The following is a 288,358-nucleotide window of genomic DNA, read 5'->3' on the forward strand; positions in this document are numbered from 1 at the left end:
AAAGACTGAATGGAGAGCAGCCGTTGAACATTTTAGAGAAGACACAAGCGAGAGGCCAAGCCAAAAGAAGATTCCCAGAGCGGGCTTAAAGGACGGAGGGAGCTGCTGCCTGACCCCCCTCCCTCTCTGGAGCTGTAGGAGCCTCGACTTATAAAGAGCCCTAAGATAGCAGGGCGCACCTGAGACACACAGAAAGGGTTCTTCAACGTGACCCAACAGTTGTCACCATGAGCTGTAGGCTAGAGGGAACACCCCAGCTCTAGCCTCTGTCTCCTCCAGTGTGTGTGTGTGAGTGTGAGAGCGAGTGTGTGCATGACTGTGATGGCGGTGTGCGTTTGGGTGGCAGCCCCCCTGCTCTTCCTGGGGCTGTGCCTGTGCAGCGTGGGGAGCCAGGCCCAAGGGGAGGTCCTGGAGTTTGGTGGCGTGTCCAGCCAGTGGGGGCGGTTCCCAGTGTGGAACGCCTGCTGCGAGAGCGTGCTGAGCTTCAGCCTGCGGACTCACAGCCAAGAGGGCCTCTTGCTCTACCTGGACGACGAGGGCTTCTGCGACTTCCTGGAGCTGCTGCTTCTCCACGGCCACCTCCGCCTGCGCTTCTCTATCTTCTGCGCCGAGCCGGCAGAGCTGCAGTCCGGCGTGGCGGTCAGCGACGGCCACTGGCACGCAGTGCGTGTCAAGCGGGACTGGAGGAACACCTCGTTGGAGGTCGACGGGCGACTGGAGGGATGGGCGGAAGTGAAGAGCAAGAGGAGAGACATGACAGTGTTCAGCCACACCTACATGGGCGGGGTGACGCCAGAGCTCCACTCCTCGCCGCTGCGCCTCACATCCCCTTCGGTTAGGGAACACCCCGCCTTCCGTGGCTGGATCACGGGGGGTGAGCGTCAACGGCTCACTGGCGACACTGGAGAGCTCGGAGGGTGTCACAGTAACATCTGGCTGTGGGCCGGATCACCAGTGCCAGAACGGAGGGGTGTGCAGCGTGGTCAACAACCAGGCCGTCTGCGACTGCGCCGACACCGGGTACCAAGGCAACGACTGCAGCGAAGGTAAGGCCCAGAACCATGCTGACCCATCATACGCATCTCATCCTTTACATACGCACACATATATAATATGCACAGATACTTTTGGGGATCCATAACTCCAAACACCTGCAGCGAACGTAACAACATCTATTTTTCATTCACACCTTCACAGTTGCCTTGAATTGGTGCGTATGGAGCAGTAGCGTTCCCAAACAGTGCAAGACATGCATACTGATTATCTTTGATATAGATTTTTCTTCATGGCTGCAAATGACTCCCAATTTAGTATGTACCTCCACAACGCAGGAAGCTAAGCACAGGAAGTGCAGTCAGTTTGGTGAAGCTGGAGAGCTTGAGAGATTTAAGACAAATTCCAGAAACTCACTGGAAACCGTTCCCCGGCTGGCAGCTTTAAAGCCCTAATGGGCTCAGTTGGCGTGTTTGGCAAAACACAATAACCATATAGATCCAGTATGGATGTGGTTGTTGGCTCGTGTTGAGAGACATTAATTGGAACTAGGCTAAGGGGCTTGAAATCAGTGGTTGTTACATGGCAGACACCTGGCTGCCTGTGTTAATGGATTTGCATTGATTCTAAAAGGCCTTCAAAGGGTACAATACATAGGGTGTTGAAATGCAGTGTTTACAGTCGATCTCCTGCCATTCATTTGAACAGCTCGCGGCCCCTTAAGATGCTCAGTTTTGTGTATGAGTGAGCGTGTGTATGTCAAATGTAAAGTGTGTGTTCTTATGCAATACAACCGCAGAAAGAGTCTCCTGTCTGTACTTTATAAATATGATGAACTGTGACAATAAACAGCCTGATATAAGAATCAAACTTTTATGAGGTGGAGGCAACAGAAAAATGGAAAGGTTGATGATTTAAAATCTTCAAGAACAAGCCTCCCCTTAATAGTGTCAAACAAGCCTCTGGTCAATACAAGTGCCAATACACAGGCCGCTGTAATGACGGCCATTACAAAAGCAAAGCAGCTGCTTAATGAACTCAGTTACCTTGCTACGGCTGCTACCGCAAATGCGTTCAGTTGTGTGTGTGTCATCAGATTTGCTTCGGTTCATTCAAGAACAAATCTGCATTCTTAATCAATAGCGCTCTCAACTCCTGTGTGTTGTTTTTTTATTATTTTTTTGGGGGGGGGGGGGGTTTCAATGCCAAAGATACCTTCCAGCTTCACTGATCGATATTTTAATGACACGAATGCATCATAAATGGCAGAGTGGCCTTGCCATGCCACCGTTTGTCACCGACCTGACCTCACACCCCACCCGGCATCACACCTCCCTTTAGCCCCCACCACCATATCACACTACAGCATTTAGTGGCCAGTGGGAGTCTCTAGGTTGCCATGGAGACAGGACTGATAGGGAGAGACCTCATGCTAGAAGTGTGTTTTCTCCGTCCTTTGCTCTTCCAACCTCCCCCCCCCACCCTACTCCTCAGCTCATTGCTGCCTTCACCGGACTCAGCACACAGATCTACTGTAGGCCTATCTACGTGTTTGCGGTGATGAGTGTGTGTGTGTGTGTGTGTGTGTGTGTGTGTGTGTGTGTGTGTGTGTGTGTGTGTGTGTGTGTGTGTGTGTGTGTGTGTGTGTGTGTGTATATGTGTTCGTGTGTATAGGCATCCTATAGAGGCGATAACGTGACCACACTGGTCTTAATTTTCCAAGCAGGTGGGAGAGGTAGCTGGTGCATTACGCTCAGAAGTGCTGAAATGAGTTGTCGATTAACAGATAAATAATTAATGCTTTAAGTAGACCTTCAATCATTCGTCAATTAATCAATAAGTTCCTTGAGAGAAAGTTATAATTGATAATTCTTCGAGCAAAAATGCCAAGTATTTGTTCGTTCCAGCTTCTCAGATGTGAGTATTTGATTCCTTTCCACATCGTATACGATAGTAAAGTGAATTTATTTGAGTTTTGGACTGGTGGTTGAGTAAAACAAGCTTTCTGAAGAAGTCATTTTGGACTTTTGAAAATCATAAATAAATAATTGTTCACTATTTTATGGCCAAAACGATTAATCGGGTAAATATTGGGCAGATGGTGAAAATAATAATTATTTGAAGCCTTACAATTAAGTTACTTGGAAAGGACAAATGCCAAAGATTCCGGCTGTTTAAGCTTCTCAAATGTGAGGATTTGCTTCTTTTCTTTGTTTTGTATCATTGTATATTAAGCAACTTTGAGTTTTTTACTGATCAGGAAAACAAAGCAATTTGAAGACTGGGAAATAGCGAGTGACATTTTTCACTATTTTTAGGGCATTTTATAGACAAAACAGTCAATTGATGAATCTAAATCATTGACAGATGTATTGATGATTCAAACAGTTTGTTTGCAGCGCTGGTGCTCGCTTCTGCACGTGGTGTGTGTGTCTATCCATTGGTGAGGCGACTATATGATCAGCTCTCTGCAGGAACTCAGTGCTGCGCTGAGAATTACGTGTGATCCAAGCCGGTCTAATCCAGTCTGCTGTTTTTCACTGCTGGTTAGGGCACATTGGGAGCCACAGGCGGCACTGACACACACACACACACACACACACACACACACATGTATACCTGCACAAACACATGCAACACAAACATGCAAACACATGGAGAAACACGTTCACACAGTGTTCAGGCTCCACCACCATTAGTCACATCGCAGTGTAGCTCTACAGGCTAAATGAGAGGTGGAGACATTTTACATGAAGGCTCTCACTAGACACAATACAGTACCTGCTTTGGACAGGCACTTTGTCGCTCATCGAGAGGCTGCTTCTACCTTTTAAGGAGCTGTTTTATATTCCTAGATCGACTCACATTTCAATTGAGAGTGATGCCAAGTGATGCTGAGTAGAACAAGTGCTGAAATATGTTTTTTTCATCTTGGCAATAGTGGCCGGTGTTAGTAATAGTAGTCTCATAAAATGGTTCCAGTTAGGAGGTCTGCTCGAACGGAGGTACATGGGGTGAGCAGCACTTTATTTGGTTGTGAAATCGTAAAGCTTTACCAGAATAAATTCTGTTTATATTCTGCAATTGGCTTCTCAGATTTCAGGTTTCGGTCGACATTGCAGCAGGGTCTAGGAGATAGATGATGGTGGAGATTGAGAGTAGCTTAATGGCTGGTTTCAAAAGGTTACTTTTGTGTCTTTCCATCTCTTACTCACTGGTAACGGTAATTCATGGACATTAACCCAGGAAAGGGATTCAAGGGAAGGAGCTATTCCAGTCAACCAGCAGCTTTTCAGACAGAAATGAACAGCAGTAAATGGGGCCAGTTAACAAAAGCTAAAAGACTATTTCCGATGCCTGGTTCTTATCTCAGATCTCTCTCGAATCACGGACCTCTTTCTCTGAAATAATTCAGAGATGCAGAGAGGTCTGACGGGCGAATCGAGCAGATGATGCATTCTTTGTGGACGGTTTAAATAATTTGGAGTGCTGTGTTCTTTCTGACAAATTGCCGACTCAGTGGGATATTTCTGACCACAGGATCAGCGGGCTGAGCTAATATCCATGCATCAATATCACTACCAGTGAGCAACTCACGCCAACTTTAAGTATGTCGTAATAAATCTCTCCTCAGGTGCACCAAGGCGCCCCGGAGAAGAGACTTCAAAGGTTGAATCTGAGAGAAATTAAGTGGATGGCAAAGGGAGTAGGGAGTAAAAGCTCAGAAGAAAATAAATACTATGTTTACACTAACTTGTGTTGTGATTGAACAAAGTATATACTGTGGAACCATAGCTGCCTCTTTAGAAATAAGGAGCATTTATGACCACATGAGTCCTGTGTAGTTGGTTTGGAAGAGTCACGCTGAGTTGGTATTAAGGTTTACCTCTTATATGGTACCTTGAAAGTATTGTGTGATTCTGAACCCAGCAACCCCATTGAAACTGCACAATAAAGCTGTGAGATGAAATTATAACCCTCTGAATATTTGAAAAAGAAATCTCTTATGAATCTTTAATACAGAATGAGTGTGCTCTGCTGGAGGAAAAATGGATCCTTAGCACCGCGTTTGAAGCCAGAAATGAGTATTTTGACTGTGGAAGTCTTAGTTTCCGTTCACATTTACAATTACACGATATCTTCAAGGCTCCCTAATGATCAACTGTTATTCACACTCACACTTTTGCAGATTTGTGACAAGCTTAGAAACATCTGCAAAAGTAATATAATACCGTTATATACTGTAAGCATTTCCTTTCTTCTCTGAAAGACAGTATATTACATCTTTCATACCAGCGTGAGGAAAAGGGTTTTGTTCCAAAGCACAAAGAATTTGTCAGTTTTGGAGAAGAGTACTTCAAGATGTAGTGAGGAGAGTCTGGGCAGGGCTATGCATACATGTAATTACTGTCTAAGCCATTCTGCCCTCCAGTGAAGGCAGAGGGAACCGGGCTTGTTAGGCCTGGTCTGGCTTGTATTGTCCTTGAGGGTAAATTGCTGTTAGCGTGCTAATGGCTCCACCTGTTTCAGCCATGCTACTAGCACAAGGGCAGAGGCAAGGAAACACTCAGAAGAGCACACCGCTCGGAATACACACACTTACACACACACACATGCACACACTCACATGCAAACAAACACACACACACACACACACACACACACACACTGTCCCAGTATTGAACCATGCATGTCCCTCATCTTCCTGCACTGCTAATTCATCCCTACATATTTTATATTTTCCTGCTAATTCACGTCATATTTACTGCCGTATTCAATGTTAGTGTATGTGTGTCTGACTCTGTATGTGTGAAAGACACAGAGAGTGAGGGAGAGGTTGTGAGACTGAATGTGTCAGTGTGCGTGCGTGTGTGCGTGCGTGTGTGTGTGTTGCATGCTGTCTGTCGGGGGGCTCTGGGCAGAGGAAGCGGCTGAAAGGTAAGTTCCGGGGTAAACGGCTCTTGAATCCAAACATACAGGTAGGAAAGTATATTTTCGACCCCCACACCTCCTCCACCCTCTGTATCTACAAGTGTGGGTGGGTGTGTGCGTGTGCCCTTATGTAAGTGTACACATATGGAGTCATACAGAGAGATTGTGCATTTATTTAAATGCAGCTGTGTGCGTAAACAAATATATATATATATATATAAATATATATAAATAGACAAACCTCAGTTTTGGCTACCAGTGAGCATGGTACCCATTGTGACGTTTGCATGTATGTTACCACGGTAACCCTGGACGGGTGTGCATGTACAGTAAGTAGCCATGGTAACCCAAAGGGCTTAGCATGCATGTTAATGAATGTCTGTCTCTCTCTCTCCTCGCCCGGCCGCGACACCTTTCCAGAGCACAGCTACACTCCAGGTAGGTTGCACTTCTGTCTATCTGTCTGTCTATCGGTCTATCTGTCTGTCTCTCTCTCACTTCCGTCTATGGCCGTCTATATTTAACTTTCCCTTCCTGCTCTTTATTCAAACATCTTTGCTTCTCTATTTGATTCAGGCTTTTTTTACGAGTCTCTTAAATACACATTTATTTTGCTCTATCGTCATCTTTATATCACATAATCTCTCTCCGCTATCTCTCGATTTCTATCTTTTTCACGTCTCGTCCTTTACATCCTTCTTCCTCCTGGCCTTCGTGTTCTCGTTACGTCGTCTATTTTGGAGATACGGCTCAAGGTAGACAGCTTAACTGTATGTTGGTCTGTGTGGGTATGTAGGGGATGGTTGCTGACATCTGGTAAGTTCCACATCCCATGTGCAATCATCTGGAGTGGCTCTATAGCCTCAAGGTTACAAAGACACACTGTAGGCCCACACAAACACTGTCCTGGCTGTGTGCAGACGTCTGTGTGCGTACCTGTTTGTGCGTAGGATCGCAGCCTAGGATGAGTAAGCAAGTTTTTTTAGACATTTTGAATAATTTAGAGGACTCGTACACACACATGCACACACACACTTTTACGCAGAAGACTCTACCCTTCACCAGCATGTCATTGACTAACTCTTGTATCACAAAACACATAAATACACACACACACATGCACGCACGCACACTTCACACCCCATGATCCTTTGCTGTGCTGACTGTGCTCTTGTCTTCCTTTAAGGTCTGGCACACCTGATGATTGGCGACCAAGGTATGGCCTCCTCTTACCTCACTTCCTGTTGTCTTCTGCTATACCATCACCCCCTACCTCCTCACCCCCCACACTCACAACTCCCTGTATCCCTCCCCCACTCCATCACCACCTGGCGCGGGAGGAAGTTGTCTCTCTAGGCACTGAACTAAGGTCAGTTTTTTTTTTTTTTCGGTAATTGAGATTTCTTGAAAACTGTCCCATTTGGTCTCATCAAGAACTTCAGTTTTAATTTAAACTGAAATGGATGACTTAGTCATTTGCAGCGGAGCAATTACATAATGATAAATTAAATATGGCCTTAAAGATCATTTTTGGTTCGATTTTTGAAGAGAGTGATGATGAGCCTGAGAGCAACTTCTGCTGGGACATATACTTTATTCATGGCTGCTGATGAGGGAGGGGTTAATGGGAGGGTTTAGGCGGCTGCGGCTTGGCGGTGCTTGGCTGGGTTACACTCGGCAGGGCTCCAGGTCATGGAAATGGAGCAAAGGGCCGACTGACCGACTGACTCCGTGGATGGTTTGAATTGGTCTTTACTCTCTCACCTCATTTCATTTTCTCTCATCTGTATGTAAGCGTTTTATTGAGAGGATGGGAGCGTTCGGTGTGTGCGTGCATGATGCATACATACGTGTGCATGTGCGCTTTTACATCATGGTTTGAATCAATGACTGTGGCAGTTTTCACACGAACACTCCCACATTCATCCATGGCTTTTTTTATCGGCTTCCAGCATGTCTTGCTCTGCTGTCGCTGGTCCTCACATGGGCTCCTGTTCATACATTGGCGAGCATGTGTGATTCTGAACAGAAGTTCCTGTGTATGAAGGCAATGCTGGTATACCTCAACCCCCAAGTTGTCCATTGTTTTTGATAACAGCCCCCAAAACAAGTGCCCATGTTTGAAAATTGTTCAATAATCAACAAAACTTACTCTTCTTGCCCTCTTTCTCCCCTTTTCCTTCTTTGTTCCTGCCTTTCTCACTGTTTGGGACACCAACCTCTGTGAATTTAGGAAACCTCAGAGGTACCCCGTCCCCTCCCTGATTTCTTTTTTTTTTTTTTAAATGTATATGACTAATGGGCTGTTCTGGGTGGTTTAGAAGCTGAATGTATTGACAGGCTCTCGTATGTATGGTAATGCAGACCTTTAGAGCCGTTCGGCTTCAAGTTCTCATTTTCCGGTTTCCATTAAATTGGAATGTTTCATTTTGGGTAAGGTAAGCTGATGTTGATGCATGCGTGTGCGAGCGTGCTCATACTGAAGCGTGCGTGCGTATGTGCGAATGAATCGGCGCTCCGGGCCTACGGTGCTTTTCAAAATCTGAAGGTAGGTGTTGCTGGATCGGTCGGCTCTGCATGACGCTGATGAATACACTGATTGACCCACATAAAGACAGGCCTGACCGTGGCAGGCTGATCTGCCTCTATTGTGCTCTTTGATTGGATGAGAGAGGACATGATGGCGGCTGTCTCCCATTGTGACAGGGCCGCCATGTAGTCGCTGAAATGTGCTATTTAATGAAATGTTCGTCCAAGCTGGAGGATAGAAATATCATGAATAGAGCACAAATGATGTCCGCATCCACCTATCACACTGAGACATCTCTATTCTGACAAGTATATTTCTATGTGGGCATTTTTGTTATGTTTTGATCGCTTAATAAGCTCCTATAGTGCTGTAGTTTCTGCCTAAAATGTCTGGCATGAATCATCCAGGTGGCAGTGAAAATTTAATTGCTTCATCTGGCTTATGCTCAGCATTTTAAATCACCTACTTACCGACCGACATGTATTAACATATGTTTCCAGCATTATTACACAATGTATTCAGCGTATGTGTGTATAGTGGACGCCCTCACTGATACGGATGTTTGGATTGTGATAGACTGAATCTAAAACTGTGGCTGATTTTTATTTAATTTCTTTTTAAACGTTTGAAGTCTCTTTCAAGAACTGTACACATGGAGAGGCTGTATGTGTGTTTGTGCCAGTGTGTGTTTTCGCTCTGCATACTGAAGAGCAAAGGCTGTCAAATGGTGCAGACGGAGCCTAGCTTAGGTTAGCTCAGCGTAAAGAGGCTTTTTGAGGAGCCCGCAAAGCTAAAATGAGTTTCTTTGAGGGGGAGGATCGGGTGTGGGGAGGGGTGCCTTAGAAATATATATAGCATGTGTGTGTGTGTGTGTGTGTGTGTGTGTGTGTGTGTGTGTGCTGAAGAAATTGAGAAAAAGAGACTGTGTCTGTGAGAGAAGAGCTAAAGGAATGAATGATAGAGCGAGTAGAGAGGGAAAGAGGAAGCGAGGGGGAGATAAAGTGAGTCGTCTTCTCTCCTGTGATGTGGAGCAACTGCCTGTATCTGCAAAGGGACAGCGGTGCTCCCGTCTGCCCTCCCAGCCCAGTCATTCTGCAAAGGGACATCAGTCCTGATGGGAAGCCCTGGACCTTTCCCCTCCTTCATAAAACACAGCTATCGTTCTCCCCGGAAACGATACCCACAGATCACTAATCACTTTGAGTGGGTGAAAATGCACGAATTGTGGAGGGAAGAAAGAAAAGAGGGAGCCAAATTGGATTTTCATAAGTATCGAGCAGCCAAAGGAAGAGGGGGAAATGGATTTTTTTTTCTTTTTTTGAAAAGTATTGAGCAGCAATAATCTGGATGGAAAATGTGCTTAAAGCCAAGTAGCAGATTTTGCCCTTTCTCTTCTCTCTGTCTGGCCAAGAATAGAGCGTTAAGGGTCCTGGGTGAATGAGCGATTGTAGGTTCTGAATAGGATTGTGGAGCGGCTCTTTGACGTAATTGGCAGCAGTGCTCATTTCTGATATTTATATAATTATTTTAAGCTGTGAGGCGGGTTGTTCGGTTAGTAACAACTGTTTGTCTGAATGTCCAAGTGGTCTCGATATCAATCCAGCGATCTGTGCACAGCATAGACAAGTGGTCAGCCTCGCTTGAAGTGACCTTTACACACGCACTTACGTGAACGGGCGGACACTCACACACACACACACACACACGATAACCTTTAGAGAGTGCCCGTTGAGTAGGTGAGTGAGCGTGTGTTCAGTGTAAATATGCATGAGTAAGGCTGCCTGCACATATTCTTCACGGTCAGTGGATGAAGGCAGGGCAGAGAACGAGGTGTGTGTGTGTGTGTGTGTGTGTGTGTGTGTGTGTGTGTGTGTGTGTGTGTGTGTGTGAGTGCATGAGTGTATGTTCAGGGGAGGTGGATTGTGAGTCATCACTTGTGACTCATAAAGCGTCGGCAATCAAAGCAGCTCATTTTAACACATTGTCTGATGGCAAAAACACACTCTCACACTTCGCTACACACACATGTTCAGTGTCACACTTTCTTGAAACTGCGTATTTTTCATTGTCCCTCCACCTCGCTCTCGTTCTCTTCCGGACATCCACATGTGCGTGCTTGTCTCACAATAACACACACACACACACACACTTACACACACGCAGAGGACGGGCGTCGTGCTGACTCCACCATATGTGGGGTTGGGAGTGGTAGCAGACGCCAAGACAAGAGGAACCAGTCAGTACCAGCAAAGTACAGCATGTCTCCTACCTCTTACTCATCATGATCTAACAGTCCTAATAATAAATCACACCAGGAGTGATTCTTTTTGGATAATGTTCAGGCACTGAAACTAAATTAGAAAAGAGATTTGTGTAATTAAAATTATTATAAATACTAAGAATTTCTCAATTTATCTCTCAGGTCTTGTTTTCAGGTTGTAGTGCTCGAATAGGTTGTGGATTATTATGAAAATTAATTAACAACAATTTCGATGAATGATGAAAAAGAGTCGCTTCTTCTGCAAAACATTCACTGATGCCATATTCTCAGTTGTGAAGTTGTCGCGCTTTTTACATTTTTATATAATTTATTAGAGTTCTTTTCATAATCGACTAATCTGCTCATTATTTTCCTAGTCAATCAACTCATTGTTTTGTTTATTAAATGACAGAAATTAGAGAGATTATAATCTTGTTTGTCTGACAAACAGTCAAAACCCCCAAAATATTCAATGGACTATCATGAGTGACAAAGAAAAGCATCAAGTCCTGGTGTATATATTATTTACTCGATAATGAAATTAGTTGCTGATCCCTTTCTGTTGATTGTCTAATTGATTGATTAACTAATCATTGAAGCTAAAGAAATGAATATGTTGGTCTATTGTTGGTAAAATGTCCTCTGGGGCTCTGGCAACCTCCGATATTTTTTACTATATTCAGACATTTTATAGACGAAACGATTAACCAGAAAATAAATGAACAGATTAATTAAGTACTCTACTGCTCGTAACTAATAGTTACTTGCAGACCAAGCAGAAAGCAATGAAGGAAGTTGCCTTATGTGTGTGCCTGTAGGTGTAGCGAAGCAACTGTGAATCACATCATTTGATCAAGTTAATCTAGTTAAGTTATATAAATGTTACCTTTTTAAAATCACCAGAAATATTTTCTTCGCATTTGCCAGTAGTCTCCAAGTTAAATCATCTTGAAGTAAATTCTGTAATATACTGTATGGTTTTTCAATAAAAGATATACGTCAGACACATTGTAGTGTAGCTGTGACGCTTACATAATTTAGCCATACGTACAAGTGAGCAGCACTCGACTCGAGGTGAGAGAGAGCCTCTTGGTGTTAAGAGGCAAGTGTCTGGTGATTGGCTGCCTGCCCGACCGACTGGCATGAATTTGGCTCCTGATGGCCTCCTCTTGAGCTGTGAATAATAAAAAAAATAAACTGTTAAAACTAAGTTGTGCCCCCTCTGGCCATCAGCCGTGCTAAAGCAATTGCAACAAAGTTTTTACTGCAAAATGCACAATTTTTCTGGATGTACTCTTTGCGCTAATGGGACTAAATCTAAATCTACTCTCCACTACTAACGCCCTTTACAGTTCTGATCTACAACACTCATTAATGCTTAACACCCATGCAAGCTCTTGTAATGAAAGCCGCAGCTCCACATACAGAGCTCTACCCCCACATTATCGGGGAGATGCACAGTTACAGAACTCACCATGGGAAATGTGAAGCAATCCCAATAGTAAATGTATACATTTACTTGGTAATAGTATGCAATTACCATCCTGTTAGCAAGTAAGCATTAACATATTCGCACATTCACCGCAACGCTAATAGGAAACACACAAAGCGTATGCACCCTGTAATCGCCCTAAAAATAAAGACATCAAACGGATGAAGGGAAAAAAGATAGAGCGGAGGCTGGCTGCAAGTGTGTAAGGAGGGGTGCGGGAGGAGGGGTGGGGTAAAGGAGTGTAGAAAAGCGATGGTGAGGAAAGATAGGATGCGCGTCTCACAAAGTAGGAAAGGAGAGGTGGAAAGAGAAGGTCGGAGACGCAGAGGGAGACAGGAAAGGAGATAAGACTGCAGCGTTTCTCAGCAGGGGTGCAGCATCTCTCCTTGGGCTCCCCGACTTGACACAGTCTCGCATCAGCCAGGATGGTATTCATGAGTGATGCAGATACCACACGCTCACACACACACACACACACACACACACACACACACACACACACACACACACACACACACACACACACACACACACACTCCCTTTTTAGAAAGAAAGAGAAAGAAACAGGCAAGCCGGTGCTCCAATTGTCTCCTACCTGTTCTAGCACTTTCCATTATGTCTGCGCGGGTGCCGAGAGTAGTGGCCCAATTGGCGATTCACTCCAGTACCCCATCTGGCATTTGAAGTTCATTTCTTTGCTGTTTGCCAAAACAAGAACAAACACATGAACAACAATACCACACACTCTCACTTGACGGGCGTTGCACACCCACAAACATTCATTTACTTGTGGTGCTTGTCTGGAAATAACTACGGAAACTGAAATGGCCACAGCGTTCATTAATTAAAAACCCGATACATTACCTTCATGAAAAGAGGTCTTTATGCACTTGTTATTTGTTAACAACCTGCTGTAAGGGGTTTTATTAGGTGTATGTGTGTGTGTGTGTGGATTTACATGCATGCAAATCTGGGCATGGTTATTTGTTTATTTGGGTTTATTTAACTGCTTGTATGCACAAACGCTTATTTTCTCAGTGTGTGTTTGTCAGCACTCTATAGTCTTCTTTGTGCGTACGTGCCATAATGTATGTACATGTGCCTGTGTGGGTGTGTGTGTGTGTGTGTGTGTGTTTTTGTGCGTGTCTAACACGGATGAAACTGACTCTGATCTTATCCGGCTTAAGACAAATACACTGTTCTGCCTGCAGACATTGTCATGGAAACAAGATGGTTTCCCTGGGTACCAGAGAGAAGGCCGAATTCAAGCTACAGACGGAGAGGGAGATGAGCAGAGATAAAAGAAACAGAGAAAAGGAAGAGATATAAAAGATGGAACATAATGGCAGGAAGTGGGCTGTTCATTGTTTTCCCTTTAAATGAAATTTAAAGGGAAAACAATGTCAGATCATATTGAGTTATGTTCCATTTGTGTCTGAAATAAATTCACTTAGAAAAGACCAGATCCGCTCAAAAACAATTTTTCAGCTTTAATATGTTTCCCTATTTACCAAGCAACGAATATATTTGGGTTTCGAAGACAAAACATCACAGTGGACTCTTGGAAACTGTGACACGCATTGTTCACAATTACATGAAGATTATATTTTTGTTGAAGCAGAAAAGGAACTACCTTGATAATCCAATAAAAGTGAGGACACAATTAATCAATTAACCAAGAAAACAATGAATACATTCAAACATTATGAAAACAATTGCGAAGGCTGTGTTTTTAAATGTCTTATGTTGGAAATGAATGCCTTCGATTTAACAACAACAACAAAACAAGGAACGAGCGCTCAACGTTGCAGACGGACGATCTGTCACTGGTGTCCTGACAGTAATATCCTCCTCTACAGTATTGCTCCCTTGGCTGTGATGTGATAGCCCAATCGGTTTCAACGCCAGATGCTGTATATCACCGAATAGAGATGGAAACGGCAGTCGTAGCCTTTCGTGAACTTGGCTTGTGTGGATTTTCACACTTTAACTTAATGTGGAGACTATGCATATGTTAGCATGCATTTGCATACATTTCTCTCACTGGTCATCTATCTGTATACTGTATGAGTGCATAGTTAATCCACCTGTCTGTTAATAAGGAGAGATGCCTTCATGCAGGATGTTTGAGTTTATGCTGTGTATGTGTGTGTGTGTGTGTGTGTGTGTGTGTGTGTGTGTGTGTGTGTGTGTGTGTGTGTGTGTGTGGACAGTCTGAGAGGAGCTGATAGCAGAACTGCATGGTGGGCTAAAAACGAGGTGCAGGGGAATTGCAGTGCGCTATCTCCAGAATGACAGGGCTGCCATGATTGAGGCTTGCTACACTAGGATTTAGATACACCAGCATTTTTCTCTCTTTCGTTCTCTCTAGCCATCCATCCCTCGCTCGCTGCCACTCCCTTTCCTTGTCTCTCTTTCTACCCCTCTACCTCTTTCTCTTCCATTTTGTGTCACCCATCTCAATGAGTTTTTCCGTCTCCCCCTTTTTATTTTATATCCCTTCCTGTTTCAAAGTGCCCCTTCTGCATCTTTCCCTTTTTCTCTACCCTGCATCTTTTCAATCCTGCTCCCTCTATCAGGTGCTGTATAATGTAGGCTCCCCTGATGTGCTCCCAGCCTCCATCCGCCATTTTGATTCAGTACAGCTGTCCATGATAATGTACTGTTCACTCAATCACTCTTTCTCTCTCTCTCTCTCTCTCTCTCTCTCTCTCTCTCGCCCTCCTTCTCCATCTCTTTTCCTCTCTCTCTCTCCCTGAAACACACATGCACGAACACATTTGCGTTTGCTGAGCCCCTGTAACACAGGGTTGCCATGGAAATGACAAATTAGTGTGTGAAATGTTGAGGAGGAAACCCATGAGAAGAGACAAAGCCATACGAGACACACACACACACACACACACACACACACACACACACACACACACACTCAAACTTGCCTTATGCACACAGAGCAATCTAAGTGTGTTTGATAGTCGGAGGGGCGGTACGGTTCCAGCTGGTCCCAGTAGCAGCAACCATCAGATCAGTTATTCACTCTCTCCCTCCTGCCTCTCCACATGCTGCTTTATTCATCAGAGTAGTAGTAATCATAGCCTTCAGATGTGAATGCCAATCCTCCTTCAATCTTTACATTCTTGCCTGTTCTCACTGTAGGCTCAATATAGTTACTCATTTATTTCTTCTCCCTCCTTTCCTTTCCTTTCCTTTTCTTTCCTTTCCTCCTGCTCTCCTTTCCTTCTTTTCCGTCATTTAGTAACTTAATTTAATCAGATTGTCTCAGTGAGCTCAAGATCTGTTTTTCAAGGGAGAGCTGAGAAAAACAAAAACGTGTTTTGGCCAGATGAGGCTGCAACTAGAGAACTTCATCAGTACCACTTAAACTGTGTCCGTTCATCGTTTTTCTCAATTGCTCGAAATTGCTAAAAAAAGAATCAGAACCACAAATTACATCAGATTTATTGTTTTGTCGTTCTAACCGTCCAAAATATTACCATTTTTAATTGAGGATGACATATTTATAACAGAAAAAAGCAGCAAATCCTCATATTTCAGAAGCTTGAGCTGACAAATACCGGGTGTTTTTGCTTTATAAAAGACAGGAAATTGATTCTTACAGGTGTTGTCAATCAATCTTCTGTTAAATTAACAACTAATCAGTCCTATGGTCAGACCTTACATACAACCTCACACCCAGCATTATTTTAGAAGCTGTTACTATAAAGTCAGACAACCAACAATCAGAAGACAACAATAAATAATCAAGAAACAACAACACAAGTCATAAAAAACAAAAGATTATAAAGCATTAAAATATCCACAGGAGAAGAAAGAACCTAGCTTGAGAGAATCCTTTTTCCTTTACTTAACCGCGTAATGTCATTAAGATCAAGGTCTTGTTTGAACTGAGAACAACGGCAAACATTTACAGTCAGATTTAACTTACAACCACGCAGTCGTCCCACGAGAAACCATTAGTCAAACGAGTAAGAGGACCATGACAAGGTCCATATGAATTAGCTTGAGAGTTTTCCATTATTTTCCTCCGCTTTTCTCTCTTCCCTTCCTCTGTATTCCTTCATCGCCCTGCTCGCCCGCTTTGATCGACAGTGCTCTCCACAGGATGAAGTGTGACATGCGGTGTGTATGTCAGTGTCTGTCTCACTGTTTACTCTGAGCTAATACTGACTCACTCCATTAATCTGAGCTACAACAGATCCACTCCAACCTGCCCACCTGAGAGTGTGCGTGTTTCTGCGTGTGTGTGTGTGTGTGTGTGTGTGTATCAAGGTGTGTCCGCACACTGAACACATGCATGCACGACACATGTTCTCCGTGGCGTTTGTGACACCCAATAAGCATTTCGGTGCCTGATGCGTGTGTGTACGCCCGTTGTTGTTGTTGCGGGCCAGAGCTTCCAGATCGATGCAGATGCTTTATGTGCTCCTGTCTGGTCTAATGACACGTCTGTAAATTAGCAACAGAATGGCGGAGCAGCACACTGAAACCTAATGGCACCTCTGTAAATTACCGCTAGAATGCTGCTGGACGGCTGCGTGTGTTCTCATTGTGAACAACTTGGCTCACTCCGCCACCTCATCTACATTTGTCTACGTGTCTGCTTGTGTGTGTGTCAGTCTGATTGTGTTAGCGTTTGTGGCTGTTCTTTCTGCGTGTGTGTGTGTGTGTGTGTGTGTTTTTGTGTGTCCCCCTCTTTCTCCTCGCTCTCGTTCCTCTCAGTAAAGACTAGCCCGAGGCCCTGTTGGTAATAGCTTTTCTGACAGCAATACACCAATATTTACAGAGACCAGCACCCACCCACACCCCTGCCGCACATTTCACGCACACATAAAAAAGCCTATATTTTTCCGCACACACTCACATGCTTGCACACACTCCTTTTTCTTTTTTCCGAGGAATGCGCTCACACACACACATACACACACACACATTCTTAATTAACATGCTGGGAGGGAAGGCATCGCACACTAGGGGGAACTCACACACATGCTGGCATACAACTTGTTGTTTCTCACTCATATACTGGCATTCGCACTTTTTTTTTTTTTTTTTCATGCAACAGAAGCAAAGAAAGACAATTTGCCACGATTGCTCTTTGAATTGTGATATATTCTCACTTTTTCCTTCTCATTATTCTCTCCGTGTTATATTCACTCAAGTGCGGCCAATTCCATTTCAGCGCTCTTCTCTCTGCCTCTCACGACCTTAATAACCTATTACACTTCAGTCTATTCATTACGTGGCAATCCCCCCCCCCCGCCCCCCCATCCCTTCCTCTCCAGCGGTTCCTCACCAAGTGTCTGTCATCTCCAGCCTGGCCTAGTGGGTGCGCGTTAAATTCCCCTCTTGTTCTCCTCATTATCGTGAACTACAAGTGTTATGCCAGAGGCTCCGCGGAGCAGAGAAAAGGAGGCCAACTAGACGTGCGGCGTGAATGGCGGCGTGAAGCTTAACGGGAGGTGTGAGAGCTATAGGGATGGTGGTGAGGAGAATGCTAGAAGGAATGCGGAGGAAGGGTGATGCTGGGGGAGGGTGAAGGAGACAGATAATGTCGCCCCTGCTTGTGCATGCCAACACAATAGTATGATCTTTTTTTTTCCGCAGATGTGTGTGTAGGTGTGCATATTTGTTCCTCTGTTGGCTTGCGTGTATGGCTGTGCATTTCTGTGTGAGAGAGTAGATAAGGGAGTGTGAGCTTAAGGATGATGGATTGCAAAACCTTGGTCTGGTGTCCTTGGGGGTCACTCAGTGTGTGCAAGGTAAGTAGCCATTGGCTGTCTGCTTCTCATTCTGAATTGTAATTGGCCAGTCCTGCCTGCTTCGGCTGCCACGACGCTTACAGGCTGCCGTTCGCCCATCTTCATCCTTTCTCAAAAACCTTTCCGACCTCTACTGCTACTGCACACACATACACACATTACGCAGACACACACATTCTTGCTTTTGACGAACATCACGAAATGAGCCGTGTTGTCAAACAAGACCGCATCACTTCCGACTGCCAGCACAGCTGTTCTCTCAAAAGGGAGGATGGCAGGTTTCATAACGAGTTTGGAACGCTACAGACTCACGACTGTCTCTCTCGCATCCACACTGTTTAATCTCCAACCCACATGAGTGATCAAAGCTTGTTTACACACCACTCCATGTACGATTAGAGGTATGGAAGGAAGTGTTTCTTCCAAGTGCTGGCATCAGTGCGGCTTTGCTTGACAATAACAACATTTTCAGCATCTTGAACAATATGTTTTGTACTGCACATCCAAATCAAATTTAACCAGGCCCAGCAGAGCTTTGTTTTACTCGGCTGGCTCGTATGAACACCCACCATTTTATCATCTTTGAGCAGTGTGGGAAGAAGCAATGTAGCTTGGATATTCTAGTCATCATTATAATAATGCTAAACAAGAGTGTAATGGGTCCACACTTCTTTGTTCTTCCTCCCTGTTCCCCTCTTCCACCTCTCCCTTTCTGTCTCAGCTCGCGAGGAGTACGTTGCCACCTTCAAGGGCTCTGAGTTCTTCTGCTACGACTTGTCGCCCAACCCCATCCAGTCGAGCAGCGATGAAATCACACTATCCTTCAAGACGCTGCAACGCAACGGCCTGATGCTTCACACCGGCAAGTCAGCCGACTACGTCAACCTAGCACTCAAGAACGGAGCCGTGTCGCTCGTCATCAACCTCGGCTCCGGGGCCTTCGAGGCCTTGGTGGAGCCCGTCAACGGCAAGTTCAACGACAACTCCTGGCACGACGTCAAGGTCACCCGCAACCTGAGACAGGTAACCAGACAGACAGGAGGTGGAGGAGGGAGCGACCGAGCAAACGGGAGGGGCGAGGAGATATGAAAGGATATTGATAAGCCTTGAAGAAGAAAGATGCGAAGGGTCATAGGGAGGGACAAAAAAAAAGATGGCAAGTCGTAGATTAATGGAATGGATGGAAGCATGCTTGGATTTCAGTTAGTTATGAAATGATTGTAAATCAGTGGAAGATTAATTGACAATTTTTGACAATTTTGATCATTTTGATGAACCCCTTATCAAGCAAAAATGCCAACCATTCGCTTGTTTCTGCTCATCTATTATGAGGATTTCCTGATTTCCTTGTTTTCTATAATTGTACATTGAATATATTTGGGTTTTTGGACTTTTTGTTGGACCGAACAAGAATTTAAAAAACTTGAGACCCGGCAAACTGATGGGCATTTTTGTCTGTTTTCCATTTTTATTGACTAAATTATTATTATTTTTAATTTATTAGTGAAAAATGGAAATGGTTGTTAGCCGCAATGTTGTTTATAATTCCTTGTTAAATAGTTTCAGTGTGTGTCTGACTTTGGTGAACCACAGTGATTGCTGCAGATGTTTCAGGGGCAGTGGGCAGCAGAAAAAGACTTTAGTCCGCAGCAAGAAACTAATCAATGTAGAAGCTACGGTCAGTGGTCTGTTGTCCATCCGCAGTGATGCTGTGGTAGGAGGAAAATACCTGAGGTTTTGGTCTTAGTTTACAGTGGGTTAACCACCAGACCAGCACTGCTTTCAGCTCTAGGTGAGTGATCTTTCCATTGTGTGTGTGTATGTGTGTGTGAGTGAGTGAGTGAGTGAGTGAGTGAGTGAATGAGAGAGAGAGTGAACTAGAGAACTATGAGGTTCAATAGCACTCAGGTGCTTGTAACCCACCTGTGCCCTGCCTCTACCGTTTGCCTGTTTGTACTACTAACTTTACTACTAACTTTACTAACCTGCTAGTGAAACTAACTAACCACCATCCATGGAATGATTCATTCTACTAACCTAACCTGTGCCCTTCTCCTAGCGAAACCACTCCAACCAACCTACTAACCACACCAGAGGCCTTCTAGCTTTCCTTTTTTTGTTCCCGAAGTTGTTCTGTTCACAGTTTTTTGCTTTCCTTTCTCCCCCTCTCCTACAAAGCACTCAGGCATTGGACACGCTATGGTAAACAAACTCCATTGTTCGGTAGATATCATTCTAATTGTTTCTTAGTTTGGGTTTGCCCCGTGTCTATTTCCTTTTTGAACCATAGACTTCAAAACTAAACCACTAAAAGGATAAATGCGGTTGGTAATCTTTTACGCTTAAAAAGCCCCCCCCTCCTTGCCAACCACTTTTTTTTCTTTAAATCCCCCCCCCCTTCTCTACCGTTTTTTTCACCCCATCTCTCTGTGACTGACATGTAGGCGTGTACTGATTGGCTCATCTCTCACCTGCACGCAAATGGCGAGCCCCCCTTCCTGCATGGCGTGACTCAGAAGCCCTTCCCCTCTCTGATTGGTCCATAAAATGGATAGAGAGTTCCCTCCTCCCCCCCTCTTTTTTTTCTTTCTTTTTCTTCTTTGGATTTTCAGTCCTCCACTCTGCCACTGCATGCTCTCCATGGTGCCACTGATTCATCCTGTCCTCGGTTTCTGTATCTGCTGTGTCCTCTTTGCCAGTGGTTGCATGCAGAGAGAGGAACAGGCTGCATGTTTTTATATATATATATATATTTATATGTACATATATATATTTATTTATGTGCGTATGTGTACGTGTGGAATGAGCCCTAACCCATCTAACACCTGTGTGTGTACATCAATATGTCTGTGTTCGTTCATGTGACATATCATTCGGAATTGCTGATCTAACAAACCCCCCCCACAGACCACAAACTAACCAACTAACACCATCATCACAACTCACCCTAACAACACAACAAACATAACATCATCACAACTACTAACAGCATTGAAACCATTAACCCTAACCTCAGTAACCCAACACAGCTTGGCCTGACACAAGTGGCACTACTGTGGCTGCCAGCAGTGCAACAACTAACATCTACTAACAAGCAAATAGTACTAACACCTACTGAAAAGCACGAAGAAGCCTGCGGAGACTTTACTAACACCTGCCTGGCTGGGCGAGTTTGCCCGGTAATGATAAGCACCTTCAGTGAGAGGAGACTTACTGCAGATGGAAAGTAAACACTCACAACCTTTATGGGCAGTTGAACATGGTCATTCATGTACTGTAGAATATTAGGGCAATAACATATCACTAACTCTGACGCATTTATGTGACAGGGTTGGGGAACCGGTGTAAGCTAAAAGCCCCATGCCGGCTATTATACAGCAGAATAGGCTGGTTAGAGTATAAGAGTACCAGCATCAGGTTCACTTTAGGTGGAGCATTAAGGAGAGTTGTTAGTATATTAGGAAGTAAATCTGCATCTTCTACTTTTAAGATAAAATAGCTTAGAGTCTGTGGCAGACACATAAGGAGGAACACTTTTAATGTAAAGGTTGCATTAGCGGACTTAGAGGATGTAGATAGCCTTTTAATGCAACGTCGGTTTAGTCGGTTTTGGGAAGTCAGTGCAATGCAGGGACAGAATGACAGACTTGTTTTGAAGTTTGGGTGTGAAGAGTCACAGTCCACCAGTGGTGGCACTGAAGCTTTGGAGACCAGTGAATCTTTGTTAATCACTTACAGGATCCAGTTTGTTGTTCTAAGCAATAGACTTAGACAGATTGAAGCAGGCAGAACACATTGTCTGATTCCTGTTAGAGTGCACAAGTGGTAGAAGGTGCTTCAGAGTGTTTTACTAACTGTGGGCAGAGTGAGCGAGTGGCATTCAGCAGTAAATAGCAACATATTTCCCATGTCAGTAATACAAGCAAAGGCGAGAGGCAGCACTACTCGATTACACCACACATTTAGCACTGATCCACACCAAAACAAAGTCCCAACAGCACAACTAGCCAATTCCCCCAAACCAATCAGGCCTTCTTCCCACCACAATGCATACACATTGGTTACCAGAGTAACGGGGGCTAATTTGGCTGGTCAGCGCCGAGCTAGCGCTTAGCGCTGCCTTTGGTGTGAGTATATAGCGTGTCCTTTCCCTGTGCTTTGTTGTGTAGGTGACCATCTCTGTGGACGGCATCCTGACCACCACGGGCTACACCCAAGAGGACTACACCATGCTGGGCTCTGACGACTTCTTCTACGTGGGAGGGAGCCCCAGCACCGCCGACCTGCCCGGTTCTCCAGTCAGCAATAACTTCATGGGCTGTCTCAAAGAGGTGGGATGTTTGCATGATGAACGCATGTGTGTGTGTATAACACGTTAGACATACTAGTACTCGATTATTCTCTTCCAGTATACTGCAATAAAGCAAATGTTTGCAAAATTACAGATGAGTCAAGCTGTTTTATATCAGACTATTAACTACAATTTGCTCAGAATTATTTAATTACACTGAATTTAGACTGAATGCGCTGCTGATATCATCTGCACGTGATCATTTCTTCACAATTTAATTACACTGAATAAAAATATTTAATTAGTTCATACACTCATGCTGCACAGATTTTCTATACTCTCAAGTTTTAAGAAACTCTTATCTTCTTTTTCTCTTACTTTCTTACTTTATTCCTTCCCTTTCTGTCACACATCACGCCAACATTCTACACACATTATCTTATAAAGATAACGCACACACACACGCACAGAAATGCGTCCATTTGGCACACACACACATGGACACACGCCCTCCACAGCATCAGAGAGAATCAGTGATGAGTGTCGTTGAGGGAGTAGATACAGCACTAAGCACTAACATGCTAATTAGCTACGCCACAGAGATGCTCCATCCATCCGCTGTGCTTGAAATGGGCCACAACACTGCAACAACAAAAACTCACATATGACACACCGATGAGAACACACTGATACACTTACACGTACGCATAAGCTCGATTTTAGCGCACACAGACGCGTGCATGCGCATACATGTGCTGGATCGCACAATTATCTCTGCCAAAGCGCACACAGACAAAAATATTCGAGCACGAATAAACGCACAAATGCACACACAGCACCTGATACAACAACAAAACTTACAAATACATTGTCACACCCATTATATACACACACACAGCCGGAGTCTCCCTTTCAGTTACACAGACTCACGCAGAGGCATATACAAACAACCAAACAAGCCGACAGATGATGTGCCAAACAGAGAGCTATCTGTATCGGTGGTGAATGCGCGCTCTGTGTTGCTTCATTAAGACTGATGGCGTTTAAATGAGGCTGCCGCTGTCATAGTGAACCCTCCACTGGCAAATTTACATATTTAATACGATGATATGATAATCCATGTGAGCAAATTAAGATGTATGCAGTGAATCACGCGCATGAGCGATCGCGGCTGTAACAATTTGGTGCATTTGGTGCGGCGCAGGCACACACACACGCGCTCGCTAACACCATTTTTGCACACTTGCAGCACTTTTATTGAAGAATCACACTCATTGCCCTGCACGCAGACTCAAAAGCACATGATATACAAAAAAGAATACATAGAGAGGAAATGTTGTGATGTTGCCGAGTTGCTCACAGGTCATAGAAAGAGGTCTGGATTAATAAAGCCGAGCCTGTGTGCGCCCGTCTCTCTCGACATCAAAATGCTCAGCACAAGCACGCTCTTTACAATCTATGCTGCTCAGTCAGAGAGCGTACTGTGTCAGGGAAAAGGAAAGAGAGAGAAACAGAAAAGGGCAGAGGAGAGAAAGAGTAAAAGCGATCCTGCAAGTGGCACGGACGAATAGGAGTTAAGATGAGGCTGGAGTGGCTCGCTGCTTTTAAGGTTGTCACTTTCATATAAAAACACTTTAAAAAATATGTTCTCTGAGTTGAAAGATTAATGGACGTCTGGTCATATTTTAGGTGTCTTGTTCCCTCTTTATCTTTTCAGCATTCTCTTCTTTTCTGACTTCTGAAAAGGTTGATCAAAGCGTGTCTTGTTGTTTAGAAAAATGACAATATTCAAATTCTGTGCCACAACATTTATATACAGTGCGGTACGTTTAAGAAAATAAAGGCTTGTTTTTTATTTATTCCAAAGGTGAATAAATCTGTCGTTCGTTTCCCTTCAATCCCCTAAAGGTGGTGTACAAGAACAATGATGTACGGTTGGAGCTGTCTAGACTGGCTAAACAGGGAGACCCAAAGATGAAGGTATGTACTTTCAACATTACGTACAACATTATCCTCTTTTACACCGAATACAGAGATTATTTTGTATCACAGCCTCCTGTCAGGCCCTGTGATATATGTAATGTAGGAATTTTAAGTAAATGGGATTATGTTTTTGAGAGGCAGCCCCAAGCTTTTGTCTTTTAGTCCGTTTACAACTGGAAGCAACTGGCTTCATTTCAATCCCAGGCTACAAAGGAACCATTTTGTTCTTGATGTTCACTGGGCATCAGTTTAACTAACAAGCCACTTTTTTGAAGGCTTGAACCCCTAAACATTCATTTATTTTACCTCTTCCTGCCCCAGGTAAGTGGGGTGGTGTCCTTTAAGTGCGAGAGTGTGGCCACGCTGGACCCCGTGACCTTCGACACCCCCGAGTCCTTTGTGGCACTGAGCAAGTGGTCAGCGAAGAAGGCCGGATCGATCTCGTTCGACTTCAGGACCACGGAGCCAAACGGGTTGATGCTTTTCAGCCATGGCAAACCCCGGCAGCAGGAACGCAAGGATCCACGCACGCCTCCTACGCTTAAGGTGACTATATATCTTTTTTTAAACACCCAGGAAAACAAGACTAACCGTTCACTGCCTGGACTTAGACACAGGGATTCTTTTAGCTAAATGCTAACAATGTCAGCATTGTTCACAATGGCAATGCTAGCATGCTGATGTTATGATGTTCATCATCATAGTTTGGCGTGTTAGTATGCCAACATTTGCTAATTAGCACTACACCCAGAGTCCATCTGAGGCTGGTGGGGATGTCATTAGTTTAGCAGGTATTTGACCAAGAATATAAAAAAAACGTATGCGATTTCACTCTTTGCAAAAAAAAATCCAGAATGGTAGATGTAAAATATCATGCATTTAATCATCCTCTCCTATACACCATTAATTCCTGATTGTCCCTGAAATGTTAAATTGGGTTGGATCTCCAGAATTAAGGCAATCTAGAAATCCCCATCCCTCACGAGTCAAATGTAGTTATTTTAAAAAGCATACTAGTCTTTGCTTGAATTGAATGGGGTTGCTCAAAGAACCTGATTATAAATGCACCCCAGCCCCAATCACCTTATTGTAACGTGCAGCTTCAATTTGCATTTTTATTGCTAGCCCTCAACATGTCTTTTTGCAGAATATTAATACCTTGTCTGTGTAACTTGCAGGTGGATTTCTTTGCCATTGAGATGCTGGATGGTCACCTCTACCTGCTGCTGGATATGGGCTCGGGAACCACCAAGACCAAGGCTATGGACAGAAAGGTCAACGACGGAGAATGGTATCATGTGGACTTCCAGAGGGACGGACGCTCAGGTACACTCGCAGCTCTCTCAGCTCTGACGCTAACCCTGAGCACAGAGGGTGATAAGGAGGAGGTGGAGGATGATGAGTAGGCGAGTTTGTGCTTCAGCCTTTTATAGTAAGCACGAAGCTAGCGAGGCCATGCGGCTGCTGCCACCCGTCTGCTGCCTGTATTTGATTCAAACTGGGTTGTAAGGGTTCTATGCGTTAACAGTTTTAACACAATTGATATACAGTAGCAGTATCACATTTATTGTAATGTGGTGTTACGATATCACTGAGACTGTCATTAAAGCAGTTGGGAGCCTCTTTTTCATGCTTCCTGTGGGGCGATGCATAACACATACTCACACAATGCCTATTGTTGTTTCTTCTTACAGGTATTCTATCCTGGTCCTTTGAACACATGAGCCAAATGTACAACACCAGCATTTTAAATGTTTTTCATCGTATAATTACATTTTTCATGCCAGTATTAATTACTGTCGAGAAAGCCGCAGTAGCAGCAGCTGACAGTCCTTTCTTTGAGGGTCTTGTCCGTTTACTGTAACTGTTCCAATGTCTAAAAAGAGATGATTAATTATTCATTGGTGACAAAATGTTGGACATAGCACTTTTAACCCTGGATGGCCTTAGAGGAGCTGACCGATGACTATGGCCAGTTTAATTCCATTGCTTCTGATTAAAGAAGTAATGAGTGGTGGTGATGTTGAAGGAGGAGTAGAAAGATGAGGGGGAAGGGTGATGATGATAACGATGATGATGGTAGTCATAATGGTGGTGGTGGTGATGAGGATGTTCACACTGAAGGTCATAATGATTGCTGATGTTGTTTTGACGTCCCCAGGAACCATCTCGGTGAACAGTGTGAGAACAGCGTACACGGCTCCGGGTGACAGCGAGATCCTGGACCTGGATGAGACGTTGTACCTCGGAGGACTACCGGAAGAACGCGCTGGACTCATTTTCCCTACAGAGGTGTGTGTGTGTGTGTGTGTGTGTTGATGTTCTGTGTCTGCAGTACAAAATACGTAGGTCGATAGCATAGAGCTGCAGCAAACAGTCAATTAATTAATTAATCACTCGAAAGAAAACTAACCGTTCAAGTTATTTTCCAAGCTTCTGGTTCCAGATTCTGAAATGGTGGAATTTGCCGTTTTTTTCTTGTCTTATATAGTAAATTGAGTATTTTGGACTGTTGGTTGAAGTCACCTTGAGCTCCAGAAGATGTGAGATGCATTTTTCACTGTCTGATTTTATGGAGCAAACGATGATCAATCAATTAGGGAAATAATGGCCAGATTAATGAAAATAATTCTTAGTTGCAGCTTGATATATTTTCCATAGTAAGGCACTCTAACCCTCTATATTAAATTAGTTTAACTTTGTTACCATCATATCTCATCTTTTAGATTAAATTATATTATATTAGATTTATTCAACCATGCCATTCTGCCATTGAGATATTCACATTGTCTTTGATGTTTGTTTCTTTTCTTTAAGTTGATTGTTTCTTTTATGACATGGTTTTGCAACCTTTCTTATTATTATTCACAACTAACAGGAATACCACTGTTCAAGAGTGGAGACAAGGATTAATTGATTGATCATTCGATCAACTGAAAATTATCATCTGCAGCTATTTTAATAATCCTTGAATACATTTTTTAGGCAAAAATGTCATTGGATGACGTCACCTTGTGCTCGAGGATATTGTGATCGGCATTTTTTATTGTTTTCAATTTATTTATATAGACAGAACGATTAATTGATTAATCGGGAAAATAATTGTCCGATTAATCGCAGAAAAAAAGAATCGCAATATTTTTTGTAAATTTTTTTACTAATAATAGTTACACTGAAGTAGAAATATATATATATAAAATTAATTTAGGAGTACAAGTAAGCTCTCAGGGTGAAAGTGTGACAAAAATGTCAAGAACTAGAGCTGCTGTTCTAGCTTTTAACTGTGCTTTGAAGAAGCTACTTGATTTAATATGGCTTCATTTTACCACCAAATGCTGAAACAAATGGTGGTCAAATTCCTCCATGTGAAACTACTCAACACTGGCGACGTCTTCCTCAGGTGTGGACGGCTCTGTTGAATTACGGTTACGTTGGCTGCATCAGAGACCTGTTTGTGGACGGGCAGAGCAAAGACATCCGGCGGCTGGCCGAGGCCCAGAGAGCGGTGGGGGTGAAGCCCTCGTGCTCGAGAGAGCCGCCCAAACAGTGCCTGTCCAACCCCTGCCAGCACAACGGCATCTGCAGGGAGGGGTGGAATCGCTACGTCTGCGACTGCTCTGGGACGGGATACCTGGGACGCTCCTGTGAGAGAGGTGAGGATGACGTGGCGGGAAAGGACGAGAATAACACTTTTGCAGCTTGTATAGTAATTTGGAATACATGTTTGAGTCACATTTTCACAATAGAGATGAGTAAAACTGGCTAATTACAGTCACCATCCAGCAACATTTTGTGAAAAATCAATAATATGTCATGATGCAATATGAGTCATAACGACAGCTTTGACATTCGCTTTTTGGCTTGAGAACATTGAGTAATACCAAAGAGATGAGCAACAGAAGACAGATGGTGCGGTGGGAAATGTTTTAAAGTCAGAAGTAACTCCATCAATCACTGAAAATATATTATGATCATCAGTTATATTGGGCGATAAAACCTTTATTCATTATACTTTTAAGTTGTGCTTTTTTTTCCTTTAAAAGGTCAATCCTGATAAGATTACATCACTTAGTACTTACTCTGATGCGTGCTAAAAAGGTACCCTCATACAGATTTATGGCAGATAAAAATGTGGCTAAACTATTCAAATAAAAAGTCTTGCAGATTGAGTTTTGGTAAGTTCGTCCTTGGTGATGGAGAATAGGAAGGTGAAAATGAAAAAGAGAGTGGCAGGTAGAAAGTAGGTACTTTAGAGAAATGTGGATATAAAAAAAAAAAATGGGCAAGGACAAAACGAGCCTGCTTGTACAACAACAACAAAATAATCATATATTCTGTTATTGGCTGTTTGAAAAACACACATTCTGTATGAAAGTGACAATAGTAAGATGGAGGCAGGTAAGGGAGAAGATCAAAAGGGGGTAAAAGAGAAGAGGTGGGAGGCAGCAGAGCTGCAGACAGGTCTATTGGACTGCTATGGATGTAGAGACTGGGAATCGATGGGAGAGGAAATGTGCAGAAAGCAGAGAGCAGGAGCTGTGACCGAGGAGGGTGGAACCACCGGGCCGGAACCGCCATATGACAGCAGGTGAGGCGATGAGGAGGAATGGGAGATGGGAGTAGAGAGTCTAACGGAAAAAGAGAGAGAGAGAGAGAGAGAGAGAGAGTTATGAGAAAAGGTATGAATTCAGTCCGAGAGAGAGAACGTAGGGAAGATTGGCAGTGGGACTGATACAGGCCCGTTGAAAGAAGCGAGATGGAGTCAGACAAGGAGAAGAGAAGAAATGTTGTTTGTGCCACAACTGCTGACGCGTCTCAAGTGATGATTGTACTATCATCTAACGGGAGATATAGACACACGCACGCACGCACACTTTCTGAAAGGTGTTGATATGAAAATGTTTTATTTGGGAGGACAAACATCCGCAGTGTATGTTTATCATAGCAATGCACCCTCTCTCTCTCTCTCTCTCTCTCTCTTTCTCTTAGCTCTGTCTTCCCTTCCTCTGATTTTTTTCATCCCTCTCTGTGTGCATTGAGGGGTCACTAACTGGTGGTTCAGTGGATTAAAGGAAGCACAGATGGAGAAGCAGATGGAGAGAGTGATTGGCCGTGTTTACGCCTTCTACCTGCGGTTTTTCTCCCTCCCTTTTTTTCTCCTCCCTCCTTCTCTCTCTCTTTTGCTCTCTCTCTCTCTCTCCTTTGTACCCTCTCTCTCTTCTTTAATGAACAAAGATGGTCGCTGCGCTCTGGCTCCAAGATGGATTTTTATTTTGTAAAGATCAGTCACACACACACATATTTCTAGCGACACATTTGTGCAACACATTTTGACACATTTTCAGCTCTTTCCTCCCGCTCACTTGCTGTTCACACTGGTGGGTTACCTTTTTTTATAACTTGTCCTGCTTTCTCTAAGGAAGCCCACTCTTGCCAAGAAAAGCAAACAATGGATGAATTGTATGAAAATTTCATCTGAACCTTTCAGTTGTAAAAGTTTGAGTCTCCCTTTTCAGTACGATATAGCAGATCTTTCCACACTCTTTCATTTTTCACAGTAAATTAAATTCTCCATCTCCAAATAGTTCTGGATAACAATGTCAATATACAGTTGACCTTTACACATCCCTCTTTCAACTAAAGTTCATATTGCTCCCAAACAATTCAGCTTTTTTAAAGATTAAAATACGAGCTAATAATAAGTCAGTCAAAATGATGGTTTTAAATTTAAATGATTGATAATAATCAAAAATATGTGTTTTTAGGTAAAAATTATGGGGCTGAGTACCACAGGATAATCTAAAAACGTAGAAAAGTCTTGAGAGATTAAAAACAGCAGAACTAATATCAGTTCCCGAAAAGAATTCAAGGTAATATGGGGTGAGTGATTGATTTATTTGTGCATGAAGTGTTAGAATATCAGCAGTCTTATCCTTTCACTACTTATTCTGTTTATGGCACATCTGGTGTGTGCTCCAGGTGTTAAATGATGCGACTGTATGCAACACGGCCTGTGTGCATTGCACTTTGTCTTCTTTTTTTTTTCTCGCATAAATGGGCTTCTGTACTTCCTCCTCACCAACCCTCCCTGCTCTATTTGCCTGGTATTTGATCAGGTGCCGTGGTGAGGAAAATGTAGTCAGCCATCAGAAATTTGTGCACGTGTGTGTGTTTAGTGTGCTTGGGCGGGTGTGTGTGTGTGACTGTTAGTTATGTTATCTGTGATATAACAGGCCAACCACCTCCTTTTTTTCCCTCAAGTTAATGAGGGTTCATTTACATTTTAGCCACGAGCTCTTCTCCCTCCTCCCCCTCCTTTCTCTCTGTCTTACTCTGTCCCTATTTTCTCCCCCCCCTGCTCTCACTTTACTAAACCCTCCTCTGTTCACACTTAAATTCACTCACTTATTCTGACATGCACGCACAAACACATACGCACACTATCTCTCTCTTTCCCTCCTTCTCGAGCTCATCAGTATTCATGAGGCCTCCCTCTCTTCCTGTTCTCTTGTTTTTGCCCTGGCTCCAACTGTCTCCCACGGAAACAGGGAGAGCGAAAGGGAGAGAAAAAGCGAGGGAGGAGTGGAATAGAGAGATATAAGCAGAAGGGAAGAAGGACTGAGAGATAAAGACACAGAGACATGGAGAGAGTGTGTTTAGCTGTGTATGTAATTGGCCAATAAAAAACAGGGTTCTCAGAGGTAAACAGTTTAGTGGTTGGGGATTGGCCCCAGCAGGTAGCAGGGAGAGAAGATTATGAATATGTAAATGAGTATGCAAAAGACATTAAAGCGGGATCACCTGAGCTTGTTACATTATGACTCCAGGGTCTGGGATGTCAGCGACGGTGGCTAACACACTCAACGGCGTGCATTCTGATTCGACCGGATAACAGGGCCGGCCGACCAGCTGCGGCTATTTTTACATCCTCTTTTGTGAGGGAGTGATGATGAATTTAGGGTGGAAAGTGATGGGGGGGGGGGGGGAACAAGGACCGCGCTGCAAAAATACTTCGTCATATTTAAATCTGATTAACTCAACGTCAAATTTCCTTTGTCTCCTCCCACCTCATGTGTTTTCTCCTTGTCAATCTTATGTGTCCACCCACCTCGCTCTGCTCCGCCGCCATCTCCGTCTTCCTCCGCTTTTCTATCACTTTTTCTTTTCTTTTTTTTTAAACCGTCCGTTCGTTCCCTTTCTGTTCCCCCAGATGCGACTATCCTGTCGTACGACGGCAGCAAGTTTATGAAGGTGCAGCTACCTGTGGCAATGCACACCGAGGCGGAGGACGTCTCACTGCGCTTCCGCTCCCAGCGGGCCTATGGCGTTCTCATGGCAACCACATCCCGTAACTCCGCAGACACCCTTCGTCTGGAGCTGGACGGCGGCCGAGTCCGCCTCACTGTCAACCTAGGTACACACGTGCACACAATTATGTGGATTCTCCAGCGTAGTTTGATTACCTGCCAGGGGATACTGCAGCTGATACTGGCCTCTTGGCTATTTCTTGCATAGGAATGTCATTAAATGTTGATTAATATGATATTATCCCTGGAAAGTAGGTACACTTTCTATAGGTATATGGTATGCTGTATGGCACATACAGGTTATCTTTGAATACACACACAAACATACACTATTGATGGTTAGTGGCATTGTTTTTGCGTTGAACAGAGGGTCGAGCCTCAAGCTGCATTCTCTGCTCACTCCCAGTGGACCTGTGCATCCCTAACACTTTCAACAATCAATGCAGATACTCACAGACTGTACACTCAAATAGTAAAACTCCACACATAGTTGCAACTGCTAAACACATTTCCAGCCTCACTCGTTCACAGTCGCACACTTTCACGTTAATTCAATACATGCTAACACACATAGACTAACAGAGGGGTGCATGAGTTGGTCTCTGGTTGTCTGCAGCCGCGTCTTTTCTGTGGTTGACGCCACACGACACACCAAGGCATCATGGGTAAATGAAGAGCAAAACAATGTATAGTAACGGGGCAAAATCTTCCGAACATTTTTCGGAGATTTGCGCTCTGGATGGGCGACAAAAATTATGGGATGTGTTCGATGTCACTAGACAAACTGACACACATGACCCATCTCAGTCTCCTGATGCTTTTTTATTGGTGACTGAAACTGTCGCTCAGGCCAGAGCAGCCAATCAGCACACTGCTCACGCTGGGACACACCGCTCTCCTCAACATGTTACTGTTTAATGTAAAGATCTTGATCCGGATTTCACTCTTTATTGGCCAAACATCAAAGTCTCCGAAATTGCATTTTTGCAACACGCTGTTGTAAGAAAATACACGGTCCAGCTTGAGGTCCTGTGGCGAAGGAGAGTGTGTGTTTTCTCGGCAGTGTGCGTGTGTGTGTGCGTGTTTGTATATATATATATATGCGTGCAGGGTGTGTCGATGTGTGCGTCCCCAGGGGCGTGGAGAGTTTGTATATGTGTGCAGCATTAACCCTCTGCTCTGCTCTCCCTCCAGACTGTATCAGGATAAACTGTACAGCCAGTAAGTGATCCTCCATCTCACCTAACCCCTCCCCTCTTCCTCCTCAGTGTGTGTGTGTGTGTGTGTGTGTGTGACTATTTCTCACTCGCTCTGTCTTGTCAGTCCATCTGATCATAATCCATTATTCAACATATCTGTGTACCATGTGTTTGTGTGCTTATATATGTGTATGAGAGTGTGTGTGTGTGTGTGTGTGTGTGTTGGACAGGGGAGGTGCACATATGCGTGTTTGTGTCTGCATGTTCAGCTACACCACAGGAGTGGTGCGATTTCTGCTGAGGGCCAGGGTTTTCCAGGTCGGCCATTTTAGCAAGGAAGGATAGACGGAAGAGAAGACGGTGGGGGTTGAAGGGAGGAGAAGAGAAAAAAAGAAAGAGAAGAAGAGGGACAAAAAAATGAGGTTGAGGTGTTTAGGTAAAATTAGGTGTTGTTGGGTAGTGTGACTGTTGGATGACTGCAACTAAAAGCTGCAGGGTAATTACTTACCAGAGACAAAAGACATGTTACCCCTCTGTACCTTCATCCCGACGTCTGTCTGGTTGCTTTCTTTGTTTCCTCGTTCTTCCTCTCTAAACGGTACATGAGGGATTTTTGTGAAGTGTTTCATTCAGCGTGTTTAGTGTGTGCTTACCTATGAGTGCCTTTGCATTCTGTCTGTTCTGTGCCCCATCTACATGTGTGTGTTTTCTGGTGTGTGTGTGTGTGTGTGTGTGTGTGTGTGTGTGTGTGTGTGTGTGTGTGTGTGTGTGTGTGAGTGTGTGTGTGTGTGTGTGTGATTCTGTTCATGCTGCTGTGAGTGAAGCCGAATCCCTGATGAAGTTTAATTCCCTCACGTGGAGTTTCTTTCTGTCACGACCATAGAGAAAGAGAGAGAGAAAGAGAGAGAAAGAGAGAGACGAGAGAGAGAGAGAGAGAGAGAGAGAGAGAGAGAGACGAATGCTCTGTGACGGCAAAGAGGTGGTGAAATGGACGACTGCAGTTGCCATAGAAACCCTATTAGCCACACAGCGCTGTTGCTATCCCGCATGTCTGTCGGCCAATTTTAGACCGGTTGTCTCAATGAACATTTAAGTAGGCAGCCACTTTTCTGGCACACCGTGTGCATACAATAAATTATACATCTGATATTCGAGGGGGAAGAAGAAAAAATGATTTAACAGCCAGGCGCCGCTGAAATAGTCCACTCAGCAGTCAAATAAAAGCCTCGGCATGGGAGAGATTTCAGGCTTATCCGGCAGAAAAGCCATTTGTTATTTGGAGCTAATGAAATATGAAACGCTTTGTTTTCATTATCCTGCTCTTATAATATAAACTAGCTTGTGTCATCATTTGATTTGAATTCTATTTCCATTGTAACAAACGGTCCATTCTGTTTGATTTGTCTCGCCTCGTCGTCTGTTGGTTTGAACAGCGGAGAGCGCAGACTGTCTGCTGACCGCCATAGCGATCGCTAGCAGCTCTACTTTAAACCAAGCTCACCCTGCTGCTGAACGCACTCTTAGCACTGACCCAAAATAGGTGCATGTGTGTGTGTGTGTGTGTGTGTGTTGGTTGGCGTGTATATTTGTGCCTTCCCAGGTTGACACAGATCACTGCCTCACTCTCACCACGGTCTGCTCGCTCTTTGAGTATTTGGTTACATATGAAAAAACACACACGCATCAACTCACACATACATGCACATATTCTCTCCTTCGCTCAGCGTTAGGCAGTGATCCATGGTAACAGGATGAGATGCTCATGCCCAGAGCACAGCTGAGTCTCCTCAGGGGAACCCTGTGTCCTCTCCTAACACACAACACACACTCTTTTAGCTTTGCAGCCACACACACACACACACACACGTGCATTTCACACTGCCATTTTGCCATTTTGAGTGACTTTTCGTATTATATTTGCGGGTCAGCACGCCTCCCTCTCTTTCTCTAACTCTCTACCTGTGCGAGTGTGTGTGTGTGTGTGTGTGTGTGTGTGTGTGTGTGCCTGCCTGCCTGCCTGCCTGCCTGCCTGCGTGCCTCCATGAGTGATGCAGGCATTCCTGACATTTTCAGCAGCAGAATCCGTTCGGGTCAGTTTACTTCTCACCTCCCCCATCATTACCACCCATAGGTCACTGTGAGCAGACTCACTCAAACCAACTGGGCTTGGAGGAGGAAGGGGAATGTGTGTGTGTGTGTGTGTGTGTGTTTAAGGTTGGTGGGGTGCTTGTAGTGGGTAGGAGCAAGGGGACGCTGAGGTTTTGGGAACAGTCAGTGTGTCAAATGTGTGCAGTCAACTATGTGAGGATCTGAGCTGGTATACGGGCAGAGAGAGAGAGAGACATCATAGGAGGACAGCTCAGCTTCTTTCATTCTGCTGCACATCAGCACCTTGGAGAGCTCTCTGAGATGTTCCAATGTGTGTCTAGTGCCACCATGAGGCTGGTCGCAGGATTGCGCTCTAGTGGAAAATAAGGAAGCGATCCTGCATGTAGATACAGGCTGATATTCTGTATATGTGCGGGGGCGGTCGAGGAATCAAGGGGGTGCGAATGTTCTGTCTGTTCATGTGTGGGTAGTAGGTGGTCATCATGGCAGTGCGATCCGTCCACAGATGGATTGTCTCAGCGTGGGCCTGTTGTGACTCACAGTCTCCATCTTAGGAACCCATGGCATCCATTTATGTTAATCTTTCTGTTTGTCTGTCTGTTTTCGTCACATCCTCCGTCTCGTTGGCGTATCTGCAAAGTGACCTGTCTGTCTATCTGTGGAGAGAGTGCGTTGACTCGGAGGTGTTTGTCTCCCCGGGATATGTATGGTTCCCCCTTCCCTCTGCTATTTACCTCCATTCCCTCGCTCTGTCCTTAAATTTTAATTCAACCTGCCTGGCTTCTTCTTCTTCTTCTTCTTCTTCTTCTTCTTCTTCTTCTTCTTCTTCTTCTTCTTCTTCTCTTTTTCTATCTCTGTCTCTGGATTTCTATCTCCTCTGTCTCTCTCTCTCTCTCTCTCTCTATCTGTGTCTCTCCGCCTTTCTGTGCATTATGTTAATGGTGCTCTGGGCTATGTGTAGGTAAAGGCCCAGAGACCATCTTTGCGGGGTCGGGCCTCAATGATAATGAGTGGCACACTGTGAGGGTAGTCCGGCGTGGCAAGGGCCTCAAACTCACCGTGGACGACCTGCAGCCTGTTGAAGGTAATCACAGCAGCATTTACCTTTACCCCTTCAAGCTGTTTGAGTCTGTGTAGGCATCTTTGTGAAAATGTGTTGTATGATAAACTGCTGCTTGATTGTCTTTTTTATTTATTTAATGCTATAAGACCAACATTAAGGGTTTTATTTCTTTTTTAGAGAACATCTGTGCCTGTGTAAGTGAAAATAATTATTCTGAATTATGACCGTAAACGTCATATTTATAGTGTTAGTGTCTGTTACATCTATTTCTAGCAGTCTGTCAGTGTTGGTAATCAGCATTAGGATTAGTTTTAGTTTTAGTATTGAACAGTTCCGCTTGAAGTCCTCACCTTTGAAGTGTACCCCCCCGCCACCAGGTCAGATGGCGGGCGACCACACCCAGTTGGAGTTCCACAATGTGGAGACGGGTATTGTGACGGAGAAGCGCTTCATGCCTGCCGTGCCCTCGAATTTCATCGGCCACCTTCAGGGCCTGACGCTGAACGGCATGCCTTACATCGACCTCTGCAAGAACGGCGACATCGACTACTGCGAGCTCAACGCCGTTATCGGCTATAAGAGCATCGTGGCCGACCCCGTCACGTTCCGCTCGCGCTCCAGTTTCGTCACGCTGCCCACGCTGCAGGCCTACTACTCCATGCATCTCTTCATGCAGTTCAAGACGACGTCCCCCGACGGTCTCGTTCTCTACAACAGGGGAGACGGCAATGACTTCATAGTGGTAGAGCTGGTTAAAGGGTGAGCTGGGCAATGTGTGGTATTTACATTACATGAGTCAGTGCAATGTCTTTAAAGGGGAATTAATTAATAGGCGGTTTAAATATGTCTTTATGGCTATATCTGTCTTGCATAAATACATGCGCATGTTCATTGTAGCCTGGGATTTACAATGAACAATGTCCTTGATGAATAAAAAAAGAAAATTCTTGAGGCTGAACTATCAAATATGAAAAATGCACGAATCAAGCAGCTTTTTTTCTACTCTTGTAATTATGTTTCTATAAGACAGATTATAATACCCTGAAGTATTTGACCCTGTGTTGGTCTTCATCATGAATCCGATTCATTTGCCCTTTTCTCTCCTCATTTATTTAAACCCCACCTCTTTCCTTTCCTCGTTCCTTTTCTAGCTACCTACACTACATCTCGGACCTGGGCAATGGTGCACACCTGATCAAGGGCAACTCTAACAGTCCCCTAAATGACAACCACTGGCACAACGTGCACATATCCAGAGACACTAACAATCTCCACACAGTCAAGATTGACACCAAAGTCACCACGCAGACCACCATGGGCGCCAAGAACCTCGACCTAAAGGGTATGCACAGAAATACCTCAGTTACAGTAGCTTATAAGTCTGTATACAGAATTCAACATTTTGGGAAAGAAGCTTAAAGAGATGAGAAGATTGATACTACTCTCATGTCCGTATAATAAATGAAAATGAAGCCACCAGCACCTCTAAAGCTCATTAACTAACAGGTTATAGATTGGTTGTTTTATCCGTACAAAATCTGAAATGTAAACACAACAATCAGCTGTTTTACAGGGAGTTCTGTGCTGCTGTATTTCTTGGCGAGTGAACTAAAGAGGTGCTGTCTGTCTGACATTCAGACGGAGCCAAGCGAGCTGTTTCCCTCTTTCTCCGGTCTTCGTGCTAAGCTAAGCTAACCGTCCCCTGGCGGTACAGACATGAGAGTGGTGTCAATTTTCTAATCAAACACTCAGTAAGAAAGCGAATAAGTGTATTTACCAAAATGTCAAATTGTTCCATGGCCAAAAATGTATATAATCGATACACTTTTTTAAATTTATAAAAAAACGACAAAAAATGAATCAATTGAAAGACCCTATTCAATATGTTTAAACCTTTTTATGAATAAATGAATTACAAAAATAATGTCTTTAACGATCAATGATGAAAATCATAATTTGCAGCGTTGACACTTTACTCAGCACTGTGACTGCCTCGTGAAGCTGCCATTCATTGTGTTGCTCCTCGTCAGGTGACCTGTACATCGGGGGAGTCTCCAAAGAGATGTACCGAGACCTGCCGAAGCTGGTCCACTCCCGCGAGGGATTTCAGGGTTGCCTAGCGACAGTTGATCTAAATGGCCGGCTCCCTGACCTTTTGGCTGATGCGCTGGCGACCATGGGACAAGTAGAGAGAGGCTGTGAAGGTGAGGTGCAAACACGGACGAAAACACACCAGTAGATCCGCTCCGGTCCCGTGTCCCCACTGCTTTTTCTTTCAGTTTTCATTTAACTCATGCTCTCTGTTATTAGGATAACCCACTAACCCAGCTTCTGGTCTAATAGATGCAAATTTGACTCTCTTTCTTCTCATCTCTCTCTCTCTCTCTCTCTCTCTCTCTCTGTTCCACTCTTTCAGCAGTTCACAGGCATCTGTGTGCATTGACTAACCATCTAACTTAATTTGCTTGTTTGCTTTTTTGTTTGGCCGACAAAAGTTACATTGATGAAAGCTGACTTGCAAGGTATATCGCTTTGTGTGAGCATGTGAGACACGTGTCTGAGGGTGTGGACAACTGTGTGAGTGCGTGCGTGTGGGTGTGTATGTAGGTATGCGTGTGTTGAAACTACCCAGTGGTGTCCAGTGTTGTGTGGATCCCAGTGATCCAGAGTCTAAGGTCAGAGGTGACCTGTCCTCTCCTAGCCACCATAGTGACTTCATCACAGTAGTGACATCACCACCGCTTGACTTGAGTTGACCACAGCTCCACCACCCGGGTTGCCTAGCAGCATGCTCTCTAACCCCTCCTACTGACTCCCAACCTAAACTTCAATACTCCCACTTGTGAATCATTTCACACCCTTTCCTCCGCGCCTCGTGCCAGAAGTGCAACGAAGGAGATTTGAGTTTCGTGGGCTTTGACATTCTCCTCCTGTGCGGTTTTAGCACGAGGCGGGGAGCGAACAGCGACAGACTGCTGAAGAAAGAGTATTGAGATGAAGGCCTGTAAACATAACTCTGCCCTCTTATGTTTAAACTCCTCCTCCTGTCCCTGCCCCACTCATCTAGCCTCACCACCTGCATGCTCTCCACAGTTTGCTCTTTTAACCTCATCACACAGATTTCCAGTTTAGTTTTTAGCTCAGTTTATATTCATAATCCAGCATCTCCTGTTAGTGTAAAGAATGGGAGCCGTTCCACAATATCCTAGTCTCACAATGGTTTTCTACTAATACTACTAATCATAACATCATCGCAGTCTACCGGGCCTTTTCAAAATGCAAAATGCTTCAAGGAAATGCGGTCAAAAAACACCCAAAGAGTACTGACACACTGTTGTGAAAACACCGGGCTCCAGACAAAGTCAAAAAAGTATGTCTGCTTAACTTCTCCTAACTTTCACACCCTCCCTCCCTCCCTCTCCCCCCGCCACCTCTCTCACTGCAGGTCCCAGCACTACATGTCAAGAAGACTCTTGCTCAAATCAGGGAGTTTGTTTGCAGCAGTGGGAGGGCTTCACCTGTGACTGCAGCATGACGTCGTATGCTGGTCCACTATGCAATGACGGTGAGTCTTTGCTTTTCAGTTTCTCTCACAGAAAAATATCAAAGAGCAGTCAAGGTCCAAAAGTGAATTTGTAGACGCTATGTGCAAAATGTCCCGTCCTGCACTCTCTGTCAACCCTTGTTCCTTAGGCTAACCTTCTCCAAACTGTAGAAAACACTCCCTGGTGTATAACTGCACTAAACTATTGGACTTGGTTGATTTGGTTTCAAACACGCAATCAAAGCATTTCTGTGTGCATTTTATCAGAGCTGCCAGGTGAGGGCACTGTCAACTGTTGATTCTGAAGTGGGACAAAAATACCACCTGCTCAATGTCTAGTTTGATTCTTCCAATTCTCTTCAATAATGTCCTCTTTACACGTTGAACTAATTATCCTCAGCCGCCTTACAAGAAGATACGTGATGATTTTTGAGTCATCCTGTAGCGAGTCCAACCATTATATGCTGCAGTCTTTATGAGTCAGTCATTGCAGTCAGCCTCCTGCAGTAATGTTGAGAAGTAGTTTGGGTAATACAGATTTTTTTTTTCCATTTTAGCGTGTAGGAGGAACAAGCAAAATGTGAAAGCTGGCCTTTCATCCACATCCAACTGTGACATTTATGAGTTTTTAATATTATTTTCCAGTATACCCCCTTATGTATTAAACATTTAACAGAAAAATAGGCCTATAGGTGCAATCTGCAGTACGTAACCTCTGATGATAGATACCACTGTTTATGGCATATAGACTTCTGGCAATTAAAAAAATGTTATATGTGTGGGCCAGCTGGGACCACTTATATCTTTGGCCGTGATGGAGGCGTGGTGGTTTACACGTGGCCTCCTAATGAACGCCCCAGCACCAGGGCAGACCGGCTTGCCCTCGGGTTCAGCACCCAACAGAAACACGCCATTCTGCTCCGGGTGGACAGCGCGTCTGGTCTGGGTGACTACCTTCAGCTGCAGATAGTAAGTAAACACCTGTGCATTGAAAAAAAGAAAATGTGATTTTTCATATATTTTCCATCAAAATGATGCAGCAAAACCAGAGATATCATCCTTTTTTATATGCATCCTACTTCCTTTTCAAAACCTGGTGCCTACATTACCAACAATGCAACACAACAGCAGAAAGGAGATTCAGGTGTGTTATGCTAGTAGCTGTTATTTTAGCCTTTAACCACTAGCCTCAAGCAGAGATGAAGAACAGGTTACAGACGTCCGGTAAGCTCCCTTCTTTCTAACTCCACACCCCCAGATTTTTATTTTTTCAAACTTGTGGTCTTTAGCCCGATTGTTGTTGACACATTTGCCATCACTTGAGGAAATGTATCAGATTTCATGCAGCTCCCTCTGGAGCCACAAAAGGCTTTATACAATTTGTTTACACATGCAGTAGTACTCTCAAACACCAGTGAACAGACTTTGAGTTGGTGGAGAACATAAGAAAGGTCTCATGGTAACACAAATGAACAGGCATTGAGAACAATAATCTAGGACCTGAAAGACAAAGAAAGAAAATATTTCCTTGCATTTTTATAAAAATGTCTCATGAGGCATTTTTCTACTCCTCCTCCTCCTCCTCCTCAGGATAAAGGCAACATTAGAGTAGTGTTTAACGTTGGCACTGATGACATCAACATCGAGGAGAGCTCCAAGTTTGTCAACGACGGAAAGTACCACATAATTCGGTTCACCCGCAGCGGAGGCAATGCAACCCTCCAACTGGACGACCTGCCGGTCATAGAGCGCTATCCCTCAGGTAGGCCCTGCCCCCCCCACATTAACCCAACACTCCGACCCTCTGCAGCACTGCCTGTCCTGGGACAGAGTAAACTACGCCTTAGTCCAAATCAACCCAGCTCCTGATTGGTGAATCACATCAGTGTTTCTATCAATGTTTCTATTTAAACACCGAGGTTGAGAAATTTAATTGCAGCTTTGTTTTATGTTATTGTGTTTGAAATGAAATATGTGTGATCTGGTATGAAACATGACTTTTTAAACCATAAAAAGAGACAGTTATTACGATAGCTTGTATATTAGCCAGCTATGTCATTTTAGGCCTGTTAAATAGTGTTAAAGGTAATTTATGAAAATATTTAATTCAGATGTCAGTTGTTTTTCTCACCGTAAAAGAAAATAATAACAGTTGGTGCATTCTTGGTCAAATAATAATTTAAAAAACATGTCATATGTTGAGTTAAATGTTTAACTAGAGAGGAAAAAATAAGAAAAAGAAAATGTTTTGTTGAACATAGTTTTTGTTTTTATATTTGTTGTTTTTTACATTTAAAGTGGTAATCTAGTCTTTAACACAATGAGGTCCAGGCTTTAGATAGCTGATAGTTAAAATGCTAAATGCTAGTTGTTGTGAGGTGTGTGTGAGGCTTCTTCCTGTCTGTAACTCTAAACCCAGTCAGTTATATAGACAGTATGTGGCAGCTGTAACATTATTTCCCTGTGCTCTTGCAGATGTTAACCCCTGAAATGTCTCTTTAAATTAAACCCAATGAACAGAGAGTAAGAGTCCGCTCACTGGAAACATAGTGAATTCAACTCCTCTTCTCTTAGCACATCAAGCTTAACGCAGTGACATGCTGACAATGAGCAGACCATTACTTTCTTTTCATTGCTGTTCTTTTTGTATCCAGCTCCTGTACCACGTTTGGATGTGCGTAATTACTACTGTGTTTTCATCTCTAAATTAAAGGCAACATTGATAACGAGCGCCTGGCCATCGCCAGACAGCGAATCCCCTATCGGCTCGGTCGAGTAGTTGACGATTGGCTACTCGACAAAGGTAAAAACCCTGATTAAAATTCCTTAAAACTTTGAGCTTAAAAAATACAATTTGAAGACAGCTGAATATATTATATTGTGCACCATCAACTAACATCTAAAAATAAATCCATAACTAAGTATTTAAAAGTTGGGCAGCTGTAGTGTGTAATACTGTGTAAACTGTAGTGCCTGTGAACGTATCTTGTTAGTGTGTATCTGATAATATCAGGTTAAAGGGACGATGGAGAGATTTAAATGTGAATAAATCAGAAAATAGTATGATAAAAAGATGCTTTATTAAGACTGGTAAATAATTGTGTCTATTATCAAAATTGTAAACGATAAAGCATTCATTAAAGATTATATGTTGACAAACTATTTTGTAATCAAATTAAAGTACAAGCGAAAAGTATTGTGACATGGAATAATTATGTAAATTTGAAATGACTAATAGAGCAATGCTTTTTGAAAAAAAAAAAATGTAAAAGTTGTCCTCCTAAACTTCAGCAGAGGTCCTTAAATTAGCCTCTAGTCCCTTTAACAGTGAGCAGTGCTAGAGCTTATAACCTGTGCATGCTTCATAGGGCTGTTACAACAGTTCCCTAGATCTCTGTCTGCCTGTCTGTTGCTCCTTCAAATACAGCCATCACCATCGCAACCATCTGTCAGCCCCATCTTCTCAGGACCCTCTGACTCCTCTCATCTGCTGCCTCTTCCTCCTCCTTCTGTTCTTTGCCTCTTCATCCTCCTCCTCCTCGACTCCTCAGTCTCTTCACCCCCACTCTTTCCTCCTCTTCCTCTTATTCTCTGTTTTCCATTCCCACTCTTATCTCTCACAGTCTCAGCTCTTCTCCACGGTTCTCCACGGCTTCGATTTGCTCTGCCATGCTTAATCTATCCCATACTCTCACCATGGCTTGGGGGTTGGTGGATTGTGTAACACTCAAACACTCTTGTGTGTGTGTGTATGCACGTATGTGACCGCCGGTATGTATGTGTGTGTGACTGTATTTGCGTGTGTCTGTCCACCTTCCTTCCTGGTGTGCCTCTGTGTGTCTGGTGCGTGTCTGTGCGTATGTGTGCGCCTGTGTCCGTGTAGGTCGCCAGCTGACCATCTTCAACAGCCAGACGACGGTGCGCGTCGGGGGAGTCGAGCGAAGTGCAGGCATGTTCCAGGGCCAGCTGTCTGGACTCTACTATAATGGCCTCCGCATCCTCAACATGGCCGCCGAGGGGCATCCGCACATCAGAGTGGACGGCAGCGCGCGGCTGGTCGGCGACATGCCGTCCTCCTCCATCACCCCGCAGTCCAGCGCTGCAGCTGGAGGCAACCGCTCTGACTCCGCCCCCTCCATGAATGACATCACGACCACCACGGCCACCAACAGGAAGCAGGGCGCCACACAGCAGGTCAGAGCACGAGCACATATTTAACTTGTGTGTGTGGAAAACTCACCTAATCCCTTGCTGTGTGTGGTCCTTCTGTGTAATTCCTCCTCTTGATCATATATGTCATATTAGCCCACTTTCAGCATTCTTTGGTGTGACAATCCGTAATTAAAAAGTGTTCATTTGCTTTGATAAGTTTCTTTTCAAACTCAGTAAGAGGATTAGCGAGCACATCGCCCACTGATCAAGGACTAGAGGATAGCGAGATATGTCAGAAGGAGTGGGATTGTTTTAAACTCCACTCAAGGCAAGGCTATTTTATTTATACTGCACATTTCATACAAAGCAGTTTTACATAAGGTCTTGAAGTTAAGAAGACATTTTGAATAAATCAAAAACAAATATGGTAGTTCAGGATCTAAGCATACTGATGAATGCTCAAGATGCACCCAAAGAAATAGGAGAACATAAAGAGGGTTTTTTTCAGGCATTTTAACCTTTCTTAGATAGTACACAGTGGAAAGCTGACAGGAGATGAAGAGCAAAGAGTTGTGATGACATGCAACAATGGTCCACAGCCAGACCGTGGTCTTATATCATCTGTCAGTTTGCTCCAGCTCTTTGGAGCTTTTGGAGCTAAATAAGGCTGATTTACAAATCTATGAAATGAAACACCATCAATCTACACCAAGTCTACATATTACAGTAATTTCTCTGTTGCAGTAATAAGTGCAACATGTTTGTTTTTTCTTTCTGATTAATCATTAATAGTATTTAATTTGCTCGGCAACGTCATCTTTGTCAAAAGTAACACGCTAAATAAGATGGAGCCAGAACCATTTCATCATTAAAAGGCTCACATACACATTTCATTTTCCTGCTACAGCACATTCTCATGAGTGGATTAGATGGCACATTTTCAAGTAAGTGGTCCCCACCCACTAAATTACAGGAGGAGAAATGATTGTGTTAATGGAGGCTGTAATAGCTTTTCCATAATATGCATCTAGTAAACTGATGCAAATGGGACTCTGCTATAGAAACACATAACTGCTGTTTTGAGGCATGTTTATAGTGGATGCAGCTAATGTCAGAGGAAACATTATCAGCAGGTACACCAAAGACTCTTTAGCTCTTTAGCTCACATCACTAGTGTGATGTTGTCAGGCTCTTTGTGGGCGTCTGTGTGTACTGCAGTTCTTCTTCTGTGTTATAAAACTGTGCCGCACTGAAAAAGATTTTGATACAAGTTGCCATGGAGATAGTGAGCCCCACTATACCCGCCGCTTGCTTTCGCTCTCCCTCATCCAGACTCCCATAGAGAATAGCTCCTCTGTGTGTATAAACCGCCAGCTGTTTCAGGCATAAATAATAGAACGCAGAGAGCTGTGAGCTAAGCCTCAGGCATCAATAATGGATGTGAGAGCCGGAGGGATAGCGCCGCAGAGTGACAGCGTTGTCACAAGGGCTTCTCTTTACTCTTCACCTCTCAATCTCTCTCCCTGTTTATGTGTGTGTGTGTGTGTGTGTGTGTGTGTGTGTTTTTAAACAAACTATTCCTGCTCTTGTGATATGCTGATGTCAGTGCTAAATCTGGGTTGCAGAGATGTGCACCGGAGTCAATATCCCTGTATGAGAACTAGGTCAGACCCAATATATGCTCAGCGTGATGCAGTGTGCTCATCTGTGGAAGTCAAATCACTCCTGCTAGCCCCCAAACTTTGTGTGTGTGTGTGTGTGTCTTGTTTAAGAATAATCTACAGCCTCTCCATTGAGGCTGCCTTGTGTTGCCTGGCAACCAACCTGGCCTTAACCAGCACACACACACACACACACACACACACACACACACATAATGTGAACACAGGATGCACACACACACACACACACACGCACACAGACACACAAACACTCAGGTGGATTGAGAACAATACGTTTGAATTGCAGCACATTGCATCAGAGGAGGGGCAGTGACAGAAGTCTTCCAAAGGTGCTTCGGGTCCGAGGGTGTGTTTTAAAGTGCGCCCCCCCCCCCCCCCCCCCCCCCCTCATGGGTTCACTCTTACCGTCAGTACTTTGTGCAGTAAGAATGTGTTATGTGCCTCCCCCTGAAGTCCACTGTTTTTTGTTTTTTTTTGCATGTTGAAAAATAAAAGGGATTAATAATGCATGACAGCTGAGCACCAGCGAGGAGAAGAGAGCGAGAGAGATTGTGTGAGAGTGTGTGAGTGTTTATGCTAGAGGCTGCTCTGAGTCACAGAGTCGAGTTTTTGGTTTTTTGATGTTCGGTATCTGTCTGTGGATGTGTGCGCTCATGTGTGTGTGTGTGTGTGTGTGTACCTGTGCTCGACGGGAAGACTGATAGAAGAAACCTGAGGCTCAGAGCGGCGCCCGATTGGCTATTAGCAGTCAGCTGACCCAGACACTTCTGCGAGCTCTCTGAACACTTAATGCTCATTCGCTCCCATCCTCCCTCCCTGTCTGGTTTTTTTTTTTCTCCTCGCTATCTTCTTCACATCTTTTTCTCCCTCTTGCTTTTCTTCTGCCCGCTATCCATCTTCTGGAGATTCTTTCTCCCTCCTCCCTTGCTCACTTTCCACTTTTCCTTTCTTCTCGCTCTCCTTTGCGCTCTCTCTCCCTCCATAGCTTTTCCATATTTACCCGTCACTCCCCCCCCCCCTCTCTCTCTCTCCTCCCTCCCTCCCTTTCTCTCTCTGTGGTTGAGCTCCAGTGATAGGCTGTTAATGCAGGCGGTGTATGAGTCTATCTCACCATCTGCAGTAGTGGAGCTAGCTTCTCTCCTCTCTCGCCAGGATCTCTTCATTAGCCTGCCAACTTCAGCCTGGTTTGGTGTACGCTTCGTGTGACTGTGTAGATGTGTCTCAATAGCAAAAGAGCAATGGAGCGTGTTTGGCTATCATAGATCTTGCGTGTGTGCCTGTGTGCTTGATTTCCAGTTGTGAAAGTAACTGACAAGCTGTTGAATCTCCTGCAAGAGTGTGTGAGGACAGAGGGCAGCTACTATGTGTGAACTAGGCAGTCAGGGAGGCATGGACGGTCGTTGGCACTGTTCGGCTGCTCAGGTAGAGATTTTGCTCTTTCAGCATGCAGATATCCTTCTCTTCATGCTCTCTCTCTCTCTTCCCTTTCTCTTCCCTTTTGTGTCTCTTTTATCCCCTCCTATCGTTGTGCATCTGTGTCCATCATTATGTCCGCATGCTCTATTGATAGACTTTGAAAAGATGGGAGCAAAGAGGGAGGGACAGAGGGAGGGTGAGACGGAGGGGCGGGGGTCTCTTGGACATATCTCTTTAGTGCATCTTCTATAAACTTCTGTGGGTTGTTGATGTGATTTAAGTTGTGTCTGGCATGTCTCTAGTTTTCCTTGTGTGCATTGTCTACCATGTGATAGGTGGATCAATAGTCCAATTGACACCTTGCCGGTTGAATGGGGTGGTCAGCTGACGAGGGGGGATGTCACAGATCAGAGGAGGGGCGTTGTTAAATGTACTTGTCGGCTTTGGTTTTAGCTGAAATTTAGGATTCAAAACAGGCTCCCGTGGAGGGCACATATTGGTGTCTTTTAGATCAATAATCAAGCATGGTGGCACAACATTGATCAGTGACAGACAGGGGTGATGTGTTTCCTACTAGCTGATTGGTTCTTGTGCTATTTGGATCCTGGCAAAGGCACAGAGGTTTATTGACTGGCTGGATTCCAGAGGCTAAGCTCACCGTAGCAGCATTTGACAGCCCAGTGGGCAGAACTGATTGGAAAGGCAGCGAAGGAAAGAGACAGAGTCAAGCATCAATAACTTAATATATGTTTCAGGCCAAACTAAACCTCAGTCGACATCATACGAAGCCAGTGCGGGATTTTTCAGATGAATGAACTGAGTGCTTGCTTTCTCTAACCTTATGTAATATGTTCTTACAAAGGCGAGGAGGCAAAGACATAAAGAAATCGAGGACTAAAAAAAAGCGTAATGAATTTCAGCTTGTAGGTTTTTAGCTAAGAAATCATGGAGCACTTAGTACTTTCATTTGGTTCAGATTCTGTTCTGGGCTGGTTGTAATCTGCATCGAGAGCTCATCTCTTTTATAGCTCTGCAGCTCTCTCTCTCTTCTCTCCTTTATTCTCTGGGTTACTACCATCTACTGCAATGCATCACAATCCAATTTTAATTTAGTGCCGGCACTGAGCGCCCAGTGTGGTTAAGAAACACACACATATTCACATATCTCACGCCGAAGTGTCAGGGCGGGCGATGTTTAACAGTATAGTTCATGAATATGCGGGCACATTAGCAAGGTGTTGAGTAAAGACCGCAGCACTTTGAAGTCCTCCTCCTCCTCCTCCTCCTCCTCCTCCTCCTATCCCGTCTTCTCTTCTCTCTCTTTCTCCCATATTCCCCTGAAATTCCTTTTATCCATCAATCTATCGCGCACCCCCTCTCCTCCCCCTCTCCTCATACCCTGGCTGGAATGGCAAATCAATGCACAGGTCCCCACTGAGGGTGCACACTCCTTTTTTTTTTTTATTCCCCATCATTTTTAACAGCTTGAACTTAGAGTTGCCATGGCAACAGGAGGAGCAAGGATGGATAGGAAAAAGGGCGCCTTTCCCATCGAGAGGGAACGAGGCGCGGAGGATACGCGATTGTTGAGATATTGCTCGGTTGATGTAGGTTAGAGGGCGAACGTAAGTGGGTTATTGACATGGTGCTTGCGGAGAGGTGTTAAATAAAGGAGATTTAAATGAAACGCATGACTGGAATATTTAATGAAAATAAAGAATGTGGATTTATCCCTCTCTTCGGCTTCACGCTGCGCATTCTCCAGCTCACATGAACATTGGCCGGTATCAGATGGAGAGAACAGAACAGAGGGAAGCGGGGAGGTGTGGGAGATGGAAAGGCCAGAAGAGAAATAAGAGGGGGAGGGTCAAGAGAGGAGAAGATGATAACTGACTGTCCCCCTGTGACTTCAAACAGAATTCAATGATTCTCTCCTCCCTCCTCTTTTCTTCTTCTCTCCACGGCACTGTAGTTTTGGCCGTCTGCCGTTGCCGGGGGCCGTAACAGCCAGAGTGTTTGTGGCAAACTGGAAAACGAGTGGGCGATGGATTGGTGCTGTGTGCTCACACATGTAGAAAATAAACAGAAGGGGTGTGGAGCACAGGATGAAGACTTTGTGTCTGTGTACGTGTGTTCATGTTCCCACTGTTTCCTCTCTCCGTAGTCGGCAGACGACCTGCTGGTGGCGTCCGCTGAGTGTCCCAGCGATGACGAAGACATTGACCCCTGTGACCCCAGTTCAGGTGAGACTACCCCTCCCGCACAAACACTCACATCACACCGCCTCTTTGAAGGTTTTTTCTTTCCTTCATGTGTTCACCACAATCCCTGACGCCCATTTTCTTCCTGCCGCTTGGTCGCTCGCAACAATGCATTTTTCATTTCCACTTAGGTTTTTGCCTCCAGGCATCACCTAACACTCTCCATCCACTCCCCAATCTTCATCTCCATCTCTTCCTCTGCTTTCACCCTCCCCTCACATTCCCTTATCCCTTCTTTCATCTCCTTTTTACAGCAGTTTCATTCCTTTTTTCCCCTCACTCTACTCCATTCAGAGCATGGAATTCACATGCAAATTCTTTCACCCACAATCTTTTAATATGGTGTCATGCTGTACAGCACCACTCACCAGCCCTCGCTGCCTGTGTATGCCATAAAGCGTCAAATGTATGTGATAAAAGTGATATAATGTGCACCTGTGCTCTGGCCCGTCATCTCAACACGGTGTAATGTAATCTGTTTACACATTATGTGATAATATGTAAATGGATTTGGCTCTAAGCTACAGCCTTCCCTTGCCAGCGCGTATCATTATGCAAAAAGCACGTCAAATAATTCATCATGATAGTACATTGTATCTTCTTGCTCCAGCCCTCCAACCATCATGCATGTAAAATATATTAATATGTGTGCCGTCCCCTCACAGCCCGCCCTCCCCTGCCGGAGGTGAAGGTGTTCTCAGTTCCATCCGAGGTGGTTCGAGAGAGCAGCAGCACCACAGGGATGGTGGTGGGCATCGTGGCGGCCGCGGCCCTCTGCATCCTCATCCTCCTCTACGCCATGTACAAGTACCGCAACCGCGACGAGGGCTCCTACCACGTGGACGAGAGCCGCAACTACATCAGCAACTCAGCCACACAGCCCAACGGCAGCGCCAAGGACAAGCCGCTGGGGATCGCCAAGATCTCCAAGAACAAGAAGAACAAAGACAAGGAGTACTACGTCTGAGGTCGGAAGACGTCCAACACGCAGACATATACGCATACACCTTTATATATAACGGTATATGTACATAAATAGATATATTCTCCAAAAAAAAAAAAGAAGATACACCCGTACACACTGACATAGACATGCTGATGTTAATGTTTACTCTCCAATAATCACATCTGCACACAAGCTGGCAAGCACAAACACACATTCAAGCACACATACATTTAAGCACAAACATACACACACACACACGTACACACTGGCCCAAGGGCATGGACCCTTATTGTACAGTATTTACCAATGAGCAGAGCCTCTGAGAGAGACTTATTTTATGAACATAAACACCATTCCAAATGATAAAAATGCACCAGTTCAACTCCCAGTAAAGAACCATTTTGGAGCCAGCCAGATAAAAAAAGACCAGTCACTCCCCCTGCCACAGTGGGACCTCTCGTGTTGGACTCAAAGAGGTCAAGGAAGACTTTTAAGTGAAGCACATGGCAGACTGCGTGTGCTGAGAGAGAGGCCAGCAGAACAAAGATGAAGCAAAAGCACCAAGACAAGCACTAAGTGTCTCTTCCAAGCTTCTTGGCCTTCCTCTTTGTCAGCAGATGGGACTCGCTGAAGCACCGAGGATGCTGAAGAAACAAGCACACTCGCGGTCCAAGTCTTACCCCAAGCGACGGGACAGGAAATCAGGGTGTAGCCATAGCGACAGTGACTCACGAGTGAATAGGCAGAGGCATGGCTGGTGCCGTTAATATAATGGATGGGCTGTGGTGCTGATGTTTTTACAGCACCCTGTAAATCACAAAAGGTGGAATCAGTGGAAAAACTGAGAGATATTTTCCTGGACAGGATACTTGAGACTTCAGATGCTACCTACAGGCACCAGTCGCACATGACTGCGGTGTTACACACACATATACACACACACAGCACACATGCACACACAGAAAAAAATAAAAACAATCTAAACCTGCAGACATACACGTACCTGCAATGCTAAAGACCCACCATATCTTCATAACTGACACTGAAGGCTATACAAGAAGACAATGGTGAAAATGACAATGACCATTATGATAATTGTTATTGCAATGATAATGATGAATATGAAGAACATTTGGGCAGAATAGACTCTTTGGGGAAGGGAGGGGGGGGGTCTTATTGCACGTGAATTATCTTACTCCGTGTGATTTATACCGCGTTGAAACTCCAGAGGTTACACCGAGACGCACCACCATCATAAACTTACCACCTTGGCTTGAAGTATTCCTAAACACGCACTTCAAAGCGGTTTTTCAGTCTGTGGGATTCAACCACGATTTAATCTGCGACTCGACTCTCAGTTCAAAATCCTCGTTGACAAAGTGTGAACCATCTCGAGTGTGCTGCATGCCTGGGTCTCTGAGCTGTGCTGTGAAGTGGTGGAGTGTCCCACTAATAGGTCCAGAAGTGGTAGGTTTGTTTGTGGGAGGAGGAGGAGAGGGGGGGGTGTTGCGGGTTGCAACACCAGCGCAACGCCTGGATCTGTGCGTCCACCACAGGCCACGTCCTGTTTTCTAGCCTGATGTCTTATAGGCCACGCCCACTATACCTGCTCTAACCAACCACCTTTTTTTAGCAAAAACCAGCCGAGGAAAAGAATCAAAACAGGACAAAATAAATGTTACCATGTGTTGCTAATAGATAGAAAAGTCCAGTTCACGATGTCATTGACTATATGACAACCTGAGTTGCTTTGATTTGTATTGGCGCTCCCTTTTCTCTCTTTCTCTTTGTGTCCTTTTGTCTTCATGCTATTAGTTCACTGATTTATCAATGTCCATGACGTGACCAATGCAGGACAGACAGGTGGGTTTCCGATCCGGGCTACAGTGTTATTATATGTTTTTGGACTTCTGCGGTGTCTGAGCCCTCTATAGCTCAAGAGTTGCAGCCCCACGATACGTCAATACAAACAGTGCCATGACATGAACCCCTCCAGATCTTCCAAGCAACGTAACCAACCAGACAGATGCATGCAAAATGCTCGAGAGCAAAAAAGGACATAAAAAGGACTTTGTGTGAGGTTTCAAAGTATAAAATTAACTTAACATATTCCCTTATTCTCTCCATCCTCAACTGGCCTTGACCTCCTTTTTCTCCCTTCTCTTGTTTTCCCCTCGTTTAGTATGTTTCCCTCTCTGCCCTCCCAGTGCCTCCGTGTCTATCGCTTTCTTTCCCCTCTATCTCTGTTGTGTTGCCATCAGAAACAAAGGAGGTGTCTCAATCAATGGGATTCTACATCTAGGTGTTCATTAACCATGTTTATTTTCTATATGTACAATTTTTCTACAGTATTTTCTTTTATTTTTATTGTTACGGTTCTTTGATGAACATAAAGTGGAAATTTATTATGAAAAATAGTTTTGAAGATTAACGAGTAAATAAAATATTACCCAAGTGAGCCTGGAGTGCGTTTGTGTGTTGGTTTTTTGCTCCCAGTCACCTGCAGGCAGAAATACTGCGTCTCACGTCGGCCATGAGAGCAGATAAGTGGCCGATTAACGCAAACTAAAAGCAAATCATATTGTGTTAGGAAGCAGATCTTTAAAGGAATAGTTCAACATTGTGGAAAAAACACTTTCTGGTGGAGAGTTAAACGAGAATATCAATACCATTGTCGTGTCTGTCTGTTAGATACACTGCTGGAAACGGGGACACAGGCAGCTCCTACAAAGCTCACTAATTAGCATGTTATACCTCGTCTGTTTCATCTGTACAAAAACAGGAGTTGGAAAATGACAATTTGTCGTTTTGTCAAGTGTTTACCATCGTTTTTACCCCTATGTTGACAGCTTTATTCTAAATACTTATCTTATTACACTTAACAAACACCATACCACATATTAAATAGTTTGATTTAGAGATGCAGGTATATTTTTATGTCTGCAAACAGAGGCAACAAGTCGGATAATCGTCTCATTGTTCCACAAGTCTGCATTTTCTATTCATCTGTCTTTCAGAAACAAAATACAGGTTATTCCTGAGGTGTACTTTTCTTATTCTAAGACAAACCCTTATCCAAGACAACAGCTTCTATTAAACATGGAAACCTTTGTGATTTTCACAAAGTTTAACGACGATTACTTTGTGAGCACAGAAAACAACAGGTGTCCATGGCTCAGACTAACATATTTAAACACTATAAATGTGAGCAAACAAAAATCCCATCTGTTGCATGTTTGCTAATATGCACATAAGCAAACAATAAAGAACAAATACAAATGTTTTTAAAAACGTTTGTAGCAGAAATATAATTCCAGATTTCCATTAGAGTGTAAAATAATTGGTAGACTAATCGATAATGAAAATATATTGTTCTTTGGCGAAGAAAAAAACAAGCAGATTGTGCTGCTGATCTTCACTTCAAACTCTCCGCCAGAAAGCGAATCAGCATATTTCCCAAGGTGTGGAAATATTTCTTCAACCATCTGCTCCCAACAAACTATCTACACATTGCAGATTTCCAAACATTTCTATTCCCTCTCACCGCTTGCTCCATAAATTAAGGAAAGTTGCACCTTTTCTTCCAAGTCCCACTGAGTCTAACTGGGACAGCAGACACACATAAATATCCCCTCGCACACGCCACACAGGGCTTTGAAGTATGACTCAGTGCACTGAGTGGTATATAAGTCTCTGTAGAGTTGCTGTTTGCCGGATGAAAGATCCCTGAGACTGCAGGGCTGAGCATGCATCCTCAGGTGAGAGAAGCTACAAGGACCTGCTATTTCAATAAACACCTCCCGAGTCTCGCTGTCTTGTTCTCCCACTGCTTATCTTTTCCTTTTCTTGTTGCTTTGAACAGGCTGTGCTCAACAAAAGGCCTGGCATAATTTAAAAAAAACACTCAATATGTTCATCCACACCTCCCCTGCACAGGTGCAGAACAATCAGCAAACAATTCATCAGGTATCAGCACATACACATACACACAGATGCCATGGATCTTCCTCTTCCTCAGTCCTTCATTTCCACTCCTTAGTGCAGCTGCATTTGTCAGCCTCTATCTCCCTGTGTTTCTGTTTCTTCCTCGCCTTGTGTATAGGCAAAACTGTGAGAGAGTGCTTGAGTGCGTGTGTGTGTGTGTGTGTGTGTGTGTGTGTGTGTGTGTGTGTGTGTGTGTGTGTGTGTGTGTGTGTGGTTGTGTCAAGAGCTCAAGGCTGCGCTTTTCTTCCTGCATTGGAATAAATCATAAAGAGCTCTGTTCATCCACATTGAGTTCCCACAGCACACCACAAGCATTTGTGTATCAAATATCAAGCAGAAGCTGAAGATGTACAAAGGAGAAAATGTAAAAAGAAAGATTTGTTTGTGTCATAAGCGTGTGTGTGTGTGTGTGTGTGTGTGTAGGTGTGTGTGTGTGTGTGTGTGTGTGTGAGAGTGTGTGAATGCAGAGAGTGTCCTTGCAAGCTGGCTGTCCTGCTGACGTGTGGGGAGTGCAGTAGAAAAGAATATTATGTCCATCGCTATCAAAGTGTGCTCATCTTTCAACACAAATATGAGACATGAGACAAAACAGATTCACGCCTGTTCCCGATAATTCTTCTTTTTTTGTGCGTTTGTTGCCATAACTCTGAGGCTAAAAAGAAATCAATCAGCCAAAAATAACATACATGATCCACATTTACTTCCCAAAAAACAACAATAAACTATTTCAAATTGAAAAGTAATTTAAAAATAGTGGATCCTCCAAATAATATAACTGAATAAATCAATAAATAATATTGTTGGTTAATCCGTTAAAATGGAATATGAAAAGAAACTTTAAAAATTATTTTTTCTTTAACCTCCAACCAGTTGGTAAAAAAAACTGTTTTCTTGAGTCGTGTTGTGAAAGATTGTTACAGTGTATGATTTTTAAATGTGTTTTGAGTGAGACACGTTCACGTTAAAAAAAAAGGAGTCTTGAGCAAATGTCATTGCCGTTGGATACAGCGCTTGTGTGTTTTGATTTGAATAAGAAATATAAAGTGTCAAAGTGTAATGATTGAACTGTGGAAACCGATATTTGGGCAAACTAGAGCAGGTCATATGTAAGAGTTGAAAAGAATTGTCTCTATCGCGACATCCTATCAGGATCTGTGCAAGGATGCGGTGCTTTTTACTGACACAGTAGGCTACACACACAGTACACACACATAACCCAGCAGACACCTCCTACATCCTCAGACACCCATAGAGCTTTTTACCCCAGTCCCACCCCCATTATTCACCACTGCATGGCAGAAGGCACCAGAGCACCTCACGCTTCTTCTTTCTTCGACCTCGCGGTCCCCCCAGAGTGCATAGATGGACGAATGAGCAAAAGCATTCACATCAAATGTGGAATGTGGGATTTGGTGGAAGACCTGTATACATGTGCAACACCACGTGGGAGATAGAAATACGTGAACAGACAAAATCTAAGTGGGAAGATAAAAGGAAGAAAAACAAGGCGATTTGAAAAGCCTAAAAGACAACAACCTGGACTTTGAACAACAGCCGGCAATGATGATAGTGATGATTCTGATCATGTTAATGTTTGTGGTGATAAAGACAGCAGCAGCGTCGGACATAAAACCTGGAGTTGACACCAACTTGTGCTACTCTTTGGACTTTTGGGTCACAGAGATTCCCTCCAACATCTCCAGCGACACCCAATGCCTGTAAGTACATTGTTCATGCACACAAATATCTGCAGCAATGTTGGGAAGCAGATTGCTGCAGCAATTGTAGATGTTTACATTTTACTTGCTGGCTGCAAAGCTCGCATCTCGGAGAGATAGTTTGGAAATTTCGACAACGTCAATGTAACGCCAAAGCTGCATAGCTCTCACGTTCCTCTTCTTGTTGGAAACTGTACAGAAAACCACAGAATATGCTTTTATGGAGCCTTATGTCCAATTCTCATTCTTTGGACTTATTCGTTTATTTGAGATGTTTACGTGAAAGTATATTTGTGGGTTGGCTTTTTTAACCAGTAAAAGCCAAGATATCCTGACTTTTATAGTCTCTAGTACAGGTCAAGCTCCAAAAACACTGGATACTACATTTCCCATAATGCAACTCAATGGCTTCTTTTGTTAGACTTGTAAGTGCCCATGTCTTCAAACTCCATTTTTGTATTTTTAGCTTTCTGTTGTAGATTTGTAGTCTCCAACCCTGAAATCAATCACTGTTATTTTTCCAGACATTAGGAAGCTCAGAATTCATGCAGCTGTTTTCTCAGTCTGTAGAACTCTTTATGATGAGTTTCATGTGTAACATCGATGTAGTGTCTCTCTACTCAAGCACAACAAAGTGACATGTATCAATATTTCAGAGAATACATCCCGAAATAGTATTTTTCAGTCGCCATCCCACACTAATACGGATTCAGGGAAGCATAGCATGTGTACAATTCAATATCACATCCCATGAGCGTGCATAATCATTTAGACGTTCCTCTATAATCCTGGCTCATCTCCTCCTGGCGGAATTTTACACTGAATTTGCAAATGTTTTTTTTTTAAAGATTCACTTACTTAAGGCAATGTATGCAAAGCGTGTCTGCTCATCTTCAACGACTGCCAGCATAACCACAGCTTTCTAAAGTGCCCACGGATTAAAGACTTTTCTTGTAAACAAACAAAAGTTACATTTACATTCAGTGTGTCTCACAAATATCCATGGAGCCTGTCAAACGTGTTGAATGCATTTTCTTCCCCGTAAAACATTTGCTAAGCTGATTTCTTTGAAAATTTAAAATGTTGCATTGTTTATATTCATGAGAGAACGGGATACAGCGTTGGAGGCGAGGCCCCATTCAAAAGTTGCTCATTGGCACATGAGGCAAAAAAAAGATTGACTTTCAAGTGTAAAGTTACCCAGATCTTCCACATCCATGGAGCCCATAGATGAAGCGCACTAGCGTTTCCTTTAACCTCGCCTCCCAGCCCTCGTTCTCAAGCTCATTCACATGAATGGAGGAAGAAAAAAATAACTCCGGATTCAGATTAGTGCATTTTACAGCTTTCAGGACCTAATGATACAGGCTATTCATGTTTTCGTACTGGGAAGTTCATTTATCTAAAAAAAAAAATAAGTCTACACTGATTTACAAATGTCTCTTTGCTGATGTAAGTCAATGGGAAAAGTCTTTTTGGGCCCCATGGCATCACGTGACGGACGTGGAGGTTGTAATTCTACTGTTTGGCCACCGCTACAAGCTGTCGGTCAGCGGAACAGCGTGAAACTGGAGGCAGAACTGTGTATTGTTTTGTCCACATGCACGCAAAACTGCTCACAAACAGCAGTTATGGGATCAGTGCTAAAAGTAAGCATAAGCGTAGCACAAATAGACGAATGGGATATTAGCTAGTCACCTTACGCTACTGGTCATATTAGCCCAGCTGAGGCAAGAAAATCTTGTTTCCTAAAATGTCAAACTTTGGAAGAAGGATATTGTATTTATTCTTTCAAAAGTTATGTAGGTGTTGATTGAAGGTTGGTTGAGGTGTTTTTGACAAAGTGGCACAGAGCTGGGTTTATACACTGACCTGTTGTTTTGGGCCCTTGAAAGGTTTTGAAGGAATCTCAAGGCCAGAAGGAGGAGGGGATGGAACGGTGGGGGGTCAGCATGAAGATTGCAGCATGAACACAAACTTAGGAAGTACAGATGTACATAATCTTACTCACAAATCTAGTCCACACACACACACACACACACACACACACACACACACACACACACACACACACACACACACACAGACGAGGACGTACTTTGTGGCAGAAGTAGCGTCCAATCCCAAAAGAAGTTCAGCGAACTCCCAGGCGGAGATGTGTGTGTTCTCATCTGTTCTGTTCTGCTCGAAGGTCAAGGCTCAGGAACAGTGGGGATATTTTACACGTATGCAGCACTGGAGGGACATTTTAGATGCGATCTACGAGTTACACCAGGTGCAAAATAAGCTTGAGATCTTTGTACAGACATTCAGTACACAAAACTTTGTGCGCGAAAAGAAAAAATCCCCAACCTGAGTGTGAAAATACTGGTCATGGATTCGCCACCACACAACAAAAAAACGGCCATAAATGACTTTGTGAAGATTTGTCTTCAGTTGCCATTCTTGTGATCAGTGTATCGCCGAGAGCTGATGTGAGCGGTTGTTTCTGTATCAACAGGAATGTCTGGCAGACGCAGATCACTGTGATTTCCCAGGGCGCCTTCACCAGCCTGAAGCATCTCAGGAAACTGTAAGTGTTTGTCGTTCATGTTTAATCTTTGATGTGGAACATAAAGAACGGAGGTCAAAACACTCAAGATAAGGATCGTCTAAACAGAGGGGAAGTAAAAAGGAGTTTTAGTAGTAATAAAGTTTTGTGTTTAGCTCAATTCAAATACATTGCATAATGCTGGAGTATTAAAAGTATCCCCTCTATTCAGAGTAACTCTGCATGAGATGTTACACTAATGGAAAACAAGAAAGCAAACAAATATGGAATTGCATTTGTGCTACAAACTTTAGTTTCTTATTTATCTTTTATTGTGCTCTTATTCAGATAATACCAAACAAGTTATGTACAGTACACAAAGCTAATTTATTGAAATAATCACCCATATTTCTAGTGTTTGAAGTTAATCATGAAATCCTTAAAACTAATGGAAAACGATAGTTCTAAAGTATGGGATTGTATTTGTGCAACTATCTTTACTTGTCTGTTGTATTGTGAGCGTTTGTGTGTTTGCTCAAGTTTAATTAGTTTTTATCATAATTTCTCTACAAAGTATAATTTATTTGCATGCAAAAGATATTTTTCTGCACTCAAAAAGGAATGCCATCACACACTCAGAATTTTGTTTAGTGACGAAAAGGTTGGCTTTATCTTTAAACGCTTGCAATGGATCATAACTGTTCAGAGCCTTCTCTCTCTCTCTATTTGGTGTTTTTGGCCATCTTGTACCTCAGCATTGTTTTTTTATCGTGTGGTGATCCTCCCAAAAGTAGTACCTGTGAAAGTGTCCTTTATACCCTTTAATTTACCCTCTTCCTTCTTCCCCCTCCTCCTCCAACCTTAGCACCATATTGCAGAACGACATGCTCGAGGCCATCAACGAATATGCCTTCGCCGACCACCCTCGGCTCACACATATGTGAGTATACAGTTTTCTAGGAACCGCTGCTCGTGACATATTTTATCCAGCGTGCTTGTGTGTTTAGTCTTTGTTATGGAACAAGAAGCGTTAATAACTCTGCGAAAGCTGATCACCCAAACAGCTAAGGAGTAAGCTTCGCAGCGTGGTGGAGAAATAAAATCACAGAATGAGTGTGAATGAAGACCTGACAGCTGACATAAATGTAATATTCTTCTTTACACATTTGTTTCCCTTAGCTCCATCTCTGAGAATATTGCGTTGACGAATATCGGGGCTTTTGCATTCTTTAATCTCCCTGAACTCAGCGAGCTGTGAGTATGAGTGGCACGATAATGGCAGTGGTGAAACCCTGTAATTGTACAGTCAGACCAGTCGTTTATATTAATGAATACATGACTGTGTGTGTTCTTTTCAGAACCATAACAAAGTCAAAACACCTAAAACACATCCACCAAGATGCATTCAAGAACATCTTCAAACTACAGTTTCTGTAAGTACTCAGTGAGAGTGCAGCGGGGTGGGAATACTTTCTTCTCCAGTTTGTGTTTTTCAAGCTGCTTGTGAGTCCAAAATGGGTCATGGGTGACAGGCCTCCTTGTGAAGGGCCTCTCGCACGACCAGAGACATCATTCTTTAATTAGCCTTGATCCCCAGGAAGAGAAATACACTCTTCTTCATCTCATGAAAGAAAGTTTTTCCACAAAATGAATTATCTATCATTTCAGCCATATTAAATATATTCACAACATTTGATAAAATACTACCTTTGGTTCTTTATGTCTTTTGAAACAGTTTCAAGCTAACTGTAATAAAGTACAAGTTGCCAAAATCATTCACTGACATTACTTCACAACTGTTATTGTTATCCATCCATCCATCCATTATACTGCATACTCCATTATATTGCATGGATGGATGGATGGATGGATGGATGGAACTTGTCATGTGTTATTGCCAAAAAAAACAACAACATTTATTTCGAACAAGTAGCTCTTTAAATTATTAATTTTTTTGAATTGTGATGGAAACTCTTCATTTGCTAATGTTGATCTCTGTTAATACAATAGATTGTCTGATTTCATCACTGTGACTCACTGCACAGAGGACCTGTTGTTCAGAGGTTGCAGTGTGGATGTAGTAACATGTGGTGGTCAATCTGCATATCACAGGTGCATCTACAACACCGGACTGACAACGTTTCCAAACTTGACAGAGATCCACTCCACAGCCCACGGCTTCCTGTTGTAGGTCTAAACACAATATACAAATGAACCACAAATGCCCACACGCACAATTATTCCAACATGTACTTATATAGAATTGGATTGCACACATACTTAAATATGCCCAGAAGACATCACACTGCAGTTAAAACCTACGCACTGAGTAGTCCTTACAGAACTGAACATTAGTAGTGCAACCCATCTGTCCCTCATTTCCAGCCTCAAAAAATCAATGTTCAAACTGTCTCCCATCTGACGTCTATCAGCTTCAAAAAGGAAGTGGATTTAAAGGAGATTGTAGCGTGTATTCCAAATATTTTACCATACATATATCCGATGTTTTTCTACTTACTACATACGTACTTCTCAGTATTTGTTGTTAATTAATCATGTTTTTTTATCTATGTGCTGCTTAGTCACCTGCAGGAGAACAACCACATAAAGGGAGTCCCTGCCAATGCCTTCAGAGGCCTCTGCACTCACACTATCACCGAGATGTAAGCGATTCATCGGTTTCTTAGGAGCACATGCACCACCCTCGCACAGCTCCCAGTGGGCATTACATGCCCAGTGACGAATGTCACTGAGTCCTATCTTCTCCCACTTGTCTTATTTTTCTGCAGTTTTGTCACTCTAACTGATATATCTTTGTTTTCCGTATTTCTAAAAACTGTCTTTTTTTTTTGCTTTAAGTTACTGTGAGGAACTTTTGACTGGTTATGAAACCGTCTCAATTTGATACTGATGACCTACATAAGTAAACGAGACCGGCAGTGAGAAGATTGGCTATTTCTGTATAGTTATTTTAGTTATTTCCAAATCAGATCATCGGTAATGATAGTCAAATATTTCAATATTTAGCAACAAAACACTGAAAGTTCTTTCACATAATAAATACTTTTGATAAATGCATTTAGCTAATAATACTTTTTAAACTTTTACTTACATTTTGAACTATTCCTTGAGTAACATTTTTGAATGCAGGGCTCTTACTTATAATGGAGTACTTTTAAATTGTGGCATTACTACATTAGTTTAGTAAAAATCTGTTTATCCTGCCAAATGTATCAAACAAGTGTAGTTTGCCAACAGATTCCAAGGTCTCTAAGGAAATGTTACATAACAATAATAAACCATTTATTTAGTGTTTTCTGTGTACTACAGCTTTAGCCACTGAGAACAAAAGAACTGCACAAACTAAAATTAGCTTCGATGGTTCAGAGAAGTAATTGTTCTGAATTGTTTGAGTTGGAGCCACATGACTGTAATTTGGCTTCTCTTTCTAATGACAGACACCTCACCAGAAATGGCATCGAGGAGGTGGCAAGTGACGCCTTCAACGGCACAAAGATAAACAGATTGTGAGTCACAGGCAGAGACACGCTAACAAACAGAAGATTTAACCAAAAAGAAGAACAAAAAGTCAGCTCACATATTTAATTTGCCTCTCTTAGATACCTAAGAGGAAACGAACAGCTTACTCACATCCATCCCAACGCCTTTGTGGGTTCCAGTGAGTTGGTGGTTCTGTAAGAATGACATCCAACAGTAACTCATGCCTACATGATTCACCCTCCTCATCATCACTTATTTAAACTAGGAGAAAACAAGAAACAATGTGGCGTTTGTGGGGAGGCCCAGAAACACTTAGAAACATGCCAGATTTAAGGTAAAAATAAACTGAAAGCAGAAGAGATTTTTTTCCCCCTGTTTATTCCCCAATCAAAGAAACTCCCATTTCTATTGAAGTAGCAATCAGAAAAGCTCCGAATCTGTTTTTCTCTTGGGCTGTCATTGCTGTACTGTCTTTTGACTCCACATCCCAGCAACCCGTTTGCAATCAAACGGTGGCATTTCCCGTGACATTTTCTGCTCAGGAAATTTGAGTTTCAGTGTTTTTATTCTAAGCAAGACTGGAGTTAAAAAATATATAAATCACAGCTTTTATGAACTGATCATAGGTCAAATGCCTATTACATTAACAAAACATCTGTTAAACATAGCATTGATTCTGAAATGATAATGACTGTTACTCCTCTATTAGATACCAACGTGTAGTTGTTTGTGCAGGGACATTTCCCAGACAGCCCTCAGCTCCGTGCCGGACAACATCCTCACACGACTCGAGATGCTGTTCGCTGAGTCCGCCCGTAATCTGAAGAAACTTCCTCCTCCGCAGCTCTTCACCAAACTCAGCGAGGCCCACCTGACCTACCCGTCACACTGCTGCGCCTTTCGAACCATAAACAGGAATGAGTACGCATGCATTAATGTCAAAAGATATCTGAACGCCTTATTATTAAATAAATAGATCCAAATCTGGGGAAAGAAATCAATTTTCTAACTCTGATCTAAAGTTGTTGTTGTTTTCTCTCCTGTGTTCATGACTTAAGATCAGGTGAATATATGTACCTTGTGTTTAGCGTGAATGGAGAAATTAAAACTCACCTGGAATAATACATTCTTTTAGACCTATTTAGAAAATGGGTGAGTTGTGCCTTTTAGCCTCTTGTGGCTTAAATGAGTATTACAACAACAAACAAATCTTTTTTTTGTGAAATCACCTCATAGATTTAGTTTATATGCAGTTTTTGTTTGTTGTGCTAGAACGAGGTGGCACGAGAAGTGCTCTGAACTCGAGTCTTGGGAAAACCCAAACTTCCGAAGGGACCACTGCTTCAACTCAACCTCCATCACCTGCAGCCCAACCCCCGATGACTTTAACCCCTGTGAGGACATCATGTCCGCTGTCCCCCTACGGGTCCTCATCTGGATCATCTCTATCCTCGCATTGCTGGGTAACGCAGCAGTACTTCTGGTCTTGATAGGTATGAAATGGGACAATCATTACTCGCTCAACTTCCTACTTTCTTTGTATCCTTCCATTATCCTGTCCTACTTTCTCTCATCATTTATCTCCTTTTTTCTTTCCCTCTTCCTTACTCTCTGCTTTTCTTGTTTCTGTTCTTTCTTCCACTACCTTCTTTCCTAATTTCCTTCCTTCCTACAGTTCCTTGCTTTTGTTGGAATTATTATGTTTTCACATTAAAAGCAAAACTAAGGTTTATTCTCTTTAGCAATAGAATATCAACTTGAGGACATTTTACTGTTAATACTTACATACAAAGTACCTTTTCGCCCCCAAGATTTTTTTTTGTCCTTTTTCTTCCCACTGGTGCGTTGTCAGGCAGCCGCTCCAAACTGACTGTCCCTCGTTTCCTCATGTGCCACTTGGCCTTTTCTGACCTCTGCATGGGCATCTACCTGGTAGTAATAGCAGCTGTGGACATGCTCACACGTGGCCAGTACTACAACGACGCCACAGACTGGCAGGAGGGCCTGGGCTGCAGTGCTGCGGGCTTCTTTACGGTGGGTATTCATGCGTGGAGTCCTTTGCATACATATGACAGCTCTACATGAATAACAACAATACTCATGAATATTCATGTTCGCTTTCAATTACAGGTGTTCGCCAGTGAGCTGTCGGTGTTCACATTAACAGCGATCACAGTGGAGCGCTGGCACACCATCACACACGCTCTGCGGCTCGACCGTAAACTTCGCCTGAGACACGCATGCGTCGTGATGACAGCGGGCTGGATCTTCTCCTCCATCGCCGCTTTGCTGCCCACAGTCGGGGTCAGCAGCTACGGCAAGGTGAGCGTTTTGAATAGACCACACGCTCTCCATGCAACTCCTTGTGACCACGATTCACTGTATGGTCTGTTTTTGGGGGGCAAAATGGTGCAACATATATTCTACAAACAGATGTAATTTTGCAGTCAAAATATGTTTAAAATATGAAAAACAGCTTACGTAATGTATTGCTTTGTATGACATTATCTATAGGGTGATTATATTCATTAGACATTTATTTTATGAATTAATCGGTTAATCGTTTGGTCCGTAAAACGCCAGACAAGGCGACCAGGCTAGATTCTGGAACACCAAGGTGATGTCATTAAATGTCTTCTTTTGTCTGACCAAAATGGAAAGATATTCACTTCACTATCATGTAGGACATGGGGAAAGTGCCTATTTGTTTAGCCCACTGGTCAACAAACCCTTTGAGAGCTGAGGTGTACCTGGTCCAGAACCCAGGTTATGTAATGGAAATAAAGTACATTCAAGGCTCTTGTACACTGTGTGATATTTGAATGTGTGTATTTGTTTGTGGTGAAGGTGAGTATCTGCCTGCCCATGGACGTGGAGTCTCTGAAGGCTCAGGTCTATGTGGTGTCCCTCCTCCTCCTCAACATCCTGGCCTTCGTCTGTGTGTGCGGCTGTTACCTCAGCATCTACCTGACCGTCCGCAACCCTTCGTCTGCACCGGCGCACGCCGACACCCGCGTGGCCCAGCGCATGGCCATCCTCATCTTCACTGACTTTGTCTGCATGGCTCCCATCTCCTTTTTTGCTGTCTCAGCCGCCCTCAAGCTCCCTCTCATCAGCGTCTCAGACTCCAAACTCCTGCTGGTCCTCTTCTACCCGATCAACTCGTGCTCCAACCCCTTCCTCTACGCCTTCTTCACGCGCACCTTTAGGCGGGATTTCTTTCTCCTCACGGCTCGCTTCGGCCTGTTTAAAGCGCGGGCGCAGATTTACCGGACAGAGAGTTCCTCCTGTCAGCAGCCGGGATGGACCTCTCCAAAGAGCAGCCATGTGATTCTGTACTCCATGGCCAATCCTTTAAGTCTGGATGGGAAACAAGAGCGCTGACTGTCATTCAAAAGTCCACAGACAAAGGCTTTTTGCTTGATTGTCAGGAGGGTCGTATTTCTCTCCCCACAGAAGTCCTATTTTTCGAAGGAAAATTCCTCTTAGGTCTGATGGAGATATTGACAGAATACAATGCAGCCTTAAAGTTACAAGAAATTCAACATTGCTTCAGAGGTACTCTTCTTTTCATATGTGAAAATGTGTGGAGACACCGAACAGACTGCTAAATCCTCAATACGACGCCCAAACTCATGACACTGAATGTTGCGGGTTTTCACTTATGTTCGATATGTTGCCAGTGTCTTTTGGCCAGTACATCAGCCAATGACTCTTGGGTCCTGACCTCTGACCTGCAACAACACAGAGCACAAGGGTCCTTCTTGAACCATGTGACCCATGGGAAAACTCTACTGTATGTACAGTGTGTAGAGAAATCCAAGTAAAGATAGCTACAGAAAAACTGCAGACACTTTGACAAAATCTAGGTCAAATAGCTGTCCCAGATAATTCCTTGCGTTTGTTTTACCTTGATTGGATGCGCGATGGGTTGAGGTTTACTGCGCCAAAACAATTAGAACACAAGTAAAAGTAGAAAGAGTCGAAAGAGTCGAGGAAAGTGAGGAAAGTAATTTTACTTTCATGCATCTTCTTGCCATCCATCCAGTGTCTCAAGACAATTTAATAACCTGGAGTACTTTGAAATACTTAAACAAAGGTTTGACACTCGATATTTCTGCACATCCACTTCAAGAAATCACTATTCATTTAGCATAAAACGTTGTGATTGAATGATATTCATTAAGAAGCACACTGCAAGGACATACTCATTAATAATCTCCTCATACACTCTGCTGTTGCTCCCCATGCCTCCACATCCCTCCTCTTCAGTTTGTCTTAAAATGAAGAACGTGTAATTATCTTTGCAGCGTAAATATGTTTATCCTTTGTAAATGAAATTACTATTAAGTGCCGCTTTTTTATATATATATATATATATCTTTGTGTTTTTGAAAAAAATGTATCTTTGTGTTGGTTTTCAATGTCATTTATAAATGTGTTTATTACATCCTCTCTGCTTGAATAGTTTTATTTTATTTTGTGGTGAATGTGAGTGCATTAGGACTCGTAACAAAAGGAAACCACACACACACACACACATTAAATTGAGCTTTCTTTATCTAGAAATGTTGTCCTTCAGAGCATCCACAGCTTTCAAGGACAAAGTGACCCTACCAACCTCAGCTCTGCGTGCCAGGGTGGCTGTTGGGTTGTGGGAGGGGAGGGGAGACTACACAGCTGCTCTTTCTGTTTATTACAGACAGATGGATATGGCCGCTAGATAAAGCACACACACATACACACACACACACACACACACACACACACACACACACACACACACAGAAGCAAGCAGCCCAGGGTTTCAAGGCTGCAGCTGCAAGAAGGAATCCGAGTCCATCTCATTGATATGGATACACTGCCTCGTACATGCCAACGTAAAATGTGAGGGTGCAATTATACTCTTTAACCACCAGGTGGTGCTACTGGTGCAATATTTATTGTGATCTCTGCGCTGTTGTAGTCCATTCTACATATTTATAGTCAGCCTCACCAGTGAACTACTAACAAACAATTGATAGTGACAAAGCAAACCTTTACAGCAGTTCAGTGTGAAGTCAAATGAATACAGACACAAAAACATACATCAGTGTGGACGTTTAAACAGAACTATAAAATGCACTATTCTCTTCAGAGCTTGTGGCATTTCCTTCATGTCTTAATAGTCAAAATATTTTTTAACAAAACAGAGAGATTAAACCATCACTATTATGTAAAAAAATAAAACAGTTGCATACAAGGTTACATCACTGTTGCTGTCTGCAACAATGAATAATGTTATTTCTTAGAACGGCTGATAAGATGTTGCTTTCCAGCTCAGGACTTGAAACTGTCTGAACAACTCCCCTCTACATACTTAATATAGCACATGTGGTGCTGACAACCTTCGGTCTGCAGACAGAGTACTGGGAAAGAATGGGACACATTGGGGCCTAGACAAAAACAAATTTGACAATGTACAGATTTTCCCAAATTGTGTTTCTGTTGTTAATCCTCACAGGATACTAGGCTGGAACTACTTTAAGCAATAACATTTTGGGCATCCTTTTCACCTTAATTTGTTGCATGTCACACCCTTCTCTCTGTCTGTTTTTCTAGAGTATCTCTCTCCTGAAAACGATCTAATGAAAAGTAATAACATCCAACCAGCAGAACGTGACCATTGGCAGAATGTAGTTTTTTGTTTTACTCTGTATAAGAATGATTGTGATTGTGTGTATATATGTGTATTGTTTTCCTCAGCACACTAAAAAGGATTAAATGGATTATATCCCTCAGTGTTGTAATGTAATCATGCTCAAACCTATATTCATTGATTCATTAGAAATGATTCATGGCTGTGTGGTAAGAGCTCCTACATAAATGTATTTTCCAGCGACAACAAGGTGACAAAAGAAATAGAAAACTAAATTAATCTCCAGATAAAATATTGCCACATAACTGCTCTTCTAATGCTGTGAGATCATAGCCTAATCGTTTGCAGCCTAACAATGCCATCTGGTGGTCCAATTACATGAAATGATACTAATTGACAAAACGTGTTCCTCCACTCAAAATCGATGACTCGAGACTCCCGCAGGCCGGAAAAGTAGCTGTGAGAAGTTTTTAGTTTATTCTGCATTCATGTGAGTTACAATGGATTCCAATAGTATTGCCACTGAAATACATACAAGCTTTTTCAGTGTTTAATTATAATTGATTTATACATTGATACGTTCGAAATTGAATCATACATCGATTAATTCAATTTTTATTTACATCAAACTACTCAAAATTAAAATAAAAAGTAATGGCAACAAGATCATTCAATCTCCCGCTCAATTATTCTATTTAAAACATTAAGTAAGACTTTAACTTTTAAATGGAATCATAAAATAAACTTGTATAGGGCTGAAAACTTCTCAATATGAACATTTCTTGCAGCCTAAGTCTAGTCTCTGCCCTACCAATGCTCGGTATGTTAAACATACTCACGTCTTCACTGATATATGGCAAATAATAAATCAGTTAGATAGGAAGACAATTAGACACATTTGAGACTGTGCTCTTTGTTAATAATTAAGGAAGGGTGATTGTTTGATTGGTTTAAGTAAAGACTATCCCTTGTGGAATACTGTTACAAAATACTATCGCTCTATATGTACCTGTGATAATGGGGTCTAAGGCTAAGAATTGTCTTCTAGTATTATTATTGCTCGTGCATTGATCAAATCGCCGCTTGACCGATCCCGAACCCCAACAGAAAGGGTTGTCAGGTTGTCTTATACGAAGCTCCTGATTGGCCGCTGCAGGACACCTGTTATAAAACGCCAAATATGATTGGCCGAGCGGACACTCACGCTCTTTTTTTTTTTTCTCGCGATTGTTTCCCGTGTGGGTTAATGGCTCCTCCTGCTACAGACTGAGACGAAGCTGGCACCGAGCAGCGATACGGGGGGAGCTGTACAAAAAGCGATTACACCCCAAATACCAGCGGGTTTTTGATCGCAATTGTTGGGGTGTATCTTGGAAAAAAGGCTGCGCGGGTGGTAGTTTGGGTCGAGGGCTAAATTTCGAAGCGGGCGGTCGAGGATAGCAGTCTATTTTTCTCAACAACCAACTCCCCAGATGAACTCCGTCAGAGCCACCAACAGGAGACCCAGGCGAGTGTCGAGGCCGCGCCCGGTGCAGCCCGAACGGAACAACGGAGACAGAGGTACGCTCTCGGCCACAGTCAGCTAACGGCTGAAGACGGAAGCCGTGTCACGCGCCAACAGCCTTTACATAACCGTCGTTTCTTTTTGCTGCCGGCCTGTTTACCACTCCGAGACACGGCGGGTTCAGCAGGAAAAACCGAGGCTTCTTGCTCTGTGGCTTAGGCCAGGCCGCGCTTTGTTTGGCTTGAGTGATTGGGGATAGCTAACACCGCTAGCTAGCTTACCAGGTTTATGTGGAGGTTGGGGGGGTGGGTTGTCTTCGCGGAATGTAATGCGTATGTTAGCTAAACGGCCAACATTAATAGCGCATATTCAGGTAACCCCAGCTGGAGGCAAAGGGATCGACTTCACACGCTCTGACCACAATCTGCGTGTCTTCGCTCGGCCGTCGCATTCCCAGCTGTCACTAACGATTCTGAAGGGGTGTAAATATGCGGCGTCTTTAGGACTGCCATTTTTGGGGTGTAACGTTAACAAAAACATTAGCAGGCGAATGGGGGGCAATGTTAAGCCAGCTGCCCCCCGGCTTCAAGAGGCCACGCAAGATCAGCTGTTTTATAGATGATACGGTGTGGTTTTGGATGAATTCTCTGAGTCCATTTTCTCTGCTCGGGGCTGTAGTAGTTCAAAGCTAACGTAGCCAGCAGATTGAACCCATATCCCCTTCCTTGTTCTCGGAGCCTGTTAGCCGTAGCTCGATTTGTTTACACCGCGGATTTGCCAGCTACGCAGTTCAGTTTTTAGCCATTAGCAGCACGTCTGATCCACTTTCATCTGCGGCCCTTAATTTTTGACAGCACCATAAAAGATGAGTGTCATTCTGCACAGAACAGGACCCAGAGTCAAATGCACATTGTCTGATATCAGTTGTGTATGACTAGGCATGAAAGACTGGCAATGTGACTGCAGGGGGTGCATCTGCCATTATCAATCACTAACCTTTGTCTGCCATACCAACTCTCACCCTGTCTGTTAGCCTGCGTAATGTGCTTACAGCTTGTGAGATGAATGCACACCATTGTGTCATTAATGAAAGAAGAGCAAGTGTGTCAGTGGTTAAAGTGTTTCCTGCATTTACTGGAGACCTTTTTAGTTGTGTATCTGATCAATAGAGTGATGAATGTGCTTCTAAGAGAAATACCCAGTGTTTCTTTTGTTTTGTTTTTTAATTGCATGGCCTTGCCCTATACTGCAGCTTTGTGCATTGAAGTGCCTCTTGAGAAAGTGGTGTATGTATAGGAAATCTCTTTTCCTTTTTGTCCAGATGAGGAGGCTCCTGCAGCAGCTGCAGCAGAGATGGCTATTGAGGAGTCTGGACCAGGAGCTCAGAACAGTCCCTATCAGCTTCGACGCAAGACCCTGCTTCCCAAGAGAACCGCCGCTGCCTCTGCCACCGCCTCTGCCTGCCCCAGCAAGGGCCCAATGGAGGTTAGACTGAAACATTAAAGTGCATTTCTTTTTTTGTGCATTGGCCACAGTGTGCATGTCTGATTGATTGTGTTTTCCTCTGAAAGAACAATGATTTTGTGACAGAGCAGTACATTTTCCAGATGATTACTTAGTGCTTGAATCTTGGCATTGAGCTGATACCCTATTTCCCCTCTTTCACAGGGAGCTTCCACTTCATCAACAGAGGCCTTTGGCCATCGAGCCAAGCGGGCACGAGTGTCCGGTAAGAGCCACGATCTGCCAGGTGTGTGTTAAATCTCCGCAGCCGGGGAAAGGAGAGTGTTAGCTTTTTTTTTTTCCTCCTCTTTTTTTTTGGGGGGAATCTTTATTGATTTTCTGTGAGCGCTGGTAAATCTTGTTACTTTGCAATCCATTTAACAGCATGACTTCATGGTTTAATGTGCTTGAATTGAAACTATTTTTTTCCTAAACCTTACATTGTGAGTGTGTGTGTGTATTTGTGTCTTTAGCAGCCCCAGCAGAGCAATATCTGCAACAGAAACTTCCAGATGAGGTTGTTTTGAAGATCTTCTCCTACTTACTGGAACAGGACCTCTGCCAGGCAGCTTGTGTCTGCAAGAGATTCAGCCAGCTAGCCAACGACCCTATCCTATGGTAAGTGCTGCTGAAGAGATGGAAACCTCTCATTTCATTAAAAGGCATACAACTGAAATGTGGTATTTAATATTCTAGGAAGCGTCTATACATGGAGGTGTTTGAGTACACACGTCCCATGATGCATCCTGAGCCAGGCAGGTTCTATCAAGTCAGCCCTGAGGAGCATGAACACCCAAACCCCTGGAAGGAGAGCTTCCAACAGCTGGTAAGTCTGACCTCTTAGTTTTCTGTGTTTTTGTTTTACCGTGAAAAAGAAAGTGCTCTCTGAAGAGCATCAACATCTTTGCACACACGGTTTATTGTTTCTTAACATTCTCTGTTTATTTTTAATATATATAATGTGCAGTTCTGAAAACTTCATATATAGCCTTGCAATAAAATCCATGCCACTCACTGGAGTAATAATATCTCACTTTGGGAAAGAGTGCCTGTAAAGTTAAAACACGTCACACACGCATTAGAAAGAGAAAACAGTCCTGTTTTAATCTCTTGAAATACACAGGGAGAAAAGGAAGCATAGCTATCACGATACAACATGGATAAGCACTTAGGATGGGGTTGTTCCGGTAGACGAGGATCTCTGGGGCTGACGGTGTTCAGAGCGATTGCCAATAACGGATCCCTTTGCCAATGTATAGACGTATATTTCACGTGTTTCCCGTTAATGTATTAAATTATTATTTTGAATATTATTAGTGGTAGTAGCATTACATTTATATTTTATTTGCCCTGTCAAATATAGGCCTAACTTAATTTGTAGAAAATGAAAATTAGCAATGTCCTCCTTCAGTGGAATTTGCAGCATGAATGGCTGTCGTTTGAGCCAAGGCGAAAACAACAACAACAACAACAGCAACATTTAATTTTCTTTGCACAGCACATTAACAGGGTTCCCACATTCGTGCTAAAGTGGCCGAAACTCCAAATAATGCGCTGTCCCTGGTACTGAATGGAGCGGGGGAGAGGTGGACAGAACACGCGTCCCTTCCATTCGGCCTCGCTTTCTTTTCGTGGTTGTAATTATAACTTCTGGCCCAAATTCTATTTATATATTACGGTGTTTCCACACAGGATTTTGTGAGACTATGGTGGGTAGATCTTTGACATTCTAGGGGGGTCTGTGGACATGCTCCCCTGGAGTATTTGCATCTTATTTAACTTTATACTTCTATTCCACCACATCTCAAAGGAAACTATGTACTGTGTTTATTTGACAACATAAGTTACTAGATAGGCTACTTTGCAGATTTAGATTCTTAATACAAAATAGAAATCAACTACTAAACCATGATGTATTACTAGGGGGCATATACAGTGGCATAGTTATTGAGTATATAAAGTAATTAAAATAAGCTGCAGCAATATTAAAGCGATGAACACATAAACGCATCAATAATTAGTAATATAGGCCTGCCTGAAATATATTATTTGAAATGGGCCATTCTGCACAATTAGTAAACAGGAGGGTTTTGTTTCAAGACGTGGTGGGTTGCGGACATCGCTGCAGATTGTGCACTGAAGACGTGTCCACCAGGGTTAACCATTGCACCGGGAATGTGGGCCTCCGTCACTCCCCGCCACTCAGACTTCTTCAAGCAGTTCCATAGTTTGTTCTGTCTTTAAACGGCATACACAGTATTTCTCAGAAGTTTGTTCACAGACGGATCAGTGTAACATGTTCGTGTGATCGTACTGTTGTTCTAAGGCTATGTCAACAATAGTGTCTGTGTATCTCATTATCTATTCATGTAAATCCGGAGTTCCTCTCAGGCTAATCATCGTCTGAGGTCTGAGGCTAATGGAAGGCAAACATGTTTGCTTTTTAAATGATAATGTAAAAGGGAAATTCAAGGTGAAAGTCAAACATTGATCACAGGCACACACTATAAAAAACAAATTGCCATTTGATCACCTGACTGTTCTGTTTTTGCAGGAGTCCTACCTCCTACTGTTTGCTGTCTAGAAATGAAAGAGTGCAGAGTTTTGCTGTTGCATACATTGTTGTTCTGTCGTTGCCAGCGGTTCCTAATTTAGGGTTCAGGGGTTGCAGGATATTTAAATGGGCAGGAACCAGAAAAACCTACTTCTGCTACAGTTAGACTTATGCCTTTTTTTTCCAGTAACTTAACGACATAATTGAACCTCTTATGAGGAAACCTCTGGTTGATATATTTACAGCCAGTGGACATGCAAACGGGCAACAAGGGGTCACAAGTAAACATTGCTTTGTTTTAAAGGGTCACATTACAAAAACACGAGGATGCACTTTTTGGAACCCCCTTGTGTGTCAAAATGATTTGTTTTTAACCAGCAATACCTAGGTGGTTTGAGGAGCATGTTAATGTTCGGCGTGATCACCAGGAACCTGACTTCGGTGTTTTCTGTGTTGCAGTACAAAGGTGCTCATGTAAAACCAGGCTTCGCTGAGCATTTCTACAGTAACCCCGGCAGATACAAAGGCAGAGAGAATATGCTGGTAAGTTACGGCCAAAAGACAAAATCCTTCAGGATTTATTTCATTGGCCATCGCGCTGACATTTATGCAAAGCACAGCCAATGTAAACACCTGCTTGCTTTTGTGTGTATTCTGCCTGAATGTGTTCTTCCCTTTCTCCTGCAGTATTATGACACCATTGAGGATGCGCTGGGTGGAGTGCAGGAGGCCCACTTTGACGGTCTAATTTTTGTCCACTCTGGCATCTATACAGACGAGTGGATTTATATAGAGTCCCCCATCACCATGATTGGTGCAGGTATGTGTGCTTACCTCACTGTAAAGTACACAAGACTTTACCTTGATGCATGTGCGATCAATATCTCTCTTAAGATAGGATACAGTCTCAGTGGTGCTGATGTCCATATTCATGAGGGTGTTAATGAGTGTTTCCTGCTTTCCTTTTAAGCTCCTGGTAAAGTAGCCGACAAGGTGGTGATAGAGAATACTAGAGACTCAACGTTTGTCTTCATGGAGGGCTCAGAGGATGCCTATGTGGGATACATGACCATCAAGGTGAGCATAGATCGCACCTCTCTTGATTTTAATTTTTTTTTTTAAATATAAGCCAGAAGGTTTATGAACCATGTGCGTTATTAACAGGGTTCAGACTATCAAACTGAGTTTAACACAGTGTCATACAATGCCAATTACACAATACAAGCACAAGATTTGGGTATGATTTTTCGCATCGATGTTGGTTGTCTGGGTTGTTTTATACGTAGAGTTAAACCAGCTTTAATAATGTATAAGTTATGAGACAAATGTGACAAAAATGTGAATGTTTCTCGCCTTTATGCGACATCGTATTGATTATTCTATGTCTCCCTCTGTGTTCTGGTTTTATCCTGTTATCAGCGACCAGTATTAGCGGCACTAATGCCTCCGGTGGGGAGAGTCTGGTGTGGATGTGGTGGGTGGAAAGAAGCTTGATGTGTTGTCAGTAAGCGCAGCCACTGTCTGACCTCTGCTGCTCTTCTCCCTGCAGTTTAATCCTGATGATAAGTCAGCGCAGCACCACAACGCCCACCACTGTCTGGAGATCACAGTCAACTGCAGCCCAAACATTGACCACTGCATCATCCGCTCCACATGCACAGGTAACGAACACGCTGACCCCCTGGGAGAGGACGCGATGACACGAGCACCTGTACAGCCTGAAAAGAACAATAACAGATCATTAAATCCAAAAATAGAATTTACTGCATGGATCTTGTATTGTTTCTCTTAGTATTGTACATATGTTGGTGTGTTCTCCTGTATTTAACAGTTTAAAGCCATGTTTTTCTATAGTTTGAGACGCAGTGTGTCAAGTGTCCCTATTTGTTACATCACTAAATGATCTGACCCATTAGGATTTGTGGGTTGCAGTTTGTAAACATAGCTTTCAAAGTTGGCTCGTCCATCGCAGCTCAAGCAGGATTACGTAGCTCGCCGGATTCCCTCTCGTTGTGGAACAGGCCTTTTCCGTTTTCCTACGCTATATTTGGAGTTTTTATCGCCGCTGTGTCCGCCCCTTTTCGTAGCTTCCTCTTGGATCTGCGCTTTCGATCTGGCACCTGGATTCTTCTTCTTTTTTTTTTAACAGCGCAACATCCGAAACACAGAAAAATGAGTGCTGTACACACTTTTATTTTTATAAGACATGATTGAGGGGGATCATTTTCATATGAAGTCTTTAAATTGTCTTTTCGGAAAATCCAATTCATCTTTTGGGTTTTTTGTGACTGTTGCTCAATTGCTAGAAGTGATAAAAGTGACGATTACTTGCAGCTCTACTGTAGTGTGACACTTGTGTGTTTTTCCCCGTGGGTTTAGTGGGTTCGGCTGTGTGTGTGAGTGGTCAGGGAGCTTGTCCAACCATCAAACACTGCAACATCAGTGACTGTGAGAACGTAGGACTGTACATTACAGATCACGCACAGGTAAAACTTACTTTTCCCGCCACAATAGCAACAAATGATTTGCTTTAAATACACACACAGGCTTCTGACTCTCTTATGTGTTCCAGGGCATTTATGAAGACAATGAAATCAGCAACAATGCGCTAGCAGGAATTTGGGTGAAAAATCACGGTAATCCCATCATTAGACGTAACCACATCCACCACGGTCGAGATGTCGGCGTGTTCACTTTTGATCACGGCATGGTAAATACACAATACTATGTCACTTCATACATTTTACATGAAGGATTCATCACGGACCATCTAATTCGTCTTCTTTGCGGTGTTTCAGGGTTACTTTGAGAACTGCAACATCCATAGAAACCGCATAGCAGGCTTTGAGGTGAAGGCCTACGCCAACCCCACAGTGGTGCGTTGTGAGATCCATCATGGCCAAACGGGAGGCATCTACGTCCACGAGAAGGGACGGGGACAGTTTATAGAGAACAAAATCTACGCCAATAACTTCGCTGGGGTGTGGATCACATCCAACAGTGACCCGACGATACGGTGAGGACACACACATCAGACTGTTGGTGTACAAAATGAGGTTTCAATGGAGGCAGCAAATGAGTTACGGCCATTATGTCCTATATTGATACAAACACACGGTCGTGTATGAATTTTGTCTCCAGTAGCATGTTTATTCCAAGATTGTGACTGTTTTGTTCTTTTTAATGTCTAGGGGAAATGCTATATTCAACGGTAACCAAGGAGGGGTGTACATATTTGGAGATGGACGGGGTTTGATAGAGAGTAACGATATCTATGGTAACGCCTTGGCGGGAATCCAGATCCGGACCAACAGCTGCCCCATTGTACGGCACAACAAGATCCACGACGGACAGCACGGGGGCATCTATGTGGTAAATGCACTCATGGCTCAGATGTAATCCTTCTCCAGCAACAACAGACACTTTTTCTGTTTTTTAATAAGATCTTAAACACCCTCTGTCAGGAGGTTTGACAGTTGCCTCTGCTTTGTGTTTCAGCACGAGAAAGGCCAGGGGGTGATTGAGGAGAATGAGGTTTACAGCAACACACTGGCTGGAGTCTGGGTGACCACAGGCAGCACTCCTGTCCTCCGCAAGAACCGCATCCACAGTGGAAAACAGGTGAAATTACCATCGTCACAACATTGCACATGTGTACACCAGCAGATGAAATCTCACGCTTCAAGAGTGAGAAGCAGCTGCAGTGACGTGATAAACCGCATTGATGAGCTGCTATATCCTGACTGCACATTTAGTTAGGAGTAAATGCCAGATGTACTGCACCATGTACGTGCACTTTTACTCGGGTGTTTTTTCTGTGTGAACCAAAAATCTCGTCTGAATTTCCAAGATGACCTGATGTCGGTTTCTGCTTGAGGACATGGCTTCGTGTACATGTTTTCCTTATCCATAGTCGGTGTCAGTGTATTTCCTTCAGTTTGGAGAAACGGACAGGAGTCCCGGCATTGAAGCTAAACAATGTACTGTTGTGTGGACGCCACGTTAGTTTGAATCCGAAAGTCACACAGAAACGCAAACAAATGAACCGATCAATGCAATGACAGACCAGCATTTCACATGTTCTACGTGGTAAAATGACAATGGAGTCCTTTGGCTTTAAGGAGATTTGAATCCTCCAACAATCACAAAAGGTCTCTAGTTCAGTCTACTTTCCTGTTTTGGGAAAAAATAACATGAATGTTGAATCTACAGTTTATTTCTACGATGTCCTGATTGTGCCGATTTCATAGTAAAACAAATCTTTTCTTCTTTTTTTTGTGGTAATCGTCTTTCGTCTTCTTTTTTCAGGTGGGCGTGTATTTCTATGACAATGGTCATGGTGTGTTGGAAGACAATGACATCTACAATCACATGTACTCTGGTGTACAAATTAGGTAAAGATTTCGACCTTTTTAAGCAGTGAATGCACTGAACATACAAAATATGAGAAACTTTTTCTTACCATTAAACGCAAAAGATTTGGCATGTTGCAGATTTTTCTTTTTCTGCTTAGTTGTATATGATTTTAATTGCTGTTGAATCTTGACAGGACGGGGAGCAACCCAAAGATCAGGCGCAACAAGATATGGGGAGGCCAGAACGGAGGGATTTTAGTCTACAACTCAGGTCTGTATATCTCGTATGTAGTGTCTGTGTACTCGTGTCTGTACTTGTGTCTAACGTGCTCTTTAATGCAACAGGTCTGGGCTTCATTGAGGACAATGAGATCTTTGATAATGCCATGGCGGGGGTGTGGATCAAGACGGATAGCAACCCCACGCTGAGACGAAATAAGATTCATGACGGCAGAGATGGAGGCATCTGCATCTTCAATGGAGGCAGAGGTACTTAAACACAGTCTGTCACATAGCTTCTGAAATGTTGTCTGTCTGATTCAACACTGTTTGTAGAGACCCCCTTTGTATCGATTAGTTGATTTTATGTTCGCTGCCCGCCGTAGCAAGTGAGGGGAATCTGCCTGTAGTGAAACAGATGAGCTCCCATCAATCAATATAGATATGGTTAATACGTTCAAAACATGTATACGGAGGTATGTTTCTGTGATTTAAACAGCTGTCTGTGCAGATTACGCTTCACTAAGTGGGAGTCGGTGTGGATTGATACATTGTAATATTGTGGAAACGTATCTGTTACGTGATTGACTTAAAAAACGCTTCTTCAGTAGGGATTGGACAAGTTGAGCGAGGAATAGTTCGTCAACCGTTAAGATAAGACTTAGAACTCAGAGAGAGAGAGACTATAGTCCTACTTTTTAAACAAAACACACGTTTCATATTGTGATATTTACTGGAAATGACATTAGCCTGCAGCAAGTGGGGAAACGTTCAGCTCCCTGTCGATCTCCCTCCAGCCAGCTGCCACTTAGTTTAGGTTTTTGTGGTGAAATGAGGTATCGCGTGTGACAAAAAGTGCTGTCGCTTGCGGCCAGTTGGGACACGGTGCAAAACTTCAGTGTCTAGATTCACATATTACAATTTTCTCTTGTAAATCTACAGGCTGAATCGTGAAATATTTTTCTCCGTAGGTCTGCTGGAAGAGAACGACATCTTCAGGAACGCTCAGGCCGGTGTGCTAATCAGCACAAACAGCCACCCGATACTCCGCAAGAACCGCATTTTTGATGGCTTCGCTGCAGGTTAGCTTCTTTATTCAACTCCACATGAACAAAAATAACATCTCAGCTTCTGTCTCCTTTTGGTGCTGATGACAGACTTTTTTTTGTTTCTTCTTCTCCAGGTATTGAAATCACTAACCACGCCACAGCCACGCTGGAGGGAAACCAGATCTTCAACAATCGCTTTGGAGGCTTGTTTCTAGCCTCGGGAGTCAACGTCACCATGAAAGGTAACCGGCTACTTCGGGCAAAGATTTAATGCCCATAAACTTACTAGCTTGTTTCTAATCACGTTATGCCTTCCCCCCCCTGTCAGATAATAAGATTCTGAATAACCAGGATGCCATTGAGAAGGCAGTGAGCAGAGGGCAGTGCCTCTACAAGATCTCCAGCTACACCAGTTACCCCATGCACGACTTCTACAGGTAAACTGTGTCCGATGAATTCAAGTAGACCTGAAAGATTACAACGCAAGACTCATCTGGAACCATTGTGATCAATAATCAGAATAATATGGTCAATTAATTAACGTGACCCAACGTTGCCTAGTTCCAACTTCCAGTTGTGAGGATTTCCTGGTTTTACTTTTCTGATGTGACAATTTCTTTGGACTGTTGTAGGTTGCAACCCTGCATTTAAGAAATATGATTAAAGTCCTATTAGATTAGTAATTATCAAAATCCACAAGTTAAGAAACGTCTCCCAATAAACTATTTCTTATTCCCCCTCATTGTGTTATGTAAATTAATCTGCTTTGTCTTTTATCTCTCCAGATGTCACACCTGTAACACAACAGATAGAAACGCCATCTGTGTAAACTGCATCAAAAAATGCCACCAAGGGCACGATGTAGAGTTTATACGGCATGATCGGTAAGACATCTTTATTTGAGGTTGACAAAGATCTAGGAATTCATGTTTGTGTTGTGTTTAATATTGAAAAAACTGTGAAAATCATATTTTTCAATTCCACATTTTGTCTTTTTAATGTAGTTGTAACTCTGTCTCTCACTTCCAATATATTACGAAGGACCTCTGGTTCATAATCTCTGATCTGTGTTCCCTTTTTTTAGGTTTTTCTGTGACTGCGGAGCGGGAACGTTGTCCAACCCGTGTACGCTGGCCGGGGAGCCCACACACGACACAGACACTCTGTATGACTCGGCGCCGCCCATCGAGTCCAACACGCTGCAACATAACTGAAGGCATCCGGTCCAGTTACACTCTCTCACATAAAGCATATAAAACACATTACATTGCACACACAGCCATTCACACACACACGCGCACACACAGTTGAATACACACATCCACTTTGCAGCCATAAGGACCCAGAGAGACTCTGTGATTGCGGCGCTCTCAAACGGGATCACGGTGAAAAGAGGCTGCAGAGGAAGCGGCTTCCTGCCCCGCTGCAGTCGGACTCGCTGCAGCAGAGGCAGCCTCCACTAGAGGGAGCGGTGGAGCTGAGGGTAGACCGACAGAACGGCCACAAGAGATTCCTCGCCCGAGTATTTCTTATTGCAGTCTGTAGAAGAGAAGGGCTATGCAGAGGGGCTGTCGATGGCAGCGCACGAAGAATTCCCCCCCCCACCACCACCACCACCCGGTGTTAATCCTCGGCTCCCAGCCCACTTCTTCTTCTTCTTCCTCACAAAAACTGCTGTCAAAGAGACTTCCTGCTTCCTCACAGCTGCCATCCCCATTGGCTGCCCCAGGCAGTTGTAACGAGGCAACAGATGGGCGGATGTTGCTCTGTTGTGTGTGTGGATAAAGAGCAAGATTGTGTGTGTGTGTGTGATGGAGCACTTGGGCTTTTTAAAAACAAAAACAAAAAAAAATGTTCTGATCAGTGGATTTTATTTCAATGCTTTCTCATGTAGTTTTGTATTTTCAAGCAAAAAGTTGACTGTATTTGAATGTCTTTTATTTTTATTATATATTATAATTATTATTTTTCTTTGGTTAGCGTCCCCCCTCCCATCCCGCCTCCAAAGCAAAGTGCAGACACTCGGACGTCCCAGTGGTGAAGTTCTTTCTGTGAAAGAGAATTTAAACACTAACAACCCTCTCCAGTATATTAGCTTACATGGCAGGTGGAGGGGCTCCACACTTGTATAAAGGTGTGAGTGTGTTGTGTACAGTGGAAGTTGTGTGTGTGTGTATATGTTTATAAGTTGATGCAGTCAGTGTTTTGTGGAGAGGGTTTCAATAGGAGGCGACAGAGCTCCTTTGAACTGGAACTGAGGAGTCAATCTGCTGTCCCCCCCCACCCCTCTCTCCCCTTCTCTCCCCCCCGTGTATCGTGGTGACTGTGGCTCCTCATGCAGCCTGAATCGTATGCATGTACCATAACATCTAGACTTAATATATTGTGAAGTACTCAATAACCATTATGTAGATGCTAGTTGGAATTCAAAAAGGGGTATACTTTCTTAGAAAGACAAAAAAAGAAAACAGGAAACTGGCCATTTCTAAGAAAATAAAACTTTATTAGATCACAGGTGTCTTGTTTTTAAATTCACACCCTGCAGAATTAACAAAACGTGTCCGGACGTATTAAACCGAAATTCTGCTGAAGGACCACAGGAGGTATTGGTGTAGTTCAGGTTTACATAACGTTGACAGCATGTTTGAAATGTATTCATCACCCGCCGTGTTTACGAAGAAATCTGGTGTATGACGCACTAAGTTATGTCACATGCAACGACAGGAATTGTGTCAAAAAAACGCTAGCAGGCGCATCTAGAATTAATTCTTTATTGAAAAACTATACAACATAAGCGCTCTAGTGTGGCTCGCTACAGTACTTGACCTTTGTTGGCCAAGATGAATACATGAGTCTAAAATCAAGCTGTTTTTGCAGGAATGCAGCGTGAAAGGATCTCTTTGATGTACGTGTTGTTTTGGGCGACGAGCTCCTGCTTCATTTTCTTGAGGGCCGCCTTCACCTCTTCTTCACTCATGGTGTCAGCAGGGAGGGACTTTGCCTTCTCCAAGAAGTCCTGGATCAGGTTTTCCCCCACCTGAAGTACAGGGAATAGCAAAAAAAACAGCAGTCAGCCTCATGACAATGTATGCATGTTTTTGTTGAAGTTGGGGGTCATCTGAAAAAAATGTTCTAGTGGGAAATACTACTAATTGGTCATTTAAAACTAGAATATGACCTTCCAACTATGCAGACAGCACATGAGGGTAATTATGCATGGCTATATATTGAGCAGGATACTGGAAAAGTCACCCCGTACTCGTTTGTCTGTCCGTCGTCTTTTGGCCTCAGGCTCCTCCTGCTCAGACTTCTCCCCCGCAGGTTCCTGGAACTCCTCCAGCTCCTCCGCCTTCTCCTTCGCCATGGCCACCACTGACGGCGGGAAGCACGCCAACTCGGCAACGTGGATTCCAAAACTCTGATCGCACACACCTGAACACACAGTTTAGGGGGGGGGGGGGGGGCTGGGTCAGTGCACCTGCCTCCTCTCCACAAAATAGATCTGGCTTTATTGTGCCACGCTGACCTGATTTGACTCTGTACAGCATGGTGAGTGTGTTGTGAGAGGTCAGGGCCGTGACGTGCAGGTTGTGGACGGTCGGCTGCTGCGCCGCCAGCGCCGTCAGCTCGTGGAAGTGAGTGGCAAACAGACAGAAGCAGCTGATTTCGGAGGCGATGTGCTCGCTGATGGCCCAGGCCAGACCGAAGCCGTCGTACGTGGACGTGCCTCTGCCGAGCTCGTCTATTATGATGAGCGAGTTCTCCGTGGCCGAGCTGGAGAGAAGACACCCGTGATGAGAAAAGGCTTGTGTGTGTGCGTGTGTCATCTTTTGTAGATTTACACCAGCTTTTAAGTCTTGTTCTTACCGCAGGATGGCAGCCGTCTCAAGCATCTCTGACATGAAGGTGGACACTCCTTTGACCTGGCTGTCTCCCGCTCCCACCCTGGCCAGGATGCTGTCAATCACGCTAAGCTCCGCCTCTTCGCAGGGCACAAAGCAGCCAATCTGAGCCATCAGAGCAATCACACCGACCTGACGGATAAACGTAGACTTGCCGCCCATATTTGGTCCTGCAGACGAGGAGAGAAGCGTTGCGAGTTTCATCACAGATTAACTTGTTTGGCTTCAGAAAAGGAACTCCGGTAAAGAATTAGACGAGGAACTAAACTTCTAAGCATTGCTCTGTGTTTACACGACATCTGGAAAACCGTGAAAATTATGCGTTTTAGAACGTTTACGGATTAAAAAAATGACGACTGAGGTAACACAATTTTCACAAAACAACTGAGCAATTGTGGGACTGATTTCTGAATCAATGGAATGGGTGAAAAGCAGAATGGAAGCTCTAGATCGTCTGGTATGACAGACGGGGATCGCACCATCTCTGGAAGTCTTGATTTAAAAAGGACATGCACTCTATGGCATTTATAGGTTATCTATCAAATCATGATCAAATGTCATGGTGTATATAACGAGCTAGCGAGCATGTCACCTTAAACAAGTGGAAAATTGGTTAACTGCTTCTCAGGACACGTGGGAACCCTGTCCGTCTTCTAAGTAATTGGAAAATGCATGAAAGGGGTCACTCGGTGATAAACAGAGAATTATTAACCAAATCTGCAGCTTTCATAGCTTTATAGTGAGTTTCACTCTCCTTTCAACTTTGATGGTTTTTCTCCTAATTGCGCTGAAAGTTTGATATTCCACTTTGGAAGCGAGTCATCTCTTCATACCTGTTATAATGTAGAAGTCCTTCTCTCCCTGGGCAAAGGACATGTCGTTGGGTATGAAGGCGGTGTCTGCGTCCGTCTCCATGCAGGGATGTCTGGCCTGCTTCAGCTCCATACGCCTGCAGCCGTCCGCCAACAGCCGGGGACGAACGTACGGCACCGGCGCCGAGACGGACGCCACGGCAAAACTCGCCACTGCGTCCATCTGAGCCGTCACGTCGCTCAGCGTCTGCAGAGGATCCACGTAACCTGCCGGTTCACAGAGTTCAGACTGCGGCACATGCGGGCTCCAAAGAAAAACGACTACAATCTGATTAAAGAACACCATGTGACCACAAAACCAAACTCTACTTCGAAGTTAAAAGCACTGCACCGTTTGCTAGAAAATGTGAATGAAATCATTACTAACTAAAGGTCACAAATCTAACTCCATGGAATTGTGAGATTACCATTTCCACGTATAATTTTAAGTTCTTCTGTCAAATCGATTGCTGAGAAGACAGTGAGCAGCATGTGATGACGTTCCTCACCTGAGGCGATGTTGATGATCTCTTTCACAATGGCATTCTGGGCCTCCTCATACTCCTCTCTGTTCTTGGTGTACTCCTCATTCAGAGCGCTCAGCTTACTGTAAACATGTGACAGAGCATCAGCTGACAGTGAGAGCACCTCTATCCGAGGCAGACGTCGAGCTTGTGTGACGCAGTGAGACGGACCCGTTTGTGAAGCGCACTCCGTTCTTCTGAACATCCAGCGTGGTGAATTTCTTGTTGTTCCTCAGACTCTTCTCCTCCTTGCAGGTGACCCTCAGGAAAAAACCCAGCATGGCGTTCGACTCCAGCTTCACAGTCTTACCGGCGTCCAGACCTGAAACACAAAAGTTGCCGAAGTTCAAAACATCATCCGGGTAATGCTCCGGAGCTTTGAACGTTGCCAACGTCCAAACTAGCACACGCCCCAAAAAATCCCAAATAGACCATGAAATTAGGAATAGTAATCCCCCATCATTCATTATCATGAGTCCTTCTCATACTGCTTTGTGTGTCTCGGTGCAGCGCTGTCCCGAGCACTGACGGTCTTGTATTTAATACGTTGACGTAGGCCACAGTCTATTCATATATAGGTCTACATATGAGTGAATTGAGTTTTTGGGGCCAGTAAAGTCTTAAACATGTACAGTTGTTGCTGGAGTTATCGTACTAGCATTTACTTCACTCAATCAGCGTCTGCAGCACATGACCGCATGGTGTAATTGAATTGCTTTGGCATTTTTGTCATGCCTCATCTTAAAAAAAACTCATCAGCAGACGCCTGAGCTCACTCCCTTAAACTACAGAATCAGATGTCTATGTTAGATAAATAAATCATTGACTCGGATCCCTTTGTGTTTGCTGGTGTATTCACCCAGTTCTCTGGCGGCACCGTTCAGCACCGCCTGCATGCTCTTCTCCAGAGCGTCCATCTTTTCTCTCAGCTCACTCAGCGCTGGATCGAACGATGCCTTCACCAGGAACTCGTGGTGGTCAATCTACGCGCAAACATGCAAGTAAAAGTGCACGTTAACGACGTGTAGAATTGTTAAACAGAATACAGAGGCAGATATTCTTACATTGCACATGTGAAGATAAAATACTAAAGCAAAGACCTGGTTCATGTCCAGAGTGGTTTCAATCATCTCCTGGTACTTAGCAAAGTCAGTTTGCAGGTCTCTGAGAGGAGAGAGGAACACCGCCTCCAACAGAACCTGGTAGCTACCTACAACACACACACACACACACATCAGAAAACAAAACCGGTAGTATGTACAGACAATGAATGAATGCACTCTACTGTACGTATGCAGGCTACTAATGCATATAAACCTCCAGTTTATCAGGTTCATTACCAGCCTTCACCCAAACTTAAGGCAGTAAAGCCAATAAGCTTATTCCCCAAAATGTAGAAATGTTGCCTAAAAGGACATTTTTACAAGATTACATTTGAACACTTCCTGACGTTATAATTTACCTTCATCTAATACTCATTTTTACTGAACAGAGCTTGAACGCACCATAAATCAACTGTATGCAACCTCCATTACGTTAGCCGTTAGCTTCGTTAATTAGCAGAGACGGACTGTGCTGCAGACCGGCTGCTAACAGCTAATGTTAACTAGCGCTCCTACTGCTAATTATCTGTCTCTAACACTCCACAGTACGGTTTTATTAGCGGTTAGCTCCCCGGCTCCGCATGTGGAATTGTCCTCCTGCAAAATACTGAACCCCAATCTACCATTCAGATTAGATGCCGATGGGCAGGTCGGCACCATGCATGGTTCTATGAATGTGTGTGTCATGTTCAGATAGTATCAACCGCAGGTTTGTGCGTACCCGAGTACCTCTCCAGGGCCGAGAGGAGGGCGGGGACGTGGCTCACAGCCTGGTAGACGCGGAAGCAGTCCTGCAGCGTCGCAGAGTGACGGTGGAACTTCTTGGCCAGACGGTGAAGATCAGGAAACCGCCGCAGCAAGTCCTCCTGACAGGTCTGCCTGAGCTCAGAGTCACAAACGAAGCTCTCCACCAGGTCCAGCCTACACACACACACACACACACACACACACACACACACACACACACACACACACACACACACACACACACACACACACACACACACACACACACACACACACACACACACACACCAGGAGTGTCCTCAAAAGTGTGTCCTAGTGTAATGAATGTATATGGCAATCTAAGCAATACTACTCTGGACTGCATCTACTATTACTCAAATAAAACATAACTGCACAGGCTGTTATTCAAAAGAACAGGGAGGTCCCGATCGAGTGTTTTGATACTTCTAGCTCCCCAACTGTTGATTAAATGTGTATCTGACACACTGAAATAACAGCTGCAGCCTACTAAATCTACTACTTTTTGATCCAAATACTGGACGTCCTAGTTCAGAAATATGAAACGCAAACGCCTAAAATCATTGACACGATATGAATCCGACATTTAAAAATCACCTTTCTTCTATTTTGGTTTTGTCCATGAGCGGTTGTTTGATCCACTGGTTGACGAGACGCTGGCCCTGCGGTGTACGGCACTTGTTCAACAGACCGGCCAGTGAATGAGCTCCGCTGGTGTCATCAGGTGATCCCTGTAGGATTACATCCAACATGAACATGTTCCCATGGCCTATTTGATCATCATCACGAGAACGTCTACAAAGGAGATCCCATGACATCCACAACCATAGAAAATGCGCCAGCAAAACAAGAGGCTCAGTAAACACCGTCCTGGAACGCGTTTATGTCCTGATCACCTGTTCTACTTATTTAAACTGTGCCCAAGACAAACTGTCGAAATGTGTTCAGCACAACAAGCTGATTTCCTTTTACTTCGATTGTATCAGCAGAAATGTGAGTTTGGTAAAAGCCGATAAAATCAAAACCACATGCATGACTGGTGAGAGAGAGTGTGTTGTTTTGGGGTGATTTGGGTGAACTGACCCTTTCGTTAATTAGGGGAAAGTGTGAGGCCCCCCCCCCCCCCCCGTCACTGACCTGGAAGAGGTTCAGAGCCCTCACGGCAGCGTTGTCCAGCCTCATGTACTGACCCAGGTCCAGTGGGGTGAGACTGAAGGAGTTGAAGTTGGACTCGTCAGAGAGCAGTTCGAGGAAACGCACCACTGCGGCCAAGCACGACATGGCCACCTGTGAATGACACCACACACACAGACTGCTATTTAAACAGCTGGAGGGCACAATAAGACCCATTTCTTTATACGATGACTATATGTTTGTACGATGCCATGTTCCAGGTGGAATCGTTGGGTTTCTTCCTCTTCGCTCACCTGCTTGTCCAGCTCAGGCAGCGTGTTGCTCGCCACGGTCTCTCCTCTCTTGGCCCTCAGCAGCCTGTTGAGATCCTGGACCATGTCCTTGCTACTGAACTCCGCCCTCTTCCTGTCCGAGATCAGCATGCCGCCGCGCTGCACCACCTAAACAAACACACGATAACCACAATGTCTTCTTAACGCCGTAATCGCGCAAAAGAATGTTGACATCTGATGAAACACAATCCACACACATACCTCCCGTAGTTTACTCCCGTCGGTGTTGCCTTCGCCCTGGGACAAGAGACACTCTTTGGGGCTGATTTGGACCAGAAGGGACTCCAAGTTGGAGAAGATCTCGTTGTCTGGGAACTCGCACACCCCCATCCTCCTCTGGGCAGCGTCCACATAGCCGACGCCGACCACGCGCTGTCCATCGGCTCCGGTGGCGAACCGCACGGCTACGACTCCAGCACAGCCCACTGCTCCGGTTCCACCACCGAACAGAATCTCCTCAAACTGAGTCAAGTTTCCTGGAGAGGCCTGAGAGTGGAGGAAATGGGCGAGAGAGGCAACGGACCGAGAGAGACGGAGAAACAACCCTTTATTTTATTGCTATATTTTGGAGGCAGCAGAAACAAGTTGTGAACACAAAATTTACATATTATCACCTTTAAATTGACATGGTAAAGACCTGCAGATAACTTGTTTTAAGCTGTTTCATGTCCGTCTTTTAACATTTTGGGACTATGTTGGGCTTTTATCATACTATTAACATTAATGTGTTTGCATAGATCCATACACGGATCAGACCAATTCAAATTATGATGACTTTTGACCATACTGTGATCCTTTATATACAGTGCAGGGCCTCTGCTAAGAACACATTGTATAATGGAGAACTGGCACAAAGAAAGTAGGGACAACAACATAGCTCGCCTACATTTAAAACGGTAGATGAGTCTTTAACAGACAGAAAACGCACAGACACTCCTCGACAACCAACACAATACCTTGTAGTCGATCTTCCAGTCGTGCTCCTTGCTGCTCTTGCTGTGGTTCTTGTACACTTCTACTCTGTACTGCTTCACCAGCAGCAAGTCTTTCACAAAGGCCTCGAAGTTCAGCTTGCTCAGCACCACACTCTCCAGCTTGCGACTCCCTGTAGACCAACAAGCCCCACGTTAATGATGAAAACAACCGGCCAGTGCGACTACATTTAAACTAGCTATGCAGTACCTAGCAGGACTAGCAGCTAATGCATCCATTTGTAGCTAGCTTAGCTACAGCTAAGCTGCTATGTAGCTTCTGCTGCCAGCTTGCAAGCTTCAGCTATAGAGGCGAGATTACCTGAGCCCAGATATTTGATGACCCCATTCGTCTTGAAAACTTCCTTCGCCGCGAATATGGCGTCCTTTCCGTGAACAGTGTAGTAATCGTTGCGGTCGAATATTCTGAAAGTCGTGTCCGGTTTCTCCGGCATGGAGAAAATGAAGCTGAGAAAGCCATGCTCTGCTGCACTGTCCATAGACAGGTTCTGTTTCGGCTGCACCGCCATGCTGGAATCTCCCGCGCTGGTATCGCGCTGCGTCCAAACCGGAAACAACGTTCTCCTTCTTCTTCTCCGTGTTTATTTGCAGGTCGCAAAGCAGCCAGCAATGTAAAGAAGATACATAGTGCCAAATACTGTATCAGAGTGTGTTGATTCATGGCATTCAAAACCAGAATACTAATTGGTAAGAAGAAGGGAAAAAAGATAATAATAATAATAATATAGAAATATTTGAAATGTGCTCAACATCTTTCAGTTTTGAAATAAAATAAAATACTATAAATTGATTGTTATTTTTTTGTATCAGTTGCTCTTGCTTTGGCTCTGCTGCTGCTTTGAAATATCGTTAATTACAAAATAAATAAAAAATTACTTTTTGGTGAATCACCACCAATGGCACTGTAAAAACCTTCAGCCTTGAAATAACAGATGACCACCACAAATAATGAGTGGCTAACATTATCAAATATTCCCATCACACAGTGAAGTCTATCCACATAATGTGCTGTTACTTCATGATTAGATTGTGCAAGGGACATTTGGTATCATATGATGTTAGCATGCATTGCATTAATTGCGCCTATTTGATTTTTAAGGATTAGTTTTCAACATTGATCAGTTGCATTTCATTGAGCATCATACTTATATGATTGCTGGGTATATTTGAAGGACATTAATAGAAAGAAAAAACAGAGGGGAAAGTCCAAGACACAGTGTGAACTGTTGATTGAAGGGTAGAACATAAAGGTTGATTACATGCCTGCATGTGAGAATATCAGCTCCCCTTTTCCCGGATCTGTGAAAACACATGCTGCCATCGAGTTTCCAAGAAACGTCATGACTAATATCATCAGCAACAGCACAATCAATGTGTTTCCATGACAAGTGATCATACTCTATTGTTCGTTTGTCAACTGCCAAAATGAAAAAACACAACATGGCTGTACTTTCCATGCACTATTATCATTTACATGCACCCAAACCACTCCTGTTTAGGTTTTGCAAAGTGTTCTGGCAGACCTCACACCTGGCAGAAATAGCATAAGTCATAAAAATGTAATGTGGTAAAAGTGATTTCATTGTCTAAAAGCAAATGTTTTGTGTTACAATGCTGTGAGGAATGAGAGCTGACTGGCTGACCAGGAAATGAACCATACTGAGCAAAGGGTCCAGTTTGACCAGTGTTTCTTGTTCCAAATGGCACAGCCGTCCTCCTGGCTCTCCTGCTCGTTGGACACACCTGTCTGCATTCGACTCGCTTAGCTCCTAGTCTGTTTCTTATCATTTCCTCAGTCTGCATTATATCTAGTCATCTAGTCAGATCATTATCGCATCTCCTGTCGCGGCGACGTGCTTACTCCGAGTTTGGTAAGTGGAGTTTTTCTTGTATTCTTTGTTTTCCATGCTGTTTTTTTTTTCTGAATTTGGCTTTAAACTTCCCTTTGCACCAATTTGTGAGCGGTAAATCAGCATAGTAATCACACACCGGATGCAGGAGGAGCTCTGAGGCATCAACAGACACTACGGAGCTAGAGGTCGTCATGAGTTGAGCAGCACGTTGTCCTTGTTTGCTGTGATAACTTGATTATTCTCAGTAAATAGCCATTAACTCACCAACACAGACAGTTTGTTTCAGATTTATTCAGCCAGCATTTAATCTCCCTTCATCCTGCCCCGACTTGTAGTAACTTTTTTGTTATCACTTTAGTGTCTGTCTGTCGGTTGGTCCATCACTTTGGCCCAGATTGAAATATTTAAACAACGACTGGATGGATTTTGTACAGTCATGGTCCTCAGAGGATGAATCTTATGACCTTTGGTGATCGGTCTACCCTGACTGTTCTTCTAGTGCCACCAGCAGGTTGACATTTGTGGCTCACAGTGAAATGTCTTGACAACTTTTGGGTGGATTGTCTTTTAAGTTTGCTAAAGATATTCGAGGCCCCCAGAAGATAAATGCTGGTGTCCTCCAAATTAAACGACAAATCAAAAAATGTTGTCCATGCTCTCCAGAACGACGAGTCTTTGTCTCGTTAAGGAAGTACGGAATAATGAGTTATTATCTTGTGCAGGGCTTTCAGTATTATTTAACTCCAAAAGCAGCACCCATTGCTTTCTACTTTTTTCATTTTTGATATTACCAGAGGGGAGAGGTGAAGTCAGGAATTTAAACAGTAGTGTCCTTTTAAATGAAATGTTTTGAATGGCTACATGAGAATAAGTTCTGACTCTGTGTAGAAGGGTCTTAACTGAGCAGTAGACACGGCAGGCATTTGCACTTGTCAAGGCAGGGAAAGCACAGGAACCATGGATGCTTTTCAATATGATAACTTGGTCTTCCTCGTGTCCTCCGATCATCTTTCCTCGCTTGACCTAGAAATATTTGCCCCTGCGCCATCATGGAGGATCTTCTAATCGCTTAGATGCACCTCGAGGAGATGAGGAGCGAGGAGGCTTATGGAGGAGCTGAGAGAGAGGAAACAACAGTTTATTCTTTCCAGAAGTCTTTATAGCAGCCGCGACATAAAAGCAGCTGGAATAATCATGGCAGGACTCTAAAAATGTTAACTGTTCCTCACTCAATCATATACACATGTCACTCTTTATTTGTATTGTACTTTTCATACAAATATAAGTACTTATATACACAATAAAATATATATATATATATATATATATGTTTGTCTGTCTGCCTCTCTCTCTCTCTCTCTCTCTCTCTCTCTCTCTCTCTCTCTCTCTCTCTCTCTTTGAACTTGTAAACTATACTTCCAAAGGTATCTCTAGGAACATTCAGTGCCTTTGTTATCTTTTATAAGGCAGATAGGCTACCTTTTCCTTGTTTGTGTAAGGCAATGATCTCGTTTTGGACAATTCCCTTGACTGCAGTAGTCATTAAAAGTGACATTTTGTGTTGAATTAGGAGAAACCAGTTGTAGTATTAGTTGTGTTGAGCTATCTAAATTGTCCTTGTTTGAGTTGTGTATTGAAAACAGCTGAAAGTTTGTAAACTTTGCCAATAAACCTAATTTGCAATGGGGGTTGAACAATTTTGAGTGCAATTATATATATATGTGTGTGTGTGTGTGTGTGTGTGTGTGTGTGTGTGTGTGTGTGTGTGTGTGTGTGTGTGTGTGTATATATATATGTATCTCCTTCACCTAGTTGTATGTACATAATACTAAATGTTTACCTTGTTTTGTATTTAGCTGTGTGGGTACAAAAAAAAACAGAATAGCTGATTCTGATTCTGCTAAAATTAATTGCAAACTATTTTGATTTAATTCATTTATGAAGTAAAATATTTTCTGGCTTTTCCAGAATTGAGGATTTGCTGCCGTTCACTGTTTGTGTAATACCTTTGGAGTTTAAACTGTTGGTCGGACAAACCAAGACATGTGTTGCCTTATGTTCTGGACATCATGTTTTGTGGCTCCGGCCACAATTTGAAAATGTTCAATCTACCTGCATGGCACTGCGCACATCACGCAAACAAACTGCAGAAAATTACAAAGTCACGAGCCTGCAGTAAGAGAGAGGTCTGTCTATTTTCTAGTAAAGGGAGATAATCAGAACGAATGACTGGAGACGGACGATGATACAGTATGTGTGTCAAGTGATGAACAAAACTCGTCTGCACGGGTTGGGAGGGGGGGCTCTGTGATGACATTTAACCTGCTGACGAAAATGTTTTGACGTAGGCGGCCACTTGACAAATGATGCGCATGAGGCACCGGGTTTAGGCTTTATAAACGCGGTGAGCACCAGGACCAAGAGTAGTCGAACTCTCCAGACCTGCAGTGTATCTCAGCTCCAGGACTCATCTCATCTCTCCTTCTCTCCTTCCAGAGCCAGAAAAAAAAAAGAAAAACCCCACAAAACCTCCGACATGAACGGCCACAGCAACGGAAAGGTCAACGACACCGTGGAGGAGTTCCAGTGCAACAACAGCTTCAACGACCTCATCATCGACACCAAGAAGTCCGCCGTGCACCGCAAGCACGAGACGTCCCGCAAAGAGGACGAGGACAAGTCCCGCTTACCTACGCTCGAGGCCGCCTACACCAGCATCATCCGGGAGCTCGGGGAGGACGCGAGCCGGCAGGGGCTGCTGCGCACGCCGCTGCGCGCAGCCAAGGCCATGCAGTTCCTCACCAAAGGCTACCACGAGAACATCGAGGGTGAGTAACAGGTTCATCTCTGTGGGGTTTTTTCTCTGGGAGATTGATCCTCGTAGAGGCGATTTGACGTGATGTGGTCCCTCTTTTTCTTATCGATTAAATGGAGAAAAGAAAACTACCTGTAACGTTTTAACTGTGATGATTCAACCTTTCAATAGCTGTAGTCTGTGGTGGTGGAATAAGAAACACACAAATGTGGAGTCAAAGAAATAAATAATGAAATAAAGGAGTTCCTCCTTCAAAAGTGTAAAGATTTGATGGGTTTCTAGGATTTCTTGAAGATGTCTTCTCGATTCTTTTTCAGTCTTTTCCAACATTTATCAAGTGAATCATTGCCTGTAAGTCGATGATATTTCTTTGAGCGTGCTTATGTGTGTGTGTGTAACCCCCCAGACATCTTAAACAACGCCATATTTGATGAAGACCACGATGAGATGGTGATTGTGAAGAACATAGATGTGTTTTCACTGTGTGAACATCACTTGGTTCCCTTTTTTGGCAAGGTAAGGCCATGTGTGTGAGTGTGTGTGTGAAGGGGCTTGAGCATGGGAAGTGATTCTGGGCCGAAAGCAAATATTAAATCATCATTAAAGTGTGTGTGTGTTTCTAAATGTTATGAAGTTAGCATTTCATTTGATGATAAAAAGCAAATATTAAGTCCATAAGATTGTGCGTGTGTATCTAAGTGTTGTATGGTGAGCATTTGAATTGATAATATTCACCATTCTTTGCTCTAATTATGCGACACCTGCTGTCTCTCCAGGTTCACATCGGATATATTCCCAACAAAAAAGTGGTGGGACTGAGCAAGCTGGCAAGGTAACGCACACACACATCATAACCCTGCCGCTGCAAATGTTGCTCTGTGTGTGTGTGTGTGTGTGTGTGTGTGTGTGTGTGTGTGTGTGTGTGTGTGTGTGTCTGGTGTTGGTGCCGGGTGGCTGCGTTCTTCTGTTATTTCAGCACATTGACCTGTAGGATTAAGTCTAAGCCCAGTGGCCATCATCTAGTCCCCTCATCAAGCACACTCGCAGTCTGAACTCTATCCGCTCTCGAGCCATGAGAAAATCCCTTCAGACCTGTGGGAATCACCAGTTATTATCACAGCCTCTCTGTCTGTCTCCTTCTTTCTCCCTTTCCTAAAATATCACACCATCTCTGAACATACGAACCCAGAATAACAGTAACTGAGTCAGTGTTTTTTTGTTGCTATTGTTGGGTCTTGCGCCACAGAGTTGTGTAGGGTGAATAATTCACAGATGAAGGGTCTGTACAGTTGGATGGCCAGAGTAGAGGCAGAGAGTCAGGGACTGTTTATCCAAAGATGAATCATTATTTTGCCTGATCTTTAATCCTTCCTCTTCAATGTGCTTGTGCTCTGCTTTCTGCAGGATTGTGGAGATCTTCAGTCGGAGGCTTCAAGGTAAGCAACCAAAAAATAACCGAATGTGCACATAATCAACAGCCCTTTTCTTCTAGTTTACCCAAGAACTTGAATGCAATCTGGCATCATCATGTTCACATAATGCTCCAATGTTTTTTCTCTTTCAGTTCAGGAGCGTCTAACCAAGCAGATTGCCACAGGAATATCAGAGGCTCTGGAGCCAAAAGGTGTAGCTGTGGTTATTGAAGCAGCGTAAGTACACATCACAATTTCATCATTGGTATAATTTAAAGCTGCCCTAGTACCACACGGGCAAATTTAAAAAGGTCAGCGTTCAATAATGAGACTGCCGGTATATGCAAATTCCCTCATTTCAACATTCCCCGCATGACTTTTTTCAAAGCACGTCAAATGCTGCAGCTGCACATCTGATGTGCCATTTGTGTGTGTTTGCAGGCACATGTGTATGGTCATGCGTGGTGTCCAGAAGATGAACAGCCGCACAGTGACGAGCGCCATGTTGGGAGTTTACCTGGAGGACCCCAAAACCAGGGAGGAGTTCCTGACTCTTTCAAAGAACAACTAACGAATGTCAGTCCTTCCAGGGCCTCTGTAGCACACGCAAAGCTCCAGAGTAACGGTAGATCTGCATCCGACTTTTAAGAACACATACAAACCAATAGCAGGAAACATAAAGCTGCTGTTTGATGCAGGATCCAAGCAAACTCTGGAGCTCACCTCAGTGACCTGATAGATTTCAGTCCAGCTGCAGAAATCCATCACTGTGAACTTTATAGGAAATATAAGACTCCCATTCTTGGTGCCTTTGGTAGATATTTTACATTTAACGTCTTACATTGCAATTTTGTTGTTATTATGTATGAAACCTGATGTTGGCACATGTCAATACTGAAGATTTTCACTTTTTTTAAATAGGAATGTCATTGGTGCTTTTGCAAAGTGGATCTCTCACACCTTCCCTTAATTTATCATCGTACTTACAATCCACGGATTTTCATAATTGAATGAACTATGTGTCATTTATAAAGTCTTTGTAATGTATGACGTTTCTGAGATGCAAATGATTATATCTGTAGTCCAATGAGTAGAATAAGTTATGGATTGAATAGACTTTTGACCACCGTTGCATGTATTTGGAAGATTCTTTGCTAAAATAAAAGCATTTAAAAAAAATGTGAATGTTGTGAACCTTACTTTGTTCATAAGCGATAACAGCCAAGAAAACCTTTCAGTGCTTTATGTTTGTTTCATTAATGACATTACAAAAGACACCTTCTACTTTTTATACTAATAGATTTTGAGTATGTAGCATGTGAGAACTTTAAATTGACTAAACATGAGGGCTCTAGGGATGGCTGTGTAACAGCTATAAACAGGGATAGTATAAAGTCCCTGAATGCCCCACGACACAGAATAACAGGAGCAAAAGGGCAGTGATATGACAAGAAAACTAAAGGATCCATATCATTATATAACCAGTTGTAGTTGAAGTCACTCGTAACCAAAGTACAGAGTTTATTTAAAATAATTTCCATAGGAAGGTTATTCCGACTCATTTGCTACATCCCAACATTACCTACTGTATATTACCTGTATTAGCTAGAGACAGATGCTGTTTTTATGCAGTAGTACAACATAAATCAATAATGAGACATTAAAACAAGTGTGCGCACATGCGGCTGAAGGCCTGAGGGAGAGCAAGGCCTTTAGATATCAAAGGAGGAGTCTGTCAGCAGACAACCTGTGAACTATAACCTTTATCTCTGACAGCAATGGAGGAGGAGGGGGGGCACACCTGACAGCAGAGCGAGCAGTTTCCAAATACGATTATGTAAGAGTAAACCAATTATTACAGGCACACAGGACAGATATGAGTATGTTGTGCGTAAGAGGCTAACATTGTACCCTTTATGGCGTCGGGCGGAGGTAAAAAAATAATCCTGTCACATGTCCTTCATATTAAATGGTTTAATTCACTCAAAAATGAAACACTTGATATATTACATAGAGAAAATAACTTTGTATAACAGCAAAGAATCAAAGCTTAAGTATTGCATTTAAAATATACAAAAAAAATCTAGAAGCCTGGACTTGAAACAGGTGATGACTGGTGGTGTATTTGGAATCAACAGTGCTTCCCTGTGTACGGCCACTGTAATAACTCCAGTGGCATTATGGGATATTCTGTAATAAGAGGGCAAAGCCAGCTGCAAGTCTCTCTCTTTCACAAAGGTGGGAACAATAGCACAGAAGAGCTACAGCAGGACATTGTGGAATGATGACAAACATAAACATCCATCCCATTCTCACATCCGTTATTCACTCGAGGAACTGTTCATTGATCGTCACGCCGTCACACAGATGTCTGTTTGTAGTTTTTGGTGTCCAAAACTTTCCTTCCACACATTGCGCAGATTCCTAAAGACAGAAAAAAAAGAGGAAAGAAAGAAAATCAATTAAAAGTATCAGTTTAGAGGGAAAAGCAATATATGGGGCAGGTGCATCACTTCTTGTATTATGCAGCATGGAAAGGACCATTTACCGGCTTATGCTTCTTAACAACTTAGCAAAAGAAGTTATTAGATCCATTTTTTTAAATATGCTACAGTTTCACAGTTTATTTTTACCCATTTTTGTAACTATCATATTTGTAGGACTTGCATTGTCTAAGTCTGCAAACTTTTTTGTCAATAACAGATTTTTTGGTCACTTGGGGTTAGCATAAACAAGCTATGACATCAGTTTATAAAGTTGTAACAGCAAAAGTGAGCAAATCCATTCGACACAGAGAAACTTTAGCATTCGTTCAGAGCTGTGTTCACTTAATGAATTGAAGTGTCAAAATATGGCCAAATAAACCCAAAACGATCGACATAGCCAAATACAAGACGAGATGGCCTTTTTTGCAATTAAGGTGACCCAACCATTCAAAGTGATCAGTTTGTTACAGGAGACGATACAGATATGTTCAGACTAGTTATTCTCAGTGAAGAATGATGTGTGAAGTCATTTGTCGTGGTCAGACAATGTATTTTGCCACATAGAATATGTTTTAATCTGTGCAAAAATCTCCTACTTTCTTTTTAATGTACAGTATAAAGTCCAGTGTGAGTGAGTTTATACCTTTCTTGTATGCACAGCCCTGACAGTAGTGCGATCCAGACTGATGAACTGAGCTCTTGCAGATCCTGCAGGTAGCAAAGCCCGTCTTGCTGTATGGGTCAAACCTGAGAGAGGGAGATGCATTACAGACACATAACTAGAGATGCACCAATACGAGGGTAAGGGAATAAATGACTATGATAAATGTTAATGTGTAACAATAGGAGTGAGTCAATAAAAAAATACTTTTGTGTGACTTGTGTGAGAGACAATGGTGGAAGTCAGACTTCAGCGAGCTACTCACCTGGCTTTCTTAGAAGTCAGGATCTTGTTTTCATTTAGCTTACGCCCACCACCCTCTGAAAGTGAAAGAAGCAGAAAGAACTCAATTAACTATCATCATCTAAGTCAGGTGTTACTGGACTGATCGGATAAAATAAGCTATTTGAAGATCTCACAGTGGGCTCTGGGAACTTGCAATGGAAATTCAAAGCCAATGGAAATCTGAACAACTAAACAAAACATAATCAGGTTTATTTCTGTAATTACGGTTTACAGATTACACTCGCTCCTGTTTTATGTGCAACATTTTTAAGTATATTTTTGAGAGTTTAATAAGTAAAAACTAATGTATTTCTTGTGCACTTGCATAAACATAGTAACAGACAAAAACACATGATCACTGAATCTGTGTGCTCTGTTTACCTGTCGTATTCCGTGCTCCATCCTTCCAGGTGTCGGGTGTGATGACTTTACCGAGCTTCTTCTCGCCTGAAATAAGGAGTGACACACATTTTGTAGTGTAAATAACACGTCTAACGGGCCAAAACATGGACCAAAACAACAACAGCAATGACAACAGTTAGCTAGCAAGTTAGCTTCCAAATGATGTAAATACTTCGCTAAAAGCACAAAAATAGGTTAGATTTAAAGATAGATCTTAACAGAGCGATACGTACACTTTTCACAAACCATGTTTCCTCTGTGTTTGTTTTAAATCGATGCTTTTTGGTCAAAATAAAATCTAAACGTTAGCTAACTAGCTTGCTAGGTCAATGTTTGTAAACTTCCGGTCGTTTCTTCGCCTTTCCTTCTTGCAACAGACTGATTGGTCAAAGCTGTAACGATCACAAATGTCATTGGCTGATACTACCGTCTGTCGCAGAAAAATTCAGTGCGACGTCACTTTTTTTTTCTTTTCTGGTTAACCTACAAAATAATACTTCCTGTTTGCTCGTAAGGTTTCTTCAAAATAGAATTCCACTGAAGGTGGCAATTGCTCTTGCAAGAGTTTACATCCAAGGCCTTCATGGTATTTATTTAACAATATTTGAGACAACAATTAATATGGGGAAAGAATGCAACTAGGTCAGTTCTCTAAAATTATTTTAATTTTATTTCAGAGACATAGATATTAAGTATTATAAGGACGATCTCTAAAATTCTCAGATTGTATTTCAGCTTCTACACAGACACACAAACACAGAAAAAGTATCTTGCATCAGTTTAGGAGAGGCCAATATAATCCTATAGAAAGCCTACATTAAAGTTTGAACATATAAAAAGAAGTAGACACTGCTGCTGCACATTATAATGTTATAAATATCAGTACGAATACCACTGGCCTTTGGACGACATAAACAACAAAGCGTGTGTGATGTGTACAACATATTATAATTAATATAAAACAGTATTCTCTTGTTTTGTTTCATTTCAGTTCATACCTGAGATAAACTAGCATTTTGCGAGTGATACTATTGGACTTTTATTGTGAAGTCCAAGCGGAAGTCTTTGTTACTCCATGTTTACGGAAGGCAGGTGAAGATACTCAACCATGGATTAAACCTCCGCCGTTCATCCGTTGCTGAATTAACATTTATGAGCACTTCATTTGAATTTTTCCGTTTGCATTTTATTCTCCTGTATTAGATAGTCACGTGGTTCATCATGTGGGGCCATGAAATCAGATCCATGGCGTCCACTCACGCCATCATCGCCGCCTCGGTGTTCATGGCCACCGTTCTACCTGCGGCGCTCGTGCGCGGCTTCTCGGTGTACGGCACTCACCTGCTGTGGCTCTACTCGGTGTCCGGTGCGGTCACCGCGGTCAGTGTCGCCGTCTTCTGGCTGCTCGGCATCACGCCGCCCACCAAGAAGCACACAGTGGGATACAAGGTGATCCGACGTACTCTCATTGTGAAGTACAACTACAGACACATGCATGAGAAGAAATACTGAAGTGTTACTGGAAAAATGTACTTAAAGTATGCAAAGTGAAAGTACTGACTGCAGTAGCTGATATTGTAAATACCTGTTGTTGTTTCTTTTATACATCTGAGTTGTTTAGTTATGTAGTTAATGACTTCTAGGGGCCAGGCTCTCTCTAAAGGGCCACAAGACAGGTTTATTTGTATGTTACCTTTAACTATAAACAAGACCATTCAAAGTGCTTCACATAGAACATAAAAGCATTAAGAAAAGAAACATAAGTCAATCTAAAAAGACACATTCATTGGATTTAAAAGATAAAAGTAGAAGATACAAATAAGCTAAAATAGAATAAAACAGACAAATAAACATTTATACCAGGGAAACAAAGACTTTCACTCTTTAACTTTGAAGTTATGTGAACTTTGTCCTTTTCCATGATTTATTTCTCTTAACCGTCTTCCCCCACTTCCCTCTGCAGCTGTCTCGGTTGTTTCGTTCCTGTCTGTACTTCTTCCTGTCGTGCCTGTTCTTCCACACTGTGGTTGTTCTCTATGGAGCGCCGATGATTGAGTGAGTATCTGCTGACGCTCATGTGTGTAGACGGATGTAGAACAGATGCGAGTAATGTATCACGCACATAACCAAATAGATTTGCACACCGTCTGTTAGATTACTCTAAAGACATGCTACAGATTTGCAGATTTTCATGCAGATTTTGCTTGCATTAAGCTTCAAATTCTGTAATTATTCACTCCTTAAAATACCAATTTTCTTCTTTGCTTCATTGTATCGACACAGGTTCTGTTCGTGCCACTAAATCTCTCTGTATGTGTTTCAGATCCGCCTTGGAGACTTTCTCCCTAGCTGTGCTGCTGACCTCTTTAACCACACTGAGGTGTCTCTGTGTCCACGGCCCGAATGTCCAGGCCTGGATACGAGTATTCAGCCGGCACGGGTGAGCCTGAAACCTCCTCTTTTCATGTGCTGACCTTGAGTCTCTAAATTGAATATACTAACGTGTCGTTGCTTCGCTCTGTCTCCGTCTCCAGAGCTATGTCTGTGTGGGACACCTGTCTACAGATCACAGTGGCCTGCACTTTGGTAGGAGCCTGGGTGGGAGCCTTTCCTATACCGCTGGACTGGGACAGGCCTTGGCAGGTCAGCACACAGTAAAACCCTCACATAGACAGAATTTATTCTGTCGGTTCTTCATCCTAAGGTGCACGTTTAGGTGACTCCTCTGGCTGCAAAACAAAGTGTGATTGTATAGAGGTCTATGAGAAAATGACTCTACTTCTCTCTTAATTTAAACATTGTAAACATGAGTTTATGGTCTCAATCGCTAGTTTCAAGTCTTCTTCAATACAGCAAGATGTTCATTTAGTAAATTATGGTCCATTTAGAGTCAAACAGACCATAAAGCAGAGTATGCTTTAGGGCGGGGCTGCCTTATCAGAGTGTATAGGATGCTATGGATTTTTCACATTATAGATCTGACAGAGTTTTGTCTGACTCTGATATTCGGCCAGAGAAAGCTCGATGCAGCTTTGCATTTTGTCTCTAATATTGAATCTCTGTAACACCAGTTTTACAATTATAGATGTATTTCTCTATATCTTAGTCGTCTTGTTTGACCTCCTCATACAGCACAGTGTCCTCTGTTCACAAAAAGCCAGTTGTTTCCATTCATCATTAAACAGTATTAAACACAACCTCCATAAGTCTGGAATTATCATTCAAAGCAGTAGCCATTAAATCCCTCTCTTTATTTCAGGAATTACATTATTTTGGAATGACAAAAAGGAAAAAGATTAAAACTATAATTGCAAAGGGAGTTCTCTGCAGAATGACCGGAGGAAAATGCAAATTTCCTTTTTAAGAAGTTCCTCTTGAGATAAAACATTTCAAGTGGAAACATGCTTATAGGGGGGAAAAGGATGAAGTTTTCTAATAGCTCAGCTCCTCTTGATCTATCAGTGCAACGATCAGACTCGCTCTTCTTGCTTCTTGTAGGTTTGGCCTGTTTCCTGCAGTCTGGGCGCTACGATCGGCTTCCTGACCGGCCTCGTTGCAGCTCCCGCGTGGATCCACTATCATCGCAAACAGCTCACGTACAAGTGCAAGTGACGGACAGACGTGTGCGTTTCTCCGTCTGTGACCACGAGGGTATTTCTCGTATTCCTGCTGTATTCCTTTAACTTTGTACCGGTTATTTATTGGGAGCATTCGCTCCTCTTGCTGCCTGTAGGAAAAGAGGACTTTGTAATAACACAAGACTGTTATGAGCAAGATGTACGCATGGAGGCTGAATATGTTCCTGAAGATTTTTGACATGAATGAAGCAATACTTCTTTATTGGATTTTTTTTGATTAAAAGGTTGGAAATGTTCTCAACATCAGTCGTTTGAGTGATTGAATCCCAAAATGCTCGAACCTGTAGGTGGTGCTGTTGGATCAGCGCGCATACACACACGTGTGTGTGCGCGCGCGCGTGTGTGTGTGTGTGTGTGTGTGTGTGTGTGTGTGTGTGTGTGTGTGTGTGTGTGTGTGTGTGTGTGTGTGTGTGTGTGTGTTTAACGAGTTTAAATGAAGAGAAGAAACCAAGCCTCACTCTCATTTGGAAAGTTAGAAAGTTCTGCACCTGCAAGCTGACTACTGATGAATACTGTTCCTTTTTAAACAGCCATTAATCTCGCTTCAACCCTCCTCCCTCTCCTTCTCATTCCAGCTTTTCACATCCTCAGGCCACCGTATCGATTCACTTTCATTTTAAGGACATTAATTTCCCTCCTTTCATGACGCTCGCATCTCTTATTCTCGCCTCGCAGCCTGGAAACCACAATGCAACTTACATTTTCTGCAATCGCGGTGTCAATGAAGTAAGTGAGGGATGTTGTTTGCAGACAGATGTTTGTGGTACAAATCCACTCACGTAATTACGTGCAGGAAAAACATATAATTTGCAGCGTGAGTGGGATTGGTGGACAGGTTCTGCACAGAGCGAGGGGCATCTGTCCATTCACGCTGTGTTTGAACTCTTACATAAGGTTAGTTGCTGGGGAAAGACTGAGGAAAATAGCCCGAAGGAGGAGAAAAGAGGGAAAGAAAACGCATTTTCAAAACCTATATAGGGAGAGAGAGAAGCCCACGTGCACTTATGACACCAATCAGCACACCTTTTTCCTCCGACTGTTACGTCCATTATCCTTTTTCTCCAACACCTTCTCCAGACGGCCCCCGGAGAGCAAAGGGTGCGATCTCACTGATTTCATCTCCAGCCGGCCTGTGGGGTGTGACATCACACTGGGCATGTCACATCTAGTGATTTTTGTTGTAATTCGTTGTTTTTTTCTTTCTATGAGCTGTTCTAAATCGATTTATTTGGAGGACAGAATGGAGCTGCTTTGTTCGAGTGCTCGACTCTGCGAGAGGTGCTTTCATCTGCGAGACGAGGGGAAGGCCGTCCACTCACGACACAAAAAGCTGCTGCTTCACAAAACACCCTCCCTGTTGAATCTCAGAGAACTTTATTTATTCATTGTTTTGTTCTCGTGCTGTGCTAGTGTGCCTGGGCTTTGTGAGGAGAGGTGATTTGTCACTCCTCCACCCCTCTTCTCTCCCCAGCCTTTTCCTGCAAGGCTGTTTTTGCAGGCAGGCTTTTGTTGCTTGCAGAGCTGTCGTGTTTCTGCGGAGTGATATATTTCGAATTAAGACGCACCGCACCCTCTGCTCTCTGTGGTGTAGCACCCCAAATTAAAACTGGATGATCAATATTCTTTCGGGGGAGCATTGAATCAAATGACCGTGCAAAGATATTGCTCAGGCTGCAGTGAACACAAAGAATCAACACCCAGCTCTGCAGCTTTGTTAGCTACCATCTTGGTTTTGCATCTTGCAAATTCACTTTTAGGTTCAGTCTCCTGACTCACACAGTGTTACCTTGAATTCGTGAAGAAAACCGTGTTTTGCTTGCCTGCACGGAGAACCCCAAAACAGAGAAAAACATCTTTATTTATTCATAACATTAGATTGCAAATTGGAAAAAATACCTATTTTCATTTTTCATTCTGACTCCACCCAAAAACCAGAGTACTAAACCAAAATATAAAGACTTTCCTAGAATAAAAGACAAGTATAATACACCAATGTGATCAGTGTGCCTCAACATTTCGTTTTTATCCGTGCCCCTCTTGAGGAAATAATTGTTCTGCTTTTTTACACAATGACATTTTCTCATCTTGATGCAGAGGCACTCCAGTCCCTGAGACTCATTCTCTGTCCAATCATCACTGCTGTCTGGGTGCAGTAGCCTAGTACCTTATACAGTCTCCTAACATTGTAGTCAATTTGTGAACAAACTGCAGACCTTTGACATTCACAAAATATAGGATTTTCATCCAGAATTGTTGGATTATGTGGCATGTCCACTGTGCATAGTTCCCTTATCTTCCACATGATTTATTTCTATTTTTAATGTTTATTAGGTCAGCAAAATCAGCAACTCTGACACAATAAAATAGCTTTAAGTAACAACGTCACAGATTTACACCAGGATTGTGTCATTTTTCCACAAAGAAATTGATGCCATCAGAATAATTTGGAAGATGGAATAATTGTACACGTACTGACTTTATATTGATTTATTTTAAGAAGGGATTACAGCAGGTAGGTCAAACAGGACAGACGTGTGCCTCGTATTGCAACATGTCGGGTTTCATCGTTTACTCATCCAGTACTGCTGAGGAGAATGGCTGTAAAGAGGGATTACATTAACCCGACATGTCACACCCATCCTCCACATAACAACCTTCTCCTCACACTCATCCACCCCCTCCTCACACACTTGCTTCCTGTGTTTTGTCTCTCCTTTTCCCCCAGTTTCCTGTGTGTGTGTGTGTGTGTGTGTGTGTGTGTGTGTGTGTGTGTGTGTGTGTGTGTGTGTGTGTGTGTGTGTGTGTGTGTCCTCCCCTCATTAACCATTGAAGTGCTGGGTTATGAGTGGTAAACATGTTATTGCAGAGCTATCGGGTCTCTCCTGGCAGGTCTAGGAGAGAAAACAAAAGGATCCATTGAGACGGAAGTGGGTTGTCGTGATGCAAGAAGGATGAGGGAAAGACGGAGGGGTGGATTTAAGGTTTCATGTTCATGATGAAAGGCAGGTATACGAAGTTTATTATCAAAACAAGATATTAGGTGCATCTCATGACAAGTAAATGTGAGCACATAGTGAGGTCCACCACTTTGGTCCAGACTGAAATATCTCAACAACCATTTGATGGATTGCAAAAACATCCCCCCCCCCCCTTCACGCTGTGTGAGGTTGGGAGTCACTGTGTTAGACGGGTCTCGGTTTCACACTTTTTCTTATTCAATGCCAACCAGACAGTGGCACAAAAATCAAGAGCAGAATAAGCAATGAACAGGTCACGGTTAACCCCCTTTGTGAATATGTATCGCTTATTCCCTTGCTGGTAATTTAGCAATTACTCAAACGTTATTTCTTTAAATATCTAGATAGTAAGGAACCGCTTTGTGTAACCTATAAACTAGCTCACAGCTGGAACATACCTACACGTAAGCGTTCTATCTGCACCCTCTTTGCTTTGTAGGATGTTTTGGAGTAAGACACTTTTCAAATGATGTCTTTATTTATTAACCATACTCATTATTTTCCCAGCAGAAGGTCAAATTATTCATTTTTAAATCAGTGTTGTCATCAATTATCCATCATAGGGTTTTCCTCGGGGTGTGAAGTATTGATGCCATGACAAAGGGAGGTCCAGAGTGGATTCTTATTGACAGATTAATGTGCCATAGCTTAATAAATAAACATTTTGCGCCACTATCTGTTCATTTTAGTAACATTCAGTTTGATCCTTTCTGCAAAATCTGTACATTTTGTGTGTGCCATACAGCATGTACACGCTTTGTGGAACCTACGCGTGTGCTACTTGATTAAGAGTGGTCAGCCTCTCCGTGAGGACCGCACCAATCAGTCAAATCAGCGGAGGCCACCTCTTGTGAGCGTTCAGCCGCCGAGCGTCATGTGACCCCCGCTACCCCACTGTGCGATCAATACAATCACACAGAAGCCAAGTAGACGTACGAGACATACAATACACATCAGATCAAGAGAGCGAGGTGGCTGTTAGGGTATGGTTTGTGTGGGAAAGGCATCGGGCACATCGAGATGTAACAGCTTACTGCATTATAACAGGCGATTCAGGCGTTGAGCCGAATATAACCTAGAAAAACATACACACGACGGCAGGAGAGGAAATGCAGAGACTGAGATTATCGCCAGTGTTTCAGCAGCTTGATGTGGGGCTGCCAACATGTCTGTCTCCCTCCGGACTCCAGAAGCGTCTGACGTCACACCCAAGCCCACACTCATAAATACTGTTTGACACCGTAGTTGGGCCAAGTGAGCAGCAGCTATGTTCCAGAAGGAGTGTCTCCATCATGCTTACTCTGTTTTGGCATTTGTAAGAGCAGCTCTCTACCCATTTCATTTCCATACACGGAGCCTGTGCGCAGCTGTCTGTTAGTGTTTTTTCAGTGGTATAATGTTGAAGACAAATAAGGAAAAATAAGCACGTATTACCTTTGTTTCCCCGTAGAATTTATTCACTTAGACATTTGATTTACAAAGAAGAGAGACATTATTATTGTTATCATTGAGTGTGATGTCCTAACAGCCATTTGAGTCCCAAGAGGTGGCACGGAAAATTCCAGAAAGTTCGTGGGTTTTGCGTTGGTCACTTTCTGTTGGGCTGGGCTGCAAAGTAAAGAGCCACCAGACAGTAGAGAGCGCCTCCTATAGTGAGAGCCATGGTGGTGCGGTACAGGAGCTTGTCGGGGACGCCGCGCTTCAGATGAATGGGGACACCGTCTGACGTCTGGGAGGCAAGGGAGAGTTGGGGCAGGAGAAAAGAAGGACAATATGAAACAATACAATAATAAAGATGTGATAGAGAGTGAAGAGTATCCTCTGCAATTTGTTGTTTCAGATCGGCCTAAACATTTTTTAATTATTTGGGTCAGAGCACCATTTTCCTGTAACTATTCATCTCTTTTTCCTTTGCTTCATAAACACACTACGCTTAAATATCGTCTGTGTGACGTATGCTTTTTCTCCACAGACAGTTTCATAATGAAAAGGATTATTGCGTCAGTCATCACTGTGATGTCTGTGTCTTTGAAGTGATTGCTCTGACCAACTTCAGCTATTCCCGCACCGACTCTCCTGCGATGAATACTGAAGGAAGGCCCCATTAATAACAGAGTGAAATAAACACCAGCCATCGCCTAAAGCTAAAAACATCTCCACGGCGTTGACTGATGAAGTGTGACCACTTCAGCTGCTGATGAACCTTCACTCTGAGGACACGTTTGTCAGAGTTCTATTTCAGTTTATAATGTTGGATGTGCATGAGTGTCTATGTTACCTGGAATAGCCTCTGGAGGTCCGGAACCCTGTTTGCTCCCAAGTACTCCACTGTGGACCCCGCCTCTGACACCAGCTTGGTGGGTGTGGCAAACACCATGGCGGGGGACTCTGCCGGCACACTTGGCCTAAGCCCCTAAACCACGAAAGAAAACACAATAATGCATCTAATCAACGTCATTAGACTTTATTTTAATCATTGCATACATACAAGGAATGTTCCCTCTTAATTTAACCTATCTTAAGCATTTAGGGGCTGTAGGCTTTACATCAGTAAACAATAAAGCAATATTTCAAGATATCTTAAAATTCTAGATGGTTCAATCAGTACCGTAGCTATTTTGCTGTATGAGTCACGAGAAATCATCCTTTACGTCATTTGGAGGAAGCTTCTCACCCACCTTGGGTTTGAAAATGACCGGGAGACCCAATCGTCTCGTAAGAGTGTGTGTAGGCAGACGGGGAACAGCGGGGGAATTAAATCTGACATATGAAAATGCAGAGAGGCACTGAAAGCAGGTCAATGTTCGGTGTTATGTGCCGTTTAAGAGAAAGCTTATACCTAAAAGTGTTCACAGCGGGAAATCATCTCTGAGCATTAAACCAGAAATACAGAGATGATGCCCTTTGAGTCGTTGTTGCATCTCAAGGGGAATGTGCCGTGTTGTGCAAGACGCCGAGCGATAATAAGCAAAATGGAAAGGAGATTGTAAAAATTATAATTCTGCACTTATTTATGTCACAGGCTCTTTTTTCTTCCAAACAAAACAACTTCCATGTTGGATAATGTGACTTTCAAACTGTGACACAGGAGAGCTTGATGGCGGCTTAATTCACAACCACAAAAGAACAACAAAGGAGGCTGTGTGAAGAACAGAGAAGTGATAATAAAGGTCACATCTGGCAGATGCTTTTGAGCGGCCATTTAAATTAGCTGTAAAGGCCGGATCCACATAACCTTTCAAAATAAAGGTTCTGCAATAAGGTATGAAAATAAAATAAAAGGAATGACATTTTCTGAAAAGGGCACTGCGTCTTTATGGTTTGTTTCACAACGTACAGGTGTCTTAACACATAACGTCCTCTAAATTAAATGTCAGATAACGTTAAGCGCGGACTACCGTGTAATAAGACAGGAAGTATGAAGGTCAACCTCGACGGTTACCGACTCGGGCTCTCGCCGATACGCCGCTTCCGTGTCTCACCTGAGGGCTGTAGGCGGCCGCGGGAGCAGACCCCGTCAGTTTCTGGGTAAAACCGCTGAATTTGTAGTACATTTTCCTGCTGAAGGACGGGAAAAAGGTGTCGTCCACAACACAAATCACTTGTCAAAAGGTCTTCCTGTTGCGACCGTCGAGGGAAAGTGACGACATAGTCAGCTGGCTCGACGCTGCCTGTTTAAAATTCAAGGGGCGCGCTGGAGGCGATACACTAACAATAGGCCTACTAGTAAACCATCATTTAACTAAGTACATTTACTAAAGTACTGTACTTAACAACAGGTTTGTGTAACGCTATATAAGTGGAACATATTGTACTCCTACTCCAGTATATGTACTTGACAGCTTCACTTACTGAAGTTAGTTCATACAGTGATAATTGATACACATTTTAATAAACTAATACATTGCTACCCTGCAGTAGCCTATATCCTATAAAGTAATTACAATTAGCCCTAACTTTACCTGCTCCAGCATTACAGTGATGTATTAATGCATAATGATTATAATACAGTAGGTTAATACAATATATTTTATTATTAAATGGGCCATTATGCATAGGGTGTGTAACCTTCTTTTTGGTATATTTTGATGCTAATTGCCTCCCTATGTTATACTCTGAATGCAGGACTTTTACTTGTAACAGGGATGTTTACACTTATGGCTGCTGATTTTACTTTTGAGTACTTCTTCCACCACTGCTCTACTTTCTGCAGTGATGATTCAAACGCTGTGATTTATGTGCATTGTATTTGTGAATCTGTCATAAGAAATAGTTACATTTTGAGGATGTAGCTTTGGGTTTCAGAAGTGGGGGGATGCATTGAAATCATGGGTTCTTCAACCCAAAACAAGTGTTGTTAGTGAACTCTATCAAATCAAGTCATATTTTGTTATATGACTTGATTTGATAGAGACCTACTACTTAATGTAGATATATAATTATAGATAATGCTCAAGTGATTATGGAGTGATTATTATCTTTTACTGATTTGTCTTTGATTTTAGAAAAACTCTTGTATCTTTTTAGGAGAATATTATAATCACACATTGTCAGGTGTAAATCAGGGTTTGATTAAAGGGTCATTCCTAAGAAAAGAATACACTGGAAATAGCATTTTTTTTCTGCCCTGAATAGGTCTTCCTCTCAGGCTGCATATAGCCTCAAAGAACTCCATCAATCAGAAGATAAGAGCAGCCATGATAAAAAACAAAACAGCATTTTGGAAAGCCCCATTGTCTCTTTGATTGGAACTTACACCCTTGATAAATGCATTGAACCAGCTAAAAACACTTAATTCTAAAAACAAGATATTTGGTTTTAAGTATTTATTACAGTAAAAAAAAATGCATTTTTGTCTTGCAGAAAAGTCAGACTATCATACCACCTGTCCGGCATAAATCAAAACATTTCACATGTCAAACCATTACCTGCTTTCTAAGATTATATCAAATGAATCTATAAAATTCTGCTATTTCTCATTCTCATGACAGCCGTGAAAACACATTGTGTTGTGGCCATCTTTGTCCACGTGTGATTTTTCTCTGTCTCTCTCCCCTCAGGCTGAGTTCACTTGTATTCACTGCATGTTCTGTTACGTAAAGAGCTTTTTAAGAAAAGGTCTTTCAAATGTAAGTCCAGAACGCCCTCGGAGACTGAATGAACGTCAGCTCACCACTTTTGTTCAGACTGAAATATCTCAACAACTATTGGATAGATTGCCATGACATTTAGTACAAATATTCATGATCCCCAGATGATAAATCCTACTGACTTTGGTGATCTCCTGACTTTTTCTCCTGCGCACCATTAGGTTGACATTTTGTTTTTTTTTGGTAAAATGTTTCAACAACTATTAGGTGGATTTATATTACATTAGGTACAGTTATTCCTGTTCCCCAAAGGATGAGGGGACTTGGAGCGACGTGTTAGACAGGTCACTCCATAACAATCATCAAAACACCAACTGAGGGACTTGGAGTAAAGGAGCACTGAAGCTTTTCTGATATCTGTTATGGTGGAGAAACGCCTTATTATAACACACTTAATGTTCCCTTTAATTTGTCACCCATGGTTCAATTTGTATTTACATCAGGTGCATGTAGGCCTAGCTTACTGAATGAGCTGTTGAGATAAGTGAAACACAAGCCTTTAGAGCTTATTAAGTGTGAACCCTAAGAACAGAGCGACAGCAGTTTGTGATTAAGCCAATGTACCCTTACAACAATACTTTGTGAACTAGACCGCCGGCACAATCTTCCCCCCAGTGTAAATCTGATGAGCGCACTGAATCTCCTCGCCAACGGGCTCAGGTGTTCCTCACATTGAATGCTATGTTCCACTGCCTGCAGGAGGCCAGAGGTGTAGTATGTCATCACATTAAGACTTTTGAATTATCAAGCTCCATCTGCCAAAAATGCCTTATTCATGCATCACCTCTCTCTGTCAGACTGTGTGGCATTATAGCTCAGTTAATTAAGAAGGTTATTTGGGGTAAGAAATAAGTGGAAGCAGATGATGGAGTCTGATAACACTTATATTTTACCATTTTTAATGATAGTTTGATTAAAAATAAGCTATTACACATTCAAAGACATTTTTCTCTGAGACATTTTATTATAAAAGCTCATACATGAATCACATTAATCACAAGTTCGTAGTCTACTGATGAAAAAGTTTTCATTGATGGTTTCAATCAGGCCTGGCCAAAATTCACTGCGCTATAAGCTATGCCACATACGTTGGAAAACTGTGCTGTAGGGCAAGGTGGTAAAATACTGATTATCTCTCATTTAAAAAGCACACTGATAACACAACAAGAACGACAGTGAAATATGTTCTGTGTACAATAAACACTGAACTCATACAAGGCTGCAAAGTTTACAACAGAGGAGCGTGAGAGCTTGTGTGTTTGTGTGTGTGTAGGTGTGTGTGTGTGTGTGTTTAAAAAGAGGTTGGTTGATGGCAATAGGAGAGGAGATGCAGAGAAAGACTGTTGTGTGGGAGAGGTGTTGACTTGTTTGTTTGGATCATGTGTCTCTTCAACGAATCACATCATCTTGGTAAACCATGAACAGTGGAAACATGTCTGAATCATCAATGTCAGAACCATCATGGTCATTTATTTTTTTCGCTCTTGTTTTTTTTCCTTCTACATTTTGTAATTCAACAAATCCTGCGATGTTATTTTCCCAACAATTGCAAAAGCAAAAATGCAAGCCAGGAGTCGTGTGCGTGGATGTGGCCTATTTGTGTGCACACAACAAAATCAACCATTATTATGATTGACATGTTGGAGGGTGGAGGTTGCCTTGGAGACACAGGAATACTAAAATGCCTTACACTTACTCGCAAATGGAGACGCAACGCAACGCACTCTCCGTCTATTCATTCTTTGTGCTCGCGGTTGCTCCACATTCTGTTATCTCTTTGTCATTTTTGTCCCAGGAATTTTTTATCCACCATTTCACGCTCCATCTGCGCTGTCATATCTGTCAGACCTTTGTTTGTCTGTCACCTTCTCGTCCTGGCTCTTGACATGTCTCTATATTTCATTATCCATGGCTTAAGCCCCTCCTACACACAAAGCCCTCTGTGTAGCACCTCTGCATCCCCATTTCACACTCACTTGTTCACTATCTGTCTATATTTCACAGGTTTGACAGAATGCATCTAGGTCACACATCAATCTTGTGTAACTTGTACCATCTGGATGCAAAGCTTAGACAAAAGTGATGGCCAGACAAACAAACACACACACACACACACACACGCAACGCTGGATGCAGCATACAAAAAAAGCAGCCGCCTCTGCCAATGTTGTAGCCATGGGAATACAGTGTAAACAGCAGCCGCTGTCAAAACTAAATTGACTGTGTGTTTAATAAATCATTATTTAATCCTATTCTTCAGTCCAAGCGGTGTTGTTGGGGAGAAGACGGGCGCAGAGCATGCTGGTTGAAGACAATGATCGGAGATCATCAACACAACAGGCAGGAACTAGACAGGCCAATTAAAATCAGGTGCAGCTCAGGCAGCAAACAGCGTCGGGCACATAGTAGATCGTTATTTGACAGTGGGATCAGCAGGTCCACTGGTTGGTTGAGTTTCTTTCTGATGTAGGCAGGACCACGTGTGTTTTGGTATGAATGCATGCTCATTGCAGTAACTCCACTGCCAGGCTGCGTGTGCATCTGGCAGAGCGGAGTTTGAGTTCATGGTAGCACTGTACAAAACTGTGGTAGATGAATGTGATGGGCAGTGCCAAGAGAACAATGCCGCTCACGACGCACATTCCCCCAAGCACCCGTCCCCCAATTGTCACGGGGTACACGTCCCCGTACCCCACCGTCGTCATTGAAATGATGACCCACCAGGCGGCTGCTGGGATGCTGGCGTAATCCGGGTTCTGCGTTTCCAAGTTCAGCCCGTGCTCCAGCAGCTGGGCCAGAGCGCTGTATATTGCCATCGCAACGAAGACAAACACCATCAGCATGACCATCTCCCGGTAGCAGCGTGTGAGCGTGAGCCCCAGTGTCTGCAGGCCCAGGAAGTGTCTGGCCAGCTTCATGAGCCAGAACACGCGCATCATCCTCAGCACACGCAGTATCACCCCAGCAACCCCGAGCCCAGCACCTGGCATCCCTGCCCGCGCCAGTGCCATGGTGACATAGTACGGGGTGATGGCAATCACATCGATGATGTTCAGCGGCCGCCGGATGAAGTCCCACTTGCTTCTGGCCACCAGAAAGCGCAATGTGCACTCTGCTGTAAACCAGCCAATACACACGGCTTCCACTATCCTGCGGAGAGAATATGAGAAAAATGAGCCAAACTGACCTGGGTCGTTTACTGAACTGTAAACAGGAAATGGGAGAGCAGCAACAGAGAGATATGGATATGACACTGTTTGGAAATCAGTTAATATGAGGAAGAAGGAAGCGAATCAGGGACGAATACAGGACATCTGACGCAGTTCAGGGTTGACACAAGTAAACAAAGAGAGGAGGAAGATTGCCGGGAAACAGCACAGAGGGAGGGATGCAAACCCCTCAAAGAGAGACTGTGTGACACAAGCAGGCACACGAATACCCCATTGATTAGCACAGCAGAGGCAATCAAACCTAATTAAAGTGAGGTGGTGCTTGCATGTGACATAGAAGCAGTCAGGCCAATGAAATAGCACAGAGCCTAAGGATAACTACATCGGCACAATTAGACAAAACCAAATTATAGCGCAACTGAGTTAATTGCATCATCTACTGGCATGAAACTAAATTGTAATCATTTTGACCCTGAGAATAAACTAGACTTTCAGTGATTACCTAACCACGGTGACCGATCCAAAACTATGTCCTGCCTGAGTGAACATAACTCAGCCTTATACAGAGAAAGGCTGCCTCGGGCGTACTGAAGAGGACACGCTGTGCAAAGATAATGTTGAAAGAGAGGTGCACTTTTCACCTTGCATCCATGAAGTGAAGCCAAAATAACTGCACAACAGAAGGTGATTCCTTAAAGTGGCTTAACTCCTTTTTGTTTGCTTACCCTAATATATAATCCCTCAGTACACTTTCTACTTTCAACTCATTACCCACTGGAATATGTAGCCTATCTGTCATTCATCTGATATGTTTGTCCTCCATGTGTACCGTGCAGTGTACACTTACCAAGCCAATAAAGATATTGAAATGAATTGTGAAGAGGAGGGGAAGAGACAACAAGGTGTCCTGTGTAATAAATTGCAATACACTTTTTATAGATAATATGGATTGTTTGTTGATTGGCTTCCCTGTGAGCTTGTCTGACATGTGAGGCTCCTAATGTTAAATGTGGTGCCTGAAACTTGTCATTGTGATGTATTGACCTACGAGGTAACAATTTATTACACAGGAAGTGCCTGATTGTTTTCTCTCATGGTTTAAATATAATATATTCTTACTCTTAAATTGTAGAAAGAACTATAACATCATGGGCTCAAAGAGCAATGCAGCCATGCGTATACCTTCTGGGTAATAATGGTTAGAGCGCAATGAGTTTGACCGCTGCCTTGAACGCGTGTGGGCTCAATCTCAAGTGTGAGACTGTAAATGTGTTTATCTATTTATTTGCAGAGAGTTTATCGTAACAGAAACGCATCATTTTTATATTCTAGCCTGTTGAGCTCATGGCATGAAGTCACCATTGACTTTTACGCACCAGGTTTTAGAGCACAGCCTCACTTCTATGATACATATTTCGCCTAAGCATTTCGCCGTATCCTCACGAGAGGACCCCCTTTTATTCCTCTAAACTTAACTGACCCCTGACTTTCGCCTACCTTTGCTCCTCCACAATATTTCTCTTGGCTGTATCCCAGTCCGGCAGCGTGCTCGCACACATCATTATCATTGAAATGAGCACAAATATTACAGAAACTAAGGCCAAGAGCTGAGCCAAAAGCGAAGAATCGGGCTCCTCGAATGTCTTGCGCATCTTCTCGAGCCATTTTGCGCGACCGGTGAGCGCAATCCGTTGCACCGGCTCGCCAGAGCTCTGGGACTCGTCCCCCGATACTCCGACGTCCATCTCGGACAGAGTGTCCAGTCCGATCTCGGACATCCTGTCGTCCAGGCGTTTCTGGCAGCAGGAGTCCAAGTGCGCGCTCTCCAGTCCCCAGTAGAGCATCTCTGTGTAGAAGGACAGCTCACACACTCCGGGCACAAAGCGGAGTTTACCGGAGCGCACGTACAGCATGATGAACACGAAAGCCTGCGCGTGGCGGTCAAAGAAAAACTCATTCAGGTCCTTGTCGTAGTCGTCGCACAGTTCAAGAACCTCTTTCTCCGTTGCGCAAGCATGCAGACGGCTGACGCGCCGGAGAGGGAAATCCCTAATCACCTCACGGGTGAAGGCGTAACGGGTTCCCCCTACGTTGAGTACGCAGATGCTCTTCCCGAACTTCATCTTGCCAATCTGTGACCTAACTAAAACTCATCTTCGCAGTCCACTGTCCCTTCCATCACAAGAGTTTGGACACTTGGAGACCACCGTCTCCTCCTGTCCCCCGGGGCGTTGTTCGTGGAGCTGGTCCTGCGCTGAGCTGGTGAAAACTACCCTCTGTCCCTCACTCCTCTTCTCTCTCTGTAGCCTGTGGAAGAGTCTCTCCTCCACAGCCAGGGCGAGCCAATCCCATGAATGATGTCACATGCGCGCGCGCGTACGCACGCACGCACTGAAAGAGAGAGAGAAAAAAAAACTCATGCAGGAAAACAGAGCGTAATTTCATACACATTTGTCTCCAAAGTCGAGGCTGTCGATATAAAATAGAACAATTAATTGTATGGGTAAGATTCTTAAAGGTTACTTCCATTATCCTGTCATATTCAACAACACCATCAAAAACATGAATAAAATCATTGTTTTAAGTCTTTCAGGAGTTTTGTAGATTCTAATTCTGACTTGACGTGTTTTTTTATTTTACTCTTTATTTTATTATCACTATTGGAAGGAGCCCGATAACCAACATGTGTTTATCACCACGACTGCTTCACTGTATTTTGCACAGGACATTAAAGAACTTGAAATATTATGATAAGTTGTTAAGAAGATAATGACTTCTCCCGGTGTGTCAACAGTGTGTCTCATGGTGTGTGTCTGTGCACATGTGTGCGCGTGCGCGGCCCTCTGCTCAACGTCACCAGTCAGTGGTTTTTCGGGTTGATCGGACTTCTTTTGGCTGCCGTGAGTTCACTGTATTGTAAAGGGTACTGTGAATCCTAGAGGAGGAGGGGAGGGGGGGTCGATTTGCCAAAAAATCTCCCGCTTGGGTACACATCCGGAGTCTCGACGATCATAATTTATCGCACCTTTTACCTTTTAAGGGACCGAGTTTTATTGTTTTTATTTATTTATTCTATTTCTCTTAGTTTATGGTTTACGTTAACACTCCGGGAGGGCAGAAATGGCGGCCAACATGTACCGGGTCGGAGGTATGTATGTCAATGTGGATCTTTTTTATCAAACTGAAACCCTTCCAGTTTTTGCATTCCCTGGGGATTATGTCACGCATTTGTAGTTTGTTTGCGTCTAAATAGTGAGATGCGGCTGTGCGACACGCACACAGATGCATTAAGTTGCACCAGGAAGGTGATAATTTCTAAATATTTGGGATTCAAAATGGGTCAGGCCTCGCGTCTGTCGTGGCCACAGCAGCTAGCCGCCAGCTTGCTAAATGGCTAGCTCACAATGTAAACATATTTCAATTGTCGGCACCTTTGTTCTTTGGTTTTCGGATGTATAGACCGGGGACACGGGTGACAGACACGCCGCGAGACCTCTCGACTAGACATGTGTTTAAAACGGGTTAAAATGTTACCACGGGCAGTCTGAAGCTGCCTTTGTATTTGCCTCTTCTGGCATGCAGCCATTAGTGCGAGTCCTTATTTAGCTAACGTTAGCACCAGTAATGGCTCCACTGATTAGCATTGTTGCGGCTCGTTTTTACATGAGGAGGAATGCATCTAACACTCTTCGGTAACATTAGACGTCGGCACACTGTCCACTTATAATCACAACAAGCACCGTTAATTAGCTAAATGACTTCACCTGCTAAGCTAGCTGGTTAGCAGTGTACTGGAATTCAGCATCAAATTATTGTCTCGATTCGTGGCGTCGTTGCATCGGGTTAATCTTACACCTTTTTTATTCACACGTACTTCCAGTCTACATCAACATTGTGATGAGGCTTTAATGTAGCGCTTGACATGTCACATAAACACTGAGCATCTCTGCACAGGTGATACTTTTGAACAGTGTCGCTACAATGTATCAGTTTGTTGACCATATGGTCACCTTAGCTGCAGTTCTCCTGCTGCTGCCTTCAAGCGCTATTTGGAAACTGCAACTCCTAGAACTTACACGTTGTGGGTGCTTTGGAGTTTGTGTCTTTCATGAAATAATAACAGATCTCTTAAAATATGTCTTTTATAAATGCGGCTTCTTCATACATATAGCTTAGTCCTAGTGCAACTCAATAATACTTAGTGCAACTCAATAAAGAGAAGAATGTATGTCAGGGCTGCAATTTATTATCCCCTCTGGGGATGAATACATTTTGAATCCAGAGTTTGACAACTAGTAGTTGTATGCACTTAGTAAATGTCAAACCTTGACAAGTCTGAACTATTTACCTCTTCACTGACATGTGTATTTGCCTTGTGCGTAGAAATTACAATATTTCAGACAGCACTTGAAGGCAGCATTTGCCATGAACTGAACTTTTCCAAAGTTACTGTATATTCTGCTCAGGTAGAGCTGAATAGGATAACTCATGTTTATGCTGATTTTGTCGATGAGCAGTGGAAATTAATTAATTTTGACTTAAATATATCCTCGTCCTCAACGTATTTATCTTACAAAATCATAACTGTGGTGACTCTCTGTCGGGCCGTGAAGACCTTGCAGTGCACATGTATTGGCGTTTGCCTTGACCCGTTTAACTTGGAATCTATATTCTTTGTGGTGCATGCTCATAACAAATACCCAGTTTATTAATGGTCCTCACATCTGTTTTCTAACCTCTTCCTCTTGATGTAACAGTGAACTATTAGTTGCTCAATGGTATACTGGAAATGGAAAGACACTGCAGTGTGTCACACAGCCAGTTTCCTGTTCCTCGGCTTACATTATAGTCAGCTGGGAATTGGGGTAGTGGTTGCAATACACATGTGGATGGACGCTTACTCATTAGTACACCTATACAATTTAATGCAATCCAATGCAACAGATCTGCCACAAATTCTACATTTAAGAGGATTATAATGTTGAGGTTTGACACTGTCAGAGAGGCGTTAGTTCATGCGTTTCTAATATTCTTCTGCCCTCGTGTTTGTTAAATGAATACCTCGTGGACAGTGCCAATCGAAACTGAATATTTTTATCTTTGAAAACGTGACAGTGCATTTTACTTCACAGGTGTACCGCTGAGTGTATTATCTCCGCAGAGGATAATCCATCGTCACAATGATCTCATGCAGTGTGTGTTTTCTGTTGCAGATTATGTATTCTTTGAGAACTCGTCCAGTAACCCTTACCTGATCCGGCGGATAGAAGAACTCAACAAGGTACGGAAGTATTTCTGTGTCAATTTTGTGTGTTTTAGTTTTTACGTTGTTTTATGCCTGAGGGGGAATAGCTAGGATTCCTCGCTGTTTCTATCCCTACCCCCCACTTTGCAAGGTGTGTTTGTGAGCATTTTGGGACTCTTAAGTGTTTGTAATAGGATGGAGCCGGACCGGTGTGTCCCTGTCTTCTAACTGCAGTTTGAAATCACAGGACGCACCTACGAGAGCGTAAGAAGGGGAGATTATTGTGAGCATTTCAGCTCAGCTTTGGACTAAATATCGACTCGCACCAGCTTCTAAAAGCAACATGGTCTGATGGGTTTTTTTCTGCCAATGTTTGATCATTTGTAGAGTTAAATTATTTCCCAGATGTGTGTCACATATGTTAACAGAACCAAAGCTAACTTCTGTTTAAATACTACACAAGCATCTTGAACAAGCGAGTCAGAAAAGCTTTTCCTGCATTTGCATGAAGAAACTCCGATAAATGCAATTATCAGACTGTGTGGGTGGGAAGATATCCGTATGAAACTTATTGAGGCTGTATATTACAATATAAAGACAGGAGACAGTGCTGTTATCATTAGTGATAAATAGGGGTGGACAAAATAACAGGAACACCCTACAGCATGATGCAATGTAACACAGCGATCCTGCAACAGGTACTGCCTGTGTGAAGCTTATAATGTTCTTTTCTTTTGTTGAGGCTAAAAGAGAATGGTTGATTCAACGTGATGAAGATTTTTCGTGACCATAGCCAAATGGTTTTTTACATTGCAAGCTGGAAGCAGTTCTCTCAAACCTCATAGCCCCACATCCATTCACTCTCCATCAGTCACAGAATTAAATACTGGCTGAGTCTTTAAGCCCCGTCGGCCTAATTATCCGTTCAGACGATCAATCAATCATCTTTTCCAAAGCGCTGTTGCCGCCCTGGTCAGCCTGTCATAACAGCAGAGCTCGATGAGCACACAAAGGAGCCGGGGCTCTTGGGAAATCAGAGGTTTGTGTGTCGCGAGGTGTTGCCGACGCTTACAGTCAACCTTGATCCCTCGCCTCTCTCTGTTTCAGACGGCCAGCGGAAATGTGGAGGCCAAGGTGGTTTGTTTCTACAGAAGGAGAGACATCTCCCACAGCCTCATCCAGCTCGCAGACAAACATGCAAGTGAGTAGTAACTCCTGTCACACACACACACACCAATGCCACATGTAAATTAAATTAGCTTTCAAGCTAATCATCGCTAAGTCCCGCCCCCTGGTGCTACTCCGTCAATTTGGTGCAATTTGGACAGGTTCATTATTAATAAACTTTGAATGAACAAGCACACAGCGCTCTGTGCAGCCACAGGGGCAAAGCTTTAGGCCTCTGCAATAATGAGTCGAGCATGTCGTCCGCAGTGGGCAGACAGCGGCTCATTAACTGCAGATCCTGTGTTGCTTTACTTTTCAGATCCTGTGTTGCTTTACTTTTCACCCTTTCTGTCACTGGGAATGTTGGTCTGTGCAGGGGTAGAAGAAGAAGAAAATACACTTCATCTGTATTTTAATATACTGTAGTTGATCAACAGATTTTTTTTCGCAAAAATGTGGATCATCAATTATTTCTTTTAAGTCATTTTTTATACAAAAATGCTAAACTTGTGCTGGTTTTAGCTGAATGGAAGTGAAAATCTTCTGTTTTCTATCACTGTAAGTAGAATATCGTTGAGAAAATAATCTGCAGATTAACGAAAGATAATTATTTGTTGCAGCTCTGCTCAAATGTACTCGCAACAATATTAAACAAACTGCAAATCTTTACATTTGAGAATTAGTGAATTGTTGGCATCTTTAGTTGAATAGGACTCCTACAATGAATCTTTGAACCAGTCTGACACTCCATGGTTTTCAGCGAGTCTCAGGGAGGGAGAATGTCATCATGGTCTTTCTGCTGCATGTCAGTCAAACAGACATTTCCAGCTGTGTATCCACTTAGCATGTCCTGTGTATCACTAATCATCAATATGATTTTTTTTTTCATGTGCTCCAGAGTGCAATTATTTACTCGCATGATTAGGCGCTGCAGTGCAGTGTTGAAATACGCCTCTATTCATATAGCAGTTATTTCTTAATTGCTTGTTACCGGGAGTGTGAGCACTGGAGTGGCTGTATGAGGAGAAGAAGGAAGGAAAGGAAAGTGTTGTTGTCAAGCTAACACCTGTTCTGTGTGGGTAGTCTTCTACCTGTTCTCAGTGATGTTTCACTTCATCCTTTGGTCAACAAAACAAATTGTTCGCTTTCTGGAAATGAAAAGCTCCTCTCCGCCAAAGCAATCCCACAACGTCGAGGAAGAGTCAGCTGCAGGAAGAATTACCAAAGTTTAAAAAATGTATGAAAAGACCCACATTGTAATGCAATTAGATTACTTGATTAGTATAAGCAAATTATTGAAACAGCATTTGTATAGGAATGATTCTCACATGACGGAGAATCTGCACGGACAGGAAAGACAGGAATGTGTTGTTCTTCGTGTCTGTGTTCAAACTGTTTGTGGAGAATGGGTTTTGCTCATTTCGCTAGACTCTGTAAACATAAAGCAACATTAAGCACAACAATATAAACCACACAGTATGGAGGCACATATGCACTCATAGCAGCACAGTGCCAATTCCACAACCTATTTGGAGTCGGTCCTCTACCAGCTGCTCAGTACAAGAGACAGAAACAACAATAGGATTTAGTGCGGCCTGCCACTTACCACTGTAAAGAAATAAAATGCACTTGATTTATGGATCAGATCCGTTCAGGACGTAAACGGAAGCACAGGCAGGGAATCTGATTTATAGAAATACAGCGGAATGTGCAGTTTGTAGGAGTGAAACCTGAGATGTCTGCACTTATTACCAAACTACAAAAAAACCTACAAGATACAAAAATATCAGCCTGTTGTTCTAAATGTTTGTTTCTAAATTTGAGAAGGGTGCAACAGAGCTCTTAGTGGAGTTATTCTGAAGCCCTGCTCTTTGTTTGCTCTATGATGCTGATTAATCACTGCAGCCAAAGATGAAAGAACAGCTGAGAGCCCAACACAAGTTCTACATTAGAGCTAACGGGCCCGTTTATTTTAAAAATAGACATTTTCCAACCTTCCCTCATCGGTATGAAGCCATTCTAATCGTTTTGATTTTATTAGTCAAGATTTAAGGTTTCTGCCCGTGAGATTGCTGCACAATAGTACTGAAACAAACAGTTTTTGTAACACTCAACACATCCAAAACTTTGATTTGAAAACATCTTTTACCATTCATAAGTGTCCATGTGTTGCTGTGATTTATTAGCACACAGTCGCTAACCTCGGCGAGACAAGAGTTCCTGTAGTTGCAGTCCAGTGGTTTTCTTGTGAAAAGCTTTCAATTTGAAACAGCGGCAGCAGAAAAAACACTTTGTGTTTGCATTAGCTGTGTCTTAATGAAGCCATTAAGCTCTAGTATCTGGAAGGAGAGCAGGTCCGAAAACAGCAAGTCTGCTATCTGTTGGATACGAGTGAGAACAGCAGCATAATGTAGGAAACAGAGACTATGTTGCATTCAAATCTGAACATAGAGAGACTTTGAACCAATCGGAGACGGTGTTCAGTTGAGTGACAGGTCAGTGTGCTTTACCTGAAGTGCTTGTCAGAGGGTTGTACAGACTGAAATCCCTTCTTTCACTGTCTAGTGTTGGAATAGGGGGATAAACCGACAATCAGACGATTTGCCACGTGTGTGTGAATAGGTGAATGTTGGCATATAATGTAAAGTGCTTTGCATGGTCAGAAGACTAGAAATGTGCTCTATATATATATATATATATATATATGCAAGTTAATTCACTTCTTCTTTTCCTGTAAGATATTCATAGTGTTGTTCACATCTAATTGTACGTGTCAAAAATTTAGAGAGCTAGAGAGAGAGAGAAGTTGGCTCCTTTCTCACCTCTGCACAGCTGGCCAATCACAGCGCAAAGTGGGTGTGAAAGTTGTTTTTCGTAAAGCTACTAGGGCTGGGGAGGGTAGGTCCTCGGTTTTCAATTATTCATTTTTTTTTTAAACCCCTCCGGATTACAAAGCGTTCTCCAATGCAACCAATGCGGACTCGGGGCCAAAGGGACGAGCGGAGGGGCTCATCTGATGAAGGCGGTGCGTAATGCCTGGAGACAGCGGCCTCAAAACGCAGCTGTTTATGGGGAGAGAGCCCGCAAACAGAAAGTTATTCACCCGTCAAACAGACACATCTGAAACAGCTCACCGGCAGCTTAACGCATGACATCGGGACAGTGGAAAACGGGAAATCTGGGGCTCTGTAGGATTTTCCAACTGGGCTGTGAAGCTGCACTAGTGCCAGCACTAGAGAGTGAAAACAACTGCTTCTATAAAAGATAGTATTTATTCATCTGTATATGCCTTCACTGTTCAACGCCGACTCAAAACGTGTATCTGCTGCATGTGATTATGTGCCAACTCGACTGCAGCTAATCCAGTATTTATGGATGAGCACTGCGTGCTTAACATTAAATATCTAGTATCGCACATAATAGCTTGGCTTGTCTTTAATGGATGGCAGCATTAGTTTGTGATTGCAAAGCCCCGGAGGGCCACGTTACCAGCCTATTGTATTAAATCTGAAGACAGCACAGTTATGAAACATTATCAAGTGGGGTTTTATGAAATCACAGAGATAAATGGATTCATTTGGCTGAAACCATATGTGACTTTGATTACCTGTCATGAGTAAGCCACTGTCATGTTATGTGTGTCGTGTGTCCTCAACCCGCCTCTGTGACACGCGGGTGTTCATTTTAAACATCTGTGTCTCTTCCGATGTCTTTGGTGGTGTAATTTTCTCTCGTGTGCCTTTTTGCAGAGGAGTTGGAAGAAGAGAAGGAGAGCCCGATAGAGACAGACCTCACAGACAAACAGAAACACCAGCTTCGCCACAGAGAACTCTTCCTCTCACGGCAGTATGAGAGTCTGCCTGCAACACACATCAGGTACTGTACAAAAACACCCCCACGCACGCACACACACACACACACACACACCCCACGTCTCATCTGCAGGCAGTGCCCATGGATAGTCACTCATCCAGCCATGAACAGACACATCAAGTGCTGCTCCCTTCCTGTGTGTGTTTTACAAAGTGCTTGTTCTCTCTCTCCCTCTCTTCCTATTAGGGGGAAGTGCAGTGTCGCATTATTAAATGAGACTGAAGCCGTTCTTTCATACCTTGACAAAGAGGTGAGCCAGAGAAAAGAACTTGATTTGTCATCTCTTACTGGTTTTTGCTCGTTGTGTCATAACAGGTTGAGTCATTATTTTTTCTTCTTCTTTCCTGTCAAAATTGAGTGAAAGTCAACGGCTGCAACTACCAAGAGCTTTTAATTGGTTTAGTCATCTGATTATTTTCTTGATTTATCGTTTAACTCCCAGGATGGTGTCAGATCACTCGTTTTGTCCAAACACCTCAAGACTAGCGAAGTCTCGATAAAGTATTTTTGTCCCCGATCCGCGTCCTTTAATACCGAATGCGATACTTATATTTCCCAAGATAATGCAGCTGCACACTTCAAATATAAAGTTTTCATTTTCGTCGTCTGTACATCTTTAGCGTGGATTCAGAGATGCACCAATTGCGTTGCAGTGATTTTCTTGTCCGATTTATTTAAAGTCTGACCTACTGAGTTTTGCATATATTAACTATAATTAATCCCGAAGTTAGTGAAAACCTTCAAAGAATCTTAACGTTATCGTTTTACTTATTTCCATTAAAAACACACAATTCAAAGCATTAGGAAATAAATGTTTAACTTGCAGAGATTACAGTAAAGATTATCAGCTCAGATTTACAGGTTAGCTGCAGAATTTCTTCTTTCTTTTGTCATTATTATGTCAATTATTCAATTTAAGGTCCTAATGTATAATACAAATGTTTGACATTAGAGGCAGTGTAAAAGCCTGTGCCTTTAACTGCAGAGACTGGTTATTTTGTCGTTCTCTTCAGGACACGTTCTTCTACTCGCTGGTGTACGACCCCACACAGAAGACCCTGCTGGCCGACAAAGGAGAGATCAGAGTGGGGCCGCGCTTTCAGGCAGACGTACCTGAAATGATACAAGAAGGTCAGTCAGAACTCGCGATTTATTCAGTCACACCTACAGGTTTAGTTGTTTAGTGTGTTATTGGTCTTAAACGGTTGCAGTAACTGTTCTTTGCAGGGGTGAGAACATGCAGGCTTTGTTCTAATAATGGAAGTTAAAACACATCATTGTCACTCTAATGAATTATATTGTTCCATGTGTTGATTAAGCCTCTTTCACACTTAAAAGCTTAAAGTGTTAATGGTCACTGAAGTTGATATTTGAGAAAAAGATGACTTGGAGTTTGGAAAAGTTATTTGTTTTCCTGCTAGTGTCAACAAAAGCTGTGAAAAGTCGACGCGTAATTTTGCAACCTTTTGCCCTGTAGAGCTGAAAGTGGGCTGAGAGAATAATATGTACATATGTTAATACTGGAAGTAACCAGCCATTTGGTCTAAAAAGAAAATAGCACCCACTCCTCTCTCCGACAACATCATATAGTTTGTAGACATTTACAGATGGTAGCAGAGTTTAAACTACTAGCTCTACCAGAAAAGTCTTGCAAATATTCAAATCATTATCCCGTTTCGTCACCTTCGGCCTGTGTCCAAGCTGCCGTGCTGTCTGTCAGCTGTTGCCTCTGTGTTGTCCTGCAGTAGGGACAGATGACAGGGACCAGTCCAAGCTGGAAGAGAAGCTGTGGTATCCAGAGTGTCCGCTCTCCAGCAAACAGATAGACCAATTCCTAGTGGTGGCACGGTAAGACCTTTCACCTCTGACCTCTCCGCTTATAGGATGTTATGATTCCTCTACGGCTGCAACCACTTAAACTCACTTACAGACAGATGGAACAATTTTCACTAAGAGTATTAGAACCTTGACTGCAGAAAAGCATTACTTTCCACTGTTCGTGGATGCTAAGCAAATACAATGCAAATGTAATACATGCACATTGTTGTTACATGAGGGTCACCGCCAAAGGATGGCTCACTATTGTAAATGATGAATTTATCCATCTGCTTTGGGTTTTGCAAAAATGATATAAAGATTTGTGCTTCAAATTGGTGTCAAAACCTTAGTTTAACCATTTATTGTGTTTGATTTGTGTTTGCACACCTTTTTTATTTTGCAATTACTGGAAGCATAATCAGAGCTGTGCCAACACTTCTATTTCATATTCCATTTAATGAAGGCTGGGACACGGTCTCTGACCTCAAGGGAGCTGTGGGGTAGGACACAGAGGAACTGGAGTTTCGATGTACGAGGGTTACAGCCGACGCTCTAATGGATGGTCGCCAATAAATAATAGAACATTTTCATGTAGAAAACATTTGTTTACGGTCTTTTATTTAAGATCGTTTCAATAACTGCAGTATTGTGTTACTCCATTCCTGCGGACGCCTCGGTGGAATGAATCTATCGTCCTCGTGTTCTATGATTGTACGCCAGCTATTGAGCCTTTCGGCAAGTGCAAACCAGATTTTATTGTGCATGTGTTGTAGCCCACTCACATAATCAAACACGACACCGTGGCCTCTTTTTTTTTTTTAGCCCCGTTGCTTCTGACGAGGATGTGTCACAGCGCAGCAGTGAACTGCCACATGAATCTCACTACGTCTTCCTATTTATATGCTGCCCGTTTGTTAATGTGTGTGTGTGTCGTTTTTCAGGGCGGTTGGGACCTTTGCTCGAGCGTTGGACTGCAGCAGCTCAGTCCGACAGCCGAGCTTACATATGAGTGCAGCTGCAGCCTCACGAGATATCACACTGGTGAGTTGAACACACGCACACACCCACACTGATAAATGAACACTCACTCTGCAGTTACCCGGCCGTGACTTGCATGATAAGTTGTAACCCTTTTTTTTTTTTTTCTTTGGGCCTTTGTTGCAGTTCCACGCGATGGACACGCTGCATCGTCATAATTACGACCTGTCCAGTGCGCTGAGTGTGCTGGTCCCAGCAGGCGGCCCCGTGCTCTGCAGGGACGAGATGGAGGAGTGGAGCGCCTCGGAAGCCGCCATGTTCGAGGAGGCACTAGAGAAATACGGAAAAGACTTCAACGACATCCGACAAGACTTTGTAAGTGTGTGTTTATAACTGTGCTCACACTGTTTGTGTAACGTCATATCCCCCATGAGAAACTTCAAACTCCCATAGTGATATTTGGTGCTCAGGTGTGTTTTAATGTCATATTTTGCAGTATTGTAAATCATGATTCTACCTGCAAATTAACACACAGTTTAAGTAGCCCAGTCAGCCCTAAATATGGCTAATATTTTCACCCTGGACTCCAAAACTGAATGCCAGAAAGATTTGTTCATCTTCATGAGAAGATGACAAGAAAAACAGAGAAAAACATGCTTCATATCTCAACATCCAGTTTCAGTTGAGAAAGCTCAATTTGTTTAAAGAGTAACTTTAAATTACTAACTTTTTGAGTTTGTAAAATGTCCCTGGTCTTTGCTGAATAAGTTATTGTCTTTCTTCCAGAAAATATATTTTTTTTCTATGCTTGATTGGTTGATCAGCTTGAATCCATAAGATAAAATCTACTCCCGTAGTGGCCAGGTTGTGGAATAAAGTTCTTAAAACATTCTCAAGTCACTCCTCCAGCTTAATTCACATCAATGCTGTCTATTTGTATGCTCGTGTATGGCTGCGCGTGATGACTGTAAGCACCCAAATGCAAGTGAAGTTTAAAGCAGACGTTGTGTTTTAGTGGAAAGTGTGGCTTCTTGAAACGTACATAGCATATTGATGTACAGCGGAGGAGTTTGATTGTGCCACTGGAGTGTTTTTAGAAGTGTCTATGGACGTTTTCATACTTCTTCCTCCTCAGTGAAAACTCGTCACAATGGGAATTCATTGTAATCTTCATGAATTCAAGATGACCACAGTCACTGTTCTGTGAAAGAGATATGACCAATTTCAACAGCCGCCTCTCAAGCCTACAGGGGTGACAGTTTCTATAGAACTTTCCTCCCCACCTGTACTGTACTATAGAGTGTGGGTGTGTGTGGGTGTGTGTGTGTGTGTGTGTGGGGGGGGGGGGGGGGGGGGGGGCACCAGGTGGTCCAGGTGCTCATGAATACTTATTGAATGTGTGTGTTTTGTTCTGGGGCTCAGAACCAAGAAAAGCCGGTAGCTTTCAGCGTCTCTGGTCACGACGCTGCTCATGAATATTTATGAAGGCTGTTGCACCCAGATGGCAATAACGTGAGATATTAATATCATTCATTTGCTCTCTCTCTCTCTCTCCCCACTCTTATTCATTATTTCCTCTCGTGAAGCTGCCATGGAAGTCTCTGACTAGTATCATAGAGTACTACTACATGTGGAAGACAACAGACAGATATGTGCAACAGGTGAGACAAAATCTCTATTTGCCAAATCAGTGGCATCTTTCATTAGACCACCAGCTGTTACAATGCCCTGGTAAATCCTTGAAACTCCATGCAACTCCTTGTACAACTTCCAAGCAACTAATAACGAGTATACATCTGTTTGTAGAGTAGATAGTAGTAGTAAATAAACTGAAGTAAAATGAATTGTGTGTGCAGGAAAAGCTTAGAAAATTGTCAAATAAGTAAAAGCAAGCGTTGGTTAGTTAGCAGCCCTTAGAGAAGCGGTCACTTATATAGCAGAATATGTAACATGAACATAAACTTTTTATTGGTTATGATTATCAGGAAAGGGTGTGACTGCAAGCTGTCAAGAAGAAAGGAAACGACACCTTTTGAAATGCATTGACACATTTGATAATAATTGTTGCCTTTCAGTCTGACAGGATTTTATCAAAGTTGGTTTGTTTTGTCATTGATGAATCAATCCTCTGTGTTTCTCTCTGAGCAGAAGAGACTCAAGGCAGCAGAGGCAGAGAGCAAACTGAAGCAGGTTTATATCCCCACATAGTAAGTCTCTTTATTCCACATTCATAGATGTAGGAATAATTACTGTAACTGTGGCTTTTTATGCATAATTAATGTTTTTGATTCGAAGCACTGCTGCACTCTCAGCCCGTTTCCTAAAATCTCCTCCCGTTCTTCTGTGTGGCAGTAACAAGCCCAACCCCAACCAGATCTCTATGACCAATGGCAAGATGGCGACAGTGAATGGAGCGGGCCCCGGGGCCTACCATGCAGCAGGCGGGGGCCGAGCCTGCGAGAGCTGTTACAGTGAGTTTTGTGTGTTTGAGTATGAAGTTTAATCACACGGCAAGTGAACATGGGTCAATTAGAAATGTAAGGTAGGCTAATGCTAACGGATTATGTTTCACTATGGAGCTCTTCTGCTGTGCTGCAAGGGCCAACATTTCTGTTTAGTTTTTTTTCTATAAATTGTCAGAAAATAATTTAAATGCCCATCACAATTTCACATGGGGATTTCTTCAAATTGCCAAAATATTTAATTTACAGTGATATAACAGAAAATAATCCTGACATTTATGAAGCTGCAATTGCTCTGATAAATGCATTTAGCCATTGATTTTTGAATGAATCTTCTGTTAACTTAAATATAATCTATACTATAATAATAGTCAACTATATTTTATGTGTGCGGGCTGAGACTCTACAGATGTTAAAGTCACTAAAGGTACTAATCTCATCAATTGCAGGCACGAGTGTGACTTGGTCAGATGTATAGACATTGATAAAATCATGAAGGAGAGACTTGAGTCCGTGGAAGTAGAGATCAATATGCTGAGTGTCTTTGAACCAGTTGTCTGCTGCGATGCTTCTAACCTCCATCAATGCATTTTGTGCATCAACAGCCATGCAGTCGGCCCAATGGTACTCATGGGGGCCACCAAACATGCAGTGCCGCCTTTGCGTTTCCTGCTGGATGTACTGGAAGAAGTACGGAGGCCTGAAGATGCCGAGCAGAGCCGAGGCCCCAGAGGAGAGGACCTCGCCTGTTCCAGCAACCAATGTAAGCTCAGTCAGATGGCACGGATGTAAAACACATGGGGTGTCGTGGGGGAGAGAAGGGGGGATCAAGACATGTTTAACATCACCTCATCTCATGCTCATTTGCTTACATCCCCAAAATACTATTTTAGAGATGCCTGTATAAAGCGTGGAACAAAATCCAGATGCACACAACTGCAGCTCTGTTAGGTTGTAACATCTGCAGTATACAAGTGATGTCAACATCAATTATTCAGTGAGCTCAAAACATCACTTACGGCATCTCACATATTCATACAATTGCCACATTTACATTTATGAGAAAAGTGACCAGTTGGGAGATTTAGCTTCTATATGTCGACACTGGGATGCAAAATGTGTCCTGTGTTTCATTGTGACTGGCATTTAAATGCCGCACAGCTGCCACACTGTAGTCAGGCTGATGTAAATATTATAATTAAGGAAATTATATAAATTAATTTGCTATGTTTTTGGTTGTTAGGATGCAATGCAAAGACCCAAACGCCAACCCTCTTTCTGTACAGGTTTAGTTAATAACATACATGATGTTTTCTTTTCTTTTATTAAAACATCTGTGTAAAGTGTTAGTGAGCCTGCATGCACAAACACCAGAAACCCTGGATTGTCTCACATAAAAGGATTGCAGCAGCTTTATTTATTACACCTGTGCTCTATTGTTGCCCACTTTCGTTTACCAATGTGCACTCTGCACTGCCGGTTATGTAATACAACAGCCCCGCAGTAAACCCACCTGCATGCAGGTTGTAATGTTCAGTTCTGCTTTTGAGTGTTTTTAATAAGCTGCTGATTCGACTTTATGGTCATTTTGGAAGCTGTAGTAACTCTCATTGACATAAACCGGATAGACAAAGTATTACAATCACCTCTCTGTGTAACAGCTCCACAAAGCCTCCAAAGTGATCATACAGTCGAGTCAACACCTCTAACATATGAACCTTTGTGAAGGTGGGATTTATTGGTGGGCGTTTGACTTATTTTTATCTTAAAGCTAAAATGTTGGTATTTTGTGTCAACTTCTTTACGCGCTGATACGATTTTAGCACCTTGTTATGTATTATAACAAGTGGGTGTAACATTTTTTTAGCCTTTAAAAATGGCCGCTTTCATGACATGAGCACACTTTCAAAATAAAATACATTGAGATGTGGAGACTGGAAGTGGACTAGGACTGAAGGGTTTCCAAATATAAAATTTGTGACTAAATAAGCAACAATCAAAGTTAAGTCTGTCGGACTACATCGCTCACATTAAACCTAAAGCACCTAAACTGTCTTTTAATCATGAGTAAAACTGTATTCAGTGGACTTTTTTTCTGTCCCTCCTTCCCTCCCAGGAGCCTCGCTCACGGGGCCACGCTGCTCGCCAGTCCAACCACATGGTGCCGATGCGAAACAGCGGCAGCCCGAAGTCCTCCATGAAGACCAAGCAGGCGTTCCTGCTGCAGGCCACCCGCCTCACCAAGCTGGCCCGGCACATGTGCCGTGACATCATCAGGCTGCGCCGCGCTGCGCGCCGGCCCTTTGTCCCCATTAACTGTGGGTCCATAAAGGCAGAGTGTAAGAGCTCTTTCAATTCCTCCTAACTTCTGCCACATGGACACACACACACACACACACACACACACACACACACACACACACACACACACACACACACACACACACACACACCACACCTGCAGACAAAACACAACATATGCAGACATACAGAAACACACTCACTCACTCACCACCCTCCCTCACCCTGACTGCCCCACCATCAACCCCCCATCTCTGCCCCCCCCACACACCCGTCTGTCTCTCTTTCTGTTTTTATTATTGTTATTATTATTATTTTGTTTTTTGTATTCTCCCCCCCCCCCCCCCGTTTCCAATAAAGACTGCCTGTCCTCATAACTATGAGTTTTGATCATCATTTCATTCGTGGTTTTATTTTATTTTTTTGTTCTTTTATCTGTGAAGGTCCTTTGTCACTGTGAACTGAACGCCATTGTTGGAATTATACACAAAGATTTATTGGTTAAACAGGGCTGTTCTACACAAGCACGCCTGCACACACTTTGAAAACACACACACACGCACGCATAGTAACTGAATTTGCTCCTGTCTTTAACCAGTAGACTGTAATCCAATAGAACTCATATTCTAGTCTGAGCCGTGTACTTGCTGAATATTAGACGTAGAGAAAATGTATTTTACTAAGAGAAGCTCTATTTTGCACGGCGCTCCTGGTACAGGCGGGCCCACTGTGCTGTCATGACAGAACGAGTTGTCGCGGCCACGAATGTTTATTGTTAACGCTGAACCTCAGCTTCAGTGTGTTCGCCATCACCATCTTTTTTTTGTGCACTCATTTCCTTCCTCATGCTGTTAATCATGTGTGTAAAATGAAATGTGTTTGGGTTGATAAAGAGCTTTAGACGGGTTTTGAACTGATACAACTTGAAAGAAGGGAGGTTGAGGAGGAAGTGAGGACCTTTTATTTATTTTTTTCTTTGGTACCATTTATAACCAGCTGCTCTTGACCTCTTTGCTGCTGGCTGCATCTCCTGCTGTAGATCAGGAGTCATCAACATGTCCTCTTGGATGGTCCCTCGTCATACCATCTGCTCAGCTGTCCTCCTGTGTTCAAGTCATGCAATATTCACGTGAATCCATCATGTTGCCTCTTTCGCGCTTGTAAATCCTGCAGACAGGATTTGCCACTCAGAGCCATTCCTCCCCCCCCTCCACTTCGCCTCCTCGTCCTTCATTTTCTAACAACTGTTGCAATATATTCTCATCTCATCTTCTACCTCTTTTTTGCTCTTTTCTTTCATCACTGTGTGAATGTGAGAGTAGACCTCCAATAAAGTCACACCTGAAAGCATCTCTTCCGAGTCTTTGTGCTTCATGTGTCCCGTGTTATCTGTCCATCAACTCCGCCACACTCAGAGGAACCATAAAGACACCCCCCCCCCCCCCCCCCAGCATGGACTCAACCTTCAGTGCCTGCTGTCATAATACCTCCGTTTTGTGCGTGTTTACAATATGTTTTATTGTTTGTGTGTGCATCTACTCCTGTATGTGCATGTTGTTAGTGATTGTTTTTAAGTGGACATACCATCTCTGAAAGTAAGTCACCACGTCAACACTGAGTTATTGCATCATTCTTTTTAAACATTAAAAAGAGGTTATTTTCATTCACATCCTGACATGTTAGCTTTTCACCAACATGACTGATTTTATACACAATTCTACCAACCAACCTCCTGGCTTGTTTTTTTACTTGCATGGTTTCTTGAACAGTATCTCAGTGGATAGAGCGAGCAGAGGGAGAGATCATAAGTCACTGAGACACTGCGCTGGTTTGTAAAATGTATGTGTGTTTGGTTTAGACATGTTAAGGGCGTCGGAAGGGCAGGGGACTCGCCTACCCAAAACCAGAGCCCCCCAAAGGAGCACTCTGACCAGTGTTGTACAGTTTCTAGGTAAATCAACACACACACGATCAGTGTTTGAGCAAATCAAACAATCAAATTAAAAATGATATGAGCAGACATCATTCAGATAGGAGCCAGTTGATGCAGCTCCAGTGTCGTGTTTCTTCCAGAGTCTCGTCCAGCACCCCACGCGCCTCGCTCCCACCGCACCCCGGGCCTGCAGACGCCTCCCCCTCGACGCCTCCTCTCGTCTCTCCCGCACGGCATGCTGGGAAAACGCAGCTACCATCACCACAGCAGGGCTGAGCCGGACAGACGCTCAGGTAGACACACAGACACATTTCTACAAAATAATTTGCTGAATTACACAAAAGTATTACAATTAATTCATCAGTAAGAGTGTTGTTGCTTAACTTCATCCTTCCTAGAAGCAAAAAGTTATTTACCTGTTGTCATCTGTTAACCCCCCCAAAAAAGAAAATTTGAAAAATGAGTCTATCCAATGTCCTTGTCATCCTTTTGCTTGATCAAATCAAATTAGTGGATATACACCCGGAGCTGATAACCTTTTCTACCATTTCTTATCTAAACTAGCTCGTTGGAGAGAATGACAACTAATTCTAATGAAAACGAATCAGCAGATGGGGGTCATTTGGATAATTTGGATGATTCAACTTCAGTCTGACACTTTGTTTTTTATTGGTAACTTCACTATTTTTATTGAAATTGAATCACAGTCATTTGTTGCACCACTTGTAACTAGGAAAAGTAATCAATACTTTTCAAAAGTGACAGATTTCCTCATGCTTTCTCTTGTTTTTGCAGATAACCCTGGTACAACAGGTGGACCCCTCCTGGTAGGTGTCTAATACTCTTTAAAAAAATATATCCTGTACAACTGCATCACCGCTTATTGTAATAAAATGATAAATATAATTGCCTTTTTGCAGCATAACGGCCGCAGCAGCAGCAGTGGAAACACCCGAGGTGGGGTCATGGTCCGCAAGAGACGCCCCAACTGGATCGATGCCCCCGATGACAGCTTCTTCCTTGTCACCCGGGAGACCAGGTAAGCAAAGGTGACACTTTTCAAAACTCTGATTGGCTGAGTGTGTGTGTGTGTGTGTGTGTGTGTGTGTGTGTGTGTGTGTGTGTGTGTGTGTGTGTGTGTTGTGTGTGTGTGTTTGAGGGGAAAGCAAGTGATGCTGAGAGCCCAGCAACAGCATATTAGAGGGATTGAGCTGTGGCAGATGTTATTTTTGTTGTGCGTCGACCTCAGACAGCTGTGTAGTGCACACACAAACACTTACACAATGCATGTGTGAAAGCCTGCCTGCAGAGTAAAATCAATTAAAATGTATTTAGTGTTTATTTTCATTAAAACGCTAATGTAGCTCACACAGATATGAAAACATTATAAAAGCACCAGTTTTGGACGGAAACATGTGTCCTAGAATAAAAACGGTCACGTTCACTGTTTTTCTGGGAACTTGGGGGTTAGCAGCATTTTATATATATATTTTTTATTTATTTTTTTTCTTGTCTGATTTCCAATATTTTTAGGCCACTAAAAATAAATTATGCAGGATTCAGTGAGGGGGCCATGGCCTTCAGATGAAGATGCCAGTTTGGCCAGCCGTTGTAGATATAAGGTCTGAGTATCTGCTCTTGGATTGGGTGAGTTTAGGATTTAGAGGCAGCTTAAAGGAAGAGAATGGTGTCACCTGTCAGCTCAGTTGATTTAAGATACTCACTGCTGGGCCTAATAATAGGGCTACACATTCATTAATACTGGACTTCCATTGGAATGCCCTCTTACATTATAATTAAACACCAAATCATACATAAAATGTGAGAAAAATCAATATTTTAAAACTTTTTCCCTTGACCCTGAACACCTTTTTGGGTTCAGTAACCATTTATTGATAGATTAAGCCAAATAACTTCAGCCAATATTAATTTAAAAAAGCCAATATTTGCATCTTACGCACATAAGAGCTAGATATTTTTTTTATTATTTTTGGTGAAATGTCTCAACAGTTGAGAAACTGACATCCTTGTTCACCTGAGGATGAACTGAAATAACTTTGGCAAATCAAAATTGGAATTTGTCGAGTACTTTGGTTTATGACTAAAACTAAGGATTTCCCCATCAGCCTCATACTTTTTGTTTAGTGCTAATATTAGCACAGTTACACGCTGAACAAAGATGGTAAACGTAGTAAACATTATTATACCTGGTAAACATCGGCATGTTGGTAGGGCTGTCCTCAACCAACTCCTAGTGAACTAACACTCATAAGATTTAGTCCACTAATCGATTAGTTGATTGATTTAATCAGAAGATCTGTAGAATTGAGTTTCTCCACAAAGAATCACACAAAATCACCTCTTTAAATATTGTGTTTTCCAGAGATGTGCTCTTAAGTGTGTAAATAAGTCTTTCAGCATGAAAAATAGCTTAAAAAACAACGAATTGACAAAATAAGTCTTCGTCGACTAATCAACTAAAATGGGGAAGCCCTGCATGTGAGCATTGCCATTGGCTCAAATTGAATCAAATGAAATTGTGGGCGGAAATGTAAGACTGTACGATGCATTCAGCTGATGCTGAGCAAATGAAAATGAAATAGCATGAGCTCCTCCACAAACTTCTGGAATTTATTTTTGTGCCTTTGAAAGAAAACAACTTGCTCAAGACTGTAATATTTTTAAAATAACTTTAAAAAAAAGTCTCAAAAATCCCAAACAGCAGATTCTCGTTGTACACATTTGGTTGTTCACATAATTGAAAAAACATGCATTTCTATTTTACACATAGAAAATCAGTTCCTATTCATTATTCTCACACGTGCATAGACACACTCTCTCACACACACACACACACACACACACATGCACACAATGAGTCAATGTTTGCACGTCTCTATGTGAGAGAGAAAGATGATCTCCCATTAAGTCTGTGTCTAAATGAGCCATGGCGCCCGGCATTCATAGCCGCCTTCAGATCACAGAGACTAAAATTAGCGCAGCTAACTGGTGCGGATGGGCCAGCGAGGAGCCAGGCACTGCTGGGCCCTGAGTGGAAATATCATTACCACATTAACCATGGCTGCATTCGTATGGATCACTCACTTACCACTTACAATATCAACATAGCTGTGTTTGTGTGAGAGACGGATGTCGTGACGAATATTGTCCCTTTATTATATTACACTGTTATTTGCTCCCCTTGCAGAGAAAATGAATGCTTTTCTTAATAAAAGACATCAATAGATGTACTCGATACAGCTGCTGCTAATGAAAGACTGTGGGAAGTTTTATTTTCTCCCCATCTCCGACTCTTTCTCAGTGTGATGAAGAACGCAATGTTCACAAAGCAGAGAAAAGTAGTGGGAGTTGGGGACACTAATACTTTTCTTTACATCGGTCACACACTGCTAAACCAGAACAAAATAAGATAAGAATGTACAACTGAAATGTTGACCTGATGAAAAGTCAGGAGTTTAACAAATTTACATCAGTTTTTAATCCTGTGGGGGGGAATTAATGCCTGCACCTTATTTTATGGCAACCAAAAATGTCTGCCCACTGATGGCGCTATATGAAAACGTTATTAGGATTTATCCTCTGGGAGCCATGAATGTCTCTACAAAATTGTGGGCCAATCTATACTCCTCTGGAGACTAAAACAATCTAGAAATGTCATGACAATCCATCTAATAGTCAATACTTTTCACTCTGAACCACAAATGTAAAAATGGCATGACAGGCAAATTCAGAGGATCAACAAGATCATTAGGATTCATCCTCAGGGAACCATGAATGTTTGTAGATAATCTCATTGCAATCCTTCCAATAGTTGTTGAGATATTTCAGTCTGGACCAAAGTGTAACAGTGCAAAACAATCAAGTTAACGTGAAGAAAATGATTTGGCAACTCTAGTTTAAATATTGAGACACCTAATCATTGGTGGAAAGTAGCAAAGTAAATTTACTCAAGTACTGTACTGAAGTACATTTTAATGTGTCTGTTCTTTCCCGTATTTACAGCAACAACAACAGCCGTTGTTACTTTGCTGATTTTGATGAAGAAAAACACATGATACGATCATAAAATAGTAGTGGTTGTAAACTTCTCTTCTAGTTTAATTTAAACAGGACGAGGCCCAAAAAGTTAAAATGATCCAATATCCCACAGAAAAACAAGCATTAGAGAAAAGTAAAAACAATTTTATTTTTTTTCTTTCCTATCCGATTTATCATTTTACGATTAATCTTGTGACCCTTTGAAGGCCCCCGACCCTTATGTTGGGAACCACTTAAAACAACTATTTAACTGTTATTGTTGTTTTTTATCCATCAATGCCTCGGTATAAATAATCTAGTGATATCATATATTAATACAAGTTTATCAGTCAGTATGTTTCAGCAGAGTTACTACTCATGATACTTATATTTTGATGACAATACTTCTGTATTAGTTAAGTAGGATTTTTACTAGTAATGGGAGCATTTTTACATTGAAGTACTGATAGTTTTACTGAAGTAAATAATCTGCGTAATTCTTCCACGAATGAGCCTAAAATGAGATACAGAGAAGTTGAATTTGGACAGAGAAATAACAGGAACTAAAACTGGGACATTTTAGAAAACAGAACGAGAAAAGGCGAAAACAGAAATGTAAATGAGACAGCTTGATAAATTTGAGCGTGTTGGATTTACATGTTTGCTTTCCTCTCCCCCCAAAGGCCAGCTGAGCAGACAAGCAGCTTGGCTTTGGATAATGTGCCACCAGAACAAACTCTGCTCTTTTCTTCTCTGCTTCCCATTCTGCTTTAACTCTAAGTGACCTTACGTATGTCCTGCTGTGTAATAATCCCACACGTGTGTAGATGCACGACTGTCTCATGGACTTTCAGGCCTATTTGCTATACTTGGATGCACAGGCACATAATGTGTGCAGGGACTTCACGAGTGCTCATTTTATCAACAGCGGGGATCTGGAGGGAACGGATGTGTTTTCCTGTTCACCAGACAAGAAAGACATCCGCGGTGCTGCAGAGAAAAGCAGCGAACGAGGAAGAAAAGACGAGGGCTGTGCGTTAAATCTGAAAGTGACCGCCTGAAGGAGAACATGAATCACCTATACGTTGTGGTTATGTATCTCGTATTTAAATGAATTCCATTAGTGTGCGTGTGCCCCACGGCCTTGTAGGTTAGTGTCGGTGGCTGTGGGCTGTTACAAGAGCCTTCCTGTAACAGCACAAAGCCCACTGCAGTCTGGAAATGACAAAAAAAAAACTGCAAGCTCCTTTATGAGTCCGAAAATCCTGCAGAGAAGTACCTCTCTCTTTCCTCGTAACAGAGATGTGCACTCGTAATTTTACTACTGATGCTCAATAAAGGAAATGAGAAAAAGTGGTTGTTTCTAATTACTTTCTCAGCAGCCTGGAAGCAACATTTGGTGCCTTTTCGTCCGTGCGTTAAATTATTTTAACCAACTAAAAGTTTGTAGTATTCTCTCTTTGTTAGTTTCTCCATTTTATGTCTTGAATTCATCAGTAACCTTTATGTGTATGCAGCCTTTTTACTGCAGGCCGTAATCCAGGCATCAAACCTGTTGTCAGCTCTGCATAAATAATGCATTCAGTCAAATAATATATGAGGCTGAGCTCGTGGGACTTGCTGAAACATACTCTAACGATGCAATCATGAGCTATTGGCTACTAACTTATTGTTTATTATCAAGCTCCAACACATATTTCATGAAGAATGAAACTGTTAGAAACCGTTGTCTTTGACAAGATGAAGTATATCTCCAGATACTAAAGAAAATAAATAGAGCAATAAAATAGTAAACAATCCCATCCAAATTGCCCAAATACGCAGTTAATCATGATCACATCTGTGAGCTAAATATGAAGCTAATATGACGCTACCGACGGCAGCTGGTTAGCTTAGCTTAGCACAAAGACTGGAAATGGGGCCAAACAGCTAGCCTGGATCCGACAAATTTTGATAGGCAAAACAATCTCACCACAAGGTCTATTTAGTAACTGTCCTGGAGACGGAATTGCCGAGGGAACAATTTCTATTGGGATTGAGCCTTTTACAGACTTCTCGTCCATGTTGGGCTGAAAAGTTTTGATTAAAAATGAATTCCTGACCCTGGCAACGGTAATTTGGCCACCTGGTGAGATTATTTTGTCTACTACTGTTGCTGTTACGACTACTAACTACTCTTTCCAAGGTCAAGAATGAACTTTCAATCTGGAGTTTTCACTGACATTAGCTTGGCATCCGTGTGTCTTCTTCTGCACTTATGTCCCGTCTCGTCTCCATGCCTCCAGGAGGGCCAGGCGGCTGCTGTCCCGCTCCCAGCTGAGGCACGCTTGTCGGCAGCCATGCGAGCAGATCACCCTGCGCAGGGTCACCCAGGCCCTGCCGCAGGGGCTTGTCCTCGCCCCTCCGCACCCTCACCCCAGCTTGAGGATGCGAGGCCCCATCGTCATCCACGACTGACCGCGCGCGGATCCTCTGACGCCCCTGCTGCATTCTAACTAACCCATTCTCACCTCCTATTCTCTCATTAGATTCCTTTATTCCTTAAAATGCTGTTATAATCCAGAACACTTCATAAACAAGCCGTCTCTCAACTGTTTGGCAACAGAAGGATGTCCCGAGCTGTGATACAATAGAAACATGCACCTGACCTGACTGCAAGTGCTGCCTGTCTGTAATCCTGGGATTGTGTAAATACTGTATTTGGGTGCATGCGAGTGTGTGGCAGAGAGAGATAGTGTGTGTGTATGAGTGTGTGCGTGTGTGTGTGAGTGTGTGTGTGATAATGCCAACAACACATGAGAGAACGAGTGGATGTTGATGTGTGCTGTTCTTAGTTTTTATGGATGGACATAACAACAGATGTTTGTGCGACTTTTCTTTTGTGTTGATGGTGAATTGTTGTGAAGTTTTATCAGTTTGTATAAAGTTATTTTGGGTGGGGGCATGGGGCTGGATTACCTTGGGGTAGAGGGTGGGATTGCATTTGTGGGGACTCTTTTAACATTGGAGAAGAAGGCAAATGTCCAACGCTGACGTTAAAAAGAAAATGCACTATAAACTGAACTAGCAGCCTTTTTTTTCTTTTCTTCAGCTGCATTGAATTGAGTTTTACCTGCAGGTTTTCACGCTCTTATTGAGGTTTAAATCAATGAGCTGGAGCTGGTGTTGAAGAATGATGACCTGGAGACATTGTTTCACAAATAACTCCCAAGAAGCTATCAGTCATTCATGAGAAATCTGCAGGTCTGAAAATATAACAAGGCAAAGAAATAGAGAGCCAGCTCACATCAAGCAGCGTACGCCTCCCTCCTGAACCAGTGTATAATATATTGTATATCTCATTAAAGCAGTGTAAATCTACTCATCCTATTTCTATGGCCGACTGTACCTACCTAGCCCTAACGTGGGAACTAAAAAGCACTTCCTTTGCAACAGAAAAGGGCATGGATCTGTCATATTTTCCTCAAGGCCGTGATGTACCGGCAACATTTTGAGGCAAAAGAAGAAGAAGAAAAGAGCACCTTTGCCAGCAGTTGTTTGCTGTATATATTTCTTCATTCTTTCTTAAAAACAACAGTCAAGTTTCTCCTTTTCAGGTCCTCTCTCTCTCTCTCTCTCTCTCTCTCTCTCTCTCTCTCTCTCTCTCTCTCTCTCTCTCTCTCTCTCTCTCTCTCTCTCTCTCTCTCGATGCTGCATGTTGCCAGAGGGCGTTGCCTCAGAAAGTTGCTGGTGAACCCATCCTGCCTTCAGGTGTGTTTAATTATGGGTTTTTAAAAACTGGCATCGCCGCCGCATGTCTTTGAGGTGAGAGCCTCCGCCGATGATTTCTTCTCTTTCATTCAGAATGTTTATGTTAGTGTTTCCTGTATGTCATGTGTTGAATTATGAATATGCTGAAAATAAATAATAAATACATTGCAGGATTATGATGTCCGCTCTCGGTGAGTCATTTCGTGGTGTTACATCCTGACAGGCGGCCCTGTCTCCCAGCCACCTACTCCGTCTCTCTGCCTCTCTTGGTGTTGCTCTTAAGGGAGGGGAGGTGATGGATAGATGGAGGCCTGGTACACTGTGGCCTGTGTGATGATGTTGTAAAATACCCCCAACAAATGATGGTAATTTGAGCCAGTGAGGAGGAATGAGAAGTGCTCTCAGGATACAAATCATGTTCCGGGAAGCTTGCCTCGAGGTTCTTATGACCACAGTCAGCAGTTGCAACTGCTGTGTGTTTTTAGTTTCCACCATATTTTCTAAACATGTCTGTGGTTTCCCCTGAAGGTGAAAATCAGAAACAGAGGGAAATGACATTATTTAGATTGAACCCGATATGTTTGTAATTGGATTTGTTTTAAGATGCATGTGGGACTGCAGGGGATTATAAAAAAGCAGGTTTAACATGCTCGCCATGTCATCCGTTTGTAATGTAATGGCTATATAGTGGCCAAAAGTATGTGGACAACTATATAAATATGTGAGGATGAGAGAGGATGAGAGAGGATGAGTGAGCTCGGGCACAGATGTTCGTTTCATCGCAAAGGTGTTGGACGGGGTCGAGATCCGGGATCTGTGCAGGCAAGTCAAGTTCACACACCCAAGGAAAGTGGGTGTCCTCTCGACTTTGTGGTAAAACCGTTTCTTTGATGGGAAAGTATCTCCCCCAAACTGTCGCCCCAGATTTGAGAGCATAAGGACTTTTTTTAAACGAAATCCAACCCAAAGAGAGGCAGTCCAAATTACTAAATTACTTAAATGAGTCTAAAGCTTGTATTTTCCAGTTGTTTTTCACTGATTTTCACTGATTTATACCTTGGTAAAATACTTTGCAGTACTTTGCACTTTTAGTTGCTAAAAAGTTTTTAAAAAGATGCCTTAACAAGCCTATTTGGGTTATTTGTTTAAACTATATTTTATAAATAGAGTGAATAAATAACAAAGCACGATGGGTCAGGTATATAAGTTTCATTATCATTAGTTTTCTTCTAACTATTAAATTGTTTGTTTGTTTTTTCGACGAAGGAAAAAGCCAAAACACTCAAAATCATAATTTACTCGTGTTGAACTTGGAAGTCGGAGCTTTGTGAGAGGTACTTGAACGCAGCACAATGTCTGCTGGACTCCGTGTGACCACCGGCCCCCCTTGATGTTATCCCTGGTCTCCTTCATGTCTAACGCTTTAAGTCAAAATAAAGTAAAGGTCTAACAAAACTCATGACGTCTTTGTCTTTCAAAGTCCTTTCCCAGTTTTCTTAATCAGAAATGCTGGCCGACTTCCGCCGAAGCTCCAGTGGCGCAATCGGTTAGCGCGCGGTACTTATATGACAGTATACAGCAAAGCGATGCCGAGGTTGTGAGTTCGAGCCTCACCTGGAGCAGAGTTTTTAAGGTAACCTTTGTGTCGAACAGTATTTACTCAACCGTACTTACAATAATTGTATTCAAATGCTGCTAACCACATTGGTTCTTGGTTCTAAACCAACACATCTGTCATTACTGTCTGTGCGTCACTCAATACAGAAGTAAACTGGCATGTGCTTAAAGGCTGATAAGACAGCAATACATATGCACAAGGACAGAAAGTACAAAATTAATAATATGTTTTATATAAAACTAAAATAAGAATAGATGTCAAATATACAATGATTAGATGATTATTTTGTCAGTCATTAATAAACATATTCCAGCCCATCATTTCATTTTATTTTTTAAAGTTCATACTAAATATGTTTAATGAAGAAAAAGTAGCTCTTGGCAGCTTTGGTCCGTCTCCCTCTATCTTCTCAGGTGTGTTGTCCAACAGCGCCCTCTGGCGGTGAACCACCAGAACGGCTCCTCTGCTGTGAAACCAGCTTTTCACCACTAGAGAGCGATGTAACTGCACCGGACAGAGTCCACAGCCTCTGTAGCCTGCTGCAGAGAAACGTGTCGATAGTCCACCTCTGGTAAAAAAAAAAAATTCATTTATATTCACAAATCTATATCAATACATCAATCATCTTCAGACACGCTTTTTTTTCCACTGTAAATGATTGTTACATGTTATATACGAGCCTATATCTGTGTCCTGTGTGTGTGTGTGTGTGTGTGTGTGTGTGTGTGTGTGTGTGTGTGTGTGTGTGTGTGTGTGTGTGAATGTGTGTGTGCAGGCCTGTCACTCTAAGCTCTTTAAAGCTGGGAATGAACAAGCAGAAGATTGCAGTAATGATGTGACCCAGATGTCCCGGGTGCAGATCTCCAGGCTGAAAATGAGAGTGCAGATCAGAGCATCGTACCTCCCGTCACCCCTCCCGCCTCCCCCCTCCCTCCGTCCGGCTGGCCCGGGACACAATCACGGAGTATTTAGCAGCATGTGTGTATGAATGCATGCATGTAAGTGCATGTGTGCATATCATTTGAGGGAATGTTTGTGTGTCCTTAAGCTCCTCCAACACGAGGGATCAGATTTTGGAGTGTGTGCCACTTGTTCTTGGTGCTCCGGATTAGACGAAACAGTTTTTTAATTTACTCTCCTCAGCTGCCTCCATAAGACGCTAAAGCCTAGCATCGGCCCCACCAGAGACCCTAACCCCCCCCCCCCCCCCCCCCATGCAACCCCCTTTTACTCACCCATCCCCTGAGGTGACCAGGTGGCTGAACAATCACACACGCACCACCCGACAGTAGGCTCAGCGGGCCACTTTACTCAATGAGAAGCTCGGCAGTTAGAGTCTGAACGTGTGGAAATACGTGTATGTGTGTGTGTGTGTGTGTGTGTGTGTGTGTGTGTGTGTGTGTGTGTGTGTGTGTGTGAGGGATTGAGGGAAAAGGGGGCAAAAGACTGAGAGTTTAATATTTGGGATAAGCTCTGATTGAACATCCTGATCAGAGCAGAATGATCAAATTCTGCCAGTGATAATCCCCCATCTTGGAAAATTAAATACTACTCTGCTGCTCACTCACACCCTCTATATGTAACATGCTCTCTCTCTCTCACACACACACATACACACACACACACACACACACACACACACACACACACACACACACACACACACACACACACACACACACACACACACACAGTATTTAAGCAGGGTCTTAATCTGACCTGTGTCTCATAACCCTGCTTGGTTCCTTAGGGGACTGCTCTGATATCTGATGAGTTTTTCATTAACAAGACACAAGTCTAATCCTGAGGGAGAAACACAAAATGACAACGGATAAGCCCTGCTTTCCCCTCAAACACACACACACACACACACACACACACACACACACACACACAACATAACTCTGATCCACTGATCCACTATCTAACTAAACATCTTTACACACACACTCATATATTCATGTTTATGCTTTAATCTATACCCATCCCAGTTTCATTCACTCCGGCCTACATTTTATTTCTTTGCACGTCGAATATCTTTATTAATACTCTTCAATATATAAGTTTACTGCAGAGCAAAAGCTTCAGTATAATTGAAAAGAAGCTGCCTAACAGCTTGAGTGTTTATTCCCGTTCAGAAAGGCCTCATTTGAAGCCTCGTCCTCGAACACGATGAATTGTGAGAAGGCATTCAAGGTGTTACGGTGCGGTTGTCATGTAAAGAATTAAAAAAACAAAGCTTGAAAGAGAAGCTCAAACTCCAGGAGAGTTCTTTTTTTCTCCCATTTTGAATTAATTGAGTGAAATTATTTCAACTGTTTCTCAGTTTGTGTTTGACGGACGGCTCAAAATACTTCAACATATGTGAGCCTCTCGGTTTTTGTGAGCAGCGAGTTGTAGCGCTTCATTGTTGCAGTTGAGAACAAGACGCAACGCCATAGTTTTTTATTCAAGATGCAGATTGTATTGTTTTGTTCTTGAAGAAATGCCCATCAGGAGCCGTAACGCTTCACCTCACATTTTAATGTTCACGAGCTTGTGCCTTTAACTTTTCCTCAAAGAACAATAGTTGTGTTTTGAGAGTTTCGTGCCCATCCAAGGCATAAAAGTGCTCCAACTGTGAGTCATGTAACATTGTCTATGGAGACAATGAATGGGAGTTTAACTTCCAGAAACAGGGACTCCTAACAGAGCTCCTCCCACTTCCTAACTCTATTCTGACGTTGAATGAGAGCTTTCTGACACTGTTATGATCTGACATCTCTGTTTGAATCATACTGAGGCCTTTTCAAGCCATTGATCATGCTGTTGACTCAATAATAGAGATATCAAAGCTCCAAAACCTCAGAAACGTCGTGGACAAGGTGTAGGTGCATGTTGAAAACCATGATAAACAATAAAAACCATCATAAAGAAGACATTTTCATACTGTACAATCTATACATGGCAGCAACAGCATATTGTTGTATCAGCATTGATGTGGTTGCATTTAGTTAATTTATGACAATCAATGTATTGGGCCTCAACAGCAAAATTGATCCTGCTGTTTCTCAACTTCCTTATCATCATAATTTCTGTTTGATACAATTTCATTCTCCTACTATGATGATATTTTGGTCATATTTGATTTAGTTTTGAAATGTGTGACGGCCTAAACAAAATTTAGGCTACAGGAAATGAGTGAGGCCTTATATTTAAGTGTAATTTCTTAAAAATAGCTTAATTTCTAGTGAATTACAGTAAGATGGTAAAATTATTCTTTATGTTGGAGGCTCCAACTGAAACCCCTTCAAGCGTCCCTGCTGTACTTGAATCACGTTGCGCTTGTTATTAACTCCAAGGCACTCGTGTGTGCGGTGACTTCCAAACATATAGAGGATATGGATATTGTAGTATTTAAATCGTAATTATGCTACCTTTGATTTCATTTACATGTTCAGTTTCGGACGTCAGGTTGCGGTCAATCGACTCCCAGAACTTGTTTTACTTCAAGACAGACACCGCCCGCTTTGCTTTCGGCGTACGCCAAAATCAGTTACGAGCGCATCTCCACAGATCCACTGCGTCATAGAACTTCGGTTATAGACCAATGAGAATGTAGTATTGTACAGGGGCAGAGCTGAATGACAGGAGAAGCAGCCAATCAGCCCACGTTTCGCCCCAGACGTTGTAACCAATCACCGAGCATATGCCAAAAATAACACCTCCTCTTGTTCAGCACCCAAAGTCGAAGGATAGCTCTGGCCTTTCAATTGAAGAAAGTGCTAGATTTTGTCAGTGTTGTATAATATAACACAATTCTCCGTGTCCGTATCTGCTTAGGAACGATCGGAATTAGTCTTCATTTTTATGTGAGAGACAGAAACGGGCGTCAAACATGCGTAAAAATCAACGCTGTCCAAGCAGGGAACCACCGAGAGAGGAATTATCGCCGCTCATCTGAGGCCAAATCTCGATTATTATTTTTGTGTCAAATAAGGAAACATAACACAGCTACGCTAGCTAACGTTAGCCCCGTAGATAGCTAGGTTACCGACACACATCTTCACACAAAAAGCAGAATCCAGCAGATAATCAAGATTGGATCAACATTCGCGACAGCAGGAAAACGTAAGTAGCATGCTAGTATACGAGCTAACGTCATTAGCATGCTAGTATGTGCGCTAACGTCGTTAGCTTGAGTTTGACAAGCTAGCTAACTGTGAAGCTAACATTAGCAAGTCGGCTAACATTAGCTCATATCAACACACTAGGCCTTTGCGTCGAGGGAGCAGTGTTTAGTGGACTGGAGTTCAGCATGTGGTCAGTGGATCGGTATTCAACAGAAACGCATTCCCAAAAATTATTAGTAGTCGGTACATTCAACATGAATTGTGTTGTGCAATAACCTCAGTGTTCAAACAGACCATTGTCTAAATATAACCACGATCCATCGTCTGAAGTTTCACACTAACTTTAAATTACCGCCAACGTTAGCCAAGTTAATTGTGAATGAAGCACATCTAAAGTAACACTTTTACGACACGTTGGCCTCCAGTGCTTAGCCGGGTCCCTTGTGAGCTAATCTAGCTACACTAGCATGTAACTAGCTAATGACAGCTTAGCGGACTTTGTCATTATGGGTGTCAATGGTTAGCTGTGTTAGCATGGCAGTGTAGTGGTATTTTTAACGATGTAACATTACATTTAAACAAGCACACCCAACCACAAACGGCCACAGATTATATTCATTTAAATAAGTACAAGTTAGTGTTAACTATGTAGCGATATAGCTAACGTTGCTGTTGTGTATGCAGTGACCTTTTAGAGGATAATAATACACGCAAGCACCCATTTTCACGTCTCGTATCTTTGTTGAAGCACGTGAAATCAGTCCGTACAAATGAAGTGTAATCTAAGCTAAGATAACACTTAATGCTAGTCATGTTTTACTGCTCCAACACTCCAACACCGGTTCTCTACTGATATCCTACTACTAAAATATATATTAACTTGTGTACTATGGGTAAGTTGTATAACAATAAATAGTATCATTGTTTTTTTGGAGAACTCTCAAAAGGTATTGTTCAGCTGAAAAACTGCCGAAATGAACAATTTCAACAAGAGATGGAAACTCCAACTAAACATTTATGAATAAATTAGCCACTACAACTGTTTTAGTTTTAAACATGTTCACTGTTGTGCCTGTAAACTGGTCAAGCACGGAGGCATTTGTACAGTTCCAGGTGTGCGATCAATGCCTCAGACGACACAAACATAATCTAGCAGGTGACTTTGCCGCATCAACGCTTTTATGTTTAGATTATATTGCATTTATTCCAAGCTTTAAAAGGGAGGGGCAGGTCCACAGGCACAGGGCAGCAGGGTGTTCCCTGACCATAAACATGAGCTTGGTTGGTAACTCCTAACTTTACTATCGATAAACAGCAGCACAGGTCTCTGTGAGCACATGTAATCAACAATAACTCAAACTGATTCATGATTATTATATATTGATAAAGTTGGCCGTTGAATTTGGGTTTCCATTGTTGTTGCTACTGATGTGATCAGCTAAGTATGTCACCTTTTGTTCCTACTCCGATCAGTAAACCTATCAATCGTCTCTATTGTTTATTTTTATTTTTCCAATATTACAGTAGGAGTTTCTGGACATGTTCATGCAACCAGGGCTCAAAACACGTGTGGGACCCTGGTTGCCTGACTCGGTTCAAACAAAGGTTTTCTCTACGCGTTCTGACTTTCCTTATTGTTGAGCAATGTAGAGAGAGTTTTAACATTTTATGTTGAAAGTGAAGCCCTTGCCTTTCCATGTGATACTTTGGCTTACATCATATAAGATATTCTACCATGTTGCAGCAATGTGTCATCTAAGCCTTCCCTAAGGCTCTTTGACAAATTCACATTTCATCAATTTTGTATCGCGCAGAATTGAAATGTAACCCAGCAGCCGCCCTGCTCACCTTCACCGGCGTATCAGATTGCGATAAGGTGCGCAGGTGACGAGTATGACATCACTTGGTGTGTTGGTCTTGTGCCCTGCCAGCCAGATAACGGAGGAGTTCAATAGCTGATAATCTTATCTGAGTCAGCAGTCAACTGTGTAAAGACAGAGGAGCAGATGAAACACGGTGTCTGCAGGAGATGGAGACGGACTGATGGAACTTTTAAGAGTCACAACAGGCTTTTAAACAAATGCAAATCACTATAGGAGCCCTCGTTGGTCCTCCATAACAGGGAAGAACTGCACTGGTTTGAAAATTCGCACTGTGTCGAGTCCGTTTCACCGTTTTCAGCGGGGTAGATCAGTTAGACTGCAGCTTTCTCATTTGCTATGTATGTTATTCAGTTAGGGTGAGAAGTACATTTACCATTAAGCCATGCAGATATGTTTTTTTTTTCATATTGATTTTTATTGATGAAATATTCATAAACATTTGCAATAGGGTAACAAGGTCATCTTTGCCATTAATGTTGGTGCTCTGATATTAAGTGCTGCTTCATACTGGAGTTATTTGTACAAAAGCGTTCTGCTTTTCTTATTCTTAAACTAAATATCTTTGTGTTTTTTGACAAACAGGACATTTGTAGATGTCACCATGGAGTCTGAGACTCTGTTATTTATACTTTGTGACGATTAACAACATGGCTGGGTCTCTTGATGGTATCTTAGTACCTAGATAATCTTTGTTGTAGTTTGTAAGTCACTTGTGAAGGACGGTGCTCTTGGTTTGAAGACAATTTTAGGAAACTGCTGCCATGGCTGCTGTTGAATTCTATTTCTTCTTAAACGGAGAGTCGAGACTCCGACAACAGAAAACTTTTTGTTACAAACGGTGTTTGATTGCCTCTAGTGCTGTTCCAACCAACACGTTCGGATTCTAGCTTCTCAAATATGAGGTTTTGCAGCATTTCTGTGTTTTTATGGCATTTAAAATGTATTATATTTGGGTTTTGTAGTTTTGGTCAAACAAGATATTTGAAGATGTCAACTTGGACTCTCTGACCGTGTGATGGGTCTTTTACACTATGTCATAGACTCATGAATCAAAATGAAAATAATAATTGGTTGCCGCCCTTATTGCCTCTCCTTTCATGTAGTATGTCAGACTTTGAGAGTCTTCACACCACATCAGGCTTTTAGTGGCCCGTTGATCTCCGCTTACACGATCGGCCGCCACAGCGTGACGTCATGTTGCTTTTCTCCAAAGGTTATTCAGTTTCAACCTCTTACTGTCGGCCGTTGCGGTTTTTCTTTTCAGCATCCACCGCTGTCACCACCGTCGCAGCCCAAACGCACTACCCACATTCAAATGAATGGAATGACTGGCCGGGGATTGCCTAAACCGAATATTTTCCGTCAATGATAAACTGACTGTAGCTTTAGCTGTAAGTGTTAGTTCTTGGTCTCCATGTTGTGCACTTTGATGCTTTTGTCGCAGAGATTTAACGCAGTCTACCTAATTTTAAAAAACAGTATTACACCTTTCAAGTGGCACTTTTCCGCCACAAGCTTTATGTTTCATAGCGTTTTTTTGGTCATCTGTAAAAATGTTATTGAATGTCACAGGAAAGCAATGCGAGCAAGTGGTCATGAGTGGTTTCCATTGACTGGTCTGATCCAGCAGTGTTATGTACGGCCTTGGAAGCACTCTGCAGCAGATCAGTGCATAAAGGGGAGATGAAGACCTGGAGGGTCAATAATGTACGTTGAAGTGCTGCATGTTGGATCCGCGCAACTGTCTTTGTTCTCATAAAATAAATGTAAAAAGGGAGGCACGGTCAAAGTCTGTTAAATTGGTTCAGCAGTTAAGATAAAAAAAGAGAGTTAAATATGTAACACTAATGGATTCCAGGTGTATGATTAGACACAATAGAAAGGTGTGGTTTTAGAAGTCCTTACTGTTACCAAACTACACAATCCGAGCTGTGTCCCAGTTCAGCGTTGCCGGCTCCAAAGTCCATATTTCAAGACTGAATACGTCATAACGGTCCGACGAGGCCGTCCCATTCCAGAGGCTTCTCCAAATGCGGCTGTGAAATTTGAGCCGCTGTCTCCTCTGCAGCCTTCGCTCACTATCCTACAACCCACTCTGGGTTGGTTAGCTTAATGATGCATTCACGTGGTCCTCCTCACCTCGTAAATATGGGGGAATAATCGCATGATCGTGTCGTATTTACCAGGTATCGTCCTTCATAATGTAGGCCGATGATGATGTTGCAGAGAAAATGTTATGGATTCTTAAAATAACCTACACAGTTGGCCAGTTGTGTAGCTTGTTGTGGTGAAATGTTACAACTGTCAACTCAAGTGTCATGGAACTTGTTTTGCTTATATTTGCCAAATTGTTGGTAATTGTAGGGCAACATCTGGTTGATTAAGTCCAGAAAAGATGTCTCACCTTCTGTTAAAACTTGACTAAATGGTTGCAAAAAGAAGTCTGATTGTATAGAAGTCTATGGGTAAATGACTTCTCACTTGATTTATTCTCGGTAAACACGACTTTATGGTCTCAGTTGATAGTTTCAAGTCTTCAACACAGCATGATGTTCATTTAGTAAAGTACGGTCCCAATTAGAGTGAAATAGGGCGGGGCTACCTTGTGATTGACAGGTTAACACCACGGTATTGTCTGTGTTTCCATCTCACAACTTTAACCCTTTCACACTGTTTCACTTCATGACGGTTAATTCCAACATTTCAGTCGCCTATATATGCCTCAGTCAGCGTTTGGTTTTACTCTCTTGTGTCACTTGTTGGTTGTTTAAAAACCAAGATGGCGAACTCGAGGCTTCAAACCAATGGGTGACGTCACGGTGACTGTCCACTCATTAAATACAGTCTAAAGGTTGGACAGGGGGGTCATTGTTTATCTGTATTTGCTGATTAGGCATGATGAACATTGTTTCCCACGATAGTAACCCCTGTTAGGGCTCCTATTGGCTCAGTTGTTTTTCCAGTTATTCACAAATGCAACACCGAGCCAAGGTAAAAAAAAAAATAACATTTGTTGTTGACTCTCAGACTGTAATCAAACCACCATCCCAAGCTGCTGTTGTCCCATTGTCTTGACATTCAGGTCCAACAGGGTGAGTCTGTGGGTTGCAACATACAGAATTAATGCGTTTATACTTAGATAATGATGGAAGCTGTGTGTGTGAACCTCGCTTCCAGGACAGCATTACTGTTTAGTGCGAGTGTGCCTGCACTCAGAGCGTCTGTCAGGCTCTCTGCAGCATTATGTAATCCCCGACCTTCCACTTCCCTTCTTCGTAGCCAGTGGTTTCCTTGGCAGACATGTGCGTCTTAGCATGAGGGGGTGTTGGTTTCGACTTGTGGTTACAGCTCGGTTGACAGCAGTTTTGAGTGGGTTAAGTGGTTTGAGAGTTCCTGGTTTCAGTCTGACGTCTCAATGGAGATATTCTCTGGGCTTTTCTGTTTGTGTGTGTGTGTTGTTGTTGTTGTATTGTACCATTGTCAGCCAGTGAAGTCTCATAGTATCAGCAGCATGTGTTCTTGCAGTCTGCATGTCTCCTTTCAGGGTCTGGCTGCTGCGACTGCTTTAATGGATCAGATGATGCAACTAGTCTTTCCTCTCTCTACCAAGCGGCTGAGTGTGTGTGTGTGTGAGCCATAGAGAGGGGGGGGGGGGAGGGGGGGGGGGGGGGGGGTTGTCGCTGAATGAAGCTTAGCCTGGATGTTTGCCCTGCAGGGTGGGTGGTTGCTATGCAATGGCAGTGTGTTTGTTTTATTTTTAGAGAGAATCACTGCTGGTGAACACAACCGATTTCTCTTTCTCTCTCTCACACTCTCTCACACACACACACACACACACACACACGTGTGAACACACACTTTCTTACCATACATGAACATATAGGCTACGTGTGAGAGCCAGTAGGTGGTGGCGAGAGCTCGATAGAGGGAATCCTGTTGATGCTAGAAAAGCAATAGAGATGTGAATAGCGTGGCCCACTGCCCCACCCTGGACATGAAATCTAAACCGGCCTGTCGTATTTATAGAGCGTCTTTTTGACTGTGACACTGCCTGCACACACATGCGCAGACACACACACACACACACCCCTTTTCCTCTGAAACGAGCTGTAGTCACTCCTTGCGTGTGCCAGCCTTTTTTGGGCTCATGCCGTGTGTGCGCGCTCACGTGGGAGGTAGTAATACAAAGTGAAGGAATCAATATGTTTGGGGGAAAAAATATGTTTGATTTGTATTGACTTCAAGATCTCATGGGTGCTACAATACATACATGCTGTAAGTAGCGCCATACCGCTGAAGCTGCTGACATTTAGAGAAGAATTGATTTGGTATGCTGGGAAAATATCGTGCAGGTCAGAAAGACCAAAGATATGGCGGAGAATACTCAAAAATATTCATATTTGTACGTCAATTCAGCCATTCATTACATTTTCCTTTCAAATCCTTCATACCTTCAAAACTCTGGAGAGGTCTCTCTCCTCTTCATGCATCTCTGATTCATCACAGCGAAGCTTGAATTATTAGCTCTTTTAGCTCGTAGCTTGCAACAAAACAGTGCAGAGTCGTCCAGTAGAAAGTTCAACCTGACTCAAATGTGGTGCACATTCCCGATGGATTACTGTGTAACATGAATGCCGTAGAGTTCTGCAGTTTAGCTTGCGAGCGCCTCAATGAAAGATGAAACGATTGCTAGCATAATAACTTTCCAGAGCAGTAAAATCCCTCCTCATGATATATAATATACATCGCTGTGAAGTGTTTTGGCGCCTGGACTCGGGGATGGACAGCTAATGGATCTGTTGCTAAAACCGTACTTCCTGGATTTGCATTTTATTGTCTCACAGTACCTGAACCCACACAACCCCATGGATAGTTTTAACACATTTTCACTCAGGGTGGCCAACTAATCAAGAACAAAAACTGACCCTCGAGACGGGTTTCATTCCCATTCACCTCTTCGCAGGTGAGAGCTTCACACCCTGCTGATTCAGTAATGTCACACTCTTCTTCTGCAAACAAGTTAACTAATAGTATTAGTCACCTTGTGCTCGGGGTGAAAGAGGCTATGTGTGCTCAAAGAAGCTTTACTGCTGCGGTGTAATCCTCAGCTCTGTGGTTCCTCCTCTATCTTTGTCTTGTCAGGATCTCTGGCTCTCACTATCCTCTTAGTAATTAAAAGCGCTCCGTAATCACAGTACGGAGCCACCTACTGCACCACTGACACCAAAGACAGAGGGATGTATTGTACAAACGGTACATGTACACCAATCTTCACTATTTATGGTACACTAGTGCGTTAGAATAAGAGGGGCTGACTTGAGGGTCAGATTATCTTCTTTGTCCTTGCTGGTGTTTGGTGTAATTAACTCTGTGTCCTCTCTTCTCTTTCTCTTGGTTAATCTCCAGCTATAGGCAGCAATGGGTGCATTCCTGGACAAGCCGAAGACGGAGAAGCATAGTGCCCACGGTGAGGGCAACGGGCTGCACTATGGCCTGAGCTCCATGCAGGGCTGGCGGGTGGAGATGGAGGACGCCCACACAGCTGTGGTGGGCCTCCCCCACGGACTCACCGACTGGTCCTTCTTTGCCGTCTACGATGGCCACGCAGGCTCCCGGGTGGCCAACTACTGCTCCGGCCACTTGCTGGAACACATCCTGTCAGGCGGGGCCGACTTCAGTTCAGGATCCGTCGCCGTAGAGGGCGTGAAGGACGGCATCCGCTCGGGCTTTCTGAACATTGACGAGTACATGCGCAGCTTCTCTGACCTGCGGCAGGGCCTGGACCGCAGCGGGTCGACGGCCGTGTGCGTGCTGCTCAGCCCGAGCCACCTCTACTTCATTAACTGCGGCGACTCGCGGGCCGTGCTGAGTCGAGACACCAAGGTGGGCTTCTCCACCCAGGACCACAAGCCCTGCAACCCCCGCGAAAAGGAGCGCATCCAGAACGCCGGCGGCTCGGTCATGATCCAGAGGGTAAACGGCTCCCTGGCTGTGTCTCGGGCCCTGGGGGACTACGACTACAAATGTGTGGATGGTAAGGGCCCCACGGAGCAGCTGGTGAGCCCCGAGCCCGAGGTGTGCGTGTTGGAGCGGGCGGCCGAAGGAGACGAGTTCGTGGTGCTGGCGTGCGATGGGATCTGGGACGTCATGTCCAACGAGGAGCTGTGCGAGTTTGTCCGCTCACGGCTCCTGGTGTGTGACGACCTGGAGAAGGTCTGTAACTCGGTGGTGGACACCTGTCTGCATAAGGTAAGCTTTTATTTCTCTCACGTGATGTACGTTTCAATTCAGATTCAGGGATAAAATGCATTCCTCATCAGTCTGGCAGTCTGGACTGCATTACAAGATGATCTAATGTTTCTTTAAATAAATCTTAACATCTGACAGTGAGAGATCATTTCCTCCCCTTTGGTCTTCTCTGCTATTGATCCAAGAAAAAAAGCAGTAATCGCTCTTTTGTCTTCAGCTGAATTTATCCACCACTCCACATCTTGGACTTCTGCCTTCCATTTAGCACCTATTTTGTGTCTCGAGCAATCCAAGAACCAACAAGTGCACAGCAGCCTAGTTATTTTTACCTTACTAGACGGGTTATCTCAAGTGACAGTCACACGCCGTCATAAATCTCCTCTGCTGCCTTTTGTGATGTATGTGACTCTGTACTGTCCATTGGTTTAAGGCCAGAGCTCTATATGTGTCTGTTTCTATCTTTGTCCGTCCTGTTTCTATAATACACTTATTGAAAGTGAATGCATTCCATAAAAGCTTTAGAGGTTTATAATTAGCAATTAGTCGATCAACAGAGAATTAGAAAAACATGCAGTTTATTTTCCTAAACGTTCTTGTAAGTGCATAAATTGACAAGAAAGCTGAGACTCTTTTGGATCAAATAAGCCAAATTGAATTCATGTGTGATGATGCAAGTGCCATTTCATTGCAATGAGACAATGGAGTAGTCTCCAAATGTTAAAAGTTTTCATTACCAAACCCCACCATGACTTTTTCTACAGTGTTCCTAAAGGTCTTTGTGTCTTAATGTGGTATTTTTGACTACATTATATCAAGACGGTTGTCAAAAACTGTTACATTTTGCATAAAAACTGTGCAACAAATGGTATCAACGCAAAAATAGCTGCAACCACTTATGATACATAATTGAGCGTTGGACTGGCCGTCATAGACCTCCATCATAATGTTCTAAGCCTTCAACATTGAGACAGGCGCCCAAAACAAAAAAAACAATGTTTACAGATTCATGACTAGAAAGTGCTGCATCTCAAATACCAAAATGAATCTTCCAGTAACTTTCTGTATGAAAGGTAAAAGTGTTTTTCAGCAAGGTGTTACTACTACATGTGTTTATAAAATGTTTCTGTATTAGAGAAACCATATGGAAGATGTGTTTAACGTGCAGAGCTCTGTCTCCAGGTCACAACCTCATTTTATAAACGTAGCAACAGCTCAAGAATAAGCAGTGTTCACTGTACAGATGTGGAGTTTTCTTGTAAACTAAACCAAAGTTATATTCACATTCTGTGTTACTCACCGGCGCTCCTTGTGTGTGTACTCGAAGTCTATATCGACATTTATTTTAAACATGAATCAGTAACATTTTGATTGCAAAAAAATCCTATGTCCGCCATAAATATCCTTCTCATTTGTTCCGTCTCTTCCTACCTTCGTCTTGCAGGGGAGCAGGGACAACATGAGTGTGGTGTTGGTGTGTTTACCCGGAGCGCCCAAGATCTCGGAGGAGGCTGTGAAGAAAGAAGAGGAATTGGATAAGTACCTGGAGACCCGTGTTGAGGGTCAGCACACGCAACACACGTGCACACGCACTCCTTCACACACACACACACACACACACACCAACAAAATACACAGTTTATCTTTCACCAGCTGATACTCTGTGTTGGAAGCTTGTGGTAGATTGTTATAAACGTGTAATTATTCAGTGGTAGTTAAACATCCACTCTTTGGCAGCAGTCTTTCGATGCCTTGTTGGTACATGTTTTTCCACTCCTATAGTGGAAGGTGGTGGTCTAACACCTCACACTTGTAGGATAAGATACTATAAGCTGGCCTCAGTGTGCAACACAACCTCTCACAACCCCCCCGGTGCTCTTTGTGTTTGTGTGTAGAGCTTCTGGGGAACTGTGGGGAGGCGGGAGTCCCTGACCTGGTGTCTGTCCTGAGGAGCATTGCCACAGAGAACATCCCCAACCTTCCACCCGGCGGAGGCCTGGCCAGCAAGTAAATACGCAGCCTGGAGCAACATTTATCTGCATTTATACACACAGAGATACGTCGATAAGACGTTATGCTGCATTCAGTAAAAATGAGTATTTAGGTGAAGGAGAATTGTAACTCTTATCATGAGGTGTTCAAATGTAATCTTGTAAAATTTAGTTTTGGTGAGAAACTCGGACAGTAGAGAGGGAATTATGACCTTTTTAACGTCCTAACACTAGCTATAAACAACTTATAACAATACAACTTCTAACGACGGTAATCATAGCAAATATTAAAATAATAATTCAATCAAAAATCATTTATTTTGTAGTTTAAATTGTGTGTTTTTATGCAAATAGCCACTGAAGATGACGATATCAAAGTAAAAGGAAAACGTTAAGATTATTTAAATAGTTTTCTAATTGAGCTTTTCTTCATCTAGATACTAAATTATAAATAAATTATGTTTATATTATTTATAAAGTAATTTAATAACGTCCAGGAGATATGAATGTGTTTTTAAGAAGTTTATTTTACAATTGTTTTAATATTTATCTTTGCATATTTCTCATGAAGTTGCACGTGCTATGGGGAAAAAAACCTTTTGATTAGCACACCTGAGACAAAGAAAACTAGTTTTAGTCACTTTTCAAGCAGAATGTTTTGCTTTCCCCTGTTTGACATCCCAGCAGACCGGTCGGTCCGTTGGTCAGACCAAAGTATTCTCCACAATTTTAAAATGTCTTCTAGATGATGACACGAGAAAATAATCAGCGGCTTTAATTGATAGTGAAAACAGCCACGCGTGTTAACACAGAGGCAGCCGCCCGTCCTCCGAAACAGGCACGTAAAAGACTCACAAACATGCAGATAACACTCCTCAAAACACTTAGGAGATTCTCTTTAAGCATGAACAGCGGATACTCTAATATCGACTCAGTTCTGTCTTAGTTCCATTAAAATGTTAATCAATACACATTTGCTAAAAATGAACAATGACCGTGTTGTGTTCTCCTCTCTGAGCAGCGAGCTGTGTGCCGTTTGTGTGTTTACAGACGGAGTGTGATCGAGGCGGTGTACAACAAGCTGAACCCTCACAGAGAAGAGGAAGGGGTGAGTTGATCACTCTCTAAACTCCCCCTCACCTCTCCCAGCTTTTACTCTCCCCCCCCTCAACATGTAGCCACACACCAGTCCAGACAAGGCCACTCTTTTATGTGTGTGTGTGAATGAATGCGAGCGTTAAGTGTGAGGATAGACGTGGCAGAATAACCTTGGCAAGGTCAGGGAAACTTATTTGAATTCATATTGAAACGCATTAGAGCGGTGCGGTCAGTTTCTATTTCGTATCTATGATTGAAATAGTACACACACTATAGAATAAGATGCATAAACCTTTTGAACTCCTCAGCTATGAATGCACCCAATAACCTACGGATGATTTAAATGGCCTTTCTAAAGATTTCCCCCCCCCCGAAAACACAAAAAATACGGCTCGGAATGATAAATGTGAGTGTAGTTGTGTGTGTAGAAAATGAAATAACGTTTTAAATAACGCCATAAATATGCAAATATTGTTAATGTTCATAAGCTGAACTGCCGGCAGCCTCCTGCTTCTCGGTGTATGTGCGCTGCAGGCTTCACGTTTCCGTGTCACACTGGTGTGAGTTACGCACACGTTGGTACACGTCTACAGAGAAACTCTTCAGCAGATGAATGTGAAAAAAACCTACGCTCACACCTCACTCTGCGCAGTCGAATGCAAAGTAACGATTAGAAAAACAGGTTTTTGACTTTGTCACTGACCTTCACTTCACAGAAACTCTTAATTTTACAGTTTTGTATTAATCAATAAGGTGTAAAAACAACCAATATAACTCTACTTCATTTCAGTTTTTATAGGAAAATCATTCGCACATGATCCCACCTCAAGCATCAAAATCACGTCACGACTAATCAACGCTTTGGAGAAGAGCTTTAATTAGAATAAGATGGATGCTGGTGCTTTAAAATAAGTAACTAAACTGAGTTTCTCAGACACATTTTCTTATTTACATTAAAACCAACCGGGTTACTGCTTTCCTGGCGTGGTCATTGTGTTTTGATCATCTTTTCAGTGAAACATAAGAATAAAGCATAATGATTTATATCATAAAGACTTCAAATGATGATTTCGGATGCTCGACATCACCCTCAAATCAAATTCCAGCTTGTGAATCAGGGCTCAAAAAAAGCCCTTTATACAAAATTCATATGTCGTCGAAGGAGGAAACTTCACATCCATCATCTTAAAGAAATAACTGACAGGACTAACAGGAACTTAAGCATTGTATTTCCTATCGTAACGAAGAGATCCGTCTCGGGTTTTAAACAGCCTGGAAGGGTGTGGTGTGATGGTGGAGGTGTGTGTATCTGTATGCGGGCACGTCGGTGTGTTTGTCATATAATAAATGTCAGTGGAGTCTTGACTTGCAGGCTCTCCCCCCCCCCCCCCCCCCCCCCCCTTATACCTTCTCTGTTACACCATCCAGCGAATATCACAAAGGGTTGTTGGTCACAGGGTCAGAGGTAGCGTTTGCATGGGCTTGTCCGACTGGTGCAAGAATGTCCCTGACATCGTCACGTTGGTGTGAAGTAGATATTTGTGTGACAATGATGTGAGTATTGTGCCGGTACTTGTGTGTGTGTGTGTTTCTGTCTGTGTGTGTGTGTGTGTGTGACCATGGAGTGTGCCTGCAGAGTCTGACCCCTGGCGTGTCACCTCAGGCCTGTGCGGGGGGAGAGGAGGAGAGTGAGGAGGGAGGTGGCAGCACGGCGGCTCATCTGCTGGAGGCTCTGCGGCAGTTCCGCCTGCACCACCGGGGGCAGTACCACTCGGTGCTGGAGGAGTCCCTGGCCAGCTACACACTGCGGGGGGAGAGCACTGTGGAGGGAGCGGGGGAGGGCAGGAGGACCTCAGGCGACGGCGACAACAACGACGACGACGACGACAACGGCGGCCAGCAGCAGACCGTCTCCCCTCCCTCTCCCCCCTCGCCCCCGCCCTCACCTGCCACTGCAGAGCCGGAGGCTTGCCGAGATGCGCCCGCCCCAGAGTCCGGTCCCTCCTCTGACTGAGCGCACCCCCCCCCACCCCCCTCCCGTCCGCATACCTTACCCGACCCTAGAGCTCTAGTCAGATGTGCTGTGACCTCTCCTCCTCTTTCCTTCATCGCAGAACTTGAATGGACACATCGGCCTCTTCTGGCTCCACCGTGGTCTGCGTCTTACAGCTGCCATGTTCATTCGTGAATATTTTAGGAATGCAAAGGAAACAAACAATTGTCTATTCAAGTTCTGTCTCCGAGCCACATATATATACCTTTCACCCAATAAGGACGCTTTCTTTCCCCTGTCCTCGGCTTGGATTCCCAAACTCGCCGGCCACTTTTACCACCTGACCACACAGACTGATGTTTACAATAGAAAATATTCATCAGCAAATTATTATTACATGCAAAAGTGGCTGGTGAAGCAAAAATAAACCTTGCACTCCATGGCCTACATTTACCAGTATTGGCTTCTGGCTGATTTCCCACTTGACCCCTTCCCCTCCCTCCCTCCTCCCTCAGCCTCCCCCCCTCCCACACCTGCTTACAGTGGAAGAACTGACAAAGAAAAGGAGACCCTATGAACTGCAGCTGTGTTCAACTCACTGCACGGTCTCCAGGCCTCCTCCATCTACAAACTCAGAACACACTCTTTTGCGTTTATGTGTGTGTGCGTGTGTGTGTGTGTGTCTTTGTCTGCGTCTGCATGCGTTTGAGTGATGGACAACGAGACAAATCATTTGTGTGTGTGTTGGTGGGGGGGGGGGGGTCGGTGGGTGGGTGTATACTTTCAGCGTCAATACATTTAAATTGTTCCCTCACCACATTATGCCTATTTCTGCATCACCACATTTTAGTAAGCTGCCTCACAGTCGACACAAAATGTGTTCCTGGTTGTTGTTGTTCAGGAAGATGGTGGCGCCACACGGAAAGTCATATTGTTTGCAAAATGAAAAGGGTTTATCATTTATACAGTTTGTCTCATTGTGTGACGTGGCTCAACTTCTGTGTCGGCTGTTAGCTGCTGCTGTTGGCAAATCACAGCTACGGTTAGCATAGCATAACAGTTAGCATCGCTCCGCTCCATAACGATCCTTCCATAGAAACACTCAGGGAAGTGGCTGTGCTCTTTAACGCAGGCTGGAAGCTTAAACAGACGTGTGTAGATATATATTTTTTGCCAAAACAACCAATTAGTCTTTATTCTCAGTCTTTTCTCTTAATAACTAAGCATGACGACGCTAGCTGACGCGCTATCATTTGCATTCATCTCAAAAGCACAATTTTCTGATATTTCACATTGTAGACGGAGGCAAGTCAAACTGTAGAGCTGAACCTGAGAACTTTACTGTAGATATGAGTGCTTGACTTTCTTTAGCTAACAATATGGCTATTTTTCTTTTTTTGGCCACACCCTCAGGCTAACCCTTTGTCTTTCTTTCTAACATGCAGCTGACGTTACGTCCCTGAAGTCAAACTGCTGACAGCATTGAATTCTACTGTAGGCATTCAACGTCTGGTCGTCTGCACCGGGACCACAGTGTGTTCTGTGTGTCTGTCCGCAGTAATGACAGAAGTGTTCATGAACCAGGTTTCCATAAAGTTCCCGCTGCTCATGCCGACAGCCGCTGCTGTTAACCGCGGCAGGATGTGTTTCAGCTTGATTAGAATCCCACACACCGTACATTTCATTCCTCACTGGTTATGACACCGTTCTGTTCAGAACAACACGAGCAGAAGCTCTTGCCTCATTGGGGGAAAGTTTGATTTATAACTAGACCGAACCAGCAGTGTTCATTCTTCCTCTTTGAAAGGAACGGAATAAAGCCCGGGACCCAATGACCCTGGTAATGCATGCACTGCACTTATCTTTTCAATATCTACGGCACTTAACTATCGGAAGGGAGGTTATGCTAAACACTGCGCGTATGTGTGTGTACGTATGTTTGTGTGAGAGTGTGTGTGTGTATGTGTATGTATGAGTTGTATTTGTATGCGGTTACGTGGGCCAAATCAGTCCCCAATATGACAAATGAACAAAATAAAGATGATTTGAGGTATAATGCAATGATTTGTGTCAAGTGTATGAGTATCTCTCACTGCAGACTGTTTCTTGTCTTTTGGTCAAATGTGTAGATCAGGGTTGTGATAAGGGATGCAAAGATTCATTAAAGTCCCAGACAGACTCCCAGATGAAGTGGTGGACGTTGATACAGCACCGTTCCCTCGACTCTCTACTATATTTAATGTGTTGTATCTGTTTTCTGTGTAGGCTGTGACGTTTGCAGCTCAAGCAGAAAATAACTCCACACCTTCCCTACCCCCCCTCTGTCAGCTTTTAGCTCTATAGCCGCGTCTCGTGATTTCACCTCAGCTGCTTAAAGACATTTTAATCTTTCGTCTCCTTTTTAAAAAAAAAACAATAACAGCAAAATAAAAGCCCGCCGCTGCATTGACAGGCGGAGGGGAGAGAGCCGCCTAGACTTTAGGGATTCCATTCTCTCTATTTCTCCCCCTGTTTTTCAGTCTTGACAGTTGGCCTCGTGATTCTCCGCAAGGTGAGTCTTCAGAGGTCTGGGTTCTGGTTGTGTTGGATGTGCAGGCTGGGCAGGGGAATGTCAGTCTTTCACCGTTATCCATTCAATTTAAGTAGATAGAAAGGTGTGCAGAGAGGTTCAAGTTTACTACTGTGTGCAGTGAAAGACGCAGCGACAAAAACAAAAAACCTAACGCGGGCTTCTCTCCGTCTGTCTCTTTTCTTTTTACCCAGAGTGCCGGTGAGCTGGAAGACCCCTGGTAGCCGTGGCATCGACCTCCGTCTCCTCCTGGTGATCGGTGTGTCCGCCCAGAGGAGTGTTTCTCCATTGCGCCATGTCTTTCTCCACTAAAAGAGGACATGTGGTGTGTGTGTGTGTGTGTGTGTGTGTGTGTGTGTGTGTTTGAGTGCGTGAGTGTGCGTATGTTGGTTGTGCGTGTGTGTGTGTGTGTGTTTGCAGCAGTGGGACAAGGACGACGACGACAACAACTATATACACACACACACACACACACACACACACACACACACACACACACGCATACACTGCTTTAAACCTGGAGGAAAACGAAAATCACTTTTCAGAAATGTCAAGATTTTATGAACTGAAGCATTGTGATGGTAGAGATGATTTTTACCATTGAGGTGTTTGTTTTTCTTTCCTTTTCTTGAATGTTGACATTGAACACCTGACTTCACAATGACATAAGGACCTATAGAGTGTGTTTGTGTGTGCGAGAGAGAGTGTTTGTGTGTGTGTGTGCGAGTGTTTTGAGGAGGGCCAAGAGAAGACAGACGGTGGATAAAGACTTTGTATGTAATTCTTCTTCTCCTGGACTTTTTTTTTTTTTTTTCTGTGCTCCTGAGTCTGATATTTGCCTAACACCTTTGCTTCTCCCCTCTTAAAAAAAAAAAGAAACACTCTCTCTAACACACACAGACACACACACCATAAAAAAAGAAACATAAACACCCTCCCCCTCTCCCCCCCCCCCCCCCCCACACTTCCACCTGTGCACGTATGTGCCACCTTTGCAGAGCACTGCATGAGGACTTTGGTTCCACATGTACAGCTACGTGGTTTTCTAGTCAATCCGGATGGACAGCCATTGGTTGAGACTGAATGAACCCGAAGGACCTCTGCACTCTGATTGGCTCCTGCTGTGTGAGAAGTGGAAATTATTTGAATTTTTTTTTTTTTTGTTGTTGTTGTTGTTGATACTATTAGGATAACGATGATAATCATGATGTGGGTAAATGGGAGGTTATCTAGTTCACTGAAGAGCCGAGTGCAAGCGGGACTCATGGGGGGGGGGGGGGGGGGGGGGGGGGCTGTTGTATCACTGGTTGGACTTCCTGTAGGAGGAAGGTTGGGGCAGGAGGGCGGTGGGTCAAACGGGCTTCCCCACCTCCCTCTCCACCATCATGGTTGGAAGTACACATGAGAGTGGACTGTCCTGACAGGACTTTTTTTTTTTTTTAATTTCAATTTTTTTTTATGTTGTCCATGAGGTTACTAGCTGCTCGCTATGTAGAGTGAGTGAACTCCCTGTTTTAACCCAGTTCCTGGTTCTCAGACTGCATTGGTAATGTTTGTATTGCTGTTGTTTGATTGCACTCACATTTGATTACAGAAAGCGTCTATATATGAAATAAAATACCTGCCAAGGATCCAGTGGTGGCTGCGTATTTTAATACGAGAGGTCGTGTCATTTCTGTTTGTGGAGGCCTTTGTTCTTTTCCTCAGAGGCCTGTTTCACGAAGCGAGACCAATCAGATCACTGGAAAGTTCCTGCAGCATCCCGACACGGGACACAGGTGGACTTTTAGGTTTACAATAAAGTGAGTAGTGCAGGTTTTATAGGTCGGTGCAATCACTTTATTGTTCCATTTCCATGTCTGGGTTCAAAACAAACTAGTTTATCACACTGAAGAAAATTATAGCGGCAAGCTTTTTACATTCCGGTGTAAATAGACGTATTTAAATTCTTCTTTCATCAATTCATCTCAGGATAATATGAGGCGACTTTGTGACGATGATTGATAATTAAAAATACACCCACCGCTTTGTTTTATCAGAAAGAAATCCACACTTTTGTTTGGCACCTAGGTAATTATAAATGCAGCTTTTCAGACATTAACTTTATTCTACTCAAGCTTTGGCAGCAGAACGTCTTGCATTACTTTTATCTTTCTATATTCATAATAGTTTATCATGGGGTTAGAAAGGAACACAACTATGAGATGTCGAAAATACTAAACTCTTAAACAGACAAAAGCTCAAATTCTCACAATTATTTAGTCCAGGAAACACAAAGGGACTCAGACTAAGTTCAGCTTTTCATTTTTCTTACATTGTTTTGTCACAATGTTGCTCCTCCGTAACAGCTACATTGTATCTAAAGTCTAAAGTGTCTCAAGGCAAGATATGCAGCTCCAGGGATGCTGCTCTGTAGCTGATCTTGACCTTTGAGGGAACGTACACAAACCTTTTCTGTAGGTAGTCGGGTTCGTAGGTGCATTAATAATCCTCCGGAGAATTGTAGCAGCTTACGTGAGTTGTACAGAGAAGATACTTAAAAATCAAGTTTTAAATTGAGTACAAAAACATTTCTTTCAGCAGAGATCTCAGAAATGAAAGAAAAACAAGTGTAACTATATTAAATCGTATAAAAAGAGTATGTATTGTTTTTGGTTTTAAAAACAGACCACAAGACATCAGGTGGAGTACATGCTGTACTGTATATATCGGTGTAATGAACCTTTTGAATATATTTAGCTTGGCTGCAGACCTCTGAACTGGCGCCCCCATTGGATGAGTAAATCAAAATAAAGTGGATTGAAATAGTAATTCAGTCTGATTATGTGGTTATGAATATGTGTAATGTGTGCACACGCTACAAGTGTGATTAAAGATGAGGGATAATCAAAGTTATCACTATTAGTCTCTTCATTTCACACCAAAATAAACTAAAATGTGGACCTCATGGTGGCGCTGGAGGAACAAAGTATTGAAGTCATTGGGATTCATCCTCTGGGGAACATGAATAATATTTAATAATTCATCCAACAGTTTCAGTCTGGACCATCCATCGATGAATTTAGGAAAATGAACATATTTTTCATGAGGTTTGGTAGTCAGACAGACGTGCTAGCTAAGGAACTAACATGAATTTGATTTTAGCAGTAATCCACTCATCAGTTCCTCCTATCAGAAGACAATCCTCTGAACAGAGTGATCCATTCGTCCACTTACATGTATTTGTGGTTTCCTCTTTCCTCAAAACATTCTGCTACTCTTCTCTTAACATAACTATCAAATAAAACCAGAATGCCTTGAAAAATACATTTTTTATTTATGATTGTACGTGCTGCACACACACACACACACACACACACACACACACACACACACACACAAACCCCGTGTCTAATCTGTCACTCTGTCATAATTTGATCATAATCCATAATGATAATCACATCGTATCTTAAAGGTGTTCTCAATCTGGAGAGGGATTATTGGATTGCAGAGCATGTGTGTTAGAGTGTGAATGAGTGATCCAAATATGTTACGGTGGTGGTGCATATGATGTGTGTGTGTGTTTAAGGGGGTAAACGGGGTGAATTTAATTTGATGATGGGGGGGGGGGGGGGCTCGCTGGCTCACTTTTTCACCCACTGAATCCACTTTAAGCCTGATATTACAAAACAATAGACACTGACCTGTTAAAATGTGTTTGTGCTCCCCTCCGCTGTTCCTCTTTAATCTCTTTCACTTTAATTTGTTGTGTGCGATTACGTGACATAAAACAAGATAAATCCAAGATCTACCGACTCTTCGGTTTATTGTTGAACAGTCACGTTTCTTTTAGCCTGCAGGCCGTTGGTTGATCGGTCCACCACAAATATCTCAACAACTATTTGATGGATTGCCATGAAAAATGTGCCTCTTGTATTCATCGTCCACAGAAGATATACTCTGATGACGTTGGTGATCTTGTGGCTTTCCCTCTAGCCCCACCTGGAGGCCGACGCTTTCATATCTCAGTCTATTTGGCGGAAAAAGAGAACCCAAATTTTACCAGCAAAATTAAATAAATATAAAATGCCAAATGTTTTTCCAGACTTGTTTTATGTTTATCTACAGTATAATAATGCATCATATTTGATCAATTGATTGTGTATGTTGTATGAGAAATCTAATGAAGTAGTAACTGTGGCTGAGAAATGAATGTAGTGAAATAAAAAGTCCAACGTTTACCTCTGTGATGTGGAGCAGAAGTATTATCAAGCATAAATTGGAAATACTCAAACACAAAATTGCACCTAAGTACTGTACTCAAATAAATATACTTAGTGACGTTACACCACTATACATGCTGGATTGGCCCACCATTCTTTTCCAGACATTCGTGATCCCTGGAGGACGAATCTTACGGACTCCGCTGACTTTTCCTCTAGCGCCACCATGAGGTTGACATTTTTGGTTTTGCATAAAATATCTCAACAACTACGGAACGGATTGCGACGACATTTGGTTCAGACATCCGTTGTGCCCAGAGGATGAATCCTGCTGACTTAGTTTCTCACCTGTTTCCATCATTAGCCTCAACTATACTATATTTAGTGGCAATTAGTTCATGTTAGCATGCGAACATTATCCCTGCGTGTAAAGCGTTGCTGGCATTGCTGTAGACTCTTGTTTATACATAAACACATCATGTACTTTCAGACTTGCCTCTTTCTTATTCCCCTCTTTCAGCGGCTTTTGTGAAAACCTCAGAGCTTTTCAGTCCTCGACCTGTAACCTAGACCTGTCGGAAAAGCTGCAGCTGCTTCAGAAACTCCATTTACAGGCCACATACATGGCAGCGCTGAATCTGCCCCGTGTTACAGTGTTTATAGAATATATTTGTATGTATTGCGGCTGTTTAAGCATTGTGTTTGTCCCATCCTCCCCCTGAAAGACCCGTGAAGGTGTACCAGTGGTTGTTTGTGCTCTCATCTCAACGTCAGCTGACCCATTTGACCCGGACATGCTGGAGAACATGTGCCAATAGAAAAACCGCCAGCTTTGTTAGCAGTTCTTCTTCTTCTTCTTCTTTCACCCACTCCTCTCTTTACAGTGAAAAGGTTTTCAGCCTGTGGCCTTCACCTTTGAGCGAGAGAAATATTGACCATGTGATTATACTTCACGTTTAAAACGAGCCCCCTCGCCTCTGAATTTAATTTGAAGGCTCTAAATGAGAGCTCAAAGGAGCGCATTGTTCAAACACGGTGAAATATAATGAAATATAATATGCTGATGGCCCTCTGTGTTTGTGTGTCTCAGCATATGATTTAGTGAAGTGGAGTAATTTAGCAGATGAGCATGTGGCCATTGTTAGAGGGATAATCTGGCTTTTGCTGCTCAGATAGTTTAACATGCAGCAGATTAGACCAGATTACCCCCAACCACACCAGACAGGACAGGAGCTAGCCTCCTCCCCTCTCCGCCTCCTACTAAATCGGCCCTCCCCTCTCTGCTTTGCTCCTCTTTTCACTCATCATGACCCCAACTTCCCTTCATTTCATCCTCTCTTAGCTTTTTATTCCTTCATCCTTTTCCCACTTCTTTTTTGTATCCGTCTCATTCGGCTTTCCTTATTTCTAGCTCCACTTATTCCTGCCAGTATTAATCGTTTCTTCTCTAAGTAGAAACACATAGACATCTATGAGTCCAAACATTGTGATCTATGTTCTTTAAACGTATCAAAACACACAGAAGAATCATCAGGATAACTTCTTAGACCAAGCTATAGGTGTATTTGCTATTAAATCCATTAAAAAATATCAAACGTGTATTAAACAGACATACTGTTTATGGAATATATCTACTTTTGTTCTACGTGTAAGTTAAACGGGTCATAATCATGGGATTGAGGAAGATTAAACATTGTATATGAATGAATGAGTGTCAAGCGTCCGACTATGCCTGGGTAGTTTCTTTTTCTGTTTTTGAACAACCTACACATACTTGTCCACATATTCACCAAAGAAAAAGACAAAAACACGCAGATTCAATCCAGACATAAAATATAGGATTATAGTATTATACATGTGGACACACAAAACGATACAATGAAACAAACTTTAAACCACAAAACAAGCAAAGTGTTATGCAAAAACAATTGAAGCGTGACATGAGATAAAAAACAGTTGAAATAACGCATACGTTTTAAAACATATCAACCAATTTGAATAATTTCCACACTATCAATTCAATTAATTTTGTGTAGCCCAAAATCACAACTTTACCTCAGAGGGCTTTACAATCTGTACACATCCTCTGTCCTGGGACCCTCACATCGGGAGAGGACAAACTCCCCCAAAATAACCTTTAACGGGGAGAAAAACAAGGAAGAAACCCGAGGGAGAGCAACAGAGGAGGGATCCCTCGATCAGGATGGACAGAAGTGTGACAGATGTGTACACAATGAACAACATAACAGAGGTACAACACATTCAAGGCATATGACAGAAATTATTCTTATAATGAGGGTAGTAAGTATAATAATGATGGAAAAATTGCGACTACTAATAATGACAGCAGATGTGGATATAGTAGAATAACAATGATAACAAAAGCAGCAATGCGATTACTAATAATGATCGTAGCAGTGGGTGTCAGGCAGGGCTGCTATTATTACTACTAATAATGATCGTAGCAGTGAGACCTCGGCAGGAGGGAAGACCACGGTCCAGATATAACCACGGCCCACGGAAACCTGCGAGGCGAGAAAACACAAAGACTCTGGAACAGAAGCAAAGACAGTAATGGTGTCGGTAATAGAAATAGTAATGTGACTAATAATAAAAATAAAAAAATCATTGTCAACTTCATTCATAAATCAATGATAAAATGATGCACGAAATGTAATCTAGATTAATATACATTTTATGAAAAATGCTAAATATATAAGAATATAAAATAAGATGAGTATAAACTATTATGCCACTATGAGCTGCATTATGATATTATTTAAGGCCATATTTATGATTATTGATTTTATTTTATTTTATTTATGTTGAACCACTTTGAACTTGTTACACTGAGGTGACAGTACTGCGCATGTATAGCTTTCTTTTTAACATAAACGGTAAATTTGTAGATTAATTCAGTAATTGTTGCTCGGATGGTGTCTTATAAACCTGAAAAGGGGGGACATCTTTTTTGATAAGGAATGAAAACAAATGAACTCATCGATTGATATCAATCTCTGCATCAAATTAACTCTAATCATGAGGTCACATTTCTATCTGGACTCCTCAATAAACCTCCTTAATTACATTTATGTATTTTCTTTCTCTTCTAGATTTATTTCAGATACCTCCGGTGGGTTGACGAATTCTAACTCATTCTCTTCTTCAACCCGTTCTCCTAACCCGCTGAGTTTGCATGACTGTAATTGGAGGGTGCTAGTGTATTAGTTGTGCAATATGTGTGTGTGTGTGTGTGTACTTACATCTGCATGACTGCCTGCCGATGCATGGCGGACCCGACAGCCAGACGTTTGCTGAGGTGCCAGCTGTTTGTATTTTTGGCAGTTGAGGTTTGTTTGTCAGGCGGCTGCTGTGTTTGTGTCATCAAGCTATTAATTAAAATGATGTGGTGAGATGACACCAACAAAACACAGGATAATGATGTAATCGGTACCTTCACATCTGGCCCAGCTGCCCTAATCTATAGTCTAGAAAGCAGTGCAGCACATGAGAGTAATTATTAGTCAAATTAACCGATTGTTTTGTTATTTCGTCTATCAGTAAGGTGTTTGTGCGTTGATGCCGCTGCTCGTCACCCATCTGTCATGTGTGGATGATTGTTTGTGAGCATCTGTGTGTGTCACAAACCTAGTTATGTGTTTACATGTGTATTTGTGTGTCTGAAAAAAGAAAGTCTCCAGCTGTTTCAGCACTCACACAGCTGGACTAAAGCCTCACCAATAAAAATAGCAGGATTAACTTTGAGGTGTTGGGTTACAAACCAATTAGGGGGCAGGATTAGTCGCTCAGGTACAGTTACTTGAGTATACCTGTCCTCCTTTCTGTGACAGTCATTATGCTAAGCTAAGCTAACTGTCTCCTGGCTGTCGTATCCTCTCACCTAACTCGCAGCTAGAAAACAAATACGTGCATTTGCTGAAATTAAGAATTATTCTTTTGAATTGCATGTTCATTGTCATAATTGTTGATTACTTTTCTACAAACCAACTAATTTATTAACCCACTATCCGACACCCAATTAGCCGACACTCTTAGCATGTATAAAAAGCTCGGTCCTCCCACTCGCTCCACATCTCAATTTTCATCCTTCTCAGTCCGCCACAATTTACCCCCCACCTTTTTGTTTTTTGGGGGGTACCATTGTGCTCCAAACTCTCCTGGATCCGTGTAAGAGCACAAAAGCACAACAAAGACTCAGGAAGTGATTAGTGGCTTAACGAGGAGGAGGCTTTGCAGGGAGTTAGGGGGGCTGTACGGCCTCTTCCGTGAGAGGAGGTGAGGGGGTTAAAGTTTCAGGGCTTAAGAGGTCAGTGTTAAGTTGTGGAGGTCAGTGAAGAGGTTAATTAGGAGCATGGTTTTTGTTTATGAGGTATAAGGAGACGCAGGAGGCGATTCACTTCGTATCCTCGCTGTGTTCCTCTAGCCACCCTGGAAGTGTCATCCACCCGCTTTTAGCCATCTCTGCTTTCCCTCCTCCTCCCCACTAATTGTCCTGTCGCTGAAAGGAGATGTAGCTGAATTAACTTAATTGTCACCATTACGACACACTCGCCCCCTCATCACCACAACACACACACACACACACCTCGAGTATGTTTCCTTGAGTAGCTTATGTTTCATTCGTCCTTCCTGCTTCAATTAGGGGAATGTCTTTTCAACTTGGAGGAGCCCTGGCCATGACTGTGTTTGTCCGTTGTTTCTGTTAAAACACGCAGAGAAACATGTTGCAATCCTCTGGGGACTCAAGTATCTCAAGTAGAGCCCGACTGAGCCACTCGATGTGAACGTGGGAAGAAGAGAAGCTTTGCTGACACTGAAACATCTTTGTTGGCTGCAACATTCGTCCTTGTCGATCACCGGTAATCAACTTTGCTTGTGAATATGTCTGGTTGTACTGTTAGTCTGGGTTGTTTTGTTCAGCATTGCACTCCTGTAACATTGCTGGACCCCATGCAGCAAAACCACAGATAATGTCTTTTTTATTCCACATGTTCTTGCTTGTCAAAACCTGGCACCTCAACAAGTTCTCATTTCCAACTTGTCACATATGGATGCTGGGTCAGGGCTTCCTGTTGTCACTTTTTAATGCACTATGTAGCCGTACGCGTCAAACTATACGACGCTCCACTACAGTCGCACTTTTAAACACTAAACACAAACAAAACTACTTGGTTAGGTTTGGGAAAACATTGTGGATCGTGTTAAAAACGGCATGTTTGTTACATAATCAATGTAAATAAGTCAACATTGACTTTTGGTTTCACACAGGACCTAAACAGCAGTCTCCTGGTTTCTTTATACTTCGTCACCTGACCTCAGGAGCCGTTGCTCTGAGCGTTTAATTCTGCCGCAGATGTGTTTACCTCTGAGTTACTTGAAACCCGGGTGCGTCTCATAGGGTGTCTTGTGCGTCAGTATCAAACGCGGAGGGCTGTGACAAAAAGCGTCGGTATTTGACGACCTCGGAATGAGACCGGGCTGGGCACCTACGTTACCCATAATGCAACTGAACCATGAAAAGTTTGGATGGAGATTCGGGTCCAGCCCACAGGAAGAGCGCCAGGCTTTAAGGACAGTTTTACATAGTGGTCAGTCAGTTGAATTACAACTTCCGGGTCCGTCACGTGATGCAGAGGGTCCCAAAAAGACTTTTCCTCATAGGTTTACATTTGGAAAGAGACGTCTGTAACTCAGAGGACTTTTTTTTTTTTATAAATCAACCGCCCTATACGGACACATGGAAATAATTAGGTCCTAAAAGTTTTAAAATGCACTAATAGCCGAATCAGAGTTATTTTCCTTCCTCTGTTCATGTGAATGAGCTCGACAACGAGGCCGGACCGAGCGACTGGGAGGTGAGGTTAAAGGAAATGCTAGTGTCCGTGCTCTATGAGCCTCGAGGATGTGGAAGATCGAGGGGAGATCCAGGTAATTTGACCTCATATATTTTATTTTGTAGACGCTAGCCTCAAGCAGAGATGAGGAGCGAGCTCTTTTTAACTCCACACTACTAGATTTATTTTCCATTTTCAAATGCGGAGTACCCCTCAAAGTAACAGTACATTATATTATTATTATCATTATAAAGCTTAATTAATTGTATTTAATAGAGAAAGGAGAGATTACCACCACCATGCATCATTTGGGGTGAAAAACTGGCACGTGACTCCTCACACCACGATGCAGGGACATCTGTCTTTTGGGCTAATTGGCATTAACCCTTTTAAGCTGGTGACCCCCTTTTTCCCGCCCAGCACATCTGCACTGGAGCTCACATTTGGTGTTTTTGTGTGTGTGTGTGTGTGTGTGTGTGTGTGTGTGTGTGTGTGTGTGTGTGTGTGTGTGTGTGTGTGTGTGTGTGTATTTGACTGAATAGAATGAGATGCTGCACAATAATGGTAAACAAGTGTGTTTTTGTTTCCTGAGCCTAAAAATATCTACCTCATATCCATATTTCACACTTTCTCTCTCACAAACAAACACAAACACACACACACACACACACACACACACACACACACACACACACACACACACACACACACACACACACACACACACACACTAACCCTGCACAAAGGGTGCCACACTCCAAAGCATATGGCCTATAGGCTAACCAAAATGTGTTAATGCTGATTGAATATGCTGCTCTATCAGACTAATGTTAGCAGGCTGCGTAGGCCCGATGCTAATCCAAGGTAACAGAATGGAGCTGGAGCTGCAGCTTATCTCTGAATTTGTGGATAAATTGAGAATAGAAAAGTGATTAGAAAGTGATTAGAGTGGAGGGAGTCCACTTAGAGAAACATACGCTTTCAGGTCCGAGTGAGATTTCCAATCACACCGTTCACATAACTGCTATTATTAATGATGCAAGCAGCTTACCGGCAGGACCACAGAGGTCATGAGATTTAGCTGATAGCAGACAGTGATGTCAGTTTTGTTTCAAGATGTGTCTCTTTTTTTTAAATATGACACATCACCATCATAATCAGGTACTTCTTCTCTTTTTAAGGGGCCTTATGGTCTTCTTGTGATTGGGGTATTATTTGTTTATTGTCATCTATTCCCTTATTAGTTTTTATGAGTCAAAAGTTGCGTTTGCCTTCAAACGTTTATCTTCATCACTTTGCTGTTTTGTTGGTCAGTGTGACGTAGAAAAAAACCTGAAGATTAAACAAAATTAAGCTGACTCACATTTAAAAAACTGGCAGCAGCGTATAGGCCTATATAATAATAATTATTATTATTATGAGTAAACGTTGCAGCACTTTTTAAAACAAAGTTACAAAGTGCTTTACATGTTGAACCACGATTCAAATATTTCAGGACAGCTATGAGGCACATACATGCAGACAATCAAATATATTATTAAAATAAATAATATTAGGTAAAAAAAGATTATAATAAAACAGATAAGACGTGTTGGAAACAACATAGTGTTCTAGCATTAATAAAAAGCTTTTTTAAAGATTGTCGCAACAAAAGTTGTCACATGTATGTTGTAACCATATTTGTTCCATTAAACATGAACTATATTTGTTTTGTTCATGTTCATCTGAATTTACCGCCCGATGTGTTTTGTATCACTCCTGCTCGTTTTAATCTGGTTTAGAGATCCGGAAAAAAGATAGTAAGTGGCACTTGAGTTAAGTCTTTTTCGGTTTCCTGTTAATTGAAATGTTTCCCAATAGAGAGTCTGTTAAGAATATAGGCTTCATGTGTCCAGCTTGTGCTTAAAAGGAGGGATAAATCCTCTGTGTTTGATTGACAGTGCTGTCATGACAACCCCGCATCAGCCCCAGGGTATCCAATGAGGAGTCAGATCCAGGGTCCCTCCCGGACTCCCAGGTGAGCTAAAGAGTCAGACTTCAGCACATTTCTGTCAGACCGTTTCCGAGATACACTTCGTCTCTGGTTTCACTCTGACGTCCAGATGGTGTTCAGGTCGCCTCTCGACTTTTTCTCAGCTTCCCGGATCCTCCTGCCACACTTCGCGGATGGGCCCCCTATTCTGGCACGCTCGCAGTCCCCGGAGGACCCCCCCTCCGCCTGTCCTCCCCTGGCTCTCCCAGGGTTGTGTTTCTCCGCGGCGCAGATCGCCAGCGTCTGCGAGACCCTGGAGGAGACCGGAGACATCGAGCGGCTGGCCCGCTTCCTCTGGTCTCTCCCTGTCACCGCAGACGGTCGAGACTCCATCTCTGAGCACGAATCCGTGCAGCGGGCTCGCGCCGTGGTGGCCTACCACACGGGGAGCTTCCGCGAGCTTTATCTCATCCTGGAGACGCACCGCTTTACGCGCGCCTCGCACGGTAAACTCCAGGCGATGTGGCTCGAAGCTCACTACCGGGAGGCAGAGAAGCTCCGGGGTCGACCGCTCGGACCTGTTGACAAGTACCGCGTGAGGAAGAAGTTCCCGTTACCGAGGACAATCTGGGACGGTGAGCAGAAGACGCACTGCTTCAAAGAGCGCACGCGGGGGCTGCTAAGAGAGTGGTACCTGCAGGACCCGTACCCGAACCCCGGGAAGAAGCGGGAGCTGGCGCACGCAACTGGACTCACACCGACTCAGGTTGGGAACTGGTTCAAAAACCGGAGACAGAGAGACCGCGCGGCAGCAGCCAAAAACAGGTCAGTGACTTTGACTTGAAATATGTTGTCCATTGAGTGTCACAGAAACATGCAGGTGTCGTTGAGTTTATTTTATCAGTATAGTATCGAAATATTGTTAAAAATCAAGAAAACCACGATATTAAAAATAGAATCTCCTTTATTGATTATTCACTGACACTTTCACTCTCTCGTTAAGGCAATTTCGTCTCCACAGGCAGCCAAGGTTGTGCATAAAGGCCATTCATGCGTAAAAGTGCACGGCCATTCAGCTTGAAGGTTTTTGTTTGCCTTCAGTCAGTCTGACCTGGACGGTCTTTATCCTTCTCTCTCTCCCTATAATTTGCTTCAGGGTCAGTGTGTGGGTCATCCCTCCTATTGGTGTGAGCAAAACGTGCATGAATGGGCTCAAATTGCTCACCACACTAAACTGGATATTATTTAGTTTTCGTTACGGGCTTTATTTATGCTCTATCTTTCACAATAGCAAAATAAGAACCTTTGTTTGTCAATTTTAACCTGTAACATTTTAATTCATTTTGGACACACTTGGTTTTAAGCAGACTTCCCCCCTTTTAATTTCTTTCTCTGTTCATTTTCAGGTTGCAACACCACCGGATGTGTCCAGGCGGTGCGCGGTCATTTAGCGGAGGAGAGTGCAGTCCAGACGAAGGCGGGGAGCGCGCAGATGGAGAAACTCTTCTCTCAGTAACGGACAGTGACTCTGACTTGGATGTTTGAGACTCAGAAATAAAATGGACTTCGGGGCCTGAGATGGTCGGTCGTGGATTACCGCGGAGAGAGGAGGATGTATTCAGGGGAAAAAGGCTGGTCAGATGTTGGGTTGCAATAAACGTTCAGGGCATAACACAGCTTCATCCTAAATGTCACCTCAGCCCACCAAACAGATGATGTTACTGTGTATTTTTGATTTTTAACAACATCACTGGATGGTGCCGGTGCACATCTGACGCAGCTTACACCATCAACCTGATTAAACAGACATCAAGCCGTGGACCCCTGTTGGACTTTAACTCAGGGACCCCCACATGGGAGGACCTTTACAGACTGAAACCTGCCAGTGAGCTAAACACTCTTATTTTCTCTAATTATGTGTCATTGTTATTCTTTTTTTTTTTTTTAATGAAACTGTTGGAAGACCCCTGGATGTCTACTGCTAGACAATCAATACGCACTGAAGCCTCTGGCTGTTTGTATGTTCATGAACTTTTCTGTTTCTTTACCTTCACTTTTACTTTATTTTAAGTTCACAGAGTTCACTGTGCAGTCTGCCTGTGATATGTTGTACTTTATGTTCAATCAATTTGATGCTGAGTAAATGTTTTGGTATTTTATATAAATAAAATTATTTAATATATGATATTGTGCCCCGCTCTTTTTTTATGACACCATCACTGTCCCTGTTGTGACTTCTACAATGAAACATAATGACACGGTATATAAACAAGTTAATTAATTATTGATAACACAGTATTTAAGTAAGTGATATAGTGTATGATTACAGATCCTTACAGTGTTTTATGAAGCATTTATTAACTGTTAAAACACAGGTGCAAATGATTCACAACTGAGTTTAAGACATTTATAAATGTTAAGATATTTCTTTCAGAGTTTTGATGAATTATGTTTGTTATTCCATAATATTATCTATTTTTACTTGTTCAAGAGAAACACAATCGAAGAATTTTGCTCAATAAAAGAGTAACACATTTTTTAAAAACATCTCAGTATGATGCAAGACTCATTCTAAACGCATGTTATTGTTTCAGTGAGTTCTGCGTTTAAATTTTCAAGGCATCTTTGGGATTTAAATCCCTCATCTGTTGCCATTCATCTTTTACTCAAGCACTGTGCAATTTTGAGATACTTAAGTATTTCCATTTTGTGCTACTTTATACTTCTAATAATGTAAAAAATGTACTTTTTACTGCACTACAGTTATTTGATAACTTCAGTTACTTTGCAGATTCAGATGAATGATATTTAATTAAGTCAATAAATAGCTATGTATTATTATAAGATAAGTTATGGATTCCTGTGGTATTTTCACATGTTACCCAGCAGCATATAAATGAATTAAAATGAGCTCCACCTCTATCAGCTTCAATATTAAAATACACATTGGTGCATCAATAATCCAACATTATGACATAAATGATTCTGAAATGGTCCATTATGCATAATGAGTGCGCTGATGCTAATAGTTTTGAGCTTTTAATTAAGTGAAATTTTTCACTAGGACTTTTACTTGTGATTGTATTGCTATAATGTAGTATTGCTACTTTTACTAAAGTAAAAGATCTGAATGCTTACTCCACCGCTGTCTATTGGGTTTGGCTACTTTTATGTTTTCCCTGTTCAAGTCATAGATCATTAGATTTTACCAATCGTTTCCAAGACGTCTGCAGAGTATTATTCTATTTTTTTATATGTTTGTAAACTGTATATCCACAAAACCAAATAATATAATGTTGAGAAAAAGAAAATCCCTAAAAATCAATAAAAGAAAATTAAAAAAAGGTTCCAAAATACACATTTTTTTCACGTAAGAAGACATATTAATCTGTGAAACTGGACTAAACAGTTATTCTCTCACTTCCACTCATTTTTCTGCAGCGCTGTGATCAAACTCTGGAGCCGCCACAGTTGCGCCACCTAGTGGTCAAAGTAGAGACGGAAAAGTAGAGTAAGATGAACAGAAAATAAACAGTTAAAAACACGACGCAAGCTTTGATAACAATCGGGTTGAACGGAAGCATCACGTCAGATACCATTATTTAATTGCTCTAACAGTGAGGGGGGTGTAGGGTGAATATGGCATCAGGTCAAGTGAGAGAGTGTAACTATTCAGATCTTTTATTTAAAAAAAGGTTCTTGCTGAGGCCTACCTGAGAAACCGCCTACACAGAATTCCTTGCCCTCATTGGTGTGACATCCACCAGGTGGGCGGGTCAAGAATCAAACAGGAAGTTGACCTGCAATGCTGGCATGAGGTGAGAAAGACGCCGGCTCGTCTCATTAGCTAGTTTTTATTAGTGATGTAAAATTGTCAGAGTTAATACGTTGCACAAACCTTTGGTGGACACATGAATATGATGCGCTACTGCAACAAAATCAGTAAAAAGTGAGAAAGAACAAACAAACTAACAGGGAAGAAATACAACAAGTAGAGCGAGGACAGAGCCACTGAGGAGAGATGGTGGCTGAAGGCAACAAACAAAAGGTTACGGTTCTTTGTCAGGCTCTGGAACGTGCCAAAGTTCATTTAGTTGATTTATTTGTGCTGCTTATGGTAGTGCACAGTAGAATAATTAAAAGGTTGACAGTCAAAACACAGCTCTATGTACACGTATGCGACCGAAAAGGAGGAGGGAGAAGAAAACAATCTTCTTTTGCCTGCCCTTTACTCAAAACATAAATAAACAAGTAGAAATAGATGCTATGCTATTTACAGTTCAACAATGAATACTTAAAGTAACACGAGAAAAAGAAGAATCAAGCACCATACACACAAATCCCTAACCTGACACCTCATGTGTCTAATTAGACTTTGTTTAGACATTTTGCTGGAATATTTACACAACTCTTTACATCAAATCATAATAAATTGTGCAATAAATATGCACTAGCCTAAATCCATGATAACATGTGCTGTCCCAATCACCCACATGTTAAAAACAAGGTTTTGGGTCAGTTTTCTCAAAGGTATATACCACACTTCCTTGGAATATATAACCTTCTTTTCTACTTACATGAATAGATAACATCTTAAGTTAGAAATGTATCACAGCATTAATATATATATATATCGCATGAAAGCTTACACAAGGCATAAATTAAGAAACTCCCAATCTGCCCCAATTCACCAGATATTGAACATGCATACTTTTACTATTTTACTATATTATTTAGACTAAGGACTATTCTGAATGCTGTACATTGCTTGATTTTAATAAACATTTCCACCAAACTCCAGATGGAAATATTTTCACGTTTACACGTACGACAGATAAAGATGATAAATACAAACACAATGATCAGTTAAAACAAACTATGATGCATTTTCATAGATTGACAGATTTAGAAATAGTTCAAATTAACTCTTCTTGGACCAACTACATTATTAAAACACATATTACACATGTATACATAAACAAGAGTAATACAATATCTAAAGTAATATGATGCTGTGGAACTACTTCCTGCTCATCCAAATGTACTTTTACAAGCAAGTTATGAGTAAAGGACTTTTATTGTATTTTACGTATTTCTGCTTTTACTTAAATTAACATTGATATTTGATATTTGATATTGATAACATTATCTGTGAATCAACATATATAAAATGATCACCATTTTATTTCATAGTAATATTTCCTTTTATATTTACAATAAACTAAACTCAAAGATGATGATGACCTCTTGTGTGACAGATATCCACTCGATCACCGTCGAATCATGAATCTACGAGGAGCACTTGAACGCAGCGTTCCGTGACGTCACGTCCCGGGAGCGTCATCATCCTTGGCGACACGTCCCACGAGCCAGCAGGTGGCGCAGCTGGCCAGATGCTGTACAGGTACAGAGGCTGAGTTACGATGCTCAATATTTTACTGAAGAGTTTAGATGTTTTTCTCTGTGCGTGGCCACCTGTCAGAGGGCACGTGGACATAGTTGCAAGTGCAATACATGTTAAAGAGATGTTAGACAATAATCAATAATCATGAATGTTATTTTACTTCTGCATGAAGAGATTCTTTTGAAACCCTAACCCTGACCTCCATGGATCTGTCACATGTCAAGTGTATGTTTTCAGGATACATGTGATACGTAAATTAATACCGTGACCATACTCTAAATCTAAATATGGTTTATAGTGAATATAACGTACAGTATATCAAAAATAATAAGCATATATATTCGTAGAGCATGTTTTAGAAAAAAAAAAGGTTATAAAGCACATCACACAAGGCAACAAATTAAAACCCGGAGGGAAAATGAAGTTGTTAAATTGTCGGGAACAGATTAAGATAAAAGGTCAAATTAAATCTAGTCAAATAATATAAATGATCTGAAAATATAGTTTTTATATCAAGTACAAATTGGACGCACAATCAGGGTAAATGTATAATACATGTATGCTTTTTAATACCTGAAAACATATTGATGATTGGTAATGCAAGTTTATAGTTTATTTATTTGCTCATTAGGTCTCAAAACGGCAACAACTACTACTCCACAAACCATAACAATAACAAAACTACAGCAGTTTCATGTATAACATATAATACAACGAATTATATATATATACTATAAACTGATTACTGCACCTATTTATGATATAATCAGCATGATTGCAGCAAATGCATTACAATTAAACATGCATACGGTAAGTTGCTGCATTGCAATTACATAATTGAATACAATTAATATAGAAATTGAATATATATACAGGTTCGTTGTGGAATTCATAGGTATCATAATATTAACACAGAGGAATAAGACATTGTAAATATATAGACAGGTGTGCAATTTTGGATCTACGGTCTTCCACTCAAACTCACAGTTTGTGCATCTTTCTGCTGCAGCAACTCTCACTGCTGACCAAAAACACTTCCACACCTCTGTAATATTCCCATACCAGCTGCTGCTGTGCCTGTAGTGGGTATGGAAACAGTAATAGTATAAAACACTCAGATTGCACCAACTTGCAGGCTAATAGTGTCGTTAACATTTGTTCTGTCCCTCCAGACGCCGCTCCTTCTTGTGTGTGTGTATGTGTGTGCATGCGTGTGTGTGTGCGCTGTCTGTGCCATGCATAAGGACTGACTGATTGACTGGCTCTATTGGGTGTCTGGCCATGACACACACACTTACATAGACGCGCGTGGTGCCTGCGGGTGAATTCCATCCCCCTCTTAGTCTCTTGCACTAAAAAAAAAAGCCCACCTCTTCTATCTGCACGCGCATACACACGCATAGTCTCTCTCTCTTCTCTCATCCGGCGCAAGAGCCCGGCAGCGCGGGTGACGCGTTTTGCGCATTTCCTGCAGCCTGCGCTCACTCACGAATTCAGGAGAGAGCGAGAGGGGACGGGAAACAGAGGGCGTGCGCAAGGACCGAAAGGAGAGAGAGAGAAAAAACAAACGAACGGGAGCGGAGCACCGTGATGTATTTGGGGTGCTCGTGAGTCCCAGAAAGACTGCATTGAGGGGGCTAAAAAGGCATTGCTTCCCGAGAGCACGCGCAAATATCGCGGTACCGTGAGGTCGAAGCGAGGAGATTATCCCAGAAAAGAGCGAACGAGGGGCTGGAAACGGAGCACCAATCCCGGATGGCTAGGCGCGGCTGCTCGCGCTCTCTCCCACCCTGACCCGGGAGAGACACACAAACACCGTGGGGACGCTCCGGGGCTTCACGTGAAACCCAACCGGAGCTCGTAAACCCGCAACGCACCCCCCTCCTCCTCCCACCACCACTGCTGTTTTAAATCTCGGCCTGTTTCCGCCGAAACGGGGATCTTGTGTGGCGCACGGGACCGACCATAAACAAACAAGGCAGCCGCTCGGGTGGGAGAGTGTTCAGCAAAGCGACCTCTGAAGGGTGCGAGTCTGCGTTGCTACTGCGTTTTTCAGCCCATTAGAGATCAGCTGTGCTGTGAGCGTGCGTGTGTGTGTGGATAACACAGTGTTCAGATATGGCTGTACTACACTGAGAGTCCGAGGAGCCAGCGGCATTATGGGATGTAGCTGGACTGTGCTGTGACCCCGCTCATTGGAAGGAAACACTCTTGTGTACAGGAGCAGGAATAGGCAGACTAGCCTAAACACACACACACATTCATCCTTTCATACACACACACGGAGCCTGCAGCCATGCCTGTGTTCAGTGGCCTGTTGAAGGTGCGAGTGTGTGAGGCGGTGGACCTGAAGCCCACACCTTGGGCACTGCGTCACGCCGTTGGGAAGAGTGGCTCCTTCCTGCTGGACCCTTACCTGGCCCTGAATCTGGACCACACTCGGCTTGGCCAGACCGCCACCAGGACCAAGACCAACAGCCCTGCCTGGCACCAGGAGTTCTGCACTGAGGTCCGCGAGGGAAGGAGTCTGGAGCTGTCTGTTTTCCACGATGCGCCCATCGGATATGACGACTTTGTGGCCAATTGCACCATCCAGCTGGAGGATCTGCTGCAGAACGGGACCAGGCACTATGAGGACTGGGTATGTGTTCGATGTGTGGCCGTTTCAGTCTGTCTCAATTACCTTCCGAGCATTCGGGCAGAAGTCCTCGGGGTCCCCACAGTCACAGGTCTGCATGTAAATATGTGAAGAATGTGTTTGTGCAGGTGAAACAAAATTTGCTACCGGACCCTAAAACAAACAGGACCCCCAGTCTCTGCACCAGCCCTGCTGTTGCGTTGTTTGCATTGCATATTTGATGGAGCTTGTGGTTACTTGGAGGCATCGGGCAGAAAATGCACAGCGTGCAGTTTGCTCAGTGTCTCCTAGCAGCAATATCCACACATTTTATAAAGTGTTGAACCAAAACCAGGTTGTTTTTAACGTATGCACCCAGGAAACAGACTCATTTGTCCATTTACTGCTCCACAAACGTCATTCAGTTACACACACAGACACACACACACACCTGACTGGGAGCTTCGCAGTACATCTGCATGACCATTGAGCACCTTTGGGAGAATCTCCATGCCAATATTATTATGAATGAGTGCAACTTGTAGCAAAAACAGTGGATTTCATAATGACGTTAATGAATGAAGAAACTGTATTTAACCAACCCCTCTAATAACTCAATATTGAGGCTGATAAATAAATCCCTCCCTCAGTTGTTGTTTATAGCCTTTAGTACTTTTATTCTGCAGCTTCCCGTCCTCTATCTGTGACGAAGGAGCTGTTTGGACTTGCACCCGATCTGCTTTGGGCATCTCAGGTCCAGCCCGATAGTCGTCCTTCCTCCATTCCTCACATTCTTCATGGTGTGCCCTTGTCTTTCCCCCTGCAGGGTTACACGAATAAAGCAAACACACAAACAATGTAGATGTTGTGAGACTTCACCACAACCTGGTGCAACGTCTTCAACAAGTTTCCACTCACTGCATGTTGACAGATGTGCGCGCTGTAGCTCAGCGGCGGGAAAGACTCCTTTCATTTGTGACAGGTTCTCCTCAGTTATCTCATTTGCGTCGGGACTGTGACGTTGGACGGCCACATGTAGATCTGTATGTAAGGGGATAAAGAGCCATTTGTTTGGGGTTTTAACATGTGATCTTGTTCCACTTAGGCCGATGAAGGACAAGCATTCTGGGAGCTGTGGACACGCATTTTAAATGTGTGTCCTTTAGCTCATTACCTACAAAATACATACACTTTACTGTCGACCATTTTCCAAAGCATAGTTAGTAGTTTCAGTTTATGCAAGTACACAAAAATAAATAAATAAAATGCTTAATCAATTACAGTGAATGTTAGTTGTGCTTATTACAATATTATTACAATTCATTCTGTCAAAATGGCATGTTTGTAACTGTTTTAAAAACTCCTTAACGCACAAGTTTTTAAAACAGACTCTGCTCTCAGCCGGATTAACATATGACTATGACATAATGTACAAAAAGAGAGGCAACAAAATGTTCATTGTGGTGAGTTTCCAATCTCATATTTGAAGCTCATTTTCATTCTGCAATGCTGCTACATTGTTATGAAGCTTTGCTAATAATGAATTGATACATAGTTGTGTAATCTTACACTGTATCTGTATACAATTGGCATATAAATAGACACACACACACACACACACACCTCGTCCCACAGCCATCCAGAGTGAGGTCAGAGCATATGGATCACTGTTGATTAACCACATCCCATTGACCAGCCGGCCGGCTCGTCAATACATCTGCCTCACAGTCTCTCCCACTTCCATTCCGTCCCCCTCCCTTCATTCCTCCATTCCTCACCACTTCTGCCTCCCATGTCTCCCTCATCCTCCCCTCTCCAGCAGTGATTCCCCTCTCATCTTCCTTACTCCCCTCCCTCTCCCTCCTGTCTTCATTTATCCATCATCGTCCTCCTTCCTGCCTCGCTTGTGTACCTTGCACTCTCCTCTTTCATCTGCTGCTCCTACTTTCATTTACTCCTCAGTCTGCAGCGACGGATGTAAAGTTCAGACTCCGGTCAGATCAATCGATTTCTCCTCTTAAACATTATTCTCATTTATGTGTATGTTTTAAAATAACATTTGCGGATAAAAAGGGGCAAATTGGCCTCAATTCTGTCATTACAATTTGTATTCTGTCAATTTATTTTCCAGCGTCTAAGGTGACATCTTCAAATTGCTATTTTTGTCCGATCCAAACAGTCCAAAAACCAAAGATACGTCTACAATGAAATGAAACAAAGAAAAGAAGCAACTTTTCACATTTGAGAAGCTGGAAAAAAAGAGAATGCCTTGAGAATTATTTTCTTCATAAATGATTAAAATTGTTGTTTCAGCACCAAACTTTAGCGATGCCGAGCAGAGATCGTCCACCACTTTGGTCCGGACTAAATTATCTCATCGACTGTTAGATGCGTTGCCATAAAAACACAGATTTTGTTGACCATCATCTGGTTTGATACTGTGGTTTATGATAAATTATGTGCAAAACCGATGACATTCCCATCAGCTTCAGCTGCACTTTGTGTTTAGTGCTAATTAACATGTCAGCATGCTAACATGCTAACCTAAGATGGTGAGAATGGTAGAAATCACACTTGCTGATCAGATCAAAGCAGCCTCAACTAGCACTAGCAGTGGTGTCTGTCAGACAGAAGAGTGAGATTCCTTAATATGATGCCATAAACTTGTATCAGATGGTATGCCGTTAAGATGAACACTGAGGCTTGTGCACCTCAGCTCAGTCCTTTTTCACTTCCTCCTCCCTTCTCCTCTCATCCCACCATCCCTCTCCTCTCACCCTCTCTCTCTGCTTCCTCTTCTCTTTTGTCTTCCACCACCTCTCCATGATACACCTCCTGTGGACCTGAGCGCTGTGGGCCAGGCTGCTGCTCTGTGCCGGGCTGCTGCTCTGTGCCACCGGTGAAATATTAACCAGGCTTTGATGCTTATTAATTGTCCCACTCAGTAATTGAGATGCTCTGTGGAGCCCATCCCCACGGAGACAATGACAGCCCGTCCCCTTGGTGAGAGAGAGAGAATTTTTTAATATAAAGTCACTGCCATAACGTCACTAGTTCAAAGCTGTTCTATTATCATACATGTTAATATTGACACAACATATCTTTTATTGGTGCACACAGTTAAGAGCAGTAATTGCCCTTTATGTAAGCTATCATATTAATCCAAATCCTTCTGCCACGTACTGTAGTTTAGTTATGTTTTCTCTACATGTTCCCTTTAATGTGAAGAACATTGAGTTTACTTGTAGTGAAATGTGTTATATAAATACAATTGTTCTTGCGCCGCCTTTTATATAGAGGTGAACCACACTGTCTCTGCACTCCTGTGGTAACTATGGTATAGCAGTGGTACAGGAAGGCAAAGGGTGACGACAATATTTTACTTTTCACTTCTAAATAAGCTGTTTAGATAAAAGGCTTATATTTGGCTGCTCTCACCGATGTTATTGTGAAGTTGTCTGTTGGATCCCTCGCGTCCACAATGCAGCCAATGATTAAAAGATGATTATGTGTAATGCTGTGAAAACAAAAACACGGATTTAAAGTATTGTAATCATTCTATTAGCATACATAGCATGAAACAAACACAGTGCACTTGTCTTGGACAAAATTATGTTATAGTATATGATTTGAAACTTGAAACTTAATACAATGTTGCTGCCTTTAGCTGCCACTCTTGATACATTTTTATATATTGTTATGATTTTCTATTGGCAACAGAATCATCTTTCTATTTAATTTCCAGTGGCACATCTTTAACTATGGCATCTGATTTTTCCAGCAAGATTAAATCAGTTTTTATTACCTTGTTAGCTGTGGTATCATTTTGCTAGCAAGGTAACATCAATTTATTAGCTTGTTAGCTCGTGTGGCTAACAAGCTAAATTCAGTTTGTTAGCTATGGTATCTGATTTTAGCTAACAATATCAGTTTGTTAGCTTGTTAGTTGTGACATCTGATTTTTGTGTTAGCTAACAAACTAATATCAGTTTGTTAGCGGTATCTGATTCTGTTAGCAAGATAACATTAGTTTGTTTGCTTGTTAGCTGTAGTATCTGATTTTGTGTAAGCTAACAAGCAAATATTTGTTTGTTAGCTTGTTAGCTATGGTATTGAGTCATTAACTTTTATTAGCTTGATAGCAAATCAGTTATGCACGTTAGCTGCTATCTAGTATCTTTACTTTTCACTAACAAAGACCTCCTTTACTGTGGAAACCATATGCTGAATTATACTTCAAAACAGGATTAACGATATAATATACAAAAAAATAAATGAATGCACTATCTGCTTTTATAAATTCCATTTGGAAATAGCCTGGTTTAGTCCACTTCATTTCTGTTTTTGAAATTAGTCTTTAGGGTGTAAAATGTCTTCAATTAAGGTTTTTGAAAATGGCAGTTCCTAGAAGTTAAGAAAAGGGAGATTTGGGAAGGTGAAAGAGAAATTAAAGTACATACAAAGGAAAGAGGAGAAGAGAAAGATGTTGATGAGGGAGGGAGATCAGGAGATGAGGTGTAGAAATAAGCCGTGTGTACATATAAATAAATCAAGCTGGAGGCTGCTGGGAGCTTCTAAGACATGATGACCACACAGTGTAACGTTTCCTCTCAGGGACACGGACCATGTCAGATGTCAGCCAGCCACTGTTGGACACTTGGCATCAACATACACTCACATGCTCATACTTAACAGCAGCCAGGATTAATGACAGAAGGACTACAATAAGAGGCCAGCCCCCCCATCCTGTTGTTTAGTGATTTGTTACCAAATGACCGATGCAAACAGTGTAAAACTTCTATATATGTAGCTGAATTTATTATGTTAATGTTGATATTTGATTGAACTGTCAGCAATGCTGACTTTGTTGCAATTTCTAGCTTTTTGTAAGAAATTCCCGACTCTGAATTACAGCTAGATAGTTGACGTGACCTGCCCATAATTATGATGTATGATATTAATTGTCAGTTTTTGCAATGCGATACCATGGCCAGCATTGGTCACCAACTGGTATTTGAAGGCCTGATCGCACCAGCATTTAAAACGGCTTCATTTCACATTTAAATCAGTTCGTTACCAGTGGATGGGTCGAAGTATCTTCACGGCTCGCTAATTGTTAGCCGTTAGCTCACCAGCTACAGTAGTTACAGTAACTACATCGCCAAACTTTTAGCTCTGGCTATTTTGAAAACACAGGTGGATGTCAAGGCCTTTACTGTATTTCTTTTGCCATGTAAAGTGAAGGTGAAATGATCATATTATCATTATCCCATTCCCTCACTGTGACAAGTTGCATGACATCATAGGCTCCACCCTCAGTGACCTGCTGGTTAAGTAGGACAGACTGGATTTAAGATGCGCTGTTTCCACCGTGACAATACACACACACACACACACACACACACACACACACATACACACACAAAAGATAAGCACGGTGCTCTGCCCACTGATGCCAAATCAGGTCAGCCTTTGGTGTGTGTGTGTGTGTGTGTGTGTGTGTGTGTGTGTATTCTGGAGGGTGTTTAATGCATGTTGTCTGGTTGTGATAGGCAAGAAATGGGGGGATATTTGAGAGCTCTGGGACAGCAGGTGAAATGAACACTGACTCTTTCTGTGACCTAGAGTCTATTTTTGCATATCCGCAAAGAAGATTTTGAACAAATTTGTATTTTATTTTAGTCATGGAAAGATTAGTGATATTTGTAATCTGAATTTTTGACCAGCTAGTTCCCTTTTAAAAAAAAGATTTGGTCAATTTAAGTTGACAAAACGTTATCAGTCTGCAGAAGAACTTTACCTAAAACAACTTGAACTATTTGAGAACTTTTGTTTGCTTTTTAAGAAAGAAGTTGTTCATTGAGGTATCAAAAAGAGTTTTATAAATAAAAGTATCATCCTGTAAAAGAAGACCAAATCTCAGATATTGAATTGGCACGAGTAAAAATCAACTCACAAACAGTCCAACACATAACCCCCATCAAACAGTGAATCGTCATCATAACCTGCTGTTGGTTTTACCTTCCTATTTTAATATTGATACCAGAAAGGTTAGAATGAGTCTTTGTCCGTCTGTCCTTTGATTTTCTCAACAACCGTTCATCCGACTTCACTCTTGGCGGGCGTATTGCTGAGGACACAACGAAGTCGAGTGTGAATTTATTTGGATGAGTGTTTCTTGAGAAGGCTGCGAGCAGCACTACCGATGACGACAATGTAACTAACGTAATATTTTTTACTGCACCCTTTTTCGTCTTTTAATTAAACAAATTAGGTTTGTGTCCATACTTGATACAAACTTGTTCAATACTATTTTGACACAGAGTTGAATTTATTGAAAATGATTTCAATCGGAATCCCAACATGGTGCGAAACGGGGCTTCCTTCGGCAGCGTGAGTCTTTCACGAGGTGTGTTTTCATTTAGACGGATCCAACGGCATGATCTGATCTGCAGCGGCTGCTCGACAGGCCGTCTGCCAGTCCATCTGGATTTCTCACACTCGTCCTGGATGTGTGTGAGCTCTAAGACGACTGAACAGGAAGATTTGTTCAGGAATGTCCATTCCCTTAAATCAAATTCTCCTCCTGTCTAGTTCCGACGCTACTGGACCGTTGGACCCGTCACTCGTGGCAAGGGGGCGGGCCTTGTTGAATCTCCCCCATCCTCCCCCCTTTCACCACCACCACCACCACCGCCACACAGCTCAGCTCCTCTTACATTATTAGCCATCTGTGATGTTACATTAAAGATGCATGACTCTCATGTTGTCTCACTCAGCATGGGCCTCCTGAGTGTGTCTGCAGGCGGCCACGCTCACACACCACTGAGTGATAGAAAGAAGCGCGCACACACACACACAGAAACACACATGTTATTGTGTGAATGTCGTCGAGCTCTCTCAAAACCGAAATTTGTTATTTGACAGATGGATGTGGGAGGCTGTCACTGAGACTAAACGCTCCTGAGAGAGACAGAGAGAGCTGTCTGGTTGGACAGAGATAGCGAACTAGATGGACGGAGAGTGGGAGGGGGTTAGCTCCACAGTATTGATATAATACAAGCTTTGAGTGCTCTGTCTGCTTGTTTGAGTGCTTCGCTGTGCTGCTGCATATGGTGTGTGTGTGTGCGTGTGTGTGTTTTCATTCTGTCAGAAGTGTGTGTGTTTGTATGTGCGGTGAAGGGACGAGCGCAAGAGAGTTAAGCTTGCATGTGTGTTTAACGCTAACCTCCCTCCGAAGTCCATTTTAAAATCCCCTGACACACACACACACACACAGACATACACAAGCTTCTTGTATGTGTGTGTTTGTGTGCGCGTGTGAGAGGGTTTGTGAAGTTATCCGTCTCCCTGGTTGTATCGGTGTCCTAATTGGACTAACAAGATTAATGAGGCGAACTAGATTCTCCAGCTCTCTCTCCTCCCTCCATCTTTTGTTGTCGGGACGGGGCCGCTCAGTGCTCGTGTGTGTGTGTGTGTGTGTCTGCACACTGCAGGTTAAATCCATGTCAAGTTACAGTTCATTTAACAGGGGAAGTGATGTGGATAATATCTTCTATCATTGTATATGTCATTCTATTACTGCTGAAACTATTAGGCCTTAATCCATTACTGGGTTGATCGGAAATAAATCTGTAATAATAAACAATTCTGAGGAAGTTAATGGTTTAAGCCAATTTTCAGGCAAAAATGGTTTAGCTTCTCGGTTTTATATCATTTATAATTGAATATCTTTTGGTTTTTGGCCTCTGGGAAATAAATATTTCATAATTTAGTGCTTTCTCTGGAAATGCCATTGTGAAGCAGTTTATTCATAATTAAATGTTGGGCTTAAAGGGAGAATTATATACCTGAATATCAAGGTACTTACAGACATTGATGCTAGATATTGTAAATGCAATATTGTCAAAAAGTAGTCATGAATTCACAGTTTTGCCCACAGTGGCCCAGTAAAAGCACAGGTAAATGTAAAGTTGTATGAACTGAGTTTTAGCCTTTAGCCTTTTGACATATGGCATATTATCACCTTAAGTAGGTTTACTGAAAGTGTTAGCCAAAAGGTGACTATTTACTCATCCAGCAGTTACGGAGCAACATTATTATTTATTTGGATTCATGTGTCGGACCACCTGATGAATCTTTTAGCTCTGTTTTTGGTCTCCACCGACTGCTGAGGGAAATATCTGGCTCTTTAGCGGCTAAATGCTCCACTAAGTTCACCAGTTTCTTTCTGTCTGGTGTCGGACAGCCAGGACACCGTAGGGTTATCAGATCTATTTTCACCAAAAACAGCTTGCTGCAAAAGGTGCTAAACGACGCTCTGCAGAGCTGAGGTGGGATAATTCTCTGTGAGTTCATCACTAACGTATACCTTTTCTCATATTAATTATTACGTAAGCATTATGTAAGCACTGTAAACAAATATTGATTGGTGCAGCTTGTATAGCAAACTCTCACGCTATGTTTTGTCACATTGCCTAACCCTGACCTGAAATGATCAGACTTTTGCATCGTTAAACTATTTGACGCACCTTTTGTCAGGCGCAGTTCAACCCCCAGTTGACTCGATTACCTTAAAATGCCGGAGGGGTGTTCATTTTTACAATAGTACATGTGTGTTAGTGTTTGTTTTGTCCTGAATTACCTGCTTAAGGGTTGGGCTTAATGACATGGGTTGTGACAGTTCAAATGGAGACAGGTGAGCTTAGAATCACAGAAAGGGAGACTGTAAGTTGATCCCAGTAGAGTTCCTCACGACAGACATGTTGACTTTTCAGAGCAGGAAAAGTTAAGGTGTAACTAATGACTTTAGAGGAGTACTTTACCCACAAAATGGCTATTAGTATATCCATTACTCACCCTGTTACCTTAAATTCTTTGCTGAATTCAAAGAAGGAAACTTTGTTTTTCTCTCATGCCTCCGCAGTGAACGGAGAATCTGAAAACGGGGAGAAGTCAGGTCGAATTGAAGTAAATGGGGCTCGTTCAACAACAGCAAAAACTCTCACTCAACTTGTGCAGTGTAGTCCCAAGTCTTATTGATCCAGTCGTATGCTCACTACTTACCAAACACATGCATCTTCTAAAACCTTACCATTTAAAACACTTTGGACAAGTCCAAACTCGCTGAGCATTCGTAGGACTGTTTACGCAGAAGTCTTTGTTTCTTGGAGGCAAAGTTCTCTTCACACATTCAAGGTAACACAGGGTGAGTAATTACTCAAGTGGTTCATTTGTGGATCATCGTGGATTCTTTTGGCCATGGCCATTAATCATGTAGTGAAAATCTGGTATTGTGACAGCCCTAGTCCCAAATATAAAGCCCAGTTATTGTGGATGTCTGCTCACTGACACCAAGACCAGTGCAAAGCTGGTGTAAACCACAATATTCCTGCCTAATAATCTGCTTTTCTGTCCATTAATCACTTACAAACGAACGTAAAAATATTGGTTGTTGTCACAAGATCTTTAATAGCACTTGCTTGCTCTACATTATCTCATTTATTGAACATAAACATTGATTCTAAAGCGATTTTCATTATTTTAAAAGCTCCCACCAAAAAAAAAATTAAAGCAGCACTGCAACCATAGAAACGTCTGTTGCTAGGATACATGGTTACACTGTAGTAGAACGGTAACCATAGAAATATCTGCAGAGTCAACGTCATCGTCGGATATTTGAAAAATAAAAGATTTCTTTCTTCTAGCGTTTCTGAAACAGTCACATTCTGGTTGTATCTTAACAGCCCAGCTGTTCGTTTCTATGATATCTCCACTTAATACATGTTTGTTCTATAATCCATCAGGTCAGCCTGTCATCCTGTAAGTAATCAATGCTACGCTGGCTCTACGGGAGCCTTTTGGATGGATTTATTCTCATTTTGGTCCCGCTCTTGCTCAAGCATAGAAATCATCGTGGTAATATAAATAAGCCTGTGATTATAGAGGGTTACATCGGCATTGCCTGTTTCAAATAATGTACTGTGTCCTAGGTTTTGCTATCAAATGTAAATGCAGTAGCTTATTGGGATGATATTCAACACGGGCATGGTTTCATCTTCAAAAACACATATCTGTGTCGTAGTAATTCTTATTGATGCGAGCTTGAAGGCAACTCGCCGCCCAAGTGGCCAGTAATTGTTGATGTCAGTGCAGTTTTTTTTTTTTTTGGCTAGCATGTCACCTCAGGATGCCCAGCACTAAATCAATGACGGTGCTGCTTATTTGCTCCACTCTGTTCCAAATCACTCTCCATCTTTTTAGCTGAAATCCCCGCCGAGATGCACCGTTATGCAAGAGGTTGCATTTGGGGATTAGCACATCATTTTCAAGGGTAGTCATCAAGAATCCAATGGCATTTATGGGTCACAAATCCCCTGCAGTTGTTATGTGTTATACATGCCACAAAAGCATGATACTACACACGTATGAGCATCTGTGCGACATTCTCTGTGCCTTTTATTATATTTAGCTTCATAGTCCTTAACATAAGGGATGCAACTAATGATTATTTTCATTATTTTACTTGTTCACTAAGTAAAGAAATTGAAAGATGGCATCAAAACTTCCCAGAGCCCAAGATGACGTCTGCAAATGTCTTTTTTTGTTTAGTAAAAAAATCAAAAAACTCAAAGGTATTCTCTGTACAAGGATATATGACAAAGGAAGGCAGCAAAGCCATTGTAACTTATTGATTGAAGTGACAACTCCAGCATAACTTTGCCTTCAACCCAGCTGACGGAAACGCACCTCAGTCACTTTTTCGTTTGTTGGCACACTTGTAACATTTATTTTTCCCTGATTATGGGATCCAACGATTATGTAAATTGTGTATTCACGTTATTCATCTGATTTCACTCATTTCAGTGCTTATGACTGAGGCGCCATATGATCTGTCATACGAGTCCTGAGTCCTCTTCACGTGATTGTGGGCCTTTGCCGCTGCCTCTACATGAGATATATGCAGCGCGTCTGAGGCCGGTTTCTGTGCGATCTTTGTGTCTCATGTTCAGCAATGCATGGACATGTATGTGTGTGTGTGTGTGTGTGTGCGCGAGTCTGACTGTTGCATAAGGGGATCTGCTGCTGTCCCAGAGCTTAACTAAGGATTTAAAGCTCTCTTTCTCACTCTCTCTCTCTCTCTCTTGCACTCTCTTCTTGTGTCGTCTGTCTCTCTGGCGCTCTCTGTTGCACTCCCTCTAATCTCTCCACTTGTATATTGAAGGGGGGGGTGATGTCATTATTTGTTGAATAAGTCTTGTGCGTATGCAGGTTGTATGTTTGCTTATCGAGTATCATGTTTGAGCATGAAAATTGATTTTTGTTCTGTTCCCAGAATAAATTAGCCTCCATTTTGGTGTCACCTGCTCAAACACAAAGAATTTATTGTGACCGGTGATTCAAGATGTTTAATAATGAATATCTCTTTTATATAACTGCCATGAATAATACAAATAAATAATTAACTATGGTGATTTGATCAGCTTTCATTTATTTCAGTTGTTTGTAATGTATGCCATATAGAGGATTAATGGATTATAACTCCTTCAGTTATCCTCCAACAACTAGTCGGTTTTTGCTCTGAACGTCTCCGGGAGAATAACACGAGAAATCAATTGTTACCATTTAACAATTTTCCTGTTGACACAGAGAGGACTGGGCTCGCTGGTGGTCTAAAAATAAGAAGGTTGGATGAGACTCCACAAGCATTACTTTGTCCAACATGCGATGCTGCAAATGTGTTGGCTGCAAACTCCTCGCAGCACAAGAACATTTGGTCAGGAAAGCTGATTTGACTCTGCTGAGGACTTCATCTGGTTAATAGCAACAGAATATCCGCTATGATAATATCCAGAAAGTTAATGTTATACCTTATTAATCTCTGTATGAAAATGGTATCCACCCTGGAGCAGAAAGGAGAAGTTGAACTGTTAAATGATGGCAACACACACTAGATAGGTGGATGAATACATCATAGGTCACCTGTAATCATTAAATAAACTGTAGCTCCATCAGTTCCAATGACTTTGGCTCAGGAGGTAGAGCAGGTTGGCCACTAATCGGAAGACCAATGGTTCAATCCCTCCAGTCCGCATATCAAAGTGTTCTTGCTCAAGATACTCAACGCCACATTGCTCCTGAAGGCTGTGCCGTCAACTTCACCTAGTACGTTGATCGGTCCTCTAACTTCGTGTCTTCCTGCTTTCTCAAGCAAGCCTCGCCAAAGCTGAGAGACGTCGCGCCATATTTTTGAAGTCCGCCAGCTCCTGCTGCCTAATTTGCACATTGAGATCGGATCACGAGGACAGATTGGAGACAACCAGAGTGCTTATAAACACCAGGTGTAAAATGCGAAGCCCTGTTTGAAGAAATCTTTATGCAGAAAACATATCAGATACAGATAAATGTGGTCTACGGGGATGATGGTGAGGATAGAAATTAACCCATTGATGAAGATGGTGATGAGAATGGTCGGGGGGGGCGAGTGTAATGGTAGTGAAGATAATGACCTCTTCCATGTGCGGTGGTGTGTTTGTTTGTTTCCCCCCCCCCCCGCTGCGCTCACTGTTCAGCTCACTGATTGTCTTTCTGTGTATCTCTTTGTCTGTTGCAGATTGACTTGGAGCCGGAGGGGAAGGTGTACGTGGTCATCGATCTGTCCGGATCCTCTACTGAAGGTAAAACCACCACACCAACACACCATTTTACCGGTGAAAGGAAAGGTTCTACACATTAAAACACACATGCACACACGTAGGCATGTTTTGGTGGAAAGTACTGCTTTAGGTAAATATGGTGAACTTGACACGAATCAGCTGTCCATTTACACATCCGGCATTCTGAGAAGCGTTAGCATTCAATAGGAGTCGTGTTTCTTGGCACCTAACAAAAGTTTGGGTTTCGCCCAACTCTTGTGGGAAATATCTGTCTCTTTAGCTTCTAAGTGTGTCAAAGCTTCCTCCTGTGGCCGACAATGAGAGCAGTGAGAGTGAGCCAAAACAGTACAGTTTTGGGTCGTAAAAAGCTGATCAATTAGCTGAAAGATGCTTAAAACGCTACGTAGAGCTGGAAGGAAAATGCAAAGTCAGGGATAATTCGTTGTGGGTTTGTAACTACAAGTTCCCTTTTTCACATCACACATTGTCATTCGACCCGTTAATGATATAAAAATAGTGATTAGTGCAGCTTTAACCAAGTATATACAAATATAATTTAAAGCCTTGTAAAATGTTGTTTTTTCGTAATATCCCTGAAGGACTTATGTGGTCTTGTTGTTTTACTTTACAATGAGCTTACTTTACTGTTTTGGTTCACTCTCACGGCTCTCAGAGCGTCGTTTGTCAATGAAGAATCTCTAAAAACCCACTGTACACCACCTGCTCAGCACCAAACGGCAGACAAGCACAGTTAGAGACTAGCTGGGGAACAGAGAGAAGTATTTATCAGCTAAAAAGAGTCACATATTTACCCTCAGGCGTTGGTGGAGATCAAAAACAGAGTGAAAAGACAGTGAATGTTTTTTTTAATTTTATTTATTCATCTGGAGGAAACAAACATGACTCCATAACAGTTCGATAACATGTTCACCGTATCATCTTAAATACTGTTATTACGTTATTATTGTGTTCACTGCTTGTTTCTGATGCCCCAAAGTGGACAAAACATCACTTATTGCAGGTTTAACACGAGACTGACGCCGTGGGCCGGTTTCAAGGCACCCCGGCACATCTCTGAAAACTAATTTACATATCTCACAAGGCTGACAGCCGGTCTCAAGGCACCTAGAAGCAATGCATTGTGGGGCAGTTAAGTATGTGAAGTAAGCTCACGTCTCATTTCTCGTATATTCCACATACCATGCGGTGTGAATGCACGGCGTACTCAATTGTACGTCAATAGCACTTAGTATGCGATTACGATGGAACGATTACTCCCTGTTTTCCTAGAAAGTTACATAACAGAATTCATAGAACTTTCTCCTCCTCTCTCGTGTTCTCTATTTCCTTCTCCTCTATTTGTTTGTACTCATTAAACATGGAAACATCTCTCTCAATTAGCGCTTTCCTCGCACACACACACACACACACACACACACACACACACACACACACACACTCAGTCACATGCTGCCCGATAAGAGTGGTTTTCACCTACACCTGTGTCTCTTCACACCTGGTTATAAATAGAAACGGTTCTCTGCCTTCCAAGTAAAAGTGTACATACATATATATATATATACATATATATTTATATATGCAGCAGTTATATTGCAGCATATAGTTTCTCTATGTAAAGACGGATGAAGAGAGCAGTAGAGGGTGAAGAGAGAGGGAGTAGATTCTTAAAATAGTAGGTGAGATTGATCCACGGATTACACACACACACACACACACACACACACACACACACACACACACACACACACACATACATATGCAGACTCAGGCGTCAGTGTCTTGCCCTCCTCATCGATGATTGGACACTCTGTGGTGACCTCACGACCCACTCCCCACCCACTCCTGAACTTCCTCCCTGAGTTCAGCTGGCATGAGTGCCTGTGATGTTAATGTATGCTGATAAAAACAAATGGTGTGTGTGTGCGTGTGTGCGTGCGTGCGTGCGTGTGTGTGTGTGTGTGTGTGTGTGTGTGTGTGTGTGTGTGTGTGTGTGTGTGTGTGTGTGTGTGTGTGTGTGTGTGTGTGTGTGTGTGTGTGTGCACGCTGATAGGAGGGATGGAGAGATGGAGGGTGAGAACTAGAGGAAGAGGTGGTATTTTTAGCAGATTTCTTTTTTTTTCCCCTGGTGCAATCTGTTCTCTGCAGCTTTAGAGGCTGGAAAGAGTTGTTCCTCTCCTCTTTTCTCATCTGTTGGTCTCAGGAAGCAAATAAAGACAATAATCTGACCTAATCTGACCATCTGCAGTCTCTCCCGCTCTGTTTCTTCATCCTTTTCTGTTCCCTTTAAATCTTTTATTCACTTTCATCAAAGCTTAAAAGATAGCCTTCATGAATGAGCAAAAGAAATGTTGTTTTTTAATTTTTCAATGCAATATATTTCATTTATCCAAGTTAATTACTTTTAACAAGCATTATGTGCTTGGAAATTAATGACATAGATTCAGTGCAGAATTTTGATTAACTACAAATTGATCATATTATGATGATAATGATAAATAGAGCTCCGACTATTCGTCGTCTAATAGATTAGTCGATAGGCAGAAAAATAATCACCAACTATTTTGATAATCAGATAATAGTTAAAGTACTTTTTCATAAAGAAAAAGCCATAAAATGCTGTTTTCAGCCTCTCAAATGTTTAACTGAATATCTTTGGATTTTGGTCATTTAAAGACCTTGGACTTTTAGAAACCGGGATGGACATTTTTGTACTAATTTATTTTTTTTATCATTTTAAATCTGATGAATTTTAAATTTTGATGAATCAGAGAACGTGTCGTCTTCAAGAAGACTGCTTGAAAGATGGATGCCATTTCTGAAGAGACTTTTTCTTCCACAACCTTTGGGATTTCCCGAGCTCTGCACCATCTTCCTCCGTGTATTTTACCTCCTTTAAAATGTTCACTACTTATTACCACATGCATTCTCCTCTCTGGCTTTATCGCCATAATGTGAGATGATTCTATGTCTTGTTTAACATATATGAGCCATCTTTATTCATCTTCTAGTGATGGAAGATGAAGAGCTTCATGAATGTTTCTTAATTAGTGAACTACAGCAAAACACTTTATCAAAATGGCTTTGTGATAAATAAGTAATGAGAAGTATTATCCTTCATGTTAATGCCGGCAGAAACAGTTTTCTGTGATCATCTTTAATAGTTATTATGTTTCTACATGCTAGAATCTGACCCACCAAATCGTTACATTTTAGTTTAATTTGTTTCTTATTTTGTGATGTTATTAGAACATTTAAGTCCATCCACCAATAGTGCACAGGGGTATCTGTATCACACATTGTGATATCACATAAATTGTGAAATGAATGTTGCTGTGACACAAACAAGACACAAGTATTACAATCTTAATGGGACTTTGTTCAAATGTATCCACAGTCTTAATCAGTATTTTAAGAGGGACTTTAAGTGACACTAAAAGTTCTTTTATTTAACTTATTGCTGCCATTTCAAAAGTTCCAAAGAGTAAAAAAACTAACACTTTTAAAATGTTATAATTTGACATTTTTTGAGTAGAAGTGTACAACAGCTTCTCCACCTTTTTAGTTTTATTAAATCTTGTAAGATTATTTCACAGATGTATCCACAATCTTATCCATATTTGAGGAGCCGCTTCAACTGTCACTTCAACTTCATCTACTTCAAATACCTCAAAGCACTGAATTGAATATTGCGCACACATATCAATAATAAGAAAGCGTTGTATTTTCTAGTTTAGATCACCTTTAATCGTAATAGATTTATGTCCACAAATCTATTTGCGATCGCTTGAGAAGCAGATGGATAACTGCCACGGTTGTATTATTCATTTTGATGTCACATTTGTTTTTCATCACCATCTGTAGTTCAGTTTTTTTTTCTTCCTCTCTGCCTTCGCTGTCTGCTAGTCTTCTACACGTTTCGGTCAAATCTGAATTTTTCTGTCCGTCCGTATGTGTGTGTTTATTGGACGGCCGTCGTTCAGATGAACCAGAGTACGTCTGTCTCCACGACGAAGGCTCCGAACTGTTGTTATATACCTCATGACCCCTCCTTGTCAGCACGCCTGTGTGTGTGGTGTGTGTGTGTGTGTGTGTGTGTGTGTGTGTGTGTGTGTGTGTGTCCAGGACAGATGGATGATGTATTATGTAAAACAAAGTGATCCCAGTAATGGCCTGTTAAGCTGTCTCCCCCCCTCTCACCGACACCACCCACACACACACACACACACACACACACACATGCACACACTCCTACTCTCACACACACACACACACACACAGTCCCTAGACAGCCTGTCTGTAATCGAACTCAACAGTAACCACATCTATAACGCACCCAGGAGAGAGATGGGGGGGGGGCTGAAAGACAGGCAAACTAGGACAGGAGCGCAGAGGGAAGGAGTGTGTGTGTGGGAGTGAGAGTGGAGGTGGTTCTCTTGTCTTAAGATTACCCTCGGAAAGCATTTATCTTTCCGGGGAGATGCAGCGAGGAAGGGAACGGCTGGTTGGATGGTGCTCGCTGAGGAGGAGTATTTTAATATGCTGTCCTTCGTTTTTTTATTGCCCACACATGGAAGTATAAATAGCATGCACATGTACGTATGCATAGGCATCTGGTAGGTGTGGGGTGTTCGTGTGTGAGGAAGAGTGAGGGGCGGTGGGGGGGGGGGGGCGAGGAAGATGAGAGGCCGTTGAATGATTAAACATCTCAAGCAACATGATGCAAATCATCCGTATTTGAATGAAGCGTCTCACAAAGTTAAATATGTTAGCGGTAAGAAAACATCACTCTAAATTCGCTCAGGAACACAAATGTTCCTATATTTATTTTTGGGGATTCATTTTTTGTTAATAAACTTGTGTGTGTGTGTGTTTACCTGACAGCTACGGGGACCAATGAGAATGAGGAGCGGGTGTTTCGAGAGAGGATCGGCCCTCGCCGGCGACAAGGCGCCGTCCGAAGACGCGTCCATCAAGTCAATGGACACAAGTTCATGGCCACCTACCTGAGACAACCAACCTACTGCTCACATTGCAGAGATTTTATCTGGTAGGCAACAAAAAACACATATTCAACCCAACGTACCTGCTACAGTTCTGTTTCCTCAAACCAACCTCCTCTGTGTGTGATCCAATAGGGGCGTGCTGGGGAAGCAGGGATACCAGTGTCAGGGTGAGTACTTTTCTCTGGCGGCTTCCAATTTCCCTGCACATCATTTATTATTTAAGCACGAGAACTCAAGAGGGATTACATGTTGCTGAATGACCGCTGTGATTTGGTCTCAAGCCACCGTCACCCAGAGCCACAGATGACCTGCATTACACCAACAACATCTGCTGTTAAAAAAAACGCTCATGAACATCGTGTCAGTTTTACACTTTCTTAGCATGTTTTCTTCAGTGGATGCTAACATCCTAAACATTCAGCTGGGAGTCAAAGTGCTACTTAACTCATTTGTTGAGGCACTTAATTGCTGCTCAGGAATTACGATCGTATCACTAATCATATTGTGATGTTGTAGAAAACAGCGACCTGTCAATCACAGTAAGCCCGCCCTAAAGCATACTCCACTTTAGGTTGCAGCTACACAACACTCTTATTATTCTATTGTTTAAGAAAGTTTAGATTGCACTGTTACATTTTTATATAGACTTTTAAAGTGGGTCAGTCACATTCAGCCTCTACCTGACCCCCTTAATAAGGTCAGTGTTGGCTTGGATATTAATTCAGTGTATCAAATCGATGCTTCACTAGTGCATCAGAATCACTGGAGAACTTTTATTCTTCCTGGTCCATCTTATCTACGGGGATATCACCGGTGTTAACATAACATACTCATTATCAAATGTTATAGGCCGAACCAAACTTTATTCGATAAGATTTAACAACATTCGTGAACGCCTCGTGTTGATGCTGTGCTTCCAGTGTGTACGTGCGTCGTCCACAAGCGCTGCCATGAGCTCATCATCACCAAGTGTGCCGGGATGAAGAAGCAGGAGGACACACCTGAAGAGGTAAATGCAAACGGCACACATGGAGTATTGTTGGAGATGTTTAGCTCAGAAGATGTTTAGCTCAGAAGAATATGTCCTCTTTAACATTTATTATTTGTTGAAACACACTTTGAATCATGTCGGAAATACTAAATATGAGCACCATTCAGATCTTTCGTGAATAAATCTTTGTTACTTAAGGTAACGTGTACACTGTGTACTTGAGTCACATGCATTATTCCTCCGATAATGCGACAGTGACCTCTTTGTAACACTGTGTGTGTGTGTGTGTGTGTGTGTGTGTGTGTGTGTGTGTGTGTGTGTGTCTCCCTCTGTAGGTGGGCTCACAGCGGTTCAGTGTTAACATGCCCCATAAGTTCAGTATCCACAACTACAAGGTCCCCACCTTCTGTGACCACTGCGGCTCCCTGCTGTGGGGCCTCATGAGGCAGGGCCTCCAGTGCAAAGGTGAGTTCATGTGCAGTGGGGAATTTACAGTGTCAGTGCACACGGGATGCATTTAGAGGTGCTTGTGTTTTGCAACCTCCTTGAAGCCTAATTGTGCATATATTTAAAGTCAAAGGCTTTGAACAAAGAAACACAAATGTTTCTGGAAATGTTAGTTAATCTTATAAAATCATTTTAAGTCATAATGAAATAAAAAACATTCTCATTACAGTTTAAACGTAGATACCAACAGATAGATTTGTATCTCTGCCAAGGAGGATATGTTTTCCGTCCTGCAGAAGAAGGGATACTTTTTGGATTCTTATAAAGAACTCTGTAACATTTTGAGAAAATCGTTGCTATTTTCTAATGAAATATTGCACAAAACTAGCCGTATGTATGTATGTATGTACAGTATATATATTAAATTAATGATTTTAATAATCGTTCAATTAAGCAAAATGTCTAGGAACCTGCAGTCTCTCAAATGTGAGGATTTTGTGCTTTCCTCTGTTTTATAAATAATTTGAAATGTAATGAATTTATCTGAAATAATTTAAATATTTGATTTATTTACTAAACAATGTATTTCCAAAGTAAAATACCACGAGCAAGCAGGTAGGGTTTCACAGTCTATTGATGGACACCCGTTTGCTGCCGATCACACCTTCCAGCGCAGGCAGCTTTTAAAGAATGAATTCCAGTGTTTGAGCCAGAAAGCCTTCCTGGGTTTGACCTGAACCGTTTCCATGTGCTTTTGTTATCACGCAGTTTGTAAGATGAATGTGCACAGACGGTGTGAGACCAACGTAGCTCCTAACTGCGGTGTGGACGCCCGAGGAATCGCTAAGGTCCTGGCCGACCTGGGAGTCACGCCTGACAAGATCTCCAACACCGCACAGCGCAGGAGGAAGGTAACGAGGACGATGTTCCAGTAACAGTGCAAACCTCTTAGTGTTCCCGTCTGTCCAGGTCAAATTGATCACTATAAGCGGATGATTATGAAAACAATGCCGTTTTAAAAGTAAATTAATTACAATCATAATTGAGAGTAAGAATTGTAAGACAATGGTTTTCTGAGTCACACACTTTAACTGAGAAACTGAGATTCAACTCTCTGATTTAAAGAGTTCAGCCCGAAGGAACGGTCATGTTTGTCTCTCTCTCTCCAGTTGACTCCAGGGCAGGACCCTCCCCAGTCTCCTCCTGAGCTCTCCCAGACTGAGGACAACAGCTTCAGCCAGCCAGCTGTCCCCACCTCCCCCTCACAGCAGGGTAACACTGAACACAACACACACACCATCAGAAAACACAGATTTGACACAAACAGGCATTTCAAAGCCCTTTGAGATGCGTTCTTAGCAGCATGTGGTTTTAATGTGTTAATTTTACCAGTAAGAGGCAGTATTTCCATTTCAGGAATAATATTGTTGCTCCTTTTAAGAAGTAAGTAGTTGAACATGTTATTGTCCTTGTATATATAAGACTAAACGTACATTATCTAAGTATTATCCCCCACCGCCCACCACCAGTTGCTTGTCACAGTTAGTCATCGTCCTCTCACACTTTGCAAGCTGAGAAATGAAAGTTAACTTTCTCTTTGTGGAACGATTCCCATTTTTGTTTCATGGAGCCAAACGTTGATGAACAACAACAACGACACTGCTGCTATTTAATCACCCTGGTCAGAGATAATGTAACTGAGTCACCACAGAGGATGCAATCATCATTTTAAAGTTTATTGAAAAGTAATCCGTAACAAATAATGAGCAACATTTAAAAAAGAAAAAAGACAGTCGGCCTGTTTTCGCTGATGTCTGATCTGCTTTTCCGTTGACACCCACAGACTTGGCACAGTTAGAGCGCCTGCAGGACGCGCTGTCACTCGACCAGCAGGGACCCCAACACTCCTCCTCCTCCTCCACCACCTCCTCTTCCTCCTCGTCCTCCTCCTCGGCAGGCAGGGAGAACGGACAGATCCAGAGGAGGAGCCTCAAGGACTTCAACTTTATCAAGGTTCTCGGCAAAGGCAGCTTCGGCAAGGTGCGACGACACAGCGGAGGCGTTTGACAGTGTTTGTTTGTTTACTGCTCATTATGTTCATAATTGAAACAGGGTGGGTTTTTTTTCGTTCTTTTAACACCCTGTTCATCATGGTTCCCATTATTCACAAGAGACGTCAGTGTTATCAGGGACCAGAATAGAACAATTCACATGTCAATTATGTTGTATGGAGGCAGCTTCTTTTACACATTTCCTTTCACTGCGTACCGTACCAAACAGACCGTTCATTGACTTTAGTTTGAAAACATTAACAAACTAAATGGTGAAAGATCTCTCATGCAGTAAGGGGATAACATTAAACTGAGCCTTTTAGCATCTTTCAGCTCATTGTTTTGGTTGTATGGTTGCAACTTTACGGTTTCGGTTCACTCTCACCGCTCTCGTTAGTGCTGTTTTTCTGGCAGCAACAACAACAACAAAATGCTCTGTTGAACTGATTAACACTACCTGAACAGCCGACGCATTTTCATCCCGACTCGTCACATACTGACGGTTTTTCAGTTGGCGAACAGCTGTTTGTAACACGATGTCGGACACTAACAGCGGCCTCTTGGTTGAAAGTCCTGTGTTTGTTTGACCCACTCACCCTGTGAGGTTATTTCTGATCTTCATACGAAGCCATCGGAGATTTTTCTTTGAGAGTCTAATGACGCTGCGGATCAGTTTACATTGCAGTTACTTGAAAGCCCGGTGCGTCTCACACAGGCCTTGTGGAAGGGTATCGGGTGCCGAGGGGCCTGACAAAGCGTCCGTAGTTGACGGGAATGAGAAATGGCGTGAACAGCACAAAGCAGCTGACAGACAAAATTAGCAACTAGCAGCTGAACATTTAGCAGCTAAAGTGGAGACCGAAACAGAACAAAAAGTCCATCAAGTCATCCCAAGTATTCAGGTGTCTTGTTTTGTCAGACCAACCGACTAAAACAAAAAAAGAGTTTCAGTTTAATAGTAGTTTTTCACTCTGCAGTCTCGATTTGACAAAGGTCTTGTAATGCTGATTTCATACATAGCAATAATATCCTCCCCGTCTCCCCCATCTTTTGTCTGTTATCCAGGTGATGTTGGCGGAGCTGAAGGGGACGGAGGATGTTTACGCCGTCAAAGTTTTGAAGAAGGACGTGATCCTGCAGGACGACGACGTGGACTGCACCATGACGGAGAAGCGCATCCTGGCCCTCGCCCGCCGACACCCCTACCTCACCCAGCTCTACTGCTGCTTCCAGACACGGGTAAGCCACCAAAACAGCACACACGCACACATGCAGGTGTGACGGGTCACCCCTGTTTTCTCCATCCTATACCTCTCTCTTTTTCTCTCTCTCTCTCTCTGCAGGATCGTTTGTTTTTTGTAATGGAATACGTGAACGGAGGAGACCTGATGTTTCAGATTCAGCGATCCAGGAAGTTTGACGAGCCTCGCTCTCGTTTCTACGCCGCCGAAGTCACCTCAGCCCTCATGTTCCTGCACCGCAACGGGGTCATCTACAGGTAAACGTACCCGCTGTGTTTTTATGTGTTTCAGTCAAGGACACCCTGAACTGCTTTGGAAAAGCTAGAAATATCTAATAGATTCTGCATAATATTCAGATTCTGTCTTGTTTTCGAGGTGAATCCTCGTTGGAAACTCAAGATAATTTGATCAATTATTTGAAGAACTCGTGGACTATTAAGGAATTTCAGAAACGATTATCTCACAGGAACATGCTAGAGGGTGCATGACAACATGTTTCGCACTTTAATTGCATTTCATGGTGATTCTCAAATTTTTTTATTTTACATTGCTCACTTCTCTCAGCGAGTCCAACTGTTACGGAAAGCGGATGGTGCTGATTCTCTCTCGGTCTGTCTGTCTTTGTCTCTCAGGGATCTGAAGCTGGATAACATCCTGTTGGATGCAGAGGGACACTGTAAGCTGGCGGACTTCGGCATGTGCAAAGAAGGCATCAAGAACGGAGTGACCACCACCACCTTCTGTGGCACGCCGGACTACATCGCCCCTGAGGTGAGCTGAACCGTCCACGGGCCGCTCTGGACTCCGGTTTATTCTCCCTCGGTTCTTCTGTCGTCTACGTTTCTTAATCTAGTCCTTGTCACTGCTGGTGGACCTATGTTACAGCATTTCCTGTCCTCCATGTTGAATCGTGTCCTGTTGTTGGATTCAGATCCTGCAGGAGCTGGAGTACGGAGCCTCTGTGGACTGGTGGGCCCTGGGGGTGCTGATGTACGAGATGATGGCCGGACAGCCTCCGTTTGAAGCCGATAACGAAGACGACTTGTTCGAGTCGATTCTCCACGACGACGTCCTCTACCCCGTGTGGCTCAGCAAAGAAGCCGTTTCTATCCTCAGAGCGGTACGAGTCGTCTCTGCAGCATGACACAACATTTCCTTTGTTTGATTATTAATTAGAGTTTGAAGAGCTATTCAATTCTCTTCAAGAGTCCATATCCTCTTCTTCAGCAGGCACTCGTAAACGTCCATGGCGAAGTGAAAAACACTTTGATTTTGAATCTTAATTCAGTAGATTTCGCCCCAATCATACAACGTACTGTATTTTGTTTATCCATGTACTTTAAAAGCTTTACCAAATTAACGTCTACAAAATCTTTCTGTTAGACAGAGTTTAGACAAAACCGGTAAAATTTGGTTAAATGTGAGTTAAAGAGCTAAGCATCAAATCTTCTTTAAAACCCCAGAAGGTCGTTCAACAACATTTACAACTCTTCTGAAGGTACTGAAGAACATATTAGATCATAGAAAGTCACATAAATGTGGAGAAATATAACGGATAGTGAAGTTCTTAATGTTTGGTTCATCTTCTATAACTTCAGCGAGGAGATTTTCATCCCCGGCCACCATCTTTGTTTGGATTAGATAACAGAACTGGGAAACATTTTTATGATGCAACAGATGGAATATTTTTTTCATCCAGATGGTATAAAAATATTCAAAAGAGGGTTCTTGAAATACATCAGAATTTATTGCTTTCTTTTCTTTCCTGTGACTTTAATCTAATGGTAGCACATGAGAGGCACAAACTAGGTTACATATAACTGTTGTTTCAACACCATTTAAAAGGCTAGATTTTATTGTTTAAATACAGTCGTTTAAATGCTTTTGGAACAACAGTTCAATGAAAACTAGAAGCTCACCTTTCAGCCAGATGTATCCAGGTGTCAACATGACTTTTCCCCTTCAGATCACCGTGCTGCATTACAACATGGATGACTGTGATCTCCAAAATGTTCACTTCATGCAAAAAGGTTTCGCTCGAGATTATCAGGCGATCTTGTTGTCGTTCGCGTTGCACTATCATTCATGTTTCTATCGCCAGAGCTGCGCACAAACGAATGAAACTCATTCAAAGTGCACTTAACACAGAGGTGTTACGCTTCTCTTTGCTCTGATACCAAGCAGAATAAAAAGAGGTTAAAGTAATAACAATGCGATCATAAAACCAAAGTGCTCTTACAATACTGAACAGGCAGCAGAACAAAAGAGAGACAGCTTTCAGTCGCAGTAAATAACACCAGCACTCTGCTGACCTGTTTCATCACTCCGCCACTACGCCGCTTTGTTTGTACCACAGAGCCATTAATGCCTCGCTCTATTATTAGCACTGAAATGCTTTTTGCTCAACCCCTCGTTCTGCTTCTGTCCTCTTCATTTAATGGACGCAACCACAGCTGAGCGTCCTAAAGGGGGTTGGTTTTCAGACACAGAGACCCGGCGGCAGACATAAGTCTGTGGGCGGGCAGGGCGTAAGCGTCAAAGGTGGCACACGTGAGTGTTCTGATCAGACTGAACACATTCTCTTTATCTATACGGGGGCATATGCGCGTCTTTTACAGTTAATATAGGTCAGTGGGAATGCAGCCTACCTGGACAGCAGACGAGGAAATGGAACGGAGCTGCCGAGATCTGGATGAGATTTCGGACCTGCAGAGCGATACAAGTAAACATGACATAAACATCGCGGCTTAAGCGACTGTAGGTGGGCAATTTCTTTGATAAACAAGGTCTATTTTGATGCGTTTTTAATGCACTCTGGCACCTTATTCACACGCAAAATATAGCTACATGAAAAATGTTCCAGATTAATTATGAACTGTGATATAAATAAATGTGCACTCTGCCATTTATCTTCTACTGTAACTTGTTTTACACACACACACACGCACACAGAGTTAGTGTAGAGAACTGCATTCGTTTTGACAGGCTGTTGTGTTACGAGGATTCTTCTCACATTGTCGAGCTTCCCATTGGCTTACATTTAAAATGATGTTCAGGGCTATGCTCCAAACGTTCAGGATTTAACCTCGACAACCATAGTAACTGCTGCCGGAGGAGCCTCTAACTGAGTTTACTCTGAGCATTAGTGTGTGTGTGTGTGTGTGTGTGTGTGTGTGTGTGTGTGTGTGTGTGTGTGTGTGTGTGTGTGTGTGTGTGTGTGTGTGTGTGTGTGTGTGTGTGTGTGTGTGTGTGTGTGTGTGTGTGTGTGTGTGTGTGTCACGATGAAAACACAATACTCCACACACACTTATGTTGCAAGAAAGTCGAATACAAATTAAACTGGATGTGCTTTGGATAAAGTACATCCAATAACATGATGATAATTAATCACGACCCAACAAAATATGTATGGTAATAAAACTGATTTCTCCTGAGGGGGCAAATTCCTGCCTGGCTCCCTGGAGCCGGCCCATAACGCTGGTGAAATTAGAAATCAAAAAAAGTGTGTATTGTGTGTGTTTCTTTGTGTGTAGTTCATGACCAAGAACCCGGCCAAGCGTCTGGGCTGCGTGGTGAGCCAGGGCTGTGAGGAGGCCATCAAGACCCATGCCTTCTTCAGAGAGATCGACTGGGTGCTGCTGGAGCAGAGAAAAGTCAAACCGCCCTTTAAACCCCGTATTGTAAGTAACACACACGCTACACGAGCACACACTAATGTTTTATTAACTGTGAATTTGACAGAACTGTGACGATCTATTGGTTTCCATCTATTCATGGATGCATGTATTCTACATTTAAGGCTATTCATTTAGTTTTTTACTGACTGAATGGTAATGCTCCAGACATCCAAAAGATTTTGTTGTCCTGCTGCAAGAACACTCAGTTACAGTAATACGAGGTCCTCTTGTGGTGAAAACAGTTCACAAAACATTTAGTGATGAAAAGAAAGAAGGAAAATATAGATAATATCTAAATTGTACTCATTTTAGGCTGTTAAGTTCAGGTATGGCTGCAGTTTTGAGTAGTTGTGAAATGCTCCTTCGCGAGGATGCTTTTCCGCGCATAGCTCGCATATACTGGTCTGTGGAAAAGTTAAAGTCTGGAGCCCTGGCACAAGTGTGTGTTCTCTTCACAGTAAAGGCAGTGAGTCTCAGTGGTCAGAAGGTGTCGCTCTAACGTCACTTTTGAAGCACTACATTGAAGCGAAGTTTCCTCCTCTGACGTCTTTGCCGTGTGTGTGTGTGTGTGTGTGTGTGTGTGTGTGTGTGTGTGTGTGTGTGTGTGTGTGTGTGTGTGTGTGTGTGTGTGTGTGTGTGTGTGTGTGTGTGTGTGTGTGTGTGTGTGTGTGTGTGTGTGTGTGTGTGTGTGTGTGTGCCTCTGCAGAAGACCAAGCGTGATGTGAATAACTTCGACCAGGACTTCACCAAGGAGGACCCCGTGTTGACGCCCACGGACGAGGCCATCATCCGACAGATCAACCAGGAGGAGTTCAAGGACTTCTCCTACTGTGCCCCCGAGGAGACGCAAACCTAACACACACACACACACACACACGTATCCAACAACACTAAACCTGACACGCATGTATGCACACATCGCTGACATTCATACATGTGTAGAAACATAAATCCCTTTACAGAACACACACACACACAAACACGGCTACTCCTTTACTTTGAAGCTATTGGTTGTTGTTACTTTTTTGAATATTCTTTTACTTGCATTGTGTTGTTCTTGTTGCCTGGGTTTATTATGAATATAAATATGAATATGACTATGAATATACACAGCTGCACATGCTCTCTCACACACACACACATCCCCTTCGTTGCACACTTTTAATGTAGATTTACACACACGCTCACTGCAAACACGCTCACTGCACATGCTCAGACAACCAAAACACACACACACACACACACTTACTGCTTCTCTCCCCCAGCACCAGGACTGTACAGTGGGTGCTGGGTGCAGAGGCCTGTATATAGCCTGTGTTGAGTGGCTGTATTGTGTCGGTATTGTCTGCTAGTAAAGGAGAGTCGTGGCGCATGGACAAGCACCCTACCTGTGTTATTACTGTCCTTATTGTGGAGCAGTTAGGGCCAAATATTTGTGCAATACCCTGACTATCAATATATTTTATTTGTTTCTTGTTCAAGTGTTATTTTTGTCTTTTCTTTTCTCCTCAAAATGTGTGTGTTTTTTGTGTGTGTGTGTGTGTATAATTGAACTCTCGTGCTCATCATGCTCCTATCTCGTGTGTATAAAGTGAATGTCGAGCTTACAAGTTACAGGCTATTGAACTAATTATGTGGAGCAGAGTGTTACAGGCGGCCTGTGTAGCAGCGTAAAGCCCGATCTCCAGCTATTTCATCCATCTGCTAGTTTCAGAGTCTGTCCCGCCAGCGAGAATCTGCTGGCCCGTGGGCGTTTTTTGGGGGGGTTCTTTTGGTGAATGTACATATTTGTATGTGCGAATGCGTGATTTTTCTTTCTCCCTGTCGGTGTGTGACTTTTCGTCCTCAGTATTTCTGTTTCTATAGTTACCATCAGTGTTTTCAGCCCCCCTTCCCCTCTCCTCCAAAGCACCAATTCCCCTTTCCTGCCTCCAGCAGCCGTCTCGCTCAGCCAAAACCACTTGCTTTTCTGACTTTTGCTTTTTTTCAAGAATGGCTTTTCGTTCTTATTGCTCTCTTTCTTTTTTTTTATTATAGTTATTATTATTGTAAAGTGTATCTGGAGGAAACCTTTGTGTATAATACTATAACTATACTATCATAGGTCTGTTACAGCCGGGCGAAAAAGAAATGTGGAAAACCAGCAGCTGAATTACCTCTCATTTCCAATACACACACACAAGCAAAACACCAGATACAGACTCTCTCCTTTGCCTCCTCCCTCTTCTTCTCACTCTCTTTCTGACAAACACACGCACACACATGCACACACAGAGGAGGACTGTCGTCGCGTGTACTGTACAGTGATCTGAATGAAGGTGAGCTGGTTGCTCTGTGTGCAGTAGAGTCGGTGTGTAGTGAAGCTTTGTGCACCCAGGGGTAGGGCTGTTCCTGGTCACACTATCTTACTCTGTGCCAAAATGTAGTGCAACAGCCGGGCTAGTCCTGTCTGGTCTGATTCCAATAAAACACTGAGCTGTCTACATCACTCCCAGACTCCTCTGTGTCTTCTTTCCTCCCTCGTTGTTTTTTTTATTTTTATCGATTCTCGCCTGCTGCTGTTCAGAGGCAGATCTGTTCTGTGGGATGCTTCAAAGTTTGTGCGAGAGAAGAAGAAGAAGTGAAGAGGGGAGGGGGGTGAGTGGAGAGGGGGAGGAAGGGGCGGGTTAGGGTTATGCTTTTCCTGGCCTGGCTGACCTATCATCGTGCTCAGCTTTAGAGGCCTTGTAGGTGATGCACATGCAGAGGGGAGAGGAGACACTCGCCGTTGAAGTCATCTGTGCTGCGGGGGGCCACTTGTCTTGCGACATTTGGCACCACTAATTGCCTCTCTGATTAATTAGACTACCTGTGATGGTGCAAATTGTAGCGTGGAGAGTCCCTGCTGCGCTGTGAACTCCTACTGCCTCCTTCTCTTTTGTTCTGAGCCATCGTTCAACCATGACACCGGATAGAGACGTCTGTTAGACGCGATGACAGCCAACAAGGAGAAGAGAAGGTAAAGCTGCGTTTTTATGTGAACTTCTATGTAATTGAATTGTTTCTATGACAGTTTGGTCAGTAACTGGGGTGATGTGGTGAGCCCAAAGATGGTGTTGTGGCCACACTGGGCATCTAGATAACTTGAATCTTGACCACAATGCAATACTGCCCTTCCCCATCTGCTCATAAGTGATGAAAGAACCAATCAAATTAATTTAAGAAAAGTAAATGTAACCTCACCAAAACGGAAAGATACAAGCAAAACTCTGTCAAAAGTAAAAGTAAGCATGATTACCTAACATTTGGGATTTCATAACTAACGAGCGTCATCTTAGTTGAAGTATTTCATGCTTCTCTACATGTTGATCATTTCTTTACAGAATTACATTCACTTGAAAAAGTCTGTCATCAAGTGGAAAACATCTTCCTGCAAAGTTTATGTTTTGGAGATACGGTGATGTTTTTAGGTCATGAAGGTAGAATCTGAGTTAAAGTTAAAGCTAGTGGTAAGTAAAATGTACAGCAAAAATAATGAAATGTACAGTATTTACTTCTGAAAGTGAACTACAAGTAAAGTACCTCAAAGAGTCTTTGAGTAAATGCACCTTGCTAACTTGCACCTCTGCAATTCATATTTTGACTAAGTTAAGATTTCATCTACGGTATCATAATATTGTGTGTATCCTTTGTATATACACACAGGGACATGTAGCAGTCAGTGACTTTGTTGTATTTTTTCCTGCCCTCTGTCTGCAGGGCGATCAGCCGCGAGGCCGCCAGAAGGAGGCGACGGGTGGAGTCCGAGGTGTTTGAAGATTTGTCTCGCCTCCTGCCGCTCCAACCGTCTGTCCGAGCTCACCTGGACAAGCCCTCAGTGATTCGCCTCACCCTCAGCTACATACGCATGCACACACTGCTCAATGGTACAAACAGTCATCACACACAAATCACACACTTTGCTCAAATAGCAACCAAAACCAGATCTTGTTTTAGTTTAAAATAAATAACTCAAATAGAAATGAAGTTTAATATCCTAAAACAAAATAACATCTTCACTTAAGAGGGCTCCGACCATGAATATATGGTTTAGTCAAAATGAACCAGTAGCACAATCAATAAACTTTCTCTTTTGCGCTGTTTCAGGGCAGACTGGGACAAAAGCAGAGGCTGGTCACATAGTAAAATGTGGACGAGTGATGGAACGTCACGGGTGTGACGGAGGCCGCGAGGAGAAGGAGAAAGAAACAGAGGAAGTCGAGGCCTCGGAGGAGACAAACCTGTACCTGAGGATCCTGGAGGGATTTCTGATCGTCCTGTCCACTGAGGGAGACATGATCTACCTGTCTGACAACGTCAGCAAGTACATGGGCTTGACACAGGTACACACACACACAAACACTCACACTCACACACATATTTCTATGTGAATTTTGTGTAATGGTATATTCTCTTGACAGAATGAGCTGATGGGACACAATATTTTCGAGTTTACGCACCCTTGTGACCACGAAGAAATCAGAAACAATCTACGTCTAACAGCAGGTGTGTGTGTGTGCGTAAATGTCTGTGTGAGTATAGAATCTGGTGTTCTGTTTTTGGTTTTATGTTCTGTGGTTGTGTGTTTTTTGGGAGCTCACACAGATTTGAGCAGTTGTGTCCCTGCAGTTTATTGAATTGCTTGTCTTCTTAGAGGAGGTTTGGTGCGGTGCAAAGAGGGACTTTGTCATGAGGATAAAAAGCGCTCTGACACACAGAGGAAGAAGCTCCAACCTCAAGTCAGCTACGTGGAAGGTTGGTGACAAAAAATACCACACAACCTTATGCTAAAGCAAACACTTTCTGATCTAACTCTCTCTGTTGTTTTAGGTTCTCCACTGCCAGGGCCGAGCGAAGGTGTGTGTCGCCCCGTCTTCAGTTTCCTGCCTGCTGCTGACCTGCCAGCCTCTGCCGCTCTCACACACACTCCTCAGCACACACACCTTCACCAGCCAGCACAGCATGGACATGAGGTTCACGTACTGTGACCAGAGGTGATTTACACAAATGTATACCCGGATACAGCTTATTTTAACTTTACTTCATTTATTTATTCAGCCTTTGTGCAGTTACCAACCGTCCTGTATGTCTGCTCTATTAGTTCTTCTGATTTCTGAAGAATTTCATGTTAAATGAGTCGAGAAAGAGCTGTAAAAGATTGCAAAACCCCAAGAGGAAGTCGTGTTACACTGCTCGTGTTTGACTTAAACACAGTTGTGAAAGGATGTGTTTTAGACTAAAAAGAAACTTGAGATGAGGTCAAGTAACAAGGAAGAGTTCTTACGTTATGAAATTGTTAAGTAAGATTAAAGGGAAATGATTAAAGTTAATGCCCGTCCCTTTATGCTCATCTGTTCTGCACTGATATTTGTTCTGGTTCTGCTGGTTTTATTGGAGCAAAGCAATGAATGAGCAAAACAACGGTGTCAGTGTTAACTACTCTTCCACGTGATTAAAACATGTTTAATGCAGAGGCTTTTCAAAATCCGTCTCTTTCTGGTGTGATGCTTATCGAGAGAAAATGTCCAATCTCTCATAGTTCTGATTGGTTACTACTAACTCTGAACATCAGCTATGTTGTAAGGAAGTTGTAAGAAATATCCTGATAAATATTTTTATATAGAATACTGTATTAATTAATAGCACATACAATTTAACGCTGTGCAGCCAAACATTAATCAAACCCACTTTATTTTAAATTCAAGCTACTTAAAGGTAAACAAAACGAGAAAACTGGATTTTAATGGATCAATTTAGCGTGACAAAAAGGGAGAAAAACATTTACAGTAGTATAGCTGTTCCCCTTTTACCTTCCCCTTTTTCAATATTAGACCTACGACTGCATTATATCAGTGAACCTTAAACTTGTCTGTGGCTGCAGCTGAATAAGTAACGCTCGGTAAATAATCAATTAACATCAGTTGATGCTGAAAGACTGGTTTATCTGGCAGTATTTTTGATAAATAAATTCATGTTGTTTCTTCTTTGTGTGTTGGTGTTTTTGCAGAGTGACTCTGCTTTTAGGTTACAGCACTGATGAGCTGCTGGGCCGCTCCGTCTATGATCTCTGTCACACACTGGATATAAAGCATTTGACCAAAAATCATCTCAACTGTAAGAAGTGATGCACAAACCCACACGTACGTACACATTACAGACCTGTAGATATCTCATTTCACACCTCTCTCTCTCTCTCTCTGCAGTGTGTTTGAAGAGTCAGTCAGTCAGCGGTCAATACAGGATGCTGGTGAGAGGTGGAGGTTACGTTTGGGTGGAGACTCACAGTGCCGTCATCCCCAGCGTACGACCATCCAAGTCCAGGCCTGGCGCCCACCAGCCGCTCTGCATCCTCTGTGTGACCTATGTCCTCAGGTGTGTTTGTGCCATTGCCGTGCAACATTCGTGTAACTTTGATCAATCTCAAAGAAGGTTTCAAGTCTTTAAAGGTTCATTTGAATGCCTCCATTGAGATTAAAGGCATTCAATGCATGTGAAAACGGCTGCAACTCCTGATTATCTTCATTATTTTCACAATTGTTTGCAATTAGTTTTGTGTTTAGGTGTTTTACTATAGATCAGAGTCTTATTATTTATAAATGGTTTAATGTTATATTCATATGTGTCTCACAGTGGAGTGGAGGAGCCGTCCTTGCAGCTCTCTGTGGACCAGATTGTACAAATCTGAGCTGAAACCTGAGTCTGAAGAACAGTCTGCAAAACCTGCATCTTTGAAGAAACGACAACAATCTTCTCTACCTCCATCTGTGAATTCTCACCAGTTATTTTCATTAAATATAATTTTTGTTGTTCAAAATTACTTTGTGTATTTTGTCAACCACTGAAGTTTCTGTTTAGTATTCGGATAAAGCCTTGAATATCTGAAGTGTCAGAACCCTTGACACCCAGACAATTAAACCAAACCGTGAGAAATGATTGTACATTTTAAGCGGGTTTAAGAAGCTCAACTTCTGGCTTCCTTAAAAGAAAAATGAAAGCTTTAGGTGTAGACTGTGGTTGACAGACAGTTGACGGGGCGTTGTGAGAGTTGAAATATGTCGACGAAAGCAGGCAGTGTGACTTTTGCCTGACCTCTCCGGGCCTGACCTTACTTCCCGTGGGGTTTCCTTTTGGGCCACCTGACACGTGGGGCGACGTCTGACTGTCAAACATAATGTGTAGACACACACACACACACACACACACACACACACACACACACACACACACACACACACACACACACACACACAGTCTATATAGCGAAATAGGCATTGTGCTGATGAGATGTGAGCAGACACAAGTCAAAGCCACAGCTTCCTGAAAGAGACTATCGAATAGAAAGTTCTCGTGGGAACTTTTTAAACTTTTTACCTCTTGACTTTTGAATTTGCACGTACGCACACGACTATTTTTTCAAGTTTCAGTTCTGATGGCTTTACTGGTGTGAAACTGAACTGAAATAAAAACAATAGGAAGGAATGCATGATAACAATAAGAAAATGAAGAGCTAAAAGCACAATATTACGTTACTTTATGTGTTTTGGCTCTTTGTGTTGAAACAAACTTTGTCTCAGCACTTGTTGAGAAAACAAACTCCTTTACAAAAAATATAGCTGCGGGGAAATGTAAAGTACGCATTTGTGGTACTTTCCTTGCTACTTTATACTTCTACTCCGCCACATTTCAGAGAGATATATAGTACTTTTTACTAAGCTGCATTTATGTGATAGCTACAGTTACAAATGACTCTGCACATCCAAAACTTGAGCTCATGAATTATGATGCATTGTTAAAGATTCAACAACTTGCATAGATATGCTCTGAATTCCATATTGAGCACCTTTAATTACATTTTGATAGAAAATACTTATATACTTCTATTTAAGTAACATATTTAATGCAGGACTTTTTTACTTGTAACAGAGTATTTTTTTTATATATTTTGGATGAAAGCTTCTGTTATTGCTTTGGTTCTTTGTATCCTTTCCTAATAACTCTATTATTTGTATTTGTATGTACACATTTTATGGCGACTATGTCCAGGGTATTACTTTCTTATTAAAGTGATTTAATTTCTCCTCTGCTGTTCTGAGGACGTAGTAAACAATTGTATCTTTGCGAATCTGGATAAACGTGTATTTAATGGACAGGTTCAAATTACTATACAAATTGCTATAATTTTTATTGGTGAACTGGTTGGTTCACCCAAATTACAATAAATGATCTTTCTCAATCACCTCTATAGCATCTAAACACAGAGAGTTGGAAAGATATGTTTATTGCCAGCACTCCAATAAAATGCAGGTGAAAATAATTTAATTGGACTACTCTGCAATCCACAGACCTCACTGTCCACAGTTTTATTTCTCTATTTCTCAGTTTTATTTCTCTAGTTTATTATTTATTTTCTCTGGTAGAAAGGAGTTCTGATGAAACTGGGCAAATACATCCAGATCTATCTGTATGGCATAACTAAGTAAGAAAGAAAAAAAATATATATATCACAAGTTACAGTTATCATAGACCTTCCAGTATGACAGAAATCAATGTCACAAATGTCAGTATTTCACACTTAAACAAATACACGTGTTTTAGTTCTATTCTGTATTGGATAGTTTTTTGCTCAGATTGATATAAAAGCAATGGACGTTGGTGGATTTGTCTTCTCACTCTCACACTGATTCAGTCACACAACATGTAGGGAAAGACTCTTGCACCATCTAGTGTTTGAAGTGGCAATCATTAAGATTTTAGTCCTGATTGATTTATAATTTATATTTGAGTGTAAACAATGGGCGGGGGGGACATTTTTGTGTGTATATAATGGAGAAACACTAATACAGTATTTGTTTCCAGGAATGTCGCCACAGACGCCCATTTTCTAATACTGCAAATATATAAATATAGCAATACGTTCATCAGTGGTCCATCTGGCTCAATCACCATTGTGTTAAGTTCGATTGAAAATCTTTGAGATTGTCACGTTAACTGTCGTCAGTGAAACAGAACATAGAATCTTCTGTCCCACGAGCAGTCACCATGTAGGCTGAACGAACCTTCCAAAGACGTCCCTGTTTATTCTTAAGGAAGTCTGACAGCTCATCGTCTTTCTTAACACTGGCACAACATGTGCTCTGCAGGTCAGAACGAGCCAGGTATCCCATTGAACAGATCAGAAAATCAGCGAATAAAGGTAAGTGAATATTGAATATATTGAATTAATATACAAAATACATGTTACTGACATAAAATAACTGGTAATGAATACAATAAAATAAATCGTTATTTGTAAAAAGAAAAATCTGGAACTTACGTAAAAACCAAGAGGCTGAAATGAAACCTTTGCAAAATAGAACAATTCTTCCACCAGCTGTTTGAAATTGGAATTTGACAAAACTGTGGCCAAAAATATCCCATCAGTCAGCTGTTTTACATCCTGCTGATGGGCGACTGCTGTCAGTTCAGCAAAACTCTCAGTGAAACCCAACAGCTACTTTGTAAAATCAGCATAATGTACATTTTCATCGTAAATGAATGATATATATATATATATATATATGTATGTTTTGCTTATTTTTTAGATCGTAATTATGATAATTCAGTTTGAAAATTTACATTTGTAAAACTAGATGTGTATAGTACTAGATGATAAAGATAATATTAATCACAGAATCTCAGTGTTCACAAACAAAACATAATTTGTTTATTCCTCTCTGTTGTCCTTGAATAACTCTGAGACCATTCTTGGATCTTCAGTCTCGGCTGATCATTGACAATAGAAACAGTCTATGCTTAATGGTCCCTGCTCCGCCTGTCTTTGCTGAAAGGGAATAAACTATGTTTTTTTCTTCACAATAGTCCTTTTATCCAACCATGTGAATAAATTATCATCCATGAAGTCACTGCAGATTTTGAGCCTTTAACAGAAAATGAAAGAAAAGAAAACAACTTTGTTTCCCCCTCTGTGTTCGAAGGGTTTCTTCATTGACTCGTCTCAATACTAAATCTTTTTCAACATGTTGGATTAGTCTAATGAACAGACATGTTCTGCTTGGTGGCCACCATGCCGGTTTTTAAGGTGACCTTGGCAGTTGTTAATGGTATTCGTGTCCCTGCATGTTGCTTCAGAAGCCTGATTACTCCATTAAGACCGAGTCTGAGGCACAAGAGGACGGAGATAAGAGGTGGAAGAGGTCCTGGTGGTGGTGTGAGGGTTTAATGTCATACTAGTATGAGCTGACATTGCAAAGGCGCTCAATCAGAGAAAAACAACAGACAGGAAGAAGGAGTTCCTTTAAACTCCCATGTGACCCAACTGAGAAGGCCCCCCCCCCCATGAGCTCTTATTTTACCCTCCTCTGCTCTCCCAGACACACCCCCATGGTTTGATGGGTGTTGTCAGGCAGTCAGCCAATGGCATGACAGCGCTCACCCTTTGAAACACAACCACGATAAATCAGTGTCAGTGCAGAGAGGAGAGCACAGATACAGGATTTGATAGGGCAAATGATATGATTAAAAATACTTTTGAATGAAGTATCACATTTATTTGATTATCAAATGTATTTTATTAGTCATTGTTCAATTGTGTAAGCTATAAGGGTATGTCTATAAAGAAAAGTCAGCATATAGAGTTGAATGGAAGTGTCCTCTGGTGCAGAGTTCAAAGTTCCTCAACTGGATCTCATATGTGTGTCTGCTTGAGATCCACTTACAGACATATGAATATTTAGACAGTATGTACCTTCTCTCTTTGTGTCTGGTTTAATTAAGAAAGTACAAGTGTGCAGTTTCATCTCAGGATATCAACCATTAAAACACAATAAAGCTAAATGTCTCTTCAGTGCACAGAATAACCAATGAGGAGATAAGCACTGTCATTATTGCATTAGTAATAGCGAAACCTTGCTGTGACGCTGTGCCTGTTGCAATGGACAACATGGTTACTTTTGATTACTTTGTCCAACTGACATCAGAGTGATGATACATGTTATTCAGAACAGCCTGTCTGCACCAAATCTGTGTCTTTACATATTTAACATATGTGTAAAAACAAACCCAATTGAGTTATAATTCAATTTGCTTTTCATGTTGTGCAATCGTGTGTTTGTTCCACTGTTTAAGCGTATTGTACCGGCGCCTGGGGGCTTGATCTAATCTTATCTTCTGTGCAGAGTCCACAGGTGTGTCTGGGTCAGGGCCTTTTCCTCAGATGAGCTCAGCACTACGATTCTCTCTCTGCAGAGCGAGAGACAATGATCGAGCACCATACATGTTGTGTATGTCTGAAATAATGGGAACACGCAATGAAAGCAGTGTTCCATGAGAGCCACGCTATCTTATCTGTTCCCAGACAATGGGAGCAGATGCTTCAGCACACAATTGGTCACTGTTTCACGAGAGTGTTGTTCACGCTCAAGAGTTAAAGGTTGCAACCATGCCGGTTTGCAAAGTGAGCTCTGCAGTTGTTGATGGAATGGAGTCTGAGGCACAAGAGTGCAGAAATAAGAGATGGAAGAGGTGGTGTGAGGGTTTAATGTCATACTAGTATGAGCTTGAATTTCAAAGCAGCACATTCAGACACAAAACACCGACAGGAAGTCAGTCCCTGTTCCTCTACACTCCCAGGTGACCCCAACTGCAAAGGCCCTTGTTTAAAAGAGGAAAAAAGAATGTATGAACTAATAATTATTATTCTCTCGCTGTATTGTCAGCTACTGACAGATAATTACAGCCGATATTTACTGATCCTACAGTGTCGATGCAGCAACTCTGTGAGGCTGAACGTGAACTAAGCCAAAAGCTACGATTTGCAGGCCAACATGCCCACAATGACAATGCTGATGTGCGGCATGTATTATGTCTACAATGTTCTCCATCTTAGTACAGTGTTAGAGCGTCAACATTCGCTAATTAGCACTAACCACAAAGTACAGCCGAGGTTGATGGGAAAGTTATTGGGATACATCGTCTGCGGGACCATAAATGCCAATCCATCCAATAGCAGTTGAGCTATTTCAGTCTGGACTAAATTGGTAGACTGTCAGACATCATGAGTGACCTTCTGCTCTGAATTGCACCTTCTCACTTGGACACTGATAATTGCATCCATATAAAATACTTGTATACGCGTATAATGCACCATAGCACGCATACAGAATATGCATACATTGCTATTTATTAAATTTGCATTAAATGCTGTGTAAACTTTGTGTTTAGTTATTATTAGTAAATGTTAGCATGTTAAACGTGGCAAATATAGTAAACATCAGCAGGTTGATATTAGCATTCAGCTTGTGCAGCTCTGTGAATCTGTAGATTTTTTTTTTAAGGCCAACCAATATGGATATTGTTCAATGGCAACAGTCAATTATTTGTGCTGATAGTCACAAACTGTACATCACCAGATCAACCCCCTCATTAATTGTTGCTGCCCATGAGGGTGGTTAATGACTGATGCACACACAATGGGCCTTTCTCACTCACTCCACAGATCATGGAACTGCTGATGACAGCAGGCCTCACAGAGATCCTCTGAACAAACCACAAAGTACAGAACTGTAACACTGTAGTCGCTGTGCAAAAGCTAATGAATGACCAAGTGGATGCACTTTACATCACTCATCCTACGAACTTAATGCACTACTGACGTATTTACATTAATTTTATATAAATTTTTAAAGAATTCCTCTAAAAAATGTTTAATGTTTAAATTTTAAATATGATCATTATCATGTGGCCTTCAGGTGCAGTTTGGTCTGAAATGAATTTCTCCTGGGAGATGATTTAACTGTGATCACATGAAACTATCCACACTTATCCTTTAATACAGTATTACAACCCTAAGATCGCTGCCTGCATGAAAATAAATGAATATATATAATTTTACTTTTATTGCCTTTTCATTGAATTTCAAATCATAGGCATTTCAAATGGTGCAAACTCGGGAACGCGCGCTGTCAACAGCCTCGCACGGGCACGCGCATCCATTGGTCCTCCTCTTCCGCGCGGGTCCCGAGGAGCGCCCCCCCCCCCCTCTCACTGCCCTCCTTGGCTCCTGCTGCCTTTTAAAATAAACGGACACAGTATGCCATTCCCCACTCGGCCAGAGGACGGGACACGGTGAGGAGTTGCTGTGTCGCTCATTCTAACCCCCCCTCTCTCCTGTCGTCACCCCATTGCCCTTGTTGTTTAGTTGCCTCTTCATTAGTTCGTGTACACGGTTAGCTAGTCTAAGTCATGTATCGGTATTTCGGGGAGCTGCTGAGCCGCTCCGCGGGTAGTGCCCTGGCCTCGGGCTGCGTTGACTCCGCTCTCCCGGTGTCCTCGTCCCTGATGCGGGGGGTCCGTAGCTACGCGGACGCAGCGGACGCGCCGGACGACCCCAACTTCTTCCGGATGGTCGAGGGCTTCTTCGACCGCGGCGCCAGCATCGTGGAGGACAAGCTGATCGAGGATGTGAAGACCAGGGACACCCCCGAGCAGAAGAGGAACCGTGTGCGTGGCATCCTGCGCATCATCAAGCCGTGTAATCACGTCCTGAGCGTGTCTTTCCCCATCAAGAGGGATAACGGAGAGTGGGAGGTGATAGAGGGGTACCGCGCCCAGCACAGCCAGCACAGGACACCCTGCAAAGGGGGTAAGAATTGAGCCAAACCGCCCCTATGCCAGCTAGCGTTAGCCAGCTACTTAGCATTAGTTAGCTGCTCCACTAGCATACAAATACAAGGCAGCTGCTGTCAACAGCTGCTAATGTTACTGTAAACCGTTACACACAGCTTCACTGTTTAATCCGTTGCACTTAACCACACCCTTGTTTCGATAATAACTGCTTTGTTGTTCGTTTTGTTTACTGTATTTCACAACTGCTCTCACTTCCTGTGCCGTTTACATTGACCTTCCTGCTCACCTGAAGGTATAATGTTACCGTGTTTTGTTAGCAGCCCCCCATACTTAGTGGGCTTATATCTTGTTTTGCTCGTTTCTTGTGATCCAGTTGTTTTGGTGGATTGAGTTTGCTCCTTCTGATCAACTCTTATTCCTGTTATTCTCATGTGTGTGTCAGATGTATGAAGACACCAGGTGTTATGTCTTTGAGCATGTCAGGCCTTGGCCATTATGAGCTGCACAAAACACATGGTCGACCATTGAAGACATTATATTGCTTATACACTTTTCTGTCCTTTTGATGTATACATATGGTCCAAGTCAGGCATATGTGAATGTCAGGCCTAATACACACAATGTGTTCCTCACTCTTTCTTTAGACAAATGCTAAAATTCACCAGCGTTCTGTGCAATGTGTCAACCTTGGGCAGAGCATGGTGTATCGTACGACAGAGTAACATTATGCTCTTTGGTTCAAGGTTCAAAGCAGAGGCATTGTGGGCTACTGCTGCAGTGCACTCTGGGTAATTTGTGATTTGAGGGATATGATGGATGGGAGGTCAGAAGGAGCGTGAATGCTGGGGAGGGGGTGGTTTTGTTTCCAGACTCTCCTATTTGTCAGCCGAGTGACAGGTGGGGGGGAGGGTGCTGTGGAGAGGAGGTCTTTCTCAACCCAAAGAGACATTCCATTTAGACAAACTGCATGTTTGAATGGTGCGGCGCGGCTATTTGCCTGGTATTTACCGGGTATAACGCCCTTCCATTGTACATACTTGAAGTAGTAAATGTAGACATATTTTAGGGCGGCACTTTAGCGTGGGCACTGTGCTGTACACGCCTGACTTTAAAAGATGGATTAGTAAACTGTCAAGACAAGTTGAGAGTGAATCATTAATGGAACCAAAATACAATATCGATTACAGATTTGTCCCTCAAACCCATTAACGGTTTTAAAGAATCTCCAGTCTGTACAGCCAGCCATCAGAGAGAGATCACTCAGAGGAGCCATTTATTTAAAATCAATAACATTAAAGGAGCGTCGTTGCTTCTATCCATCTCATAAAAGCTGGAGGAGAGCATCTCCTCGATCCAAAGCTAAAAACCCAGCTTGGTGTTAACGGTCCTCTACAGTAGTAGTATTACTAAATATCTTCTCTCTCATGTTGCCTTGCCTTATCCAGATCCAAGGTACAGTTAACCAATGATCTCAAATCTCAGCAATGTTAACTTTTCATCCATTTTATCAAGTGGGAGCAGTTAGGTTGGTCCTTGATGCCAAACTTCTGGCTTATAGGAGTAAGAGCAGTTATTGTTTTCAGTGGGTTTAATCATTGATGTCGTGCGTAAACCCTTTGCTGTGTTCAGATCAAACTGCAAAGTGCAGAGGCTGTTTTTGTGTGTGCACGTGTTGCTCCTACACCCCCCCCCCCCTTTGAGAGCGACACCGAGCGACAGCTGCTGGGCTTTGACCTGTCTACCGAACGAGCGTCCTAACTCGGGAATATCATGTGTTGCTTCTGTGTGTATGCAAAGTTATTCCAAACAACCCTGGAAGATAGTTTGTCATATTTGATCTAGTTTTGTTTATTCGGCTAAATTGTCCATTCTCCTTTTGGTGCAGAAGTACCACACTTTTAAAAGACTTAGCCCACAAACTATTAGCCAGTGTGTGCATTAAAGAAAAACATTGATATCAAAGAATTCAGTTAATACCAATGCAAGGAAAAATATCACGATAGGGTAAATAATAATACACTGAAGACCTGAACTTGTAACTTAAACCAAACACACCGAAATTCAACAATGTCTTTCTAAAGGACTCCAGATATGTGGCGGGTTATTTTAGGCCGTAGAGCCTCTGAAGCTCCGTCGTGTCGGGCCTTCAGGCCTCTCTGTTGAAATTGAACGGCCCTGACTACTGCAGGAACTGTGGATTTCAGTGCAGGCTCTGTTTATTTCCCCAAAAATCTGTCCTCCATTAAAGAGGAATGTGTTTACAGATGTTTTGAAATCTGGTTGCTGTGGTGAGCTGTTGGCTGGGTGGAGAAATGAATGGGGGGATGGGGGGGATGGGTGTATAGGCAGCCAGGCTTCTTTCCTTCTTTCTTTCTAAGCGAGCTCCAGATTGTCTCGAGGTAACTCAGCTGATCTTTGGAAGAATGGAAATAAAGATGGAAGGGTGGGAACCACAGCAGCACTCTTAAAGACAGAGCCTCGTTTTGGGAGGTTTGCTCGTTTCCTCTGACTGCAGTAACCAAAAGGAAGTGGGTGGGCACCAACGTGGCACTTGAGGATGACGTCATTGTGGTTCTCTTGTGCTTCCTGTGTTTCCGTTTCTATTGGTTACAAATGACTCACGGTTCTTTTGTCCCCTCAAAGAAATCTTTTTGCTCTGCTTTGTGCCGTTTGCCCTTGGGGCTTCTCTATGGAAGCTAACCCTGGATGAGCTATATTTGGTACTGCCAGACAATCTTGCACACACACACACGCACTATACCAATAAGATGAAGCAGTGGTACTTGGGCGGCCTGACTGTATGGTCTCATGTAACGCTGCACGCCATGCCGACAGTAGTAAACCCCAGACATCAGGAGGGAACGACTGTAGCTCAGGGGGCGGGAGTCAGAATGGGTAGCTGAGATTGGTTCCTGAGGTCTCCGCCCGCCCAACGCTGCTACCGTGACTGCCGGGCACAATCCGTGATCTCTGACCTCTTCATGTGGTCTTCTGTGATTACTGGTCCAGTCCGGTCTTTGACCGTGCTCTATCTCTGCTCCTCATTTCCTCTTTCTGTTGTCGAGCTGCACATGTAGTGGAGACAGTGTCACTGTCAGGCCATTGATGTCCCCACGTTGCAATCTAAACACTTAATCTGTAAACGAGACACTTTTTAAAATACATTATACAACGTATAGCATATTTTGCTTGTGGCAGTGTTGTAACCTTGAGTGTGTGTGATTCCTTTAGGTATCCGTTACAGTCCAGATGTGTCTGTTGACGAGGTCAAAGCTCTGGCCTCTCTGATGACCTACAAGTGTGCTGTTGTCGGTGAGTATTATATATTATTATTAGTCTTCCTCAAAGGCTCCTGCTGGTTATCCCCTGATCTTCATATAAATAATCATACTTTTTGTCTTACCAAGCTCAAAATAAAAGCCCAAACTTGGTGTTCTTTGCACATTCACATGCCAGTATTCCATCTAATACACTGATCTTAAGTATTGCATGAGTTTGCCTTCCCGATTGTGAACACGTAGTGAACTATTTTAAAGGAGAATTAAGCTTCTAGTGCGTTGCAGCCCACACGTGTATATGATCTTTAAAACCACGCCTATTCCTGACTGATCAGAACTCTTGTTCTTAGGAATCTCTGCTGTGATGTTCAAATAAAGATATTTATTAATCCCAATAACATCTGTTGTGGTAAATAATGGAAAATGCAGCGCTTTCAGTTGACTTTTTAACACTTTGTGCATAATCGTCAAGTATCTTATTAGCACGTTTCTCTATCATCATGCTCACATTGTCTTGAAGCGGAGGCTAATGGTTTTAAAATGTACTCGTATAGTGTTTGAATGTTCTCTCTTATAAAGCTCTTATTATTTTCCTATAGATGTGCCATTTGGGGGAGCCAAAGCTGGAGTCAAGATCAACACCAAGAATTACTCTGTAAGCCTTCTAAGCCCCCCCCATCATACGCACTCGCATGTAGAGATACACCGACATGTTTCACTGTGTGCTGTAAGACGTAACGGAAAGCAACAGAGCATAAGAAAAGCTGGCAGTCATTGGAGGGATATGAGCTCTCTTCTGTTCCCACATCCAAACAAACATGGATGATGATTCAATCACACCGGAATGCAAAAGGCAGCGCTGCTGGGTCTTATCCTTTGATTTTGCACTTTTTGATTAATGACAAGACTAAAATAATTATAGAGACAGATTGAGCTGGGAAAAGAGGGCGAACAGGACATCAAATGTGTGAGTTTAACGGGCGGCAGTAACTGCGTTCCCAGTAGATACTCAGATGTGTATGAGTATTTTGTGGTTTAAGTTTCTTCATTCAACTAATGGTGCTTTTATTGGCTTACGGGTGGGGCTTTTAGTGCATCCATTGATAGATACTGTGATGTAAACAGACTTGAAGGTTATTGATTGGTTGTTACCTCTGAGTTAACTGGAAAGAAGCTCCTAAAAGCTCCTTCCTTCCTTCCCTTCCTTAAATGTCTCAAACTGTAACCAACATGTTTTTCCTAAACCCTGTACTGTGTCTGTCTGTCGCAGGATAATGAGCTGGAGAAGATTACCAGGAGATTCACCATTGAGCTGGCCAAGAAGGGCTTTATTGGTGAGTTTCTTTGTGTGAATTCAAACCGTTGTTTAAATTGATAACGGTTCAAAGTTATTACAAAACTACTGGTAGTACTGTGAGTGTTCATTTGGTTCGTGACGGTGTTCTTGTCGTTATTCAACTCTGTTGGAAAAGGCCGTGGTGGTGAGAGGTGAATGTTTCCACCCAGAGAAGTAAACATTTCCTGTAAGCGCTGTTTATTCAGGTTGGGGTAGCTCAGGGTGTGCCTCTGTAAACTGGAAAGAGAGACAATTAATAATGGTGAAAAAAGAAGCACAGGATTGAAATATAAGTTTAACTTTGGCCTATGAAGTGTGAACGTAATAATATAACACAAATCAGACACAAGTTTCTGAATAAAGTTGTAGTATTTAGCTGTTAAGCAAGGCCATACATAAACATATACTCCGGCTAAGCAGGTTAACGTGCCCTACATGAATGCATGTGGGTGTGTGTGATGTGTTACATGCGTGTACACAGCAATAGTCAGTGTAGTGAGGTTTGATACAAGCGCCTTCACCACTGAGTTTTTATACACCCTGGAGGCAAAGCAGCACCCTTTGCACACATCACTGCCCTGCTGTCAGCATGAGTGTAACATGGTCAAACTGCCACGATTGAGAAAGCCATCCTACTCTCTCTCTCTCAGTAGTCCCATCCCCCATCTCTGCATGCATGCTTCTGCCAAGGTACCTAGTAATCAAGACTGGAAACTTGGTTTTATGAATGATTCATTGTGTTAACTGCCCAGTGTGTGTGTGTGTGTGTGTGTGTGTAGTGATTTAATCCCTGCACTGTGACTGGCAGGCTTGGTTAACGCTCTTTTTTTTTTTCCTACCCGTCTGCCTTCACCAGGACCTGGCATCGACGTCCCGGCCCCAGACATGAGCACAGGAGAGAGGGAAATGTCCTGGATCGCCGACACGTACGCCAACACCATTGCACACACTGTGAGTTCTCCGGCACCAATCTCTATGACTTGCCCGTTTTTTGTTTTCGTTCAAATTTTAAAATAGGTCACATTAATAGCAAGGAGTGAGTCACATGTAAAACACGAGCGGTGGTTTCCTGCCGCTCCCTTTCCAGCCGACCACTGAGACATTCCTCCTCTCTTACACAGTGAGGCCTGTGTGTTTGTGTTATCAGTTAAAAGTTTTATCAAAACCTCTCAAACAGGGCTTATTTGACTAAAGATGGGAAATATTTACCCAAGTGAGTTTGAGCACATGTTAATCTGTATATCACAGCTGTTTTACATGTTGATCTGAATAATCCAAAATTATAATAGTCAGATACTTCTACTTAACCTTGATTTTAACCGCCTTGAAGTCAAGAAAAAGTGTAATTATGAATTCTTGAATAGACTAGATTTAGACTAGAGCTGAGTGATTATTAATGTCATTCGTTGTTTTTTTTAAATAATTGATAAAATGAGTCTTCCAGTAAAAGTGTTCTACGGTTCCAGCTCCTCTATTGTGAGGATTTGCTGCTCTTCATAAACTGAAAATCTTTTAAGTCTGTTCCAGATACCCCTGGCATGGCTTTGGACACATTCCTGCTCTGGGTGTCTGAGGGCAGAGAATTATGGGTAGTGAGTAGTAACGTGCATGTGGTCTGATCTTCTCTCTGTGTGTGTGTGTGTGTGTTGGCAGGACATCAACGCCCACGCGTGTGTGACAGGAAAGCCCATCAGCCAGGGAGGAATCCACGGGCGTATCTCAGCCACCGGTCGTGGAGTTTTCCACGGCATCGAGAACTTCATCAATGAGGCGTCCTACATGAGCATGGTGGGCCTCACACCCGGCTTCCAGGACAAGACCTTCGTCATCCAGGTAAATGCACGCACACGTACACGCACACGGACGGACGGTTTAATCAAAGAAGAAACATTTTAGATGGAAACGGGAGCGATGAGACCCTAAATGTGCTGCAGATATCTGCACACAGATACTCAAAGGATTTAAGTTTTCATGTTAAACCATGATGAAGGGTTTTAGAGCTTCAATCAGTCATGCCATCTGTTTTAGCCCGGACCTGATCTCCTCTTACCGAGCAGACAGCAGAGAACCGAAGGACGTTTTGATTCTTTGTTCATGAGAGAGTGGGACCAATTCATAGTCTTTTGGTAGAAACTCCTCAACTTCTCTAATTCCTGCTTGGTCAAGCTTTGTGAGTCAGTTTTGTTAGGCTATGGAGCTCAATGTTTTTTTTTTTGCATCAAGGATTGAATATAATCAATGGTCTATCTGTATGAAAAGAAACCTCACACAAGTCTCAAACAAAGAGACAACAGACACGGAGCAAAGAGGACAGAGGTGGGCATCATTTCTCTTTCAATAAGGTTACCTTTGATTTGAACTTTACATCTGTGAGAAGATAAGTACGTCTGTAGTTTCACTTCCATTTGTCACATGACAGCTCCTCACGTGTCATGGACACACACACACACACACACACAATTGCAATATTAGAGGGAATAATAATTTATACATCATTCTCATTTTCATTACAATATGGTGTGATTTTTGTTGTAACTGTACCAAAAAAAGATGTCTTCTCAATTCTGCAGAATATGATTTGTAGGCAGGGCCAACATTTCGCCTTTAACACAGTTTTAGCCTCCTGTGATTTTATAATTGCCGTAGGCCGTACTGCGATCTCGATACACTTTTGATTCATTGCGTTTCCCTACGAACAACCGTGCATGTGTAACATTCAGACACAAAGAGGATCTGCTCTGTTTACTTACAAGGATTAAAATCACACATTTAATTATCCTTTCCTTGCTTTTTTTCTTTTTTTTAGAGAGAGATTTGCAAAGAGTACGATTTATTTTTCCAGCAACAATAAATAAAACTACTAGAAATGTTGAAGAGGGATGACGTCTGTGGAAGGGGTATGTGTGTGTGTGTGTGTGTGTGAGGGATGAGAAGGTGACGAAGTGCTCACAGCAGCTGAACCATGACGTGGATGTTCAAAAAGCTAATCCCTCTGTGTGTGTGTGTGTGTGTGTGTGTGTGTGTTTGAGGATTATGTTGTGCTGAGATTAGATTCTCTTAGAGATGTATTAGTGAAAGGAGGAGAGACCGATCTCTAGTGTGGTATCAAGATCAAGACAGGGTCATGTTCTTACTCCATTACTCTTAATAAAAAAAGAATCCGCTGTGAAGTCTCTTCGTATCGCTGTTATCCTGCAGTTCTGTTATATCTGAGCCCGGAGTATGTTTTATATACGACACTGTATATACTATGAGATGAGACCAGATGCTTCAGCTGTAGAACTGTGTTACCCGTTAGAGGTTTTACATTTTTTTAAGTTATACATTGGTTGCTATCCTTTAATCTCTGGTAGTTTGTACTGTTTGAAATCACATGCTAACAAACTGTTAAAAAGTAAACATCCTGCAGCTTATTAAGCCGACCAGTTATGCTGCAGTGTGTTTCTGGTGTGCAATGGCTGCAGACAGTGACTCTGTGGTTGTGTATGTCCTCAGCTGGGAGGTGCTGAGTGCTTTAAGGGATCGCTGAGACAAAATGTTACTGTAAACTTTCACCTAAATGATGCGTTGTTACCTGATTATTACACAAGTAATACTGAAATGTCTGTTTGTCAGGTGTGAGGTTTTGAATGGAAGGTGTTTCAGAAAACATTTGTCCGTCCAAGTAAGAAACTATTTTATTTGGAGAATTAGAGTCTACATTTCAACTGTGAAACATTAAAGATCCAAACTTGTACAGAGATCACATAGAAATGAAAAGCTCTGTCTCTTAATGCTTTGTTATCAGAGAGCATTCTGAAACAAATAGCTGTGAAGTATTTAACCCCTCAGACTTCATGTTCTAATTTTAAAGGACACATTTGTTTCTACAAAAAAGTAAACGTGAAATTGAGTTTGCAGTGCGTTCCAACTGCACTGGATATGCCAGGATATATATACTAAATTAGCAATAATTTATGTCTATTAGACTTGAGCTTACTGGACATACTCAACTACCCACAATGCACTGCGTCTCTTCAGACTGTCCCATTGCGGACTGCGAGGCAGACGCTTAAAATGATCAACTATTGGACAAAATAATTACAAATGATGGCGAGGTGCGTTCAGGTACAGTTAGGAGGAAAAGCGCGGGAGCTCACATATACGATGTAAAATATTCAACAACATGAATTTGCCTTAAAATCACGCTGAGAAACGTTACATTTCGTGGCGGAGGTAATGATGATTTACAGTTGTGATAAACGAATTTCATTCAACTCGGACCGCTCACCTCGTGATCGATAGTCATGTGATGCAGAGAAGATGTCTTGCTTGAGTATACTTCAGTGTGAACAGTCTGCTGTCCCTTTACCAGGCAGCATACAGTACATACTGATGTATTTACAGCGTAAACGGGAGCTTTGCATCGGTAATGAAGTATCTTTATTTTTCCATGGACACGTACGTTATAGAATAACTATTTACATATTTACTCAAATATTTTAATCAATCCATTTCAGGTCATGGATGATGATGTTATAACTTAAACCGGCCACATGGTGGCACCAGAGCATGGAGCTGAATCATAGTTTAAAGAATGTTTACTACTGATAGTAATTAATGATTAATTAATGATTAAAAAGTGAATGTCATAGTTGTATTAAACCGTGTTGATGATTAACTTTCTGTATCTTTTCACAGGGCTTTGGTAATGTGGGTCTCCACTCCATGAGGTACCTGCACAGGTTCGGGGCAAAGTGTGTGGGCATCGGTGAGATCGATGGAGCCATCTACAACGCTGAGGGCATCGACCCCAAACAGCTGGAGGACTACAAACTGGTACCAGCACCACTGCCTTCCCCCTCACTTCTGTCTCCTTTCTTTTTTGTTACCTCCAAGTTGTATTCTTTTTTTCTTCTCTGAAAATCCACTGAAACATTAACATTTTTTACCCCATGTATGTGTTTCTTCCCTTTCTGTAGCAACACCGCACCATTGTGGGCTTCCCAGGCGCCAAAGCCTACGAAGGGAACATTCTGGAAGCCGACTGCCACATCCTGATCCCTGCTGCCGGAGAAAAGCAGCTCACGCGTGTCAACGCCCCCAGGATCAAGGCCAAGGTAAACACTCGCTTGGATTAATCCCAGGTGCTGTTGTTAGTTTACTCCACATGAGTTACAACCAGTTTGCAGTCATGTGAAGTGTGTGTGTGGTTTTTTTTGTCTCTTTCAGATCATCGCTGAAGGTGCCAATGGACCCACCACTCCAGATGCTGACAAGATCTTCCTGGAGAACAACGTCATGGTTATTCCTGTGAGCACAATCAACCCGCGCACACAGAAATGCAAACTACAGCACTGGAAACACTCTTTAACGTTCAGATATGTCTTTAGAATGTTTTTACAAAACTGCACTGTGGCAGCAAATTGACTTAAATTAAGACTTTTATCAAACTCTCAGCGATAGGTTCCTACATTAACGTTCACATTTTTGCCAAAGTTAGACCGGCGTTGGTTATTTCCCGTGAAAGATTTCTCATTTCTATTTTTGTCTGAACTCGTCTCGCTGCTTTGAAGTGGGCAGAAATGTGACGTCACGTACTTCTGAGCACCAGTCAGGATCATTTGAAATCAAATGATTTGTTTCCAGTACAGTCAATCTATTGTGATGGAACCGCATCTATCCAGTCCTAATTGAGCAGATTCACTTTAGAATCCCATTTGTCATAAATATTTAATGTTACAGCAAAAAATACACAATGTTGTACACGCGTTGTAAATATAATATCTAAGCCATGAAGGCGAAACACAAACGAGTAAATGATTCTGAAAACAGGAAGCAAGAGTTATGTCAACTATAATCCAGCCTTTATTGTGTAAGCAACAGATTTTAAATGCTGATTATGTATTATACGTTATACTGATCTTTTACATGTTTTCCCACATTTTCACAATAGCATTTAACGTGCAGTGTATTCCAGTGTCTTTTTATTTTACAGAAAAATAATTTTCTTCCCAAAATGAAATCTTTAAACAAACACTACAGGAGAATCAAAGTATCAAAATATCTCAACACACAGAGGAGTGAAGATCAAACAGTTGGATGAGTTTGTGATGTTTCACCCCGCAGGACATGTACCTGAATGCTGGCGGTGTCACCGTGTCTTATTTCGAGTGGCTGAAGAATCTCAACCATGTCAGCTATGGAAGGCTGACCTTCAAATATGAGAGAGACTCAAACTACCACCTGCTCAGTGAGTACAAGACGGCTCTCTACCTCCCCCCCATAACATTCAGACACACTAGAGTGTGCTCGTCATTACACTTTGAACTCTTGGAGCACAATTCTAAACCAATATATAAACGCCAGAAAGAGAAATTGTACAGATGCACATTAAATGAAACGTATAAACGTATAAAAAAATCTGAGAAACGTATGTAGTTGATTTTTAAAACCCAGTTACCTATTCATGCCATTAAATGTTCGGTTAAAGCTTTTATAATCAGTTGCTTATCATCATCCATATCTCTATATCTCATCAGCTGGGTTGGGTGGGGCTGGGGGAGTGCCCTCTGGCTGATCAGGATGTTCGTCCTCATTAGTTATGCGTAATCTTGCCATATCTGCTGCTAGTTTCATCTGTTGAAAATCTCCCTTGAACCGCTTCATTAGATTTTCGCCCTTTACCACAACTTTTACAGTGCTATAAAATAATATGCTACCTTCCTCTGACGTGAGTGTGACTACGTTGTCCGGTTGAGTTTCCTCAAAATCAGGATAATTTTCCTTCATTGCACCCAGCCATTCTCTTACATTTGTACTGTAGAAAACCAGGTTGGATACTTGACCGTTATCAAATTTATCACAAAAGAGAGTGTCTCTAACGCCACGCAGTGTTTTTGTTCTGAACCTTTCCTTTTGTCCTTTACTAGTGCATCCTTCAGGGTATTCAAAACTATTAGCAGCCATCTATATTGGACAAAAAACAAACATTATTTTTTTGTGAAAAATCATACTACTGATAAATAACACGACACATTCAGCCCTTAGACTTGCTGTGATGTTGTACCTCGTATTTCTCTTTGCGGTGTGATGCTCTGGATTTCTCAGTGGGTTGTGGGAAACGCCGGGTCTGCAGCTGCTTCCTGAAGGCACGAGCTGAAAACTTTACTCTTCTTTTACTGCAGCTTCAGGTGGTCGCAGGACAAGCTGTGGTTACTGAAATAGATGTAAAACACTGTTTTATAAAACTTAAATTCTGAAGTCGGCAACAATCATGGACAACTTTTATCGTTCAATGACAAGACTGCTCATGTCTTGTTAAATTAATTTGTTTTTAATTCAACATAACATTGAATTCAGTCAACATGAATTTAAAGGACAAATAGATGTATTCTTACTGAATCTGTGGAGACTCCGGCTGTCGGTGATGTTCTTTGTAAATTCGGCGTAGACGGGTGTCAGCCGATGTGAAGTCTCTGTCCAAGAGAAAAGAACTTTTCCACAACTTCTTTCCTCTTCTATTTATACTCTCTGCCTCGTTTACATACAGCCAATCGTCAAATGACACAAATCTTTTTAGCTTGTATTGTCATGTCAAACAAATGACGAAGGCCAAGCTGTTAAACCAGTTTGGTGTGTCATCACTAGTATTTCTGCACAATGTATTTAGTCTTTTCTACTCTGGTATTTGTATCTGTATACACGTGTAATATTTTTGTTACCTCCCTAGAAACGGATGTAAACTGTTTCATTCTTTCTAACTCCGGCATGTTTACATGTTGTTTACATATTTAATTTCTCCTTCTCCTCTTTCTTTTCTTCTAGTGTCTGTGCAGGAAAGTTTAGAGAGGAAGTTTGGTAAGCAGGGTGGGCCCATACCTGTCGTACCTACCGCTGACTTCCAGGCCAGAGTTGCTGTGAGTAACATTTGCTGACGCACAAAAATGCATCAAATAGTTCACGATTCTTTCTGACAATTGTGGCGTTCGACTCGTATCGGGTGTGCACTGATACGTACCGTCACTTCGTGCTCTTCATCTTCTCTCCATTTTTGTCTTGTTTGAAAGGTGCTATATAAATAAAACGTGATTGATTGACAGATACCATGCTCTTAATAAGTCTGACACTGTTAAAAGCTCTCGGCCTCTCCTGTCCTCCGTATTTATGGATGCATTACAACCCATAAACAGGGTTACAAACTCACTCAGTATCAACACAATTATCACAGTGAGTTAAGTAAAACGCATCTTGATTTCACATGTTATCAGCTTTATGTAGCCTAATTCTTCATATTTTGTGAGGATAATGACTCATCTTTACTTCCACTTGATACCTGCTTATCATGTCCCATTATTCTATCACCCTTAAAGGTACGCTGGCAGCACCTTATACTGGACTAAAACTACATTTTCAGAAACTATCACAAATGCAAATTGCAAGTTACCAGAGTCAAGTTGTGTAAATGCAACTACGCTAATGTTTTATATTCTTAATCTTCATAATTATATTATTATTAATAATAATCTGTCTTTGCAGGGTGCCTCTGAGAAGGATATTGTTCACTCTGGTTTGGCCTACACCATGGAGAGATCCGCCCGGGTAAGAGATCATAACACAGACCAACACGTTTTAGTGAGCAGTCACCACATTATCGAGTCTAACAAACTCTTTTGCTGTTTGCCAACATCAAATAACGTGTGTTTTTCTTCTCCCTTTCTAGCAAATCATGCGCACAGCAACCAAGTATAACCTGGGTTTGGACCTTCGGACGGCCGCTTACGTCAACGCCATTGAGAAGGTCTTCAAAGTCTACAACGAGGCGGGGCTTACCTTCACATAAATGGCCAATCGCGACCCACAATTCCTCTCCCCCCCCACCCCCTCCCACCCTCCTGCTATTGATCATCCTCTCCTGCCTCTTCCACCCTCTAAAAAGCCTTCAGAACATATCACTGTTTACCGCTGCCCTTTGGCTCTTCTACACACACACAGCGATACATTGGCTAGCCTGGTATTTATCCTGTGATCTTTGTGCTGCCTTTTATACCGTATCCGCATTTCTGTTTAAGTTTTGCCTGAGGTTATATTGAGAAAAAGCAGCCCTCTTATAAACGTTCATGATATTGTTGTATGGCAGCCATGTTCAGAGCGCCCATTTTGAGATTGCTGAATGCACGTTCAACCCTCCTGCAGCGGTTCGACAGCACTACAGATGCCTTATTTCAGAAAAAGCTCTGCTCTAAAGGGGAGGTGGCCAATTACGTTTAACTTTAATTGAAAGGGATTTAGATTTATCTTCATATGAATAAAAGAGAGTAGTGATTTTATTAATCTTGAGTTTGTCGTCAAACTCTTCAGGAGCAGTAGTTGGTAGTGAAGTTGCCAAGGTGAAAGATTCCCAACAAGGATTTCTCTCTAGATAGATTCTCATCCTCTTTCTTTTCTTTTCTTGCTTCCTCTTCACTCGTATATTAAAAGCTGCTTCACCCCGACTCCTCCGCTGGCCAAGAAAGGGGAGCAGGTGTCACTGTGACCGCCCGTCCCGTGGTAGAATTTTCCTCAGTTTAATCGTCCAGTTCTTCGACATTGAAATTATTTTGGGGGAAATAACTTTATTTTTTATTTTATTCATTTTTGGAAACCAATAAAATGTTTAGAAAAAGATACATTGTGTCGCGTCAGTTTATTTTTGATATTTGTTTTGACATACTATATAACTTTTTTTGTTATGTACTGTACCATGACTTTTTCACACTTTGTAAAATACCATATTATGATTTTCTTTTTTTACTTTGACATACTATACTATGACTTCTTTTCACATTTTCATCATACTATATTATGTTTCTTTCATGATTTTTTTTTTACATACTATGCTATGACTTATTACTTTTTTTAAAATATTCTACTATGACATTTTTATGACTTAAAAATATATATTATAACTTAAAACCGAATTTTTTACTTACTATGTATGGCTTTTTTAAAAATATTTTCGACATACTATAAGATCAGATTTTCATGAAGTCAATATACTTTACTTCTTTTGACATACTATTCCCTGACTTTTTAAAATCGTTTTTGACAGACTGACTTTTAAATATTTTTCAACAAACTATTCAATTACTTTAAAAATATATATATATTCTAGTCTGACCTTTTAGACCTACTATAAGTGACCTTTTTAATGATTTCAACGTAGTATATTGTGGTTTTGTGTGACTTTTTTCCACATGCATTTCTTCTGTTTTTTTATGACTTTATTATGACATACTTTACCATGATTTTAATATCTGCGTCGGGATTCTGTCGGCTAGAAACAAGTCACCTGGCTCTGTCCAAAGGTGTCTCCTTTTGTTTAATCCATAAAAAACTAAAGAGTAAACATTATAATATGTTCCATATTGTTTCTTAGGAGGTACCAGTTGCCAGACTTCAGGAAGTCACTGCTCCAGATCATACTGTAAACGCATGTAAAACCACAATGTGTTTCTTTCACAGTACACATTTTGTATAGATTGAGTAAACAAGATTGTTTGTTTAAACTGTACAAAAGCAGCAATGTAAAATAAATGGTGGTGTTTTACTTAAAGTACAGATTAAACTAAATATATTATATTAATCTGTGAGTTTTAGAGATGCTGGTAGGCGCATGTTTGAGCTCTGGGCCAAGCCAAGGTGGCCGTTTCAATCTGATTTGTTTCGCTTCCAGTCTTTATGCTAAGCTGAGCTCAACGTTTTATCTGCATACTTAATACAGAGACATGAAAGAGGTATCGATTCTCTATTTTTAACTCTTGGTAACAAACAAGAACATTCAGCAGGTGTCCACAGCTCTTCACCTCCTGTGGCCCTGGATGATCTCCCTGACTGAGATCAAAACTCAACACCCAGTCTACCACACCTTCAAATAAATGCTCAACACAGTTGCTGGATTTCAACAAAACCTTTTTAATTTCACTGGTACTGTTTATAAAATCAGCGAGTCTGCTTTGATGCCAACTTAAACATGGTGTGTGATTTGTGTTTGTGTATTTGAGGTGGGATTTGTAATTGTGTTATTTAGAGTGGGCTGTGTGTGCGTGTGTTGGAAGAAGTGTAGTGCAACGTGTAGTCTATGTGTGTGAATGTCAGATTGCTTAATAAGGCAACATGCAGTCATCAGTTTCCATTGGCCTCAAAGTAAAAACACACAAACCTGCTCCAGACACAAACACACACACACTTTGCTGGCTGAACCGGTTCTATATTAACACAACACACCCACACACATACAGTGCATACAGGCACACACACTGATGCCGGGCAGATGAGCAGTGAAAGGTGACATCACACTGACTGAGGGCAGAAAGGAATCCTCCGATTGGCTGAGACAGTTGATGGGCGGGATCCTCAGAACAGCCTAGTTAGTGTGAAATATGAAATAACTACCCTAAAAACAAGTACACATCCCAGAATTCAAGCTACACACAGAACTACATATAAAGGTAATACTTGATAAAACCTTCATTCTCTTGGCGTACCGAATCAATGTTATTAATCACAGAAATTGGAATAACTAAGAGACTAATTTCCACACTGCTTTGTTTTCTCCTGGTGGCATGCAGCACAGTTTCACAAAGACTAAAAAGCAACTACACGATAACAAGAGGTGATCAGTATCGGCTGCTCCAAAGCCTCTGAAAACCTTTTTCTCAGGTTTCCCTTTCAATTTCCCCTTCAGTAGCTTCAAATTTGAAAAACATTGTCGGACATAAATTCTGTTTCGGCTTGTTTGAACTCTTAATTGAAGCTATTTGATTTTTACATTGAGGGAAATATTCAAACCCAAGATGTTTTTTTTTTAACATTTATTTTAATTGTATTTAGCATTTTCAGCTCATTTCACCTGAAATGTAGCCAGTGTTTGTAACGCTGGTTTGGAGGAATCCCTGACATCTCCCCCTACACCGATCCGAATTTGAGAATCAATATCTGGTTTTCTTTTCACTTTAATTTCGCTTATTTAGCCACAAATATCTAAAATAATAGATACATTCTTTGAACATTTGGAAACTTAACTTGTGGAACAACTGCTCTTGTTTTTCTCATGCAACACATGAACACAATTCAAGTTTCCGCTCTAACAGCTGAGGAAAAATGAGCATTGAGTATTGCTTCCTGGTAAATAACCCTGTTTCTAAATGTCGAGACCAAACACACACTAAGCCATACAAAGCTACACAGAACAGCTGCTACTCTATTGTTACAACACCAGACAAGTCATTCTACACATCTGTTCATGCAGTCTACTGTCGCTAACTAACTACTGCACACAAAACAGAATGATATCTGTCCTCAACGCACGATTCCCTGCACAAGCCTCTGGAGATTTATTTGACACATGCACACTCACATATATAAGCTAACATGAACACACAGGCACACAGAAAGCAGATCACACAACCTCTCATACCCTGCCTCAGTCACTTTGTGAGTAATTGTTATTGTTGTGGACTGCAGAGGCTTAACTGTATTTATACAACCAAAATATCCTACAATTAACATGTTTGCCCGGTGTGTGCGTCTGTGCTGGCATTTGCGGTATGTACTGTATGTGTGTTTCATGCATGTGTCGAAGGTGAAGGTGTGTCTCTTCGTTTGTTTGTACGTGTGTGTTTGTGTGCGAGGTTTCCCTCTTGGTTGGTAGGCGTAGGGGCTGTAACAACACCAGGGTTCATATCAGGACGACACTAACACACAGGTGAGGCGAGGGTAAGACGGGCAGTGGAGGAAAAGCTACAGGCTGCAGGAAATCAGAGAGGAGACAGCGTGAGGACAGGTGGCAGAGAGCTGCTGAGGGAGAGGCATCACGGAGATCACAGAGGGGGAGATAGGGGCATAGGTGCGGCATCCGGAAGAGTCTGTTTTAGTTGATTTTGGTTCTGTAGAGTCACAAAAAAATAAGTTGAACATCTGAAGTCTGGTACAGCGAGGCGAGGGGAGCAAGGGGACGCCGAAGAGCGCGGGAGGGAAGGTCCTGCAGACGACTAATACCCCTGAAAGAAAGGAAGGAATGATGTCAGCGGTTAAAGACGTATTTAGATCCTTCACTTGAGTATACGTAGTAATACCTCAATGTAATACAAAATATGCCATCACTTAAAGGGGCACTCCCACAGATATCATACATCTAAATCTATTTACTTATCATGAGCAGTGGTGGAAAGTAACTATTTACAAAAGTCCTGCACTGAAGTACAATTTCGGGGTACTTGCTCCACTACATTTATCTGACAACCGTAGTTAATAGTTACTTTTCAGATTAAATTTACATGAAAAGAATATGATTTTCTTGCTAAACTGATTTGCATTGAAAACAGTCTGGAATATTCCCTCTGCACCGGAGTTGTCTTTTTTTCTTCTTCTGAGAAATAAAAGGGATAGAATGGCTCGATAAGGAGGATTTGATCATGACAAATACAGGATCATCTGCTCTATAAAATATCTAAATGAGTAAAGAAAATTAATTAATCAATCAATCCATCTTTTGTAAGTTGCTATTGTGCCCCTTTGAAGCCCTGCATTAAACTTAAAGAAATATATATTTATATATTTCACTTATATGATTGACAAATGTAACAACCGTAGATAAAATTGAAGGGGAGGAGAAAATAAATGTAGCGTTTTTGTCATCAGATGAGATCTTTTTAAACTATCTGTTGTGAATTCAAAAATCATTTTCCAGCAATGCTAAATCTGAGGAGCACTCTTTAAGGCTAAACTAGTGTATGTTCTATGATTTTCATCTGTAGCAAAGTATTGCATTTATAAGGAAAATTTTGCATATAAAATATTACTTTAAGAAATCAACTTCAGGCAGCCATTTACAAACAAATTTGAGAGGAGAGGGGTTCAACATTCCAAGAAAAAACTGGTGTGTAACTGTGGCAGTTGTGTTGTGATGAGGTTCATCCAACCTTGCGTAGTGAATTGGTTCCTTAACAAAAAGAAAATCTCCATTATATTCCAATACCATGGTTTTGCATGCCACTATATTTTATTGTTTTCTGAATATTACATTTATTTGAGTTTTTTTCTCAAAAATGTGCAACTTTAATCTCATACATTTTTATTTATTTGTATTTATTTATTATTATTACCACCTCCCACGATATTATGATTTAATATATCAATGGACCTAACATGCCTTCGTAGTGCCATTAAATAAATTGAATGTAGTAAAAGCTATAAACACCTAAATTCTGTAGAACAAAGTCACAAAATTGAATCAAGCCTAAGAATCACAAAGTGAGTGAATGTACTTAGTTCATTTCCACCTCTGAGAAGCATTCACATTATTGCTACACAATTGCAGCCAAAGGCGTCACACGTCATTTGATTTGACCGAAATGCTTTAATACCAGCAGCAGTCCAACTTGTTTTCTTACCTCTCCTCCTTCCCCACCCTGCTCCATTCCTCCATATTCTCCCTGCAAGAGGAAACAAGAAGAGTGAGAAAAAGAGGTGGAGCCGAGAGTATGAAAGAATGAGGTTTAGCAGGACGGAGGGCTTCGAGCATCAATGGCTTTTTAGCTTTCGTTGTCCTCCAGCTCCGATATAACAAAGCAGTTAAGACTACAAAGCCCATGCTGTAAGGTTGACACAACTCTTATTACCATGCGTCAGACTTCTCAGGGGGTTCACAGTTAGTTGATTAGAGCTATACAGCATAGAAGGGTGCCAGGCACCATGGTGCACAGGCCTTGTTCAGCCTGAGCAGTGCATGAAGCTATTTTGGTGCATGCATTGAAAATGTTCGCTGGTTGTGGCCTGTCCGACGTGCTGGAGATGTGGCCGAGAGCTTGTAGGTCACTTCACGCTACACAGAGGAGCTACATGGTTAAAAGTGGAGTTTTAGTATCATTGTTGCCTAAACCACATAACTGAATGAGCGTCTGAGAGGTCAGAGGAAAATGTTTGTGAGTAATTCACAACTTCCTTTTCTGAATATTGCAAAGACGTCATGCGTTTTTATGCTTTTATACAATCAAAAGAAGATTTTATCCAAAGACCCAAATACTGCAGGGATTTGTCCATCTTTATTTGGGAAGCATCGCAGCAGCTTCTGTTTCTACGTTTCCCTCTTGACGCTCACAAAGTCTGTTATGGCTTATTATCTAATATACACCGAGCTACCAGTTTATTAGGTACACTTGTGCCATTTAATGTAATCCAATACAACAGTCCTGAAGTAAATCGTACCGTAAAACATTCTGCTGGAAAAGATTTATTGCAGGTATATTGGATTACATTGTACAGGCGTACATAATAAACTGTCAACTTGGTGCATGTAGCATGCAGAGTATCCCTTCTCTGTCACCCCAGCATGACCTATGACCCCACACTGCTCTGTCCAATAAGCACCTCGTATACAGGCTCCTCCTATCAGGGGAACACAGATGAGACACAACATAAACAACAAAAGGTGAGCGACACAGAACAACACACACAAGACAGAAGCGTTGCCACAGTACGATAACAAAAGCAACAACAGACAAGACACAAAAAAAACTTTTAGACAGACGTGCATGAAAGAGACAAAGATTAGAAGTCCGTCTAACATCTGACAAAGTAGGTTTGAGAACAAAACATGGAGGGCCAGCAGTGACACAAAAAATGTATTGAGCAAATATTTTCGGAAAAATGTTTCGATAACTTTCCAAAGTGGATGTGGAGTACATTTCATCTTTAATGGATTTAGTATATTTTGACTTGAGATCTGGTTAAAAACAGTAGGCCACATAATATATTAATACAATGTAAATACAGTGTAAATAAATTACTTTAGCTGCTAGTGTTATGAAGCAATAACCGCCAGATCCATGCCGCGTAGCTAAGTTACAGCTAGCTGGCTAACCTTAGCGGACAGTCAGTTAGTTGACCGCCTCTGCCCTGCATCGCTCTTGGCGATATTATTATATACATAATATTTATGTCAATGAATATTTCAGACTGTTGCCTTGGCCTCTGCAAAATTAATTTCTGAGTAGAAATGTAATTTCTTTGGCACACTGCAGCTCTCTGTGTTTAATGTGGTGACACAGCTCTATCTAGTGGCGGACCTTAAACAATTTGTTTATTAAAGATCATTCAATATCACTTTCAGGCAACATTTCGTTTCTGGACCTGTAAGTCTGTCTGAGCTTGTTGAAGAAAAAAAAAACAATAATAGTTCAGCTCTTTTTTTCATGTTTTTGTTCATGTGAAGAACTGCTGGTGTAAGCTAACCCAACGTTACCATGATAACTGACCTGGTTGACCATCCCGGTCGACGCGGCGACGTTCTCGACCCCCTCCACGGTTGCCTGTGACACTTCATTGGCTCCGGCAACCGCTGCGTCTCCGACGATGTTGGCCTGATCCACGGTCCTGTTGGACACTACGATGCAAAGTGGAGGACGGTTAGTGGAACTGAAACGCACTCAAATCTAACTAAAAAGGAACGAGTCTCTTTATGTTTGTCTGTCCTTTGTATTTTTTGACAAGCATTCCAATCACCTCAATATTAACCGTTACACTGCCAAAAGGCATGCTGACCACAGCTCGCTGTCCATCAATGTTCGGGTGTTTAGGGTCATTTAGCATTAACATCACATGTCTAGCAGGTGTATCGCTGATGACCCAAGGAATTGACCCAAGTTGTTTGTATGTGCAGTTCTCAAGAAATACTAGAGGCCACACGATTGATGGGCCAATCGTTTTTATTTGAAAACATTTATGACAACGCATAGATCCAAAATCTCAGTTGTCCAAGTTGTACATGCGCCGTCCTCTTTGCCTCATAATGAGGCGTAATGCGCTCATTACTGCCACCCGAGGGCCAGAAAACACCGCAGTGCGTGTTTTTATTCCCAGCCACAAGGGGCAACAACGAGCCCATTACAAACTCAAAAATAACCTTTAACAAGTGACATAAATTACATTTTATACTGCGTCTGAAGAGTTTTTCAGAAAAGAAAAATGTCCTCACTCTCACAAGATTGCTGAGGTCACAAATAGGGCTAGCAGGTACAGCGTGTTTCTTACCTGTGTTTACTGATGCCGCCATTCCCTCCTTTGTCTTACTGCCTGGGGATCAAACAGATTACAATCAGATTCATTGTACACGTTTCCTGCTTTGATAGAAAAATTATAAAATGTTTTTTTAGTAGCTTTTAAGAAGCAGTCTTGTTGCATATTTCATTTAGTTTGGTTTATTTACATTTATGTTGATATATTTAGTGAATATTTATTTTTGGTCTTTTATAATCGGTGAGGGATGACTACAATGGGATGCTAAACCATGAACCTTACACCTAATGTATTAATTCATCTTGTAGTAATAAGAGAACAAGCTTATTATATTAACTGACTATTTATACTGAACATCATAATTACATCGTTAGATAAAAGGGCGTCACCCTTTAGAAGTAGCAATTATTACATCAATGTAAAAATGTGATGTTTTCCTTTACTTCAATAAACACATTCTTTTATTCGTTTATTTTTTTACATTTTAATTGCCCCAAAATCATAGAAACAACATAGAAGTTGGGGTGCTAACACATATTTATTCCTGCCTTTTAGAGACATTTCTTAGCTGCTATTGTCCTCCGACATATCCTTCCTTGAGAGTGTTGGGTTAGCAGTATCCATTGCTCTTTCTAAAAATACATTTCAAGCACTCAGTGTCCTTTCAGTGTGACTGAAGCATTTCCCTGGTTTTGGCTGCTTGGATTGTTTAATTTTCGGTTATCTCATCCTTTCCACCTTTAGATCTCAGTCTTAGGTGTTTAGAAGCTCTATAAATCTTAGGTGACTTGAAATTCTGCGTTTTATGGAAACATCTCCATTGGGAAATAATCTGTGAACAGCAGCACCTCTCTGCATTTCCCTCTCTGCTCACCAGCTCATTATAGTATGATCCAAAGCAGATTAAATTGCGGTTATATAATCTGCCAGAGTGAGGGATAGATGGAGGGTAATATCTGCTCGAAGAGATGAAAGGGAATAATGAATAATGGGAGGAAGGTTGAAACTAAGGAAGAAAAAAATCTGCAGAATATCATGATGTCGTGCACACAGACCGTTCCCTCTTTTACACAGATTAATTAAAAGCATCCTGCATCCACCTCTGTCTCCTGCTTCCCTCCATTTCTCTGCACGCTCCCTGTGCTTCATGAGCCACGTGCCTGAGTACTGAGCAGTGCTGCAGTACAGTCAAACACACACACACACACACACACACACACACACACACACACACACACACACACACACACACACACACACACACACACACACACACACTCACACTCTCTGCAATGACACAGCTTCTTTCTCCCAGACAACAGAGGGAGCCACCTGATTGTCACTGTGAATATCTGTCTGTCCCCATCACACAGGACAGACTGCATCTACAAAATTGTAAATTAAATAATCAAAAAAGATTAGGGCAAAAGCAGATGCAGTTCTCCATGTGATGCACAGGACACTGCTGAAAATGTCAGCTGAACAAGAAAGCCATTTTTTTTTTAAATGGCCCTGAAAGTAAATGGCAATCCCGATCGACAGCTTGTCTCAATGAATGACGATTGCACGGATTAGAATGTTTTTTCCTAATATGAAATAATGTGCAAATATATGGCATTAGTCGTTTTTTTACAGAGGAGGATTTGTGTTTTAGCAGTCGTGATGAGATGAAAGCTCAGACATGTCCCAGATTTAATGAAAAATCCTAATAATGGTGATACATTTGTATGTGTTTGCAACGATGTAAAATATAAAATACATGCACTGAGCGAGTCACACATGTACACTTTAAATGTCCATAACATAAAAAATCCATTGTAAAAAAATAGGCTGAACTATGTTGAAAAAATAAATTGCAATATGATTTGCAATATTAAAGGGAATGATAATGTAGTTTTCATTGGAAAACATTCAAATGATTATGGTGTGGTTTTTGCAGGGATCTGAACATATGATCATCAGAATATGATGTGTAGGCCAGGATGTCTCTTTGACACACATTTGGCCTTAAAAGAAAAAAAGGTTTGGCCCTTTTGTGAAAGCAGACGTGCAGACCTCGATACTTTGTACACAGTCACTGACGTATGCACTCTGCTGCAGGCCGTTACAGTGCTTTATCGGCGCCATCGACCCTCCTCACTTCAGCGATCACATCCCCTCTCCCTCTTCTGTTCCTCCCCCTGCACATCATTTTCAGCCATGTTACTCTTCTCTCCATCTCTCAGTCCACCCCACCCTCTCCTTTACCTGAGCTCGTCACCAACCTGTACCCTCTGGAACGTCCAGGTTTCACTTTCTAGTGACTGTCGTGCCTCCACCTCCATCATCCCTCCATCACTACGTGTCAACCGTCTCTCTCTTTTTGCCAACCCACCATCTGTTCATACAGGAGCCACGAGACTAGAAGCTCAGAGCTTTTTCTGACATAACACCCCTCCCTTCTCTCTCCCTCTTTTCTCTCTCCGTCTCTCCTCCTGCATCCCTCCATCTTTCCCCTGGATGGGTTGGTTGTTTTAAGAGCTGCGGGGGGAGGAAGGCAGTTAGTCATCGAAGCAGCACACACTGGCAGGCAAATCCTGCTGCTGCAACGCCACAAACGAGCACACACACGTTCTTGCATCAAAACGGGCGTGGGGTGAGGTCGGAGGGGGGTGATGGGAGAGTAAATTACTGCAGTGCTCAAGTGATCCTTGCCCTCTCTTCCTCACCTCCCCCCCCTTCTTTCAGCTCATACCATCACATTTTTTTTCCCTTTCATTTTCCTCATTATGATTTTTGAAGCTGCTGTGTGACTGAAGGGACAGACTGCAGACGACGACGAAGATTTCCACTCCGCTAACACCTCACCCACCCTCCTACTATCACAACGCCCCTCCCCTCTCTGGCGGCCTAAAAGCCTGGCACTCGAGGTAACCTTGAGATGTGACGCATTTGCTGCTTGAGCTAATATAAAAGAACAGGAAGCACACAGCTTGACCATGAAGCATCTGGAGTGTTTTTCAAATTTTAAATCTCTGTCCGTCCTCAAATACTTGCATCTTCAAAGGTGAATTTATAAATTTATTTTTAAATATCTGTGAATATACCTCAAATAACGCACGGTAGCCTATGAAATGTAGGTCAACTCTATTCTGGGAATTAAACAAGGCGGATAAACCGAGTCTCTGGGGACTTCATCGCTGCATTGAGTCCATCACCGGACATCCTTCTGCAAACTACTCCACAAACCATTCAATGTGAATAAAATAGTGCAAGTGACAAAAGCTTGAGGCGGCGCGCCATCACAAGATCATTCCTCTTTCCTCTCTTCTCCTTTTTTTAACCACAAAACACTCAGACCAATCCTCCACCAGCTACTGTCGTGCTACGCAATTACAACTTTTATTCATCTCATTCTCCATCCAACTCCCCCTCCTCACTCTTTCAGACCCCCACCCTCTGCCCTGCACCAGTCCTGCAGCAGTATCCTGCCAGTGCTCTCTCCATCCCCTCCTTTCTTCCTCCTCCTCCCTCTGTTCTTGTCGCTTCTCACAAGTGTCCCAGACATGGACACCCAAGGGAGTCCTACTCAAAAGGTGCAAAAACACATAATGCAACCACACACACCAAACAATGAGGGCATCTCCCCCAAACTTACCCACTTTCCTCTTTTCAATACAACCCGGTGCAGCTCTACAGACAAGATGCGTTACGTACCTACATACATCACCCCTTCCTTGGTCTTAGCTGCTGCCTCTTCCATGCCGGCTTTGGTCTTCTCTGCAGCGGCCACCACTCCCTCCTTGGCCATGGAGAACCCTTTCATGAATACATCCATCTTGGGCGACGAGACGGCTGAGCTCCCCTGCTCCAAATGGGCCTGGCTGGTGATTACAGCGAGCGTGCAGAAGAGATGATGGGAGAGTGCGTGTGTGTCGGTGGGAGTATGCGTGTGTGTGTGCTGGTGGCTCCTCCTCCCTTTGGTGCTACAACAGAGGGCTGAGAGGACCGCACAGCAGGACTACAGCACGCAGACTGGGAGAAAGAGGGAGGGAGGAAACAGCCGGTATGCACAAGATGGAGAGAAGAGGAGGAGGAGGAGGAGGAGGAGGAGGAGGGGGGGGGGGGGGGGGGGACGGCCGGATGCTGCAGCATTTTCAAGTCATGCTGCAAGCCCGCGGCTCAGCCACACCTCCACCCGTCATCCATCTTTCTCCGGAGGATTCTCACTCGTGCTCAGTGCAGCCTCCGGCTTGCCGTTTGCGTATTATGATTGGCAGATTTCCCTGGACACACCTTTTCTACATGATGCATGATGTGTGCACCGTTACATAACCAGCAGAGCTTCAGCGCTGAACGCAAAGAGGATTTTTCACATCATAGGCCTTGTGAGATTTTGTCATGTGATCTGTAATCACGCAGCTAGCCCCCAAAATACGATTCCTTCTTCCTTTTCCCCCCGATACCGAGGCCTCGCTTTAAATATAATGTATATAACTATTTGATATGTATTTAATTAACCCTCCTGTTATGTTGCGGGTCAAATTGACCCGTTTCAAAGTTTGAAAATCTAGAAAAAATATTTTAAAGTACTTTTTCTGTATGAAACTTCTTCTGCTTGCCTTAATTAGGGTAATCAACGTGAAAAAAATTAAATAAAAAATATCATGTATTTGCAACCCCCCCCTGCAGGTTTATATAACAGAGATGATGTTCGGGTCAATTTGACCCGGCAGTGAAAGTGGAGGCTGTAAGGGGTCAGAAGGGTCAAGTTTAGACCATTTCTTTCTTTGAAAATGTGAGACAAAGTATCTCTTACTCCTCCCAACATGTTTCACCCCATTTCACACACACACACACATACACACCCACACACACACACCCACACACCCACATATAGGTGCGGTCTCACTACCGCACCTGTGCGAGAAAGATACTATTTTGGCAGGAACCTTTTTTTTTCTCGTGGGAAAACTCCGCCCACACTTAGCAGGAGAGGAGAGAAACATATGAAAGGGTTGCTTGGGAGTCCTACCAACATTACACTCTGCAGATACATGCAACACAGCAGCTTACTGGACACTCGTGACACTCGTGTGCTGTGTAGACACACACACACACACACACACACCTACACACACACACACACCTCGTTCATTGTGTTTATATCTTGTTAATTTTTGTAAATGTCTGTTTCTTAACACTACAAGTAAACATGAGTAAAGTTTACTTTCAATACAAATCCTCATGACTCATTTAGCTTGATTTTGAGTGAGCGGGTCAATATGACCCTGAACAGCAGAGGTGTCTCATCTCCATTTATCTACATCACCCCATGAAAAAAATAATGTTTCAAAATGTAAAAATAATTTAGAGAAAAATACATGTTATGGTAGACTAATGCAATTTACATCTAGGTTTTTCCAATGTACCTAAAAAATTGTTTTAACATGTATTTTTCATTAAAACAAGTGAGTTATCCTCATTGAACTATGATCTATGGAGGGGTGAATTACTTCATTCCACTAAATACTGATTGAATTGTTAGTAAGGGTGTTGGTGATGAGGTACAAACTGACAACTTTTGGATGATTAAACATGCACCGGGTCATATTGACCCGCGAACATCATGGCTGTACCTAAGAAACGAACATAACAGGAGGGTTAAACTGAATTACGAGAGAAAAAGGGAGCACCTGCAACCATTTATATTCTTGAGGAGGACAGAAAATGCTTCGTCATCTCCACCTGAATGAGTCACAGCCGTCCCCCTCCCCCACATCCCATTTCTCCCAGACATGCCCACTCAGCAGAACAGCAATTCTGTGGATAGTTTTCATTTGACAACAGCTCCATTTTTTAAATACATATGTATCTTTTTAATCAAAAAGGATGCAAGCAAAGCACAATAATTGGGAACACAAGCAAAAATAAGCTGCTACAACTCTATATTTCTTCTTGAATTTGGAGAGGAGTAAATTGATGAATTTGGCACAGTGCTGTTCACAGAGAGGAGGACCTGTTATATTTAGAGTCTGTACAGAATCCCACTGCCCTCTGGTGGCCTAAACACACACAACATCATGACACAGCTCTACGGTTGACTGAGGGCTCTGACTATGTAAAATGACCATTCAAGCACAATTCACAGTCAGTTTTGTAATAAAATCAAATAAAAGAAAAGGACAATAATCATATTGATTACATTTAAATATGTCTTGCTTTGTGATATGCAGTAACATATTCTCCTACCAGTTCTACTGTTGTGCCGTCTTCTCCCAGAAGGCTTTGAATTATTGTCTCCTAAGAGGGGAAGAAAGTTCTGGTGGAATTCTCTTATTTCTTTGTATTTTGGACAATATGTGAAAAATGTACTTCTGTCTCAACTTCCCCTGCTCCACAATGGATACAAAGTCTCTAGAAGAGTCTCTCTTATGACAGTTTCAATGGCCAGTTTATGATCACTACGTGTATATCTAGTGAGGGTTTGTATTTTTATAGGATGTTTTATTTAGGTTAAATATTGGGCTAATTCAAATTCTATGTTCAGAAGATTATAGCATTCATATATTTATTGATTGGAATTCTGCTTCCCACTGCTTGAAATATTAACTTGTGTAGGGAATTATTTTCACTTGGACATTTGAATGTGATTTCCTTATTTGTTCCATTCCAGGTATATTTACCTGGGTTCAGATAGCTTTGGCTGTTCTAAGTATGTGTTGGTGTGCATGTGACTATCAAGTGGTTTCAAAATGTTATTGTTCTTTCAACAATGGTAATTAAGAGGGGGATTTGGCCCGGTTGGAGAAGGGGGGTGTATAGTATTTTCTTATATTGTAGTAAGCTCTACGAGCTTGATCTATCAATGCACTTAGAGGCCTTGACAGAGACTAATTTAACCTGCCGGTCACATCCCAAGGGTACATGCCAAGTCATTTCCTCGCTCCTCGATCCTCGATTGAACTGGAAGTTGTTCTGCGCCGCCATATTGACGGCCGTCTCAAAACTCTTATTTAGCTCTGAGGAGCGAGGTTCGTGGAGTGAGGAAGGATCTCCGAGGAGCCATGAGCGAGGATGCACGAGAACAGCCTTCCAGGAAGTGTTTTAACGGCTGACATTGTTCATCAGTTATGTGATTGGATGCTGCAGCTGGTCGGACTGACTGACTGGAGTTTAACACCAGAGTGAAGACAGATCACAGATTAAAGTCTAGTTTTATATTTGATTAGTTTTCTGATTCACTGGTTTAAATATATGTCACCTTGAACCACACAAAAATATAATAATAAAAACTATACAAATTGTCAATATTTGTGTTTTTGAAATATGGAATGCACCCAGTAATATGTGTAAAATATGATATCTGCTCAAAATATCTGCTTTTCCTGCACGTCCTCTCCGCCTGTCTGCATGTCTCAGCAGCTCTGGGGCTCTGGAGGAAGTGCCCACAGGAGGCGGGTCTATGAAGCAGTTTAGCCAATTGCTGAACAAAGATATAAATGTGTGACAATTTAACCAATCAGCGTCCTCAAATAGATTCAGCCATCGGCACAATCAGTTTTGCCCCAAATTGCGCATGCTCGTCAGAACTAGTCTCTACAGGCGAGCGCGAGCTCAAAAGACCCATTTGAGAGGAGAACTTTGGCGGAGAAACTACAGTGAAAGAGCTGATCCCAGATCAACCTGACCTCACAATCAGACAGCAGACTAGAGGGAAAGGTAAGCGGTACATGGAAAACTTCTCTAGTAGCTGTACACCAGACAGGTTTGGCTCGCTGGATGCAGTCATGTTAATAACTTATTTAGCTTTTTAAAACAATGGGGACAGATCCAGCATGGACAGTTACGGGAGTGAGGAATATGAAGCACATGTCTAAGAAATGGATATAGTTATAAATAAATCATTGTATTTAAAATATATATATATATATATATATATATATATATATATATATATATATATATATATACATCCATGGATAACTACAGCAAAGTGAACATCTTTTCTTCTACATAGTTATCCTCAGTCTCATCTGCTTAACTTGGTCATGGAGGCATCAACATTTAATTGAGATGGTAAATTAACAGTGAAAACTCATCAAAGCTTAATTTAACACCATTATTCCAAATTACACTTCATGTTTACTTCTCCTGATCTTTACCTCCCTATAACAAGGTCCATAGGGGCATCTCAATAAATAAACATGTTCTATTATATATGTGTGTGTGTGTGTGTGTGTGTGTGTTTTATAATATACTGAATATTATTATATGATAAATATATATTATTATATTATCCTGAATTGCCTGTGAGGGTGACAAAAATAAGATGTCCTGACTGAGTCCTGAGTATTATTTACTGCTTTTTTTCGTGTTGGAATAAATGTTAAATATTTAACTGCAAAGTAGTAATGCGTATTGGATACCTTAATTTTGAGTCTAAAAATAATAAACCTACCATGAGAAGGAGAGTACAAAGTGAATGTGGCACACACAGAGTGAGTCGATCCGAGCAGCAAAGCGATGGAGCAAAGACAAGGAAAAACCTCAGGCAGGAAATTTGGGCAAAATTTTATTTATATGCTTTATCTTTTCAGAACATCAAATCTCAACATAGTCTCCACAGGTTTTGACATGTTCAGTTAACATCCGGACAGACTTGGGTTTCTGACAAAAACAAGGTTGATTGTGAGAGGAGGCATTTCTTCTTCTGGTTTTGGGAAGAAACTCCTTGGCACCCTCAGAATTACTTCGCTGGTTGGTACGTTTTCACCATGCTTGGCATGAGGGTTTGGTCCTTAGCCACTATCTGGTTCACTTGCTTTCCCACTATTCTGGACATCTCTGCGAACGGGATGCCTGCTGGGCTGACCACAACCCCCTTCATCATCGCCGGAGTCAGGGCAGTATTCATGGGGATCAGCTGGCTGGCCACCACGGACTTACCGTTGAAGAATGGAAAATAAAAGGTCAGACATTATTATTGTTATCATGGCACAGTTGAAAAAAATATTTCAAAAATGTTTTCTTAAAGGTTCTCTGTCTTTCTAAACAGAAAACAATTGAATTTTACTGAGCAAGAATATCTCACCGAGCCGGCTGAAGTCATGTTGTCGACACAAAGGAGGACGAAAAGGAAACCAGTTAAAATAGCTGAATTCATAGTTGTGGCTGAGACTTAATTAATTAAGAATTAATTAATTAGCGGAGAATGAAGTGAAAGCTGTAGCTGAGACTTCTGACAGGAAAGGTTCATGTGCTGCATCTTATATACAGTATGTGGGAGGACTTAACCGGCATATCCCGCTTCCCATTGGCCTGAAAGTAGGTCACTGTGTCACACCTCCTTATGCCAATTGTAATGGGAATTTGATATTTTTATGAGTAAAGTATAACTTGTTTTTTTGCAAACTATCACAAGCTTGCATTCTATAACTTGTGATCCATGCATTAGCTGACTGCCTGCACACATATCCTCTTCGTCTTGCTGACGAATAACAAGCCCTTACTGTATATGCACATGTTCTATGCCTCACGGATAAAACGTATATATCATGATCAAAACTAAACGAAAACGTTAATTTGAATCCTGCGACAACGGTTCTAATAGATATACAATATTTGGGAAACTGAGACAGGGGAAAAACTCTCCCATGCGCCCATCTCAAAATCATACGAGAAAAGACAAAATAGATGCCTCTAATGAAGCTCGAGCGCAAGTTCAGTCAAGAAAACTATACTCTTGCATGCCTAAGCATGTGGTTTATTTCTCATACATGTGCCAATATCTCCTCATACACACTTGTTGTTTGGGGCTGTTGATCATGATATCAACTGTCTAGATCAGCTGGTCTCTTCTGTCCAAAAGCACAATTTCACAATAACATTGTTAGCTATTGGAAAAATACAGAATGATGTGTGCAAAATGCTGGCTGTGCACCTGTTTGCACATAGCCTTCAATTTCATATGACCTTGCTAATCACAGAATTTTTTTGAAAACAGATACCACATTCGCTTCAAAGAGGTGCCCACCTAGGAAGGCACCCACACGAATGACATATGAATCAACCAAGAAGATGGTTGGAACTGGTCAAAACCTTCACTATACCATGTGTGAAAGTTGTTTGTCATTGTGTACGACACAAACGCAATTTTAAATAAAGCTGCGAGCAGCGATGAACGGGCCCTCTCATCCTCCCGCACGTGGGGGTTTCACACTCTGACACTGTAAAATGTCACGACTGTCGGACAACGCGTCCGTGAGTCCGACAACGTGTTCGCAAGTCAAACGCTTTATTTCACGCATGGAACGCCTGACGCTGGAAATTACACTTTGCAAATAGTCCACCGCTTCCTGGATCCGCTGTGTGGTGCTACAGAACACGCGCAAACATACATTATGTTCCTCTATATCAAGTGTAAACCACATTGTGTAAAAGTCATGTAAATCAGAAGCTGTTTGTCACAAAAACCATCAGGCCATGAGTGTTATCGAGCATGGGAAGTTTGGGACCGTTTGGAACTAGTCCAGCTGAGTTAAATCAGCTTTTTTGATAGGGAATCACCTAAAGTAGTCGCCCGCTACGGCTACGCCAATCTATCAAACGTAAAGCTTTTGATAACTTTTAATCACAAAGGTCTTGACATTGTACTGAACAAATTTGAAGAGGATCAGTCAAATTCCCTTGGAGTTCGTAAAAATATAGCGACTACAAATGGGCAAAAAAATCTATTGAAGAATTACACAAAAATCAAAATGGGCGACTTCCGGTACGGTTTAGAGCCTGGTCCCAAGAAACATTGTTTTAAGTCTGTAAGGGATACATGTGCCAACCAAGTTTCTTACATGTACCTCAAACGTAGCACTGGGGCTGCTGTTTTGAAATATTGTAGGGGCGCTATGGAGGCAATTTAAAACGACCAAGCCAAAACCACATATAAAGTATGTGTTCCCATCACCTATGAGCCATGTTCAAAGTTCCATGAGTTTTTGTGCAGATTGGATAATGTACCTTGGAGTTATAACAACTTCATTTTTCATGACGAATGAGGCAAAATAGCTGCCACGCCAAGGTTCTTCCATGAAAACTCACAAATTAAATAATTTTTCATCACAAAGGTCTGAAGAGCATCCTAACCAAATTTGAGGGTGATCCCATTAATTCTGTAGGAGGAGCTCGTTAAAGTACAAAGGCTGAAAACTGCGAAAAGTGACAAAAAAGCACAACATGGCGGCTTTACTGTAGCGCCCCTTAGCGGTTTACTGGAATGAAAAGGTATGTTACATATATGCATATATACTGCAAATTTGGTGATTTTAGGACAAACGGTTGAGAAATTATGTGTATTGATATATAAGCCATGCCCCTAAGACGTTTATTGGTTCATATCTTGAAAACACAAAGAGATATGAAAAAGCTTTTGATAACTTTTGGTGATATAGTTCCAATAATGATACAGAGCTAATTTGGTAGCAATTGGACCCAGCAAGAATATAGAATAATAATAATAAACATACCCGTTTCAATAGGGCCTTCGCTGGCCCGGCGTTGTCGGTTGCTCGGGCCCTAATAAGTGCTCGGAAAAGTTGGCAGGAGTGAATTGTTTCAAACAGAGATGATGATGTTCATATCACATATGAAAAATGTTGCAATTGAGTGAGGACATTTTACAAGCCTGCCATAGTGCATATCTCAAATAGAACAGGTGGTGCTTATATTTTCCCTGATCAGACCTGAATCATACACAAGACTGCACATGTCATCACATCCCACATTTGACTGTTGACGGTTGTCTGCATGTGGTGCATAACACGAAGTAAAGAGTGCTGGGCTGGGAAACAACATAACTGAAACTCTATGTTTGAGATCTATATGAGTCACTGAATAGAACGCTTCAACGGGATAGAAAACAGACATGTTTACCTCCTATCAGCTGATGTCGTTCTCACACACTCCAACCAAGGAAACTAAAAAAGACTGAGGCTATGCTACATGTCCAATATATGATGAGAAAATATGTAAGATCAGACTGTTATTTTGTTCTAACATAACCCTGTTTTGCTGCTGAGTGCACTAGGTAAGGTCAGTGTTTTGTACAGATTTATGTTTAATGTTCATAATGAAAAACAGCGTTTCAGTATTTGCTTTGGCTCAATTTTTTAATGAGCATTTCTTTCTCAAAACAATCAGTTCAAATCTCTGAACCATTAGTTAGCTGTTCACAACAGATTTGAATTTCTCATTCATTCAAGTAAAAGTGTAAGCACAAATGTCTACAATTTGCACAATAACCCTTGACTTATATCTTGGTTAACAACTTTGGCTGGGTTAGGCCAAGTGCAGGGGTCGGCAACCTGCGGCTCCAGCTCTTTGGCCCTTCTGTTGCGGCTCCATGATTCCTCCATCCACACGGCGTTTAAGCATTGTTTTCGAGATGATCTCCGTCCAGACTTAAACGCCTGAAAACAAATATCACGTGACTATTCACGTACACTGGGCATGCAGTGGGTGCCGGTCCTACTGGTTTTCAAACCTACTGGTTTCCTTCCGTGCGTGTGTTGTGTTCGCGTAACAGCAGCAGCTGTTTTCTGTCTCTATTGCCAGATTCGTCAAACATTCACAAACATATTGCTGGAGATCTAAAAGCCACATCTCATATATATATTGCGGGGATTACGATTGTATAAGTGAGCACTACATCACAGCCACGTATGAAGAAATACATTGAAGAAAATATATTTATGGAAAGATCGCATCAACCTAGATTCGAACCCTGTCGAGCGAAATAGTAATATGTTCAAAAACGGCCTTGCTACACGATCCGCCACTTGCATCTTACATCGTAACTCGCCTTTTTTTGTAAGTGCCTGATCATGATTTGCAGACCTCCACCACAATAAATTTTATTTGGTGGAAAATAGGGAAAAATGTCTCTTTGGCAAGTAAAGGTTGCCGACCCCTGGCCTAGTGGAAACTTCCCAAAACCCAATATAGAGCAGGTCAGATCTGTTTACTTTAAATGACTGATCCCACACAGTACACAGAACACAACAGGGTGTAACCTCACAAAAAGTATGTGGTTGGCTAATAACATGCTCTGTTTATACAAGTAGAGAAGCATCTGTGACAGACAACTGACAGACAAATCTCTTTCAGATATGGAGATTAAAAAAATCGTATTTTTGAGTAGAACATGTTCCAAAATGATGTGACAAATTCAAACTAATGGAAAATTATTTTATAAAGTCCCAGATCTATGTCACACATTTATATCTTTGTTCAGCAATTGGCTAAACTGCTTCATAGACCCGCCTCCTGTGGGCACTTCCTCCAGAGCCCCAGAGCTGCTGAGACATGCAGACAGGCGGAGAGGACGTGCAGGAAAAGCAGATATTTTGAGCAGATATCATACTTTACACATTTTACTGGGTGCATTCCATATTTCAAAAACACAAATATTGAGGGGAGGGGGGGGGCGACACCCTAGCGATCTCTATTGACCAGCCGCCACTGCTTCATACCTTTATGGTTCATCAGGCAGCAATCCAAAACGTTCAGTATTTTATTGCCATATCAATCACAGTGCCTTCTGAATTTGTTTTGTTGCGCTAAACCACAAGAACATATAATCACATAGCACACAGAACAAAAACACACTGCCACAAGTTCAATACAGTAAGCACACAATAGTGCAGCACACTTTCTATTACCGCTCTGTAGATCTTTACCATCGCAACCTTTTACACATCAAATTTCCTCAGCTGTCTAAAAAAAGAGTGGTCCTTGGTGAGCTTTCTTCCCAATGATGGTGAAGATTTCAGTCCAGAGAATTTGAAATGATCTAGACGCGCACCTCTTTGAAGTGAATGTGAATCTGTTTTCAGAAATATTCTGTAATTAGCAACGTCATATGAAATTGAAGGCTATGTGCAAACAGGTGCACAGTCCGTTTCTAAGCATCATGGAAAAGTACAAGCATTTTGCACACATCATTCTGTATTTTTCCAATAGCTAACAATGTCATTGTGAAATTGTGCTATTGGATAGAAGAGACCAGCTGATCTAGACAGTTGATATCATGATCAACAGCCCCAAACAACAAGTGTGTATGTGGAGTGATTGGCAGATGTATGAGAAATAAACCACGGTCTTAGGCATGCTAGAGTATAGTCTTCTTGACTGAACTTGCGCTAGAGCTTCATTTTATATGTTGGACTGGAGAGAAACGTTTTTTCAACTCCTCTGTATGTTCGGTACATATTGAAAAAATTGACAATAAAGCTGACTTTGACTTTGATTAGAAGCATCTATTTTGTCTTTTCTCGTATGATTTTGAGATGGGCGCATGGGAGAGTTTTTCCCCTGTCTCAGCTTGCTTTTTACCCCAAATATTGTATATCTATTAGAATCGTTGTCGCAGGGTTCAAATTAACGTTTTCGTTTAGTTTTGATCATGATATATACGTTTTATCCGTGAGGCATAGAACATGTGCATATACAGTAAGGGCTTGTTATTCGTCAGCAAGAAGAAGAGGATATGTGTGCAGGCTGTCAGCTAATGCATGGATCACAAGTTATAGAATGCAAGCTTGTGATACTTTGCACAAAAACAAGTTATACTTTACTCATAAGAATATAAAATTTCCATTACAATTGGCATAAGGAGGTGTGACACAGTGACCTACTTTCAGGCCAATAGGAAGCGGGATATGCCGGTTAAGTCCTCCCACATACTGTATATAAGATGCAGCACATGAACCTTTCCTGTCAGAAGTCTCAGCTACAGCTTTCACTTCATTCTCCGCTAATTAATTAATTATTAATTAATTAAGTCTCAGCCACAACTATGAATTCAGCTATTTTAACTGGTTTCCTTTTCGTCCTCCTTTGTGTCGACAACATGACTTCAGCCGGCTCGGTGAGATATTCTTGCTCAGTAAAATTCAATTGTTTTCTGTTTTGAAAGACAGAGAACCTTTAAGAAAACATTTTTTAAATATTTTTTTCAACTGTGCCATGATAACAATAATAATGTCTGACCTTTTATTTTCCATTCTTCAACGGTAAGTCCGTGGTGGCCACCCAGCTGATCCCCATGAATACTGCCCTGACTCCGATCATGATGAAGGGGGTTGTGGTCAGCCCAGCAGGCATCCCGTTCGCAGAGATGTCCAGAATAGTGGGAAAGCAAGTGAACCAGATAGTGGCTAAGGACCAAACCCTCATGCCAAGCATGGTGAAAACGTACCAACCAGCGAAGTAGTTCTGAGGGTGCCAAGGAGTTTCTTCCCAAAACCAGAAGAAGAAATGCCCCCTCTCACAATCAACCTTGTTTTTGTCAGAAACCCAAGTCTGTCCGGATGTTAACTGAACATGTCACAACCTGTGGAGACTATGTTGAGATTTGATGTTCTGAAAAGATAAAGCATATAAATAAAATTTTGCCCAAATTTCCTGCCTGAGGTTTTTTCTTGTCTTTGCTCCATCGCTTTGCTGCTCGGATCGACTCACTCTGTGTTTAACACATTCACTTTGTACTCCCCTCATAGGTTTATTATTTTTAGACAAAAAATGTAAAAGGTATCAAACACGCATTACTACTTTGCAGTTAAATATTTAACATTTATTTTAACACGAAAAAAAGCAGTAAATAATACTTTGACTAACACGTCAAGACATCTTATTTTTGTCACCCTCACAGGCAATTCAGGATAATATAATAATATATATATCATATAATAATATTCAGTATATTATAAAACACACACACACACACACACATATATATATATATATATATATATATATATATATATATATATATATATATATATATATATATATATATATATATATATATATATATATATATATATATATATATATATATATATATATACATAATATAATAGAACATGTTTATTCATTGAGATGCCCCTATGGACCTTGTTATAGGGAGGTAAAGATCAGGAGAAGTAAACATGAAGTGTAATTAGGAATAATGGTGTTAAATTAAGCTATGATGAGTTTTCACTGTTAATTTACCATCTCAATTAAATGTTGATGCCTCCATGACCAAGTTAAGCAGATGAGACTGAGGACAACTATGTAGAAGAAAACATGTTCACTTTGCTGTAGTTATCCATGGATATATAAATATATAAATATATATATATATTTTAAATACAATGATTTATTTATAACTATATATCCATTTCTCAGACAGGTGCTTCATATCCCTCACTCCCGTAACTGTTCATGCTGGATCTGTCCCCGATGTTTTAAAAAGCTAAATAAGTTATTAACATGACTGCATCCAGCGAGCCAAACCTGTCTGGTGTACAGCTACTAGAGAAGCTTTGCATGTACCGCTTACCTTTCCCTCTAGTCTGCTGTCTGATTGTGAGGTCAGGCTGATCTGGGATTCTAGATATTCGAGTTTCTCCGCCAAAGTTTTCCTCTCAAATGGGTCTTTTGAGCTTGCGCGCTCCTGTAGAGACTAGTTCTGACGAGCATGCGCAATTTGGGGCAAAACTGATTGTGCCGATGGTTAAATCTATTTGAGGACGCTGATTGGCTAAATTTTATGTCACACATTTATATCTTTGTTCAGCAATTGGCTAAACTGCTTCATAGACCCGCCTCCTGTGGGCACTTCCTCCAAAGCCCCAGAGCTGCTGAGACATGCAGACAGGCGGAGAGGACGTGCAGGAAAAGCAGATATTTTGAGCAGATATCATATTTTACACATATTACTGGGTGCATTCCATATTTCAAAAACACAAATATTGAGGGGAGGGGGGGGGCGACACCCTAGCGATCTCTATTGACCAGCCGCCACTGCTTCATACCTTTATGGTTCATCAGGCAGCAATCCAAAATGTTCAGTATTTTATTTCCATATCAATCACAGTGCCTTCTGAATTTGTTTTGTTGCGCTAAACCACAAGAACATATAATCACATAGCAAACAGAACAAAAACACACTGCCACAAGTTCAATACAGTAAGCACACAATAGTGCAGCACACTTTCTATTACCGCTCTGTAGAACTTTACCATCGCAACCTTTTACACTTCAAATTTCCTAAGCTGTCTAAAAAAAGAGTGGTCCTTGGTGAGCTTTCTTCCCAATGATGGTGAAGATTGCAGTCCAGAGAATTTGAAATGATCTAGATGCGCACCTCTTTGAAGTGAATGTGAATCTGTTTTCAGAAATATTCTGTAATTAGCAACGTCATATGAAATTGAAGGCTATGTGCAAACAGGTGCACAGTCCGTTTCTAAGCATCATGGAAAAGTACAAGCATTTTGCACACATCATTCTGTATTTTTCCAATAGCAAACAATGTCATTGTGAAATTGTGCTATTGGATAGAAGAGACCAGCTGATCTAGACAGTTGATATCATGATCAACAGCCCCAAACAACAAGTGTGTATGTGGAGTGATTGGCAGATGTATGAGAAATAAAACACGGTCTTAGGCATGCTAGAGTATAGTCTTCTTGACTGAACTTGCGCTAGAGCTTCATTTTATATGTTGGACTGGAGAGAAACGTTTTTTCAACTCCTCTGTATGTTCGGTACATATTGAGAAATTGACAATAAAGCTGACTTTGACTTTGATTAGAGGCATCTATTTTGTCTTTTCTCGTATGACTTTGAGATGGGCGCATGGGAGAGTTTTTCCCCTGTCTCAGCTTGCTTTTTACCCCAAATATTGTATATCTATTAGAACCGTTGTCGCAGGGTTCAAATTAACGTTTTCGTTTAGTTTTGATCATGATATATACGTTTTATCCGTGAGGCATAGAACATGTGCATATACAGTAAGGGCTTGTTATTCGTCAGCAAGAAGAAGAGGATATGTGTGCAGGCAGTCAGCTAATGCATGGATCACAAGTTATAGAATGCAAGCTTGTGATACTTTGCACAAAAACAAGTTATACTTTACTCATAAGAATATAAAATTTCCATTACAATTGGCATAAGGAGGTGTGACACAGTGACCTATTTTCAGGCCAATGGGAAGCGGGATATGCTGGTTAAGTCCTCCCACATACTGTATATAAGATGCAGCACATGAACCTTTCCTGTCAGAAGTCTCAGCTACAGCTTTCACTTCATTCTCCGCTAATTAATTAATTATTAATTAATTAAGTCTCAGCCACAACTATGAATTCAGCTATTTTAACTGGTTTCCTTTTCGTCCTCCTTTGTGTCGACAACATGACTTCAGCCGGCTCGGTGAGATATTCTTGCTCAGTAAAATTCAATTGTTTTCTGTTTTGAAAGACAGAGAACCTTTAAGAAAACATTTTTTAAATATTTTTTTCAACTGTGCCATGATAACAATAATAATGTCTGACCTTTTATTTTCCATTCTTCAACGGTAAGTCCGTGGTGGCCACCCAGCTGATCCCCATAAATACTGCCCTGACTCCGATCATGATGAAGGGGGTTGTGGTCAGCCCAGCAGGCATCCCGTTCGAGGAGATGTCCAGAATAGTGGGAAAGCAAGTGAACCAGATAGTGGCTAAGGACCAAACCCTCATGCCAAGCATGGTGAAAACGTACCAACCAGCGAAGTAGTTCTGAGGGTGCCAAGGAGTTTCTTCCCAAAACCAGAAGAAGAAATGCCCCCTCTCACAATCAACCTTGTTTTTGTCAGAAACCCAAGTCTGTCCGGATGTTAACTGAACATGTCAAAACCTGTGGAGACTATGTTGAGATTTGATGTTCTGAAAAGATAAAGCATATAAATAAAATTTTGCCCAAATTTCCTGCCTGAGGTTTTTTCTTGTCTTTGCTCCATCGCTTTGCTGCTCGGATCGACTCACTCTGTGTTTAACACATTCACTTTGTATTCTCCTCATAGGTTTATTATTTTTAGACAAAAAATGTAAAAGGTATCAAACACGCATTACTACTTTGCAGTTAAATATTTAACATTTATTTTAACACGAAAAAAAGCAGTAAATAATACTTTGACTAACACGTCAAGACATCTTATTTTTGTCACCCTCACAGGCAATTCAGGATAATATAATAATATATATATCATATAATAATATTCAGTATATTATAAAACACACACACACACACACACACACACACACACACACATATATATATATATATATATATATATATATATATATATATATATATATATATATATATATATATATATATATATATATACATAATATAATAGAACATGTTGATTCATTGAGATGCCCCTATGGACCTTGTTATAGGGAGGTAAAGATCAGGAGAAGTAAACATGAAGTGTAATTAGGAATAATGGTGTTAAATTAAGCTATGATGAGTTTTCACTGTTAATTTACCATCTCAATTAAATGTTGATGCCTCCATGACCAAGTTAAGCAGATGAGACTGAGGACAACTATGTAGAAGAAAAGATGTTCACTTTGCTGTAGTTATCCATGGATATATAAATATATAAATATATATATATATTTTAAATACAATGATTTATTTATAACTATATATCCATTTCTCAGACAGGTGCTTCATATCCCTCACTCCCGTAACTGTCCATGCTGGATCTGTCCCCGATGTTTTAAAAAGCTAAATAAGTTATTAACATGACTGCATCCAGCGAGCCAAACCTGTCTGGTGTACAGCTACTAGAGAAGCTTTGCATGTACCGCTTACCTTTCCCTCTAGTCTGCTGTCTGATTGTGAGGTCAGGCTGATCTGGGATTCTAGATATTCGAGTTTCTCCGCCAAAGTTTTCCTCTCAAATGGGTCTTTTGAGCTTGCGCGCTCCTGTAGAGACTAGTTCTGACGAGCATGCGCAATTTGGGGCAAAACTGATTGTGCCGATGGTTAAATCTATTTGAGGACGCTGATTGGCTAAATTGTATGTCACACATTTATATCTTTGTTCAGCAATTGGCTAAACTGCTTCATAGACCCGCCTCCTGTGGGCACTTCCTCCAGAGCCCCAGAGCTGCTGAGACATGCAGACAGGCGGAGAGGACGTGCAGGAAAAGCAGATATTTTGAGCAGATATCATATTTTACACATATTACTGGGTGCATTCCATATTTCAAAAACACAAATATTGAGGGGAGGGGGGGGGCGACACCCTAGCGATCTCTATTGACCAGCCGCCACTGCTTCATACCTTTATGGTTCATCAGGCAGCAATCCAAAATGTTCAGTATTTTATTTCCATATCAATCACAGTGCCTTCTGAATTTGTTTTGTTGCGCTAAACCACAAGAACATATAATCACATAGCAAACAGAACAAAAACACACTGCCACAAGTTCAATACAGTAAGCACACAATAGTGCAGCACACTTTCTATTACCGCTCTGTAGAACTTTACCATCGCAACCTTTTACACTTCAAATTTCCTAAGCTGTCTAAAAAAAGAGTGGTCCTTGGTGAGCTTTCTTCCCAATGATGGTGAAGATTGCAGTCCAGAGAATTTGAAATGATCTAGATGCGCACCTCTTTGAAGTGAATGTGAATCTGTTTTCAGAAACATTCTGTAATTAGCAAGTTCATATGAAATTGAAGGCTATGTGCAAACAGGTGCACAGTCCGTTTCTAAGCATCATGGAAAAGTACAAGCATTTTGCACACATCATTCTGTATTTTTCCAATAGCAAACAATGTCATTGTGAAATTGTGCTATTGGATAGAAGAGACCAGCTGATCTAGACAGTTGATATCATGATCAACAGCCCCAAACAACAAGTGTGTATGTGGAGTGATTGGCAGATGTATGAGAAATAAAACACGGTCTTAGGCATGCTAGAGTATAGTCTTCTTGACTGAACTTGCGCTAGAGCTTCATTTTATATGTTGGACTGGAGAGAAACGTTTTTTCAACTCCTCTGTATGTTCGGTACATATTGAGAAATTGACAATAAAGCTGACTTTGACTTTGATTAGAGGCATCTATTTTGTCTTTTCTCGTATGACTTTGAGATGGGCGCATGGGAGAGTTTTTCCCCTGTCTCAGCTTGCTTTTTACCCCAAATATTGTATATCTATTAGAACCGTTGTCGCAGGGTTCAAATTAACGTTTTCGTTTAGTTTTGATCATGATATATACGTTTTATCCGTGAGGCATAGAACATGTGCATATACAGTAAGGGCTTGTTATTCGTCAGCAAGAAGAAGAGGATATGTGTGCAGGCAGTCAGCTAATGCATGGATCACAAGTTATAGAATGCAAGCTTGTGATACTTTGCACAAAAACAAGTTATACTTTACTCATAAGAATATAAAATTTCCATTACAATTGGCATAAGGAGGTGTGACACAGTGACCTATTTTCAGGCCAATGGGAAGCGGGATATGCCGGTTAAGTCCTCCCACATACTGTATATAAGATGCAGCACATGAACCTTTCCTGTCAGAAGTCTCAGCTACAGCTTTCACTTCATTCTCCGCTAATTAATTAATTATTAATTAATTAAGTCTCAGCCACAACTATGAATTCAGCTATTTTAACTGGTTTCCTTTTCGTCCTCCTTTGTGTCGACAACATGACTTCAGCCGGCTCGGTGAGATATTCTTGCTCAGTAAAATTCAATTGTTTTCTGTTTTGAAAGACAGAGAACCTTTAAGAAAACATTTTTGAAATTGTTTTTTCAACTGTGCCATGATAACAATAATAATGTCTGACCTTTTATTTTCCATTCTTCAACGGTAAGTCCGTGGTGGCCAGCCAGCTGATCCCCATGAATACTGCCCTGACTCCGGCGATGATGAAGGGGGTTGTGGTCAGCCCAGCAGGCATCCCGTTCGCAGAGATGTCCAGAATAGTGGGAAAGCAAGTGAACCAGATAGTGGCTAAGGACCAAACCCTCATGCCAAGCATGGTGAAAACGTACCAACCAGCGAAGTAATTCTGAGGGTGCCAAGGAGTTTCTTCCCAAAACCAGAAGAAGAAATGCCCCCTCTCACAATCAACCTTGTTTTTGTCAGAAACCCAAGTCTGTCCGGATGTTAACTGAACATGTCACAACCTGTGGAGACTATGTTGAGATTTGATGTTCTGAAAAGATAAAGCATATAAATAAAATTTTGCCCAAATTTCCTGCCTGAGGTTTTTTCTTGTCTTTGCTCTATCGCTTTGCTGCTCGGATCGACTCACTCTGTGTTTAACACATTCACTTTGTATTCTCCTCATAGGTTTATTATTTTTAGACAAAAAATGTAAAAGGTATCAAACACGCATTACTACTTTGCAGTTAAATATTTAACATTTATTTTAACACGAAAAAAAGCAGTAAATAATACTTTGACTAACACGTCAAGACATCTTATTTTTGTCACCCTCACAGGCAATTCAGGATAATATAATAATATATATATCATATAATAATATTCAGTATATTATAAAACACACACACACACATACATATATATATATATATATATATAATATAATAGAGCATGTTTATTTATTGAGATGCCCCTACGGACCTTGTTATAGGGAGGTAAAGATCAGGAGAAGTAAACATGAAGTGTAATTAGGAATAATGGTGTTAAATTAAGCTATGATGAGTTTTCACTGTTAATTTACCATCTCAATTAAATGTTGATGCCTCCATGAACAAGTTAAGCAGATGAGACTGAGGACAACTCTGTAGAAGAAAAGATGTTCACTTTGCTGTAGTTATCCATGGATATATAAATATATATATATATTTTAAATACAATGATTTATTTATAACTATATATCCATTTCTCAGACAGGTGCTTCATGTCCCTCACTCCTGTAACTGTCCATGCTGGATCTGTCCCCATTGTTTTAAAAAGCTAAATAAGTTATTAACATGACTGCATCCAGCGAGCCAAACCTGTCTGGTGTACAACTACTAGAGAAGCTTTGCATGTACCGCTTACCTTTCCCTCTAGTCTGCTGACTGATTGTGAGGTCAGGCTGATCTGGGATTCTAGATATTCGAGTTTCTCCGCCAAAGTTCTCCTCTCAAATGGGTCTTTTGAGCTCGCGCTCGCCTGTAAAGACCAGTTCTGACGAGCATGCGCAATTTGGGGCAAAACTGATTGTGCCGATGGTTAAATCTATTTGAGGACGCTGATTGGCTAAATTGTATGTCACACATTTATATCTTTGTTCAGCAATTGGCTAAACTGCTTTATAGACCCGCCTCCTGTGGGCACTTCCTCCAGAGCCCCAGAGCTGCTGAGACATGCAGACAGACGGAGAGGACGTGCAGGAAAAGCAGATATTTTGAGCAGATATCATATTTTACACATATTACTGGGTGCATTCCATATTTCAAAAACACAAATATTGAGGGGAGGGGGGGGCGACACCCTAGCGATCTCTATTGACCAGCCGCCACTGCTTCATACCTTTATGGTTCATCAGGCAGCAATCCAAAATGTTCAGTATTTTATTGCCATATCAATCACAGTGCCTTCTGAATTTGTTTTGTTGCGCTAAACCACAAGAACATATAATCACATAGCACACAGAACAAAAACACACTGCCACAAGTTCAATACAGTAAGCACACAATAGTGCAGCACACTTTCTATTACCGCTCTGTAGATCTTTACCATCGCAACCTTTTACACATCAAATTTCCTAAGCTGTCTAAAAAAAGAGTGGTCCTTGGTGAGCTTTCTTCCCAATGATGGTGAAGATTTCAGTCCAGAGAATTTGAAATGATCTAGATGCGCACCTCTTTGAAGTGAATGTGAATCTGTTTTCAGAAACATTCTGTAATTAGCAACGTCATATGAAATTGAAGGCTATGTGCAAACAGGTGCACAGTCCGTTTCTAAGCATCATGGAAAAGTACAAGCATTTTGCACACATCATTCTGTATTTTTCCAATAGCAAACAATGTCATTGTGAAATTGTGCTATTGGATAGAAGAGACCAGCTGATCTAGACAGTTGATATCATGATCAACAGCCCCAAACAACAAGTGTGTATGTGGAGTGATTGGCAGATGTATGAGAAATAAACCACGGTCTTAGGCATGCTAGAGTATAGTCTTCTTGACTGAACTTGCGCTAGAGCTTCATTTTATATGTTGGACTGGAGAGAAACGTTTTTTCAACTCCTCTGTATGTTCGGTACATATTGAGAAATTGACAATAAAGCTGACTTTGACTTTGATTAGAGGCATCTATTTTGTCTTTTCTCGTATGACTTTGAGATGGGCGCATGGGAGAGTTTTTCCCCTGTCTCAGCTTGCTTTTTACCCCAAATATTGTATATCTATTAGAATCGTTGTCGCAGGGTTCAAATTAACGTTTTCGTTTAGTTTTGATCATGATATATACGTTTTATCCGTGAGGCATAGAACATGTGCATATACAGTAAGGGCTTGTTATTCGTCAGCAAGACGAAGAGGATATGTGTGCAGGCAGTCAGCTAATGCATGGATCACAAGTTATAGAATGCAAGCTTGTGATACTTTGCACAAAAACAAGTTATACTTTACTCATAAGAATATAAAATTTCCATTACAATTGACATAAGGAGGTGTGACACAGTGACCTATTTTCAGGCCAATGGGAAGCGGGATATGCCGGTTAAGTCCTCCCACATACTGTATATAAGATGCAGCACATGAACCTTTCCTGTCAGAAGTCTCAGCTACAGCTTTCACTTCATTCTCCGCTAATTAATTAATTATTAATTAATTAAGTCTCAGCCACAACTATGAATTCAGCTATTTTAACTGGTTTCCTTTTCGTCCTCCTTTGTGTCGACAACATGACTTCAGCCGGCTCGGTGAGATATTCTTGCTCAGTAAAATTCAATTGTTTTCTGTTTTGAAAGACAGAGAACCTTTAAGAAAACATTTTTGAAATATTTTTTTCAACTGTGCCATGATAACAATAATAATGTCTGACCTTTTATTTTCCATTCTTCAACGGTAAGTCCGTGGTGGCCACCCAGCTGATCCCCATAAATACTGCCCTGACTCCGATCATGATGAAGGGGGTTGTGGTCAGCCCAGCAGGCATCCCGTTCGAGGAGATGTCCAGAATAGTGGGAAAGCAAGTGAACCAGATAGTGGCTAAGGACCAAACCCTCATGCCAAGCATGGTGAAAACGTACCAACCAGCGAAGTAGTTCTGAGGGTGCCAAGGAGTTTCTTCCCAAAACCAGAAGAAGAAATGCCCCCTCTCACAATCAACCTTGTTTTTGTCAGAAACCCAAGTCTGTCCGGATGTTAACTGAACATGTCAAAACCTGTGGAGACTATGTTGAGATTTGATGTTCTGAAAAGATAAAGCATATAAATAAAATTTTGCCCAAATTTCCTGCCTGAGGTTTTTTCTTGTCTTTGCTCCATCGCTTTGCTGCTCGGATCGACTCACTCTGTGTTTAACACATTCACTTTGTATTCTCCTCATAGGTTTATTATTTTTAGACAAAAAATGTAAAAGGTATCAAACACGCATTACTACTTTGCAGTTAAATATTTAACATTTATTTTAACACGAAAAAAAGCAGTAAATAATACTTTGACTAACACGTCAAGACATCTTATTTTTGTCACCCTCACAGGCAATTCAGGATAATATAATAATATATATATCATATAATAATATTCAGTATATTATAAAACACACACACACACACACACACACACACACACATATATATATATATATATATATATATATATATATATATATATATATATATATATATATATACATAATATAATAGAACATGTTGATTCATTGAGATGCCCCTATGGACCTTGTTATAGGGAGGTAAAGATCAGGAGAAGTAAACATGAAGTGTAATTAGGAATAATGGTGTTAAATTAAGCTATGATGAGTTTTCACTGTTAATTTACCATCTCAATTAAATGTTGATGCCTCCATGACCAAGTTAAGCAGATGAGACTGAGGACAACTATGTAGAAGAAAACATGTTCACTTTGCTGTAGTTATCCATGGATATATAAATATATAAATATATATATATATTTTAAATACAATGATTTATTTATAACTATATATCCATTTCTCAGACAGGTGCTTCATATCCCTCACTCCTGTAACTGTCCATGCTGGATCTGTCCCCGATGTTTTAAAAAGCTAAATAAGTTATTAACATGACTGCATCCAGCGAGCCAAACCTGTCTGGTGTACAGCTACTAGAGAAGCTTTGCATGTACCGCTTACCTTTCCCTCTAGTCTGCTGTCTGATTGTGAGGTCAGGCTGATCTGGGATTCTAGATATTCGAGTTTCTCCGCCAAAGTTTTCCTCTCAAATGGGTCTTTTGAGCTTGCGCGCTCCTGTAGAGACTAGTTCTGACGAGCATGCGCAATTTGGGGCAAAACTGATTGTGCCGATGGTTAAATCTATTTGAGGACGCTGATTGGCTAAATTTTATGTCACACATTTATATCTTTGTTCAGCAATTGGCTAAACTGCTTCATAGACCCGCCTCCTGTGGGCACTTCCTCCAGAGCCCCAGAGCTGCTGAGACATGCAGACAGGCGGAGAGGACGTGCAGGAAAAGCAGATATTTTGAGCAGATATCATATTTTACACATATTACTGGGTGCATTCCATATTTCAAAAACACAAATATTGAGGGGAGGGGGGGGGCGACACCCTAGCGATCTCTATTGACCAGCCGCCACTGCTTCATACCTTTATGGTTCATCAGGCAGCAATCCAAAATGTTCAGTATTTTATTTCCATATCAATCACAGTGCCTTCTGAATTTGTTTTGTTGCGCTAAACCACAAGAACATATAATCACATAGCAAACAGAACAAAAACACACTGCCACAAGTTCAATACAGTAAGCACACAATAGTGCAGCACACTTTCTATTACCGCTCTGTAGAACTTTACCATCGCAACCTTTTACACTTCAAATTTCCTAAGCTGTCTAAAAAAAGAGTGGTCCTTGGTGAGCTTTCTTCCCAATGATGGTGAAGATTGCAGTCCAGAGAATTTGAAATGATCTAGATGCGCACCTCTTTGAAGTGAATGTGAATCTGTTTTCAGAAACATTCTGTAATTAGCAAGTTCATATGAAATTGAAGGCTATGTGCAAACAGGTGCACAGTCCGTTTCTAAGCATCATGGAAAAGTACAAGCATTTTGCACACATCATTCTGTATTTTTCCAATAGTAAACAATGTCATTGTGAAATTGTGCTATTGGATAGAAGAGACCAGCTGATCTAGACAGTTGATATCATGATCAACAGCCCCAAACAACAAGTGTGTATGTGGAGTGATTGGCAGATGTATGAGAAATAAAACACGGTCTTAGGCATGCTAGAGTATAGTCTTCTTGACTGAACTTGCGCTAGAGCTTCATTTTATATGTTGGACTGGAGAGAAACGTTTTTTCAACTCCTCTGTATGTTCGGTACATATTGAGAAATTGACAATAAAGCTGACTTTGACTTTGATTAGAGGCATCTATTTTGTCTTTTCTCGTATGACTTTGAGATGGGCGCATGGGAGAGTTTTTCCCCTGTCTCAGCTTGCTTTTTACCCCAAATATTGTATATCTATTAGAACCGTTGTCGCAGGGTGCAAATTAACGTTTTCGTTTAGTTTTGATCATGATATATACGTTTTATCCGTGAGGCATAGAACATGTGCATATACAGTAAGGGCTTGTTATTCGTCAGCAAGAAGAAGAGGATATGTGTGCAGGCAGTCAGCTAATGCATGGATCACAAGTTATAGAATGCAAGCTTGTGATACTTTGCACAAAAACAAGTTATACTTTACTCATAAGAATATAAAATTTCCATTACAATTGGCATAAGGAGGTGTGACACAGTGACCTACTTTCAGGCCAATGGGAAGCGGGATATGCCGGTTAAGTCCTCCCACATACTGTATATAAGATGCAGCACATGAACCTTTCCTGTCAGAAGTCTCAGCTACAGCTTTCACTTCATTCTCCGCTAATTAATTAATTATTAATTAATTAAGTCTCAGCCACAACTATGAATTCAGCTATTTTAACTGGTTTCCTTTTCGTCCTCCTTTGTGTCGACAACATGACTTCAGCCGGCTCGGTGAGATATTCTTGCTCAGTAAAATTCAATTGTTTTCTGTTTTGAAAGACAGAGAACCTTTAAGAAAACATTTTTGAAATTGTTTTTTCAACTGTGCCATGATAACAATAATAATGTCTGACCTTTTATTTTCCATTCTTCAACGGTAAGTCCGTGGTGGCCAGCCAGCTGATCCCCATGAATACTGCCCTGACTCCGGCGATGATGAAGGGGGTTGTGGTCAGCCCAGCAGGCATCCCGTTCGCAGAGATGTCCAGAATAGTGGGAAAGCAAGTGAACCAGATAGTGGCTAAGGACCAAACCCTCATGCCAAGCATGGTGAAAACGTACCAACCAGCGAAGTAATTCTGAGGGTGCCAAGGAGTTTCTTCCCAAAACCAGAAGAAGAAATGCCCCCTCTCACAATCAACCTTGTTTTTGTCAGAAACCCAAGTCTGTCCGGATGTTAACTGAACATGTCACAACCTGTGGAGACTATGTTGAGATTTGATGTTCTGAAAAGATAAAGCATATAAATAAAATTTTGCCCAAATTTCCTGCCTGAGGTTTTTTCTTGTCTTTGCTCCATCGCTTTGCTGCTCGGATCGACTCACTCTGTGTTTAACACATTCACTTTGTACTCTCCTCATAGGTTTATTATTTTTAGACAAAAAATGTAAAAGGTATCAAACACGCATTACTACTTTGCAGTTAAATATTTAACATTTATTTTAACACGAAAAAAAGCAGTAAATAATACTTTGACTAACACGTCAAGACATCTTATTTTTGTCACCCTCACAGGCAATTCAGGATTATATAATAATATATATATCATATAATAATATTCAGTATATTATAAAACACACACACACACACACACATATATATATATATATATATATATATATATATATATATATATATATAATATAATAGAACATGTTTATTTATTGAGATGCCCCTATGGACCTTGTTATAGGGAGGTAAAGATCAGGAGAAGTAAACATGAAGTGTAATTAGGAATAATGGTGTTAAATTAAGCTATGATGAGTTTTCACTGTTAATTTACCATCTCAATTAAATGTTGATGCCTCCATGAACAAGTTAAGCAGATGAGACTGAGGACAACTATGTAGAAGAAAATATGTTCACTTTGCTGTAGTTATCCATGGATATATAAATATATATATATATATATATATTTTAAATACAATGATTTATTTATAACTATATATCCATTTCTCAGACAGGTGCTTCATATCCCTCACTCCCGTAACTGTCCATGCTGGATCTGTCCCCGATGTTTTAAAAAGCTAAATAAGTTATTAACATGACTGGATCCAGCGAGCCAAACCTGTCTGGTGTACAGCTACTAGAGAAGCTTTGCATGTACCGCTTACCTTTCCCTCTAGTCTGCTGTCTGATTGTGACGTCAGGCTGATCTGGGATTCTAGATATTCGAGTTTCTCCGCCAAAGTTCTCCTCTCAAATGGGTCTTTTGAGCTCGCGCACGCCTGTAAAGACCAGTTCTGACGAGCATGCGCAATTTGGGGCAAAACTGATTGTACCAATGGTTAAATCTATTTGAGGACGCTGATTGGCTAAATTGTATGTCACACATTTATATCTTTGTTCAGCAATTGGCTAAACTGCTTCATAGACCCGCCTCCTGTGGGCACTTCCTCCAGAGCCCCAGAGCTGCTGAGACATGCAGACAGGCGGAGAGGACGTGCAGGAAAAGCAGATATTTTGAGCAGATATCATATTTTACACATTTTACTGGGTGCATTCAATATTTCAAAAACACAAATATTGAGGGGAGGGGGGGGCGACACCCTAGCGATCTCTATTGACCAGCCGCCACTGCTTCATACCTTTATGGTTCATCAGGCAGCAATCCAAAATGTTCAGTATTTTATTTCCATATCAATCACAGTGCCCTCTGAATTTGTTTTGTTGCGCTAAACCACAAGAACATATAATCACATAGCACACAGAACAAAAACACACTGCCACAAGTTCAATACAGTAAGCACACAATAGTGCAGCACACTTTCTATTACCGCTCTGTAGATCTTTACCATCGCAACCTTTTACACATCAAATTTCCTAAGCTGTCTAAAAAAAGAGTGGTCCTTGGTGAGCTTTCTTCCCAATGATGGTGAAGATTGCAGTCCAGAGAATTTGAAATGATCTAGATGCGCACCTCTTTGAAGTGAATGTGAATCTGTTTTCAGAAACATTCTGTAATTAGCAACGTCATATGAAATTGAAGGCTATGTGCAAACAGGTGCACAGTCCGTTTCTAAGCATCATGGAAAAGTACAAGCATTTTGCACACATCATTCTGTATTTTTCCAATAGCAAACAATGTCATTGTGAAATTGTGCTATTGGATAGAAGAGACCAGCTGATCTAGACAGTTGATATCATGATCAACAGCCCCAAACAACAAGTGTGTATGTGGAGTGATTGGCAGATGTATGAGAAATAAACCACGTTCTTAGGCATGCTAGAGTATAGTCTTCTTGACTGAACTTGCGCTAGAGCTTCATTTTATATGTTGGACTGGAGAGAAATGTTTTTTCAAGTCCTCTGTATGTTCGGTACATATTGAGAAATTGACAATAAAGCTGACTTTGACTTTGATTAGAGTCATCTATTTTGTCTTTTCTCGTATGATTTTGAGATGGGCGCATGGGAGAGTTTTTCCCCTGTCTCAGCTTGCTTTTTACCCCAAATATTGTATATCTATTAGAACCGTTGTCACAGGGTTCAAATTAACGTTTTCGTTTAGTTTTGATCATGATATATACGTTTTATCCGTGAGGCATAGAACATGTGCATATACAGTAAGGGCTTGTTATTCGTCAGCAAGACGAAGAGGATATGTGTGCAGGCAGTCAGCTAATGCATGGATCACAAGTTATAGAATGCAAGCTTGTGATACTTTGCACAAAAACAAGTTATACTTTACTCATAAGAATATAAAATTTCCATTACAATTGACATAAGGAGGTGTGACACAGTGACCTATTTTCAGGCCAATAGGAAGCGGGATATGCCGGTTAAGTCCTCCCACATACTGTATATAAGATGCAGCACATGAACCTTTCCTGTCAGAAGTCTCAGCTACAGCTTTCACTTCATTCTCCGCTAATTAATTAATTATTAATTAATTAAGTCTCAGCCACAACTATGAATTCAGCTATTTTAACTGGTTTCCTTTTCGTCCTCCTTTGTGTCGACAACATGACTTCAGCCGGCTCGGTGAGATATTCTTGCTCAGTAAAATTCAATTGTTTTCTGTTTTGAAAGACAGAGAACCTTTAAGAAAACATTTTTTAAATATTTTTTTCAACTGTGCCATGATAACAATAATAATGTCTGACCTTTTATTTTCCATTCTTCAACGGTAAGTCCGTGGTGGCCAGCCAGCTGATCCCCATCAATACTGCCCTGACTCCGATCATGATGAAGGGGGTTGTGGTCAGCCCAGCAGGCATCCCGTTCGAGGAGATGTCCAGAATAGTGGGAAAGCAAGTGAACCAGATAGTGGCTAAGGACCAAACCCTCATGCCAAGCATGGTGAAAACGTACCAACCAGCGAAGTAGTTCTGAGGGTGCCAAGGAGTTTCTTCCCAAAACCAGAAGAAGAAATGCCCCCTCTCACAATCAACCTTGTTTTTGTCAGAAACCCAAGTCTGTCCGGATGTTAACTGAACATGTCAAAACCTGTGGAGACTATGTTGAGATTTGATGTTCTGAAAAGATAAAGCATATAAATAAAATTTTGCCCAAATTTCCTGCCTGAGGTTTTTTCTTGTCTTTGCTCCATCGCTTTGCTGCTCGGATCGACTCACTCTGTGTTTAACACATTCACTTTGTATTCTCCTCATAGGTTTATTATTTTTAGACAAAAAATGTAAAAGGTATCAAACACGCATTACTACTTTGCAGTTAAATATTTAACATTTATTTTAACACGAAAAAAAGCAGTAAATAATACTTTGACAAACACGTCAAGACATCTTATTTTTGTCACCCTCACAGGCAATTCAGGATAATATAATAATATATATATCATATAATAATATTCAGTATATTATAAAACACACACACACACACACACACACACACACACACACACACACACACACACACACACACACACACACACACACATATATTTATATATATATATACATAATATAATAGAACATGTTTATTCATTGAGATGCCCCTATGGACCTTGTTATAGGGAGGTAAAGATCAGGAGAAGTAAACATGAAGTGTAATTAGGAATAATGGTGTTAAATTAAGCTATGATGAATTTTCACTGTTAATTTACCATCTCAATTAAATGTTGATGCCTCCATGACCAAGTTAAGCAGATGAGACTGAGGACAACTATGTAGAAGAAAATATGTTCACTTTGCTGTAGTTATCCATGGATATATAAATATATATATATATATATATATTTTAAATACAATGATTTATTTATAACTATATATCCATTTCTCAGACAGGTGCTTCATATCCCTCACTCCCGTAACTGTCCATGCTGGATCTGTCCCCGATGTTTTAAAAAGCTAAATAAGTTATTAACATGACTGCATCCAGCGAGCCAAACCTGTCTGGTGTACAGCTACTAGAGAAGCTTTGCATGTACCGCTTACCTTTCCCTCTAGTCTGCTGTCTGATTGTGACGTCAGGCTGATCTGGGATCAGCTCTTTCACTGTAGTTTCTCCGCCAAAGTTCTCCTCTCAAATGGGTCTTTTGAGCTCGCGCTCCTGTAGAGACTAGTTCTGACGAGCATGCGCAATTTGGGTCAAAACTGATTGTGCCAATGGGGTCAGGACCTGCTCGGTTCTGTCCACATGTCATGAGAAATGTACTGATCTATTAGATAATGTTGGAGTAGATTTTATGTTACTGAGTAAGTCTCTCCTTAAGTTTACATAGTGTTTAGTAGGAGAGCATGAGCATGTGTTGATATGAGTAAAGCAGGTTTGGGTTTTGCATATACTAACATATAAACAAACATGCTTCATTTTTCTTAAGTTATGAAAATTGAATTTTGACAGACCTTGAGAATATTCTTCATTTGTGAATAGCAACACATTCCCTTCAGAGACTGTCCAATCACGAACGGTCTTCCATTTATGTCATATATTCATGAGCAAAAACATACTTAGAGATTGCAGTGGCAGTAATATTTAGCTCTCAGGCTTTGTCAACCCTGCTACTGTAGTTGTGTCATTGTCTATGTCACCACCAGCTATTGAGCAGTCATATTATTCTGTCAAAAGCTATTAGATACTCTTACTGAATGATGTTCTGTCCTGCAAAGTCAATACACCCCCTCTGCCATAAAGCTGGTACACCAGACAGGTTTGGCTCGCTGGATGCAGTCAAACTACATTGAAAGAGCTGATCCCGGATCAACCTGACCTCACAATCAGTCAGCAGACTAGAGGGAAAGGTAAGCGGTACATGCAAAGCTTCTCTAGTAGCTGTACACCAGACAGGTTTGGCTCGCTGGATGCAGTCATGTTAATAACTTATTTAGCTTTTTAAAACATTGGGGACAGATCCAGCATGGACAGTTACGGAAGTGAGGGATATGAAGCACCTGTCTGAGAAAATGGATATTTATAAATAAATAATTTTATAAAATATATATATTTATATATCCATGGATAACTCTGTCAAGCTAGCCATATTCGGCAAAGTGAACATCTTTTCTTCTACATAGTTGTCCTCAGTCTCATCTGCTTAACTTGGTCATGGAGGCATCAACATTTAATTGAGATGGTAAATTAACAGTGAAAACTCATCATAGCTTAATTTAACACCATTATTCCTAATTACACTTCATGTTTACTTCTCCTAATCTTTACCTCCCTATAACAAGGTCCATAGGGGCATCTCAATAAATAAACATGTTCTATTATATTATATATATAATATTTTAGAACAGATCACCTGATCAATCAAATATAAATATGTCCAGATCAAAAACAATGTGCACTCACCAAGTCAATGCAATGACAATATCAATGTGTGGTATGTTATGTCACAGAAACTAACTGCACATCTAAAAATAATGAACCTACCATGAGAAGGAGAGTACAAAGTGAATGTGGCACACACAGAGTGAGTCGATCCGAGCAGCAAAGCGATGGAGCAAAGACAAGGAAAAACCTCAGGCAGGAAATTTGGGCAAAATTTTATTTATATGCTTTATCTTTTCAGACCATCAAATCTCAACATAGTCTCCACAGGTTTTGACATGTTCAGTTAACATCCAGACAGACTTGGGTTTCTGACAAAAACAAGGTTGATTGTGAGAGGGGGCATTTCTTCTTCTGGTTTTGGGAAGAAACTTCTTGGCACCCTCAGAACTAATTCGGCGGGTAGTACCCTTTCACCATGTCTGGCTTGAGGGTTGTGTCCAACAGAATTGCCCTGTTCACTTGCAGACTGACAATTCGGGGAATTTCCTCGGCGGGGATGCCCATTGGGGTGACAAACTCTGCCTTCATCATCACCAGAGTCAGGGCAGTATTTATGGGGATCAGCTGGTTGGCCACAATGGACTTACCCTTGAAGAATGGAAAATAAAAGGTCAGACATTATTATTGTTCTCATGGCAAAAAAACAATTTCCAAAATGTTTTCTTAAAGGTTCTCTGTCTTTCTAAACAGAAAACAATTGAATTTTACTGAGCAAGAATATCTCACCGAGCCGGCTGAAGTCATGTTGTCGACACAAAGGAGGACGAAAAGGAAACCAGTTAAAATAGCTGAATTCATAGTTGTGGCTGAGACTTAATTAATTAATAATTAATTAATTAGCGGAGAATGAAGTGAAAGCTGTAGCTGAGACTTCTGACAGGAAAGGTTCATGTGCTGCATCTTATATACTGTATGTGGGAGGACTTAACCGGCATATCCCGCTTCCTATTGGCCTGAAAGTAGGTCACTGTGTCACACCTCCTTATGCCAATTGTAATGGAAATTTGATATTCTTAAAAGTAAAGTATAACTTGTTTTTGTGCAAACTATCACAAGCTTGCATTCTATAAGTTGTGATCCATGCATTAGCTGACAGCCTGCACACATATCCTCTTCTTCTTGCTGACCAATAACAAGCCCTTACTGTATATGCACATGTTCTATGCCTCACGGATAAAACGTATATATCATGATCAAAACTAAACGAAAACGTTAATTTGAACCCTGCGACAACGGTTCTAATAGATATACAATATTTGGGGTAAAAAGCAAGCTGAGACAAGGGAAAAACTCTCCCATGCGCCCATCTCAAAGTCATATGGGAAAAGACAAAATAGATGTCTCTAATCAAAGTCAAAGTCATCTTTATTGTCAATTTCTCAATATGTACCGAACATACAGAGGAGTTGAAAAAACGTTTCTCTCCAGTCCAACATATAAAATGAAGCTCTAGCGCAAGTTCAGTCAAGAAGACTATACTCTTGCATGCCTAAGACCGTGGTTTATTTCTCATACATCTGCCAATCACTCCACATACACACTTGTTGTTTGGGGCTGTTGATCATGATATCAACTGTCTAGATCAGCTGGTCTCTTCTATCCAATAGCACAATTTCACAATGACATTGTTAGCTATTGGAAAAATACAGAATGATGTGTGCAAAATGCTTGTACTTTTCCATGATGCTTAGAAACGGACTGTGCACCTGTTTGCACATAGCCTTCAATTTCATATGACGTTGCTAATTACAGAATGTTTCTGAAAACAGATTCATATTCACTTCAAAGAGGTGCGCATCTAGATCATTTCAAATTCTCTGGACTGAAATCTTCACCATCATTGGGAAGAAAGCTCACCAAGGACCACTCTTTTTTTAGACAGCTTAGGAAATTTGATGTGTAAAAGGTTGCCATGGTAAAGATCTACAGAGCGGTAATAGAAAGTGTGCTGCACTATTGTGTGCTTACTGTATTGAACTTGTGGCAGTGTGTTTTTGTTCTGTGTGCTATGTGATTATATGTTCTTGTGGTTTAGCGCAACAAAACAAATTCAGAAGGCACTGTGATTGATATGGCAATAAAATACTGAACATTTTGGATTGCTGCCTGATGAACCATAAAGGTATGAAGCAGTGGCGGCTGGTCAATAGAGATCGCTAGGGTGTCGCCCCCCCCTCCCCTCAATATTTGTGTTTTTGAAATATGGAATGCACCCAGTAAAATGTGTAAAATATGATATCTGCTCAAAATATCTGCTTTTCCTGCACGTCCTCTCCGCCTGTCTGCATGTCTCAGCAGCTCTGGGACTCTGGAGGAAGTGCCCACAGGAGGCGGGTCTATAAAGCAGTTTAGCCAATTGCTGAACAAAGATATAAATGTGTGACATACAATTTAGCCAATCAGCGTCCTCAAATAGATTTAACCATTGGCACAATCAGTTTTGCCCCAAATTGCGCATGCTCGTCAGAACTGGTCTTTACAGGCGAGCGCGAGCTCAAAAGACCCATTTGAGAGGAGAACTTTGGCGGAGAAACTCGAATATCTAGAATCCCAGATCAGCCTGACCTCACAATCAGTCAGCAGACTAGAGGGAAAGGTAAGCGGTACATGCAAAGCTTCTCTAGTAGCTGTACACCAGACAGATTTGGCTCGCTGGATGCAGTCATGTTAATAACTTATTTAGCTTTTTAAAACAATGGGGACAGATCCAGCATGGACAGTTACAGGAGTGAGGGACATGAAGCACCTGTCTGAGAAATGGATATATAGTTATAAATAAATCATTGTATTTAAAATATATATATATATTTATATATCCATGGATAACTACAGCAAAGTGAACATCTTTTCTTCTACATAGTTGTCCTCAGTCTCATCTGCTTAACTTGTTCATGGAGGCATCAACATTTAATTGAGATGGTAAATTAACAGTGAAAACTCATCATAGCTTAATTTAACACCATTATTCCTAATTACACTTCATGTTTACTTCTCCTGATCTTTACCTCCCTATAACAAGGTCCGTAGGGGCATCTCAATAAATAAACATGCTCTATTATATTATATATATATATATATATATATGTATGTGTGTGTGTGTGTTTTATAATACACTGAATATTATTATATGATATATATATTATTATATTATCCTGAATTGCCTGTGAGGGTGACAAAAATAAGATGTCCTGACGTGTTTGTCAAAGTATTATTTACTGCTTTTTTTCGTGTTCAAATAAATGTTAAATATTTAACTGCAAAGTATTAATGCGTGTTTGATACCTTTTACATTTTTTGTCTAAAAATAATAAACCTATAAGGAGAAGGAGAGTACAAAGTGAATGTGGCACACACAGAGTGAGTCGATCCGAGCAGCAAAGCGATGGAGCAAAGACAAGAAAAAACCTCAGGCAGGAAATTTGGGCAAAATTGTATTTATATGCTTTATCTTTTCAGAACATCAAATCTCAACATAGTCTCCACAGGTTTTGACATGTTCAGTTAACATCCGGACAGACTTGGGTTTCTGACAAAAACAAGGTTGATTGTGAGAGGGGGCATTTCTTCTTCTGGTTTTGGGAAGAAACTCTTTGGCACCCTCAGAACTACTTCGCTGGTTGGTACGTTTTCACCATGCTTGGCATGAGGGTTTGGTCCTTAGCCACTATCTGGTTCACTTGCTTTCCCACTATTCTGGACATCTCTGCGAACGGGATGCCTGCTGGGCTGACCACACTCTCCTTCATCATGATCGGAGTCAGGGCAGTATTCATGGGGATCAGCTGGCTGGCCACCACGGACTTACCGTTGAAGAATGGAAAATAAAAGGTCAGACATTATTATTGTTATCATGGCACAGTTGAAAAAAATATTTAAAAAATGTTTTCTTAAAGGTTCTCTGTCTTTCAAAACAGAAAACAATTGAATTTTACTGAGCAAGAATATCTCACCGAGCCGGCTGAAGTCATGTTGTCGACACAAAGGAGGACGAAAAGGAAACCAGTTAAAATAGCTGAATTCATAGTTGTGGCTGAGACTTAATTAATTAATAATTAATTAATTAGCGGAGAATGAAGTGAAAGCTGTAGCTGAGACTTCTGACAGGAAAGGTTCATGTGCTGCATCTTATATACAGTATGTGGGAGGACTTAACCGGCATATCCCGCTTCCCATTGGCCTGAAAGTAGGTCACTGTGTCACACCTCCTTATGCCAATTGTAATGGAAATTTTATATTCTTATGAGTAAAGTATAACTTGTTTTTGTACAAACTATCACAAGCTTGCATTCTATAAGTTGTGATCCATGCATTAGCTGACAGCCTGCACACATATCCTCTTCTTCTTGCTGACGAATAACAAGCCCTTACTGTATATGCACATGTTCTATGCCTCACGGATAAAACGTATATATCATGATCAAAACTAAACAAAAACGTTAATTTGAACCCTGTGACAACGGTTCTAATAGATATACAATATTTGGGGTAAAAAGCAAGCTGAGACAGGGGAAAAACTCTCCCATGCGCCCATCTCAAAATCATACGAGAAAAGACAAAATAGATGCCTCTAATCAAAGTCAAAGTCAGCTTTATTGTCAATTTCTCAATATGTACCGAACATACAGAGGACTTGAAAAAACATTTCTCTCCAGTCCAACATATAAAATGAAGCTCTAGCGCAAGTTCAGTCAAGAAGACTATACTCTTGCATGCCTAAGACCGTGGTTTATTTCTCATACATCTGCCAATCACTCCACATACACACTTGTTGTTTGGGAGACAGAATGATGTGTGCAAAGTGCTTGTACTTTTCCATGATGCTGAGAAACAGACTGTGCACCTGTTTGCACATAGCCTTCAATTTCATATGAACTTGCTAATAACAGAATGTTTCTGAAAACAGATTCACATTCACTTCAAAGGGGTGCGCACCTAGGAAGGCACCCACGCAGCCACACGAATGACATATGAATCAACCAAGAAGATGGTTGGAACTGGTCAAAACCTTCACTATACTATGTGTTAAAGTTGTTTGTCATTGTGTACAATTTTAAATAAAGCTGCGAGCAGCGATGAACGGGCCCTCTCATCCTCCCGCACGTGGGGGTTTCACACTCTGACACTGTAAAATATCACTGATGATGCAGCTCTGGTGGGACTGATTCCCTGTACTGATGAGACAGCTTACAGGAACAAGGTCTCCTATCTGGTGGACCAGTGCAGCAATAACCATCTGGAACTGAACATCAACAAAACTAAAGAACTTGTGATGCACTTCCACTTGTCACTGTAAGGGCGGGAGCCATTCGGCTGCACTATTGTATGCTTATTGTATTGTACTTGTGGCAGTGTGTTTTTGTTCTGTGTGCTATGTGATTATATGTTTTTGTGGTTTCGCGCAACAAAACAAATTCAGAAGGCACTGTGATTAATATGGCAATAAAATACTGAACGTTTTGGATTGTTGTTAAGCCGGTCAGTAAAGATTTCATGGTTTTATTTGTTTTCTTCTCAACATGCAGTACATTGTGAGTTTTTTCATGTAATACAGATGTCCCTTTATTATTTGTCATGAAAACATGTATTAAACTGCAACAATTATGTATTGAATGTCTATTGTTATTCTTTTATTTGTTGGGAATTAAATGCAAAAGTATGGGGTTGTATTACCCTTTGTAAATAAACGGTAACATTCTGGCATATTCTGTAAAATCACCGTAAAACCCAGTTATCCTACAATCACATACGTAATGCAGTATACGGTAAGATATCGTAATAGTAAATTACGGTAGCTTCACCTTAAAAAACAGTAAATTACTGGCGTCCCTGCTGCCACTAAGTTACCGTTGTTTATTACTACTATTACTACTACTACTAATAATAATAATAGCAGACAAAAATGTAATATGTTGAAATAGAAAATATTTAAAAAATGAATAACAATGATGGCAGTAATAATAGATAAATAAGTAGTTTTGCAACTAACAACCATTTCCGCTAATGATTATTCTGCCGACTATTCTCTCGATCAATCATCAAATATTTTACTCTTGGTCAATTTCAGAGTCCATCCCATCCTCTCAATATCCAAGGCGAGATCTTCAGAAAAAGCAGGAAATCTCCACATATGAGAGGCCAAGAACAGCATCCTCTGACATTCCTGCGTGCAAAATAACTTTAACGTTGAATCAATCTTTAAAATAGCTGGCGACTGTTTTTCTGTCGATCGACTAATCAACCAATTGTTACAGCTCTACAATAAGTAACAATAAAATACAACTCTATATCTACAACTTTATATTCTTGTACATGATTTTAATTTTATGTTATCGGATATGCTATTCTGGGACTTTATAAAATAATGTTCCATTAGTTTGAATTTGTCACATCATATTGTAACATATGTTCTACTCAACAATACGATTTTTTAATCTCCTTATCTGAAAGAGATTTGTCTGTCAGTTGTCTGTCACAGATGCTTCTCTACTTGTATAAACAGAGCATGTTATTAGCCAACCACATACTTTTTGTGAGGTTACACCCTGTTCTGTGTACTGTGTGGGATCCGTCATCTAAAGTAAACAGATCTGACCTGCTCTATATTGGGTTTTGGGAAGTTTCCACTAGGCCTAACCCAGCCAAAGTTTTTAACCAAGATATAAGTCAAGGGTTATTGTGCAAATTGTAGACATTTGTACTACACTTTTACTTGAATGAATGAGAAATTCAAATCTGTTGTGAACAGCTAACTAATGTTTCAGAGATTTGAACTGATTGTTTTGGGAAAAAAATGCTCATTCAAAAATGTAGCCAAAGCAAATACTGAAACGCTGTTTTTCATTATGAACATTAAACAAAAATCTGTACAAAACACTGACCTTACCTTGTGCACTCAGCAGCAAAACAGGGTTATGTTAGAACAAAATAACAGTCTGATCTTACATATTTGCTTATCATATATTGGACATGTAGCATAGCATCAGTCTTTTTTAGTTTCCTTGGTTGGAGTGTGTGAGAACGACATCAGCTGATAGGAGGTAAACATGGCTGTTGCCTATCCCGTTGAAGCGTTCTATTAAGTGACTCATATAGATCTCAAACATAGAGTTTCAGTTATGTTGTTTCCCAGCCCAGCACTCTTTACTTCGTGTTATGCACCACATGCAGACAACCGTCAACAGTCAAATGTGGGATGTGACAACATGTGCAGTCTTGTGTATGATTCAGGTCTGATCAGGGAAAATATAAGCACCACCTGTTCTATTTGAGATATGCACTATGGCAGGCTTGTAAAATGTCCTCACTCAATGGCAACATTTCTCATATGTGACGTGAACATCATCATCTCTGTTTGAAACAATTCACCCCTGCCAACTTTTCCGAGCACTTATTAGGGCCCGAGCAACCGACAACATCGGGCCAGCGAAGGCCCTATTGAAACTGGTATGTTTATTATTATTATATATTCTTCTTCTTCTGCCAAATGAATTGCCCTTTTGCCTCTTTGGGGGCAAACAAGGTGATGTCCCGTGGCTCGACACCGGAGGTTAGGCAGGTCGACAGGTACTCTACACCCGTAGCAGAGAGGAGAGGAGAGAGATTAGTTCGGGAAGTCAATGGGGTTCAAATTACGGACCGGCGGCAGAGGCTACCGAGGATACCGAGGCAGAAGACGATACGGACTGACAACCCAGGCCTGCAGGACCAGGGTTGATATACTGCCGGTGATAACGAGTCAGATTGTCCACAGCTGTGCATCAATCAGGGGTGTGGCCATGGGAGGTGTCTGAGGGCAGGCCCGAGAAAAAAAAATCAAGCACATGGCATGACAAAATAAACGGGAATGACAGACACATGAGGAGAGGAGATTGGGGGGAAACAGAGGTTAACACACAATGGGTCAGACAGGGATCCTGACACATAATTGAGTATGACAAAATGGCTCTAGCGCCACCTACAAATTGGACCGGTGACGCCCCTCGGCCTGTATGTCCGATTGACTTGAAAATCAACAGACATGTTCAGCTCCGCCTACTCTCAAAAAAAGCCAATCAGACCCCTAAACCCATGAAAAACGCATTTTTGCAACCTCCTCATACACGCAGGTTCCGATTGCTACCAAATTAGCTCTGTATCATTATTGGATCACCAAAAGTTAGCAAGCGTTTGATATCTCTTTGCATTTACAAGATATGAACCAATAAATGTCTTAGGGGCATGGCTTATATATCAATACACATCATTTCTCAACCGTTTGTCCTAAAATCACCAAATTTGCAGCATATATGCACATCGCATCCTGTAACATACTCTTTCATTCCAGTCAACCACTAGGGGGCGCTACAGAAAAGCTGCCATGTTGTGCTTTTTTGTCACTTTTCGCAGTTTTCAGCCTTTGTACTTTAACAAACTCCTCCTATAGAATTAATGGGATCACCCTCAAATTTGGTCAGGATGCTCTTCAGACCTTTGTGATGAAAAATTATTTAATCTATGAGTTTTCATGGAAGAACCTTGGCATGGCAGCTATTTTGCCTCATTCGTCATGAAAAATGAAGTTGTTATAACTCCAATGTACATTATCCAATCTGCACAACATGTCTTATGCATGATGCTACTTCAAGCCTGAGCATATTTCGATTCAAGAATGTTCACATAGTGAAAGCGCCACCTACTTTTATTTACTACTCCTAGCCAGTTGACCTGATCAGTCTCAAATTTGGTAAGGATAGCCTTAAGACATTGAAGATGCTTCATCATGAATATTGTGAGTTTTCATTGAACGTTGTTACCGTGGCAACACATCATTTGCCATGAAAAAGGAAGCTTACCTTTCTGTGGCTTGGGATGCTAAAAAACTCATGGAACTTTGCACATGGGTCATAGGTGATGGGAACACATACTTTATATGTGGTTTTGGCTTGGTCGTTTTAAATTGCCTCCATTGCGCCCCCTACAATGTTTCAAAACAGCAGCCCCAGCGCTACGTTTGAGGTACATGTAAGAAACTTGGTTGGCACATGTATCCCTTACAGACTTAAAACAAAGTTTCTTGGGACCATGCTCTAAACCGTACCGGAAGTCACCCATTTTGACTTTTGTGTAATTCTTCAATAGATTTTTGCCCATTTGTAGTCGCTATATTTTTACGAACTCCTAGGGAATTTGACTGATCCTCTTCAAATTTGTTCAGTACAATGTCAAGACCTTTGTGATTAAAAGTTATCAAAAGCTTTACGTTTGATAGAATGGCGTAGCCGTAGCGGGCGATTACTTTAGGTGATTCCCTATCAAAAGAGCTGATGTAACTCAGCTGGACTAGTTCCAAACGGTCCCAAACTTCCCATGCTCGATAACACTCATGGCCTGAGAATATCTATTAGCTAATTTTCAATAATACTGACAGCGCCACCTGCTGGCGAAAGGAAATCTGCGTTTTTGTGACAAACAGCTTCCGATTTACATGACTTTTACACAATGTGGTTTACACTTGATATAGAGGAACATAATGCATGTTTGCGCGTGTTCTGTAGCACCACACAGTGGATCCAGGAAGCGGTAGACTATTTGCAAAGTGTAATTTCCAGCGTCAGGCGGTCCATGCGTGAAATAAAGCGTTTGACTTGCGGACACATTGTTGGACTCACGGACGCGTTGTCCGACGGTCGCGGATATTCTCGGCCACGCAAGCCGATGTCCCGCTGAAACCCCAACGTGCGGGATGCGAGGGACCGTTCATCGCTGCTCACAGCTTTAATTAAAATTGTGTTTGTAGTCTCCACGTAGATACATGGCCTGCTGTATTTGAGGAAGGTTACATTTTTCGAGGGTGCTACGTGTGGCCCTTCAATAGTCATAGTTTCTAAATGTTGCGTAACAGCGCGTACTGAAGGTAGAGAGACAATCCTATTTAAGAGAGACAGCAGCAACACGATTGGCTAATGTTAGAAAAATTATATTTGACACCAAATGTGAAATCAATAATCAGGAGATTTCTTCTTGCAAGAAGGAGCTCTAAGTCCCTGTCTGTTATACACTGTGACAAACAACTTTCACACATGGTATAGTGAAGGTTTGGACCAGTTCCAACCATCTTCTTAGTTGATTCATATGTCATTCGTGTGGCTGTGTGGGTGACTTCCTAGGTGCACACCCCTTTGAAGTGAATGTGAATCTGTTTTCAAAAACATTCTATGATTAGCAAGGTCATATGAAATTGAAGGCTATGTGCAAACAGGTGCACAGTCTGTTTCTAAGCATCATGGAAAAGTACAAGCATTTTGCACACATCATTCTGTATTTTTTCAATAGCTAACAATGTCATTGTGAAATTGTGCTATTGGATAGAAGAGACCAGCTGATCTAGACAGTTGATATCATGATCAACAGCCCCAAACAACAAGTGTGTATGTGGAGTGATTGGCAGATGTATGAGAAATAAACCACATGATTAGGCATGCTAGAGTATACTTTTCTTGACTGAACTTGCGCTAGAGCTCCATTAGAGGCATCTATTTTGTCTTTTCTTGTATGATTTTGAGATGGGCGCATGGGAGAGTTTTTCCCCTGTCTCAGCTTGCTTTTTACCCCAAATATTGTATATCTATTAGAACCGTTGTCACAGGGTTCAAATTAACGTTTTCGTTTAGTTTTGATCATGATATATACGTTTTATCCGTGAGGCATAGAACATGTGCATATACAGTAAGTGCTTGTTATTCGTCAGCAAGAAGAAGAGGATATGTGTGCAGGCAGTCAGCTAATGCATGGATCACAACTTATAGAATGCAAGCTTGTGATAGTTTGCACAAAAACAAGATATAC

General features: G+C 42.0%; 16 protein-coding genes and 1 long non-coding RNA gene across 21 annotated transcripts; 11 read left to right on the plus strand and 6 right to left on the minus strand.

Annotated features, from left to right (window-relative positions):
* Positions 1–312: 312 nt before the first annotated feature.
* nrxn1a (neurexin 1a) lies at positions 313–49,964 on the plus strand (the record flags this gene model as incomplete). Its single annotated transcript, XM_079182577.1, is given in 26 exon segments — positions 313–870; positions 872–1,046; positions 6,346–6,363; positions 7,112–7,141; positions 18,712–19,013; positions 20,169–20,192; positions 22,160–22,321; positions 24,190–24,261; positions 24,586–24,810; positions 25,443–25,590; positions 26,426–26,556; positions 27,665–27,917; positions 31,475–31,678; positions 32,766–32,792; positions 35,841–35,963; positions 36,320–36,701; positions 37,094–37,284; positions 37,973–38,146; positions 38,438–38,464; positions 39,388–39,507; positions 40,274–40,455; positions 41,077–41,248; positions 42,200–42,289; positions 43,370–43,680; positions 48,901–48,979; positions 49,663–49,964. Coding segments are annotated over 26 exon segments (4,482 nt in total).
* A 5,526-nt stretch (positions 49,965–55,490) lies between these two features.
* fshr (follicle stimulating hormone receptor) lies at positions 55,491–65,060 on the plus strand (the record flags this gene model as incomplete). The annotated part of the gene is made up of 14 exons (XM_079182930.1): positions 55,491–55,645; positions 58,146–58,217; positions 59,041–59,115; positions 59,355–59,429; positions 59,534–59,608; positions 60,288–60,362; positions 60,758–60,838; positions 61,634–61,702; positions 61,796–61,870; positions 62,412–62,597; positions 62,949–63,169; positions 63,529–63,710; positions 63,807–63,998; positions 64,524–65,060. 14 exons carry the CDS (start codon positions 55,491–55,493, stop codon positions 65,058–65,060), a joined length of 2,070 nt encoding a protein of 689 aa, XP_079039056.1.
* Positions 65,061–68,586: 3,526 nt separating this feature from the next.
* On the plus strand, positions 68,587–81,007 carry fbxo11b (F-box protein 11b). 4 transcript variants are annotated; one of them, XM_079183171.1, is made up of 22 exons: positions 68,587–68,874; positions 70,140–70,303; positions 70,487–70,568; positions 70,795–70,939; positions 71,018–71,147; positions 73,335–73,418; positions 73,563–73,695; positions 73,846–73,952; positions 74,425–74,536; positions 75,255–75,361; positions 75,448–75,585; positions 75,674–75,891; positions 76,067–76,247; positions 76,374–76,496; positions 77,184–77,269; positions 77,425–77,501; positions 77,576–77,719; positions 78,421–78,531; positions 78,633–78,740; positions 78,827–78,935; positions 79,284–79,382; positions 79,583–81,007. In XM_079183171.1, the coding sequence occupies exons 1-22, from the start codon at positions 68,787–68,789 to the stop codon at positions 79,710–79,712; spliced, it is 2,676 nt and encodes an 891-aa protein (XP_079039297.1). In that variant the 5' UTR covers positions 68,587–68,786; the 3' UTR covers positions 79,713–81,007. The 4 variants fall into 4 exon arrangements, with proteins under 4 accessions (XP_079039297.1, XP_079039298.1, XP_079039299.1 ...); XM_079183172.1 differs by having other exon boundaries at positions 70,798–70,939; XM_079183173.1 differs by having other exon boundaries at positions 70,487–70,547.
* msh2 (mutS homolog 2 (E. coli)) lies at positions 80,979–88,610 on the minus strand (the record flags this gene model as incomplete). The annotated part of the gene is made up of 16 exons (XM_079183170.1): positions 80,979–81,535; positions 81,758–81,930; positions 82,025–82,272; positions 82,366–82,570; positions 83,234–83,479; positions 83,761–83,858; positions 83,947–84,097; positions 84,635–84,758; positions 84,876–84,985; positions 85,600–85,799; positions 86,241–86,374; positions 86,781–86,930; positions 87,071–87,217; positions 87,311–87,595; positions 88,066–88,214; positions 88,403–88,610. 16 exons carry the CDS (start codon positions 88,608–88,610, stop codon positions 81,359–81,361), a joined length of 2,805 nt encoding a protein of 934 aa, XP_079039296.1. The 3' UTR covers positions 80,979–81,358.
* Positions 88,611–89,867: 1,257 nt separating this feature from the next.
* Positions 89,868–95,303, plus strand: gch2 (GTP cyclohydrolase 2). Its single transcript, XM_079183211.1, has 7 exons — positions 89,868–89,972; positions 92,451–92,782; positions 93,176–93,285; positions 93,546–93,601; positions 94,174–94,205; positions 94,334–94,418; positions 94,623–95,303. Exons 2-7 carry the CDS (start codon positions 92,491–92,493, stop codon positions 94,750–94,752), a joined length of 705 nt encoding a protein of 234 aa, XP_079039337.1. The 5' UTR covers positions 89,868–89,972; positions 92,451–92,490; the 3' UTR covers positions 94,753–95,303.
* Positions 95,304–95,790: 487 nt separating this feature from the next.
* On the minus strand, positions 95,791–98,394 carry cript (cysteine-rich PDZ-binding protein). Its single transcript, XM_079182278.1, has 5 exons — positions 98,249–98,394; positions 97,995–98,060; positions 97,594–97,648; positions 97,311–97,414; positions 95,791–96,605 (listed from the first exon to the last, which is right to left on the minus strand). The coding sequence occupies exons 1-5, from the start codon at positions 98,262–98,264 to the stop codon at positions 96,541–96,543; spliced, it is 306 nt and encodes a 101-aa protein (XP_079038404.1). The 5' UTR covers positions 98,265–98,394; the 3' UTR covers positions 95,791–96,540.
* Positions 98,395–99,107: 713 nt separating this feature from the next.
* pigf (phosphatidylinositol glycan anchor biosynthesis, class F) lies at positions 99,108–101,889 on the plus strand. The gene is made up of 5 exons (XM_079182442.1): positions 99,108–99,464; positions 99,979–100,070; positions 100,339–100,455; positions 100,550–100,658; positions 101,514–101,889. Exons 1-5 carry the CDS (start codon positions 99,237–99,239, stop codon positions 101,625–101,627), a joined length of 660 nt encoding a protein of 219 aa, XP_079038568.1. The 5' UTR covers positions 99,108–99,236; the 3' UTR covers positions 101,628–101,889.
* A 4,218-nt stretch (positions 101,890–106,107) lies between these two features.
* cox7a2l (cytochrome c oxidase subunit 7A2 like) lies at positions 106,108–108,293 on the minus strand. The gene is made up of 3 exons (XM_079183124.1): positions 108,153–108,293; positions 106,949–107,083; positions 106,108–106,399 (listed from the first exon to the last, which is right to left on the minus strand). Exons 1-3 carry the CDS (start codon positions 108,222–108,224, stop codon positions 106,259–106,261), a joined length of 348 nt encoding a protein of 115 aa, XP_079039250.1. The 5' UTR covers positions 108,225–108,293; the 3' UTR covers positions 106,108–106,258.
* Positions 108,294–112,324: 4,031 nt separating this feature from the next.
* kcng3 (potassium voltage-gated channel, subfamily G, member 3) lies at positions 112,325–115,113 on the minus strand (the record flags this gene model as incomplete). Its single annotated transcript, XM_079183068.1, has 2 exons — positions 112,325–112,970; positions 114,488–115,113. The coding sequence occupies 2 exons, from the start codon at positions 115,111–115,113 to the stop codon at positions 112,325–112,327; spliced, it is 1,272 nt and encodes a 423-aa protein (XP_079039194.1).
* An 804-nt stretch (positions 115,114–115,917) lies between these two features.
* Positions 115,918–139,262, plus strand: mta3 (metastasis associated 1 family, member 3; the record flags this gene model as incomplete). The annotated part of the gene is made up of 19 exons (XM_079182967.1): positions 115,918–116,138; positions 118,204–118,271; positions 119,343–119,436; positions 123,152–123,278; positions 123,462–123,525; positions 124,289–124,406; positions 125,021–125,123; positions 126,035–126,134; positions 126,258–126,446; positions 127,658–127,732; positions 128,220–128,278; positions 128,424–128,542; positions 129,139–129,296; positions 130,650–130,872; positions 132,693–132,785; positions 132,908–133,060; positions 133,563–133,594; positions 133,688–133,806; positions 139,091–139,262. The coding sequence occupies exons 1-19, from the start codon at positions 116,111–116,113 to the stop codon at positions 139,260–139,262; spliced, it is 2,094 nt and encodes a 697-aa protein (XP_079039093.1). The 5' UTR covers positions 115,918–116,110.
* Positions 139,263–145,883: 6,621 nt separating this feature from the next.
* On the plus strand, positions 145,884–163,712 carry ppm1bb (protein phosphatase, Mg2+/Mn2+ dependent, 1Bb). Of its 2 annotated transcripts, none has more exons than XM_079182381.1 (6): positions 145,884–146,283; positions 153,575–154,417; positions 155,859–155,976; positions 156,310–156,421; positions 157,456–157,513; positions 162,260–163,712. In XM_079182381.1, exons 2-6 carry the CDS (start codon positions 153,587–153,589, stop codon positions 162,287–162,289), a joined length of 1,149 nt encoding a protein of 382 aa, XP_079038507.1. In that variant the 5' UTR covers positions 145,884–146,283; positions 153,575–153,586; the 3' UTR covers positions 162,290–163,712. The 2 variants fall into 2 exon arrangements, with proteins under 2 accessions (XP_079038507.1, XP_079038506.1); XM_079182380.1 differs by lacking the exon at positions 162,260–163,712 and adding an exon at positions 159,167–160,223.
* Positions 163,713–174,101: 10,389 nt separating this feature from the next.
* Positions 174,102–175,639, plus strand: six3b (SIX homeobox 3b; the record flags this gene model as incomplete). Its single annotated transcript, XM_079182244.1, has 3 exons — positions 174,102–174,139; positions 174,236–174,919; positions 175,501–175,639. 3 exons carry the CDS (start codon positions 174,102–174,104, stop codon positions 175,637–175,639), a joined length of 861 nt encoding a protein of 286 aa, XP_079038370.1.
* A 5,368-nt stretch (positions 175,640–181,007) lies between these two features.
* prkcea (protein kinase C, epsilon a) lies at positions 181,008–210,634 on the plus strand. Its single transcript, XM_079182062.1, has 15 exons — positions 181,008–182,139; positions 194,729–194,792; positions 199,674–199,839; positions 199,928–199,962; positions 200,716–200,804; positions 201,122–201,251; positions 202,002–202,144; positions 202,403–202,505; positions 203,077–203,273; positions 204,350–204,523; positions 204,628–204,782; positions 205,158–205,296; positions 205,457–205,645; positions 208,059–208,205; positions 208,909–210,634. Exons 1-15 carry the CDS (start codon positions 181,795–181,797, stop codon positions 209,056–209,058), a joined length of 2,226 nt encoding a protein of 741 aa, XP_079038188.1. The 5' UTR covers positions 181,008–181,794; the 3' UTR covers positions 209,059–210,634.
* A 334-nt stretch (positions 210,635–210,968) lies between these two features.
* Positions 210,969–214,996, plus strand: epas1a (endothelial PAS domain protein 1a). Its single transcript, XM_079183085.1, has 9 exons — positions 210,969–211,200; positions 211,941–212,107; positions 212,328–212,563; positions 212,642–212,726; positions 212,875–212,975; positions 213,051–213,214; positions 214,228–214,334; positions 214,424–214,592; positions 214,851–214,996. Exons 1-9 carry the CDS (start codon positions 211,175–211,177, stop codon positions 214,903–214,905), a joined length of 1,110 nt encoding a protein of 369 aa, XP_079039211.1. The 5' UTR covers positions 210,969–211,174; the 3' UTR covers positions 214,906–214,996.
* A 6,301-nt stretch (positions 214,997–221,297) lies between these two features.
* Positions 221,298–236,102, plus strand: glud1b (glutamate dehydrogenase 1b). The gene is made up of 13 exons (XM_079182791.1): positions 221,298–221,859; positions 225,075–225,155; positions 225,721–225,776; positions 226,392–226,455; positions 227,314–227,408; positions 228,111–228,290; positions 231,138–231,275; positions 231,419–231,556; positions 231,669–231,749; positions 232,566–232,689; positions 234,264–234,355; positions 234,975–235,037; positions 235,159–236,102. The coding sequence occupies exons 1-13, from the start codon at positions 221,460–221,462 to the stop codon at positions 235,276–235,278; spliced, it is 1,632 nt and encodes a 543-aa protein (XP_079038917.1). The 5' UTR covers positions 221,298–221,459; the 3' UTR covers positions 235,279–236,102.
* On the minus strand, positions 232,696–233,928 carry LOC306713161. Its single transcript, XR_013767583.1, has 3 exons — positions 233,837–233,928; positions 233,506–233,654; positions 232,696–233,405 (listed from the first exon to the last, which is right to left on the minus strand). It is a non-coding gene; the product is annotated as an uncharacterized lncRNA (long non-coding RNA).
* A 1,309-nt stretch (positions 236,103–237,411) lies between the features above and the next one.
* sncgb (synuclein, gamma b (breast cancer-specific protein 1)) lies at positions 237,412–247,473 on the minus strand. Its single transcript, XM_079182082.1, has 5 exons — positions 247,188–247,473; positions 243,507–243,548; positions 242,732–242,859; positions 240,869–240,910; positions 237,412–239,476 (listed from the first exon to the last, which is right to left on the minus strand). Exons 1-5 carry the CDS (start codon positions 247,306–247,308, stop codon positions 239,468–239,470), a joined length of 342 nt encoding a protein of 113 aa, XP_079038208.1. The 5' UTR covers positions 247,309–247,473; the 3' UTR covers positions 237,412–239,467.
* Between the last annotated feature and the right edge of the window lie 40,885 nt (positions 247,474–288,358).

The sequence above is a fragment of the Pholis gunnellus genome (assembly GCF_910591455.1).
Source record: "Pholis gunnellus genome assembly, chromosome: 21".
In the NCBI taxonomy this organism is placed as follows: Eukaryota; Metazoa; Chordata; class Actinopteri; order Perciformes; family Pholidae; genus Pholis; species Pholis gunnellus.

What these genes read in the sequence shown, in the direction of transcription:
- fbxo11b (XM_079183171.1), top strand. Translation starts at nt 68,787, where the DNA reads ATGAACTCCGTCAGAGCCACCAACAGGAGACCCAGGCGAGTGTCGAGG. An exon ending in CATCCGCTCCACATGCACAG is followed by an intron (nt 74,537 to 75,254) that starts GTAACGAACACG and finishes CCGTGGGTTTAG; the next exon opens with TGGGTTCGGCTGTGTGTGTG. An exon ending in GCATCCACAGTGGAAAACAG is followed by an intron (nt 76,497 to 77,183) that starts GTGAAATTACCA and finishes TTCTTTTTTCAG; the next exon opens with GTGGGCGTGTATTTCTATGA.
- gch2 (XM_079183211.1), top strand. Translation starts at nt 92,491, where the DNA reads ATGAACGGCCACAGCAACGGAAAGGTCAACGACACCGTGGAGGAGTTC. An exon ending in CTACCACGAGAACATCGAGG is followed by an intron (nt 92,783 to 93,175) that starts GTGAGTAACAGG and finishes GTAACCCCCCAG; the next exon opens with ACATCTTAAACAACGCCATA. An exon ending in CTTCAGTCGGAGGCTTCAAG is followed by an intron (nt 94,206 to 94,333) that starts GTAAGCAACCAA and finishes TTTCTCTTTCAG; the next exon opens with TTCAGGAGCGTCTAACCAAG.
- cript (XM_079182278.1), bottom strand. An exon ending in TGGAGCACGGAATACGACAG is followed by an intron (nt 97,649 to 97,994) that starts GTAAACAGAGCA and finishes TTTCACTTTCAG; the next exon opens with AGGGTGGTGGGCGTAAGCTA. An exon ending in GGGCTGTGCATACAAGAAAG is followed by an intron (nt 96,606 to 97,310) that starts GTATAAACTCAC and finishes TTCTGTCTTTAG; the next exon opens with GAATCTGCGCAATGTGTGGA.
- pigf (XM_079182442.1), top strand. Translation starts at nt 99,237, where the DNA reads ATGTGGGGCCATGAAATCAGATCCATGGCGTCCACTCACGCCATCATC. An exon ending in AGCACACAGTGGGATACAAG is followed by an intron (nt 99,465 to 99,978) that starts GTGATCCGACGT and finishes TTCCCTCTGCAG; the next exon opens with CTGTCTCGGTTGTTTCGTTC. An exon ending in ACTGGGACAGGCCTTGGCAG is followed by an intron (nt 100,659 to 101,513) that starts GTCAGCACACAG and finishes TGCTTCTTGTAG; the next exon opens with GTTTGGCCTGTTTCCTGCAG.
- cox7a2l (XM_079183124.1), bottom strand. Translation starts at nt 108,224, where the DNA reads ATGTACTACAAATTCAGCGGTTTTACCCAGAAACTGACGGGGTCTGCT. An exon ending in CGGCCGCCTACAGCCCTCAG is followed by an intron (nt 107,084 to 108,152) that starts GTGAGACACGGA and finishes TTCGTGGTTTAG; the next exon opens with GGGCTTAGGCCAAGTGTGCC. An exon ending in ACCTCCAGAGGCTATTCCAG is followed by an intron (nt 106,400 to 106,948) that starts GTAACATAGACA and finishes CTTGCCTCCCAG; the next exon opens with ACGTCAGACGGTGTCCCCAT.
- ppm1bb (XM_079182380.1), top strand. Translation starts at nt 153,587, where the DNA reads ATGGGTGCATTCCTGGACAAGCCGAAGACGGAGAAGCATAGTGCCCAC. An exon ending in TGGACACCTGTCTGCATAAG is followed by an intron (nt 154,418 to 155,858) that starts GTAAGCTTTTAT and finishes TTCGTCTTGCAG; the next exon opens with GGGAGCAGGGACAACATGAG. An exon ending in GGCGGAGGCCTGGCCAGCAA is followed by an intron (nt 156,422 to 157,455) that starts GTAAATACGCAG and finishes GTGTGTTTACAG; the next exon opens with ACGGAGTGTGATCGAGGCGG.
- prkcea (XM_079182062.1), top strand. Translation starts at nt 181,795, where the DNA reads ATGCCTGTGTTCAGTGGCCTGTTGAAGGTGCGAGTGTGTGAGGCGGTG. An exon ending in AGGAGGACACACCTGAAGAG is followed by an intron (nt 200,805 to 201,121) that starts GTAAATGCAAAC and finishes CTCCCTCTGTAG; the next exon opens with GTGGGCTCACAGCGGTTCAG. An exon ending in CGCAACGGGGTCATCTACAG is followed by an intron (nt 204,783 to 205,157) that starts GTAAACGTACCC and finishes TTTGTCTCTCAG; the next exon opens with GGATCTGAAGCTGGATAACA.
- epas1a (XM_079183085.1), top strand. Translation starts at nt 211,175, where the DNA reads ATGACAGCCAACAAGGAGAAGAGAAG. An exon ending in TCAAGTCAGCTACGTGGAAG is followed by an intron (nt 212,976 to 213,050) that starts GTTGGTGACAAA and finishes CTGTTGTTTTAG; the next exon opens with GTTCTCCACTGCCAGGGCCG. An exon ending in GACCAAAAATCATCTCAACT is followed by an intron (nt 214,335 to 214,423) that starts GTAAGAAGTGAT and finishes CTCTCTCTGCAG; the next exon opens with TGTGTTTGAAGAGTCAGTCA.
- glud1b (XM_079182791.1), top strand. Translation starts at nt 221,460, where the DNA reads ATGTATCGGTATTTCGGGGAGCTGCTGAGCCGCTCCGCGGGTAGTGCC. An exon ending in TCAACACCAAGAATTACTCT is followed by an intron (nt 225,777 to 226,391) that starts GTAAGCCTTCTA and finishes TGTCTGTCGCAG; the next exon opens with GATAATGAGCTGGAGAAGAT. An exon ending in CCATGGAGAGATCCGCCCGG is followed by an intron (nt 235,038 to 235,158) that starts GTAAGAGATCAT and finishes CTCCCTTTCTAG; the next exon opens with CAAATCATGCGCACAGCAAC.
- sncgb (XM_079182082.1), bottom strand. Translation starts at nt 247,308, where the DNA reads ATGGATGTATTCATGAAAGGGTTCTCCATGGCCAAGGAGGGAGTGGTG. An exon ending in GGAAGGGGTGATGTATGTAG is followed by an intron (nt 243,549 to 247,187) that starts GTACGTAACGCA and finishes TTTGATCCCCAG; the next exon opens with GCAGTAAGACAAAGGAGGGA. An exon ending in CGACCGGGATGGTCAACCAG is followed by an intron (nt 240,911 to 242,731) that starts GTCAGTTATCAT and finishes TTCCTCTTGCAG; the next exon opens with GGAGAATATGGAGGAATGGA.